This window comes from Pelmatolapia mariae, linkage group LG9, assembly GCF_036321145.2.
Source record: "Pelmatolapia mariae isolate MD_Pm_ZW linkage group LG9, Pm_UMD_F_2, whole genome shotgun sequence".
Taxonomy (NCBI): Eukaryota; Metazoa; Chordata; class Actinopteri; order Cichliformes; family Cichlidae; genus Pelmatolapia; species Pelmatolapia mariae.
Window position 1 is genome coordinate 7907339 of NC_086235.1, and position 267516 is coordinate 8174854.

The window sequence follows — 267516 nt, forward strand, 5'->3', positions numbered from 1 at the left end:
GGGCGTCCATACGTATACTCAATGTTACAGAGTCAGAAGTCAATAATCATTTCCTTCAGATTTAAGTTCAGATAGCTGTCATTACACCACTTCAGGTAAAACAGGACCAGAACCTTGAAGCAAATGCAAGAGGACAGAAGGACAGCGTCATCAGAAAACTGTTCTCATAAGACGTCAGCTGTTGGTGTGCATAATAAATAGAAGGTGTGACAGAACATAGCTGTGAGGCAAACTGGAGCTTGACACAATCCTACTGGACATTTGCTGGGACCTGTTGGACTCTTTCAGTGAGAAAGTTTAAAATCAGCATCAGGTGCTGATCTGAAAGTTTAAAAGCGAATGCTCTCCATCAGATGATGAGGCTGAATCTTATTGAAAGCAGAAGAGAAATCAACAAACAGAAGTCCTGAGTGAGAACTGTGTTTTCTGAGCTGCTCATAGACTCTGTTTAATATAAAGAGGTTGGCGTCATCCACACTTTTACTTGGCTGATAAACAAATTGCAATGAACTGGTCTGTTCTGAGATCAGCCTTTATTTGAGTGGTTTTGTTTTCAGAGTAGGTATGTTAGTGGATGTCTTCCAGATTCTGGGGAATTGTCCACTATCAAGATACCAGTGAAAAACTAAGATGATCAGCAGAGTTCAGAGTGCCCACAAATGCATCAGGACCCGCAGCCTTTCTTAACCCTGTAAGACCCAAACTATTGAAAAATACCCAGAAAATTCAGATTTTTTGGAACTGAGATGTTTATTAACCCTTATAACAAAATCCACCAAATATTTTAGTGGATTTTATATTTTTGTATCGCATTTCTTACATTTGATAACAACAATGTTAATTTTAGACAAAAAAAGTTTTGTCCATAACATTTTGAAATTATGGCGAGCATGGATCAAGATCTCAGAAACTCATGTATCAAATATGACACTAAGGGCATTATAGGATTAACTTAACCCTCCTAAGTAAGTCCGTGACTCTTTCCTGAGATACTGTATCGCAATCTCTTTAAGAAGATTAAGAGGTTCTTCGAATACAGTTGTATTTCCTTACACGTCAGACCTTTCAAGGGAGACAAGAATGAGATAACAGTTTATCTGTAGTGTTTGAACTATGTTGTAGGCCTTATCTGACAATTACAATTTATAAAGATATCTTTGCTTTTATTACACAAAACAGAAAAACAAATGAGTGCATCCACAGATTCCCATCAACTCTCCCTAAAGTCTGCAGGAATGAAGACTTCTGCAGTTGTGTAACTGACATAATACAAATGCCAACTACCTGCACCTATTGTACAACCAAAACAACCTCTGAATTTATTTCCTCCTCTGGAAACACCAACGGTTTGTAAAGCTATGATCAGAACTCCACCTTCCTAATTTCTGAGAAAAGCACTCCAGTCTACTTTCACTTTTAGTACTCCATTGCTGTACCCAAGAGTATGCTCAAAGCATGACTGCTGCTTGTTTACTTGGATGATATGAAGATCATACCACTGCTCCACATCTGCATTCATGTCCAGATAGAGAAAAGAAGGGTTTGAAAACTAGGTGTACCAAACTCAGGAAGTACTGCGGCACACCACAGGCAGAGAGAGATCAAAATCTAAACCTCTTAAAACCATATCTTTTAAAGAGACTGTGGTCATGCAAAGCCAATAACGTGAATAATTCACAAAAATATCAATGTCCAAAAAACACACTAAAGGTCTTCCAAGAATAAAAAAATCTATAAACACAAGGAAACACAAATAAAGAAAAGAAACACCTTACTATAAATGCTAACAACTTGATCTGGCCAGTAAAAGTGTTTCAAATAGTTAGAGGAAAACAGGCTGTGTCCACATGTACATGTGTATTTCATTTTGACAGAAACTGTCTGCTATAAACAATAGTTTCTGAATTCAAGTTGGTATTTTAGTCAACTTTTGTCTGGGGGATCAATGCTAACACAGCTCATTTGTATGAATTTTAATAAGACTTAATGTAAGGGGTGTGGCCACTTTGACTGCCTGCTAGGCTTCATTTCAACTTTCTGGAGTCAGTGAGCTGGACCTGTATAGTTAGCAGCTTGCTAAACAAGTTTGCTAGCATTAGCCAACACCCTTTCACTCAGCCCTGTGGTCTCAATCTGCAGATTGCACTATTTCAAATGTGTAGACCACAAACCAATGGATGCCTCTGTCCATTTTTTATATGCAGTCTGTGGAGTGTAACTAAAAACTTCATTGGAAAACTTGTCTGGAAGAACTGCATCAGTAGGATTCAGTACACACTTTGTAAAAAATACCATGTGGATGACAGGATTAAAGTTGGGGAAGTTGAAAGAGGGTGGGTGCTTGAGCGTAGTACAGATTGCCTAATTATCCTGCTCAGAGACGGCTTTTACTCTCCCTGACAGGTTCAGTCAGGGCGACTGTTGGGACAGGTCTGAGCCAAACCTGGAATCAGATCACTGGATTGTGCCAGGAGATTATTATTATTTGTTTGTTTATTTGGGGGATTTTTCTCAAATTCAAATCCATCTGTTTGCAAAATTGTGCGACAGTTACTGCCACTGCAGCATTCGAATAACTTGAGGGATTAATGGTTGCTTTATCACTTGAGTGTTTCTTTCATCACCCTCTCCACCTCGGGCAGTATTATGATGGAATCTGCTGGCTCATGCTGCCGCTCTTTTGGCTCCTTCTTCCTTTTCTTGTAAATTTCCACTTTGGGAGCAGCAGCAGCAGCGCACTGATTCAGACTGCTGACTCACACCTGTGCAATGTAGCAGGCAGCTTACCTGCGTGAATGCTCAGTGATATCAAAGCCGGCTCCTGTCACACAGTGAAATGACATTTTGTGCCCTTGCTGAAATGTTTGCAGTGAAGCAAATATGTTATCTTCAAAGGGTGAAAATGGACTTCATACATGCATTTACTGAATGAAATAAACACTCAGCCTAATATAATTACGCACGTTAACTGATAGGTGAGCAGATTAAAACATTAAATGGGATTACAAATATTAGCAGTACAGTTAGCCCGACTTCCCCTCCACCTTGAACTTGCTTGTAAAATCTGATGAGTCAAGCCTTAATAGTCTATTTCACCGTTCACACTATTCATATTCTTAGTTTTTAGATAGAAGAGCTCATTAATGTGTTGTCTGTATTTTTCTTTTAAATAACAAAATCATCATACCTCAGTTAAGGCCAATAGCTTTTGGCTTCAGTTACATGTGGCTCTCTAAAGCCTCGCTGCCTGCTTACCCAGTCAGTGTGACAGTTCAGCGAGGGAGGCAGGAAATGCCCTACCTGTTCCACAAAAGGATCACAAGTTTAATTGGAATTAAACAATCCAGAACTGAAAACTAGAAACTAGAAACTAAAACTGACAGATCAATGAAACGCAGTAAAAATGTAGCACAAGAAAAACAGTGTTTTCTCTTTATTGTTGTCGATGAAAGTATCAGTAAAAAAAAAGCTCTGAAAGTCACGTAAACTACAAGTACAGACAAAGTTGTGACATTTGGTGAGGGGTGTGCCACAGGCCCCAACCTCTCCCTCTGAAATGTTTGTGGTGATATGATTCTGCAGAAGTATTTTTTTTTCTTTTGGATGCTTGAAGTAGATAAGGACTGCAAATATTACTTTAAGCACTTTTCAAAGCAGTTATTCAAATTTTTGAAGCCTTATATAGTGGAACTTTCCTCTTATGTCCCCTGTATGAAGTCACAGGAGGGCTGTAGATTCAATGTCTTTTCAGCTGGGTGTAAAAATAGAATAGAAAAGCTTCATATGAGAACCAGTTTCATGGCCATCGCACTTTGAGCTCTGAGGCAATATACAATATTTTAAAATCAAGGGAAAAGCATCCACATCCTCAGCACTTTGATATAGACAGCTCGGACGATGTTTACAAGGTCCTTCAGCTAGTAACAGCCAATCCCAGCAGACCACTGATAGCACCAACCAGCCAACGAACCAAATTTTGCTCACTGTCAGTTAAACTTCCTACCTTCCTCCAAAGAGGAAGACAAATCAACTTGACCTTTTTGTAAAGTTCAGTTTAGCGCACGTTGAGTTTTGGGAAGAGAACACACTTCTCTTAGAAACGCAGCTAGCTGTTAAAATCTCAGCTGCGTCATTTTCTGTTTCCTTTGCAAGTTAGTCTCTTCAGACCAGATTAAAACCTTGCAGATGTCAGCAGTGAAGTCACAGAGTCAAAAGTGATCTCAGAAGTTAGCAATGTTGCTGTGAGCTGTTCGAACTGTTTTCCCTGTAAGTTCAGCTGCTTTTTCACTTGCTGTGGCCGGATTTTTTCCGTTCTCTGATGTCACAATTTAACTGAGAGGAAAAAACTTGAATCTGCTGCCTGACTAAACCAAGAGAGTTTCTTTATCCAGGAAGAAAAATGTTGCAACATGCAGTTTTAAGATGCATTCATTCATTCTTTTTCTTCTTAACAAACTGGATCTGTGTGTCAGGTTCTGCAAAGAAACCCTTCAGTCCTTTAATCCGTCTGAGTGGATCAGATGAAATGAAACAGACAAAGAGGCGTTTGTGTCTTACCTGGGGTTTTGTCCTGTGTGGTGAAGCTGATCCAGAGGAGGAAACAAGCCCAGGTGTATATCGCTGACATGATTTCCTTTCAGCTACGCGCATTTAAAATGCAAGCAGACACACACACATGCAGTCTGATGACACAGAGAAAAGTATTCAGACAGGCCTTCAGTCCAAATCCTTCCACTGAGTGATTTCAGCCAAATTTTGCCACTCTTCTTTTTTTCCTTTCAGCAGGTTTTTCCTTGAATCTCTCTGGGTGGTTTGGTGTAACACAAATACTAGGGAAAAGCAGGAGAAAAGGCATAATTAGAGAAGCATTCATGATAACGTGCAAACAAAAAGATATACAGTGGAAAACGTGACAGAACATGTTTTTAGGGAAGAAATTCAGGTTTGATGTTTTGATGAAGAACCGGCATGTGCCACTGTTGGAGAGTTCCTGCGTTAGCACTGAAGACGATCGCCCCTTTAAGTGTTTAAACGCCACAGAGGAAGGATATTTTCTCACATTTATTGCTTCTTTACTGTTTATTGGCTGAAGATGAAGGACAGCGTTTGGATTTTTTCGAAAAAGTCCAACACCAGGTGTGAAAGCATGCTTTGGGCTTTGACTGGCATTTGTCTTTGCTTGTAGTGGCTTGCAAAGAATCGAACGTATGTTCTAACATTTGTCATTTGGTAAGAATGTATTTTTCTGCACAAGCTGGATGAGAGGTCTGCTTACAGCCGTGTGCATGATTCAACAGGATTTAGCATTATTCTTAATCAATATTTAGCAGCTACCAAACCAAATGTTTAAGAGAAGACAGATCATTACCTGAGGCCAAATATGTGCCAGAAAAAGCACACATAACTTTGGATAGATAAGAAAAGATAAGGACAATTTATTTATTCAGCACATTTTTTCACAAATTAATTCCACACAGTAGCTTATCTACAAGAAATGGGACATAAACAAGCAGTGAAATGTGCTGTTTCAAAAAAGTTCATAGCTTATTCCACATTAATAATCCCCTTTTAAACTAAACGGGCTGTGACTATACCTTAAGTTAAACTTAGCCTTGTGAAAGCTGGTTTAGACGAGTAAGATGGGCAAAGGAATAACCAGTCGTGTTTTGGTGGGGATCTAATGGAGCATTGGCATTTGGCAGCAGGTTTGTACCAGTGCCAGTGTGGTTTCTATTACTCTTTGAACTCTAAATTTGTTTTGTTTGGGCAATCTCATATTACAAAAAAGAATCCTACCAGACAAATAAAGAGAGGAGTCCAAAAGCTACCATAAAATAAGATGGTAAGGCCCAAATTAAAAGGTAAAGGCCAATTTAAAGCCCCCCACCTCCCACTACCCATTTACTTCACTGTGAAGCAGATGAGGTGATTCATTGCATTTGTAGACACGGAGTCACTGCAGAAGCAGTGAAGTGGCTCGGTAACGAGAGAGTTAATTTCTAAACAGTTGGAGCTCATCAAAGAGTGCAGATTGCACTCCCTCCAAAACGACGCCATGCATATTGTGAGCACATGTATCCAGCATCTGGATCCAGGCTTGCTTCTTTAGATCAACAAGCCATCTCTCCTAGTTTTTCTTTTTGCAGTTTGATATGTATTTGATATTTATTTGACATAAGAAGCTAAGTTTAATTTTTCCTTATCTTTTAATAGTAAAGAAAACTGCAAATGGTTTCACAAGCTGAGCAGAGCTGAGACCTTTGGTCGGCATTTGTGTGGAAATCTGGCCACAACTGCTTTTAGTATTCCTACAAACAAACCAATGAACTAAATCAATCAAGAGGTAAAGCACCATCAGTCATCTGACCTTCTAAAATAAAAGTTTTTAACCTTTTACCAATATAAACACAGAAAACATAGACATAGACAAAAGTGCATCATTTCAAATTAAGTGTGCACAGACGAGACATTTAAAAAAAAATCCAAATACCATGTTTATAGAATTTAATAGTTCACCTGTCATCATTACACAGCTACAAAGTGTCTCATATCTTATCTCACATCTAGGATGCTATGGTGAAAGTTTGCGCTGGCTGATTAGTTTTATGAATGAAGATAATGGACATATTTTGATAGCCTTGTTTCAAAGCTGCTCTTAAATTACATAAATCTTTTTTTTTTCCACACAGACACTGAAAGCTCCAAAATTTAGCTTCTTTTAGGCTTCAGAGTTGTCACACAGTCCTTAATGTGTGAAAAAAAACTTGGCAGATGTGGTTCTAGTGTCTGTATATGTGCAATAAATTATAGAAAAATAAAGCAACATGTACTTACAGGAATTTCCAGGCATCAACAGTAAACCTTATCTTAGCATTAGTCCAAAAAGTCAACTTTGTAAAGAGGTGAAGCCTGTCAGAGAAGTGGTGATAAATCAGTGTGAAAGCAGGGAAACCTCCAAACACCAACCCCGGTGACTTACAGTGACTCAGCTCCAGTTCAGATGAAATCCAGCAGAAAGAGGAAGAGGTGGAGGGCAAAGGAAGAACCGAGCTGAGCTGAGCCTCCTGCCTCCAGAGACTGAGCGTTAGCTTGACTGGCTCAACAGGTTATTTGGAGAATAGGCTGTACACAGACACACTCACACACGGAGGCACACTTTTCACCCTTCACACAGCACCGTCAGACACACACCCTCTGACTGGGTGGAGTTTGGTTGTAATTGGCAAACACACACAAACACACACATCACACACACACACAGGCACACACATCACACATGCACACAGGCACACACACACACATCACACATGCACACAGGCACACACACACACATCACACACACACACATGCACACAGGCACACACACACACATCACACACACACACAGGCACACAAGAACCTCGCAGCATTTTCTCTGCTTCTGCTGGCACGAAATGTCAGAGGGGTTTGTTTTCAAAGTCCAGAGCTGTTTTAGTGGGTGTGCTGTACCATGTGCAATGTGATGTATGCCAAAACGTCCAACCGTTTGACACCTGCTGAGGCAAACACACACAGAGAAGCTACAGTGCAGCCCCTGAATGTTTGCTTCTAATTCTGGGCTCCAGTCTCAAAACAGAGCATCGGGGAGACACAGGATTTACATTTATTGCTCATGTTAAAGGAAAGTTTCATATAATGATCTCAGTGTATGAACAGGTGATCCCTGTGATCCAAAATATGAGTCTCCAGGTTGCTGTAAATGCTCCATTTAAAATGATTTTTCTGCTCATGGCTCTGTATGATGTCACAGAGAGGGGATCTCCCTAATATGGCCACTTCAGGCACACACACACACACACACACACACACACACACACACACACACACACACACACACACACACACACATACACACACACACGCCAATCAGAGGACAAGGATGGACTTAAAAAGACGTGAGGTAAGCAGCTTGTTTCTGACAGAGGACAAACTGAGGGGCTTCACTCAGACCTGGATTTCAGACAGTTCTTTTATACTCTTGACTCTGTATGATGTTGTATGACGTTCTGTTTGTGAGAGGCAGCCAATCAGAACAAGGCTGGCTTTAAGGGAGATGTGTCAAACTGACAGGGTTCAACAACAGTTCAACAACAATCTCAACAGAGATTATTTTGAAGCATAGTGCTAAGCTACAGTAGAGTGCAAAGAATGAAAAAATGGAGGTAGAAAGAAATCCCTTTTAAATTTACTTTTAAGTTATATTGTTTGCAGATACACTTGTGCTCTTGTCTTTTTCCAGATACACACTTACTCACAGTCACACCTGGAAACTGGACACCGGCACAGCGAGCTCCTTTGCAGTAGAGTAGGGCTCCTGTTTCATGGGATAAAAGCAGGTAAGTGGTAATAAGTGGTGATAAAGTTCTTTTCCTTTATCTCTTGTGCTGTTTACGACTGAAATAGTTAAGAAACCTTAATCTGCATTGTGAACAGTTACACAGACGAAATGTCTGAACAAGCGCAGTCAGGCAGCAATTACCCTATAGCATAATGCATACATGTGCCCGGGCATGTCATTACCTGCAGCTAATTTTAATATTCCAGCTGTTAACACTTGTTAAAATCCTGTTAACCTGTTTATTGTGAGTTTTGGATGTCATTAAAACACGCGGAGTGTGCATGGAAATGTTGATGAATGTGATTTAATGTGATGGATTAGATTAAAAAAAGATTCAGATGAGATCAGATTCTGCAAAAAAGGCAGAGCTCTCCTTACACTCATGTTTGTTGTTAGTTAATACAATTAAATGTGTCTGGAAATCCACAGAGAGAGTCTCAAAGTGGGCCCTTCTTCAAATTCAGCACCATCTTTATGTTTTATCGTATGCTGTTCATTCAGTGGTTATTCCAGTTAGCTTTCTGATATTGATGTTGGAAGCATAATTTAGGACTAAAAATGTTGTAAACATTGAAATTGCTCATTATTCTATTAATAGTCACTTAAGAACAAGCAGCTTTAAATGTTGGAGGGGGGAATGATTAATAGACTCGTGTGGTTCTTGGAAGAGGACAGTACTACATGAATCATGAGATAATGGTTATTGTATAAATAAAACAAGTAATGACTCCAAAGTCCTTTGCGGCACATCTCCCCACTCTAGGTAACGCCCCCATGCAGGTATTTACTCCATTACCATGCATCAGTGCAACAAAACCATTGGCTGGGTGTTTCCTGTTTTCACTGTCATAGCAGAGATAACTCAGGGCGGGAAAAGTGCCACATGAATGACATCCTTGACATTATGGAATTTTCTTATGCGCCTCTATTTAATATTGGTGAGTCTCTCAGGAACTCATTAGCTATGGCTGATTGAATCTTTTCAGGTATTTGTGGCTCAGCTGGTAGACGGGAGTGTAATTACAGTGCCAGCGGTTTGTTCCTCAGCTCCTCCACCTGTCCACGAGTCCTTTATTAAGACAAGAATTCCAAAGCTGTTCCAAAGTCTCAGTTTCTTCCTGATTGTGTTTGGGACATTTAACAAAAACTTTAGTAATCCACTTTCAAGTTCTACTTTTGCCTTTTTTCAGGGAACCAATCATAAGTTAGATGGGCGACAAGAAAAAGACGAGAAAACAAAAAGGTGAACTTAAGGCAGCAGCTTTATTGCTGAGGAAATCTTCCATAAACTAAAACTCACAAAAAACAAACTAAAACCCTGAGCATGAGAACTAGGAACAAACAAAACACTGGGAAACTAGAAATGTGGAAGTGGAACTAAAACCAGAAACATGGGGAGACTTACTACACATGAGGAGGTATGACATGCCAAAGGGCAAAGGAAAACACAGGGCTTAAATATACAAGGAAGTAATAAGGGAATGGGAAACAGGAGGGAAACACAGCTGGGACTAATTAGACATAAAGAAATAAGGGGAAGCAAAACTAGATACACTGACATATGACATGGGACCGTCAAAGCAAAACAGACCAGACACTGAGACATGGAGGCACGACTGACTGGGGAGACATGGAGACAAAAGTGACCAGACAAGGAACACAGGGAAGGCAAAGTAACAGAAACCTAAATCCTAGGAACTAAAAATAAGCAAACAGAAAACCATGAATGACAATAATCTAAGAATATAAATTAACCAATAAACACAAAACCCTGGGTCACAGACTCAGTACTGTGACATGTTAGTTGATCTTCATTCTTACTCCTTGTCCTCCAGTCTTTCTTGAACATACTTAATAACATCTGTTATCCTTTATCACAAGCATTAATTATAGATCGTAGCTCCATGATGTAGTTTTAACACATTTTCCATTTACAAAACATGGAGACACAAAACCCATCCTCAGAGAGGTCACAAACCACTGCAATCTATTTAAAAATGAAACGCGTGGATCTGCAGTGGTAATGCCTCAGAGAATAAGGGAGCGGCTGAAAGCGCCACACACATGCACTAACCATACAGTATGTAAAAGAACACAGACACTCTGACATCACACACTGGTTTTAGTATTTTGGGCACCACCACAATGGGTTGGGCTTTTTTTTGGAACCAGAAATGATCAAATTTGGTCGAGATAGTGGTGCAAGCATGGTTAGCACCCATACACTGTACAGGTGCAGCACACAGTAATAGATTGTTAACGTACTAGAATTTCATTCACCAAACCTGGAGCACAGATTTCTTGGAGGCACCATAAAGCACTAACAACACAAACACAGTTTAGGGACAAAGCCTAGAATACAATTGCCGGCTCGAGCTGCCTGTGACATGATAATTGTCAAACAAGTGGCCACGCCCCTAACTTGAAGTCTATATAAAGTTTAAAATGGTGCAAATAAAAAGATTTACCTCCTTGCAGTAATTTAGTCACATTTCATGCCAGTCTCACTTAGTGCCAAAAGGAACTGTGGTACGATTACCGCTTATTCCAATCAGACACATTATCAGATGGGGATAAAGAGGTGAAGAAAATCTATAAATAATGATAACAATAAAGATGTAACTGTTAAATGAAACTATGTTGCAAAAAAGACAAGAGATTAATGCTACAGAAAATGTAGATTTAGACACTTAGATCTTTGAAACTTTAAATTGGATTGTGGCAGGGCGTGGCTTGCCTTGCAGGGAAGGCGGACGCACCTGCACGGCATCCACAGTCATGCTCGCCGACTTAAACATGATACTGGGTCCTGCAGTAGGGAGGTTTTTCTCAGTGAGTGTAGCTGGCAGCGAGAGAGAGAGCTGCAGCTAACAGTGTGTGAACAACAAACCATTAATAAAGAGATGCTGCAAAACATGAACGTGCACCCGGGTCTACTGTGGGTTTGTTACATGGATACATTTAAATATTAAATGTTACCATCCCATAGCCTCACTTTAGTTTGACTGTAGATCAAAGTGAAATTATTTTATTGATTGATCATATTTGTGGCAAGTTTGGACTGCTTAACTTTACAGCTAGGCTTCATCTAGGCTTCAACTTGCACATATGAAACATATTGCCTCATACTACAAACATACTGTGAATAAAATAATCTGTGAAAACACAGAGATTTGAGCTCATTTTAAATTAAAACTCTGAACATAGCCTGCTCTGGCCAGGTTATGTGTTCAGGATGCGTAACCATGGTGATTTAGCCAGGCAGGTAAATAGAGCAGCCTTCATGAGACATAAGCTCTAATTTTACTCTAACTTATCTCACTTTGTAGTACAGAAGACTACAGCCTGATACTGACACAGTTTAGTTCCTCAAAATGGCTCGAGTTAATTAAAAGTAATCGGTCTAATTAAATCAAAGGAGAACAAATGTTGTGAGAAGTGAAGCATTAATTTTGTGCTCTTACTGCTTTAAAAATGTGTTGCTGTGGCATTGAACAGGAACATTATTATTAATGATGTTAGGATTCGCACTTTTTGAGTATTTCAGACCTGCAGAAACTGTAAGAGGATATGTGTCATGTTGAGATCACTGAACTTTGACAACTCCCATGCAAAGCAGGAAATTCCAAAAAGTTGCTTAAATTACCCAAAAAAACTGCACAGACACGTCATCGAAAAATGCAGTTTGTGTGCGCTGCTGTGTTGCTGCACCGTTTGTGTGTTGAGGATTATGTCTTCCAGAGGTGTAAGCTGAGGAAGACGGTAGGTAAAGCGGGATTAGACACATTTCCCTCCACTCTACTTCAGATTAAACCGCGGCTGAGCTTGATGAGCTATTGTTGTTTGTGCCGCTTTCAGACCCATGCTTCATTTTCCCTCACAAATACTCTACCTATACAAAGTGGAGGTGTGCGCTAACCTCATGCTTCTTTTTTCATTGTCCCACTGAGAAAATCCTGATTACTGATGAGTGTGTGTGTATGCATGTGTGTGGCTGTTTGTAGGTTAGTGAAAGATTGCTGTGGCTGTAGATAAGAGGATTAGGGTGGAATTAGTGTCATTCCTCTATCGCCGCGAGGAATAGATTCATATCGATTTTAATCAGGGATAGAGAGATCCACAAAACTGCAGAAACAAACAGACTGGGAGAGAGAGAGAGGGAGAGGGAGTGAAAGTGAGAGAGAGGAGAGCAGTGGATGGATGATTTGGAGGGAAGGCAGAAGATTCCTGGAGATCATCGAGCTGGGATGTTCAGCTGGAAACTTGGGAGCTGCAGAGATCTATGCTGCAGAGACACATGCATGTGAGAGAATACTTCAGGAACTTCCTCATGTATTTGTCCTGGTTGGAAATCTCACTGACGTCCTGGAGGTCTCTGGTTGAGGAAACGTCCAGCTGCTGTGGGATGTTTGACCAGCGTTAGTCAGCAGGACTGGCCAAGACCTGGAGGAGGGAGGTCGGGATGTTAGAGCTGTGTCTGCTTTGGCAGGGAAACCTGTGAAGAATGAAGGTGGACGCACTCACCTACCTGGTTCTGGCAGCAGTCAGCTTTGTCGCCATGGTGACTGGTGGCCGCAGTTCAAGCCGCAGGAAACACAAGGAGGTCTTCCTCGGGGAGAACAGCAAGTTCAAGTTTGGAGGGTGAGACAGACTCACTGTTAGATCTTTGTGTTCCTACTCAGGCAGTTTGAGCCAGTAGTGCAGATGAGATAAGAGCTGACTTATTGTTTGCGTCTTATTTTATTTTTGGGGGGACTTTAATGCAGATGTGTTGAATGTGCCGTCCTTCTGTTGGTGTTCAATTCAGTGCTTCAGATCTATTTATGCTTAAAAATGTCTTTGTTTACTTGATTCGTGTTGCAAAGTAATCCATATGATATTACTTCTGATCATGCAGAAAAACCAGAACACTAGAACAAATAAAGAGGCAAATAAAATAGTAAAAGGTAAAAAGTGTCTCTCACAGCTTCCACTAGTTCCAGGTGCATGGAGGAGTAGGGTTAAACACCTAAACACAACCCCTTAAACGTAGCCGTTCAGTTTAAGTTCAAGATTTGGTGCTATCTATGTTTTCTCAGTGATGGAGGGGGGGGGCCCGAAGCCACATGACCATAAGCCCAACCAATCAGTGCAGATGCTTTTTTGGCAGATATATGCAAAGGTCTCCAATTTGTGTTTTTGAGCTTGAAATTTTTGCCTTTTTTTTTACATCACAGATCACAGAAACTGTGACGATGTGAACTGGCTGAAGAGGTTTCTGTATCTACTGTTGTGTTGTATACACAACAGAACTAACTGCTAAAATATGGGCCCTGCACATGGTAGAAAAGGTCAGACTGAGGAGAGCTGTCATACGGTTTTAATGGTACTGAAAGGAAACCAGTTGCTGCTGGAATTAAACCATAAAGATCCATCTTTATGGTTTAACATCCTTTTATTAATCACTTATGAAATATGAGAGGCAGGATGATTGCCAGTCAGTCACATGGGTAACACACAGCGATAGGCAATCATTCAAACCTACGGCCAATGATAGAACTCCATGCATATCTTTGCACTGTGGGAGAACATGCAACCTCCTCACAGAAAGGCTTCAGCAGGCTTTCAGATTTGAACAAGGAGTCGTCTTCCTAAGAGACAACACTAACCACAAACATCTAAAAATGAATTACTTTTAGTCTGCGTGAACATAAATATTATATTACTGCCTGCTGCGCTGGCCTTTTGTGATGAGGGAGCAGCTGAAAATAGCTTATGTGGCTTTGTTTGAGTTTAAAATGCAGATTAAACCTCAGAGACTTTACATTTAGGCTGTGAAGCTTTAAAGTAAATATACTCTCCCCCACTGACATTGCTGAGTGATTCATTGATGCTTTTTGAATTCCTTTCACTGTTACAGCAACACAATTAGTTAAAGTTACTAGAGCTGACTGAGGAGCAGGAACCTGAAGTTTCTACAGCATCAGTTTAGGGAGAGCAGAGACCTTACAGGAAATTCTGTGGCTGTCAGGAAGCTGTGATTCACTTCTGAAGCACACGTCACAAAGAGGTTCCCATATGGGCTGCTGACTCTCACATCCCAGTTTTGCAGAAAAACCACAGAATCGGCTGCAAAGGAAATTTCACTTCTGTAGATTTCCTTTCATTTGCTTAAAATAAATGATAATGTGTAAAAGTGACATCAAGGTTCCCTGCCCTTCACAGCGTGGCAGGATTATTTTTAGTTTAAAAGTAAGTCTGCAGCACTTCACAGTTAAGTGGAAAAGCTGCTCTTTTTTTGCTTAGTCTGCTGTCTGCAGGAGCTCCAGTCCATGGAGGAATGACCACTGCAGGTTTAGCATATTGCAGATTTTGAAAGCCTGCACCTCAAACAGGTTTTGAATGGAAAAAAACAGCAACAGCAAGTTTTCCAGAATCGGTGAATGCAGCTTCTGTTCTGAGCAGCTCACGCCGTTTAATAAGCTTCTTCAGATTCCTGTAGGAGAACCAAATATTTAAACTGACTGAATGGACTTCACTTTGTCCAACCCAACATACATTTAACACTCTGATTTCTTTATCTCAGCCAAATTCAATATAAATATCTACTCAATATGTACAGTAGTTTGCAATCTGAAGTACAATTTGTGCATAAAAATGTTTCCAAAGCATGTGCAAGCACAGACACTTATAATAATATTAATGACTCTACATTTGATTCCATATAACACACTTAAAATAAACACATAAAGTCATGCAATAAAGCAGTGATAAAGAGTTTGACCCTTTGTCGTTTACCCCACCTGAGAGCTGATGTATGTGTTGCAACAGTGAGATAACAATATGACCTTGATCCATATATATAATACCATAACCCAGCCCTCACTGTTTGTACAGCAGGTAATCTCTGTGAAATTAAAGTGCAAAAACAGTCGAGTGAGTACACAGCAGAGCTGAAATTACTGCGATAAAACCAACTCGGCCTGTGATTGATGTTTTAGGGCACACTACAAATATATGTCGACATTTATTGTTATTTACAATAAATGTAAAGAACACATAAATGAAGGTTTGTAAATGTAGCACAGAACTGCACTGAACACTTTGCAGTAATGCAGCAAATAAGCCAGTTTCCCAACAGTGTTTATTTTAAATGGAGAAGATAAAATCCCTAAATTAGATTTGAATTAGTTGTGTTTGTGTGTCTGTGTGTGTGTTCAGTGTAGTATTACAGCGGCAGTTGTGGGTGAATCCTGCTGCTGACAGCAGCAGGCAGCCTGCCCTCATCTGTCGCACTGACCTGAGGTTTTGTGTGTTCATCGTGTCATCTATCTTTGTGAGGACCAAATATTTCCAGCAGTATTGGAAGTCGTGCTCACAACTTCTGCTTAAACTGTTTTGTTCATTTCAAGCTTCATATTTCATTCTTGGACTTTACAAGATTTGATTGGTATGAGCTACAGGAGGACGACCTGCAGGTGTTAAGATTTCACTGGGAGTGACCAGAAGGGACAAAATTAGAAAGGAGTAAATCAGAGGGACAGCTCAAGTTGAGCTGACAAACAAAGTCAGGCTATGTCCACACTAATACATTTTTGTTTGAAATTGCATCTTTTTCTCTCCGTTTTGACCTCCCGTCCACACTGAGACGGCGTTTTTGGTCAAGGAAAATGGAGCGTTTTGAAAACGCTTTCCAAAACGAATACATTTGAAAACGCCATTTTCACGTCGCAGTGTGGACAGCAAAAACGGAGACTTTTTGAAAACGATGACACATTTTAGTCATGTGATGCAGTCATGTGACCAATTAAAGTAAGATAGCGGAGGGCATTATAGCAGTTGTTTGGTTTGCGCTCAATTTTGACAGTCCTATTAAAGATTAATATCAGTTTGTACATGCTTCAGATAGCTTTTCTTGAAATTCTTCAATTCTCACTCGCTTTTGCAACTTTGTACTTTTGTGTTACTCGCAGCAACAACTCCACCTCATTGTTAGTCCATTTAAAAAACTCGGTGCTTTTTCTCAACATTTTGCCGCGACGTTTCAAAGAGCCGGAAAGTAAATAAGCAGCAGACAGAAATGAGGCAGGTCGAATCTTCTTGCGTTTCATGCATGCGCAGGACTGGAACGTAAGTGTTTTCAGACGTTTCAATGTGGACACACAACTCTGTGAAAACGACTGAAAATGATAGTATGGACGCGGAGCGTTTTCAGATATATACGCCGTTTTCAAATCTATCCGGGCTAGTGTGGACGTAGCCTCAGACAGGCAGGTGTTACAGCCCTCTGCAAACCCCAGCAACATTGCAAGAGTCTAGGTGTTGCCAAAGCTTAACTGGCTACATGTACACCTGACAAGGTGTGGAAAACAGCATGCCTGAGTTTGGGTTTTGAGAGGTGCCTTCATGCTCTTTGGGCTCTCATTTTGAGCTGAGGTTGTTAAATACTTTATTTATTAAATACTTATAAAATAAAACCAATTTTATTTTATAAGGTGTTAGTCTCAACATTGTTGGAAATGTTAAAAATGGAGCAGCTAAGAAGAAGAAGACCAGAGAGAAGATTCAAGGTTGTATTGAAGAAGGAGAAGCAGAAGGTTGGTGCGACAGAGGCAGATGATCCGCTGTGGCGACGTCTAAAAGGAGCAGGAGAAGAATAAATAAGAAAAGATTTTAAGACAAGTGGGAGCATTGTGTGTTGTTGAAAGCACCCGAAAGAAACTGAAACATAATTGGTGCATTTTTAAGATTACATACAGTGTCCCTAAAGCCAGTTTAAGTATCTGGGGGTTGGACCACTAAAGCCCCCATCTTCAACTGCTGCCCAATCCACAAAGCTTCTTTAAACTGGAAAGGATTCAGCTGAGATGGTTCCACATCTGATTAAGATGCCTCCTGAAAGCCTTCTAGGTGAGGTGTTTTGGGTGTGTCAAAATGGGAGAGGACCAGTGCAGACCCAGGACACAAAACAGAGATTATGTCTCTCTGCTTGCCTGGGAACGCCCCTCAGAAGAGTTGGAGGCAGTTCTTGCATCAGATGGGGCTTCTGCGCTAACACGGCAGAGATGTGCCTGAGATGACCACAATGAGGATACCCAGTCTCAATGAGCCCAACGCATCTGTGTGAAGTCTAGAAAAAAGTTTTAAAAAGTTGAAGCGTGAGCTTTGGGCTCATCTGCATCATTTATCAATATGCTAACTTCCTTGTTTGATAAGAACAGGCACAACTGTAATTGTATATATTTAACTAAATGTACTAAAACCACTGTGTAAATATATGAAAAGTACAATCCCTGTACTGAAAAGGTTATTTTTATTAAGGTGTAAGCATAACGAGAAGGGTTTTTTTTTTTTCAATTATTAAAAAGGAAATTATTATTTATCACTTTCATTCATGCTCATTATTAATATTCATGAATGCGTTTGTACCAGCATTTTCAACTTTAGCTGATTAAGAGTTCATTTCTAAGCTGTTTTCCTCCAGAAGGAGGTCAGAGGTTGAGCTCAGGTTTGGAGACAAAGTTAGAGAAGTGATGCTGGCATGGTTCGAACATGTGCAGAGGAGGGAGCGTGGATCCTGAACATGGAGAAAACAGGAGAAAACAGGAAGACTGCAGATAAGAGTCATGGATGTGATGAAGAAGGACATGCAAAGGGCTGCTGTGACAGAAGAGGATGATACTGGTAGGGTGAGATACCGTCTGTAAAGGAGAGCGGTAAAAGAACAAAGAAGATGAATGTCTTTCTGTGGTGGCTCTGTGACCTGTCGAGGGGATAATGCTCCAAATCAGCTGACTGTGATTGTTGGTTTTTAAAAACAAAATATCAGCAAGTAATTCATTTTTTTTTTTTATCACAAAAGTAAAATGGACTGCTTTTGTCGTTTTTTCAGTCACACACATCAGTGACCTTTGGATTTAGTATCATCCCTAAGGACATGTGAACCAGGAGAGGGACGAATCAAATCACCGTCCTGCTAAAATCCTCTAACCTGCTGCGTCTGCTAAACCACAGGGACACCCACTGTGGCAACTTCACAATGGAGGTTTTATCCAACCACATTTCAAATAATAAATAATTAAGTGATTTGAACACAAGAACTGTACTTTCAAAGGCCATTAACGAAAACTGAATTGTGTAGTTTTACAGAAAAGCAAAAGGAACTTTTAGGGGAGAAAAATTTGTGTCAGTCAGAATTTTCAGTATCTGAATGCACTTCCTCCTCCAGCCTCTAAAATGTCAGGATTTTAGAGTTTAATGTCTAAAACAAGAACTTTTTATTTTATTTGAGCAACAATTTTTTAAAAAGCCAACATCCAGTCTTGACTGTTAGTTGATTAAATTAGCTTCAGGCTTGAGATTAGCGCTACATTAGGTTTGTTCTGGCTGGATTTTGGAGTGTTAGTCAAGGTTAATTTAAAGGATTATGGAAATGGGATTTGGCTGAAATTATTTTTTTAACCTCACAATAACAGAGGAATGAATGTGTGTTTGTGTGTCTGCGTGTCCATGTGTGGTATCATTTATGTGTGTCAAGGTGTGTGACTTTTAAAGAGGCTTTTCATCCACGAGCGGAGAAGATCTCAAACAGCTTTAATCGCTTTTACCACTGCATGTTCACCTTTGCACCGCACATCTGTGCATGTGATTACCACGTCCACACACACACGCATGCAATTCTGCATGTATTACAACTGAAAGTCAGTTATGCTTGAGCTATAATTACACTTTATGCATCCTAAACGTCGTCTCTCTGGGGCTCCCCTGTTTGAATGTCGGTCCTACGTAGCAGTTCACAGTATCGCCTGCACGATGACTTTGTTCTTTGTCATTTGCGGACAGTTTCAACCAAAAACACTCGACACCATTGACAAGCTGCTACATAACAACCTTGCAGAGTTCCTACAAGGTTGTGTGTGAAGATTCATTGTTCACTGCTTTCTCAAAAATCTGGTTAAAAGCTCTTTAAACATTTTAGCCACATATTACAGACAGCATCTGTCTCAATCCACACGATAAATCCAGAAGCTTTTGAAGTCCCCTGATATCAACAAAGCCTCACAACAACCTCATGATGAAGGTCATAAGTTGCATAAAACAAGAAAATCTTATTATATATTATCTACAGTTTGATTAGATTCAGACTTCAGGCTTCATAAGCTTTCTAAGTGTGTGCTTATGTATGTGCGTGGTGTATATAATACCTCAGAAATTTCTTTTTTGTTTGTTTGTTTTGTAAATATTTAAAGGCGTTTATCTAATTGTGTGGTACTTCGCGTGTCTCTTTTAAGCACATCTGTTTTGGATTGTTTGTATGTTTACATGTAAACATCATTTTCTCCTTGTGGTAGATTTGTGTCCTTTTTCTTGTGTGTCTCTCTGTGGTCATTTGGGTTGTTTGTGGGTTCCTATGTTGTGGTCTGGTTTAGCTGATTTGTTTAGCGTTGTGATTTCTTTGTGGTTGTTTCTTTTTTCGTTCGTTTGATTAGTTTGTGTGTTGACATCATCTTGTTTCTCTTTTGTAGAAATTTTCCATTGCGTTGTAGTATTGTGTGGTGTCACATGTGCCTCTGTGCTCTGTGCCTGGGGTTATTTAGCCTTACCAAATCGAGCATTAGTTCAGGCAGGCCACAAAGTCAAACTCACCTGCAGTCCAGGCCAATGTCACTCTGATCTCAAGGCTATGCATCTAAATGCAAATTCTCACGTAGATTGTGTTGTTTAAGCTGCTTTAGCCTGCCCGTATCTGCCCTGTGTCTTTCAATCTGCAAACCACTTTGCAACCCAGCTGCTCTGAACTAATCCATGTCTGCGGGAGATGAAAGAGTAGGAAACATCATTTTCAAGCACACACAGAGCACATATACAAAATGTATCCATTTAACACTGTAGATTGAATGTTCCCAACATCCTCTTTGTTGCATCCAAGCAGCAGCCTGCAGAGTCAGTTCCTCAAAGTGAGCCAATCCCCTCAGGCGGCCATGTAAATACAAGGTCAGTGCTTACAGTAGAAATAAAACTGTTTACAGCTTGATTGAAACAGTTCCGGTGTCACAGCTGTTGTTACTGAGTCCTGCTCTGTTCTGCTCTCTCCTCATCCTGCTGTCCTCGTACAACTGAACCACACTGATAAATACACATTTCTGCAGGTGGAAGTAACGATCCCTTAGTGGACCGGGCTCAATTATATGAGTATTAGTGTTGATGTAGCAGCTGTAGAGGTTTTGTTTGTCCATGCAGTCTTAGCATGTTTACATGATAAACAATAGGTTTTTATTGTAAACTTTAATTTGATTATCACAGTCCGGTTCCATGCTCGATGGCTTAAATGGTGTTTTGAAAGTAGCCTAGGGTGAGTCCAGACAAAACAAGCTGTGAGTGTCTTCAATTTTTATATATTATTTTATGTATTATTAGATTCTTTTTTACCATAATGCTATTCATATTATAATATGTGTAGTTTAGTATTAGAGTATGTTGTAGTTTAAATTATAAACTACTCTACACTCTTTTTATACTACCGACACTTTATTCACCTTTCAGTCACTTTAATTTTAAAACTGTGTAATTTTAAAACTGTATATTCTGTGTATTTATTATCTCACTCTTATTGCCTGTTCTTATTATCCTTATATTCAGTGTTATGCTGCTCTGTTTTATGTTAATTGCCCCTTGGGGATAAAGAAAGTCTTTCTGATTCTGATTCTAATATTATAATAATAACAAATAAATTCAAATAATACTGAAACTAATAATAAAAAGAGTTTTAAACAATAAAAACAAAATTGAAATGATAAACCTCACTTTGGAAACTAAACTGAACCCTGTTGTTTTTGCCATGTACTGTAAACATTTTAAGCCTTTTATATTATAATGTGTGTTATAATTGTATGGAGGATTAGTCCTGACTTCTCCGCGAAGGCCGAGGAAGCCACCTCTAATGGTCCATGCAGCTGAAAATGCTCATTATCTGTGTTTGACTATTGACTCTCAGCAGCTGTGTTTATCAGGCCTGCAGTCACATCGAGGTTGTTTTGGAACATAATAAAATGCTTTGTGTTTTAGTTAGATGGGGAATATGTGCGAACATGTGTGCGTGTGCACGTGTGTTATTTGTTCATGGAGCCCGGCCACGCCTTTGATTAAGGTTTTGGTTTTAGCAGGGCTAGAGAGAACTGCATGATGGGAAGAACAAAGAGTAGGAAGAAAACTACAAATTGCATTTTTTTTTCTAATCAAAATGTACAGCTAATTCAATGACATAACGAATCACTCAACATGTTGTGTGTCTATGCGGGTGTGTGTGTATTTATGTCTCTGTGTGTGTTCTTTCTGCAGACGTATTGACTACAAGCTGAAGAGACAGGACAGCACCAAAACATTACTAATAAAAAGTGAACAACTGCTGAGGATTGAAGAGCACGACTTCGCCATGAGACCAGGCTTCGGAGGTCAGGGTCTCACACACACACACACACACACACACACACACACAGCCAAAGAGACAAAGGCACTCCTCATTTCATCTCTGATCCCTGATGATTTAATCCGTTCCCTCACACATCGCCTAACAGAGAAAAATCACTCCTCGCTCGCTGTGGTTTGATGTGATGATGGCCATTGGATCACACAAACAACGGATGTGATAAAAAGAAAATATTACCCCAGCGCTGACCCAGATATCACCATTGTGCAGCAACACCAGCATCCGTGTGTGTTTGTGTGTGAGAGCATTTGAAATACAGTAGGACTCAATGTGCTCTCTCAGATGCAACTGTGCATGTGTCTGTGTGTGTTTCCAGAACATAATGAGTGTGTGTAGATGTGTGAGTCGCGGGGGTTCGAATGCATTAATCTGGATTATATTCCAGGTCTGGAGCAGATGGAGGGGTGGGCAACAAAGTGACGTCTGCAATGAAAATCATCGCTATCAAACACACGACAATGCATTTAGCCACACACAGATGGTTCATGTGATTCCATGATATGGATTAAAATATTAATGTATGAACTTGGAACTCTTAATGTAATCTGTATTGTATGTATATTAGTGCCTCTGTGTGTTTGCATTAAGGGATTAATGTACTGATGGTTATTATGCAAAAGCAGATTTGGTGTTCAGCTCGAGAAACGCAGTTCTGTGATTTTCATTGTTGACTTTTTAGGATTTTGTCAAATTTAGATTTGAGAGAATTTACTGAAGGTGCACCTTTTTATTTCATCATCATCTTTTACTACCTTTGAGTGACCTTTTTAAAAAAGACACATAAAAAACTGCACTTCCTTGAATGTCCACTTAAGGCTGCTGCCAAAAGCGAGTCAGTGCCCATCGACTCCCATATTAAAATGTCCAACATTAGAGGAGAAATAAACATGTTTACAGCCTGCTACAAGAAAGGTTTACATTTAGGTTTAAAGTGTGGATTGGGCTTTGAATAATTTTTATATAGTAATTTTCCTTTCTGCTCTTTTTAGTCTTTTTTTTTTAACTTGATAAATATTATAGTTTGTTATAAGGTTATTTTACTAATAGAGACCCTCCAGGATGTCTGTGCCTCAGATTTGGATTTTATTAGTTAGTTACTCAGCACTATCAGAATCAGAATCAGAATACTTTATTGATCCCTAGGGGAAATTATTTTTCGTTACAGTGCTCCATTATAAACAAACATTAACAAAGACAGACAATACACTAACTAAGAATAGCACAATATATACAGGCATATATATATACATAAAGTCACTTATTAATAAATAGCTAAAAAAGAAACATGTGTAGCTGTTGCAGTAAACAGTGTGTTAAGTGGATGAGTTGTACAGGGAGATGGCCACAGGCAGGAATGATTTCCTGTGTTGTTCAGTGGTGCTTTTCGGTAATCTCAGTCTCTCACTGAACGCGCTCCTGTGACTGACCAGCATGTCATGGAGTGGGTGGGAGGTGTTATCCAACATTGTCTTTATCTTGGACAACATCCGCCTCTCCGACACCACCTTGAGGGAGTCCAGCTCCATCCCCACAACATTACTGGCCTTATGGATCAGTTTATCGAGTCTGTTGGCATCTGCGACCCATGTCGGGTGTCGCGTGACCCGTGTCGTAATGAGCCGTGTCTGCACTGTATCCTTGCAATATACAGCAAGGACTGTTTCCAAGTGGCCACTGGTTTGATTTAATCCAAACCATATAAACAAACTCATTGATGATGAAGCCAAGCATGTGAGCTCTTAGAGCTGGTCGCGAGCAAGATAAATGTGGAGGCAGAAACGCATCAGGAAGCAATTTTGCTGGAACATCTTTGTGAAACTGAATATGCTGATCATCAAGAATGAGATTTTCACATTGGATTGATCAAGGCCTTGTTTAACAACAAGTGGGGAAAGACAGTGGGTTTACTGACACAGAGAAGGTTCATGGATGTAGTGAGGGAGGACATGCAGAGGACTGCTGTGACAGAGGAAGATGCCGGCGACAGGGTGAGACCGAGACACAGGGGGCCCTGTAGTGACCCCTAAATGAGCAGCCAAAGGAAGAAGCAAAGAGGACAGTATTGATTTTGTGTATATGAACAAAAAAATCATCTTTGAGGCCACGAAAATAAAATCAAGAATAATATCGTTACTGCCACCTTCTGATGAAACACATCCAACATGGAAACATTTTATTTTTAAACAAGAAAAAGTATTTTCTTAAAAATAAACTATTGAAAAAAGTTTTAAGTCATGAGCATCATAGTGTCAGTGCTGACTTTTCTATCTTTAGTCATCAGCAGTGGGAAATGCGTTTTTTCATGACTGGACTTCTGGCTGGTTGACATTTTTAATACATAAATACTAAGATGGGACAAAGCCCTCTGCTATGGATGTTTGCATGTGTTTTGTCAGGATGGTGATTACTCATCATTTAGATAAACTCTCTGTGTGGAACAAAAGCTTTAGTTGATTTATTAGCGCTGGCTTTCACACCGTGCCCGTCGTTGTCTGAACTTGTCTTCAGACTAAAGGCAGAATTAAAAGAAACCTCTGCTGACAGCTGTTTGAAGCCAAGGTTCAAACTGCGGTCTCCACCCAATCCTGAAAGGTTTGTTAGAGATTTTTAACGTCATTATTTGCACAAAAGGCTGCGCAGAGTGAAAATCTAAACACAGGTCTTTTTGACGTTTTAAGGACAATGCAGGCATTTTTCTGCTGGTGACAGTTTCTTCCTTTAATTCTTCCACTGATCATTTTGTTCTTTTTATTCTTGCTCTAAACTTTACTCATCTTCACTCTGAAGCTTTTACTTTGAATATTTCCTGTGGGTTTATTTCATAGATAATCACAGTTTTTGTGAAGTTATTTTCTCAATTTAGGACTTTAACCGAAAGCTAAATAATTTAAAACAACAAAAAGTAAATGTAACCATAAATCTACAAAATGAACCGTGCTTCTAGCACACTCTTTCACACACACACAGCCTGCTTGCTGCTTTCATATGTTCCTCTATATGCCTGGTCTGCCGGCGTCTTTGTGGTCCTGCCTGCCATTCAGGGTGGGAACAGCAAAAGCACCACTGTCTGCCCCATGACCCTGCAGCATTTCCACAGACTATAATTTTATACAGAGGGAAATATCAGCATTTTTCTCCCTCAGATAAGCCTATAGCTTCTGTGTGTGTGTGTGTGTGTGTGTGTGTGTGTGTGTGTGTGTGTGTGTGTGTAAGGCTTGAGAAGTTGAAGAGCCAAAACCATCCCCTCCTCAGATTCCTCGAAGGGCAGACCAAACTCCAGAAATACTCCTTACGACATTTCTCGATACCTCTTGCTCATGTTTAGAACTTTTACTGTTTCTAAATCAAGGTCAACCTTTAAAGGATGTCTATAAACTTAAACTTGTCCCCATAAACTTCGCACGTGACGCGTGTTCCAAATAACACATCATGTTGCCAGATGCTTGCGATTTACTATCAGGGCTCGGATTATGCTGGTATCCAGCCAAGTGGTGCTATACTTTGGCTGCATCTTCCCGCTCTGTGCGCTCACTTGGACGCAGTGTCAGGTACAAACCTGACATTTTACTGGCAGATTCATTGCTGCCATCATAACCACACCTCGGAGCATAAAACAAAAGAAAAGGTTTGATTGCAGGTGCATCCAAAATATTTGATGACTTCTCAAACAAAGTGTGGCTGCTGCTGATTGTGAAAGCTCATTTAAATAGTTTTCTACTTGTTTTCTACTTCTACAGCGTGGAAGTGTTCCAATACTTAATGATGATATGAGCTGAAATGGGATACAGCAGGTTGGTCATATCAAATTTCCTTATATCACAGCCACATTGTATTGTTGTGCGGCTGTTCATTAATACAGTAATCGGTAATCCCAAAAACTTATATGGTCACACTGTACAGGACCACAGCAGGACTTTTGTAACTTTATAGTTCATATTTCCTTTAGTTTTCATTTAAATTTAATTCTGTCTGCCTCTGTCGCGATCCAGAATCTGATAAATTATTCAGACCAGCTTTGTTTTTCTGCTGTAAATATAATGAAACCTTTGACTCTTAGGTGCCTGTTTCACATTTTCTGCTGCCTCTTTTGCTTCTGCCTCAGGAGAATATCTATCCTTAATCCTCCTTACAAAGCTCTGATTATCTCTGTATTTGCACAACAACAACAAAAAGTCAAAGTGTGGCCATCACCTGACAGCATATTTGAGCGGAGACAAGGAATTCAGAGGGAAAATGCACCCTATCTGTACAGCGAGGTTTCCCTAAAAGTCAGCTGTGATTTAGAGCACATACACTGAGAATGTGCATAAAGACAGAAAACCTGTTTTCAAAGCCTTTTGCTGTAAATTCTGCAAATGTCTTAAAGTGTTTCGGACAAAGATGCAGCATTACACATGGTTAGGCTTCGGCAGTATGGATTCTGTAGTCTGACGCTCATGTTGTCTGAAAGCTGCCTAGAGATTCACCTCTTAATCCCTGTCCACCTCTCACCTTCCCCCTCGTATGATTGGTGCCGATGGAGAGTCAAATGAGAACACACATGCGGCGATGAGGCTCCAGAGAAACATCCTGCCACCTTAAAGCTGCATTATGCCGCTTATGACTGCATGGATTGATCCATCTGCAGCACTGTGTTTGGGGATTAGGGCGACTCGTTCTGAAATGCTGAACACACAAACATTATGGGACAAAAAGCTGGCCGTTAAAGCTGCACCAGGCAAGGTTTTCGTGTGTTAAGCAAAATCTGGAGCAAATCACTAACCGAGAATATCATAACGCTACTCGAATAAAAGTCCAGAGCGAGATTTAGCAGCCAGCAGGACAATGAAAGGAGACAGCAGAAGTGAGGTGGAAGTTTGCTGCCATTAAAGGTCACCTGTGGAAGTATTCTGTTTTTAAAGGTGAGGTAAAGAAGCAGAAGAACACACAAGAGACGTTTGCTGATTGTTCAGGCTGATATCACCTAAAACCACCAAAGCACTGATAGCATCACAGATTCTCAGTGTTGCTAAAACAAGCTCAACGGAGACTTAAGAAGATGTTTTCTCCCTCTTTCCTTGTAGCAGAGCTAATCACACGAGCTGATAAGAAAAAGAAACAAAAAATATGTTATGCAGGTCAGTGTGACAACAAGCAGCGTCCTGCATGAAGCCACCGAGGGAGTGGCAGGGTCATGGTCCTGGGTCTTTTGATCCAGCGCTTTGTGTTTTTTATTATTATAATCTTGTGTTCTAGTTTGCTCGTGTTGTGTACTGTGGTTTAGACTTTTTAGTTCTTTGAGTTTGGTTCTGTGTTCCCTCTGTTTAGTCTCTGTACCATGTCTCTGTGCATTTCCTGTTTTATTGTGAAGGCCCGTGTCTCATGTGAGTGTATTCTGTTTGCTTCTTTGTCTCGTCTTCCCCAATCAGTCCCAGCTGTGTTGCCACCTGTTCCTCGTTCCCTCTTGTGCCTGCCTGTGTATTTATACTGTGTGTCATCTTGTTCTCGTCTGTGTTAGTTCCCTGCGTCATTTCCTTGCATCCTCCTGTGTTGCCTTCCCATTTTTCCCTGCATCTCTGTGTAAAGGTATCAAGTCTGTGTTTTGTTAGCTTACCCAGTATAGGTTGTCTTAGGTTCTGCACATCCCATCATCTCTGCTGTTTGTATCTTAACTGCAACAACAAAGCTCACTCATATCAGAAGCCGCCTGCATCCTGGGTCCTTATTAAAACTCACACGGCTTGTCCTGCTGGCTGTGACAGGCAGAAAACCCGCCTGAGGCTGAAAAACAGTTCAATCCCAATCAGCAGCCTTTCATTTTCAGCCATGTCGCCTAAAACATTTACTGGTACTCTTTGTTGAAACCAAATCTGAACACAAAACAGATCTTAAACACGGTAAATTTTACGTCCTCCTTTGTGCATGTTATCTCGATTACTAAAACAAAAGTGTTATTCCCTCCATTACACCTGTACTGGTGATGACACAGGTGGCTGTACTGCTAGCTGCATGCTAAACCTATCTTCTGCTAAATAAGTCACTGACTTCTTGAAGTTGGAGCCTTTTGGAACATTTTAGAATATATCAGATAAATGAAACAGCTTGTGTGGTTATTTGTACCTGGAAGGTAAGACTGAGCAAAAACTGTGCAAAATGTGAGCAAATCTGATCTCCTGAAAGTGTGGTGGTGAGTACCACTCACCAAAACTGCATGTGGATTTTTTAATTCATCACTTTTCAGGTCTTCACCCATATAGAGTTATGCCCTTTGGTAATGTTTCTGCCACTTTGCAGCGTCTGAAGGTTTCAGACAGGTGGCCGGCTGGTTTCAGGTCTGGCAGGATGTGCAGCATAACTGGTGGTCCAGGAAGAATCTCCAGCATCTTGTTTGATACAGTTGAAGAAGCCAGTATCATGGTTAGCACTAATTAGCAGATATTTGTGTCTGAACTCACACAGTCTGTAAACGTGTATTGCTATCCAAGCTTGGCAACCTTAGCTGATAATTTACATGCAATCACAAGGTAATGACCGGCAGCAGCTTCCAGAAAAGTCAGTGCCAAAGTGCTAAAAACTGCAGTTTAGACTCATGTCACAAACAGGTGAACAAATGAGCAGTATGGCAGTCTTGCAGCAACAAAGTCTCATTAAGGGACAGCAGTCAAGACAAACAGTCAAGCCTATTTGCACACAGCTGACCAGAACCTATCCAAATATGCATACCAGCTGAAAAAGCCTAATGTGCTCAGCATACAACATAGTCAAGTACCTTTCGCATCAAGGGCAGCACTTTACTGCTTAATGATCGCATTAAAAATGCTTGTCGGCAGCTCAAATAAGCCAGAACTTGACCTTGGTGTGCAGTTTTAACATTCTGGCACTCAGAGGTTTAGAGGATACATTTCCTCATAAACAGCATTGAAGAAATTGTTCAAAGGTGTGAGTCTGTTCTACGTCACGGTGAACCATAACCATGTTTTTAATTACAAATTATCAGATGAGAGAAAATTTATGTCATTAATGTGTCATTTGTTGCTTTATTTAAAGAAAAATGTATTTCAGATTTTTTTTTTACTTATTTATATCTTCTTAAGTTACAAACAGGCATCGCAGGGTGCTGTAAACACCCCCACTTCACACACAGGTTTCAAGGCCTGAAACCAAACGGAGAGGTTGAAGCATGCACTTACCTATGAGCTGCAGGTATTAAACTGCAGCTCATAGGTAAGTGCATTGTGATGTTAAATTACATCACAATTCACTTCTGATTTTGAACTTCTCATTTTTTATACAGTATTGTTACAATAGTTCTTCGGAGCTGATATCAAACAATAAGCCAGGGTTTAGGCTATAAATTTGGGTTGAAGCTCCTTTGCATGGCACAAAAATGGAGAATCAGTGGTGGCCTCGTTTTGCACGTCTGCCTCATGTACTCTGACTGGGTGTGATGTGGGAAAAGGAAAGCAGTAATGAGGCAGGAGAGGGAGAGCGAGTGACCTTCTGTTGCAGGTTTTTCCTCCTGACAGCAGTCGTTGTCGGGGCTACGCTACAATCTTTGGTCTCCACTGGTTTTATTGAGTCACACAGGGACAAAGCCAGTCTGTGGCAGGAGCTTTATGGACCTGGCTGTGAGATGAACTTACTAAATAAAGTGTTCATTGAGCTGCCACCATGAAAACATCAGGGCCAAATTAACACGATTCTCCAGACATGGCAGAGTAAAGCTTTTTTTTTTTTTGCTTTTTTTTTACATGCTGTCCTTGATGGTAAAAACAGGCATGTAACCTGGTTAACCACAACCAGACGAGGGTCAGAGAAAAACCCAAACCACTGTGTGTATGTGGGAATGTGCAAGAGAGAGTTTGTGTGTTTCTGTGTTTGTGCATACTCAACTAGTGATGGCATTTGTACCATCGCTATCTCTGCAACGAAAGAGCATCGTCGGATGAACTCTTCCTGAACACTGATGACTCATGTCTCCCACTGTGATGTTACCCGTTGGTTTACTAAGTTAGATTCAATTTAGCAAATTTCCAATCTCAAAGGAAAAACACAGCCTGGGTTACTGTCCAAAAAGAACATCATGTTGTGTTATGTAAAGTTTTAAAATCTAATGACTCAGACCTCGTTCTCCTATGAAGGTGGTGCACAGCTGGCTCCACTCAGCAGTCCTTCAGCCCTGCAGTATAAAAGCTGGGGGAGAGGAGAGAGCTCTGTTTAAAGGTGGCTCCTCCTAGAGAAACATGTGTGCCAACCTTGTGAGCTGTTAGTAACAGTCACCTCCTGCCAGCACTTTAGCTTTTTGCTGTTCCACCCCCTCATGGCCTGGCTCTTTTTGGGGAGGATGTAACAGCTGTTTCTCACAGATACCTGGTGCAGTTTTAGTTTGAAAATTCTTGGTTAAAATAGGAATTTTTGGAAGCAGTGACACAGATTCTGTCTGATTCGCAGTAACAAAAAAAGCGTCAAAACCAAATATTTGAACTGGACCTTTTGTGTTTTTATATTTTTTGTGGTCATTACAATAACTGTTCTGCAAGGTCTGTCAGTCTGCACTCAGAGAAAGTAACTTACTGTGTTTTAGTGGTACAAGGCTTGTCACCAGCACAGTATCCTTTAAGGCAGTGGTGTCCAAACCCAGGCCTCGAGGGCCAGTGTCCTGCAGGTTTTAGACGTGTCCTTGATCCATCACAGCTAATTTAAATGTCATTGGGGGGTCATAGATAGACAGAGAGCTGGATGGCATGTGTATGGAGGTTTGGTCCCACTCCTGAAATTCAGATAAATTATCTCCAAAAAATATGGCCTTAGTTTCAAGGTCTGAATAGTGACATCATTATTGTAACACTGCATTTGTTTTTGCATTTTTGGCAACTAGGGAGCAAAACCTGAAGACTTCTGATCTCACATATCTGTGTGAAAATGGCCCCAACCTCGATAAACACCCCTCTAAGTTTGAGTTTGACGTCCGTCATTCATTTCCGGTCAAACTGAATAAAACACTGAAGTTCATTAACTGTATTCTAAGTGTCAGAAAGAAAGGCTGTCCAGGATATGCTCATTGACTTAATATGTGAACATGAGGATTCGCAGGTAGCCACTGCAGTCTTAAGTTTGCTGCTATTAAATATGTGTCATTGCTATGAAAACATGTCAGGCAAAACTGCAATATGATGGGAATTTCTAAGACCACCTTTTTAACCACTCTCTGCTTCCAGGCTATATAAAAGGTCATTGATATATAGTTATACGAATGTAAGTATGGCAGGACTTTGCTAAAACAATAATGCCGATGATAGTCTTCTTCATTTTAAAACTCTACTACTGTATATGTAGCTTGACTCATACTGAGGCCTTTAAATCATGAATTATAGAGCCTTATTCATGTCAAGAAAACACTACCCACACAAACATTTCACCCACTCCAGACAGTGCAATAGCAGAAATGGAAAGTTCACATATTTTGAGTAGTTTTGCATTGAAAACAGCTGTTTTCTATACCGTAACCTAGATGTCCTAAGACATTCCCATTTAATCCAAATTTAGCCCAGATTAAATAAAGACAACTAAGAATGGCAACACACGCTAACAGGCTGAAAGAGTGGTCGGAGCTGGTTTTCCTTCTGTGCATTCTCCTCGTTGTTAACCTTTTAACATTACCTCCAAATGAATGGAAACATTTTTCTCCAGCAGGACGGCAGTGAAATCATTGTTGTTGCTTGTGGTCGGCGCAGGAATGAGCTGTTTTGTCTGCAGGTCGCAGCTGTTGATATATCCTAAAATTAACAGTATAGAATTCCAAAGGAGAGCACGGCTACTAGGCACTGTTATGGGATAGACAAACTTCTTTCCTAAACTTTGTCAGGTCATGATTGCTTTGTGGAGCAAACAGTGAGTGAGTAACCATAATTTAAGTGGTGTTTTTTATGATTATTGGTAGGTCGCAGAGCCCTCCAGCTATGTGTGTTCTGCTTGTTTATGTGCATTCAGCCTTTTTAGGAGCCGTTAAACAATCTGCTGATGAGGAAGATGGGGTGGGGCGGGAGAGATGAAGACAGATGTCGATGGCTGCACAGGTGAGTTGGTGCCAAAAACAAAGGATGTCACAACACAAAATGAGGTTTCCAGGTCAGGACGGGTGATTGGATTAAAGCAATAAACGAGAAGTGACTGATCCTGATATGCTGTTAAATTATTATCGGTTTTACTCCAAAATCTGATATATTTATTCCGGTTTTTATTCTATCCCATCTCACTGTAGGACATCAAACAGACACTAATATTTTTTTCAGGCAGGCTTCCGGTGCTGTTAAAAAAGCCTCAGTGCCTTAAACATATCAGTACTGGGCCCACTTTAAAAATAGTATTTTTATTGTTATCACAGGATAGTTTTCTATTCTTTTTTTTCCTTTAACTGGGAAGGCATGTGGATTTCTATGAGCTGTGTTTCTGTTTGCACTCCACTGTGTGTATTATGTGTTTCACTAAGTGAGAAACTCATAAAAAATTTTCAGTCGACAAATTAGATCCGAGATTCCTGGAACGTCTGTTGGTGTGTTGGTGTTGTATGACAGTATGGTCCAGCCTTGCAATAACTGCATGGATTCGTCCAACTTTATTGCTTAGAATTCTTTGTTGACAGTTATATTACATTTGTCTTTATTGCAATTTGATAATGTCAATTAAAGCTGCAAGCAGCGATTAAAGGGCCCTTGCACCTTGGTGAATGCAAACATAGGTGTGTTGCAGTCGAGGCATTTCATGCATTCATGTGGATGTTTTACACCCTGGATTCTGACTGACAGCAGCACAAACTAGTTCCTTATCACTTCCTGTGCGCACTATCTGGCATTCAGGAACCACTAATCATATGTATGTCATTGGTGGAACGCACAATAAAAATTTCAAATACATGAGATTGTGTTTATTGCCAAATGTTGTTTTTCTTTTGCCTCCCAGTGGTGATACAACTGTGGCACCTAGATGTCTCCAATCTGAGGCTTCTATCAAAAATGTTCAGTCTGTCCTAAACTTGACAATCTACCTTTGAATTATGAGATTATTTGTGCTGTGGCAAATGATAGAAATACAACTTGCTGGCAAAAACATGCTTCAACAAAATCACAGCTCATATTCATCTGATTAAATCTGTGGGTGGAGTTTGTGTCCTGGGTTTGTGAGTTTGTGCCTGAAAACACAGCAAAACTGTCCTGGGTGTTGATTCAAACCCAGGACTTTCACAGCCTTTCTGTGGGGAGTTTGCATGTTCTTCCTTTGCTTCCTCACACGGATCAAAGACATGCCTCTTAGATTCCTTAGAGTGTGTGTGTGTGTGTGTGTGTGTGTGCTTGCGTGCATGTTTGTGTTTTGATGCAGGAGACTGCAGGAAGTGCCAGTGTTTTGCGAGGCTAGTTAAATGTCGCCAGATGGTGTCTGTTGGTGTCCATACACCATTATATGCCATATACTCGACAACTCATCCATGCACCACATTACATCACTGACACAGGCATGCACATATTATTACTATTGTGGTAAACACTTGGTTGTCCCTATTCAGCTGGTTTTGTGACTCTCTTCTTTGTTGCAGCCAACAGGCTGGTTGTAACTTGACTGTTGATGGTGTAAGTAGCTTGGAAAGAAAAGCGTCTGGACTTCTTTAATTTTCTTGAAGACTCTTCACCTCTCATCCGAGAAGCTTCTTCAGTTCTAAGAGCAAATGGTGGAGAGTCCCAGATTTTAAGCCCTTTGGGAGTGTCCCCCAAGGGAGTCATGGACCGCTATTGATCCTCTTTCTAATCACACGAGCCAAGGTGTGAAAACAGGTGTAGGTAACAACCAGCCAGGGTTTCGGGTCAGCTCATTGTGAAACCTAGCTCCACACTATCATGTGATTTCCTGAGGTCAGATGGCCTAGGATGTTAGTGGGTGTTAAGGCGTCTGGGAAGGGATCTCAAAACTGGATTATAGATGGCAGACAGTTGGTGTCGTAAACCACCGCCTCTGTTCAAAGATGGTTGCTCACAGTGGACATAAATGGCTTATTTCACTCCTCTTTCAAACCATCTGTCCTCTCTGTCCAAAATGTGAACATTGGCATCCTCAAAAGAGTGACCTTTGTCCTTTACATGCAGGTGGCTCTTCTATGTTGTTCCATGCGTTTATGAAGTGGCTGTTTGGTATCTCCAATGTAGAGATCCGAGCATTCCTCACTACACTGTACCACACACACTACGTTGTGATTAGATAGAGGATCAATAGAGGGTCCATGACCCCCTTGGGGACACTCCCATAAGCCTTAAAAATCTGGGACTCTCCACCATTTGCTCTTACTACTGAAGAAGCTTCTCAGATGAGAGGTGAAACATTTTTAAGAAAATTAAAGAAGTCTTTCCAAGCTCCTTAGACTACAACAAAACTGGATGACTGAGAACCTTCACTGACATGTTTGGCTGTTGATGGTTGTTAACCCTGGAATACACTGATGAGGGTCCAGGGTGTGTCTTATCCAGTGACAGCTGGGATAGGCTCCAGCAAACCTGAAAACACCCTGAAATTAAATGGGTGGTGCTTTAGAATCATTCTGTCACACCCACTTGCGAAACCCATGAAATATGACCCATGTGCCAAGTCTATCTAAGTTTATGACTTTTTACAGTTTCCGCCATTCACACCCCCCACCCCCACTCACACACAGAATTGTGACACCCATAAAATATGTGCAGAGCTTGAGCTGCACAGTTCTGACTGTCTGAGTTTCTTTACTAGCGCTGATAAATAATTTATGAGTTAATGGCATTAAAATGAAATACTTTCCATGCCTTTGCTTTAGGTGCGCCCATCCCCGTAGGCATTGATGTGCAGGTGGAGAGCATCGACAGCATCTCAGAGGTCAACATGGTGAGGATTTTTTAATGGCATGTCACAGAGGAAAGGACCCAAATGCAAGATGTCACAATAAAAGTCCAAAAATCAAAAATAGGAAAGACAAGAAATAGCAAGATCCATACATGAAAGGTAGGATTGTGAAGGAAGGCGAATAAAAACATCTAGATAACCTGATTTAGGAAAGTGGCAAATAAATCCAATAGAGAAAAAAGGAAGTGAGAGGAGAACTGAACACAGGAGATACTAATTGGACCAGTAATCAGAAAGGGAGTGTGACTAACAGGAATGAAGGAAGGTCACAAGCAAATAATCATAAAAGAGGCTGCCTAAATATATTCCTGAAAATGTTGGTTAAATGTCTTAATACAATAGTTTTTACACTGTAAAATAAATAAACAGATTAGTAGATTAAATAAACTATTAGGGTGTTTAACAGAGGTTTGCAGAATCAGGGCCAAACAGCTGGCGCTGTTCTCAAAAAGGCCTCCAACCATTTGTGTCAAATACTGACTGTAGCCTGTGGCCCAGATATGGCCTAAAAAGAATCCAGTCAGACCTGCTGGACTGCTTTGTACACAAAGAGGGCTTAAATTATGAACTTTTCACTGTATTTTAGATCAACAGGCTTTATGCTGCCAACAGTGGCTCAATAATTTACACATTTACTAAACAGGCAAACACTTCCTGCTTTTGTCTCCCTCTGGGGTTGCATCAGGAGGGCCATCCAGGATAAAAAAAATATATATATATATCTGCCAAATTAATCACATAGATCTAACCAGTGTGTCAACCTCTTTGTGCATTGTGCTGCAAATCATTAAGAATTTATTGTGTTTTAGAGTTTGGTATTAAAAGCGCTGCCAGACCACACCTAAATAAGATCATAAAAGTCATTCTGATGAGCCAAAAACAATGTTCCTAAGACAAATTACACCAGAAGCTGTCATATTTTGCTCTTCTTTCATAACCTTTCGGTAAAAATAAAATCATGTAGACAAACTGAACTAAAGAGATTCCTTAAACTGTAGTTTTATGACTTTATAGTTTTATGACTTTATAGTTTTACTGACGTCACTGTTTGTCAGTTGACTCTCTGGCTCTTGATCCCTCAAGTGGCCAGCTTTGAAGTGAGCTCCATGTCTAACTTAAAAGTTCTTCCAGCCAAGAGAGATGAATGAGAACAGGACGGTGCTGCAATGGCAGCCTGATCTAAAACAATGGAAGTGTTGACCCCGGGTTCAGGCTCTGTCTGCAACCACATTTTCTGAGCCTCCAGATCTCCCATGAATTCAAACTTGCTTGAAAAACATGAATAAAAATTAAAGAAACATAAGAAGTAGATGTTTCTCTGGTGTGTGTCTGCCTTCTGTAGGACTTCACCATGACTCTGTACCTGCGTCACTACTGGAAGGACGAGAGGCTGGCGTTCCCGTCTGGAAACAACCAGAGCAGGACTTTTGACTCCCGGCTGGTGAAGAAGATCTGGGTTCCTGACGTCTTCTTCGTCCACTCCAAACGCTCCTTCATCCACGACACCACCATGGAGAACATCATGCTGCGGGTTTACCCTGATGGAAAAATCCTCTACAGCGTCAGGTAGAGGGCAGGTGTTCAGGTGGATGCAGAAGTGTTAAGCTGCAGAGAAGACGATGAAATCCTCTGAAGCTTAGTGCAGCCAATGTTTACTTTATTAAATGTATGTGGTGTCAGGAAAACATTGATTTATTAGGGTTTTTTCATATAATAAAATAAGTAAGTAATAATTATTTTTCCAAGCATCCCATCTTGCACTGTGCATGTCTGTAGCATCCCTTATGAACCAAGCGTCCCTTAAACTATTCAGAAGCCTCACTGATGGTTTAATATAATGACCAGGAATTTCATTAGGTGCACCTGTTCTACTGCTCATTGACCTGGACATCTGATCAGCCAATGACGTGACAGTAACTGTAACGTGGCAACCTGCTGAAGTTCAAACTGAGCATCAAAATGAGGAAGAACGGGATTTAAGTGGCTTTAAATGTGACATGAATGTGAATGTGAAGGTGATTGTCTGCAGAAGAGCATCACTGAATGCACAACACATCAAAGCTTGAAGCCGATGAGCTACAGCAGAAGAGAACCAGATCTGCTCAGCTCTGCCCAATGGGAAACTGAGGCTACAATTCACAGACAATAGGAAAAATATGGCTGGTCTGAGAAGTCTCAATTTCTGATGCAACATTCGGAAACAGCATAAATGTACAGATCAATCCATCTCTACAATGACCACATCTCTATGCATGGGATGTGTTAGAGCAGGAGATTTGCATCACAGATCTGCAGCCAGCTAATTTGCAGGAACAGCGGGAAGCTACCGTGTCAATAGCTTCACACAATTGGACCAAAATCTCTGAGGAACAAATTTCTGCCACGAATTACATTATTTTCTAATAAAAGGAGGTCTGGTATTAAGCAAAGTGTAACTATCTGAACTATCTGGTGAGTGTGTATCAGATGTGACAGCTAAAACTGACAAAACAGAAATTGTTGCAGCTAGGGAAAAAAAACTTCTAGATTCCTGCTTTAATCTTTGTTTCCCTGCCCTATTTTCACTTTTCTGACTCTACTTTGGTTTGCTTGAGTTTCTAGGGAGTAAACTGTAAGGAGGAACAGGTTGTCCAGGTCACAATAAACTTTATCTGGAGTGCAGGAACAGCTGCAGGGGAAGCTGTTTTATATCTGTGGGTGTGGGTGTTTCAGGGTCACTGTGACGGCTCTCTGCTCGATGGACTTCAGCAGCTTCCCTTTGGACACACAGAACTGCTCGCTGGAGTTGGAGAGCTGTAAGACACATTCAGTATATACACACAATAATAAAAACTTCACGTTCTTTAATCATAAAATAACACATAAATGAAAGGTGGATAATGTCAGCTGACCTCAGTTCTTGTCTTGCTTCTGTTTTCCATCTCCCTTTGTTTCTCTTTGTTTCTCACTGTAGACGCGTATAACGAGAATGACCTGATGCTTTACTGGAAGAATGGCAACGACTCTCTGAGGACGGATGAGATCGTATTGTCACAGTTCTTCATTGAGCATTTCCAAGCCTCCAGTGGCCTGGCTTTCTACAGCAGCACCGGTGTGTATAGCACAGGTTGTGTACCTGTAGCATCTGCGGGTACTCACGTTTAGAGACAAAACACAAGTCCTAGTACAGATCATTATGCTCTAAAGCAGGGGTCTCAAACTCCAGTCCTCAAGGACCGGTGTCCTGCAACTTTTCCATGTGTCCCTGCTGCAACACACCTGAATACAATTAGTAGGTCATTAGCAAGATTGTGTCATAAAATAATGGAAGTGGGAGCAGATTCATATTTAGTAGTCACAAACATATGGACACGTCTGTCTCTTTTCTTTTAGATATATTCTTTTAGATTAGAGTGCCTTTAGAGGCTTTTGGGATGAACAGGAACTCCAACCTTATCATCAAGTGTCACAGTTTGCTGAAAAGACTGAAGTTTTTCTGTCTCTCTTTGTCAGGCTGGTACAACCGTCTCTTCATAACCTTCATCCTGCGGAGGCATATCTTCTTCTTCATGCTGCAGACGTACTTCCCCACTATGCTGATGGTCGTCCTCTCCTGGGTCTCCTTCTGGATCGATAGACGGGCTGTTCCTGCAAGAGTGTCTCTGGGTATCATTCATTAACCAAATCCTAAGTACAACCACCACAAATCCCATTCTTTCTGCTCTCTCCTAGCTCTTTGACAACAGTTAAAGAGGCACACTAAACCTGTAAATAGTGCCGTTTGTTCTGTTCCTTCATTGGGGTGAAGCCTAATGACTTCAGTGATGCTCTAACATTTTATTTTACACCATCATTGATCTATTTTATCCTACACTCTGCAAAACAAATGATACTGCCAGGATAACATTTATATAAAACCTATTGCATCAATATCAATTTGACACAGTTGATGGATATTTTTGATATTTATTTTTGTTTTTCATCACATCTTATACAGAGTTATATAAACAACAGAAGACAGAAAAACAGGGCCAAGTTGAAGCAAGTGTATTTAGTTTGTTTTGTTTTGAGTCAAAGTGACAATATTAACAGGTGGAGTGCTAAGTTGATGCTAGCAAGCTCCACCTATAAGCTGTGTGAGTGAAATACCTGTTAATTAGTGCTAACAGACCAATTAAAAACTAGGATTTCACATACTCAGACTGAAGAACAAACATTATGGATGCTCTGTACTTCACAGCAAGTATTTTTTAAATAATTGTATTAAAATTCTCCAGCAGGCATGACGAACACAATCACAGTCCACAGGTTCATTTCAGTGACTCCAGCTGGTGGAGCCAAGGCTCAGCAGACGGTTACCACCTTACACCTCTGTGTGTCAGCACACCTGCTCATCAAAGTTATAACAGTAAATGGAGGAGTTCCAAAGAAATGTCACCCTCTGACGAGTTGCTGTAATCACGTGTATCTCTGCTGTAAAGGCTTTAACATGGCAGTCTGTGGAGGAGGATTCATTTTGAAGCCAGCCTCAATGCAAATTTAAAGAACTGCAGTTTTTGGCTTCTTGGTATCTACGCTCATGTCCAAAAACAAAACAAGAATAGCCAGTCTTCACCAAACATCACATGTTATTTGAAAGAATTTGAATGTCATGTGTGAAGTCTGTCTGTGTTTTCTCGTCCCCTGCAGGTATAACCACAGTGCTCACCATGTCCACCATCATCACAGGAGTGTCCGCCTCAATGCCTCAGGTAACAGCTGTATGTGAGAGTTCAGGAGGCCTATGTTGGCTCTGGGTGACCAAAACAGATGATCAGAAAGGAATTTAACAGCATATCAATGCCAATGTAAAATTTCTTTTAAATTTTTTGCATTTGCAGTATTTTTATTTACCTTGTGTGAAGCGAAATAGCCCAAAAGATCCTTCTTTGACTTAAACTGAACAAACTTAATCGTGGAAGAAAAGTGCAAAGATCAAGATCACATTTGGGAAATGAAAGTTTCATAATTTGTATAAACACGATGCCGTTTGCTATTTGCCATAATGCCATTTCCTAAATATGTGATAAAAGCAACAAAAATGTGTTATAAATTAATTTACAATATATACATTTTACAGCTTATCTTTAACATTGATAACACTAGAATTATGCAAAATGATGAGCTGGGAGGGCAATTTTGTCACTTTTTTCTATTTTGTAACTAAAGTAGGAGGATATACCATTGGCTGTTTTTGTTTTTAGGCTTTTTTATGAAGTCTGTTGAAACCCCATTTAAAAATAGTAACAAAGGAAAAAATAAGATTAGAATTAAAAATATAAATAGATAAATGACAAAGGCGTGAATCATATTAAATGTGGCCCTGTATATGTGAAAATGTGCGATGCTTTCCAGGTGTCGTACGTGAAAGCGGTGGACATCTACCTGTGGACCAGCTTCCTGTTTGTCTTCCTGTCTGTGATTGAATATGCAGCCGTGAACTACTGCACTACTCTGGAGGAGATGAGGAAGATGAAGAGGGGGAAGGTCAGCACAGGGGGGGAGGGGGATTATTACTGTGCAAAGAGCAAGGCAAAATTTTGCTTAATGTCTCACTCTAGTGGCCAATCAGGGCCATTACATATGCTGCACAGAACCCTCCAGCTGCATCTTGGATCTTTACTAAGATTTACTCAAACTTTGACATTTTCGTGCAAAGCGTGAGAGCCTTTTTGGAGCCAGAGTATCAATTTAATTCAATTTTATTTATACAGCGCCAAATCACAACAACAGTTGCCTCAAGATGCTTTATAGTGTAAGGTAGACCCTACAATGATACATAGAGAAAGACCCAGCAATCATAAGACCCTCTCTGGGCAAGCAGTTTAGCAACAGTGTGAAGGGAAAAACTCCCTTTTAATTGGAAGTAACCATTGGCTGCAACCTTCCCTTTCATGTGTGTGAAAAGTCACTCATTGAGTCAATAGGTTTCAAGCAAAGTGGCCTCTCAAAGCATTAAAAAAGTACTTCAGAAGGCGGAGCTGAAATCACTAATTTATTATTTGAGTTGTTTTAATCATAAATATCGAAAATTCAACCTAGCTTTTAAAATATGAAAGTTTCCAGCGGTTACTGTCTTCAGGAGGGTTTGGACTGTTGAAGGACTCAAGAGAAAAAGAATCGTCCTGGTGAAACACTGCCTCCTTGTGGCAAAAGCAAGCATTACGTTTTGCTGAGGAGTTTTACAAAAAATCTTTAAAAAGTCAAAAGTAGTTAAAAAGAAACTGCAGTCAGGTAACATTTCCTGTCACCTGCCCTCTACATTTCCTGTCATTTCAAAACATCCACAAGTTTTAAACTGCTTTGTGTTGTTGTTAGCTTTTTCAGTAAGTATCAGAATAATCTCTACATGTCATGTTGGAATTTGGATTTCTGTGTAAATTTTAAACAAAGACCATCAAGAAGCAATCCCCCTTTTTTTGAAGGATCATGTGAATTAAATGTCCGTGTCCACTGATGCATTAAAACTGCACATGTTTGATCACCACTCAAATCTGATTTAAAGAAATGATTAAAACGTTTGTCTTTGCCACAAAATTGAATTTTTAAGAGATTTCCCCCCTTGAAATTATATATTACACTTTGCTTTTAAAGATTAATCCTCAGATTATAATTCAAGATTTTTTGAGTGCCGGGTCTCTGTCGGTGAAATCTCTACCTGCTTGTTTCCTTTCTTTGCCTGTAAAGATCCCGTCCACCTTCAACGCCAGTCAAGCAATGGCCTTTGACGGGTGTTTCCACGACAACGATATTGAGCTGACTACATTCCCCCGTCTGGCACCCACCTTGACCTCTGACCCTCTGACATCGCCAACCCAAAGCTCAGACATGCGTCCCACGGAGGGGACTCGGCTTCGCCGGCAGCGGTCTGTACGTGAAAACGTGGACCTGCTGGTCAACAACAGCTACATGATCGACTCGTACTCTCGACTGGCCTTCCCTCTGTCCTACCTGCTCTTCAACACCATCTACTGGAGCATGTACTCCTGATCCAGCACCAAATACTCTACAAATTGAGTCTGAGTGCTGCAGAGGAGATTCCTCATCTCGACAGAGGTCCGAAGAGACTTCACTGAAATGGCTCTCGGTTAGAGGGGCCTCAGCTACATCCAGCTGATGTTCTTTGCTGAAGAGCTGAGATAAAAACCCTCGAGGACCCTCAGCCTGAGTACGAACTCTGTAATTGTGCATTTATCTCATCAGAGGGGCTTCAAATCCTGAGAGTCAGACTTTTTCTGTTTGGACGATTTGTACATGTCTTTTCTTTTTGTGCGTCATCGTAGCCTAAAGTTCAAAGTTCATATCAATATGTGCTATTGATATATGATATCTTTATCGATTTCTTTAGCTACAAGATATTAAATTAGACATAAACAGCGTGAATATGTGCTTTTTAAAATATCAGAACATCTGCACATGTTTGAACACTGTGATTGGAGCAAAGCAAACACTGTAAGTGTAATTTGGTGTGTTTCTTGATTAATTTCTATCTTGTTTGCAGTGTTGGAGTGTACGGGCAGAAATATTTAGCTCGATTCATTTTTATTTGAGAAAAGAATATGGCTCATTACACATTTGCATTAACAAGAAAATATTGTTAGGTACAACAGGTGGTGGCTGGGTAAAACAAGCAGTATAGTGTAAAGGGTTAAAAGCTGTATTTTGTTCACTTGTCCTAAACAATAAAACAGAAGTTTTATGTAAAGTTGTCAAAAGATCGATTTACGGGTTCTGCAAAAACTTGGTATTATGGTTGTACTTGAAAAAAAAATATGAACTATACTAACATTTAGAGTGTTTGAGCGTGCAGTCTTCTTCCTTAGGGACCACCTCAGCAAATCATCTGACTCATATCATCCTCCACTGTTGCACCAACCATGTCCTTCACCACCTACATGACTCTTCTCTGCAGCCTTCCTCTTGTCCTCCTGCCTGGCCGCTCCATCCTCCACATCCAATTTATACAGGGCCACAAACCAGTATATGCCTAGCGGAGACTCTAAGCTGATGAAAATGGAAAGGCAGTAAATTTCACAATATAGTAAGCATTTGTTGATATGATATTATACTCTATAGCTATATTAATCTAGGGCAGCCATAAACTGGTCACAGCCCATTTTGAAATCTGAAAAATGTCTACAGCCCACCTAACCCCTCGACCTCTACTGTGACATGATCTGATATCATGTTCCACATCATAACATATGCATTGTACAAAACGTTTGTGAAATTAACAGTAAAACTGTGTAAAATCTTGACATCAAAAAAGTGTAAATAGAAAAACAAAGCAAATGTTTAATTTACATCAATAGTTTCTAAATAATACCTTCTGTAAAATAATGAACCATACAAAACTGTTAATTTTACAGTAAGAATATATTTTAAAAATCGCGTCCTTGTTGAATTTACAGATTACTGCCATATAAACACTGAAAAATTGTCATTTAAAAATCAACACAAAACTGAAACTGCAACAAAATAATGTTAAAATTACATTTTTGACAGATTTTTTTAAATACACAAAGTGACTGTATTACATTTTATAAATTCATTCAAACTCATTTACAACATGGGCCACATACAGTCCACTTCAACTTTAAGTGGGCCAAACCAGGGAAACTACAATTTCCGTCAGTGTAAAGAAGATATTTGAGATATTGTAATATGACAAAAAACAGTTTTTCTACATGATAAAGAGATGCTGCTATAGTAGAAATATGTCAGCACGAGTCTTTAGGCTTAAACTGTAGTAAATAAATGTAAAAAATGACAGAAAATCAGTCATTTGATGTGCAACAGTGACTAAAACAATGTCTAAGATATTTAACCTTATTATAGACAACAAGTTTACAATCTGACGGTTTATGGTCTTAGATGCCTGTCCTCCATGGTTCTACAAATCATCAGCGCCCTCTTCCAGCACTGTGTCTGATCTCATGTTCAACACCATAACATATGTGATTATCTCCTTTTTTTCTTTGTCTGAATTATTTTGATCTTCTGACAGTTTGCTTGTTGAGGTTGGCATTAAGAGCCTTACTTGGGAGCTGACAGCCAACTGCTCTGTAAAAATTACAGGTTTGTGTATATAAGATCTTTCAAAACAAAATGAAAAAAAAAAAAACAAATAAAAGAGATTTTTTAAAAAAAAAGAAACAGCATACATTATAGCAACACTGATGCAGACATAAAATGGAAAAATAAAGAGGATTAAAAATGAAAAGCTATTTTTGACTTTTAAGGTTAAATATAAAAGGCAAATTTACATTTAAATTACACTATAGAAAAGTTTTTTAAAGGGTTTTTTGTTTGTGTATTTGTTAGTTTAAATTTCCCCCTAACCTCGCCCTTATCAGAACCAACTAAAACTTCAAATATTAGCCTAACCGAAATTTTATTAAGATAATAACTCTAAATATCACTTAGCTTTGCCTTGCAATTTTTTAAATTTTGTTTCATTTTTTCATTTATTTAGTTTTTGTCAATAGTTTAAATGTATATTTCATCCTTTTTTAAAATATCAAAATATGACAAAATACTATTATGAATAGGCATTATTATAATTTTTATATTTATATTCAGACGGATATTTAACAGTGATTACTTTAACAGTTGCATAAACATTTGGTGGGAGTGAGTTTATTGACGCGAATAAAAGTTTTTTCATTTTGTAAGCACGGTTTCCATGGCAGCCGCAAAGTTCACGGGGGCAAAATAACGTAAACCTGCGGAAGAAAATCCACCGAGAGCAGAGCAGAGAGGTAACAGGTGAGTTTCTGTGTCTCACACGAAGAAAACACCTCAGAGAGGCTGAGCTTATTTGTGTACAAGCTCCAGCAGTGTGACATTAACGAGGTTAAATATATATTTCATTGTTTTTATATCGAAATATGACTACATAGTATTATGAATCTGCATTATTATATTTTATATATTTATATTCAGATGAATATTTAACAGTGGTTACATTTCACAAATGCATAAGCATTTGATGAGAATATTAAAAACATATTTATTTTATGTCATACTGGCCGTTAGCACCTTAAACGTTAAAGTTAGCTTCACGGACGTTAACAATGGTTAACCGTTGTTAACGTCCACGGTTCGCGTTAAACGGATGAGACTCTGATCCCGGTTAACTTGACTTCCACCTGCAGAGGTGTGTGTCTTTAAAGGCCGGTGTAGTCAGTTTCATTCCGCCCATCGAGGCTGATTTGAGGCCGGAGCGCAGAAACGTAACGTCAACACGCCTATCTCTGAGACTTTTAGTTCTTATTTGGATCAAGGTTTAGCGCTAAGGTGTGTTCAAAGTGCTGCTTTTTATTAACTTGTTTCTCTAAAGTGCTAAAAACCCGTCTTAATTCAGCCAGAGCCCTTTTCCCTGAACCTTTTATGAGTTTGGGGATTTTTCTTTTTTGAGGCAGTGAGTATTAAATATGTGTGGGGATGTTGATGAAATGAAACACGTATCTTCTTAGAAAGTGGGGATTTGATCTACTTTTTATGGCCTTCTTCATCTGACACCGTTTAAGCAGAGATGTTGTTTTCTGATCATACTGTGATATGCATGTTTTGTCTAGTGGTATTTTGCTCTATCTGTTTTTGTTAGTATGAGCTCAAGGATGGGGTTTACACGGGACAGGATGGTTTTAATTATTTCAGTGTTTTAACTAGTGATTTATTTCTATTTGCAAAAGAAATGTCTGGAAATTTCAGTCTTTTTTTATTCAAAAGTTCAAAAATTGCCTCAGAATTTAGTGTGTGGAGGAAAAATAAGTCTAAAAGTGAATGAATTGGCCTTAAAAAATCTAGAAAATTCTTTGATATATGAAGCCAAAATTTCACAGCAATGATTTTATACATGACCAGGTTTTAAACTATAAACTTTTCAGGGAAATCAGAGGTGGCTGAGCAGAAAATGTTGTGAAAATGTGATGATTTGAGATGTAATGACCATCATCAGTTCAGATGTATTTATACAGCACCAACTGAGCAGTTGCCATGAGGTGCAACAACAATATTCATTTGGGTCTTTATACCCAATTAAGCAGCCCACTTATAAGCGATCACTTTTCACTTTGGTGGGAAGGAAGAACTCAGGGGGTGGCAGTGGTCTCCCATGACAAAGTGGAGGTTGTGGGGAAGGGAAAAAGAAAAAGGGGAGCGTAGGGAGGCAGGACAACGCACACTATGGGGGAGAGAGGACAAAAATGTAATGAAGAAAAATGAAGAAAACTCAGATCCACTGAGGGATTTCATTTTCAGGGTGTGTAGATTTTTTTTTCTCTACACAATTAGAAATAATTACAGTAGAAGAAGACAGACTCACCCATTTTTAAAGGTTTTCATTATTAAGTCATCCTGAGATCAGTGGTTTCAGTTGGCTGTGGAGAACCACAAACTGCAGCAAAGAGAACTACACCTTGGCTACCTTAGACCCCGATCAGATCGATGTTTATGCTTCAACTTCATCTTACGAGATTCACTTCCTGGGTCATGAACCTGCTGCTGCTCCTGAGGAGGTAGAGAAGGAAGGAGGTATAAGTGATGGTCTCTAAACTGCTGGGAGACGATGCAGACTCCTTCACCTGTCTTCTCTGCCCCCACTCCTGGATCAAACTGGGTCTGGAGGTGAACTGGAAGGCTGAGCTCAGGGGGCGTCTGAGGCCGAGCCTGGTCAGGGTGAGAGCAGGAAGTGTATCGACACAGAGCAAATCCCAGAATCTGTCTCAGAGCTCCAATCCTCTATGGCTCTGCTGGGAGCTTATCCCTACAGCACAGTGATGCCTCAGGGGACCTGCATGTGGGACTGGCACACAGATTGCATTCAGTCTGTAAGTGTTCACTCAGTATGCCGACTGACTGGGCTGAGCGATAACATTCACATGCTAAATGCTTAAAGAAAAACCCTGTAAGAACAGGATTTGGTTGATGTGTTGTGGTTTCATTCATATACAGGCAAAAATTTAACTACCTACAACTGGAAGCAGCCATTGTGCATTAAGAAGTTACATAACATGTTACTGTTCATACAAGTGTCCTTGATGTTCCTGTTAATGCTTTGATATCACAGGATCACAATTAGTAGAAACATTTAAACACAGAGTGGATACAGGGTTAACATTTGAGCTACATTTCTTTTTGGATCCATGGATTTTGTTGATCTTTGTTATACCTCTGAACCAACACAACAATTATTCTCTGCCATCTTCTCTGTGGTTCAAATAACAAAGAAGGTGTTGTATTTGTAGGTTTTAATACGCTCATAAATATGGTGCACATTTACTCATTTTTATTATAGGAACCTGCCACCGCTCCAGGCCTCAACAATAATCCTGAAATATGGACCACAACAATTTTTACCTGAGCTACCCTGACCCCGCCTACCAGCAGGTTCAGCAGCCATGGCTGGTCCATGACAATCTGACCCTTCAGGAAGGTAGGCTAGATCTGCTTTTTTCCATACACAGGCATTTTATTGGCTGCTGGATATTGTTGGGTTATTATTTATTATTTGGTTATTTGTGTTCTTTTTAAGGATATATACCAGTGTTTCAGCAGGAGAACATGGTCCTGGGTGATCCTAATGCACTGGAATATCAGACACTGAGAGCCGACACTCACATATTTAACGGAGAGTCCTGGGACCCACCTGTGACAGGTACAAAGCTGAATTAAGTTTCTGTTTGAAGTCCATCCAGCTGTGTTTTTAAAATCCAGTATTTCTCACACACGTTGGCTTTACTTGGGCTGCGAGCTACGTTGAGGCTGAATGTGTTTAAAAAGAGACAATTTGATTCAACAGCTCCCTTTATTTTGAAATTTCTTAATTTCCTGACCAATTGAGTCATTGGGCGTATTACTGCAGCATGGTGGCACGGTGGTTAGCACTGTTGCCGCACAGCAAGAAGGTCCAGAGTTCAATTCCCCCATCAGGCCGGGGTCTTTCTCTGTGGAGTTTGCATGTTCTCCCCGTGTTTGCGTGGGTTCCCTCCTGGTACTCCGGCTTCCTCCCACCATCCAAAGACATGCAGTTTGTGGAGATAGATTAATTGATTAATCCAAATTGTCATAGGTGTGAATGCGGGAGTGAATGTGAGTGCAAATGGTTGTCTGTCTCTGTGTGTTAGCCCTGCGACAGACTGGCAACCTGTCCAGGGTGTACCTCGCCTTTCACCCTAGCTGGGATAGGCTCCAGCGCCCCCCGCGACCCTGAAAAGGATAAGCGGAAGCAAATGGCGTATTACTGTTGTGGTGGAATCATTTAGCTCCTCCTCCAGAGGGGATCTCCTATGGTCAGGCAGACCCCGAACAACTGGAAACAGTAGTCCTCGTTCTGCTCTTGAGATTATCACCACCTGCTGGTGGAGAACTAGATCGTGTGCTGCTATGCTGAGCTAATGGAGGCACAGTCACAGCATGAGAGACTCACTGGAATAGGAGTTTAGTTGTCACACAGTATGTACATTTAAATACAAAAACAGGAGTTAATCATCTAAACTAAAATCATCTAAAAGTATTGTTCCTTTAAAAAGCATCCTTTTGCGACACACAGATCAAGGATGTCTTTCTTATAACTGAGAGACAGTTTGTTTTACAGTCATCACAGATTTTAAAATCATCAAACAAAAACACACTATGATTTAGAAGTTTAGAATAAAACAACATTAAATGTACAGTGACTTATTTAAAGGTTAAAGAACTGAACCAAACAATTCCTGCTGCCTGTTGCTTTTACCAGCATCAGTTCAGTCAGTCGAATCGAAGCCTGTGGGAAACATTGAAATTCATCTTAACAAAATCTCTCAAATTCAAAGTTACAAATGGGACCAATGACTTCTGTGATTTCAGATGAGATCAGACAAGAGCTGAGGACCGTTTTGGAGTCCTACCTGAACAGGTATTAGCTTTGCACACATACCCCCTATTTTACAGACCCACTACTTGTAGTTGGTACAAACTAAAAGACATATGGTTTAGTATTTTTGCTGTTGTAGTTTAGTTTGACCCATTTATAAGTGCACTTATATGTAAACCTAAATTCAAATGAGTGGGACATTTAAATTTCTTTAATCTGACAATATATGCACTGTGATCTTTGGTGACCCCTCCATCGCCAGCATGTATCAGTGTTCTCAGCAGTTTTTCCGTCCCTCCTCAGAGAGCACCTCAGCAATGACCTGTATCTCAAGTCTCAGATGGACAGCAACCAGTATGTTTCCATCTCTGCTCTGGCCTGCCTCGACCAGATCAGGAATCTCACCACAGACCTGGACCTCATCTCCGATATTCTCAGATGTCAGTGTTTGTTTCTGTGGGTATAGGTGGAGGCACAGTAACTCCAGAGGTTGTGTCAGTTTTGAGTTAATAATAATAATGTACATGGATCAGACTTTATTTCCTTTGCTACAAAACCACGGGATCGTGATAGGGATTAGTGAAGAGGAATGTTTTGTTTGGTTTTGTGTTCAAAAACTAAATCGGGTATTCTTACGATGCACACATTAGAAGGAACTATTCTAGTGTAGAGATGAGCGTGATGAACGTGGTTTATTGTTGTCCTGAAACACCCTCTGCTGTTGTTCTCCCACAGCCATGCCGCTTATCCAGTTTTCCCCGTGCGGACAGAAAGTCCGGCCCAGACCTAGCCGGTGCGTTTTAATCCTGAGGGAGATTCCTAACACCACACCTCAAGAGGTGAGACTGCACAAAATACCCCAACACAACCAAAATCCTCCTGGACAGTTTTAGTTCAGGTGTTGTTCTTACATGTATGTGCACGTGCAGGGATGGATAAGTGTGTTGTTATTTAAAGGAGTTTTAAAGGTAAATTGTGTATGTTGGCAGCGTGTTTGATATTGCTGTTGCTGTGCAGGAGGTGGAAGCTCTCTTTGAAGGGGAGAACCTGCCTAAATTCAAGACCTGTGAGTTTGTGAGCAACGATAACTGGTTCATCACCTTCAAATCAGAAGCCGATGCAGAACAGGTAGAAAAGGGCCGGTCCAGGAGAGAAGTAAATTAGCTGCTGCTTTTTTTGGGCACATTTAGCACCCCAAGGCTAATGCCATTTAGGTTTGTTATACTGAAAAGAAGACAGACATGTATTCAGTCAATATCTACAAATCTGAGTACCTTTTAGCAAGGAAAGCTAGCTGGATAAGTAGTGCTACAAGCTAGCTGAAAAATGTCTGTAATTGATTTTAGGGAGAGCAGTCCTGTTAAAAAGTGTGCCTATTAGCTTCCTTTGTTAGGAGATCTGATAATACAATAACTAAAATAATCTGAGTCCATGTTTTCAGACCTACAAGTACCTCAGAGAACAGGTTCAGGTGTTTAAGGGAAAGCCCATCATGGTGAGGATAAAGGCCGAAACAACAGCAGCCATTGCTTTGGCTCCCAATCAAAGCTACCGACCCCCCCAGCCGGACCAGTGCAACAACTATTATGGCTTCTACTCCCCCGCTACCACCTACCAGCAGTCCTGCCCGACCCACGTGTCCACACAACAGCTAAACGAAGTCCTCGGTGAGGTGTGGACTTTGGCTGCATCTGGATACCAAGAATGGGCCGAAGTGAGTTTGTTAAAGATGAATTTGTACCTGGAAAAGTTAATTATGGCACTTAATTTTATATCAGTGTTAAACAGATTAGTATTTTTGTTTTTGTTCATTTCCTGTGATTTGTGGATGTCGTTAGTGTTAACGTGTCGTTTAATGTGTGTGAGGAGCTCTTTGGCTCCTTCTCTGATTAAGCGTTTGTTGTTTTCATCATCAGCCACCTCTACTGATGAACCACTTCATGGATGACTTCACAGCAGCTTCTGCTTTCAAACCATACCACCCACACAGCCACAGGTAGCTCCTTTTTATCCTCTTATGTCATATGCTTTATGATGTCCATCAGTGTGAAGACTGATTGTTTGTTTCTTCAGGAGAGGCTCGAGTTGGTCAAACTGTGACCGTTGGCAGTCCCAGCAGCCTGCCTCCTCGCACTCATCAGAGCAGCCATCTGATTGTTTCTCTTCTCCCACATGGCCCGGTCAAGGACGGTCGCGGGGAAAGGTGCGCCTTCCGAGTAGAGGTGGAAGAAAGGAGCCCAACAAGCAGGTCACGTCTCCCACTGAGCAGGGAAGGTAACAAAAGATCAGTTCAGGTTTCAGATGTCTCTTTTTTTATTCTCTATTATTCTCAAGTCCCGCTATGCCCAGTTCATTAGTATAGTTTATGTAGTGAAGATAGGCTATGACATAAGGACGTTTTCTTTATACTCTTACTGTTCATTGAGTTCGGAGTGAGGGTTAAAATGGTAACCTCTTCCTTCTGGTTCATTTCACACAAATATGAAGTCAGATGGAGCGGTAACTCATCGGACAGTTTTGCCACTGTTATCATGGAACCCTGCAGCTAAAAATAAACTGACAAGTCATGCTCCACTTTACTCCCCCTAATGTCCTTACTTTCTTTTCACCATAGGGTCGAGACACTGTACACGAAAAGTTGTGTTTAACTGATAGAAAAAACAGCAAACAAATAGATGTGTATTCTCTGCATGATATTAATAAACCATGTCTTAACCTTTGGAAAATGTACTTTGAAGGGCGTAGAAAACACAAGAGAAACCCAAGAAGTCCTCTCTTTGAGTGCCCTGTCTCTTTTATAACGTCTCTGCCATAATCAGCTCGTTTTGAGCAGACACAATCGCACACACATTCAGCAAGTGTGTGTTTATAGGTCTCCTCTTTTCAAAACAGTAACTCACTGACTGCCTGTATCAGACATGTTCAGGGGAATTAAAATCCAAATTAAGCCAAGAATTATGCGTATGGCATGAACCTGACCTGGAAGGGTGGAAGTTTGACTACAGTAGCTTCAAAGATAACAAACTGTAAGCAATAAAAATTAGAGCTATGGAATGTAGAGCAGCAAAGACGAGTTACAGCCACAGTAGGCTAAAAAGACTCGATTTAAACGTCATCATCAGGTTCTCAGACTATAGGCAGACCACTGTCTGTCACATTTTTTACACTTGTAGGACGCTTGTTCTTTAATAAAGTTATAAATCAGATGTCCATCAGAGCTCTGTGTTTCCTGTGTGTCCCTGAAGGAGAGGAAACTTCAACCAGAGGAGGAGAGGGACCGCAAGGTCCTGGGAGCGACCCACTCGAAGCAGTCAGGTAAGTCACCACTGAGCGTTGTGTATGTGTACTTTGTTCAGAAAGCGTACTGAGCATTTCTGTTTGTGTAGAATTCACAGAGTCAGTCCCCTCCTCGTCAGCCGTCTCCCCATTTTGAGCTCACAATGTTGAACTTCCCTCTTCTTCCTCCTCCAGCCTCTACCATGGCAAGTCTTCCTCCAGCTAACAGTAACACCAAGGCAACCAGGTCCCTCTGTATTAGACACACACACTGCTCACCTGGGGCTCATGGCCGTCAGAGTAACTGAGGCTTTGTTCGCTGTAAAACTCCAGCCATACTGACCATATGTGGATAATCTGCTGGACAAAGACAGTGTCTGTAACTGTTAACGTGTAATCTGACCTTCTTGTTCTTTAATGTAGCCTTTGGTTTGCACCTTGCCTGTAGTTTGACAGTTATACACCTACCTCCTCAAAGATGTTCTTGATGTTTAGATGTTGTTGTTTGTCTCAACCATGGATCGCTTTAGTCGTCTTCTGTGGTCTCTCAGGCTCTTTCATGTTGTTGTGTCGGTCAGTGCATTCATTCTTTATAAGAATGAAACAGATTGTCTCAATTGTCACATTATGCACTGAAAGTACATGAATGTACATGAAGTGATGAATGAACAGTGTTTTGTTTTTTATTTTTTTCTTTCTGATTTTTTTAAGTCCTCAAAAAGTGAATTAAAAAGCAGCAGCTCCTGCGCCTCAGAGGCAGCGCCTTCCCAGCAGCCTCAGCTGGTCTCAGAGCAGTGAGTATCTCTGACACAGCAGCTGGACGCTCTGTGTTCTGTTTTCGCATGTAAGGTGTCTACACCGCTCACTTTTACAGTTAATATGATTAACAGTCTATGGCTCAGGCTTCTACAGTTATTTCACTTTGGCTCATGAGATATCTGAAAAGTAAAGAAGCAGCGGTTTTCCAGCCGTCTGTGCTGAGATAGTTGTGTTTGTGTTTGCAGGGCTGCGAATGAAGCCTCAGAGATGACCACTGAAGAGAAACCAGTTCAGCACACACAGGAACCAGTAACTGTGAGACTGCTTTTCAACTTCTTTGTGGTGTTAAAATTCATTTTCTTAATTGAATTACTATTTTACTGTATAACTTGTATCTATACTACAGTATTTGAATCTTTTTATTTCAATTAAGGAATGAAAGAATTGGTGCAGACTTGCTTCTGCATCATTCCGGCATGTCCGCTTTAAATGCTGTTCTGCACCTACATCTGTTAGTGCCACCTACCAAACACTTGGAAGGAAACAGGAAGCCAAATTTTTTTATAGCTGGTGTTTGGTAATTCTAAACTGTGCGTGAAAAGGTATAAATCACAAAAGGGGGTTGATAGCAACAAAAGATAAAAATACAACAAATGAACTTTTGTAAAGGAAGTTTAAGAAAAATCTAAAGTAGCACAGGTGCAGAGTTTTAGAGTCATATTTCATTTTCTTTTTTTAATTTAACCTTTATTTAACTAGGAAGATCCCATTGAGATTAAAAACCTCTTTTTCAAGGGAGACCTGCCCAAGATAGGCAGCAGCAAGTGTCTCACAGTTACAAAAATGACTCAGTCAAACACGTTGTAAAGGTGTAATAGTGAGTTTGACCCCATCTTTACTCTGTTTGGCCAGGAGTCCAGGAAGAGAGGCTTATGCAGTAAGTCGGGTCCTCCCTTCACAGAACTGGGGTGATGCACCAGAGCCAGCACAGTGGAAACGCTGATGAAATGAGATGAAGAAAAGACACTTTTTTTTCATGTTTAGGTGTTGAGTGTCTAAAAGATAAAATGTTATTCTTGTCTTCATTTGTAAAAACAGGCTGCATATTTACTATAAAGAATGATCTCTTATGCTACACTGAGTAACACATTTAAGCCTTTAAGTCACCTTAATCCAGGTCTGGATGTTTGGGGTGGGTAGAGGGCTCCGACTGTTTGGCAAAACTAACTTTTCAGTTTTTTAGACAGGAAGATGGTAGAAATCTGTAAATTTTGATCTGCTACTTTAATTTCTGTTTTATTTCTTGATTTGTAGTTTAGGTCTGTTTGTAGAGAGTGATCTTCCATTTTTTTGATTTCTTCTTGCTTTCCTGATGGCATCGCCAATTATTTTCGTCCTGTTTGTGTGTGTTACATGTTTTCTTGTACAGGACGTTCCGCCATGATTGTGAACTTATTTTAGTGCTGTTGTTTTATTTTTCCACCCATACATCTGTGTTATCTATGACTGCTGTGGACACACATGAAGCTTTTTCCATCAATATCACTGCTGATCAGCCGTATTATTTCCATTTTTAGATACTAGAGAGCTGCCAAGGGCCAGTGTGTTTAATGAGAACTGGGGGATCAGATCTGATTTGATCTTTCTAGTCCTCGGATTAAATTGATCAAAAGCACGTTTCCCTTACTTTAGAAAAGTTTTATTTATTTTAAACAGGAGTGCATTTCAGTGTCACATGGTCTAATATTTTGGACACAGCTGGGCTTCCATAAAGGGAAACACCCCTTTGGCTGGGTGGGTACTTACTGTCTATAAACAAACATTGTTTCAGCATTTGAACTGTATGTGAGAACTTGAATTTGATTGTAATGAAGCCATTTTTCTTTTCTTTGAAATATAAAGTTTTAAAGAGTTGTCATGGAGACAGAGTGGGCACGGTTGTGGAAAGTTACTTTGTACAGACTGTACATATTGAGCAACTATTAAAGAAGTGCCTTTGAAGTTAAAGTTTTGTTTTTGCATTTATTTATTCTGCTCTATCGGATCATCCTCTCCATGATTAACATTTAAATATAGAGTCGGCACCCTTTACGTTAGTTCCTTCTTTGGACCAGCAGATGGCAGAAGAGTAACATCATAACACTCATTACTCCATTATCTGGCACCACCACTTGTTTACAATGAGGATGATTTGATTCTCAGAAGGCTATAGGCCTAATGAATGAGATGAAGAATACTAATGAAATACACTGCATTCTGCAGACAAATTGATGCTCAGTTATGTGTCACAGACACATTATGCTTATTCAATCATACTGTTCTTAATTGAAGGGCGCTTGACCTTTAATATTAATGATATTATTCTGCTGAGGCTCAGTTTTCACTCACACACATGGAATATAGAACAGCCACATTAAAAGGAATGGCTAATGAGAGAAGGAGAAGAAAAGCTATGTGCTAAACTGGAAAAAAATCACTACCCAAAATGCAGACAGGGGTTTGATTTAAAAACTTAATAAACATGACTAATAAATCTGCACTTTTAGAATGTAAGCTATGCAGTTTACATTCAAATACAAATGAGTAACAAACTGAGTCAACAAAAGTAAGACCATTTTTATTTGCAGAACATACTCTGAAATCCTTTCAGAACTTATTAGACACCTTGTTGAACTTAGTTATTCAACTTTTGTTTCCCAACAGAAAACTGTTTTAGAAATCTACGATGTAGTTTCTAATCATTTGAAATTCATTAACTTAAAAAGTGAGTAATAAAAATAAAGTTGGCACTGAAACTTGATATGCCACAAATTTTTCATTGTAGAGTTTCAGCTCTACAATTTTTTCACTCAAAACTTTGAGTGTTGTTGGTAAACAAAATTTGCATTGGAAAAGACAAGCAGAACAGGTGCAAATTATTTCTAGGTGGTAGAATAAACTTTTCTTGAGTGCTTTTTAGTGTGTCCTAATTTTAAACAATTTAAATGAAAGAAAATATAGGTTACGCTTGAATGTTATGTTTTTTACAAGAAATCTACAAATAAAAAATTTTTAGTTTTTATTTTAAAGGGTTCAAAATAAAAATAAGTGAAATAATTACCTAATGTTCCTAATGTGGAAGAAAAAAAAACATTTGAACTTATAAATAATAATAGATTAAATAATCATAAAAAAACGAATATTTTTTTTTATTTATGTGTAATTAAACCAGGAGTTCATTTATTTATGTATTTATTGTGCCACTTTTGGGCTCCCATACAGGTTCATTTGGGCGTTGTAGGTGTGGTTGATTGGTGCGCCCCCTGCCGGTGATGAGCGGAGCTCCCTCCCTTTTCCCTCCTTCCTCCGTAGAGTCACGTGACACCAGCGGCAAGAAGCTGCAAACGGCTCTGAGACCGGGGCTGCGCGAGCCTCATCATCATCATCATCATCACCGCCACAACCGCCGCAACGACAGCATAGAGAGCCGACCGAAACCGGGGTCTTTACCGATTCAAGGAGCCGGGCGTCATGGCGGGCCCCCGTTAAACCAAGAGCCACATTTATCCTCTTTGTTCTCGCAGTCTTCACGCGCCTCCGCCGAGGAGGGGCCGCCAGGAGAAGCTCTCCTTTTCCGAGCGGAGGAGAAGGAGGAGGAGGCAGGAGGAGATACAGCAGCGGCGGCAGCGGAGGTAACAGTCGAACCGGGGAGGTGCTTTCTACGGTACGAGCCGAATGGCGGACCGCGAGGCGTCGCCGATACCGCTGGAGATCCGAGCTCGGCTGGCGGAGCTGGAGCTGGAGCTGTCAGAGGGTAAGAAATGGATCAAAAAACACGAGGGGAGCGAGGGAGAAAAGCCTCCCCTCTCTCCCCCCCCCTCCTCCTTCTCTTCCTCCTCCTCTTCCTCTTTTCTCTCGTTATCACGTTATCTCATCACCATCACCATCCACACCGGGAGCCCGTACCTACTAACGGAATCTAACCGTTCATTCCTGCGGCCCCGTCCTCCACCTCCTCGTCCCCTCCCGCTCCTCCCATCCAGATGTTTGTCAGTCAGGGGACCGGCCTGAGCAGCTCTGTGTGGCCGGGGGAGGATGAGGGCTGAGCGGGAGCAGGCTGCGGGATTCTCCCGCTGCTCTTTGTCTCAGCTGCGGAGGAAACACACACACACACACATACACACACACCCGACACGGCCTGTTCGCCCGTTTTGGGTCCGAAAATCGAGTCGTTGTTTGACCTTGAGATGTTGACACAGTCAGCCGAGCCTACCTGTGTGTGTGTGTGTGGACGTGTGTGTGTGGACGCGTGTGTGTGTTTAATAATAGCATTGCGATGCAACGCTGCGTGACAGCGCAGCACAGAGGGGGGCAGCTTGGCTTTTGATGCCCGTGATCGCAGACTTCTGCTCGCGTCCCTGCCTCGCTCTCTCTCTGTTTTTTTGGGCCTGAAGATGAGGAGCAATATTCTTCCCACCACCACCATCTTCTTTTTGCACACCCCCCCCCCCCCCCCCCCCCCCCACACACACACACACACACAAACACACACACACGCACACTCTCCTCTGTATGGGCCATCGAATCCCAATCACAACATCCTACCCAGTTGTTATCCCAGTGCCAGTGAACATCTCTGCCTTATATAATGTGGAGGGCATATTTTATTTATACAGGCCTGAGAAGGTCTACATTGCACAGGGAGAGATCCTGGATACATGCTGGATGTGAGCCACCCTTTTTTGCCAACAATTTACTGCTTATGTGCAGGTGTGCGTGTGTGTTATGCTGCCAAAATCCGATGTGTTGAAGGTGATGGAGATTGTGGTGTATCTGTGGTTGAGAATGCTTTCATGTGTTCTCCGAGGATGATGAAGACTGAGTGTAAATTGTGGGGCGAGTGTCGAGTAATTAGTCCAGACGAGCAGGAATCTGCGGCTTTAATCTAAAAACATCGGCGCGTGCCTTTGAAATCCCCTGAAAGCAGTCAAACCTCGATGCATCAGACTGTCCCGTTTCTTTCTGATCAGCCTCATCATTCATAAAAGGCTTTATTTTCTCTCTGCAGTGACACACACATGCACGCACACACACACATGCTGAGGTGAAAGTGTGGCAGCTGCAGGCCGACTGGAGCTCCTAATCCAGCCGAGAGTGTTTATCAGAGCAGAACCTGCTGCTGGCAGATGTTATTAATGATGGAAACGGCGGGAGGACGAGGAAACGTCACGCCCAACGTCAGCCAGCCTGAAAACATTCAGGTGTGTGTGTGTGTGTGTGTGATGAAGGGATTGGCGGAGTTAGTGGTGGATCACAGCAGGTTGAAGGATGACAGGCCTCCTGATTGTGCGACGGACATGTCAGTGTGGGCCTGTCACATGTACTGATCCAAACACGGGGTGAGAACAGTGTGTGTATATATGTGTGTGAGTGTGTGTGTGTGTTGGATCACTTAGGGATCGTGTTCCTGTGGTCATTACAAAACAGGAGCACGGCGAGCAGCAGATGAGGCCGCTCAGATGGATGGCGTCTCTTCAAAGAGATTTTAAAAACTCCAATTTGTTAACATCAGCTAATAGGAAACAATGCTTTGTGTTCTTGTTACTTGCATAAAAAGTGTAAAAAATGGACATAGCCACAGCGACGTCACCCACTGGTTTTGGAAGGCTTTGATCACTACCTTGTTGTTTTTTTAGATCCAAAAGTGTCCACATTTGGAAGCTAGGGTGGAGTGTTAAGCTGTCAGCGTAACCACGGTCCATTAATAAACTGCACGGGTGCAACTCCCAGAAACATACCTGTTAATTAGTGCTCACAAAATACTAGAATTTCACTGATCAAGCACAAATTTCCCGGAATGCTCCATTAAAAATGCAGAGTATAGTGAAGTCGAGGCCCAGCAGACACCGATCAGCTCCGGCTTCCTGTGTCGCCCTAAGTCTGGTATCCAGATGGATGAGTTATTAAAAATGTCGCTCTCCTCAGAGGAAATTTCATAATTCCCAGAAAACAAAACATGTTGGTTTCTATTGTAAAGTTTGACATTTTAACATTGCGGTTGGAGCTCTCTTTTCACACAGGGAGAATCCAACCAAAATGCATCATTCCAAACTACATGAGAACGTAGGTCCCCTCATTGGCCAGTTTGTTGCTGATGCAAAAAAAAGTAAATACAACTGCTTTGGAGTTTATTTGGAACCAGACCTGGACCACATCCAAAGGGTCTCAGTGCAGTTGTTTTGGTCCACACCTGAGGGCCATTACCGTGTTCACATCAGGACAAACGAACCAAACCAAGAGGGTTTGATTTAAACAGACTAAACACCGAAGCTGTGGAAGTAGCTACTGTGATTTTTCTAGCAATTTGTTTCTTATTTGACTAAATGAGAAAAGCAAAACACTAACCAATTAGTTTCAAAGTAAGAAACAGTCCAGATAAAGTCCAAGTAAAGAAACTTGAAAGCTTATGTCTAAAATAATAACAAAAGTTTGACCTAAATAATTTTTGCTCCATGTAGAAGCAGGTGGCTGTATAACATTTAAAACACAAACCCTGCGACAGACTGGTGACCTGTCCAGGAGCCTCCTGCCTACATCACCACACTTTATCCATGTATGTTATGAAGTGCAAAAAACAAGCATTATGTTGTATTGTTAGTGGTACATGAGATACTCTACTTTCCTAAGAAGTGAAACAAGCCCTGGTCTTCTACGCTTTTCCGACTTTCCTACTGGAAATCACTAAATCTGACATCCAAAGTAACTGGAACGTGGCAGTAACCTTGGTGTTCTGAAATGAATGTTCACAAACAGGAAATGATTGAAACAAGTTATTAGCCAGCTGGGTAATACTACAGTCCCACTCTTTGGATCACACGGTCCAGGCGGTGTCCCAGACACAAAATGTTTGAAGGCCACTGGTGTCGGGTGTGGACATTAAATTTAGAGTCAAGACTTTTTCATAGTGAGTACCTCAGACCACACAGCAGCATATTCATGACTAAAGTTTGGCTCTTTTGAAGTTTGCTGATTTTGGTTTGTCTCAGGGACCATCAAGGTGAACTTTTACTGAGTGCAGTTAAACCCTCGTCCTACAGTTTCCCGTGCTAATGTGTTTTTATTATCCTAATCATAGTTCTGTAGCTACTCACCAGGTCGCACGTTGTTACATGTGCTTCACTAATCCTCCACACATCCTCAGTGTGTAGATTTTCATGTCTGTTTACGACCTTTTACCTACAGCAATGCAGTACGTTTTTGATTTTTTGAACCTTGTGAAGCAGCCGGGCTGTTTTCCATTTGAGTAAAAGGAATTTGGATTGTTTTACCTCTGGGTGGTGAGCCAGTGACTGTTTGCTTTTGGGAACTGATTGAGCATTTGGACCTGGAAACAGATAATAGTGTCATATGTACCAAGTGGATTTGGGGATGATGTAGTCCTGCTAGGTGGCATCTGTGTGTGAAGTGGTGTGGATGAGAATTAGCACCTCCAAATGTGAGGCCACAGTTCTGCAGCCAGAGAAGGGTGGATGCCCGCACTGTTTTGGGGATTAATTGCTTCTTCAGGATCTATTAATGCACATAATTAATCCACGGAAAGTGACATCACATCCGCTGGCACTACTCTTTGGGGTTGTTTCAGCAGTTTTTGTATCCTCGCGTTATTGCTACAGTTTGAAAAGATGAGACTTTCTTTGCTTCCGGTTCTGACTTCTCCCCCACATACCAGATGTGGAGGTTTTATATGAGGGGCGACTCCTATGTTTCAGGAGAATGCTGCAGGGAGCGTTCGCGCCTTCAGCACTAGTATGTTTCAGAGCTGTGGCAACGCCACTGTTTGCGCACAAAGCAATCAACATAGCGAACAAAAACGATCCATCAAGTGGAGGAGTGAGTGTGGAGAGGGAGGTCTAAACACGTATGTTTTGACTGGCGCACCTGTGACTCAGATAAGGAGGTTCAGAAAAATAGATGAGTGGATTATGAGTTGTTTGTGAATAAGGGATTAATTAGTTTGCAAAAAAACCCTGAAAGTAACGATCACCTTTATTGATCGCCAGCCTCAGTTGTTGTTAACTGATGTTTGAAAGGCTGATTTAAAGAACTCCATTTCATCACTTGTACAGTCACTACATAAAAAACTTAAAGGGGTCATATTATGCTTTTTACTGAATTACCCCAACGAGGGACAGTAAAGAACATTACTAGTCTATTCTTAGTTTCTTAGGTAAGTACTGAGTTTTGGTTTTTTTTTTGTCTTGGCTCTGTATGATGTCATAGAGTGCGTTGTACCTAGAATGGTCATCTCAGGCACATAAGTGCCACCCAGCCTCCATTTACACTTGGCAGCCAATCAGGAGAAAGTTGCTTTGAGAGGAGTACAGTGGATGAGCTGAGGGGCTGCGTCACAGCCTGGTATAAGATACTTAAGGATTATTTAGACTTGTGAATCACGCAAACTACTCTAAGAATAAAATGTGATGCTGGAAATGAGCAGAATTGTTCTCCTTTAAGAAGCTAAAACATGCCACAGATGATATTTGTCTGATTAGTGGCAGAGAGGTAAAGCAGGTATTCTGCCTCCTAATAAATAGTGTTTGAGGACGCCGTGCCTTTACAGTTATTGAAATGTGCAGCAATGAAAGTCAGGCTACAATTTCCTGCTGCATTCAGTGAGTATGGCTGCAGGATGAAACTTCAGTCTTTGTCTTTGAGGAGACGGTGCGGCGCTCCACCTGTTTATTAGATAAACGCAGCAATCAGCTGAGCTCTGGTAGATAAGCCTCTCCCTCGCTCCCTCGCTTACTGTCGCCTAAATCGCATCATCTCTGCTGTATTGCTGTGACCTCTAGGCATTAAGGCACCATTCTCAAGCGTTTAGCATTGGCTCTTATGCAGGGTGACTTGCAGATGGGATGCAGCGAGCTGTCGGTGGATGATAGGAACGTCAAAGGACGGCCGCGTTAACCGCAGAGCTCTCAAAGTCCAGTGCCAAAATATCCTGCAGTCCCTGAACTAACTGTTAAAGTGCTGTAGAATGAAGCTGTGAATGTTTCTGGTGTGTTTAAGGACCTCTTGAGGTCTCGCTGTGAGCTGTGGGTCCAGTCTCAGGTGTTAAAAGTAAAACGCTTTGACCAGGAGAAACAAAGAGATTGAAAATGAGGGGATGTCCACACACTCGTTCATATTTAATCACCAAAGAGCTGCTCAGGTGTGAAACCAGCAGCAGCACATTTTCTTCCTCTTGCTAAATATTTCACATGGTATCAAAGCTTTTGTTCATTTTTTTCTTTTCTTTTTTGTATTGAATATTTATTAGGAGCTGGTGAGGGTGATTGTGGTGTTTCACTTCTAAATTCTTGCAGATTTGGGGGTTTTGTAAAATGCAATGTTGCAGTTTTTTTCTCATTAACAATGAAGGCCTAGATTCTGTGTGTGCATGAACACAACAACAACAACAACAATGTGCATCTGTGGCCTGAAGCAGTACATTTCAGGTCAGTGTAGCCTTGTTTTTTTTTTTTTTGTATCTGCAGTGCCTCACGCGCGGCCTCTTTCCCAGGGATGTTGATGAATAATTAATGAGTATTTACACTATTATGTGTGATTAAGTTGATCAGGCTTGATGAATGAAGCATTGCATCAGCTGTGGAGGAGAGTTTCCAATCAGGATGGGATGCAAAGTTCTTCTTATTGTACTCTATAGATTTAGGTGTTTATAGTTCCATCCAGAGTCCAGGGTCTGTCACAGAACTGACATATATAGACAGACAACCACATTCACACCTACATACAATTAAAATCACCAGTTAACCTAGTGTACATGTGTTTGGATTGTGGGAGGAAGCCAGAGAGAACCCACGCAGGAACAGGGACAAGATGCAAGCTCCACACAGGAAGGCCCCAGCCAGCTGGTGGGTTTGAACCTGAGACACTCTTGCTGTGAAGCAACAGTGCCAGTGACCACACCAACATGTCACTCAGCATATAGTTGTTGTTTGAAATTTCAAAGCACTAGATTATGAAGCTTTTGAGGCCAGGAGTAATGTTGTTCAAAAAAGCTCAAGAAAGGTGTGTAGTAGGTTGCTTTGGGTGTCACAGTTAGAGGAGCACAAGTCCAACTTCTCCCCTTTTTTTTTTGATTGAGATGCTTTGGGTTTGGATATCTGCCAATCCTGATTATGGATCCAATAGCAGTGATACATTACTGATCTGTAATGTAGGACAAGATTGGAAATGATTCTTTATTGTTTAAAAGCAACACACTTGACTTAAATGTTGCTTTCCTAACTTTGACAAAAATCCATTTAAGAATATAAATTTACTGATTTTTGGTATTATTGCAGTTCATAAGGGAAAAATGCTCTGCTGTTATTCGTGTAAGTTATTTGCACTAGGCTCATTTCACTACACCCTATTCATCTTTTTCTGACATTTACAAATGGATATCTCCAAATAATTATTACAGTCTAGTTTTTTTCTTGATCATTTACTAAAATCCTCTTGTATTATTATTATATTTCATGTAAATTAGGGTGGCAGAACCAGGCAGAGTTTTGTTGCAAGAATGCTCCACATTTGCGCCAGATAAGTATTTAAATTTTGACCCCCCAAAAAAACGCAGTTGTGAAACTCCTTTTTGCTTTGGTATGATCTGACTGTAAAGTTGGACTTGAAATTTCATTAAAAATTCTTTTAAAAGTTGTAAATCTTAGTTGACATTAGCTGTTCCTTCCTAAAGATAAATTTTGTTATATTTGTGTATGTGCAAAATCCTGCCGACAAATCTTTGGTAATATTTGAAAGTAGTTGGGTTTGTTTTACACGTTAGAGCCTAAATAGTAACTGATGAGAACATTTCTTCAGGCAGGTAATATATTCAAGTTTAGCTCAGTCCAGGTTTTACCCTTCTACACATCCAGTTGGTAAATCTCTTATTAGTGGTGTTTCAGCCACCCTATATTTGCATCTGCCACTGTAAGCTGCTTTGCAACCCACCCCCACCCCAGACCCTCCTTCTTGCTGTGTCATTGCTCCGTTCTGTAATGATGAGTCTTGTAGTTGCTGCCTTGTTGCAGCCAGATATAAATAAGGGCAGGTGAAAATGACAGTCTTCTTGTGACTGCAGTGTGCTTGGGTAAAACATCATCTTGATATCATCTGATGTAGTATGAAGATTTTTTTCTGTCACAAACAAGCGAGCAGCCTGTCAGAAAAGGGCAGCTTGACTCTCTGACATGGACGGGATTATTATAAGTCTCATGTATGACAGCATGAAACCTGCCTCAGCTGGGTTTGTATTTGTCTCGAAGCTTTGCTTGATGATTTCTAGCTTTTCAAATCTTTTCTGATTGATCTCTTCTCTAATTGGCTATCTGACCCTCTCTGCCCTATGACAGTCTGACTTCACTGTGCGTATTGATTATTGGGGATCTTATAGGTGGAGGAGAACAGGAGGGATGCTACAGTCCTTTATCTTTGTCTGGTCTAAGTAAAGGCAACATGTTATAAAAAACTGTTATGATAGGGTAAACCTTTTTTCTCAGAATTGGGTTGGGATTATGTTTGGTGAAATCCTTACCGGAATGGCTTTAAGAGCATTTGGATAAATCAGGATTCACGTGTATGTCTTGCTTTGATACTTGATGTTTGGGACGATGTGATTTTCAAAGTGACAGCAACAAAGTCCCTCACAAGGCAGGGTGACCAAGGTTTGATTAGCACGTAGTTTCAGGCAAGTTAGCTACTTGTTACTGATATTATTCATATACAGCAGGCTAATTACTCACGGCACTGATCAACTTATCCTTCATTTTTAGCTGCACAAGCAACTACCTGCTCTCTCAGGATATTTTCAGAATGCAGTCGTCTCTGGGAAAACTTTCTCTGTGACATCAATAACACTTTCCTGATCTCTTCATATGAGAATTATCCTCCACAATCATCTTCCTTTGATTCAGAAAAGAGGATGATTGTGGGTATACCCATTGGTTAACTTGACAATCACAGATTCTTAACCAATAAGCATGCAGTTTCACAGTCTGATGGAGATGGCAAAAGTTCTTACATACGCTGTAACTGTCATGACTTGATGTGCACCTCCCCAAACGTTACTGGCCATGATTGGCCTGTTCAATACCGTCTTTTTCTCCAAGGCATTTTCTGTTTCTGGCATCATTTTTCAAATCGACTTGAAAGAGAATAAATCAAGTCAAAGAGATAAACTATTGCCGACTACAGTTTTGGTAATTAAATTGCACAGGAGCGCTGGCCACTTGCATAGACTACTTCACAGGCTTTACGTAGCTTCAGCACAGACATTTAAATTAAGCTTCAACTTGACACTTTGCAATCGGACTTTCTCCATCTTTTATACCATCTACTCTATCAGCCTATTCAAAGTGAAATGGGAATTAAGCCTGAAACACGTCCATGTGAATCCTGTACCTCACCTTTACTCTAGACGTCAAAACAAATTAGCAGCAAGCAGCTTTAATATGTTGTGACTACGTGATGGTTTCACAGTGTTGTTTCAGGAGTCCTGATGGCTGATCATCAGCACAATCCTGACATTGATTTTCAGTCAATCTGAACGCTTCTGATCTGAGTCGTCTTCATTGAGCAGTCAAATTGCACAACACGCCCACAGAACTGAGGCCCACAGTCTAGTTATGCTTGCTGTGAGACTCAGCGGGCATGTGATGGAGACAGACGTCATTTCAAACATGCTGCATGACAAATGACTGACAGCCCCTCTATTCTGATAACACTCCAACGCACCACTCATCGAGCTGTCACTGGTCCGCTTCCCATTTTTAACCGGAAACCACGTGGCTATTGTTCTCCGGACTTGTTCTGTCATCCAGTACTGACTGAAACGTGTCAGCAGCAAAACCTATTGTATAGTATAGCTTTCTTTTAGGACAGTTTTGGACTTAAGCTACCAAGTAATTCATGCTGAGTTTCATTGCTGCTTGTCTGTTTTGTATGTGCGGTTTATCCATTTTAAGAAGAAAGTTACATCATCGCCTAAATCACTCATCTAAACTCCCAACTTGGCACGACTTTAAGCTGCTGGACTCAACTAATTCTCAGTGGTACTACTTTTAGTATCACTTAATTTGCCCAAGAGTTTTTTTTTATTTAGTCTGGAGAGTCAGTGCATAGTGAAGACTGTGAAGTCCATGGCTGGATTTGAATACTTTAAAACTACATCCAGACCCAGTACTGGATTTTAAATGTGAATAATGGTGTCATGGTATCACTGATTGTGAGTTCAGCCTTCCCTGCACCGTCTACTGGACAAACTACTGTGTGTGAATGCACTGAGTGATATTCCACTATTATCCCAAACTTGGAAAAAACTAGAAACAGAAGGTTTTATTGAGTTGTATTAAAAACTTGCTATGCAAAGATCATGATTTGGCATTTATGCCCACAGAAGCTGCAAGCTCTTACATTTAGGTTTGAATAAAAAGGTAAATAATTAGTTAATCAGAGTTTAATTGGTCTAATCATTTCCAGCCCTCTTCAATCAGTATATTAAAAAGTATTATTTATTTTATTTCATATATACGGTTATTTGTATGATGTCTTAAAGCAGGTGTGGAGAACTCCAGGCCTCGAGGACCGGTGTCCTGCAGGTTTTAGATCTCATCCTGGGTCAAGACACCTGAATCAAATGATTAGTTCATTACCAGGCCTCTGGAGAACTTCAAGACATGTTGAGGAGGTAATTAGGCCATTTAAATCAGCTGTGATGGATCAAGGACACATCTAAAATCTGCAGGACACCGGCCTTTGAGGCCTGGAGTTCGAGACCCCTGTCTTAGAGGGAGGATGTCTCTAAAATGGTCATCTCAGGCACAGAAGCCCCACTCAGCTGTTGTTCATGCCCATAGTCTTTGCAAGGCACCAAGGCCCAGTATAACATACATAAGGATTATTTTAAACTGTGAGTCATGCAAAGCTACCCCAATCGAGTTTAAAATGGTAAATACGGAGAAGGATGCTTATCATTATTTACGCAAACCACAGTGACGTCTTCACATTGCTTGTTTATTATACTCCATTGATACTAATCCCAGTTCTTGAAAAGTGGAAACAAGCATTGGTTAGACATTTGTGACCAACAAATGAGCAGAACTGTTGCGCTACAGGAACAATTACTTACATGCACTGATGATGTCAGTGTGAGAATCCAGAGTTTTTCTCTGCAGGTTTTTTGTCCTACATAGATGATTTTTTTGTGTGTTTTACCCAAAGAGGTTTTTATTTTTCTCAAACAGATTTATTAACTCCTCGGGCATATTGCATATTTTGGTTCCTCCAAGACTCATCGGCTTTTACACGGACTGATCCCGTTAAATGTCGTGTCACCCCCAGAGGCCCCTTCATAGGCAGGAAAAACGTTGGTTTGCGTGTCTGTTTCTGCCTTAATTTGACAGTTTAACCTTTTAATTAGGTCAGAGTGAGGAGCAGCAGAAACAGAGAGAGAGGTGTCACTACAGCTCAAACGCTGAATGGATTCAGTGTTGAACTGCAAATTGAGTCTAATTTTGAACAGTTAGTGTCATTTATTGAGTGAGGAGACCGAACATTTACTCGATTAAGCCACTTGAAGCGAAGAGGAGCTTTTTTCAGTGTGACTGCTTGTTTACAGGGTGCCAAGTATAATGAAAAGTTTGCAGAGCACAGTAATGCCATCAAACGGTTTATTATCCAGACTGTAGATACACTGATTGTGAAATCGCAAAAAATTCTTGTTCTTTTTAATGTTTTAATATAATTTATTCCCAGAAATAAATATTATTTGGATATGGATCAATAACACCAGGCACTCAGAAATGTAATTACATGTCAATTTTCCTTCTCATTGTGTTACATAAGTACAATATGAAAACGAATTACATTAAATCAGTCATTTGTGATGTGCTTTAAATTGACATCTTTTTAAAAATAAAATAGGCACAAGTGGAGTCATACACAAAGGGAAATATTAATTTCTTCTACATGGACACAAATAAGTACAAATGAGACCAGACAGATCTGAGCTCAGGCATAAAAATAAGGTTGGAAAATTCATGTCCAGGAAGTGCAAATCAATACATGAGTGACTGTTTCATAAACTGTATTTGAACGAGCGAACGATCAGTCCTGCAAAATTCAGTCAGACAACTCTGGTTTGAAGTAAGTGACTTATTGCAGCAGCAGAATACCGTCTGGCTGATGAGGCTGTGAGCTTATTACCCCTCAGATATGTTACTGACAGAAATTAGGGAGTAACAAGTAAATGCATCTCTTAATAGGAGTAATGCATTATTGATAGACGCATCTCCTCTGATAATAGATTAGCCTTTTGTCAGAAAATCTATTATCAGCAATTATGATATATATTTGTAGTTCTCTGCCTCCTCTTTGTAACCATTTGTAGCCTTTGTCTGTGTTTCATATCCCGAGCTGAGTTTCTCTGGACTCTGGGAAACTGTGATGGACACGTATCACTGTTTCCCTCCGGACATGTTACTGTATTTCCACTGGTGGCATCTTAACCCACTGCTCCGACAGGGCGCCCTGGTTTTCTGCTTTTCTGCCATTGTGGACGTGACACTTGGCTGCTGCTACAACTGTGTGTATATTTAGACATATACTGTATAAATGTGTGTGTTTCTGTGTGTACCCGTGTTGCCCCTGGCTTTGCTGTTGTAAAGCCAGAGGACGCCCCGCCATCCACACGGGTCCCTGCATGTGAGTGTGACAGCCCAAGGTCCCCAAAGCATGACGCATGCTTTAGTCCTCCTTTATGTGTGTGCATTTGTGTGTATATGTGTGTGTGTGTGTTTGAGTGTGCCTGCTGGAGGTAGATTTGGTTACCATGGTGGCTTTGTGGGTGGACTGGCTGTTTATGATTATGTGATAAGAAAGAGAGAGATCAAGTGAAAGCTGGATGTTAAGGAAAAGGACGGCAGAGCAGAGTCCAGCAAATAGAAAGATTCTGTGTTATTCAGAGCCAACGGTCTCTGCTCTGCTGTGCATCTAGATTTTGCAGCAGCCAGTCGACAGGAGAAAAGGTTCTACATCCTCTTAATTATTTTTTAAGACTTTTTCTTAATTTAAGAGATGTAATTACAATTTCCCATCCAGGCACCCCTTTTCCATCAGCTCATAGTTCCTGATATATTGTTAAAGGTGCAGATTATCGAGCTGAATGACCTAAGAGGAACCACCTGAGTCACTCATTTCTGGTCATACTGAATAAAATATTAAGTTCATCTTGTAAAATTTGGTAATTTCAAGTGTAAGAAAGGAGGATTATCCAGGATAGCCTCATTGGCTAATCATTCACAATCATAAGTATTCGACACCGAAATTGGGATGACAAAAAAATTTGGCTGGAGGCTTTCGTGATGTTACCTGTCTAACAGGTGACATCTAGGGCGCCACATCTATTCTTTGTACTGCTTATGCGTAACCACAGCATACAATTAGTGGTGAGCTCAGTGTTAGCTTTTTGGCCATCGCTATTTTTTTGGTTTTGGTTTATTTGACCAAATTTAGACCAAAGAATGATCAGAATCAGCTTTATTGACTTTATTGAATGATAAGTTATCAGATAACACTAACTAATGCAGTCAGAAAACTGCACTGATTGGGTGCATGGTCTGCTAATCGGTGCTAGCCCTGACAGCACCCTCACTGCCATTGCTGTGACATTGGCATGACAGAGAAGCGTAGTCAGTAAATCACTCTCCATCCAGCACAGCGCCACAAGGCATTACTGATGTAGCTTATGTGCTGTGTGGGTGGTGTTAGTGCGTAGCAGACACATGTGTTTGTTTGCTCATTTCTATCCCGGTTAGTGTTGCTTCGTCCATGCGATCCACTAGGACCACTTTAAGGCGATATTGCTTACCTCTGCTTCTCCAACTTCCTTTCTTTCTCTGACCACGCCCAGGATTTACTCGGTAGCTTGGAGATCGTTTGGGGTGTGTGAGTAGTGTAGTTGGTTAGTGTAGTGGCAACACTTCCATGTTTGGAACGATAGATCGGGTTTGAATCCTGACCAGCCCCTGCGTCTGGTAGTTGTCCCCATGCTAGCATTAGATGTGTATTTTAGGGTTTTATTTACTCCTATGATGAGTAATTTTGGATTTTGGACTGTAAACGTCTGGTTTTCTTCTGTGATTAAAAAAACAAAAGATAATTCTTGGTTTTGGAGCACTGATCAAGCCAAACAAGCAACACAAACACACAAGATATTCTTTAGGAAATTGTGACTACTACTCGTTGTTTTATGGTTTTATTAAATCAAGTATTAATTGAGACTGCTGGGAGTTTTTTTTTTTTTTTGTGATTGACATGATTATATTGTCGCAGAAAAAGTTGGTGGTAAAACATACAAGGATGGAAACTGTCCTTCAAGATACATCTGGGCAGAAATGTGGAATGATGTGTTCTCTGCAGACAACATCACAGGTTTATGGTGAACTTGGTAAAATAAGTTTTCATGGTGTCTCTCTCACTTGCTCTCTGGCAGTGTTTTGTTTTGTTTTTTTGCCAAACCTTTTAACTGCGCGTTCGCAGCGGGCGTAAAAACTCCAATCTGCAGTCAGCCGCTATCGATCCTCTCTCAGCTGTGTGCCATTAAAACAGGCGAGCGTCGAGGAGCGGGGAAGAGAGGGAGCGGCGAGACGGAGGAAAGTAATTAGGCTGCCAATACAGGCCGCTGCGACTCACACACACACACCTCACACAAACACACACCTCACAGACTCGAACATATGCACTCACCCTGGCAGGTATCATTAGCCCACTTCTCACATCTGATGCTCCAAATCCAAGATGGCCGTTTCAGGCCTTCTCCAGGAGAACCGTTGCTAGGCAACTCCCTCCCTGCTCTGCTGCGCTGCAAGTGGAAGATGGCGTCTCCCTATGGACCGCTCGTGTGTGTGAATTAGAGAGAGAAGAAACCAGGAACAAACAGAGAAAACACCTCAGTCAGGTGTAACACAAACACACACACACACACACACACACACACACACACACACAAACACACACATGTGTGTATTTATATCCTTGTGGGGACATCTCATTGACACAATGCTTTCCCTAGCCGCTTACCCTAACCCTAACCATCAAAAATGAATGCCTAACCCTGACCCTGACCCTAAACCTAACCATAACCTAATTGTAACCCTGACACTAAAACCACATTTTGAGTCTCAAAAATGCCTTCAAACTCGTGGGGACCGGGATTTTGGTCCCCACGAGGGCTGATTGTCCCCACAAGTATAGTAAACTACCAATTTTTGGTCCCCATGAAGATGTTAATACCCGTCCACACACACACACACACACACACACACACACACACACACACACACACACACACCTATCTATCTATCTATCTATCTATCTATCTATCTATCTATCTATCAGTTTTCCAGCCACATTTCTCAAACACCTCCACCTCACAGTGCCACAGCTCTACAATAGTTCTCTGGTTTTTTCATGATTTTTTAAAATTAGTTTGTGTGTTTATTAGAGAGTTAATTGGGTTTAATTTCAATTATGATTTCTTGCAGTGCACAGGAGAGGTGAAGAAAAGAGTGTAGGCAGGGTGGAGATGAGCGCCAGTGGTGATTTGACTCAACAAGAGTAAAAGGGAAGGTTTGCAAAATGGTAGTGAGACATGCAATGAAGTAATGCCATTAGAACAGGCGAGTGCCAATAAAAAGACAGGAGGCTGAGCTGGAAGTGACAGAGTTGGCGATGCTGAGATTTTGGCTGGGAGTGAGCAGAATGGACAGGGTTAGAAATGAGAATGTCAGAGGAAGAGTGCAGGTTTAAGTTAGAGAGGCTGGATGAGCTGGCATGGACATGTGCAGAGGAGGTTCATGGATGTAGTGAAGGAGGATATGCAGAGGGTCGGTGTGACAGAGGAGGAGTGAAAAATAATTTCATTTATGGCTTTTTCCACTTTTGATTTTTGCACTTCTCATAAAAGCCCAAATTCAAGCCAAGCTAATGGAAAGAGAGCCTTCAGATATTTCCTAGATGAAGGTGATTGCCATGCTATGGAAGGATGGTAATCATCTGCACAGTATCATTTCAGTCAGTTTTATGGGTCTCAGTAGCTTCCAGTGTCCAGTTTTTAGTCCGTTTTGATTAACTGCAATGTTTTAGTTATCTGTAATAACCCTAGCTCATTGTCATTCAAGCCATATGTGATGCAGCTCATTTTGGAAGCATCCATGGACAGTTTAAATCGCAGAATAGGCAACTCATTGGGTTTTTAAAGCCTCAACGTTATCAGCCTGGTTGTCTCATTTGATTCTTTTTAGAGCCAGATTTGACCATATTTGTGTTAGAGGTCTCCTTGTCAACTAATTTACTGTTTTGTTTAAACGACTGAAAAAATAAGACTAGTTGAATACTCTAAAAGTTAGAAAAAATCTTAAAAATATTGAATAGAATTAATGTAGTTAAACACTGACCATACAAATATTGTGTGTGTATTTAAGAGCTATATGAAACTGTTAGTCACATTAATTTATAATAAAGTCCTATTTAAATGTTACTGAAATATAACATGCAATTGAAACGAATGGTCTTGCAGGCTAGAAACTTCTTGGATTGTCTGTATGTTACAGCAATCTGTATTATTTATTTCCATTAAAAATAGCACCGTAAAGCCTTTTGTAGACTAAATGCTCTGTTTCTGAAAATCTCCTGGTGCGATTTGAAGCTACAGGATGATAGAAAAATGCATGTGTTGTCGATCCGGTATATTTGCACGGTCACTCTGAACATCCTAATGAAGTCCATACGATGGAAATATATCACTGACCCTTTATAGGGGAGAATTTTGACCATCGAGAGCCACTTACTTACACTCACACATTTCACTGCAGTTAACAGTATTTTCTGGCTTGTATGAGAGGGTCTGACTGCACCAATACTGGACATGCAAACAGCGTCCCGTTTGGCAGCCTGCCTTAAAACCATCTTGGCTGCTGTCATGATGTTTGCAGGGTTGTTTTTTAAGAAATGGATAAAGCTGTTGGAAATGGATTAGCAGCCAGCGTGAGCTCACTGGACCTGATTTGTGGTCCTTCAGAGACTTTCTTGGAAATATATTGTTTAGGCAGCACACCATAATAAGTTTCTCTCTCTAGGAAGTGATTTTTATGGAAACTGGATTCACTACACTTCCACTGTTTGTTTGTAGCCATAAGTTGTTTGTATTCATAGACGCACAATCACATCTGTGCCCTGAAGTCACGCACTCCAGCAAAAAAAAAAAAATCTGTGTGCAAACAGCTGAGCTCATCTTTTGGTAAATTGAGTAGCAGTCTCCACTCAGGTGTGATAAATTCACTTTTTACAGAAACAGCAGCTTGAAATAAAGCAGAAGACTGCAGATAAAACTAGTGAAGCAAGATTTCTTCTCTCCTGGCAGGTCTACGATTTTCACTTTTTACAACAGAAAGATGTTGGACTCTTTGGTATCACATAGATCTGACAGTGTAGATGTGTTTGTGCTCAGATAAACAGGAAGCCTGGTGATATACTACATTTTTCTAGCTGTCAGAAAGCCCAACAAAAAGACCAAAAATCAGCAGTGATTTATCGTCTGTGTATCCAAAACCCGAGCGCTCCATTGTTGGTCTGAAAACACATCAGCGAGCCACAGCGGTGCGCAGGGGGACATTTCCTTTCACTCCCATAAACACAGTGTAGTTCACTTTCACTGTTTGGACCATCCTGGTGCTCCACATGCACTCTGTCCTCTAAATGTTTATGAAAGCTTTGCTTAAAAAACAAAGCCGGGATGTTTTATGGATGTCTTGGTGTGTTTGAGCTATAAATGTTATTGTATTATTGTATTTCTGGTTCTTTTATTAATTGCTTTATTCTTCTGGTGTTGCTGTATTTACTGGGTTTCGATAGTTTTGTATTTCTCAGGGTGGTTTTATTTTCCTTTGGGTTCCTCCCTCTGTCCTCTCTCTCTGCTGGTGCGTCTGCTTGTTCCCTTCATGTTATTATGAAGTCTTCTTGTTTCAGTGTTTTTGTCTTTGTGTTATTGTGTCCCCTTTTGTCCATGCTGACTGGTGTTTTGTGCTTTCTCTGGTTCTTTTTGTTGTTCATGCACTTCAAGCTCTGGAGTCTTTTTCATTTGGATATTTTCATTCCCAGTTTGGACTTCCTGCTGTCCTGCTTCCACTGAGGGAAGTCTGAGAGTAGAGCCACTGGACTGCTTGCAAAGTGTGAACATTTCAGAGAAGGATGCCACTTTACTATTATTAATACTACTTCTCTATATTTCTGCTAAGAAGAACTCAAGACATTTAAGATAAAGAGCCAAAAAGGACGTTTTTGAGTTACGACTTGGTAACAACAGTCGTTTGATAGAAAGTGGAATAACATGAGACACATTGTTGGAATGTTTTCACAAATAGCTTTTACTTCTATAAACTTTAAGAAAGGAGTTTTTGATTGATTTTCCTGCCCCGGCCCGCTGTAGATCAGATGGGACTAAAAGTTGCCCGTGGACTAAAAAGTGGTTGAAATGTTGAATTTAGGCTCTCGCTTAGTCATCTTCTCTTGAGCTAAACGGAAGTTTAAGTGAGTTTGAACTTCTAGGGAAAGCTAAGAGCCGTGGCTCTAAAGACAAGTATGTTTGATGTGAACTTGATAGCAAAATAATCTTATTAAAATAATCATTATATGCCTTATATATATATATCTTTTTTTATATTTGATTTAACTTTACTCCTAGCTGAGTTCATCTCTTTACTGTTCTCAGTCACTCATTTTTTTATGCTCTTGGCTCTCTTGATGTCATAGAGAGGGGAGATGGAGATGAGCAGAATCGATGCTTAAACAAAAAATAACCTGAATGTTGTATAAAAATCTTTTATATAGAGACAGAAATGTTTCATCATTGGTTGATTTGGATGTTTTTCATGACATTTGATGACTTTAAAGGCGTCTGCTGCGGTGTAATACTTTCACTTGTCTCAGAGCGACTGATATTGTAGCCTCCCGGCGTCCTTTTGTCTTTGGATTTGATTTGTCTCCCGTCTCCGTGGCAATCAAACAACAATCAATAATTAGCGAACTGGTGTGAGCCAGTTTAACAGCATTTAATTGGGACAAACAAGGAAGTATTAGCGCATATTAGCCCTGCAGCGAGGACCGTGGGGTGCTGTGATTGATCAGCGGCCGTGTTGGTTTTGCTGGGGGCGGGGGGTCGCCTAGGCAGCAACGACCTCCCTTAGGGACTGTAATGAGTTTCTCCATCGCTGCCTCTCCACGCTGACCTCTGCCTGTCCGTCCATTACTCTCTGCTGCTGTCACTAATCCACACTAATACTCATACTCGGTCTTAAAATCATCATGTAGTCACATAACAGGAGTACTGATGGTGTCATTTCACTTGTCATGTAGTTTATATGAAGTGATATGTTACCTACAGCTATACTATATGTTTTTCCTCTGGCAGTCAGCTATTCATGTATGTGTGATTGATCTGTGCACAGTTGATCGTGCTCAGTTTTCGACAGAAATCCGTGAATTTTCTACTATTTCTGAGTCTTTTATAAAGAAGAAGCTACATTTATTTGAACTGAATTACTAATACCTCAGATGACTCTCATGGTGGGAATGCAGCGTTAGCTGAAGGGTTCTTCTTGTTGCTGCGGGATTCTTCAAAGGTGACTGTGATATAAAAGGAGCTTGAAGGAAAAGATCAAACCCTGCCTGTTGACGGTCACTGTGTATACAAAGACTGTTGGGTGAGGTGCTTCCTGAGTCAGATGTGATTCAATGAGCAGCTTCTTCTAGTTGCTTTCTTTGGCCTTGGGTGATGTTTTGGACATGTAGTGTACAAATGATAGCACTAAGTGTATTTACTCGTGTTCCCTGCTGGACAGGAGTCCAAAAGCCAAGATGAAATTTCCTTCCCCAGTCATCCATCACGGGTCTCTCCAGCTTTGTTTCTGGTCTTTCAGGTTTTCATTTGGGACCCTTTATCTCCAGAAATATAAAAGTGACACCCAAGAAAGAGGCTCCTCCTGCTTTGGTGCTTAAACCCGACATGAATGTCAAGCACTGATGTTCTGATGTCAGAAAGCGAACAAGACCTTGGTGTGCTGCAGAACAAAACAAAGAATTGTGCCACAAAACATTACAATAATGATCAGATTATCATACGACCTTGAAAGCTTCTGTATGCATTGGGGGAAAAAACATCATGTAGCATTTGACTGTTGAACTGCACAGTCTGTGCAGTGCATAACATTATTCCTGTTCTCATATTCATCATTTCCATTATTCATTATTCATTTCATGTTGTTTTATTTATGTTTATGTTCTTGATTAACAGTCGGACAGAAGCATTAAAAGACTGTGAGAGACAGAGGAGGCTGGGTGACATGAGACCAATGAGGCTGCACCATCTTATTTAAAGTGGACCTGTTATGCGTTTCCTTACTTTCTGTGCTGTAGGTATGCTGTCACAGTGGTAGAGGTTTTAAACATGGCTGAAATACTACTGCCTATTAAATACTGAGGTCAGTGCATGTACAGGTAATCCCAATAAAGCACCATCTCAGGAGTTTTGGTAACACTTTATCATAACTGTCATTAATAAACAGTAAATTGTTAAATAGCTATTTGAAGTTTAGTATATAGCTATTGGAGTGTTAACAAACAATTAGATTATCCTGTAATTACTATTATTTTATAATAACTGGTGTTATTAATGTGTCATAAAAAGTTGCTGGCACCTCAGACACAAGGACAAGGTTTGTGTAAATGTTGGCCTCTTTGCTCATGTGGTCACAACAGTGAGACAGATCATTCCTCACACAGCTTCAAATTCCACCTGTGTCCGACTTCCCGTCTACTCCTGTGAAAAACAGACCTGATGCCATTTAAACAGAGAGCCATTCCTGGGATCCTCTCCTTGCCTTGAGAGGATGTGATCAACTCTCATGCAGCCACGCCCAGTGTATTCTCAGGGCTATGGCTTTGTGAAACAGACTGTAATAGGTTGTAATTGTATCTAGCATGGCCACAATGCCAATGTTTCTTTATTCGCTCCAAGCCCAACATGAACAGCTCCGATCAAAGCAGACACACTTCAACGCATGTGTAACGACACACATATTGCTCTTTACTGTCATAACTTCCAATCCACAGTCTTGTCTAACAGCCTGACAGCTAGCATAAATGAATATAAAGCAGTGAAAACAAAACCATGATCTCCAGGAAACAGTCTTGTTATTTATCCAGCTGCTAAACTACCTACTCACTTGTTCAACTGAAAAGAATTCATTATATATGCATTATCCAGTATGAATTATTTAAAAAGTTTTATAAATATCAGATACAACTTTACAATAATGGAAATTCCATGTGAGGATTAATAAACTATCAGATTTCTAGTTATTCACAACTGTTACAATAAAGTGTTACCACCATTATGATGTCAGCTAGGGGTGGGCGATATAAACGATATATGATAGAAACGATATAGATTTGGCCAACGATAGAGATTTTGACTATATCGCTCTATCGCGATAGCGCATGTTGATGATGTCATCAAGCTGCGCCTGTTTTGGTAGAAAGTATCACAGCGGCTACAACCATTATCATCAGTAAATTATGTTCTCCTGACTGAAGTTTGGCCCGTGTATAGCATCCTGCTATGCGATTGCATGTGTCCCTAACCACCAGAATCCCTCACGTTAACTTTTATTGAGTGGAAAAAAAGTTGGCGTTCATCCTCCAGCTTCACTGTGCTAATGTTATGCTAACATAGCTGTGTCGCTAGCAATCGCGTAGCACAACATTATATACCAGGTAGTCTAACTTCGGTAACCCTGCAAACGCCACTGCTGTTTAGTTTTCTGTCTTCATTTATGTTGGAAGTGGTAGCAGAGCTGTACGTTTTAATTAGTTTCAAAAATCTCTCAGTCAGAACATGGTATGAAATGTTTAGGTATAAACTAGCGAGCTAACTTCCTGTTAACTTCTAACTCCGTTAAATTTAATAAATTCTGTTTTCACGGATGCATGGATGTTAAACTTAATTGTTACACCCGATAAAGCAGCAACGCTGATGATTTAATTAAAGATGAAAGAATTTAGACTGTTTTTAACTCTCAGTGTTCGTTTGACTTTGGGACCTGAGGGGGACGGAGTTTTGGACCCAGATTACTCCTTACTACAGCAGCCGTAATGCTCTGACAATCCATCAAGCAGTCCATCAGCAGGCTTACCAAAGTTGTACTAAAACATTTTTTAACAGATTTCTACACGCCAAAATCGGTTCAAGGTCAGTAAGCACAACCAGAATTCATACATAAGGCACACTCTAGATTTTTGAGAAAATTAAAGGATTTTAAGTGTGCCTTATAGTGTGGAAAATATGTTATACAGAAGAAAAGAATATATCGTGATATATATCGTTATCGCACATGCTTCAAATTATATCGCGATATGAATTTTAGGCCATATCGCCCAGCCCTAATGTCAGCAAAAGCAGATTTCCTTGCATGGTCATGTTAGGCACACAGCTCGAGCACAGAAGCCCCACCCACCTACTTTTCAAAATGTCTCTTTACGAGGGGCAGCCAATCAGAAGACAACTGTATCAACAGGAGGGGAGCAGCTTTTTTCATACACTGAAGAGGGCTGCAATAAGGCCCAGTACTGTGAATCATGCAAAGCTACTTTAGGAGAGTCCAGGATTTAAAACAAAGAGTGGGAAATCAGCATAATAGGTCCTCTTTAAAGAAAAACAAAAACAGTATAAGCCACTGAAGCGTGTTTGATGGACACAATTTCTGGGGGAAAAAAAAGATGAAGGGAAACACCCACGCACCCTCCGCTGGCTCTCTCATTCTTTATCTATCTCTATCTGTTCGCAGGGGACATCACTCAGAAGGGTTATGAGAAGAAGAGGTCCAAGCTGATCAGGGCATATGTTCCACATGCTGGAGGTAATTTAGCAACCTCTGACTCCCCCACACACTCCCCACGCCGCGAAAATATTCCCATACCGCTAGTAGAGAATCGATCCGGTATCATGACAAATACAGTGGCAATGATACTGTACTCGACTCTATCGATTCAGTCTTCAGCCGTCGCCATTAGTGAATGTAGGTTAGGACTCCCTAGAGCTCAGCTTGGGCCTGCTCCTCTTTATCTGAACGTGCTGTAGTCGCTGTCTTCAAACACACACACACACACACACACACACACACACACCCTACAGGCTCTCCTGCAGCTAAAACACACACACACATATGTGTCACCCAATCTGGTTTATCCTTATCGTATATCGGATGATTTAGCAATAACGGCTCACTGGATACTGAGGGATGTTCTATCAGAGAGCAGAGAAGCAACTGCCACAGTTTTCGAATTATTTCTTTTTTTTTGTTTACCTTCTTTTTCTTTATCAATTCTTTCATTTTAAGATGCCAGAAAAATCTAATTTTTCTGCTGAGTCAGATCATCTCCATGTTTATTTTTCTTTGTTGGCCCTCCTATCTTTTGCTTTTGTCAAATGTATTTGTGCACATGTGTGTATGTCTGTGTCTCTATATATATGTATGCATCTGTCGCTGCTTGTCTGCTTGCCTCTGTAGGTATGGAGGGGCCAATGTCTCACCGGGCCCCCCTCGGCCCTCCCTCTGCGGCCCGTTTCCACCGACGGAGAACCTCCGGCACCAGAGATGAGCGCTACAGATCAGGTACGGAAACTACAGCTGCATAAACACCACAAGCAGATCACTGAGACTTCTTATATAGTGTCCATATTCACCTCTTCTTCATTTTCTCTCATATTTCCTCTTCCAGCAGTGGATTCTCATATTAAACATGGTGAAAGCTTCAGATATAATGAAATCAGCGTATGTACAAGTAATCCCTGTGAGCCAAGTTCAGTATTCTTAGTATAAGATGAAGAAGGATTGTGCAGTTTGCAAAGCTACTATAGCAGAGTCCAAGAATAAAAATACAGAGCTGGTAATGAACAGAATACATTCCACTTTAAATGCATTAAGAAAAAATGAATTCATAAAGCAGTGTAACCACGTTACTGCACATACTTGGCATTCAGTACTTATGATTAGAAAAACAGAAGTATATCAGATCACGCTGCTGGCACTATGGTAGTTAAAATGAACTTGTTGCTCTTTACTGTGAATTGAAGGATGATTACAGTCTGGCTTTATTCATGAGTAAACTGTAATTTTCAGTTAATACATTACAGGGACTTGCAGTATAATGAAAATGGATGGGACTTCAGCGGGTTTGTTTGTTGGAAAAGACATAGATGACGGCCGATGGAGGGGACAGTGCAAGATTTCAGCAAAGTGCCATCCTTCTTTTTGTTTTCCACTTGCATTGTTTAGGAAAACTTTCTCCCTCCTCCTTTGCATGAATGAGCCTGTTTACCTGTCTCTCTCTCTCTCTCTCAGACGTCCACACTGAGGCGGTGCAGGCTGTGTTGGCGCGACACGTTGAGAGGAAGGTGGCGGTACCCATGCCCTCCAAGAGACGCTCGCTGGTGGTGCAGACCTCCATGGATGCATACACGCCTCCAGGTGACGACACGCAGACTGAGACACACACTTGTATTTGTCCTCCATGTATTTTTCTGATTGAGATGTGATAAAATGAGACAACATATACTTGTGACGGTGGATTAAAACATTAAAACTGCAAGCTATAACAAAATACGTCAATAAAGTAGAAATAAAATATGACAAACTAGAAAAAACCCCAAAGTAAAATATAATAAGGGAGCTCAGTAATTTAACTTATAAACAGAATGCGTGAAAGTGGCTGTGTAAAGTTACACGACTTAACAATATTGAACTAAGAATAGCTCAGTGGTTCAGTTTATCAGGTCATGTGATCTTCTGATGTGCACTTTTGAGCAGGAGATTAGAAGCAGCCAAGCGTTGGATTGTTTTTTCATGTCTTTAAAATAGTGTTTAGCTTAAAGAAAAAAGTACCCAGAAGGTGCACACACTCATACACACACTCATACACACACATGCTGTGGTTATCTCCACTGAAATGGGTTGCACTAAGCCGAAAATTTGACCCCGGAGAGGCAGGCCCGAGCCCAGACGGGATTATGTTGTAATGCCGTGTCTCTGCTTTCTCAGACGTTTTCCATTCTGACAGAAACACACTCATCTCTCCAAAAAACTGCAAACATGCACATTTCCTGAGGCGCTGATGGTTTTACAGTGAAAACAAACCACAGACAGATGTAACGCTGCACGCAGTCAGCTACTGTAAATGCGATCTGCCATCAGAAAAAGGAAAAACACTGATTAGTAGCTGACTATTCTGCGTATTCGCAACTGCAAAAAACGTGGACGAAGGGGGAAAGTCGGAGCTGACCTTTACCTCAAATATGAGCTCATTAGATTGAACATAATTGGAGTTGACGGTATAATTTTGCTGCTGATTGGATTTTAATGGAGGAAATGTAATAACTTTGTTCACTGCCAATTTGCTTTTTAACCTTTGAGAAAATTCTTAAGCGATCCCGACATTCCCCCAAAGGCTCGTCTTACTCATGAGCCTCAGTGGTCGACATGGGACACTTACTTGCCTCCTGTTATAGGAAAGTCAGAGCGGAAACTGAATCCGCATGTTATGTTTGCTGCTCCTCCGTGTTCACACGATGAACTCGTTTAAAGAAGTAAATTCAGCCTTTTTCCTAAAGTGCAGCCCAAAGCCAGTTTTACCTAAATTGGTTCTTGTGGTTGTTACTACCTTAGCTGACTAATTATTGACATTTTCAGCTCTAGAGCCTGTTGTGTCGCCCAAAGCTCATCAAACTTCAGTGGTGAACAGAATTAATCATGGTCTCCAGGCTTTTTCTGAACCATTGTAATACTGACTGGAGACAATTGTCTTAAAAACACTCAATTCAGATCTGTTTCTTATTACCAGGCTCAGATGTGGATCAGTAGTCGTGGATTAAATGCCACGCTGGGTATAAATGAAGCGATGTGGGGTGGCACAGGAGTGGGACCTCAAACAAGGGAGGCGAGCAAGCCCACAGGAAATCAGAATGTTTGATCAGAAATAAATCCAGCGTAGAAAATTGTCGTAAAACACGATTTTCAGGCGCATGTGCAGCCACACGGGTTAGGTGAAAAATAATATGCATCAAGAGATTTGTATGCTTCTAGTTTTTCTTTTGCATAAATGATAGATATGATATTCAGATATGATATGATAGATATATTTTATTTATCCAAAAAGTCGTAAAATTAATATGCAAAAACAGCCAAAGCATGACAAACAACCCATCTCAAAATGATCTTAATGTGACCCAAAAAGGAGCTTGGTGAAATGGAAAAAATGTGCAGGGCTCATTGTATCAAGACCTAAATATAAATACAGTAAGAAGACAAAGTGCCTGCTGGTTCAGTAAATGTTGTATGAGGTGGTTTGGGGTATCCATTTATTAACCGTAGTCTTTCTTCACAAGCGCAGTTATGTGGATTATCTCTGTGTTAGCTGAATTAACTGAATTCAAACTGAATGATGAAAAAAAAAAATCCCTTGGCGAGTAATATAGACACATTCCACAGCTGCAGTTCAATAATCAGGCCAGAAAAACATGACTTCACAGGAAAACATCCAGGATTACATCACTTCCGAATAACAAAAACAGTGCAATTGCTCTACTTTTTTTTCTTAGCGCTTAGGTTAACACCCCGCGCTCACTGTGTTCCCTCTGGGTCTCGATTAGCTCTGAGCTCACCGTTGTCCAAACACTATACATTCCCCATGATTATCGCTGGAACCTACTTCTTGATTCATTCTCAATCATCCAGGAAAGTAAATCTCCAAAAGTTGATTCTGTTCATCTGGACGTAGCGTTTTGTGGTCTCAGAGACTGAGACTGAAGAAGTCACTTGGATGAGTGACGAAACGTTTCTCCCACAAAACGCTACGTCCAGATGAACAGAATCAACTTTTGGAGGCTGGAACCTACTGTTTGTATTTCCCCCTCTTCGTTCTGAAGCCCCGTTAACTCCTCCGTAACTCTTACACATCTCGTAGTGTCATCAGCTAGTGTCATGAAGAATGTAATATCAAGAAAAACCACAAACAGACATGCAAAACATGACTCGATTAGACATGCAAAACTAAAAAGGTAGCAATTTCACCTTTGCATAAAACACATTGAGCAAAAACAACTTTATTACGTTATTTCTTTACATTTAGCAGCACAAAATTGATGTAACACAACCTGTCCACTTTGGTCAGAGCTATTTCAAATCCAATAAACAAATGACTCAACCAGTTTCTTGCTAAGAAGAAATTTAATACCATTCTCATTCAAGCACTTAGTTGGGGCACGGTTAGCTTAGCGTGAAGACTACAAGTAACAGTAAGACAATAAGAAAGTGAGCCTCTAGTTCACTAAATAAGATGTTTTATCTGATTATTTCTGTAGAAAAACAAAGAACCAAAAAGGATTAGAGCTGGGACATTAACACAAACTTCTATCTTTTTCTCTTGAGCTAATCTAGCAAACAAATGGCTCTGGCGTCGTAGCAGTGTTTATCATTTCATTTAACTGGAATAAGCTAGTCTCCCAAACTGCTGAATTGTTTATTAATGTTGTTTCAAGGTTTATATTGTGTTAGCACTCATTTCAGTACCTGCTTATGTATTAATGTTACTTTTATGCTGTGAAAGTTCTGTTATTAACATATAATAGCGGCTACTGACCCTCACTAGGCCTGTCCCCCCTGTGCTCAGACTCCTCGTCGGGCTCAGAGGAGGAGGCGGGGCCAGGTGACGACATGTCGGGCATGGAGCACTGGATGAGCCGCCCTTCCCAGCTAGGCCCCGCCCACCTAGGCTCCACTTCCTCCTCCTCCTCGTCCACGCAGAGCGGAGGCAGCGGTAATGCCGGACGGCTAGCCGACTCGCTGGCGCACATGCACATCTCACACCTGGCGCACACGCACCTGGCGCACCTGGGCCAGTCGCACCACCAGCAGAGCCACCTGTCACAGTCGCACCACGGTAAGACTTCAGTCCTCTCGTGCATTTTTTCTAATACAGCTGCAGCATTTTGAATTTTCACTGTCTTTTAAAGGTGGTTCCTAAAATGAGGAAATTCATATCATTTTTATTATAGTCTAACCCAGTGATTAGGGTGAAAACAAGGTAAAAGAGGTCACTAGAGTCAGTTTTCATTTTCTGACACAACTAAGGGTGTAACAAGAAAGACTAGAATTTCGTTGGCTTTGCAGTACCGTTATGGCCCACGAGGAGTGCAGTCCAAGAGTGTTTGCAGTAATTCACAGTATTTGACTGTGATACAGCTGTTTATTGCTCCTCCAGGTATCGGCCACCTGTCTCTGAAGAGGAAGGGAGCTCTTAGTATAGCAGAGAACGGCGGCTCTCTGCGACGGTCCTGTGAGTTTGGCTCCGACATGCTGTGGCCTCCGCCGCTGGAGTCAGAGGGTAGGTTTCACCTTTTTCAGAGTCTCTGAAGACTGCAGAATGCCTTAGTGAGTATAAACAATCAAAATAATGCAGCCTTTAATCACCATTCTGAGGTATAAGTCATGATAGGTGGTAACCCCAACCTTGAGTTTGGAGAAAGGCAGAATGTGTGATGTGAACAGTTTAAAATTACGCAGAATGACTTGGGGGAACTGTTTAAGTAAAGGTTAGGGTTACATTTAGAGTTGTGGTCCCCACGGATGGCCGAATAGACCTCAGCAGGTTAAGAGAAGAAATGTCAACTATTCCCAAAACGGTATGTGAACATTAAATTGTTTTCTTATCAATTTCTGTGTTTAAAACCTTTCAAAATGGACTAAATCACTCCACAAAATGTGGAAGAAGACTACGAGATATTGACTCAAGTCGAATTGATGCTGAGCTGCAATTTTGTGAGTGAGTCAATGCAACCTCTCTTTAGAAAATAGGTTTGGCTGAAAAGAAATATATAAAGTTAAACAGCTGCATATCTTGAAAAAGACTGCACACATGTGCTGGTAAAATGCTGCCCCCTGGTGGTAAAAGGTTTAGTTCAATTCTGTACAGGATAGCTACAAAGTGCCTCTTTAATATGACCAAAAACGTCTGTTGTTATTGATGTTTGGAGAAGAAGTTTTCCATTGAAAGCTTTACACTTGTGTACACAGCAAGTGATGTTTTGAAGCGCAGCTATTCCAGACCTTGCTGACTCCTGTGTTTGTCAGGGCTGTGACCCAAATTAGCAGTGAAACAAGATGACCATCAGAACGTGTCTAATTGCCCGTGGACTCTATAACACACGGCACTTGACAAACAGAGCAGTGATAAAGGTGAACAGTGAGTCACTGCTGTCTGTTTCAGCTCTCTCTCTCTCCATCTGCCTCGCAGAGAACCACTCGGCCCCGCCGGACGTGACGGGATACTCGTCGGACTCGTCCCACTCCCACACTGAGCGTCACCACATGGCCAATATGGGAACCATTGCCAGGAACACGCAGAAATACGGCAACGCGGAGCGCATGGAGACAGGCGATGGTAGGAGTCACCGCCAACGTCACACCTTTAGCCAGCTCCCAGCTGGAGCCTCTGAATAAAAATACTGGAGACCGTCTGATAAAAATAGCAACTCTTTAATCAGGAAGTGAGCTCAAATTGGACCAGTGCCTCAGAGAACTGGCCAATTACACGGTTTGTGTTGATGTCAGTCCCCTGGAAGAACAGATTGGACTTTTTTACCATTTATTTTTCTAAGCAGAGCTGACAGAGCACCTTTGTTGTTCTTTCTTCAGCATGTTTCACAATCACACAGTCACAGTTAGAGAGCTGAGAGCTCCTCAGAATAATCACAGTCTGTGGTCCACTTAGCAGAGCCTTGTGCCAAAAATACAGAGTTGCTAATTCAGTGCCTTAAAGGGAAACCAATCTGCAAATTTCCATCTTCATACATTTATTATTGGCTTGTACTTGATTAGTATTTTATTATTTACAGTCCAAATTAATCCATATTTATCATGTACCAGGCTCTTGGTGCAGTACCTAAGTTCATCTTCTGTCAGAAACAACCTGCTTTAGCTCCTCCCTCTTTAAGCCAGTTTTCCTCAGACCCGTGTGCTCGAGATGACCATATAAGGGATATTCTCACATGACATCATACAGAGCCAGGAGTCTAAAAAACTGTTGAAATGCAATGTTTAGACTGTAGATTGTATAAAACGTGGACGTTGCAGTGCTTCAAGCCTGCATTCTGTTTAGTGGACCCAGAGGGGGGATGCCTTCAAGTCCAAAAGTACCATATTTCACTAACCTTGAACTAATGGTTTACATTGGCTACATACATCATTTATATACAGTGTGTGGTTTAAAACATTCTGAAGCTTGAACTGTTTGCTTACAGGACTGACAAATTCTTTATTTCTCTCTAATATATAAAAGAAAGTCAGAAGAGAAGCAGGATCGTTCATTCAGTATTTGTCCAGGGTTTACATCACAGGCAGTATTTTAGTCTCAGTCTTTGCAACACGTCGTGTAACACTGAAGGTTTATTATAGTTATCATGATCGTCTTGAAAGCTATTCAGGTCACCACTTTCCTTTTTGTCCGGGGCTTTTGCAGGTGTTCCGGTCAGCAGTCGCGTGTCGGCTAAGATCCAGCAGCTGGTGAACACGCTGAAGCAGCCTCGCAGACCTCCACTACGAGAGTTCTTTGTTGATGACTTTGATGAGCTTTTAGAAGGTAAAAAAAGGTCTTTCTGTTCATTTTAAAAAATTATCCCCAAGTGATTTATTTAATAAATCTCTTTAATAAACACGTAATGAGGTCATAGCCGAAGCTTTGCTACAGGTCAGTGTGCAAAATCAGCCTTTTTCAAAGAAACACAGCTGAGGTGTTAAGTGGCATTCATGGATGCAAATAAATGAACTGTGAATGTTAATTTTGCAGGTCTCAAGACATTTTGGAAAAAAGGGTTTCTGTTAAGTTGAAGCTGAGAGATGCAGAAAAGAACACGCTGACAGTTGGTCAGCTTGCAAATAAGTTTGTTTGCGTGTGATTACAGAACAGCAGTAGTTACAGCATCTTTCTAACAGCTGAACATCTTGTAAGCTGGTTACGTCCCAGAAATTGCAGTTCCTTCAATGACCACTCGAGGCAGGATCCATGTGGGAGTAAATTCCCATATGCTCCCATGTTAAAAACATTACAGCAGAAATAAACCTGTTGGCAGCTGACAATAAGAAACAACTTTAGTCAGTGTAGCTAATTTTCTCCTTCATAAAAATTGCATGGGGCTGAAAATGTTTTTAAACGAACCTATTTAAATTTTATTAGCACTTAAAGTTATGCAGTATTATAGGCGTGGCCACATTGATTTTTGCAGAACAGTGTGCCCTCAGGCAGGTTTGTGCTGGTCCTGTGTGGTTCATAGCACTAACATAACATGTAATATGTTTCAAACTCATAACATGTGGTAAGCAAAGTTCTTCTCTTAGTATCTTATTCCATCAACCCCAACTGGTCGTGGCAAATAGCGGCCCGTCCCTGAGCATGGTTCTGCCAGAGGTTTCATCCTGTTAAAAGGGAGTTTATCCTTCCCAGTGTCGCCAAGTGCATGCTCAAACAGGGATGTGCTCTTCTCTCTATTATTGTAGGGTCTCTACCTTACCTCTACAATATAAAGACCCTAGGTAAACAAGTTTGCTAGCCTTAGCACTCCAGCCTTTTATGGTCCACTCTGACTCCAGAAATATCAAGTAGTGAACAGACATTAGTCTGAATTTTGACGCTTCCAAACAGTCACAGTGGCTACCATAAACTTTAATGTGCAGATCAATAATCACCTGCTACCCTTTAAAAAGCTCTTTCTTTGAATTAGTTCATGACAGTTAAAGAACTTACAGAATTTTAAAAAAAATGGGAAATGCAGTCAGATTTTTAGTTTTAGTTAATAATAATGAATAATGAATAAAATAATACAGGATGATGCTGGGCAGTGGTAACCAATGTGACCAAAATCTTCATCGATGCTGAGAACAACACTCACATCCATGTAAAGAACTGTCTTCATGTGGTCACTCCAAGTCATGGGAAAGGTTCATATAGAGCACAGATGTGTTGTTAAAGGGTTCAAATTGTAAACGTACTGAAATATTTCCTGCTCTTTGCTCGCCTCTCTGCATCTGGGAGGGTTTTCTCTCTGTTTCTTCGACTCTCTGGGAAACTCATACTTTTGTCCAGTTTTGTGGTCTTTTAAATCATATCCTGGAGTCATTTTACAGTGTGTTGTAAACATGTGTGTTATAATCATACAACAACATTTTGAGCTTGGGATTGATGTAGCGGTTAAGACTTCCAATTGACTCTAATTCTATTTTTTATGGCACTGGCTTAAGATTGAATCCAGTCAAATCCCTCCCCACTGCTGCCTTGCTCTCAGCCTCTCTGCAGTCTGAACTCAATATTAAAAGAGAACCAGCTCTCCACTCACAAATTATTCACGTTCCCCTCAGTACATCTGTGTTCATAAAAGTTTTTTATGTGTTTTTTTTCACGGCCACACTTGAAATCAAATAAACAGTAAAAGTTTGTGAGCTGTGCACTCATGAAACTCTCGGCCTCATCCTGTTACAGTCCAGCAACCCGACCCTAACCAGCCTCGGCCGGAGGGGGCGGAGATGATGCCAGTGCGAGGAGAGCCGCTGGGGGTGGTCACTAACTGGCCTCCTTCTCTGGAGGCGGCTCTCCAACGCTGGGGAACCATCTCCCCAAAAGCCCCCTGCCTCACCAGCCTGGACACAGCAGGGAAGCCCCTCTATGTGCTCACATATGGTAACCACACACTTACTGCTCACTCATTCATGTCCACCAGAGCTACAGTTAGATAAATGTTTTGCTAGTTCAAGAATTTAAAAATGCACAGACATGCATGCATGCTGTTTAGGCTGAATATGATTAACAGCATCTGCTCTACACCAGGGGTGGTGTACAGCCGGCCGTATGTTGCAACACTCCTGGTCTTGACATTTATAATTCTTAACTTGTTTGATCTGCTGCTCACTACAAACAAGAACAAGCATTAAATTTGGACTATTAACTGTATTATCATAACTTTTCCAGCTCTTCCTGCTGATAAAAACCTCTCTTATGGCTATTCATCTTTCTTTGTCACAGCAGCTTTGTCACAGTTAAATATGTGACTTCTTCACAATGACTGAAAGGGGAGTTTAACTGGTCTGGCCTGCTTAAGATCAAAGTGGGCTGTATGTGACCCGCAATGTAAAATGAATTTGACACCCCGGCTCTAGACGCTGACTGGAGTGGCCCTGCTGTCAGACCAGTAAATACATTTGGGGTTATTTGGCGTCTGTTCTTGTTTGGTTACGGTTAATTTACCATTTGTCAACTTGTCAACAACTCCAGTGACACCTTAACCCCATTCACACATACAGAGGGTGATAGACTGAAGTCTGCTGACAGAGAGAAGCTAGTGCAACCAGAAATCGGTGAAAATACTCAAAGGGACCTAAATATGCTTAAATAAACTAAATATAATATTTTAATTTTATTATTTTAATCTCTGAAACAAACTGCATCAAAGTGAAGTTGTTATTAAACCACTGCTTCACTTTTTTACTAAAGAGAAGAGGAGTGTGTCATGCAGGAAAGTGGGTGGAACAACAAAAGATAAAACATCCACAGAAGCATCTGTTGGTTTTGTTGCCCCCCTTTGTGTTCCTAGTCTCCCTGCCCTCTGTGTCCCCCTGTCTCTGGCGTCATTTGTCAGTGATGGTTATTTATCTTTTTGGTTACTTTGAAGGTTTCTTCACTTCCTGCTCAGTATCCCGCCCACCCTCATTAGTTTCACCTGGTCTCCTTTTCAATCAGCACCTGTTGTGTGTATATACAGTGCCCTCTTTCCTCTTTTCTTTATGAGATCATTTGTTTGCCCTCTGTTGGTCTGCCTCTTCATGAGGAATCATGAAGAGGCATCTTTCCTCTTTTAAGATTACTCTTAAAAGAGGAATCTTTTAAGAGTCATGTTGGGTTTTTGATTTAAATTGTTTGATTTCTTTTTGTTTTGATTTTTGTCCAATAAAGTTGTGCTTTTTGTTGTTTTGTTTTTGTGTGTTTTTTTCCCGCCTCCATCTTTTGGTCGACTTTTTAGCAAAAAATGGGACCAAAAGGGACAAAAAAGTTTGAACTCTTCTGTTACAGCTCTCATAGCAAAATAAATCCCCCTAAAATCAATATAGTAATATATATATAATATATATTAAAATACATCAGAACAGACACATCTTAAGTACTAATTAAAAATGAATACTTCTGTCCATGACTCTCTGTTATAAAGCTCTTTTATTGCTTGCTCAAGTGCCTGTCCTTTCTTTTCAGTTTTTCATTCATTTTTTGTATTAATTAAACAACATCATGTGTCCTTTTTTCCTAATTGGCACCTGGTCATCACAACATTGAGAACCTCTGATGTAGAATATAATGAGACACTCCCTGAGACTAACACATATAATGACCAGACCGGGCCATTAAAACCAGCAGCCTAATGATCCTGTGGGTCCTGCTGTGAACTGGGCTTCTCCTCGATGCTTGATCGGATTGGGATCTGGGGATTTTCTTAGGACCCGGGACCTCGACACCTTGAAAGCTTTTTTTTTGCTGTTTCTCAAGTCGTTCCTGACCAATTTTTCATTGTATTTGCAGCTTCTGTAACAGCATATGACAAGGCCGCACAGGGAAATCAAATTATGCAAAAGAAGTAGCAGCATTTTTTTAATATTCTATTTTTAATAAACTCAGAGCTGAAAGTGTGCAGGAATGTGCCCTCCCCCCACCATTTTTACATGATTTCCTCTTTCCTGTGCACCCGTCCACCAACTGTGCATTAGACACTCGCTTTTAAGTATAATCCATCCATTCTCCAGACGTCAGTAGTGACCTCTCCTGACTGCTGAAAGCTCTTAAATGTCATCACTTCAGACAGTTTTTTTTCCTCTCTTATCGACTGAATTGCCTCAAAATAGAAGTGCAAGAACACACAAACACAATCTCAGTCTCTCTCCCTCCCCCTCTCTCAATCGCACCCTCATATCCTGTGTCCCGCTCCCTGCAGGGAAGCTGTGGTCTCGCAGCATCAAGCTTGCCTACAACATCCTCCACAAACTGGGCAGCAAGCAGGAGCCCATGGTGCGACCGGGCGATCGGGTGAGTCACACTCGCCCACCACCGCAGCTCTCACTTTTCACTTTTTTCTTTTTGTTTGTGCTCACTTCACTCCAACCCCTTTGATACTTTATTCAGCCAAGTTAGCTTTTTTTTAAAAAAATCTATTAAAACAGATAATTATATATTTGCTGGTATATTGATGATGATATGCAGTTTTTATTATTTATTTGACCAAAAAATGTCTCCATAATAAAGCTCCTGTTGTATTCTCTTGAGAATGAAGGGGATACTTCACTGAGATATTGATACCACTGTAATATCTGTAAGCAAAGTATTGAGCTGCAGTCTGCAGCTTAGCACAGAGCGCAGAAGCAAATCTAGCCTGGCTCTGTTCAGCACAAAGAAAAAGCTTTTAAACCTGCACTTAAGGTGCTTTTGACCTCCTGTAGGTTTCTGTTCTGTTCAGAAAAATACATTTGCTGGAATAGCAGTAAAAGATTGCAATGCACAAGAAGTACATCACCACATGCTTACAATTCCAGTTTGTCCGCTTTGCATATGCAGCTGTTGCATATGCAAAGCGGACAGACCACCAGTGCCAGTTTCAATAAATGGGAGGTGCTCAAGCAGTGGAAATGACACCAAAGCAACGTGAGGCTGTTATCAACTTTTCATTAAAAAAAAAAAAGCAGTACCAACAGCTCTCTGTCTGTAGAGTGGAACAGAAAATCCTCTAGAAAAAGTTGGGAGATCTGACACTGCTGTCGGGGTTAATGGAGCACATGTCACTGTGTGGCTAGCTTGCTGCTCTTCTTTACTTTCATTGAGTCGTTCCTGGGGAGATTTTTATTAGGAAAAGCACAGTGATAAAAAAATATGTGCAGCATAAATGTGAGAAACAGCAGCAGGATGCATAATACAGAAATGTGTGTGCTGTTCAGCTGTGGCAAAAAGAAGAGCTGTTGTTAAGTTTATGATAGAGAACAGAAGGAATGATTTCTTAAAGTGTTCTTAAATAAAAGGAGTATTGATCCCCCGCACTGAAGTCTATCATAGCCTCAGTTCAGCCTTCCACAGTGCGGGAAGATCAACTGATTTCAGTGCCAGGCCACGTCAGTTGAAATTCTTCTACATCTTTTTAAGCAGCTGTAGACCTCCTACAGTTGCTGTGCATTTGAAAGCTCCTCCTGTTCACACAGTTTCTGACTTAATCAGTGTCATAACTACTCTCACCGATGGCCGATCTGCTCTGTGCTGCGGTCTTGGATCAACCTCCACCCTTAACTGCTCTCAGATAGTTGAGCACACCAGCTCTGCCTGCCTGTCACAGTTTATACTGGGCCTCTTCTCTGTTCATTTAAAAGGAGCTGCACACAGTGTTTTTTGCCAGATGTAGCCACGATCACTTTTTCTTGTAACCTAATGATTATTAAACTCACGCACACGCCCAGTGTTGGTGATGTTATCCTCACCGTCACGTTTCAGTGGTGGACATAATGATCTTCCCGACTACTGCTCTGGATTCATGTTGAGTGCACAAACACAAGACTGTTATCAATCTCCTCACCCTGCTCTCAGTGAAAAGCAAATAAATACTGAGAGCTGTATATTAGTCATTCTAGCGAATTAACTTGTGCTGAGCATACAGATAAATGTGCTGGTGACTTTACATGAACTTGCGTGTTGCTTAGAAACTGACTGAGATTTTCACTCCTTGTGTTGCTTTCTGAGCCTTAGAAAATGATTTCAGTTCTCTGAACCCCAGTGCTGTCTTCTGTCCTTCCCTCCTAGGTGGCGTTGGTGTTTCCGAACAACGACCCAGTGGCCTTCATGGTGGCCTTTTACGGCTGTCTGCTGGCAGAGGTGGTCCCTGTTCCCATAGAGGTGCCCCTAAGTCGCAAGGTACTTCAGAGCACTGCAAATCAGCTGTCTTTAACCGTGGCTGCAGCTCTCTGGTTCCTTTCCTTTACCTTTAAATCTGTTGCTGAAGCTGTTTTGTGCAGGATTAGTCTCTACTGGAGGTTAGGTAATTAGATTTTTCATAAACCTGCTGTGGCCACATCTGTATTTCACCTCGCCCCCCCGGAGCTCCAGACTCCCACTGCGTTTCATTTCAGTCGTGTTTGCACAGAGGCCTTTTCCATACCTCAGACAGTTGATAAAATGTTTTGGATCTTCAGCTGCAGCCTTTTACCAGCAACAAGTATTTCTGAGGAAATAATCATGTCTAAACAGAAAGCAAAAAAATACAGTTGACACACAAGAAATGGGCCCTCCTGCTGTCCCACCGTCACACAGGAAACACACATCAGCTCAGCTACAACTGCTGATCTTTCACCTTCAGTGACCTCAGATTTCAGCAGCTTCTTTTTCGTATGCCACCCTGTATCGTAGTTGTTTCTGCTTTAGTCTCTGCTCACTCTGAGACAAAGCTGCTTGTCTTTGCAGCGCAGTGGCCAGCATAGGGGTTGGCATGGTTACACGGTGATGACTTGCTTAGCAGAAAATGCCTTTTGCTGCATGTCGGTAGCCTCTCTTGAACCCCTTCCCCCCCTCCTGCATTTGTGCTGCAGGATTTTCCATAAAATTTACGTTTGGGCTGCTGAAGCAGTGCAGCAGCAGTGCAGCAAGAGTCACTTCTAAACCAGTGCTGCATGTTCACAAGTGTAACTGCAAGTTCACTGTATACGTGCAAAAACATTAAAGGGCTGTTCTATTCTATTCTGTGTTTCAGTAGAAGTCTTTTACAAACATATAGCTCTGCGTTTACTGTAGTTATGAGATATCTGAACAGCAAAAGCATCAGCTTTATTTTTTTTTAAATTAATTCCATCGTGTTCTGTATCATCCAATAGGATGCCGGCAGCCAACAGATTGGATTCCTGTTGGGCAGCTGTGGCGTTACTGTGGCGCTGACCAGTGATGCCTGCCATAAGGGTCTTCCCAAGAGCGCAACAGGAGAGATCCCACAGTTCAAAGGTGAGGGGGAAAGTCATCAATCATAGCTGAGTTGTAAAGGCGTAATGCGGGGTGGGGGGGGATGGGTGGCTTTGCTAAATGTGAACAATGAGAGAAAAGAAAGGGTGTTCATTCAAAGTGAGCACACTGTCAGAGAAACATCTTGTCACTCTCCAGAGTTTTACTGGCTTAGAAAAAAAAAAGCTCATTTGAATCAGACTGCTGAGTGGCTTTGTATTATTATATAGTTATATAGTTCATCAGTAGATTGTTATTAATAATCTAGATTTACAGAGTAATTAGTAAGCTTGTGTTAGGCTGTCACTGTGTAAAACAAAGCGAGCGTATATGAAAGCAGCTGAAAAGATTGTTTTTCTTTATTTTGAACTTTTTTGCACAGGTGGTTCGATTCTGCCGTCGCAAGTTTTTGTTGTAATTACAATAACAAAATGCTGAGTTCTCCAGCTGTAGCTGTAACTGTCTCTTCACTGCAGCTCGACCATCTTAACTGCAGTTTTTGTTGAAAGAAATGAAAACTCCTTCGTGCTGAATCTCATCATATTTTTATGCTCCAAACCACATTTTACAATCTGCATGCATCTATTTTCAGTCACAAATGTGAGTGAAACTCCCTGCACTACTATCATCGCCTTCCTACACTGTGTTAGTGCCAGTAAGAATCTTCTCTTTCTTTCATTAAACGCTTCCATGGGTGTGAAAATACTAACTGTAAGGGAAAAACTGCTCGTTAGTGAGGACTCTGTTAAGCCATTTTGCTTCTGTGGTTGGTGGAAGCGCTGTCACTGTCAGAGCAGCTGGCCAATCGAATTGCCCGGCATACATGAAAGGTAAAACTAAACAATGGACCAGCCAGTGCAGACGGAGGAGGTGATAACAGGAACTTGGATAAAACATAATCTGACAAAGACTCACAGAAAGCACTTGGACTTGAGTATAAATATTCACAGAGAACAGATAAACACAATCAGGGTCAATCATACAATTACCCACTCCAGTAATGCTACCACCGGGCACACCAATAAAAAAACAAGGGTGTAGCAGCTGAAGTGAAGCCTTGAGTGCACAGGGCAGACAGTTTATCAGCTGAGCTACAGAGAGACCCAGGGCATCCTTGTTGTTTTCTGTGGAAGTTACATTAAGCTCCATGGAGCAGGTGAGGAGGGCAGCAGGTCAGACACAGGAATGCCACACAGCACACAATCTTCTCCAAATACAAGATCCTGTGCAGGCTAAATGCTCCCAGTGTGGTTTTCAACTGTGGGGAGGACTCAAAACCATCAAAGAAACCAAGATGACTTTCAAAATAAAACAGCAATTATCAGCATCGTGACAGTCATATCAGAACTCCTCTGTCTCTCTTCATTACTTATCGTACCTTTTGCTTCTCTCACCCCTGCAGGTTGGCCGAAGCTGCTGTGGTTTGTAACAGAGTCGAAGCACCTGTCCAAACCGCCCAGAGACTGGTTCCCCCACATCAAAGATGCAAATAATGACACTGCTTACATAGAGGTGAGGCTAATACACACACACACACACACACACACACACACACATATATGCAAACACAAAGGCACAATGAAACTGTTGCCTGTGGTCCATCTCACCAACCGCTGGGTTTCTGCTTGTGCTGTTTGTTTGCACTTTGTGCTGATAGGATTAGTGTTACAGACTTACTGCATATGTCTGCATTGACAAATATTTGAATTGTGGTAAACATGTTTGTTTCCTTTCTCTGGTGGAGAGAATAAAATCTGTAGGTGTAAAGGTATGTGTTTACAGCGGGAACCTGTGCCAGACTATTTCTGTCCAGAAGCATCTGCTTCCTGCTGACAATCTCATGTCAGGTTTTGTACTCATAAGGAAATCAAACTTGTGTGAGCTTGAAAGGAGCTGGTAGCCAAGTTTGGATTTTCTCTCACCTTTGGTCAAAGCCAGACTAACTGTTTCTGCAACAGACTGGACATACACTCAGCTGAGACTTTTTCCGTACGACCTTAATTCTTCCATAGATTCAACAAAGTTCTACAAACATTCCTCACAGATTTTAGTCCATATTGACATGATAGCATCACACATTTGCTGCAGATTTGTCAGGTGGTCATAAAACAATAGACAAGATGAGCAATGATGCTGAGGTAGGCTGTGGTGGTTAAATGATGCTTAGCTGGTATTGAGGGCCAAAGATAATGTCCCCCACACCATTACACTACCAGCTGCAGCCTGAAGCATAGATATGAGGCAGGATGGATCCATGTTTTCATGTCCTTTATATTTAATTCTCACCCTACCATCAGAAAGTGACACTCACCAGAAAAGGCAACATGTTTTCTTCTTTTGTGGGCCAAATTTTTGTGAGCGTGTCCAAATTGTAACCTGAGTTTCCTGTTCTTAGCTGACAGGCATGGCCACAGTGTGGCCTTCTGCTGCTGCTGTAGTCCATCTGCTTCCAGGTTCAATGTGTTGTACATTCAGAGATGCTGGAAGCAGTCTGGCCGCACTCCTCTGACCTCTGGCATCAACAAGACATTGCCTCCCAGAGAATTGCTCACTGGATGTTTTCTCTTTCTCTCACTATTCTCTGTGAATCCCAGAGATGTTTCTGTGATCAGCAGTTTCTGAAATACTCAGACCAGCCTGACACCAACAAGCACGCCAGCTTCAGAGTCACTTAAAATTTTCCCCGTTCTGATGCTCAGTTTGAACTGGTTACATATTAATGTTAACAAGCAGCTGAACAGGTGTACTGAGTGAACAGTCAGTTTAGTGGTTAGGTGGGAGTAGCTATGGTAATTTTCTTTTTTCAACGCATACCCTGCTTTATCATCTGTTTACATGTGACCATGAGTCAAAGGCTCGCCTCCTGCTGGTCAAAGGAAGGAATGCAGGTTTCATATTTTAAATGCCCACCTTTCTTTCAAGACTAGCTTTTAGAAAGAATCTGATTTCTAGGCTTGGATTGAAATGGGTGTGCTATTTCTATAGTGTTTTTCTCAACATGTTTTACATTAAATAAATAATAAACGTGAGAAAACAGGTTATATATGAAACATTAATGTGACCTACTCCAGTTGCTGCATGTAGCTGCAGACATAAAAGTGGTGTCTGTCTGCGTATGTAGGCCAGAAAGCGATAAAGCACACTTCCAGCCTGTCAAATATTAGCATGTGGTATTTTATATTGTTTTTAAAATGAGTGTTTTTGCAATTATCTCGATTTTTATGAACTAAAAACAAAGGAATAAATAATCAGCAACATTTATCTTTAGTAATAATCTATTTGCATTTATTTCACAATCAACAAGAGACCCACGAATGTGATTTCTTCAAAGTTGAAATGAGATTGCGTTTTTGTACTGAACGACAGGTACAGCAGGGTTTAGTCTGTCACTTAGAGCGTCCCTCTGCTTTGCTTTCAATGATCCATCTGTTGTTTTCCTCCCAGTATAAAACCTGTAAGGACGGCAGTGTGCTGGGAGTCACTGTGACGAGGATCGCTCTGCTCACACACTGCCAGGCTCTCACTCAGTCCTGCAGCTACACTGAGGGTAAGGGCGCACACACACACACATGCAGACACACATGCAGACACACTGTGCAGTCTCAGGGTTATATATAAGTAATTTAACCCTCTTCTGTCCCATCTCTGCCTGCAGCTGAAACCATAGTGAACGTGCTGGACTTTAAAAAAGACGTGGGTCTGTGGCACGGCATCCTGACGGTAAGATCTGCCTGTAAGAGGTCATAGGTCATGACACTAATTTCCTGTTGGTTTTAGCTGGGAGAAGGGCCGTCACTTTGACCTTTAGTCTTCAGACTATTCCTCTTTAATTTCCACTATTTTTAATTGTCAAGCAAATATTTTTCACAATGAGCGTCCTAATGGAGTCTGAAAAAATCTGAAAAATGATCAGTAAGACTGTATATCAAGAGTTGGCAGTTCGTCTTGTAATCGGAAGGTTGCTGGTTCGAGCCCCGGCTCCGACAGTCTCGGTCGTTGTGTCATTGGGCAAGACACTTCACCCGTTGCCTACTGGTGGTGGTCAGAGGGCCCGGTGGCACCAGTGTCTGGCAGCCTCGCCTCTGTCAGTGCGCCCCAGGGCAGCTGTAGCTACAATGTAGCTTGCCATCACCAGTGTGTGAATGTGTGTGTGAATGGGTGGATGACTGAATGTAGTGTAAAGCGCTTTGGGGTCCATAGAGACTAAGTAAAGCGCTATACAAATACAGGCCATTTACCATATGGAACACGACTATAAACACGGTTGTTATTATGAGATATTTTAAGTATATTAACAAGCCTTTAAGTATAAGTTAACCAGCTTATAGCATCATTGTTAAACTTCCTTTCCTTCTTGTGTAAAATAAACACATATTTGATGAAGCATTGATCAGCGCTTTGGCATCCACCCAGTCCAAACCAAAAACAGTGCACAGTACAAGATGAATAAATCTCTCAGTATGAAATTAATAAGTGTTTTCATTGCTCTGACATCTGGAAGAAGAACTATATTTCAGGGTTGATTAAATACATAAATGATAATTGTGTTTTTAATGTTAATTTTTACACTTTATTAAGTCAAGTCAGTATTTTTAAAACTCACAATTAAGCATGCCGTATATAAAGTGCTGCACAGAAAGCAAGAAAAACAATCAATAAAATTAATAAGAAATAATTACAAGATAAATAAAAGCAAAATTATGAACCACATAAAAACAATTCAGAAGAATAAATTGGGAACAAAGAAGGATGGAAAATTAAAAGTAAGTGATAGGATTCACAGAAAGACAAGTCCATTACATTGATGTAATGGACTTGCGGAGCTCTTTAGCTGTGCTGAAGGAAGGGTTATGGAAGAAAGGAAGAAAAAGGCCAATGACGTGTAGCCGGACATCAGTGACCCTCTGCATTTGTGCAAAAGATCATCAAAGATGACTTTTAACACTTGGTTTTACGTCACCACAGAGAAACGACACCGCCCCCTGGTGTCAGTACACAGGTTAAACGGGTAGAGGCTGTTCTGCTGAGCTCTGTGTAGTATCTTTGGACTATCAGTGCACTGAGTGCTGAAAGTGTTTCCTGCAGCAGCTTGGCCTCTTCTGTTCCCAGTTGCTTCCCAAAAGCAAAAGGATCTCCTCCAGCTGCTGATGAACTCCACTGTCCTTGTTCTGTTCTGCCAAAGTCCAAACTAGTGTTTCCGTCCAAGCAGGTGGACTTGGGTTTAGTCCAACAGTGGGACAGGATCCTTTATCTGCGGGGAAGCGCCTGAATTATATTAATGACCTGCACATTAGTAACCTGGCCAGTGAGCCGGTTAGTAAAGAAAACCAAAGAGTGAAGGGGCCAGAGCAAGATGATTAGCAGTGAATGAAGTTTCAAAATAAGAGCAAGAGAACCAGCCTAAATTGGGTGCAGAGGGTTTTTCTTGCAGACAGATTTGACAAATGTAGAAATGCTAAAATGAATCACTCGGCTGGGACTGATGTAGCTGGCGGGCTGCCCGAGTAAGGTCTTTGTGTGGGAAACACTGAAGCGTCTCATAAGGGATTATACCTGTCTTACCTAATGCACAGATATCTTCCTAGCTTACCTGGTCGACTTCACCTCAGGCTTTCACCCCACGCTCCCCAGCCTCCTGCCCATTTATAATTTATTATCAAATAATACATAAAAAAACAGAAGAATTTTATTCCAAAGATAGTAACATGAAGCCTCACCTGAATATCTTCTTCTGTGTGTGTGTGCAGAGTGTGATGAACATGATGCACGTGATCAGCGTGCCCTACTCGCTGATGAAGGTCAACCCTCTGTCGTGGATCCAGAAAGTCTGCCAGTACAAAGGTCAGGCACACATACTGACACACACACACACCTATCACTCATCTTAGTCAAGTCCCTCCATTCACCTGCCTGTCAAATAGATTAAATGCTAATTTCTCTCTTTTTCTCTGTACGCGCATCTCCTCCTGCAGCCAAGGTGGCCTGTGTGAAGTCCAGAGACATGCACTGGGCTCTGGTGGCCCACAAAGACCAGAAGGACATCAACCTGAGCTCGCTGCGCATGCTGCTGGTGGCCGACGGATCAAACCCCTGTAAGGTCGCGCTCAGCCTTCACAGCCGAACTCTTTCACTAACGGGGGAGTTTAGCGAGGTGTATTCGAGACAGAGAATGTCAGGGAAATGAGAAAAAAAGGAAAACTCTCTCGGGATTTCAGGAAACTGGGTCACTTTACAGGAATAGAGCAGGATGTGTCCGACTGCGCAAACTTGGTACATTAAAAGGTTTTCAGCCTAACATGAGACAAAAATACAACAGCTTGGAACCAGGAAGTGATGTTTGTACCATCCAGACTGATGGTTTGTATCTTTAAGTTCAGTAACTGTTTAACTGGTTTAGCAGTGACCACAGAAAACTTGTTTTTCTGCATTAAGCTGCAGTGACTTGAAACTTGCATCATGTTGCATCATGTTTGGCACGAGGCAGGATTTTCAGGTCATAACATTTATTCTGAGCAGGTGCTGTCTCATGGTGCCTTCAGGTGTGCTCTGACATTAGAGGATCAGCCCCAGGATATCTGGATCTGGTTGGTGATATTTATTTGAAAAAATCAAAAGTTTCTCCCAAAGTTTCTCATTTCAGTGTGATAAGCATTTATGAAACATGAAATTCAAACTTTTCTATCTCTGATGAAACCTTCCTGAAATTCCCCACAAATAATGTAAAAATTTGGAGACAAAACAAAAGCAGGGATGTAGCCTAACTGCTTCTCTAAACAGAGAAGTCGCCTGGACTGACGGGCGATCGAAGGAAAGGTGAAGGAGTGAGAGACACAAGTAAAAAGCTGAAGTCTCATAGTGTGCGTGTGTGTCGGTACACCTTTAATCTTAGCATATCGTAAACATTCAGAAATTGCACAGGTTTGTCTGTCAGTGACAAACATTTTTCATTTGTAGTCAAGCACACAGATGGATGCATGAGAACCACTGTGGACACGTTTCAGTGAGAGTGGACTATTGAAAGCAGTAGTGATAGTTGAAGGGAAATGTTATGTTGATGACACAAAAAGGTGTTGATTTGTTTTTTCAGTTTATCTCTTTTCACAGTTATGGATACACACTTTAATTTTACCATTCATTTATCAAATAGATACAAAACAAACAGCTTTCTGGCAACATTACTGATTTTTAAATGCTCTGACATGGTGGCACATGTTAGCCTAAGTGCGCTGTGATGAAGTCATATTCCTGCCCTAAATAATTACTTCAGTTGATCCCTGCATACAGCTGCCCTCCAATGAGAAAATAAAAAACCCAAAAACAAAATATAAAACCAGCCGTGCGCTGTTACCTGTGCTAATAAAATAGAAGAAAACGTCCAGCACCTGCCCAGAGACGTGGTCATAAAAAGGTTAATCTCATGACTGGCCTGGAACATTTTAAAACTTCAGTACAATCTGGTATGTGTGATTAAAAGCACATACCAGACAGCTCTTTCAATTCCACACGTGTCAGGAGTTTGTGGGAAAGTGGCTCGACACCTGAACTGAAGCTGTTCTGACACTCTGTTATTGTTTCTGTCTGTCAGGGTCCATCTCGTCCTGCGACGCCTTCCTCAACGTCTTTCAGACCAAAGGGCTGAGAACTGAAGTCATCTGTCCCTGCGCCAGCTCCCCTGAGGCCCTGACGGTGGCCATCAGGAGGTACGTAAACGCAACCTCTTTGCCCCACGTTGTGCAGCAGTCTCATATGCATACACCTGGGGAAACACACCTGCAGAGACTCTATGTACAGCTGAAAAACTTTACAAAGCAGTCCAGTTTATTCTCTTTGCAGAATAGATTTCATCACAGGAAGTAACAGAAGGAGCCTACCTGGATCCAGCTTAACATCCGAAGAAGTCTTAAAATATCTGAAATACATATTTACTAATGAAAGTCAGCTTCATTTTGGATGGATATGTCAAGCTTTTGGCTAATAGCTCTGCAGAAATCACTGCGTGTTATGCCTGTCGAGCTGTGTTAACTCTGACAGTTTTCATAGATTCAGCTGAAGAAATGGGAATAAATGATGCGTTTATGCGACAGGCTGCTAGTAGCAAAGTGCCTAAAGATTCAATTTAAAATTGCTAAGTTGTCTTTGATGTGTAGACACAACACTGGTTCATCATTTGAGTTAGGTGTCTGTTTTATGCTAGAACAATCCAAAGGTCAGTGTTTAGTGACTCATGGAAAGAGAACGAAACAGCAGCCACTGTCTAAAGAAACACGTGGAAGCTAAATTGAAATACATGAGGGGTTTGCACAGTAGTGTGCTGTACGGTCTGTCAGTTTGGACAGATGCGAGCTGTGTCAGAGGATCACCGCTGTTTGTGTGTGTCGGGTTGTGTGTTCAGGCCGGTGGAGGACAGCAGCCAGCCTCCAGGTCGGGGCGTCCTGTCCATGCAGGGTCTGAGTTACGGCGTCGTCAGGGTCGACACGGAGGAGCGGCTGTCGGTGCTCACTGTTCAGGATGTGGGGACCGTCACACCCGGAGGTACATCGTTCTGTGTGTGTGTGTGTTGTAAGAGGAAGTGTGGTTGAGCTGGTGTAACTTAGATTTATATCAGGAAAATTACAAATACAGAGTTTTAGTGTCACAAATGTTGACATTTTAATCGTGGAAGCAGGAAGTCGGAGGTAGGATACGTTTAAACAGCAGTATAATGTATCTTGGAGAAGACAAGTGTTTTAAACAGTTTCCTAAAAGTATTGTGAGCTTCACATATGCCTGACTTGGGTTTAGGGAATTTGTGTTTCTACAAAATAAAAGCGGGGATTGTAATCGAAATGTGCAATTCAAGCAAAAATGTGACTGAATGTTGACGTAAGAATCCAGCAAACTTTTCAAACTTCTCTGGTTTTTTGTCCTTTCTAGTTTTCCATCTATTGTAATTTCAGTTCATTAAATCGTAAAATTAGTTTAAGACCCAGCTTCTCTTTTTCATCAGTGTCCGGTCGTTAACCCCTTTCTCTCTCTCTCCTCATGAACGAGCGAGTTAACCATTGTTCTGCTTTACATTATCGAAAGCTCTGAACTCAGGAGAGTTTTCAGTACAGCTGTAAAGCCTGTAATCTGTTCTAATGAGCCGAGTTTTCCTCTCCAGGGTGAAGCCCACACGTAGTTTAACAAGGTAACACAGAACATTAAAAAGCTTTTAGGACCAAACATCATCCATTCAGGTCCACAGACACCAGTGGCATTTTTTGTTTGTCCCATTTTACAGCAGATGGATTAGAGTAAAAATCTTCTCACTGATTAGTTTTAGTGTAGATTAGTCTGCTATTAGAGTCTTGAATAAAAATGCAGTCCACAGTTAAATGTGCTCATTGAGTTGCAAACTAAAAGATTTTAATGTTGATAATAAGCAGTTGCACTCAATAATAAAACGGTTTCATCTCATGGGTTAAAAGTAAATGAGTTAGAGTCGTCATTTTGGAGCTTTTCTTTGGTATTACGGGAATTTGATCACCTCTTACTGTGCTGCTTCACTCAGTTAGGAACCTTCCCAAGATAAAACTGATGCTCCATAATAAAAGTTGGTCTTTTCCAGTCAGTCTGAGTGAGCACACAGGCAGCCACAGCCTCTGTGAAGTCGCTCTACCCAGCGTTCACCACAGAGATTATACGTGCAGTACCACAAAGGAAACTAAACTAAGGAGCAAAATCTGTTTTCCTTCAGCTTCTGTGGAATCTTGGATGCATTTCTCTTTGTAATGACTGAAATAAGAAGATGCTGAAGCACGGGGTAAAAATTGTTTGCTGAGTCACTTGAAACTGATCTAGATGCGGCATTTTATAGTTGTGCTGTGTAAAGTGATAGTTATCGCTGTCCTCACACCCAATCCTAGAATCAGAAAGCTCGTGAGAGTATGCTGTCACAGGTACTGCTGTAGCTCCCTGGATTGAGCAGGCGACCAGTCTGCTGTAGGGCTAATGTAGAGGCTTGGGTTTGAATCCAGCCCTAGGCCATTTACTCTGTGCATTACTGCTGGTGTTTCTCCAGCTTTCCTGCCTTTTCTCCACTAACATATTACAATTAAAGCTAAGAAGCCCAAAATATTTCTTTAAAAAAGGACTACATTGTCACCAGTTCAGTTTTTTCCCTATTTACACGGGTAACCTGGTTTTGCTGTGACACAGACAGGAGGGGACATCATCTCAGGTTGGGACAACCTACTTTAAGCTCAGAGTTTAGCTTTGAGAAATGAGAATCTCATAAACAGGTGCGTTTGGAGTGAATAATGTTCCTCCTCGTGCCATAAATAACTTCTTTTTAAAACAAGCAGAAAAATTTCAGGAGTGTTAACCGTCTGTGTGTCTTGTCGTCCCAGGCCTGGTGTGTGTAGTAAAGCCAGAAGGCGTGCCCCAGCTTTGTCAGACCGATGAGATCGGCGAGCTTTGCGTTTGCTCCATCGCCACCGGGACATCATACTATGGCCTAACGGGCATGACCAAGAACACCTTTGAGGTGAGGCGATGTGAAGACATGAACCCAAACACTAAAAGCCAAAGTAAAAAAATACTGTAATAGCTGTAATGTCCTCTGCAGGTTTACCCGGTGAGCTCCAGCGGAGGGTTGATCAGTGAGTACGCCTTCGTGCGGACTGGCCTGCTGGGCTTCATTGGCCCCGGTGGCCTCGTCTTCATCACAGGCAAGATGGACGGGCTCATCATGGTGAGCGGGCGGAGGCACAATGCCGATGATATCGTTGCCACCGCACTCGCAGTGGAGCCAATGAAATTCGTCTACAGGGGCAGGTGAGTGTGAAGTGGGTGGGGTTTGAGGGTCACAATAGACTGTATATAAAAGATGAACGTAGGTCCATCCCTCGCTTGTTGTTTCAAAGCAACAAGATGGTCACAGTGCACACACTCAGCTTCACAATTCAAACAGAAGGTGTCATAGTGGCCATCTTTTAACTCCAGTCTGTGGTCGTCGCCATGAGATCATCATAACTCTTCATTAACTAGAATGGCTCCTGACAGAAATCAGAGGTTTCCAGAAGTTTGTGACCTTTTAGTTCTACCACCAAAAGATCTTGTTTATGTGTATATAAAATGTTAATGACAGACATTTCTGATTAATAACAGTAAATTTGTTTTCTGAAAAGAAACAAACCTGAAAACAGCTCATGATTTTAGACAAAGTTCAATTTAGCTCCAGGTTTTAAAATGTTAAAACACAAAGACTAAAGTCCTTGGCTGGACTTGAAAATGTAATATTGCAGTCACATATCACACATTTCTCAAATGTCACATGACTCGACCGCCAGCGAATCGGTTTTTATTTTATTATTTTTTTATCATCGTTCCTATCGACAGAAGCTGAAAACCAGCGAGATGTCCGACATCGGTACGTTGGCTGTCACGCTGATAAATGAGCATTGCCGCCACTCATAATAAATCTAATAAAGTAGAGCAATAGTGGATGAATCCAGAAACAGTAATAGAGTGAAGTTTAATTGTGTCCACGGCCACCGAGCAGGAAATTCATCTTTTACCTGACAGCCTCTGATGACGTTTCCCGGAGCTATTTAAAGTTTTTACTCAGGGAGGAAGCAGCTGCAGAAACGGTCTCAGGAAACTTGAAGAAGAAAGGCTGAAAGTCCATCAGGTTTCATTATATTTATACCAGCATCCATGTTTGCCTTTAGTTTCTGCTTCTGGGCTTCATTACAGGAAAAAACGAAGACGACAGAGAAACAAAGAAGAAAATATATAAAGAGAGGAAATGTGCAGTGGAACAAGGAAAGGAAGCAAAGGATTGAATAAGGATGCAGGAAATATGGTGACAAGGGTAGAAAAGGTGATATGCAAAAAAGAAGGAGGAAATCAAGAAAAGGACAGGAACATGCAGTGAAACAAGGAATTAAGAAGGATTCATGGAAAAAATATTTAGACATTTAGAAATAAGGAAACAAAGATGTTTAAAAGTATACAAATAAGGAGGAAATGAAGGAAATGAGGAAAAGGACAAATAAGGAAACAGCAAAGAGATGAAATGAAAAAACAAACCAAGGGAATGGAAACAAGTACAAGGAACAGAATGAGCAAATAAGGGTGATAAGGAAGCAAGCTAGTTATAAGGGCAGAAAGAAAATGAAAAGCCAAGGAGAAATGAAACAGACAAAGGAAGGAAGGGAAATAAAGAAGAACGACGACGAGGACGAGGTTATGAACAAGGAAAGCAAATTAACATGGTTCCATGGAAAAAATGAAATTGACAAACAAAGGGGATAAGGACAGAACGAAGAATCGGGAACCCACCTGCATCAAACAGTCCATCTACAGCGACCTCTGGAGGTCAGTTTCTCAGTGACCACTGCTGCGCTCCTCTTATGTGACATCACACACTCGCAGTGTGAAAAAACTAAAGGAAACACATTTTTCAAGTCTGGACACCAATCTAGATAATCCATCATAAGCTATACTTTATTTATCCTTTGTGAAATAACTGTCACAAACAACATGAACCGAGCAGTCAACCAATAAATAACACAATGGAAAAAATAGATGATAAAACACGTCAGAATGGCTTAATAAAGTAAAACTGCTCTACTAGAAAGAGCTCAATAAATAGAACAAAATAAAAGACAAAGAAAGCAGCGGACAAACAAAGGGTAAAAAAAGCTGAATAGAATTGTGCTTTATAAAATAAAATCACTTGAAATGATCAACACAGTGGAATAAAACATTATTCATGTAATAGAAAACAAACAGGTTGGTGGTTTTGGAGCCGTCCTCATGATGTTGCTGTCCCTGTCTGTGCAGGATAGCTGTGTTCTCTGTGACAGTGCTGAGAGATGAGAGGATCGTGGTGGTGGCCGAGCAGAGACCGGACTCCACGGAGGAGGACAGCTTCCAGTGGATGAGCCGCGTACTGCAGGTGCTTTCCCTGCACGTTCAAATGCGACGCAAATGGCAGCCTTATTGCATTTAGATCAAGTCTTATTTGATATGTCGTTTTCTTGCGGTTGTGTTGGACACCGTGTAGGACACTTGGTACTGTGTTTGGTGCGTCTTACTCCACATAGATATGTGTGTGTTGTGTTAGACTACTCTCAGCAAAGCAAGTTACCCCATGGGGACGTTAAATCCCATCTACAGTCTGACCAAACTCCCTCATGACTCTCAGGCCATAGACAGCATCCATGGGGTGGGCGTCTTCTGTCTGGCTCTGGTGCCGGCCAACACCCTTCCCAAGACTCCTCTGGGCGGCATCCACCTGTCGGAGATCAAGCAGCTGTACCTGGAGGGGGGGCTGCACCCCTGCAATGTCCTGATGTGCCCCCACACCTGTGTCACCAACCTGCCCAAACCGCGGCAGAAACAGCCAGGTGGGTGAGGGTCTGCTCAGGGTTTTTAGGTGGTAACCTTGTGGGTAGTTGTAGTTGTTGATGTGCTGATTCTGTCTGCGTGTGGCAGAGATCGGTCCCGCCTCTGTGATGGTGGGAAATCTGGTGTCAGGGAAGAGGATCGCTCAGGCCAGCGGCAGAGACCTGGGACAGACTGATGATAACGACCAGGTGAGGCAAACAGCTGCGTAACTCACTTTTATAAGAAACAAAGTCTCAGCTCAAGAAATAACATCACGACTCCATTTAAATCAAGCTCTGCCCAAAAAGGTAACTTTATGTTGAAAAGCCGAGAGATCAGAAGATCATTGAGTGAGCGACAAGCTGACTGACAGAAAGAGTAATCTGCTACACTTCTGATAAACTATTAATAATTTAGTCAAGCAAAATCATCAAAATCTCTTTGACTCCAGCTTCTAGAACATTTTTCTGCTCTTCTGTGTTTGACATCACATCAAACAGAATATTTTGTATGAAAAGTCGTGTCAAGACTTCACCTTCACTTTCGACTCAGTAAACTCTGATGGAAGTTGTTCAGTCCTCCATAAATATTTGCCAAACTAATCGTCTGCGATGGGTTATTTGAGTTAGTGTTGCCTTTCTGTCAGCTGCAAGGCAACATGGCATTTTCACAAAGAAACCTGCCACTCACTGGATATTCTCCCTCTTTTGGCTCATTCTCTGTAAACCCAAGAGAGGGATGTGGAAAAATCCCTGCAGATCAGCTGCTTCTGAAATACTCAGATAAGACACTTAAAAACCTTTCTTCCCCCATGATGCTCAGTTTGAACTTCAGCAGGTCGTCATTTTTGTGACTTGTCAGTCCTCTATACTCTGTATCCTCCCTCTCATGGGTGAATACAGTGGTATGAGGTTTTGGAAGCTGATAAAAACAAATTTAAAAAAATGTATTATACAGTATTTTTAGGTAATTAAAATGCTGCTTAAAGTTTTAATCTCGCTGAAAAGATAAGTTGCTCCTCTGTACTTTAATAGAAATATTTTGATGTCTTGTTTTTAGGAAATCTGCTGACATGTTAATGAGTAGGGATGGGTATCGTTTAGGTTTTATCCGATACCGGTGCCAAACTGGTACTTTTGAAACGGTGCCGGTGCTTAAACGGTGCTCAAACCGGTGCTTAAAGAATGGAGAACACAAAATTGGTCCAAAAGCCTCTCATGTTCAGCTGTTTTTTGTAAAAAGATAACACTGTTAGCCTTTTCTGCAGCTATAGGGCATATATGGTATCACTCTTGGCTGGAAGCAGTGTTTAAACAATGGAAAAAACACAAACTTTGTCCAAAAACCTCTCATGTTCAGCTGTTTTTTGTAAAAAGATAACAATGTAAGCCTTTTCTTCAGCTATAGGGCATATATGGTATCACTCTGGGCTGGAAGCAGTGCTTAAACAATGGAAAAAACACAAAATTGGTCCAAAAACCTCTCATGTTTAACTGTTTTCCACTTTTTCTTTGGTCATTTTAGCCTTTTTGGCCAGGGTGAAGGGAGTATCTGCCATCAAACAAGAAGACAGCCGCATGTAACTACGACGGTGTTTGCTAGTTCATCTTGCATGCATTAATGTAATAACGTGGTTAGCCTACTCAACGTAAATTACACATGAACAACATTAAGCTACTCACGCAGAGAAGAACGGCAGCTGCTGCCATCATCATCCGTCATCATTTCTGCTACACTGGCAGGGCTAGGGGCCAGGACTCTCCTCTTCGGGTTTTTGGGGGATGCTGCTAACTCCAGGTCCGATAACAGGCACCACACCCGCAGTAGATGTGCATGGTGTGAGGTCTCGCAGCAAGCTATCAAACACGGTGCATTTCTCGGCTTTAAAAAAAACGCTATGCGTCGCCAGGTGTTTCATCGGATTCGAGGTGTTACCTCCTTTGACAGTACCACAGTACCAGCTGCTGAGTTTGCATCTTTTGCTGTGAAGTACAGCCAGACTTTTGACCGCTTCGTCTTGGGCATTTTTAATCTGTAGCTCTGCTCTAAAAGAACGTACGTACCTGGACCCGCCTACTATCCTCGGAAACGTAAAATGATTGGCTAGAATTGGCTAAGGAAAAAAAAAAAAAGCACCGAAATAAAGCACCGAAATGTGCGCTGCTTTTCGGTCTGGTTACTACCGTTTATGTCAGAACCGGTGCCATCATGGCACCGGACACCGGTACCCATCCCTATTAATGAGTAGTTACAGAACTGGGAGAAGTTGCAAATTTGACATTTTATGAAAACAACTGATCTAGAAAAAACGGATTTTATGAAAATGACAAATTGATTTAAACATAAACTGACAATTAACTTTCTGAATAGGCCGCCTACTTTTTCAACTGCCTGATGGAGTCAGATTTTCAGCATCATTCAAGTCAGTCAGTCTGCATCATTTAACTGCCTGTAAATATAATCTTCAGAGGCAGTTTTTTGTTTTTTTCACCTGCTTTGAAATTTCACCGCCTGTGATATTGATTAAACCGCTTTAATGTGCCGGACAGAAGGCAGAGACTCAGCAGTAAAAAGCAGTAAGTGGTGAGTAAGCACGCGTTGACATGGAGTTCACTCGATGGTAAAAACTTTTTGTACATGCTCTGCACTCCCTCTATGCTATCAGCTCTATTTGAGTTTAATGTCTCTTGTCTGCTTTGCAGTTTTATCTCAAAATGCTGATGTTGCAATAAATGAAATTATGGGAGAAATGTATCATTTTATTCTCCTTGTAAATGTGTTTGATGCACCTCTGCTGGTTTTTGAATTACATCAGCAACTTGAACTATTGACAGAAATCAGATCACACACACACGTGCACACACACACAGATTAAGCTGTCAAAGTGTGTGTAAAAGAAGTGTTTATTTCTGTTTTGCAGTTTCTGTTCCTGTCCGAGGTTTTGCAGTGGCGAGCTCAGACCACACCGGACCACATCCTCTACACCCTGCTCAGCTCTCGGGTACCAGCACACTCGCGCACAAGTGACCACCTTAAAAAATTGTACATTGTACAGAATAAAAGTGGATTATAATCGATACCAAAACGGATCTTTATCCATGGAATCAGTAGCTTAAAATCAGGAATTTCAGGCTTCATTATCATGATTAATTTAAGTAAATAAATAAAAACAGGTGTGACCATATTTGATGATTATGAGCTAATTCAAGCAAGTAGAAAACTGAGTAATAATTATCCATAATTTTAAGCTTTAACACAGGTCCTCAAGTGGCCGTTAGATGAACTGCAGTTTTTGTCCTTTGAGTGTGGCAGGTGGCTTCTTGATGGCTCACACTGTTCCCCCCTCTCACCTCCTGCAGGGGGCAGTGTCCAGCTCTCTCACCTGTCTGCAGCTGCATAAGAGGGCGGAGCGAGTGGCAGCTCTGCTGATGGAGAGAGGCGGTCTGCAGGAAGGAGATCACGTCGCTCTGGTGTACCCGCCAGGTGAGAGACGATGCAGATGTTAAATGTACTTTTCAGGGGACAGCACCTGGACACTGCAAGCATCGTTCACACCTGTGTGTCTCCATCTTCTGCAGGTATAGACCTGATCGCAGCCTTTTATGGCTGCCTGTACGCCGGCTGCGTTCCCATCACAGTGCGACCGCCCCACCCTCAGAACATCTCCACCACCCTGCCCACTGTTAAGATGATTGTCGAGGTCAGACTCTTAATTTGTTAAACCGATGCGGTTTCTCTTTCAGTCAGACCTCCAGGGTTCAAGCTCTCGCTCCCAGCTAATTCCAGACTCGTACGGCTCTGGCTGACTTCTGATTTCCTCTGGGGAAAAAGGGAGCTTGATTTCTTCTTCTGTCTTTCTCTTTCTAATTGTGCAGGTGAGTCACTCGGCGTGTGTGATGACCACCGCCGTCATCTGTAAGCTGCTGCGCTCCAAAGAGGCCATGGCCACGGTGGACATCAGGAACTGGCCCCCAGTCCTGGACACCGGTACAGCGTTTCATTCATATCCGCACAGGAAATCACGCTCGCGTTAAGTACTTTAATTTAACATAAATGCAGGTCGTGCACAGCCGCCTCACAATGCAGTCTGAGTAGTTCTGGTTGCAGATATAAACCTAAAGAACATTAAATTAAATCCTCTGCTGTGAAGAAACCTGCCTTTACAGCTCCATCACTCTGTGATTTATCAAAAAGTAGAAACTCGCTGTAGCTGCAAGTCTGATGTCAGTTTATTGAATTGATGCGTGTGGAAGTGTCTTTTCCACACCCCTCAGTCCATATCTCCGCTAGTGTTTTGTCTGCTGTCAGCATGGGTCTGAATCTAATTAATTGAATTACAATTTTGGTTTCCAATTATTATTAAAACAAAAATAATTCTGTTTCTTTATGTGTGTTATAAATCACAGACACTCTTTCCCTTTGTTTTTGCCCTTCAAGAAAAATCTCCAAATCGCTCTACTGAGTTCAGCTGAGCCAAGATGACTAACAGCAAAGAATAAGATCTAGATCACCCTTTAAACAGAACAACTGGAACACTTGATGTTTTCTTCAGTGAACCCACTAAAGAAATCGGTTATCTGCACTTGCTGTGGTTTTGGGATCACTTAGGGTTCACTTTCATGTGACAGTTGGCTGCCTGTTTCAGCTCCCTGTCCTTCGTCCCGTGGTTGCCATCCAAATCTCCGGCTGCTTAAACTCACCCCAGAGAACCAATCCTTTGACAGCCTGCAGTCTGGAGGTGCAACTGTCTATTAATGAGTGCACAGACCGGACAGGCTACATCTAGGCAGGTCAAAATTTCAAGACAGGTGCGGACCAGATTAAAATGTGAGAACCTTGAGTTTAGTGCACGCTGTAGTGACGTTCTCCCCATGTCACCACCAACAAATCTCCAGCTAGCCAGAAACTGGTCAGGTGAGACCATGTGAACTGTGCATGGATGATCATTTAAACAAGATTATTTAAATATGAAGTTTATAGGTTTGTGAAAAATATCAGAGGGACCAACATATTCCCTGTGACTGCAAAACAAAGATACTTATCAAAAGGTGGAGCTCTTACATATTCAGATGAATATTCAGATACATGCTCTTCTCACACACATACACCCTAATGCTTTTTTTACTCTCATCTCCGTGTGGCTGTTGTGTTTTTTCAGCAGAGTACGAACACAGATTTAGAACACTTGTGAGGATATATGGGATCAGGTGAAAATAAACAACAGTGGGTGAGTGCCACTGATTATAAAGGAATATCTCACCCAGTGTAACGCTGATACTCAGTGATGTATTTTATTGGATGGGGGAGGAGGAAAGAGATCTATCAGGCTGCAGTTGTACACACAGAGCTTGTTAGCACTGTTTGTTGTTGGTTCTGTCTTCCCTTGGGATTTGTTGACAGTGAGAGAAATACAGAGTATCACCATGCTTGTGCTTTAAAGCGGTCTCTTTTTATATGGAAAGTGAGACATCAGTCACGTTGCTGTGATTCTGCTGCAGCAGAATATTTGAGGCCCTTTTCTCTCTGGGTTCAGCTGGAGGTCAGTGTTTGAAATGAGACTGTCCTCTTGAGTGCAATGAAATAAATATATATGTGTGTGTGTGTTTGTGTGTGTGCATGCTGCAGATGACCTGCCAAAGAAGAAGCCTCCAGCTCTCTATAAGCCCACCAACCCGGACGGCCTGGCCTATCTGGACTTCAGCGTGTCGACGACCGGCATGCTGGCCGGAGTTCAGGTCAGCTCAGCCCTAATCCTCACCAAACCACTGCCGCCTGGTCCCACTCCCCTCCTCTTCCTCCTCCTCCTCCTCTAGTCATTACTTTTCTTATTCCAGAGGGAAATTCAGCTATCAGAGCAGCAGCAAAATGAGTAAACAGAAAGCAGAATGAAAGCACATTTGGCTCACAGTTGAAGGGCTTAGTCCCCACACACAAACTTCTTCTTCCAACTAAGATGTCGCTCGCTTTTCAAAGATTAATTTACCGGGGGAAAAATGTGAAATGTTTTACTTTAAATTTAAATTAATTGTGAACCTTCCTATCTTGGTCCTTGTTTGTCTTTTTGTGTGTTTCGTGTGTCTCTCTCCCTCCCCTCTCTTCTCCTCTCTGCTCCAGATGTCCCATAATGCAGTTGCAGCCTTCTGTCGGTCAGTGAAGCTGCAGTGTGAGCTGTACCCGTCCAGAGAAGTTGCCATCTGTCTGGATCCCTACTGTGGCCTCGGCTTCGTCCTCTGGTGTCTCTGCAGGTTGGTGCAGCTCCTAAATGCATCTCCACCCACTTACAAACCATTAAATATGCATTGTGCACTCTTGGAGGATCCTCCAGTCATTTCATTTTGCACTTCTTTATGTTAAAGAATGGGTGGTCCAAATCAAAGCAGCACAGATATGAGCTTGTACTGTATGTAGCTGCAGTAACTTAGTATCCAACTTAAGAAAATGCGTATTATTCAGTCAGATTCAACATAGCTCATCAAGCAGCTCAGAGCAGATAAGGAGGACAGGAACTGGCAGGAACGGCACAGAAAATTTTCAGTCCCTGTACAAGCTAAGCACTCTGAAACGCTCCCGCCGTGATTTGAAGGATGGAACAAAACTGTGTCCGAGGTGCAAAATCAAAGGCACACCCACTTTATTCCCAAAGTAACTCCCAGGGTTTCCAGAAAAGTAAAGAAAAGCAGATGTTTTGCGAATCATTAAAGCCCTACATCTGTTTTAAGGATTAATACTCTTATTTACATTTAAATATATATTTATATATTTACGTTCATTTTAAAATGCTTTACATCTGTGTTTCATGACTTCATCTTTCTTTGTTTTTTTCATTTAATAATGTGTGCAGTGGGTTTCAAACCTGAGCTGCATGCACCATGACTATTGCAGCACACTGTTAAAAACAAGCGTGCATGTTGTTATTTTGAACACCCTCCTATTAAATGGGGGGAAAGGAAAACCTTAAGTTGAAAAATGCTTAAAAACTGCTTCACTATATGGATTTATCCCTGTAACATGACACAGGCTGAGAACTACAGATTGGAGCTTTTACTCTTGCATTATATTGCATGAACCTGTGGATGCAGTGACTCATTGTGTTTGCTGACAACACTTAGTGGCAATTTAAGAAATTCATAAATAAATATAACTTCTTATGTTGAACATTTAAAATATTCTAAAGTATTTGAGCATTTCCTGCTCAGATACCCCGACTAAACTAACCTGAATCCACTTCCTGGAAGAGCTGGGTAGAGTTGTAAATAATAAATTGTGTTACACTTTAAGTGTAACACAATTTAAGTGTTTATTGATGTATTTTCAGTAAAAGGGGGGAAAATTAGCTTTTTAACATGGAAGGTTTGGTTATACTCATCCCTACCTCACCCTCTTAAAATACAAGAACAGTGATTTGTGCTTAATAATAATAATAATAAGTAATATTAACGTTTAAAGGTCTCCGTCTGAAACTCGACAGTCTTTAAAACGTTAAATCTTGGCTCCAGCCTGCAGGTCTGCTTACTTTCAAATCTTCTTCTCATAAATTCTCAACTCGTCTGGAGCCGATATCTGCTGCTAAATGTCTTCGGAATAAAACAAATCATCCTCGGCATGAGGATTTCATGTCGTCCTCGCTGACAGTAGCTCACATTTACATCAGATTGTTACACAACCCTGTGGTGCTGGTTGGCCGGTTTCTCAGGACAATACGTCATAGTCTTAGTAAGTGTGACCGGTTATAGAGTGAGTGAATGTTAGTTTTACTGACCAAACCAGTACACTACATAACCAGATCATCAACCCTCGTCAGTCTTCTGATGTTGGTAGTGCTTGTAAACATGTCGTCCATTTTTAAATTTGTCTTGTTGTTCTGAGTCGGCACATGCAGATACCCGACACACACACTGAAAAGCCTTTGTGTTGTCTGCAGCGTGTATTCTGGCCACCAGTCCATCCTGATCCCGCCGGTGGAGCTGGAGTCCAACCCAGCACTGTGGCTCCTGGCCGTCAGCCAGCTGAGGGTGCGAGACACCTTCTGCTCCTACAGCGTCATGGAGCTCTGCACCAAAGGACTGGGCCTGCAGACCGAGGCGCTCAAGGTCAGCACGACAGTGAGACGAGCAACGTGTCGGTTTCAAGTTCTGTCTGTTTACATATTTAAGACCATTTTCAAACATGGGAGGTTTTCCAGAAGGCTGCAGATACAGAATAGCGAGCTGCAAGCAGTCCTTCAATAGTAGAGACAAGCTGGTGGGCCATGAGAAATAAGAACTCAGAATAACAACTTGATAATAGAAATCCCTGATATAAAATATCAATATAAAAAATGAACTTTTTGTTCTGATCACATTTGCACCTTCTGATAAACATAATGTATCCAGCCTCCAGTTTGCTCCTGTGATTAACTGTAGGACAGAGTCTGATGGCTGTGCAGCCTGGTCGAGGCCATCGATTGAAAAAAATATTCTATCGACATGTTTTACTTCATCTAGTGTGCAAACATTACCTCATTAGATGCGGTATCTTCCAATGTTTTTATTACTTTGTGTGCAAAATAGAAGTTCTGTCATGGCCCTGGTTTTTTGTTTTGTTGGAGTTGCTGGACAGATTCGAGTTCAGGCTTCAAGTGTTTGAAGTGTTCATTTCTGTGTGACGAGCTTCAGTTTCCAGCCTGTGTCTTGGTTCTTGTGGTAGTTCAAGTTCCTTCAGTCTTTCCCTGCTTGTTTTTCCCTCTCTCTCATCTTTATGCTTCTGTCCTCATGTCTGGTGTGTGTCTTCTTGTTTCCATGTTTACTATGTTTTCCTTTGGATTGTTTCCTCTACTCGTCCTTGATAGGTGGGAGTATTCATGTCTGTATCACATTCCTTTGGTTACTTCCTTTACTTTTTACTTTTGTTTTCTTTCACGTCCCGTGTTAGTTTTGCTTCCTGTCTCCCTCTGAATGTCCTGATTGTCCTGTTACCCTCGTGTTGGTCATTCCCTAATCAGCCCTCTCTGTCTATAAATAGTCCTGTCGTCCCCTTGAGCCTCGATTATACTCTGCTGCAGACACAGACAGCTGGAGATGCGACAGTCGTGCAGTCATTCCTGTTGTACTTCTTTAATATTCACCTGCTGGACACATGCAGGTGGTGCATTGTAGTGTAGTCTCTGTAACAGCATCTGCTATGCTCCATACATTTATTTGTTTCTTTACTTTCTGACCTCTATTATTTTGGATTCTCTGTTAAGAGCCATATTAAAGGCACACCTGTTGTTGATGTTAGCAGTATTTGGATCCTCATCTTTACAATCCACACATGCTGACATAAGAACAGTGGACAGCACTCCACTTGTATACATCACACAGTGAAAGAAAAAGCCAAACTCACTTTAAATGTTTCATGCAGCTTGCCTGCCTTGTCCACAGTGCTGCAGGCACTGTGAAGTTCTTGTTGAGTAGAGAGACTCTACTCCGAGCCTGCAGGTGGATCTGCTTGGAGGAGTCAAAAATAAAAAAATGAAGACTAAGAAAACACAGCTTGCTTGATTTTAACAGGAACCATGAAAACAGAAATATGACAGTCAGTATATACTGAGCTCCCCTAAAAAATCATATTTGTTTTTAGTACTCGTGGCTTATAGCAAGACAGGTTCAAACCTCTAAGCTGGCCTGTGTGGAGTTGAATGTGCTGCGTGGGTTCCCTCTGGCTACTCCAGCTTCCTCCCACAGTTCAAAGACATACATGTTAGGTTAGTTGGTGAGTCTATACTGGCCAGAGGTGCGAACGCAGAGTAGTTAAAGCACCTTAGAGAAGATAATAAAGTGCTGTGTGAAAAGGTGAGTGTGGGTTGGAGTGTAAATTGCTTTGAGTGTTCAGAGAACTCAAAATGCACTAAATAAATGAAACTAGTTGATTCAAATATGAAGACACGTTGGTCTCTCCCCTCGATCCCCTACAGTTCAAAGCCTGCTCTGTAAAACATGGCCTTCAAATAGATATATATGTTTTTCTGCTGATCCATAAAGATGTCAGGACCGTGTTTTTCCCAAAGTTAGACTCAGTTGGGGGGAACATGTACAAATATGTTATCTTGCAAAAGAAGGCACACCAACCAAGTTTCTCTAGTTGTTGCTCTGTTTATCAGCCTCTGTGAGCTTGTTGTGCCAGCATGTAAACAAGGTCTCCACCTGCTACGAGTACTGGTTAAAGTGGACCTTGACATTTCAGCAAATCTCCAGAGCAGAACTGTCGCCTTGTGTTCTCAAAGATGGTTGAGTTAGAGCCTGTCTGAATGTGGTCACAGTGGCTAAACCTTCAAAATAAGACCATGGAACACTAAAATGACACAGCAGATAAACCCACAGCCTCCATGTGAGTGAGCAGACAGCAGCTCCACCAAGTCTGACACTGCCTAACTCACTTCCCTCACGCTCTCCTCTGCTCAGCGGTAATAAACTCTGTCTCCATCTGCTCAGCCCGAGGACACATCTGAAAGCTGGAGTTACAGACACAGACGCCTCTGATTGGTCACGGATAGAAGCCACAGAGTTAATTTTAGTGACTATCTGTCTTTAAGTTTCCATGGAGACTGAGTGTTAAACGCTGAGAGAAAAGCAGAAACAAAGCACTTTTTTCTTGTCTCCTTTACAGCTACAGATGAAGCAAACTTTATACTTTTGTACTTTTTTATTTTTAGTCACAGTTTTGTTTTTTATGTAACACCTACTCAATAAGGGATTTGAGTGTGTTATTATTCTGGTGAACTAAGTAAGTTAAAGAGGCAGAAAGTCAAAAGAGAAACTTTATATTTGAAAGGGTTTTTTTCTCATTCCAGTAGTCCACAGCTGTACTCTCTGGGATTAGATATAATTTTCCTTCCGTCTCTTTCGCAGGCTCGGGGTCTGGATCTGTCCCGGGTTCGAGCCTGTGTGGTGGTGGCGGAGGAGAGGCCCAGGATGGCGCTCACACACTCTTTCTCTAAGCTCTTCAAAGACCTCGGCCTTCACCCGCGCTCTGTCAGCACAGCCTTCGGCTGCAGAGTCAACCTGGCCATTTGCCTGCAGGTAAAAAGCAAACCAGCTGCTCCTGCAGACTATTCTGTACATGCAGTTATCACAAAAACTTGGTAGAGTTCAGATGGAGCTTTGCACTTTGCGGTTTTATCTTCCTAAATATTCTGCAGCTTAAATTCTTTGAATTTTTATCAGTGGGTTAGGGATGTTCCTGCTCACTGATTTCTAGTCCCTAAGTAGGAAAACTTGGACAAGGTTAAACTTTGTCTAAAGAAATAATTGACACTGTTAATCAGATGGTTTGACAATAAACATCATATTTTCTAAGCCACTGAAAGCTGTTACATTGCACATACGCAGTGTCAGGTTAGATTACCAAATGCACTGAGGATGCAATGCTAACACGAGTGGCCGTATTTCTGATTTGCATGGAAATCGTGCACATTTATTATCCCCAAAGTCGGTCTGTCTTAAGGTGGAGCCGAGATTTATACAGACAGTGGTTAATGGATATCAATTTTAAGACTTCCTCCTACGTGCACTGGTAATTGCTTATCAGAAGATCTTCAGACAGACTACCTTATAGTAAGAAATCATAAAACAAAAGCCCAATCATAACAAACTTACTTTGTGAAAGTCGCCAGGAAGTCGTCCAAACTAGCGCTCCCATTGTCATTGTTTGGGAGCTTTTGTCGTGATATCCTTGCATGTGAAGGCAAAATTAAATTGAAAACTTGTAATCATAAATCAGTTTATTTAACCCAGTTAATGACCTAATCTTCCTCATCTTTATAGTTTCCTTTTGAAATTTCCTGGATTTGCTTCCTCTGTATATTCACATAAAGGAATCTGTTTGTACCTCCTTTCCTGTGCCTCCCCCTCCCTCCTCTTGTCTCGGCACCGAACCCTTTGTTTTGGCACCACAGTGGCTCTTGTGTAGTGCTGTTGTCTGACCCAGGAGGGTCCTGGTTTTAAGCCCAGGTCAGGGCTGGGCTCTTCTGTGTGGACTTCGACAGGTTTCCTGCCTCCTCCGACTATTAATAAAAACAAAATGAGTTCATTCAGGAGAATGAATGAATTCTCCTGCCACTGTGCCTTTCACAAAAGAACTGGCTTACAGTTTGACTTGGTCCAAAGGGAGCCACCAGCTCCTCCTCATATGAGGATTAGTTAAATGTAGAGAGCAAATATCCCTACAATATCCCACTTAGCTTCCTTTCTTCTTAGCTTCTTTAAACAAAAATAGTATTTTTTTTAGCTACTTCTGTCCCATTTAAGTTGTTCACCCACTGTACAGTTAGCTCATCACTCCGGTGAAATCCTGTCTGAGAGTTTGGAAAACTAAATCTTTCTGATCACTTGTTCTGTGATTGGCTGCAGGGCACTTCAGGGCCGGACCCCACTACTGTGTACGTAGACATGAGAGCGCTGCGTCACGACAGGTACGATAACCTGTCAGTAAGTCCCGTCAGCTGTCTTCCTCTCGCTTTACTGTAAAAAGTTTTGACGATAACACATTTGTTCCAGGGTTCGATTAGTGGAGAGAGGTTCTCCTCACAGTCTCCCCTTGATGGAGTCTGGCAAGGTGAGTGCATTAATATTTATACATTAAAATTTGCATGTGGTTTCAAATCAAAACAAAGCATCCAATCAGCATAGTGCTAAAAAAATACAAAAGGTTTCATTAAACCCCACAAAAGTTCAAGTTCCACATGAGAGGCGAGTCATGAAATTTTAGGTGAAATATGAACCGACACTGAGCAGCTGACAGCCAGGATGAAGATGTAAATTGAATGGCAGCACGTTCCAGGACTATTTTCTGCTTTTCACTGCATGTCCTCCCACATTCAGTGAGTCAAAACAGACAGCAGGTTTGAGTCGATGACGAGCCTTCAAATGTTCATCCTCCCTTTCTGTTGGTGGGCATGTGGGAGGAGAGAGACGACTATTAGATAGCTGTCAAACATGCGTGCTTGTCCATTAGTGCAACTGCAGAACTGCCCGACCCGAAAAGTTTTACAAGGTTTAGATTAGGATTCATGTGGATGTGAGGAGGAAGACTTAAACGTACCCTAGAAAAACCTGTAACGTATCAGACCATTTTTATTTGCGATGTCTGAGCCTTTCCCAAATCTCTGCCTCTAACAGACTATTGAAAGATTTCTTTGTGGAGGCCTCTGGGTGAATTTTACGCCAAAATCTAAAGGATGCGATGCTTAAACTCAGTGCCTCTCAGTTCATGCCCTCTTCGAGCTTAGAATTAGAACTTTGCCACTTCTATAGCCTTCAGAGTGGCCACAAGACTGACTTTGAGCCTCAATAAAGTCTAAAACAGGCAATTATAAAAACGTGTCACCCATCATAGAGTTGAAGTAGCCACAGTAGCCACAAGCCCCTTTTTTGTAGCAGGCTGTGTGCATGAGATTAGAGATTAAGTAACTTTTTGAGCCAGTGGACGTTAGAGGAACTGTAATTTTTTTAACTTCCATGTTCATTTTTCAGTCTCTAGAAACTCTTACTTAGCTCTTCCTGCCATGCAGTCCACTTCTGCATCAACAAAGTTGCTGTTTAGTCACTTTTTAAGTGTAGCAGGAAATAAAAAGGGTGTCTTGTAATGATGGCTTTATTATTTAAATAAAATGGTTTTGACTCTCACATGTGTTACCATGACAATGTATACCATTTATTTTATAGGAAACTATTTAGTTCTTGATGTACAAATAACTGTGACAAAATGCAAAAAAAATAAAGACATTGCACCTACTCATGTGCACCTGGCAGATGGCAAAGGAAGAAAAATTCATAACCTTCGGTAAACAGCTCGCCCACATTTAGTAGCTGCAGACCAGTGAAACCAGGTTATTTTTAGAGTACATTTAAAAAACAGCAAATGCTGTACAGCGTGTTATTTGAAGCTTATTTCTTTGCATTTTTCTCTCCATGTATCAGTGAAAGGACAGCTGCTGTGCAGCCTTTTTGCCTTTTGCTGTGGCAGAAATATGAAACTCACACTAAGATGTTTAGTGAGCTTTAAAGTGAGTGATTTCCAACGCTGTAATTAGAAGAAACATCAGTGGTATAAATGTTTAGCAGACTAATAAAATTAGTCTTGGTTAATGTCAGTTTATGTGGTGAAAAAAGCTCAACATGCCATGTCATGTTTCATGAGTCAGTGAGGGTTGAGTGTTTGGGACAATGCCATAACATTTCTAATAAAAAAGGCAGAGGGCACCTCACTTTAAACAGAAACCTATGGAACTGTGCTCATTTTCACTTATTTACTGTTGCTTATTATTTGTGATTTACGGTGCTGCATTATTTCTCTTTACATCTGTTTATGGCTTGGCACAAATGGAGTAACATCAATTACTGACTCCAGACTTCATACAGTTTGTAACCTCATGCTCCTCTATAACACTCACTCCTGCTTCTTCCCCTGAAAAAAATAAATTGGTGACAGTAACATAGATTGTATGTAACCAGATTTCTTGGTGTTTTAAGACCAGGTGTGACATGCCTGACCCTACAGTGATACACAGAAAACCAAGAAAACCCAACAGTCAGATGAGCAAACACTTTGGCAACAGTGGGAAGGAAGAACTCTCTTTTAACAGGAAGAAACCTCTGGTAGAAGCAGGCTCAGGGAGGGGCAGTCATTTGCTGGGACTGGTTGGGGATGAGGAGAGGAAGACACATTGTGCAAAACACATGTTGTGGAAGAGAGACAACACGAAACTGGAAATCTTTTTATAACCAGAGGAGCCGCACACTGGTGGCCATTGGAAAAGGTTACAAAGTTGTTGCCCATGCCCTCTGGAAAAAGGTTACCCTTTCTCATATGTAGGACAGGGCAGGAAATCTCCAGCCTCAGATGTGTTCTGACTACTGGAAATACTCTGGTTTAGGGGAGAGAGATGCCTGGAATAAACCTGCAGAGGGCAGGACACATGACACCTGATTGCTCACTGTGAATTCAGAGGACTATCATCTGTGTTTTTTTCTCATATGGGCTCAACCAGACTTAACACAAACTTTTAAACTGTTGGAATGAAGCTTTAATTTCAGATCTGTCAGATATTTGTGATTTTAGATAAAGAACCATTCGATATTTTCTAGAAGAGTTCAAGGCTGCAGTATTTATGTGAAAGTGGCTTTAAAGTGATTGAAATGAGCTTGATGCTTTTAAAGGAATGAAATGAAAGTGGCGCTCTGGCACTGAGAACAGGGCTTTTGGTCCATGCCGCCCCCTTCTCACTCTCTGGCTTCTTTACTCCAGCTCTGTCTGCCTGATAAAGATATGAAACCTCCCTAAAAAGCTTTTAAAGCTGGTTTTGGCATTGAAGGTCTAGTGATACGTTACTGAATACAGAGCTGTCATACAGCAACTCGGATCTGCAGAGATACTGATGGCTGAGCAGCACTTACTTCAGTTTCATTACTGAGCTCTGAGCAGCTAAGCGAGACCTGCAGGAGGACTGACAGCAGTGCAAAATGTCTAAATATTAAGAGACAGCATGTCTGAGGGATTTGATTGATTGACATGTTGAAGCTCTGAAACTAATACTTGAAAACATACAGAGTCCAGTGTTAAGATGTTGATGTTAAATTAAACCTGCCAGAAATGCATTTCGGTTGAGACAGAAGATTCTGGATTTCTGTTATTTCCATCTTCAACTCATTTATATTTGGTGGTTTGTCTCCTCTGGGAGAGCAGCAGCGAGGGCTCTGTGGAGAACAGAGAGAGATGTGGGATGGAGGTGGGTTCCACAGCAGCTCGCAGATGCACAGTAACTGTTCGTAGGCTGAAGCAGTTTAAAAAAGGCACCCCGAAGAGTGTCAGCTGACAAAACAACTGCTGTGGGCTACCACTGAGATCAGCTAACACCATGATCAGTCTGTTAAAACCTTTAGTTTCTTTATTCATTCGGGATATCTCAAGACCAGAACCTCAGAAACCAGCAGTCCATAGAGAAAGACTTTTCTTGGTTAAATACCAAGCCAGGGGTTTCTGAGTCTGTCTTCATTTTGATCGAAAGTTGTGAATTTGAACATTTTTCATGAGTTTCTAACCTTGGATGCCTCCTAGACCTAAAATTTTACAAATGAAGAGTAGCGGCTTTGTGGCCACTTACTTAAGACACAATGTGACATTGACAGAACGCTTTGAAGCTAACATAGTCCTCGAATTTCTTTCAGCTCTTGGATTTAACAAACTGTGCTTGGCTTGATGTTTTAAAGCTCGCTGAAGCTTGCGCTTTTATGAAATGAAATTTCCCGAACTCTCCACTGTCCCGATCTGTCCTGAAAGCAAACTGATGGATCTTTTCTTGGAGCTCGACGAGTCGTTCACGTCTTCGTCCCCCACGCTGACACACAAAGAGAGGACGTCATGATTCAGGGCTGGTCATCGATCGGCACGCTGTTGTTTTTGACTCACTGCATGTGGGAGGAGGAGAGAAAACTAATGATTGCTTTCCACTCAGTCCATCGCTTCTTTTATGCCTTCATTGACACGATGTTTGTTGTGTACGTGCAAAAACATCAGAGGACTGCTGCTCGGTAAACATAATAAATGGCTGTTATTTGAAGTGCATTCACATCCGTTTATAAGGTTATTTTATGTCCGAGCAGCTTTAACAGGCGATGGTGTGAACCGACAGTGAAATGTAAAGTGTTTTTAACATAAACAGCTGCTTCTATTTGTGGGGCTGTATTCCTGCATGAGTCAGAGTGAAGCAGGGAGATTGTTTTTATTCTTTATTTTTATATCTTATTTTTCAGATCCTGCCCGGAGTTCGTATCATCATCGCCAATCCGGAGACCAAAGGACCGCTTGGAGACTCGCATCTCGGAGAGGTCGACAGACACGACCCGTTTCTTTCTCTTCTAATTGTCTTCTTTTTCTTCTTCCTATTCTTTCTTTGTTTTTGGCATTTTTTGGGCAAAATTGTTGAGCTCCTAACTCAACCTAAGAATTTATGAGCAAGAGTCCTGTGATTTATTCCATTGCTAAGCGTTCAAAGTGTGATTGGTTTATTAAAAAATATATATTTTTACCCATAATTAGAAGACCAAAGAGTAAACTCAACACAGCTGATCATAAATTTTACTGGTATGCAGATCTGGGTTCACAGCGCTCATAACGGCAGCGGTTACTACAGCGGTTACGGTGAGGAGGTTCTTCAGTCCGACCACTTCAACTCCAGACTCAGCTTCGGAGACACTCAGACCGTCTGGGCCAGGACGGGCTACCTGGGCTTCCTCCGCCGCACCGAGCTCACGGACGCCAACGGAGGTTGTTTGTCTCGCTGTGTGCAACGTGTCATCGCGCTCGTCGCACCGTGACTAACTGTGTGTCTTTGTGTCTGCTTGAACAGAGCGACACGATGCTCTGTTCGTGGTGGGAGCTCTGGAGGAGGCCATGGAGCTGAGAGGGATGAGGTACCATCCCATCGACATCGAGACCTCCGTCATCCGCGCACACAAGAGCATCGTGGAGTGGTACGTGTAACAACAGCAGCAAAGTCTTTGAAGGATATTAAACAATAAATAACAAATAGCATATCACACAGGACGATAGTTCACTGAGACAAGCAGTAAATAAATGTCAATGATTCACACAGTGCTCAGTCGAACTCTGCAGACACATCTGGGACTGAAGGTGCGGGACACAGTCTGCATTTTAATGTAAAAGGTAGAGTAAAGATGGGAAACCATCATCAACAAATCCATATTCAAGAGTTTAGTCCTCAACAATCACCAGAGCATCACTGAACAATAGCTGCTTGGTTGCGAGAAGTTCCTTTCTACCAGTGTGTAAGAGAAGAAGCTGCAAGACGAAAATCTCATTAGCAGTAATCAAGCTACTTTAATCAGATCCAAAGGGTTTGGGGAAGAATATTCTGCAGTTTAGATACTACTAAAAGAGACTTAAGATAAGATGACCTTTATTAGTCCCACACGTGGGAAATTTGTTTTGTCACAGCAGGAAGTGGACAGTGCAAAAGTTATGAAGCAAAAATTAGAATAAAATAAAATAAGAATAAATACAGTACACAACTGTACAGAATAGAATAAAATAAAATACTATATACAGTAGAATAAAATAGAATAAAATATACAATAAGATAAAAATAGAATACAAATGCTATATACAACTCAGTAAAGATACAACGATGCCAGAAAAGATTATTGCACATTACTTGCAGTAAACCTTAAGGTGAGTCAAACCATGACAGTTCTGCCTCTGAACTAAATATCATTTAAAATGCATGCTGTTGATGAAATGTTCATTTTTCATTTGCAAACAAAAATTTTATCTTTTTTTGTTCCTGAACCGACACAATAGGACACGCGAATGCCGGCAAATGTGAGCTGAGAAATACATGACAGATCAGATGTTATCTCTCCGTCCACTGAGCTCCTCGTCCCATAGATGGACTCCCAGTTCCACTGTTTGCAGCTGGCAGCGCTCCTCGTTCTGCTCTGCAGCCTTAGTGAGCTCGTCGTAGAGACACATACACCAGTTTTCCAGTCGTGCTGCAGGTTGTGGTTAGAGCGACCTGAGAGCAGGCTTTCAGAGCAGAGCAGAGACTGTCGTCAGCAGCTGCTGTCCATGATGGTGGAGCTGGAGTTAGTCCAGCTTCAGGATAAAAAGGTTTAACTCCAGTCTGGTCCCTACACCCTTCCCACCCAGTGGCTCCTCCTCCTCAGACTTGCGGCTGCTGAAGGGTTTCCTAATGAAGGCGTGGATTAGAGTCTGTTGTGGACACAAACATCTCCAGACATCACGAACGAGTGATTAATAGTTATTCCAGGTTTACTTTTTAAAGCTTGAGCTTTAGTCGTTGCCCTGCGCCTCGCTCTTGGCTTAATGCTTTTAATACTTCTTGGCCTTTATTATTGACATTTAAAGCAGCAAAATAGAAACTAAAATCAGTTCTGAATCTGTTTTTGAAAACATGAGCATTAATGTGCAAAGTGTCCATGAAAGGCACTGGATTTTGTTTATTACTGTAGTTATGTGTAGTTGTGTGTGTTGGACATAAACCAGTGCTGCACCATGACAGAGTGTTGTGCATCGGTGCAGAATCAGTGCTGGCTTTGTGGCTCACTTCTACTGAAAGTTTTTGGTTTGGATGTTCCAGGCGAGCAAGCAAATGGAGTGAAAGTTACAGGATGAGGGTTTAGAGGCCGGATTGGAACTGAGTTTGAGTCTCGGGTTTGCCACAACAGCAGCCTGAGCTACCTGTGGTAGGATAACATGAGAAAACTGTGCTAGCTGATTAGCACAGGCCAAACTCTCTTTGTCTTTACGCTGATACTTGTTAGCTGCTGAAGCTCCACCAGCTTGTTGTTGTGGAGTTTTTCTTCCCTCAAGTGGCTGAAAAGGGAATCAAAGGAAAATTCTGTTTCGTTTCAGCCTGTTTGTTTTTCAGTCATGTGATTCTCTGTAGTGATCCAGAAAAATGAGGAGCACATGGCCTTATTTAAACACAGGATTTCTACTTTAATGCAGCTTTGAATTGAGAAACCACTCCAGATGTTACAGTTCCTGCACGTCTCTGTCTCCATCAGTGCGGTCTTCCCCTGGACCAACCTGTTGGTGGTGGTGGTGGAGCTGGAGGGCTCTGAGCAGGAAGCCCTGGACCTTGTTCCCATGGTGACAAAGGCGGTGCTGGAAGAGCACTACCTGATCGTGGGCGTGGTCGTGGTGACGGACATCGGCGTCATCCCCATCAACTCCCGCGGCGAGAAACAGCGCATGCACCTCCGTGACGGCTTCTTACAAGACCAGCTAGACCCCATCTACGTGGCCTACAACATGTAGCCTGAGTGTGTGCGCGCGTGTGTGTCTGTGTGTGTTTAAGAGAGAGCGAGCATGCGTTTGTATGCTGTGCATTTCGCCGTTGTTGTTCATTTATTTCCCAGAATCAAGATGTACTGTATTTTTGAACCTGCATATGGTGTGGTCTTAAGTCGTCTGTTTTCTTTCTAGTTGTGTTGTGCTGGTTGATTGGTTGATTGATTGCTCAGTGGTGTTGCGACCATTTTTACACCCCCGCTTGATCTCGTGACCGTTACCTGGAGCTTGTCACTGTAGAAAGCCTTAGGGGAACACTGTGTAGGGGGCGCCGGCTCCCGCCGTCACACTGCGTGTCGTTTTAGGAGGTAAACGTAGAGCGAGAGAATGACTAGAGCCTGTACCTGTCATCATGTTTTACCGGTTGAATTAAAAAAATCCCGGATTTGTGGTATTATTTCAAATTAGAGCAGGGGCAGCCAGATTATTGTAAAAATATAAATATTGTACATAGACATAATAATCTATATGGAGAGGTACTTAAAACACAATGAGGTGTAGTAGCCCCTTTATGCAGCTCTCTCCGCCCACACCCTCTGCGCGTGTGAAGACTGTGTGTGTGTGTGTGTCTCTGTCTGTGTTCATATGTGCAACAGGGACATTTTATGTCGTTTCAATGTGAATCAAACACTGATTTTAAACAGATTTTTATCCTGAGACGATCAAAGAAGAGACATTTATGTGGAGACTGGAAACACACTGAAGACATCCAAAAAACGGAGAGAAATTCAATGGCTGTGCGTGTTTTCGGTGTCCAAAGTCTGAGAAAAAAATACACCGATTTATCTTTTTTGGATCTAGTTAAGAAAGATTTGCGTCTTTTTATCTTGTGACCTTTCTGGCTAAAAAGAAAATACCACAAATGCAATTTAAGCAGCTTTCTATAAAGTGTCTAATTTAATGCAAACGTGCAGCAAATTTTGTAACATGCACATTAAACGTCAATGATCATCTTAGCTGTCAACCAGTCCTTCAGTTACCTTCCTGAATTACTTGCAGTCCCTATAGCACCCAAAGCATGTCAAGCAAAGTGCACTGTGTGAATATCAAAGAAATGTTATTATTATCGTTATTTAAAGGGAGTTTAAGGGAAAACTGTGCATCATATGTCAAAGACAACAGCATCAAGGTGTTGCTGCAGCAATTTTACATTTACTACCTTCTGACCAGCGGCCAGCAAGACTCAAAGGAAACATTCATTATCTGTAATATTATTATTTTTTTCAAACTCACCAAATTTGTATGGGACACAAAAAATCTGCCAAAACAAATAAACGAATAAATAAAATGTGAGATTTAATACAACGAAAAGAAATGTTGTATAAAAGCATTTTATGAAATGTTTTAATTTTCAAAACAAGACAAAACATAGAAATGATAAATAAAGTGGAAAATTCTAACAGAAACATAAATTTATTGAAGAATTCAAATGGAAATTGAATATACAGGTGAATAAACATAGAAACAAGTTTATGATGATGTAATAAAGATAATAAATGTCAACATTTTTTATTAGGTTTAATCTCATATTAATTCATTTTTGAGATACTGCTTTATTGTTGACTTTGGCAGCTTTTGTCCTTCATATGTCCCATATGAACTGACACAAGATGGCTAATGAGAGAAATTGGATGAACATAATAAAATATATATATATGATTTTGGCAGCTTTGGATGGAGACAGGTATTTGTTTTTGAAGGTATCTTTGGTCCTCCATATAAAGAAAATGGATAATTTTAAAAATAACTGTGGCTCTCCATACATATGAATGGTTAAATGGATTGAAAAAAATATGCTGCATAAAATATCCTTTTCCTGACATTTATAATGAAATCCACACGTCCTTGGGCCTTTTTTTAATGGGCGAATGTGCAAACTTGGGAGACAATAATCACTCTTACTTACAAAGTAAACACTTTTCCGTCTTATTTCCAAAAAAGACGGGTGTACCCAATCATTAGTGCAGGTAATAAATCAAGTAGCTGCTTGCTGTCTGGGGAAGTAAATGCAGATGTAGCTGCAGTAACATCTGGAGTCTGTTGGGACAAAGGGAACTCCAGATAAAGTTTACATAGAAAAGCTCCTATTGTAGCAATAATCCCCCAGGGATGTTCTTCACCGCAGGGATTCAGCTGCTGCCTGTGTGCACTCTAGACATATGGGATAATTATCTTTAATGATTGTTCCAGTATTATAATCTCCCAACTTTAAACATCAGACACACAGCTGTGTAACCTCTGTATGTCGTGGAATTCCCAAAGCTTTTTCAGGCCGGCTGCATCACAGAAAACAAGAACGAAGTCTAAACAGACTTTTAGTGATTTTTATTGAGTGTAAACTGAATGAACTGAGAGGAAACATGGATCTAATGTGTTTATGGCCAAACTGAAATGTTACTGTGTTGTTGTCTGTATTAAAGTCGTCGCTCAAAGTACGATTACAAAATAATTCTGCCTCTGTTATTATATGTGAGTGCAGACGATATATGTGAAAGTTTAATATGAGCATCCACCAGTGTTTGGCAGCAAGTGCAGAATTAATAATATATCAGACAACAAACATTTCCAAAAGTTAACACCTCAAAAAAAGGAAAAGTAACGAGTCCCACAGCAAAGTGAAGAATCCCTGGTAGAAAACATCCTCGGAGCTTTGGTACAACAGCTACCACCTGATGTGCACTGACTTAGACACTTCCTCATATGTACTGAGGGTATATAAAATTTAAAGATAGATAGTTTAATAACTCTATGAAAAGCTTTTAAAATAATGTATATCAGTTCACGCCGAGACTCTTGGCTAACTGTGACCTATGGAAGGGTTGAAACCTGCGAGACACTCCGCAGGTTGTATAAAAGGTTTTATTCAGAGCGTTGCCGTTGTTTAGAGGAAACAGTGAAGCGTCGTTTGTTTACATCCCCGTGGCTGAATCACGTGTGACATCATCTCATCGCTCTTCTTCTTCTTTGTTTCACTTTGAGTTTTCTCATCAGTTTTCCTCCACATGTTTATGAGCAGAAAACTTATTTTTATGCATATCAGAAGTTGCTTAGCGCTTGTTTGGATAACTTAGCAGTTTGGATTTGTTAGTAGCACCGTAGCGGTCATGTTTCAGTCCCTGGATGTGTGTGTGTGTGTGTGTGTGTGTGTGTGTGTGTGTGTGTGTGTGTGTGTGTGTGAGAGAGAGGTGGATAATGTAGGTCAAGACGGAAACCCCATCGGAAACTCGGAGGACTCATCTCGGGGATTGATGGGAGGGAGACTGCATGGTGTGTGTGTGTGTGTGTGTCTGGGTGTGTGCGTGTTAGGTGTGTGTGTGTATATTGTGTGTAAATAGTGTTGATTTTGTACGGTACAAGTGTGTGTGTGACTTGTTTTGTACACATGATAAAAAGATTAAATGACACTTTTATAAGAGCCTGCTACTGGCTCACCGTCACACTATACAGTGCAATAAAGTGCTTTGATTGGCTAAAACTCAGACTCGTGTTGTTATTATTTGTCTGTACACACTCTTCACTCGTTAAAGAAAAAGCCAGGTGTCTTACTTTCCTCAGATCATCACACTATAACTCAAAGTCAGTTAAACTTCAGCCTGTCCATTCAGGAAACATAAACCATTAGCAGGTGGTGGGAGCAGACTTCTCTCTTCATCCCTCCCAGCTGATTTTTCTCAGGTTTGACTTTTTCATAATGTCTTTATTACCCCTGGAAACACGAGGCACTACCTGCAGCCTGTCCAAGTAGCTCAGATGATCCAGCTCCTCCGGGATGGCCTCCAGCCTCGAGAGCGTGGAGGAGGCCCCAGCAGACGGGCTGTGACACGAGGAGGGCTGCACAGGGCTGTAGAAGGCCCGGTATCTGCCCCACCGCAGCTGCCTGCTAATCTTTTCAGCTTAAACTCAGCTTCTGAAATGTGTGTTCGTATTATTTGGATAGATGATGGGTTGTGATCTGTGTCGTTACAGTTCCGTATTTTAATTTTATTTCATTTTTAGTTTTTGTTTTCTATTAATTTCAGTTTCAGTTAGTTTCCAGAGTCTGTCACACTTTAGTCTTTAGTGTTTTAGTGTCAGTGTTAGTTTTAGTCTTTATGGTTATTGTTATGGGGGGTCAAACTCATAAAGACTAAACCTAAACTCTAGCCACATTGTATTTCAGCTAGTTTAAGAAGTTCACAAAATTATTTCTTTGTTCAATTTTATTTTAGTTACCTAAAATGTTTTTTTTCCACTTCTAGTTTTAGTTTTTAGTTAACTGAAATAACCTTGTTTGGCTGGTGGGGCTGATTTTTGCTTCCTCCTCTTTAAGGTCATAAGTATCAGAAGCTTCCATCTATTAAAGGAAATGACTTCACCTGCTTGGCAGTTTGTATACATTGGTTTTCTTCCAGCGTGGCTCTGTCTCTCTCCTCCTGGAAGGTTGGTGCCTCTCAGCCACCCAGCTTGGTTTTCATTTGCTTTGCTTTGATTGTTTTGTAGTTATCGAGAAGCTTTTAGGTTAGCTCCTAGCTACCATTCCTTCAGTTTTTCTTTGAATGCCATTAAGAAGTTTTGAGTTAGTGAAAATTATCGCCGTGTGTATATACATTCTTTGTTATGTCTGAAATGAGCCGGGCGTAACAGGGTAGACGTGGACAGATTGAGGACTTTGTGTTATTGTTGCCAGCTGCTATTTCTTGCAAATCTCTGAAGCTTTGGACAGTACGTCTGAAACTCACCTGGTTTCTGGAACAGGGCTCAGATTTCAGTGTGCGCGTACTTATTCTCTCTAAAACAAGTATGAGCATCAAAATAAAGGTTTTATCTAAGAAAAGAGACCAAAGGAAATATGAAATTAATGCAGAAAAAATTACTGAAAAATAAACATTTTTGATACCAAGCCATGTATTCTGCAACTGTTTTATGTTTGTTTGAAGACCCTGTGATCTTCACTGTCTTGAGAAAAAAAATGTTGTCCTTCTTTCTCTCTTCTCCATCTTTCCCAGAGGTTTAGCAGATTTGGGTTTCTTGGCTCAGTCGCCAGCTTCCTCTTACTCACTCAGATTATTAGCTGTAAACAGTATTTAAAGAAAAAAAAAACTTATGGACAAACAGAGTAGAACTTTAATACAAACCTGTTTCTAATTTTCCGTCCTCGCGATCTGATCCAACACTGTAATCAGTAAAATCTTCTCTGAGGATTTAGAGTCATAAATGACAAAATGATGTGTGGGGTCGACGACGGTGCTGATGGATGGGGTTTCCTCCCCTGTTCCTCCAGCACATTAAAGTCCACGCGAGGCTGAGTTGGTTTATTTCGCTCTGTAAATAGTTGCACAAACATTCAGTGGGAAAAAGCTCATTACTCCCAAAGGAAAACACATTTAGTGGATGCAGGTTTAACCTCCAAAGGCCTGAGAATTTAAAGGCACAGCTCACCACCAAAGTCAGATTCACATATTTTTTTCCCTGGACCATCCACCCATTTTCTGCTGCTTACACAGGTTTCAGACTGCCCTTTCTCCAGCCACTTCCTCCAGCTCTTGATGGGACACCCATGAGCCCACCTGAGAGACATAATCTCTCCAGCTTGTCCTTGGTCTGCTTTAGGCTCTGCTCCTTATGGGATGTAAGGGAGGTGTCAGCATCCTAATCAGATGATGCTGTAAATCAAACCCCCCTCATCTTGTTCCACTGGACTTTAGTGCCGTTTATCTTCTGATATTGTTTTGGTGTCAGCTGCCAAGTTTTTGAGAGGGCTGCCTTTTCCTGAACATTACACAAACTAATGACATTTTTTTTTAGTTTTTTAAAGTAAATAATATTAGTAAATAATACAAATATGTAATATCAATAATAGCATAACATAAATAATATCAGAGAATAAGTAAATAATAGTCAATCACATTTCGGAAAGTTTATTTAACTATCAATTTAGAATGTATTAACAATTGTTATCATAAAGTGCTGCGTTGCATTAATACAGAATGCTTTTCACAGGACAGTGTGGATGAAGAAGGATTAATGGGATTAAAAAAAGTAAAAGTAGTTGTGAGACAGATGTTTATCTTCTAAAATTCAAAGGCAAACTGAAAACATGTAAGCCCTGATGAGAAAGACGACAGACCTCATTTATGCATTTGTTCTATGAGCAGCTGATCTTCAGAAACTTTTTCCAGAGCGACAAAATGGAGCACAAGTTAACGGTGGTCTTTGCTCATTTAGAGAGAGTGCCTGTATTTATTTTTTCCTTTTAGACATTGCAAAAGTTTGTAAATGAAGCGACTGACGGAGCCCTCGGGTCTGCGAGCATTCAGCTGGCAAAATAGCATCACATTCTATTATTGTGTAAAATGATAGGTTTTTAGAGCCTTTAAAATGTTTTAAACTTATTCTGAAATTCAGGATGCAAAGACGTGAGATTTAAATTTTAAAATTCCGTTAAAAGCCTTTGTCTTTAGTCTCGTCTTTCCTCGCGAGAAGATTCGTTTAAACTAATTTTTGTTCGATTGATTCATTAAATGAAAACGAAATGTTGTCCTTAGTGGATCCATTTAAAGGAATGCTTTTTTTTTTACACATCCGCTCTTTCACTCTGATGTCGCTTCTTTTACCGGCAGTGGTTTCCACATTCACAGGAGGTCGCTGTTCGCTTTCAATATCAACACTCGTGTACTAGAAAGCGCCTTCAGATTGTGGCTGCTTGTGCTGGCGTTGGTGAGACAAGCGAGGGACGTGTGACGGGGACGCGCTTTGCTTTGAACATGAACTGGGAGTGAACTCGGACCACCGCCTCACTGGAACTCGGATCACAGGACTAAACACACCGGGTTTCGGTCCCAACCTGCAGCGGATTCCTGCCAGTTTGGACCCTTCCAGCTGCGTCTTTATTGGCTTTACTTTTCTCCACATCGGGATAAACATTTACCTCAAACTTGCTCTTCTTTGGAAGACTTAAAAGTAAATTTTTCCTGCACCAAAGTGAGCCCCGCTTGTGTGCGCTGAATGAACCTGTGCGTAAAAGCGCGTGCAGCAAAGCGCCTCGATCTCGATCTGAAGAAAGGTTTGGTCACTTCTCATAACACACGTGCTTCCTGCAGAGGATGACAGTCAGATGAGCGCAGAGCTCCTGTTCAGGTGGGTTTAACCCTCCGCTGCTGGATGAGATGCCACCATGTCCTTTACGCACCGACTCGCTCTGCGCCTTCTCATCTTCACCTTCATCCTCACGGTCAGTGCTTCGCTTATTATCATTATTAATGCTTATTTTTCTTCAAATATCAATTGAATCAAAATGCTTTTTATGTTTTATGGCTGATTTTATGGTCTTAAAATATTACGTTTTATCCCGTCATTGTGTTGGAATATCCATTAACAAGACGCACAGTGAGTTCATAAAGTCTAACAATGTATTTATCACCTACAATAAAATCACTTCACTGTTGTTTGGAACAAGGCTGTGACACATTGGGAGAGACCAGTCGAGCTCTGGGCATTGATCCAGGTCTGGGCATTGGTTTATTGATTTATTTCACAATAATGTGTAATTAACAGCTTCCTCAGCGCTCAGACAAACAGTGATTTAAATGTATTAAGGCTGAACTCATGTGAGACCAGCTTTGAGTCCTCGGGTAAAAGTGTGCCTAATTAACTTTCATTTTACTTCACAAAGCCGTGAGCGGGAAACGAGTGGAAATTAAGCAACAGGAGTTTGTTTGGCATTGATTAAACAGAGCAGGGAATCAATGGGTACAGCAGACCGACTCTAACAAACCACCCGCAGAGCTGCAGCACACTGGCATATAGATTCAGCTCTGGACTAAAGTCCAATTCTGTCCTTACAGGGACAATCTCCATGAATGACCTTTTTGATGTCTATAAAGGGCAAATATATATTTCAGAGCAGTATTAGGTGCAGATTTGCACAGTTTTTTCTTTAGATTTTAAGGCATCAGGTGACTGTTTGTATTCAACAAACTACAACAAGACACAAGTTTTATTATTCGAGTTAATAAGCAGTTCATAGATTAATTATTTTTGTATCGAGTGGTTGCTGGGTCAGCGTTTGGCACGATCTTTCTGTGCCAGATTTGGTTTCCTCTGGGTGCTTTGGTTCTCTCCCACAGACCAAACACATGCTTGTTACAGTAGGTTAACTGGTGACTCTAAAATGTTTTATGTGTGGATATTAGAATTTCCAAAACCTGTTCAGGGTGTATGCCACTCGTGGGCTGAGTAGTTAAGAAAATACTCTGACAATTTTCTTTTTTGTGCAGAGGTTAGCGCTGTCACCTCTCAATCTGGATATTTGAAACAGGTCACTCTTGAAAATGAGTTTTACCTGTTTAAATAAGGGTGAAAACCTGTCATAGTGCAGGAAAATCTGAACTCGGGCGTATAATACAGTATATAATAATTGCAGCCATGACTTTCACTTTTTAGAAATCAGTAAAAAATAATTTTCATCTCTCATGGAAAAGAACAGAATCTTCTCACTTCTTGATCCTCAGTCATGTATTTGGCACTCATCGGACTTTTCAGCGCTTTAAATCATCTCCAACTGCAGCTGATTTAACATCACACGATAAAGCAGCATTGTAACATTTTCATTTGCAGGTTTCTCATTTGGCATTTAGTTTGACATAAATTATAGATTCACTTTATGGCTGCTGCTGCTTCTCCTGGGTTAATTTTTCATACTCATGCCTGAGTCACCCTCAGGCCTGTACATATAGACACTGAAGCCCAGGCCTCATTTATTAAAATGGGTCTTTTTGGGTTTGGATAAACCACCAGACACCTCAAGTGGATGATTTCCTTAAAACTGTGCGTAATTGTATGTCATTGAGGTGACATCAGTGGTCCAAATGCACTCAAGTGAGAAACGGGGTGACTCATTTTTATTTTAGAGTGAGGGAAAAAAAACTTTATGTAAAAAAATACTCAAGTGAAGAGAGCCAGTCTTTTAATTTTATATGTATTTCTCAACTCCAGAACTAGATGAATGACATTTTAACTGATCAGCACCGCAGCTGTTTCTGCAAAGCTCACTGATGCAAACATTTATTTCCAACCTTTAAAATGTGTGTCTAAGTTTTGTTGTCTGCTTGCATTTATTCCCAGACTTTGAACGGGTAATGCATAGTCATGACTCATAACCAAAGTGACATTTCTCTTCAGTCAGAGCCAAGAGAAAAGGCAGTGATGTTTCAACATCCCTTCTATCTAACGCTGTTTCCTTCAGCATTTCCAAAACTTCAAGTTGTGCGTTTTGCTTTTTGGGGATGAGCTGGATCACAGATTGTGTTTTCAGAGCATTTGGCAACAGAGAAACCTGACCGTAACAGTGTTATTGTTTTGTAACGCTGATGTTGGTCAGCATCTGTGTCATCTTGCAACTCATTTATAACTGAATCTAAATACAAGCAGCAAACTTCAAAGTTCAACTTTTGAACTGTTGTGGTTTCTGTCTGTTAGACACGAGGAAGGAGTTTCGGAAACACCGATGACACAGGTCTGCTGTGTGTGTTGAATGACTTCTGCTTCCTGTATTGATCAGTCTGGCTGCTCTGTGTGCAAAAAAAAATGGCAAGACTTTGGATGCAGGAGTTACTGCACACAACGTAATTCGCTGCTAACGTGTGAAAGCTGCAATTAAAAAAATGCATTTGCAAACACAAAATCAGACATGTATCACACGGCATCTCTCACTGTGATGCATAAAGCTAAGCTGTGATAAACCCTTTTAATCCCCTCCTGTATTTGTACGTTTAACTGTCAGCGCTGCCTCGGGCGACTCTGCAGAGACAGTTGAACTGAAATCCTGCAGAGTGACGTCAGGAAATGGCACTCGTGTTTACGAACCACGCTTCTCTGTGAAGAAAGAGAGGTGTGTGTGTGTGTGTGTGTGTGTGTGGTGGGGCCTCTCAGCTCAAACTGTTGCAGAAGGAGTGAAAAGGTCAGTAGCTTCTTCTGACCTTTGTACACTACGGACAGGGTTAGCAAGGTTAGTTGATTAGCTGAAGCCGTGAGTTCTTTAAAAACTGCATCAGATGCATTTTTGTTTAAATGCAGAAATGTTAATATGTGTGTATAAATAAATAAAATGTCTGTGAAGGTTCTCAGTCATCCAGGTCATCGTAGTCTAAGAAACTTGGAAAGAAAAGCGTCTGGACTTCTTTAAGTTGCTTGAAGACGTTTCACCTCTCATCCGAGAAGCTTCTTCAGTTCTAAGGGTCAAATGGTGGAGAGTCCCAGATTTAAACCCAGTGGGAGTATCCCCCAAAGAGGGACAAAGGACAAAGGACCCCTTGAAATAAATAAAATAAAATAAAAATGCTTCTTTTCCACCTGACCCTCAGTCCTGGCTTTGAAGTTGGTTTCTTAGTATTTAAATGTTGGTGAGATCTGCACTTTGTGCACTTTGTGGTTGCACTGCATTATTAAAGCAGTTTATAGGCCAGCAGCTGACATGGTGTTGCACAGCTCACTGTGTAAGACACAGACAGCTGCAGCGTAAAGTTTAAGAGGTTTTTAACCAGAATTTCATCATAATTATAATTTTGGATAAAGTGGTTACTTTTTCCATCCAGTTTTGCTTTAAAGTCCTAATTTTTTGTCTTACTTTATAAATCATCAGTTGTTTAGTTTCACCCCTGCTCAACACTACTTCACTTACTGCAAGCCTGAGCTGTTTCATCGTAAACTGGCTTGCTTTGGCTGGTTTAACTGATGATGGGTAAACCAGATGATCAAAGCAGCATTAGAAAAAGTACATCGGTTTTCTGTCTAGTTTTATATTGTAATAATATTTGGCCGTCACAAATTCCATGGCACAGCATTTGAGAAATCACAGCTCTTGCTCATGCAATGTAAATATGTACTTAAGGGCTCTAAAGTTCCTTTATGCTTATGTTTCTATTGTTCCAACAGCATATACACATGGAAATATAGTCACTGAAATGCAAAGACTGGTAAATGACATAAATATATCAATATAAAATGTCATATTTAAGTTTCTTTAGCCTGCTTATCCTCACTGCTTCCCCTGCAAGCCACTTTGCAACCTACCTCGATCCTTGTCCATGTCTTTTTCCATACGGGACTTTCAGACTCCTCCGTGTAAACACATGAAAGTGTCTGAAAGGGTAAGAATAGAGCTGTAGCTTCAAATATAAAATACTGCAAATGATTTTTTTCTTTGACTGATGGAGTCCAGATCTACGTAGTCAGTGGACTAAGTAGACAGACCTTTTTAAAACAAACCCCTAACCTTGATGTGTTTAAATGTTCAGACACTTGAGCTCAGGCTTCTGTTTCAGAGCCGACTCTGCTGCTTTTACCGTTCTCAGCGAGCTGAATGACTCTGACGTGGTGGAGTCGAGGTCAGAGGAGGAGGAGGTTTGGGATTACAGACTGGTGGAGGAAAAAAAGCGTTCTTTTGTTTAGTTTAATCCGGAACATTTTATCCCTTACCTCGTAATGGATCTGTGTGTCTCTGTGTGTATTTGTGTGTATTAGTGCTTATTAGATGAAAGAGATTATGCTGTTTGTTTAGACGACGGTGGATTAAATAAGATTGTTTATCTTTTCCTTTTGCTTGTGTCTATTTATAGTTTGTTTGTTTTGAAAAGCAGAAAGTGAGAACAGGAAGGACATAATCCAAATGTGTAGCCAAATTTCGAGTTGAACAAAGCAGCACCTCCATCTGGAACATCGGGACTTTAAAACAATAATAATGATGTCACTCTGAAACTGGAGGCCTGCACTGTGATGCAGCGTTTGGGGGCCTAAGTTGTAACTTCAGGTTTAAAGCTGTTTTTTGATTGTGATCAAGGTGGTTCACTTCTTACCTACATGCAAACTTCACCTGCAGGCCTAACCTGCTTGATCACCGTGACTGTGCAGATGCACTCAGATAGTACATGAAGCCACTGAGATACTGAAAAGACTCATATTTTAGCGTTTTTATGAGACAACAAGATTTAGATCCACTGACAAACGATAAGATAAGCAGGGCTTGAATTTGCTCGGAGCCCACCTTCTCCTTCTCTTTAAGGCTCTGTGTGGATGTGCCCTCTTAGCTTGATTTTATTGAACAGCTGCAGCGTCACAGCAGCAGGATCCACATTAAGAAAGGGCCTGTGTGCATTTTAAGCAGGCGGTAACTTCATTAATTATTTACGCCTGCTAATGTGTTCCTGTGAAGTCACGTAGCCTTATTAACCCAAATGCTTTCCCACATAGCGAAGAGCCGAGCTGCTGCACACATTTGCAGCTTCCACAGCGGGTTGAGGATGATCCAGGCACCATCAGACACCGTCAGAAATACAGTTTTCAGCCATTTAAGAACAGATTGTTTCATCTAGTGCAAGGATGTCAAAGTCAATTTCAATCGTGGGACACATGCATGCACAACTACTTTGAAAAGTACACTTTCCACAGTATGTATCAGTTTTTCTACATGATAGCGAAATGCTGCTGTGGTAAATGAAATCTGTTGGCTCTCTGGACCCATGGTAAAAAAACTAAACGTCTTTACTTGATAGTGTAAAAACAGGAAGCTCTATCTGTCATATTATTGTTTATTTATTGCACAGTTACTTTGGTGTATTATAAATAGCCATGGGAGAGTAGGAAAACCCTCCTTCACATTTGTCAGTGCCAGATTACACCCAGATTATAGTCTTATAGTCTTTGCTGAGCTGATTCTGGATCCTGGGCCTTATGTTTGACAGCCCGGCTCTAGAGAACCTCAACATTAAGAATAGCCTTAGTTTAGACAGGATCTAATGGCTGTTGTTTTTTCTTTAGCTTTTGCTTTGTTGCTCAGTTGTTTAATGTGACTCTGGCAGTAACTTCCACAGAGAGTTTAAAAGATGCACGTAGTCTCCCTGATGTCATTCATTAGTTACTAAAGTCTTAAGTATTAAACCTGGACCTGAGCGTTTCCAACTCATGGACATGTAATTGATAGTTGATGATGAGCATTTCCTGGATGAGGTTTGCAATTCTAGGAGTCGGACATTTCCTGTCTGACTCCTGGTATGAGGGAGAATGTAGGTTTAATGCACTTTACATCAGCTTTATGTAAACACATTTTTTGAGCTTGTTTGCTTTTATTTTGATTAGACGGTGGAAAGAAGACAGGGAACTGGGAGATGCCCAGGGGGAAAACATACAGCAAAAGGCCTTGGGGTAGACTTGAATATGGGCCTCTCCATTAGCCTTGTGGCATATATTCAACCCAACGAACTATAGTGGCTCCCATTTTAACCCGATGTCCCAACCTTCTGCGTAACCTGAGAAATGTAACTGCACGTTGGGTCAATGCATATCACAGTGACTTGAATGCCATGGACAGGTGTGGTGTAGGGATAAAAGGAGTTTCTGGTTGCTATGTAAGTTAGGCTAGGTTACGTAGATTTGTGGAAAAAGGCTAAATTTAGGCATTTACATTTAATTTCAGACATATTATTCTGAAAATTCCCCTGTTCAGTATTTCTTTGCACAACGATACTCAGCATAATCCACATTTAATGAAGACAAGTTGCATGCAGTAAGGGTGAAGTCCCTTACTTCACTTAACAAGGACCGCCGCTCCTCTCACGTCCTTGTTTAGCACCTAATCATCCTGTAGCTGGTTTCCTTTCCGTATTGGAATCAGCTCAAGTGATTGTTCATCTTATTTGATGTAGCTGTTGAGGCCTCTGTGCCTACATGTGTGGAAGTGTTGTTTGAAGTCTGAGTCTCTCCTCTGATTGGTCACTTAAAGACAGAAGGAAAGTGATGTTTGATTGGTGAGCATGATAGGTGATATCATGGTCAGGTTTTTGGCTAAAGAAGTTTTAGTGTGTGTGTGTGTGTGTGTATAAACAGACTGACAGATCTGAAACACTGTGGAGAGTGACCATAAATCTAAGTGTAAACAGACCTCCCAACACACACGCACATTCGCGGTATATCAGTGAATCAAGCTGACACATGAACTTGTTCTGTTTGAGTGTTTTTCTTTGTTCACGTTGCCCTTTGTGTACAGTCTGTTTGAGTGTGTGTCCATGGCTACCATCAGCTGTACAAGCACACACTCACACATATGAGGGTATGGTTTGACTGTGGCAGCAGGAAAATTTGGGTTATGGTTCTCATTCAGTAGCACTCGAGTCGGCACAGTCAGTACGAACGAGGTGAGGCTAATTAATGAGGTTCAGATTGAAATCTGTTTTCAAAGGCAGCTTCTGTGGAGCAAATATAAACCTCTGCATTTTCAATCGCTCAGCAGCTTTCTTTTGTTCTTTCTGTAATAGATCGCCAGTTCTCAGTTCAGTTTAAAGAGTCGGTTTTACCCAGTTTACATTTACTGTTATTGTTTTTATTATTTAATCATTTAGAGTATTTGTTATGGGAAAATTTTAGGAAATTCCAATATGGTGCTCATTCCATTCTTCATAAACACAGGTGCCTCTTTGTGCTGATAAAGTTTATTAAATTGATAAAAACTGCAACCAAATACTTTTCAAATATAAATTTATTTCTAATTTGTAGTTAATATCATAACTGCTTAAATTTGTTATTTTTTTTCTCGAAAGTTGTTGTTGGCGCATTTCAGGAGGACACTGCTAATAAAGTTACACAATTACAGAGCGAATTCGCGTTTATTATTATATTTACAAAATACCACAGTTTTTGTATTGGTCATATCATTTTATTTTGTTGTATTTATGTGCGACACCTTAAAAGCCGGTCTGTGAAAATATTGTCTGACATTAAACTGGTACGTGGCGCAAAAAAGGCTGGAGACCGCTGGTCTATAATATATGTAGAATTGGTCCTAGCATGGAACCCTGTGGAACTTCTTAATTAACCTCAGTGTGTTTTGTGTGTTAGACTCAAATTGGAGTCTATTAGATAGATATGTACCAGGACCTTTAATACCTACGGCATGCCCTAATTGCTGTGATAAAATTTTATAAATAACCCTGTCAAATGCTGCACTGGGGTCTATCAGGACAAGCACAGAGATGAGTCCACTGTCAGAGGCCATCAGAAGATCATTTGTAACCTTCACTAAAGCCGTTTCTGTGCTGTGATGAATTTTTAAACCTGACTGGAACTCTTCAAATAAATCTTTCCTCTGCAAATGATCACACTGAGAGTGATTACACTCAGCTCAAGTCACACTGTGACTGTCTGCAGAAAGGTTGCCTCCTATCAGACGACTGCAATTGCCTTCCGATCAAAAGTTGTCATGAATGTGCAAAACGCTTAAGCTCTGGGAAACCATTTAGTCATCACAAAGTCAATATAATCACCAGGCAGCCCCTGCTTTTTTTTGTTTTGTTTTTTGTAAATGCAAGGAGGTTGCTGTTTTATTTTTACTGCATTAGCTTGCTCTGAATTAGGAGGTAATTTTGTCAAGCTAAGTGGGTAGATTGTTGGATGATTTTTGGTTGAGCCGTTTCAATGTAAGTTTGCTTGATGGACATTATCTCATTTTGGTGTATGACATGAGCCTATTGTTTGTAGTATTTTTATGTAATAAAGTATCAATATTTGGTGTCCCTTTTTTATTACAATATCATCACGCAAAATATCCCAATACTGTGCTGTATCGATCCCACCACCACACGCCCCCAACCCGAGGAGTCATAATCGTTTGAAAAAGAAAGTTCTCACAGGCCTCTGTGCTGTTCTATGATAAGCTAATTACACCACATGATTGAATAGGTGTCTAGGTTGTAGAACCTCCTTTAGGAGCAATAACTTTAATTAATCGCTTTCTGTGGGACTTTATCAGTTTCTCACATGGTTGTGGGAGAATTTGTGCCTACACTTTTTCACAGCGTCACTTCATTTAATTGAAGTTTGTGTTAATTTGTTCATGAACAGCTCTCACCACAACATTTCAATCAGCTTGAGGTCTCTGGGTCACTTTGCAACACTTTGGTTTTTAAACAGGCTGTTCATCATACTCTGGGTATCCTTCTTTCATCTGGACTCACTCACACTAATCCTAACACTGACAATCAAGATAAGTGGTCACACAAAGCTTTCCTAAATTGACCGAAGGATTTCCCAATTTAACTACAAGTGTGCTCACTTGAAAAGGGTTGTGGTGACAGCATCTAACCAATCACAAACATGGAAGAATCTACTAAGATTACACACACACACACACACACACACACACACACACACACACACACACACACACACACACACACACACACACACACACACACACGATACAGGCCGGAAGTAACACAGCTGCTGCAGACAATCAGCAGAGTGAGTGGGTGTGAGAGGAAAGGTGCTGTAAAGCAGTTTAGTACCAGTGTGGTGTAAGATTGTGTGTGAACTTTAATAAAGTTTGGTCAGGTCAGAAAAGAAAGCTAGCAAATATGTTGACTGTAAGCTAACAGATGTATCAGTATCACAACTGTGTCATTAAGAGACAGGATAATCTGATGGATTATACTCAAGTACTTCATTAAATACATGTCTAAAAGAGTTTTGTTGTTATTCCTTCAGCTGTAGCCTGGTGGGGTTTAACGCTCTGAGAGTAAAAAATAAATACAAAAACAGAATTCACATAAAGACTTGGAGTATCTGCAGATTTGATTCACAAATTAGAATGATATTAATGCTTTTAAAACAATAAAACTGTTGTGAAACTGTTTGCAGCCAACATAGAATAAAATAAAGGACCAAAGTTGCCTCTGAGACTCTGGATTTATTACTGATGCTCTTCAGGGAAAGACAAAGATTATAGAAACTTCCTGCTGTCTGCAGAGGTCTCTGAGGGATCCTCTGACACTGTTTTATGGAGATTTGATTGTGTCATACACGCTGATCTCTAACGAGGAACCTAACCTGCTTTGGTTTTTGCTTTTAGCAGGAAAAGTTTTTTTTTTTTTTGTATTCCCAAATCATCACCCCTCCATTGCTGTGTTTTACAATTGACATCAGGAGTTTCATGCTGCCACCTGACATACCTCAAGTATTGTGTAATGTAAAAATAGTAATTTAACAGTGAAATAAAAAATCCCAAATAACGGTAAGAGCCTGGATTTACATTCTGAAAGGAAATGCCTAAATCCTCCCCCTGAAAGCTGCAGATAGGAGTGAAAGGAGAGCAGATCGCAGAAACATGAACTTTACTCCAGAAAACTGGAGCACGTATGTCAAACACCAGCGTGCACAGCACAACCTGAGACAAAGAGCCTGACGCAGGAGGTTTGTTCATTTTGGAGATAATATTCATAATATTTATTTCCCTTCATCCCGACAGGTTAATGGAATGTTTTCTCCCTGCCAGTTCTACTGGGAGATGCAGAAAGCAAAGAGTGACTGTCAGACACAGCTGCAGAAGAACCATACCACTCATGCAGGTACGCACGCACTGAAACACACACGAGCAAGTGTTTGGAAATCCCCATCCAAAGTATTTTACGATAAGTCTGCTGCATGTGCAGGAGCAGACGCAAAATAATCTGCTGTAAGAGCATCACTGAATATTAGGCCTCGGAAAAGTATTTAGATCCATATCAAGTAAGGAAAAGTGTGTGTGTGTGTGTGTGTGTGTGCACTGAATGACATCATTTGAAGCAAGGTCAGTTGATGTGAAGTGGTGGGTGTCTCTGGACGCTATTTCAGACGGTGTTGCAACACTGAGCTGTTTACCTTGTGAGATCAAACACTCCACAAGAGGCACAAACTCACACATACACGCACACACACAAATGTACACATGTACACATACACAAATGCTAGCTATAAAAGTTAAAAAAGCTTCTTCAGTTTCCTGCTTGGAGGGTGGATCTAAGAGAAATCAAACATACCTCTTTTCTGCACTTGTGCTACAATCAGATGATTTAAAAATCATTTATTTTGATCAAGAAAGGATAAAAACGTGAAGGCAAAGTGAAAACTGTGTGACCTGCATGTAGCAAATAACAAAAGCATTGAGCAGTCAGACTTGAAGACTTCATTTTTCCACATCTTTGATATGACCTCATTAGAATGGAAGTTTAGAGGTCACCACAGCAACATCCTCCTCTGTCAAACCAACCCTTTGCATGTCCTCCTTCACTACGTCCTCTGTTCCTCCTGCCTGGCAGCTTCACAATCAACAATCTTTGTCCAATATACCCACGTTCCCTCTGCACATGCCCAAACCATCTCAGTCCTGTCTCTCTATGTTTGTCTCCCAACAGCTCCACCTGAGCCATCCCTTTAATGCACTCATTTCCAATCTTGTCCAATTGGTCATTCCCAGATAGATACATCATAGCAGGTTTCCCCATCTTGTAAACTTTCCCTTTCTACTCTTGCTGCCATCCATCCATCCATCCATCCATCCATCCATCCATCCATCCATCCATCCATCTTCTTGCGCTTATCAGGGGCAGCAGCCTAAGCAGAGAAGCCCAGACCTCCTTCTTCCTGGCCACACCCTCTAACTTGTCTGGTGGAACACCAAGGTGTTCCCAGGCCAGCCGAGAGATATAATCTCTCCAGTGTATCCTGGGTCTGCCCCGGGGCCTCCTCCTGGTGGGACATGCCCGGAACACCTCACCCAGGAGGTGCCTGGGAGGCATCCTAGTCAGATGCCTGAACCACCTCAACTGGCTCATTTAGATGTGGAGGAGCAGCAGCTCCTCCTGGATGGCTGAACTCCTCACCCTATCTCTAAGGGAGAGGCCAGCCACCCTTCAGAGGAAACTCATTTCCGCCGCTTGTATCTGCAATCTCATTCTTTCGGTCGCTACCCGCAGCTCGTGACCATAGGTGAAGGTGGGGACGTAGACTGACAGGTAAACTGAGAGCTTCACTTTTCACTCAGCTCTCTGTTCACCACAATGGACCAGTACAGCATCTCCATCACTGCAGCACCAATCTGTCTGTCGACTTCCCGCTCCCTTCTCCCCTCACTCGTGAATAAGACCCTGAGATACTTAAACTCCTTCACTTTGGCAGGAACTCATCCCAGAATGAGCCAGAGTGGGCACTCCACTCGTTTCTGTCTTCAGATTTGGAGGTGCTGATTTTCATTCCTGCTGCTTCACACTTGGCTGTGAACTGCTCCAGTGCGAGTTGGAGGCCTGTTATCCTTCTGTCACAATTTACGTCTGACAATATAGAAATAAAGTAAGGTAATGCATTACTTTTTTGAGAAGTACCCCGGATGGAAACATGCATTAATTCATACGCGTCAAAAGTGATGGTAACGTACAAACTGACACCCTGGATATGCCTGCTGTGATGCTCACACAAACCTCTGTGTGATGCTTGAGCTGACTGACGAAGCAGCTTTGTTTTTTAACCTCTTGTTTTTCAGCAAGAATAAAAGGCTCAGAGAATAAAAGGCTTGAAGGACTGCTGCACACAATCGGCATCCAGATGTTCACGACTTATATTATGAGGATTTCTGTGTGAAACCACAACACGAGTAACCAAAGACTGACGCACAGACATACAGAGGCTGTTCTGTTGTTTGTGAACGGTCATGTGTGTGAATGTTTGAGCACAGAGATAATAAAATGTGTTTAATCTGTGTGGTCTCAGCTTTCAGACAGTGAGCTTTTTCTCACGCTGGTCTTAGATACGCATGTGTGTTTGATGTTAAAGGACAGTACCAGCATTAGTTACTCTCAGGCCTCATCAGGCTACATTTATTTTAAACGTAACTATTAAGAGGCCTTCAGAGTTTTAAGTGAATGTCTTTGTAGTCCCTCCTGGCTGAGCAGTAAAGCTAAATGTCCAAACCTCACAGGCTGCTTTCATGTGGGCTGGATTTATTGTCCATGTTCAATCAGCAGCTCGCACAGAAGCTCCACACAAGTCGCTCAGCCAAACAGGAAGTTCTGTGCAGGCAAGTTCACACTTCTAATGTCTGCGCGTGTGTGTGTATCTCTGTATGTGTCTGTCCAGGATGTCACGGCGAGTGGGACAACGTTTCATGTTGGCCGAGCGCTGCTGTCGGCAATGTGCTGACCTTACAATGTCCCACCCCCTTCCAGCTGCTTTTTCACAAGAACGGTGAGCTTCTTCTCAGAGACACACTTCCTCCTGCTGCCCTTCAATCATCTTTGTTAACACACGCACGCACGCACACACACACACACCCACAACCACACTTGACTTGGTAAAAAAAACAAAAACTGTGATCTGGAAATTTTACACCATTTCAGTTAAAGGAAGCTTCAACTTCCCCCAACATTTAAAACATTTTAAGACAGCTGGCACTCAGTATGACCCCGCCACACAAAGGCTGAGGACTCAGCACTGTTCAGCAGTTTATGGACTTTGAAAAACTGTGACATACTCAACATTTTATTATTTATTATATTTTAGTTTTTGTGTGCTCAAAAACTTTGAAATCTTCATCTTGTTGAACTCAAACCTTCTGTTCCAATAAATCTTCACTGTATTCTTTTTTACATTAATACTGTCATTTCTAGTGGCACTGTATTTTTTTTACAGAGTTTCTACACTGGTGTTGTAATTTTATAGTAATTTATCTTGTGAAATTTTAATATTTGACAGAAAAAAACACTAATATTTATAATGTATCACTACATGTATTAACTAACACCACAAGTGTCCCATGTGTGTTGTGAAAACAACACATTAACTCTGATTTAAAATGTAAGCTTTGAAGTCACGGATATTTTACCAGACTCTATAATAATAAATATATTCCTAAAAAAATAATAGTGTTTCCCACAGAATTCCCAATGTATTAATGGAAGCAGTGGGGGCAGGACCACACATTCCTGTGCCAAACAAGCTTTCTTAAATACACAGTATATTGTATATACATAGTATATCGTCCCACAAATACTTGAAGAGCAAAAGTCAGCTGTCTTCTATCCAGTGGATTCACTCAAATGCCACCAATCTGAACACTAATAAGAAGGAATGATTACGTAAGCTTAAGTGAAAAGATGTTTGTGCGGCTTTTACTGCCATTGAAATTCTTTAATACTTGTCTTATTTTCAATCTAAAAGAACTTCTTTGACCTCTTTCGTTTTTAACTTTCTGCCATTTCTCACTTTGACTTGTGACTCTTTTATCGTCTCCATCCAGAACTTCTTAAACTGTTTCTGTTAAAGTTTGTGATCATTTGCACAGCGGCTGACGCCATTTGTCCGACCCTCTGTGATTTCCCTCAGTAGCATCAGTGAGCGGCTGGTTTATCCTCCTCTCACTGCCCCTGCAGAAACACACAGCATTAATAGATGAGCACCACAATCAGCACCACAGATGAGAACAGTAGCTGCTCAGTATCAAATGTCCTCACTGAGGCCTACTGAATGTGCCTGCCTCTGATGAGAGCTGTTTGAGAGGGTAAAAACAGACATGTGTCATCATTATGCTGATTCATTGAGTGCCCAGGTCCCGTGGCTGCAAAACAAGCCCAAATCATGAGCCCTCCACCACCCTGCTGACAGCTGGAATGAGGTGTTTGTGCTGAAGATGGTGTGTTTGGTTTTCTCCAAATGTGGTGCTCTGATTAGGAACAAACATCTCCACTTTGTTTTTGTCTGTCCAGGCAACTGCTGCTGCTGTCTGAAAACACTGATTTCATTGTTATTCCAGTTATCCAAATCTAAAAATCTGTGGACAAATATCACTGAAGCTTTAAAAAAATTGGGGCTATATATCTTTATATGCAGCACTGATGTTAGATTTCATGAAATTTACTAGTCAGGTTATTGGTTCAGTTCTAAAAGGCTCTAAAACCAGTCTGTTTTCTTTCAGGCACCCTCAGCAGGAACTGTACAGAGAGTGGCTGGTCCACCGTCTATCCCGACTACATCATCACCTGCACGAGCACCTTAGAGACCCCAGAGACAACCAAAAGGGCAAGTTTGACGTCTGTGGTGTGTTTACGTTTGTGCGCCTGTGAGCGCAGTTATGAGTTATATGAAGCACCACTGTGATTGGAGTTATGCTGCTTGTGAACAACTCTTTTAATCCTTTTCCAGCCTGAACCTTTTTAGCTGGTGAATTCATTCAGTTTTCTCATCCTCTCTCAGTCCAATCTCAGTTAATGTCTTTCTCTAGCAATTAGAGCCTTTACATGATAATATAACATAATATAGAAGAAGGACTGATTTTTTTTGTCTTTACAGGGTCTCAGGTCTGTTGTCTAATGAAGCTGAAGGCCTTAGACCCGTCGCTATTAATGCAAAATTGTCAGTATTGGTTTATCAGGGTTCTTGGATTCTCAGATGGGGTAGAAGATTAGTCAGAGCGGTTGCAAGGTGGTTAATTTGAAACGGCCTGGATGGTTAAAAACCATGTTAACTATAAAGAAAACATGAAAATATTAAATTACTCATGGATCAGATATCATTGATACACCACAGCTGTTGATTTATGATTTATTTACCTCAATGTATAGCTTTTATGTATCAACTACACGTGCATACACTTAATAATTTGTGGGAATATAACAACTTTTTTTATTCTTTTTCATCCTTTTTTAAATGTTCCCCTCAAAATGAATATCAAATTATAACCAAAAAGGTTAATGTGTGTGTTCATCAGTGTTTTTATAGGACATAATTGGGAAACATAGGAAGCATAAGTATAAAAAATAAATAAAAATCAGTTGTTGAAGCATCTTTTCACAGAAAAAAAAATTGTTTAGCTGCTTCTGATAAATGTAGCTTCTGGCTCTTTACTGTAGCAGTTCACGTGTTCATCTGACAAGCAAAAGGTCCTTGGTTTGATTCTGGGAGGAGACCCAAATGCTTCTGGAGTTGCATCAGGAAGGTCACTGTAAAAATCTGCCAAATCAAACATGCAAAGTTCTCTGCCGGGCTGACCTCTTTCAAATAAGGGAGCAGCTGAATGTAGCTTTAATCATAAGAGTTTAAAGTTTAGTTGGAATCCTTTGACGTGAATTTGTTTGAGGACACAGTGCAAGTGAAACTGCTGTGTACAGGTTTTAGCACCACCGTGATTTCCGTTTGGGTTCTGATCACAAAAAATGTATGTGCCACGTCCCACGCAGCACATGCTCAGCCTGTGGATGATGTTGGGAGAGTTCGTGGGCTGATTTGACCCACTTTAAAATGCTTGCATTGCAAGAGGAAGCAAACCAACCACAGAACAGTTGCAGATAAATCATTTTTACCGGATTTGATTGGGAAAAAGCTGAACTCAGACTAGTTTCAGTGTGCTGTTAGTTGGTTTGTTGGAGACGGGGAAGCTCTTTGTCCAGAGGCCTGTGCTGCTAAGCAGGATTTGAGGTTTAGTGAGCCACCCACAAAGGTGATGCAGCTGTTACCTGGGTAAATCTCCATGGTAACTAACCCATGGTTTATGTTAAAAATCAACACATACAAATCACTTTTCGTCTAAATGATGTCACCATTTTCAACATTATGATGAATAGACTAAAAAGCAATGATAAAAGAGCCCCCTGTGAGCTAAAATGTGTAGCGTAAATTATTTATAACTCACCTTCAGAATGATAAATGACTATGTTGTAGCCTGACAGCACTGTGGACGAGTTTGGGGAGACATCGTCTTAAGTAGTAGTTGTTATAACACCATTTCTGATGCTGCAGGCTTTCAGCCGGAGTTTTGTATGTAGCATGAATAAGTAAAAACCTACATACCCTCTGTAGCTCAAATCAAAGCTGTTTGTCTGCAAAACTAATCATTCATATTTGTTTTTAGTATTATAAAACACAGTTTAACTGTTGATTCTAAGCAGCCAGCTTCCACTTGCCTGACACTGGCCTCTATCTCTTTCTCTGTAACCAAAAGTTGTCAACAAGTACAGTGGAAAATAAGACAAATTACCACAACACAATCAGCATATTTTGCAGTATCAGGATCATTAAATCTGTGGTTTTATGTGGGCTGTTTCAGAGGAAATACAGCAAAAAGTAACAACATTCTGCACAGGCGTGTGGATGCGCAGCTTTGTGGAAAGATGCCTGCTGCTAATGTTTACTCTGCAAACTAAACTGATGATGGGAAGTGCCTCAGATTTCAAAAAACATTTTAAAACTCTTTAAGCAGGTCATTCAAGGTTTGATATGGCTCCTAAATAAAGAGTTTTTCTCCTGATGTCTACATTAGACAGAAAATGAATGGGCAAGAACAGTCTTAAAGTCTTTTTCATAGCCAGACTTATGTGCAAAGATGTGTGCAAAAAGAGGTTCTGGAGCTTCCAGTGAGACACTGAAAATCATTAAATCAGAACAGACTTTATTTAAGCAAAACAGAAGCAGTGCAGGAATCAGCAGCTTTATTTTATTTGAACTGAAATAATAAAAAAAAAACAGAGATCAAACCTCTCCACTCTGTGGTCTGATCTCAGCTCAGAGTTTTCTCAGATGCTCCAGCACAGCGGTGAAGAGAAGGGCTGATTTCATATCAGCTTCCTGTATGTGTGTTTGTTTATCTGCCCACAGATAAACGCACAGAGAGGACGGAAAGTTCACCAGGTGACACATCTGATCACTGGTCTCTGCTGCTCTTCGTGTCTCGCCTCAGATAACTCAGACCACCGTGAAGTCGCGGCCTGACTGTGCTGGTGTGCTTTTCTGTAATTAGGCGGAGCGGATGAGTGAGAATCTGTTGCAGCGTTTTGCTCAGTTTATCCAACTGACAAACAGAAATGACACAGCTGTACTCGCTTATCTATGCAGATACTTTGAGCTTTATTTGTGCATCTGATTGTTGTCCAGTTCAGTGCTCTGGCTTTCAGAGGAATTTAATTTGTGGTGCTAAGAAAATTAAACAAAAGATGCAAAGGTCACAAAGGTAACAGTTTTTTGGTTGCTTTTCAGATGACTCCATAAATCTTTCAGCTGATGATGAACACCACAAACGCATCATGTTTGGAGGTCAACATAATTACATAATAATAACATAACCAAACACAGAGAGGGTAGAAGTATTTTAAGCCTTGATTCTGTAGCTCTTCTTCTGCAATATGTAATATAATGAGTGTTACATTCTTTCTACTATAACTGCAAAAATGCTCGAATGTCGGGTCATAATTTTGTTACAGACTGAAGCATCAGTTGGACTGAGTGCTGTGAAATTTGGTTGAGATGTTCATTTCCCTACACAGCATCTTTAGTGATCCTCTAACCTTCCCCTTTGGTGGTGAAGCAGATCTAAAAACATGGCGAAAAAAATGTTTTTAAGGCACTCTGTGATCTTTAATTTTGAGTAACTCCCCAAAATCTTCTACAGATACTTCCCATCAGATGCTTTTAGGATAAAACGTTGAGGCATGTAGAAAACAGCAGACTGTGACAATTACCAGCAAACGTTTCTGTGTTGAATCGAAAAATAGAAGAAAGACAAAGAAGAAAGAAAACTCAAGGGTGACTCAGACTCTCAACCTCCTGCTTTGATGCTCGTGTCTTACATGCTTTGCTTACCATGCAGCAAAGCAGTTTACATGCACATAAATGACTTAACATGCCGCTTACATTGTGCTAGTCTATGTATGTGGAGGACTACGTTGCAACCAAATAAGCAGAAAGTTGAACAAAAAGTCAGATGCATTTAATTCCTTTGTTACAATCTGATCTGCACATCTCTTCCATGTTTGTCACTTTGTAAGAGAAACTCTGACTGGACCTTGATTCTCTGTGGAGGCAGTGGAAACCGCCGCCTGTCTGCGTCTGTTTTTGCTGCCATACCACAATCTGATTTAAGTGGAGGGATAATGTTACCTTTTCAACCATATTACCTGGATTAGTATGCAGTGTATTTATAGTTTAGTATGCAGTGGATAACAACTAGATTATTTCAGAAATAATCCTTCTTAATCTTATCCTGGCTCTCAGTTCGTCCGCTGTCTGAAACAAGCACTTTTAGCTGAAACATTTTAACCGAGACACTCAAAGAACTCTGAACAGAGATCTAATATGTAACAGAACAGACTGTGGTTGTCTCTTTTTTTAAAAGTCTCCTTTACCATTAAGCTAATTTTGTTCTGATTGGCTGGCCCGCGTAAAGAGAAGGTTTGTACAGCAGGAAGGTGGAGCGCCAGAGCTCACAGCCAGAGCTGTGTGCCTGAGATGGCCATGCAAAGTATACTCCCTCTCTATGGCTTCATACCGATACAGAGATATATGCATAGTTGGCTGGCCCTTTAAAAAAGTTACAGAGATGCAGGATAAAGCCTTCTGCCTTTAAATGCCTGAGGTCTTAAACTTCCTCATCATTTCCACTTAAGCTCCTCTTTAACATCAAGAAAGACTTTTTTCCTCTTTTCATAGGTATATGAAACTAATACAAGTGACCAGAGAACATAAGAAATCCACTGGATTCAGTCTTTTGCATGGCTCTGTTCTGTATCTGTTGTGGCTAGACACCAGCTTAAATTCCCAGCTCCTCCAACAGAGTTGCGGGGTTCACTTCCCGGTCTTGGCACACTGTGCTCTCTAATCTGGCCTCATCTGTTCCCATATCTGCTTCATCACAAGATGAAGGTAAGACTTCTCAAAATTCTCCCACCCCTTCAGCTGACTCAGAGGAGGATTAGGAACCTGAGTGACACAGGTGAGTATTTGAGCTGAATGCTGCAGGTGCTTGAGAAAAAAAAGGCTTTTCCTTTTCTCAGAGCGGTATGCCTGCTCTGCTATTTTTTTAATGGGCGTTTGAGTGTGTATGGGATGCGTGGGTGTTTTCTTGTTGCTCAGAGGAGTCCAGCGTGACGCCATGGAGCTTATTTTCTGACCTCACAGTTATTGCTTGTAATCACGGCTGCATTCCAGGACCCTTTCTTTATAATGAGCTTTAAACAAGCGAGTAACAACCAGGTTTAAGAGAATATCCGGGAACCATTATTGGGTCCACACTGTCCCTGAAATCATGCCACACACTTCCCTTGTTTTTTCACTACTTGCTATTAAAAGGAAGTAGATTTATTGTATGAATTAGGATGAAGTAAAAATATGTTTCTTTATTACATCTTGATGAATCGCAGAGTAAATTGTGAACAAACTGAAGAGGATGTCTACTTTTTGAGCGATGCATGCTGCCCATACTGGAATCAGTGATCTGCTGTACTCACCAAAGTTTTGGGTCACTCCTCATTCCTTTGATTTTTGGAAGGAACTGGAATATAGGTGCAAAAACAGAGTTTGTACAATTCTAAGATACTTGAATGTCAATATTTGGTACCTTCTTTATTCTTCAACGCAGCCCGAACTCTCTTAGTCAGCTTTCTCAGCTTTCTTGTAATTTCTTTAAGTAGTTTTCTGGAATAGTCTTGGGGAAACTCCAGTCTCTTCTTTAGATGTTGGCTGCCTTTTGTCCGATTCTGTTTTAATGATGTTGAGGTCCGGACTCTGGGGAGGACAATCCTTAAATAATGAGTGGTTTTTTTTAAGTTATGCTTTACTTCATTGACAGTATGTTTGGGATCTTTGTCATGCTGAAAAATTAAGCTGTTATGTGGGATAAAATCTGATGGTACTTTTCTGTCCTCATAATTGCATCAATTTTGAGAAGATCCCCAACATGCTGAATGAAATGTAGTTACAAACCATGACAGATCCTCTACCGTGTTTAAAGATGTCTGCAGACACTGTTTTACCTCTCTCCTCACCTCCATAGATATTTACGATTTAAAACCAAAACTTTAAATTTGGATTCCTCACTCCATAAGATCTGCTACCACTGATGCACAGTACATTTCTTGTATAATTTGCCATATCTCAGCTTTCCCCCTGTTTTCCTTCCTTAAGAATGGTTCTTGACAGCCACCCTTCCACTGAGTCCATTTCTGATTAAGCTCCAACAGTAGGTGGATCAACTTGAGGCATGCATCTCTCAGTTCCTGTACCAGGTCTTTGCTGTATATTTTCCTATTTGTTAAGGACATGACTTTCACATACTCTTCATCTGCTGTAGATAGTTTTTGAGGCGTACCACTTCTTTGTTTGCCCTCCACTTGTCCGGTTTCCAACTGTTTTGGAAGTACACATTGCATACCATGTTGCTAAGTTTTTTAATAATAGCTCTTTGGGAATCATTTTGTTTGTGTGGAAATCTATATTATGCCTGTCAAACTGTGCTAGTGACATTTTTCATAGATTCAACTAAAGAAATGGGAACAAAAGACATGTTTTTGTGAAGGGCTGTGAATGAGACAAACAGAGTGTAAAGAAACTGTTTGGGTCTGTGCTGAGTTGTCTGTTATGGGTAGACACAACAGTGGCTCATTCCCTAAGTGAGGTACCCTTTTATGCTTCGGTTATTCATAGGTCAGTGTTAAGTGGCCCAGCAGACAAAAAAACAAAAAAAAAAACCCAAAACATTCCTGTGAAAATGGTCACGGGCAAGGACTGGACTGAAAATGAGTGAAAAGGCAGCCAGTGTCCAAATAAAAGTTTGAGAGACCCTCAAATGTCACTCACAGGGCCTCAGTGTAATATCACGTTCTCTTGGGGTAATATTGCCCACTTCTGGTCAACATAATTATCACAATGAATAAAACATTAAGTGAGTTTTGTAAATTATTGACATTTTAAAAATCAGAAAGGAAGACATGCTGTCTGGCTAATGTCCGTTTACTGACTAGTGTGTGGTTTCACAGTCCTGTCTGTCAGCTGCCTGTCATAGCTGAAAACACAAAGATGATAGGGCTGTTCGATATAACGATATATATCGGATGACGATATAAAAAAGTCTATCGTTTCATTTTACACTATTGTTTGTTTCGTGGTGTCGCAATATAAACTGTTTACGGCAATATTTTTTCAGCGTTTTGACGGTCACAGTAGTGGCTATATTAATTTCTTAAAGTTCTCTCTTTCTGTTATATTTAATATAACCACACTACAGATGGATAGGTGACTGTTTTTATGCGTTGTCGTTAGCAACAACGACGGTAAAACCATCACGTGTCCGCTTGTTTATTTTCCACATAAGCCTTTCACAATAAAGCTCAAGATCCTGTTGAGACTTTTCAAAATAAACTGAATTACGTGAAAGAGTATGCAGATTTTTTATGGATGAGAAGCAAAAAAGAGCCACCAGGTGCTAAAAAACAAACCTTAGACTCAAACGTTAGAACAGGCTTTTCCCCGCAGCACACTGTGTAATAAATACTCATAAAGAAAACGGCGGCCGTTACAACTTATGTCTAAAAATGTATAGTTTCATGCATCGGTTAAAACACTGGACTCCAAGTACACGACGCCCAGCTGGAAACACTTCACGCAAGTCGAGCTGCCCGAGAATTTACAGAAAATGTTAAATTTTGTGATTTATATCGTTATCGGGACGATAGATGTCTTATATCGGGATATGAGATTTTGGTCACATCGCACAGCCCTACGAGATGGTGACCACAAAAATGCTGAGCTGAAGGCTTTGAAGCAGAACTTCACAATCCACGGGATGATGTCCTGTTGTCCAAAGTCATCTGAAAAAACAACATGTCATAACAATCTTTGCTAATGGATAGAAAATCTATAATAAGAACAGAATATGTTCTGGACATGCAGACTAGCTCAAACCCTTCATTCTCAGGCACGTCTCTATTGAACTGCCAAAGTTTCAACACTGTCTAATAATATAACAAATAATGTTGTGGAAAGTAATATAACAAACACAGAAATATGAAAGTGTGTACCTGGATAAGATCAGAATATATCTCGTTCAGGCAGGTTGGCGCCGTCTCAGGCACATCTCTCATCTCATGAACTGGCAAAGTTTCGACATTGGCTATAAAATATAACGTATAATATTATCATTATGCCCAATAATAAAACACACTAATGTGAAGATGTGCATCTGGAATAATATAACAAATAAAATAATATGTAAATGTGTACCTGGATAAAGTCAGACTACGATATTTGGCTCATTATGGGCAGCTCGCTACAGAAGCTCAGAATAGCTTAGCGAGTGTATTATTCTGTTATATAGATTTGTTAGCACTTTAAAAGCTCAGCTGTCCACTTAAACTCTTGTTACTAACAGTTAAATCATTTACAGTGTCATATAGCGGACACATGCATTACTGTACATTAGTTGTGCCCATAACACACATCTCTCTCATGAACTGACTTTTGTCCACCATCTCTGAGAGAGGGCGCCATTGAGCCAATACACTGTCACACATACACGGATAACAAATTGTGTTTATCATGACAAGTGGAATCACATACAACATAAATACTGTTACATTTATATAACTCTATAAACAGCTAGTAAATACTGTGTATTGCACACAGGGATGGCCTGAAACAATAATTCAAAATGGGAATGTAGCTCCATCCCAGGCCGCTCTGTTAATCCAAACCAACAGCCAGGCTGTATCAGATTTTCGAATTATGACTATTGTGGCCACAGTCCATATAGAGATTTAGAAGAAAAGAACAAGAGTGACATTAGTCATTTATTAGCAAATACATTACAACTGCACTATTACAGCTGGGATAAGTCCCTATAATGGATGGATGGATGGATGGATGGATATCTAAAGGGAGCCAGAGTCACTATACATAACCACATGTATGTGTTATTGACTTAACATTAAAATTTTATGTACATACAGTGAGACTCTTTATACTGGGATGAAAATTGTGCCAGTTCCATATCAGCTTACCTAAACATAAAGCTTCCAAAGTGTGCTATAACCATGGATTTACTTTCAAAAACTCACCATTCAAAGCATATACAAATGTACAAGGCCAAGCACAAAAAAAGCAGCTTAGGCTCCAGTCACACAGGCCGAGAGACTGATCCATCTGGAAACCACTAGTCACAAGGGAAAGACGCATATTCCCCAATCAGTGGTGAGTGGTTGTTAAGGTTTGCTGTCAGTCACTGTGCAGTCAACTACTAAAGCCCCAGTCCCTGAAGCCTAGAGACCAGTTGGTGATCCCTTGGCAACCAGGAACCCTGGTTGTAGGAGAAAATTGTGTATTCCACAACCACTTGGCAAATAGTTGCAGGAGGTTGCTGGCAGTTGCTAACTGTTGCAACATGTTTTCCCCTACCTGTCCAGGCCTGTTTCACTCAGATCTTACTCTTAAATAAAGAAACACAAAGATATCGCAGTTTGAAATGAATATCTTTATGTCAAGTGTCATAGAAAAACATGAAAGTGCACTCTCTACTAAATCATTGCACATTACACTGCGTCCTCTGCCTTGCAGAGAAAAAAGAGGTGTCCTTGTGGGTCTATGGGATGCAAGCATAAAGCATAAAGTTTGTAGGGGCCAGTTGTGATGTTTTCTGTCACGTGCTGTTGACTAATCCCAAAGGTCAACAGAGCAGAAATGCTCCTCGGGCCACCAGAAAATATCTGGTACAGCTGTAAACATTGTTTGGATGACTGCTATGAAGTTGTAACTGATGTTTGTACAACTTGTTTCAAACTTGTTTTAAAGAGAGTTTAAGTGGGGTGATGTAAATCACAAGGCTATGAAGTCACAGTTTAGATTTGTTTTTTCTCTTGCTGTTTGTTCAGGTTTAGGGACTAATCGCTTCGGTTTAAGAGTAAGACTTACCCTGTAATCCAGTTTGATGCTCTGATCAATGTCTGATCAATAATAAAGCCCTTATTAAACATTTCCTTTTCCTTCTATCTATCTATCTATCTATCTGTCTGTCTGTCTGTCTGTCTGTCTGTCTGTCTGTCTGTCTGTCTGTCTGTCTATTTACACGATTTAAGTAGCTATTTACTGAAGCTTGAGTAATATCGAGTTTGTCTCAGGGGACAACCCCTTTTTTGGTCCTCTTGCTGTTTTCACATTTCAGTTTCTAGTAATAAGTTGAAGGTTCTGGATTAACTCTTGTCTGTTATTCTAAGTCATATTTTCCTCAACATTTCCCATATTTCCAATTTCCATGTGGCTCCCTCTGACTTGTTTCAAAGACTCAGAAAATGTGTTTTCTTTTGTTTCGCGTGTTAGTTTTGCTTCCTGCCTGTCTCCCCTAATTATCCTGATTGTCTTCATTTCTCCTGTTGGCCTATCCCTCTGTATATAAATGTTTTTCTTCCACTTAGTCTTTGTCACAGTGCCTGTTATGTTTCTTTGCACACCATATCCCCTCTCTGCAGCTTTCCTTATCTCCTGTGTTATTGAATTTCTGTCAGCATCTTTGGACTATACTTCTGCCTCCAACCTCATGCATTTGGTTTCAAACCACCACAGTCCATTACAAGACACAACTGGTTATGCATTAGCCATTGCTCTTGTGAAGTCTCATGAAAAAATGACAAAATCAACACTGAAAGCCCCAAATCAACTTTTACCGCCCCTCGCTGTGATGCTGTTATATGCCATGTATGAGAAAAAAATTTAAGTTAGTGCAAAAAGGCATTTAGCATCTAGAATACAGATATGAACCATCTGGCTGGGGGCCAGACTCAGCCCAGCAAAGACTCCAATCAGTTAAAAGTTTTAACTGCTGATTGATAAAGACTGTGCCTCACCCCTATTTGCCATTAATACTACACCAGATTAATGAATTTGTTAAATACACAATTAAATGACATTAAAGTTCCTGTTTTTTTTCACTATCTACTATAGAAATATGTGTTTTTGTTTGTTTTTTCAGTGAGTTCACACTCTAAAAAATGATATGATAAAAAAACAGCCCAACTTTATATTTTATAATCACAGGACAGTGTGTATTCTGAACCGAATGAACTTGCAGAACGTTTCCTGTAACTTTACACATTTTTCATGTAGTTTGATTGGTCCAGCTCACATGAGGTCACAGTGGGATGTTTGTGGCCCAAGATGTAAAATGTGTTTGACACCCACGAACATCCATCCATCCTTGCTGAACATTTAAAAAGCCACCTTTCCTTTAAATGTCACATAAATGTCACATTCTTGTATGACTCTTTACACATTATTTTTCGAGTTTCTGGCGTGTTATTTTTGTAAACTTTGGACTGGAGTTTTTATAGTAAGAATCTTTGCTGCTTCTTTGATAACAGGACATGCACCTTATGTAATCTCGTTTTTACGATAATTTAGGCAGCAATTTTTTTATCTGGATGTGTAATACGCGAATGTATCTGAAAATCTGAATTCAAGCGAATGTAGCTTGAATTCAGATGAACCACAACACCGATGACCTTAAATGATTAGTTTCCCTGTGTGAGAGCTGAACATGCTTCTGATTTCATGCAGTATATTGATTTGCCATTCAATGCAAAACTACTGCTCATCACTTATTGTTGCACTTGGTCCAGGTTAAGGTCATTTCTATGTATCACTGAAAACTTCCAGACACTGTCAGGGTTTGATATGAAATATGAATTTATGGCAGTTTTACAAGGCTACAAGTCCAATATTATTACTAATAAAAGCTGGAAATTTCTTCCAGTTTGTTTAATGTCATTTTCTGAGCATTAATACAGCCAGATGTAGGCAGATGTCCACATTTTCTCATTTGATGTGCCATTTATTACCACCACCGTCATCAGAGTTTATATTACCACCAAACAAAACCACGCCATTCTCAAAACATACCATTAACTCAGCAAATATTGTTTATCATGAAGTATTTTGGATATTTTTTATGCATATCAAAATATTTTTGTCACAAATCCTTTTGACTATAATAATCCTGTAGTGAAAGCCCTGGTTGTAAGAGGGACCGTGGGATGGCATTAGTCTCTGATTTGATGAGTCAGAGCCTCCATGTTGCTTCCTGTTGAAAGCGTGTTCTTCCTCACTACTGTCACCAAGGGCTGTTCTGATACTTGGAGTTCTCTCTGTAATATTGTACCACCTTTAATTTACTATACAATAGTCCCTTGCTTGTTGAGACCTTGTGCTACATAAATAAAACTAAAATGAATTTGAACTTGATAGTTATGTTGAAGTTATCTGGGTGCTGTTCCAGATCTTTCTGTCTCACTTTAACCTCCAGAGATAAACCACAAGTGCACATTCACACACAGACGTGAACAGTTGGCTTAATTGTGATCCTGTCCAGAGCCTCAGGTGTAGCTTTTTGCTTTTTAGTAAAGCTTTTCTTCGTTTCCTGTGGGAGAGATGAAGGTTTTCCATCTGGAAAACATTCTGCTGAAGCCAGACGACACCACTGGCACTGAGCTCACACCGACTGCAGAGACATCCTCGCACTCATAGCATACAGGTGATAAAACGACTGCCTTCATCCTTGTCTGGATGTCTCAGCGTTAAACCTGCGGTTTTAAGTTTTTATTAGTCCATCCCTCTTCTGGGTTTTCATTGGCTTCTGTATACATTGCTTAGTCAGTATTTAGTTTTCTGTTAATAATACTAGTTGTTTCCCCTTGTGTGTATGAGCCTTGTTATTTGTGACTTCAGTTCTTAGCTTTAGTTTCTGATGACTTTAGGTTTATATTTAGTGATTTCACCAGTGTTTCCATTCAGTTCCTTCTAACAGTCTCATCTTTGTCTTTATGTCTTTCAAAGTAGCTTTGTGTTTCTTAGTTCTGTGGTTTCTAGTATTCCTGAAAATCTCCTGACTTCAATCTCTTTTTTTTGGACTTTTGGTTTCAACACCATTAACAGTTCAGCTTATGTTCACTTCTGTCTCCTGCGTCCTGCATTTGGGCTCCAAGCAATCCACGATCCTGTGTGTGACAGCAGTCCACGACACACAGACTTTTATACAACTTAACCAGAGGAGTCGCTCTCTTCAGGCGTGTAGAAAAAATATTAGTTTAACTCACATCCACATTGGTTTCACTTATCCATGCTAATGATTTATTTAGAAAATTAGGGTTCTTGTCTTGAGTGCAATCACAGAAAAGGATCAGTTATTTCCTTCAGACTTGGTTGTTTCCAGTTTTCAGTCGCATTTTAGATTTGGGAAACAAAACTTCTTGAACTAGTTTCAGAAAGGATTGCGGTTTGGGTTTTCCCAACGGGCTTTAGAAAGCTTGTGCACTACAGTGGCTTTCCGATAGAAAGAATTGGAGACAGTGAAGCCTCTCCTTTGACCATGTCTTCTTCTTGAGTTAAAACAACATGAATGATCAGTTGCAGGGACGACCTTGGCGCACTGACATTTTCATGATGTTGTAGGAACAACACCAACACGGTGATATCATCTCATATTTAATGTGGTGGCTCTGAGAGCCCAGTGACAGGGAAAGAAGAAAAACAACAGTTCTGTGATATAGATTTGTTTTATGACTTTTTCTTCTGTTTGTAATTTATGTGCCTTAAATATCGCATAATCCTCTGTGCCTCAAACAAAGAGAGAATCTTATATATGAAACATCTCACTGGTGAAGCTGATAAATGACCGAGACTATTGTCTGTAAGAAATCAGAAGCCAAATATGTGTGGAAACAGAGTTTTAATCTCAGCAACGAGGTGTAATTTATAAGCTCATCATGCATTTCTCTCTTTGTAATTAAAAAATAACTTTTGACCAAAGGAGTCTGTGCATTGATTTCCTCTTAAAATGCAGCAATTAGATGGAAAAATAACACAAATATAGTAAAAAATAAAAGCCTTAAAATTGAGTTATGTTGGGCCACTGCAGCCTCTCTAATCAGTAATCAACACAGAGCTGCCAGGGTTCAAAACAGACTTTGAGATGAAAAACATTTCACTGCTCAAAGTCTGCATAACGGTTTCACTTTGTCAAAGAGCATGCATCCTGTTTCTGTCATGAAAGTGAAGAACGCTGTTTTGTTCTCATCTTTGCGACCAAAGAAATTATTCACACAGAACAACTTCTCCAACTTTATTTATCTGCCAGATTAACAAAGAGAGAATGCCGACATAATTATGATTTGTATCATATGCAGCTTACTGAGAATTCATTACTGTCTGGTGATATAACTATACTTAGGCTTGTCCATCATAAAGGCTCAGTCCTAGGTTTAAGATGTGAGTAAGCTGTATGTCATTAGCTGTTAGAAGTTTTCATACCTCATATTTATTAGTTGGTAGTGTTTTGTGTGTCCAGTTGAGAGCCTTGTCTTTGATTGTTCAATGCTTTTTTGTTTAAATACATCATTTAGAAGTTATTTCTGAAATCAAACAACTAATTGAGCTAACTGAGATTAAACAGGAATATTTTTAGCCTAAATTACGTTTAATGAACCGGGAAGAGGTCTCTGTCCTGCAGTTTTGATTGAACCTCCTAGAACCTGTCGTCCACATATGTGGACATCACATTTTGGGTTGTCTAGAAGAAAAATACTAAATTTTGCTCTACAAGGGCCTGATATCCACTTACGAGGACATTATACAGCCACTGTTCTATTGAATTTTAAACGAATATCCTCATATGTGCATCTCATTTTTGTCAGAAACAAAAATCAGGGGAAAAAAATGTAGCAATTCTTTGTTTTTACATTCATCAGGTCCCAATTTGCCCAAATATCAAAGAGAAATTAAAAATGCATGCCATGGAAGAGTTCGGGTCTTAGGAGGTTAAAACTCTACAGGAGCAGAAGTCCTGTAGATTTAATCTTTAACCATGGCCATGAAGATACCCAGCCTAAAGTTCAGCATTGTTTTAATCCTCCAGTGTCAGACAGGAGGCAGAAATGGAGAGCGAATGAGCCAGAGTTTATGGATGGAGATGATGCATTTGGACATAGAAGGCAGTGCGGCTGCAGCAGACCAGAGCCAGCAGGTCATCAGCTCCTAGCCAGAAGGCCTGAGAATCGTACTGAGGAATGAGACACTGATGCCAGGCTGCGACCGTCTGTGTATGCTCAGTTATTTGTCTCTGTGTGCGAATATTTACAGTGGACAGACAGGGACTGAAACTCTAAAAGTAGATACGCCACAATGGAAAAAGTCTCACGCGTTCATATATTTTATCTGCGTCACCTCAAAGCCTGCAGAACAGTTTCACTAAAATGTAAATATTGAACATTACAAAGAAATTTAAGCTCTCTTTTAGGAGTCATTAGACTGAAGTAAATTATCACAATAGTTCAAATATGGATGACCATCGATTATCAAGATTATCCAAATAAGGTAGTGAACAAACTTTGTCAGAATAATGGGAAATCTCTGGACCAAAGATGGAAAAGATTTAAGGGGAGGACGTGATAGATCATTAGGCGGTGAATATTGTGTGAAAAATAACAAGTGAGTACGTAATTAAGCAATGAAAAAGAAAAATGAAAGATAAGAAATAAGTGGAAATGGAAAGAGTGAGTGATTGCCAAAGATAAAATAGACAAACTGATAAAACAAAATTTGGAAAGAAGAACAGAAAGAACATGAAAGTCTCCAAAAATGGAAATCGTGAAAAATACAAATGTTTCAAAATGATAACTTCCACATACTTCCCGTACTTCAGGAAATCCATCTATGTGAGGACTTTAGACCTTAAAGAGGAGACATTTTCTCTATTTTGCCTGAAACCCCGTCCTCCGGGTGCTGTTAGCCACATTTCCTGCTAAACTAGCATGTTTTATCAGTGATTTATGTTTGTCTTACCTCCTCAGACATACTGGGTTTGTAAGCCCAATGTACGTCACAATGCTTCAATAAACACACCAACACACCAAAACAAGACATTGAGTTGTTTACTGGACAGGCGTCAGGTAAAAACTAAAAGTGTTTTTATGTAATATTTGTACAACTCTATGTAAACTGACTGGCCTGTAGACCTGATCAAGACAACCTGCTGAAGTTTAAACCGAGCATGACAATGGGGAAGGAAGGTCAATTAAGTGACTTTGGATGTAACACGGATGTTGGTGCCAGATGGGCTGGTCTTCTATTTCAGAAGCCGCTGATCTAATGGGATTTTCCCACACAACCATCTCTGTGGACCTTTTCTCAAAAAGGAGAAAATATCCAGTGAGTGAAAGTTTTCTGGGCAAAGATGATGTGTTCATGTCAGAGGTCAGAGAAGAAAGGCCTGACTTCTTTGTGCTGATCAGAAGGCAACAGTTACAGTCAAGATATGCAGAAAAGCATCTCTGAAGACAGATTAAACCAACATATTGAACCTTGAAGCAGCAGCAGAGGAGCACATCGGGTACCACTCCTGTCAGCTAAGAACGGGAAGCTGAGGTTAGAATTCACACAGGTTCACAGAAATTGTACAATTGTAAGATAGTTCAGGCACCTGATTTGGATGACTCCTGGGTGCCCACTTCCAGGAAGAGAGAAAGGACCTCCTGGATATATAAATATATCTCAGCTAACTTGGGAATGCCTGAGTGTCCCTATGGGAAGAGGGAGTTCTGGGTTTCTCTACTGTCAGTGGTAGAAGATGGATGGATGGATGGATGGATGAATGGATGGATGGATGGATGGATGGATGGATGGATGGATGGATGGATGGATGGATGGATGGATGGATGGATGGAGAAGGGTGTCCACCCTTAGCATTGTGAAGCGATGTTAACCTAAGAAAGAGGTCAGTGAGTATATTTTATATAGGCTAGATGTAGATGTGTAATGTGTATATCTGGTTAATTGCCAGATGGTGTGTCAGAGGTGGGGAATGTTGTTTATACATGATGAGATAGCAACGAACACCAGGCACTGACTAACCCACACATTGTGAGCAGCATTAATGCTCTGCGGGTGTGTGTTGGCCAGAGTCAGAGGAGAGGTTTGAACTGTTTTGAGAAGGAACAGATCCTCATTCTTATCCCGACCCTCCCCTTATTGTGAAAGAGCATCTCCACTCTGGACAAAGAAGCAGTGGGCATAATGAGTGCCGTGTTTCATCAGTGTATCATCACCGCTTCGTGGTGTGGGAAAAATTTCCTGGACAGTTATTTCTCTCCCACTTTTTCCTCCTCTGTGATCAGATTGTATTTATAAAAGGAAATACCCTTGTGCAAGTTAAGAAATCCTCAGTGGCCATTTATCCTTTTTCGGTCGAACTATTTTGGGATTTTACTGGGGACTAGAGAATTCTTCTTTACTTATTCACTATAAAACCCAAAACATTGATGAACTCAGAAGCACGAGTACAATAAAAGTCAATATCTGTCCCTGCAGTTACAGCCTACATACGTGTACTGGACCTCAAGGTAACTATGTGTACCTTTATGTGGACCAAAGGAGTAAAAGGTGCATATTTGTACCACTTCTTCTAAATTTAGAGGTGCCTAGAAAAAGAAAGTAATAGATTCATGGCAGAAGAATAGGACACACGTAGACGGTATAGTAGATTATATAATCAGGTTTCAAAGGGGAACAAGCTATTTTGTTTAAAGATCATGTTTGAATATGAAACACATTCCCACTGCTGAAGTTTCAGCAGTTCTATAAAGTGCGCGTCACCATCCAGAAGATGCCTTTTTGGTGTTTAGACTGCTTGAATTTAAAAATGCATGCACGAAGATGTCACCCCAATTTTTTGTAGTTCATAAATGTACTTTTATACAAATATTTTAATTGGCAAAATAAATAATCGTGGACTTGAAGGGTGAAATGGCACGGGATTAAATGCAAACACCTAATAAAAAATAGGAAGGAATACATTTAAACCAGCAGAAACATAAAAAATCTATTGAAACGCTCTTTTTCAGTGAAATGTTGAGATCACACCGATAAATCCATAAAGATCGCAGCACAGGAATAAACCTCGATACCTATCAGGATTTCAACTTTAGAGTAAGGCTGTCACATGATTGTAGAGAGGAATAATTAAAGTAAATATGTATGTCATGCATTAAAAAAAGGAATCCTGTGGTCCTCTCCAGGAGAGTGTCTTATATCTTCAGTTTTTACTCCTCTGAACATATAAAAGGTTTGAGGCAAAAATTTGTGGGTTTTTCAAGGTGATGAAATTGTTCCTCAGGTGTCTGAGAATGCTTGTTTCCTATTGGCTATGCGTGTTTATTTTCTCAGGTTGGAATTTGAATAAATAAACAAATCAAATTTAAAGGTTTTTCTTTTTATGGAGAGTAAATAAAGAATCATACAGCAGCGCCACTTGCGGTCAATTTTCCTGACAGAAGAATAAGAAGTCTAGTTTGAGTCTAATTAGATCCTTTACAGATATATTTATTTCAATTCATTTTACTCAGCAGCCATTAAAGCCAAACAATGTCATTAAAATGTATCATTTACATGAACATTTGAGGTGCTCACAGGATCCACTGTTACATTATGATGCATAGTGTACACTCAGGATGGGGACCCAGCTGTGCTTCACAATCGATGTGACAGCGGCTCCATTATTTATGATTCGATAAGCAGGAAAATAATAATAATTCTGTTTTGTGTGTGTCTGCAGCTGGTCTTCTACAAGGCGGTGCAGATTCTGTCCAATCTGGGCCACAGCCTGTCAATCATCACTCTGCTAACCAGCACCATCATCATCTGCTTGTTCAGGTAAAAACACACTCACTGACCACAGCTCACAGAAGCACTAAGATTTCAGTTTAATTCATGGTCACCAAAATTACAAGTCATCTCAAGGCACTTTATACTATAAAGACACACAACACTGACAGAACGTTAATGACCACATAGTTACAGTGGGGGGGAAAAATCCCCATAACAGGGAGAAATCATCCAAAAAGCACATGTTCAGAGACCACAGCACTGTCACCACTTGTTTGATGAATGGGAAAGTGGAGGAAAGAGAAGCATAAAGGAAGCTGTGGAGTCACAGACATTCAGGAAGTGCAAATATTGAGCTGCGTAGAGTTTTGTCTGCAGTGTTGGGAAGGTTACTTTTAAAATGTATTCCATTACAGAATACTGAATACATGCCCCAAAATGTATTCTGTAACGTATTCCGTTACGTTACTCAATGAGGGTAACGTATTCTGAATACTTTGAATTACTTAATATATTATCATGCTGTTTACAACTACAAACTACGTGAATGTACTATTGCTGTGATTTATTACTGTTACTGAAGGTCCGCGGCTCTGAAACGTAGTAAAGGGACCTCTGGTTAATACGGTGAGTTCCGTGTCGGGCTGGTAGCCGAAAACTAGCTTTACTTTGTTGTCTGGGTCAACTTTGCTTGCGGGAGACAGAGAGAGGCGCTGAAAGGCTGCTCCAACGGAACTTATTTTTTTCTGGAGGAAAACACAAACACAGCGTACAGTCGAGTCTTAATAGCTTACTTACAAATGGGCTCGTCAGGCACTCTTCTTGGCTGCAGTGGTTATTATTATATTTACATGCTTCCAGCTCCCGTTTTTGCTCCGTGACAGCTCGGACTTTTCCTTTCTCTCCCTCCCTCGCTCACAGACACATAACGGGTATGGCAGTCCATTCTCGCTGCAGCACGGACTACACTGCCCATGAGGCTACATTCTTTAGAGCTATACCTGTAGCATTCTGCCTTTTATCTTAGCACAACAACAACAAAAAAGCGCTCTCTCACCCAGGAAACACGCAGAGAGAGAGAGCGTCACCCTGTAACCATGGAAGCCTGGAACAACAGAACATAGCTGTCAAACAAACCCAAACAGTCCTGACCCGCGACAATATGAAAGTGGGAAGTACCGCCGTGTAATCCATTTATTTCAACAAAGTAAGTGTATTCTGAATACCACCTTTTTAAATGGTAACTGTAACGGAATACAGTTACTCATATTTTGTATTCTAAATACGTAACGGCGGTACATGTATTCCGTTACTCCCCAACAGTGTTCGTCTGATGCAGTAAAAGTAGAAATAAAAACTATGAAAGCACCTCACCACACACAAAACTGTATTATTGTCCAAAATTCAAAAGTAAAATGCTTCTGCTGCAGATGTTTAAGATGAGCTCAGTTTAAGTATTCTTATATAAATATGTAATAATATTAAATATTTAATAATACAGCTATTAAAAAGCTACTGCTAAAAAACATCTTCTGTAACTACAAAAACTGTAACTCTTTTACTTTACACATGATTATTCTGATAATTACTTGCTAACATGAGCTCTTTTTCCACCTAAAGCACAGATCCTATCTGATCCTAGAACACTGAAAGTAGAACCGCAGACGACTTGTCTAGTGTGCTGCTCTCCCATCAAAGACGAGACGATAATCCCCAATATGCATGTTCAAACAACCAGAAAAAGCAGCTGTCCTCTCAGTTTGCCCAGCTGCAGCCGCTGTTGACAGGACACAAACACGCCCATTAATTTGACCATCAGTATATGATTCAAGCACAGTAAAGCAGATCAATCCTACTTTAAGATACTTTAGTCAAACTTAAGTCCAATTTGATTTTAATCAATGTCTATTTTTAGATTTCACTGGACAAGCATTGATTGCCTTGCTTGTCCTGATGGTGAAACTAACTCCATCAGGGCATTTACTACTTATTAGGATTTGAGTGAACATGTTCCATCACAGAAACCCTGCAAAAAAGTATTTTTACCTCTTAGTACAGTGGCCCTGAGAGGTCAAATGGACACCAGCAAATAAAAAAATGCTGCAAAAGCACACAAAACACAACTAAACTTGAATAAAGCAAAATGGAAATAGAAAAAAAAGCTAAAGCTAAGAAGCAACTGATAGTATTGGATGCATCTCTTGGTGGTCAAAGGATGCATTAGAAGGGCTTTTATTCTCCGCCTCAGGAAGAAAACATGTGTTGGACAGACTTGTTGGAACAAGCGAACAGGTTGGAGAGGCACAGGGAGGACAGAGAACACAAACGCAGTGGTGGCATCTAAGGACATGCTGTGTGGAAGAGTGGAGAGAGGAGAAGTTGTCTCTGCTTCGTGGAAAGTCCCACAGCTGCCTGAGCCTGTGGCAGCATAACTAAGAGATAATTCATGGTCACCCGACCCAGCCTTAACTATAACTAGAACTAAACTTCTACAAATTGTTGCCTTTGGATGTCATGATTTATAATGTTGTATGCACATGGATGGATTTAAATGTTCTTACTTACCTAAAAGACAAAATAAAAATAATAAAGGCAAGGGCGATGCTTTTGAGCTTAACAAGGACACTGCTGGAAACATCCACAGGGGTGGTGGTGGAACAACCTAAAATAAACATCTCTTATATGTAAATGAGGCCTCTTATGAAGGACTAACAAAGGTGCCTCACACTTTTTCTATTAATACAATAACCCTGAAAAGTCTGCATAACTCTCTCGCTCTCTTTTTAAACATAAAAAGATGGCGATGAACGTAAAAATGATTTTGTCTTCCATTTTTACATCATAGCTCCATATTTCTATTCTTAAACTCTACCAGAGTGACTTTGCATGATTCGTAGTCTTATGCTGGGCCCTCGTGCAGCCCCTCGGGTCATCTTTTTAAAGAAAACAAACTTTTTTAAGCTCTTCTGTCTTTGAGGCCACCATATTGGCTGACCACCACAAATACAGGGTTTGGAGAGCACGTTTCTGTTAGAAAACTCACATTTACTACACCAGCAGACTGCAATCAGAGTTTGGGGTCAAGGCTCCGACCTCTTCAGTCTTCTCACATATGTTGAATGAATCATTTTTGTTCTTCTAAAGTGCGGAAATCCTGAAAAAAACTTGAGGTTTAGAGTCAGCCAGGGTCCAGCGCTGAAGGCAAAGTTATCAGTGTTGTTGTGCAAATTTCCTGAAAAGTCAAGATAATTTGAACAAATGATGTATTCAGAATCGGGTTATATAACATATTTTTATTTATATACTCTTAACACTTGCTTCCGAACATACGGAGCATGATAACAGTTTGTAGAGATGTGCGAAGCTCAGTCTGGATCGACTCCAGCTGCTCACTCGGCCGCTATCAACATGTTTAGATACCGCATCCTTCAGTCAATTCACACCCAGACACTCTGTATAAACACACTTCTCTATGTTTGCGTGTGTGTGCGTGTTTACAGGAGACTCCACTGCATGAGGAACTACATCCATCTGAACTTGTTCGTGTCGTTCATCCTGCGCGCCGTCGCAGTGCTCGTCAAAGACACCCTGCTCTTCTCGTATGGTGAAACCACAGACTGCAGCCGACAACCCTCGCTGGTAGCCTTTCACGCATGAAAACACACACACATTTTTTACTTTACCGTTAAACACATTTACTATATGTAGGGACATCACAAAAACCTTTCGATAAACCTTAATTAAAGTACAAAAAGGAGGAGTCTGCATTGGTGATACCAACGTTCACCTTTAGAAAACTTTCTTTCTAAAAAGTTGAATCAAATGGACCATTACGGCAAGGCTGGGATGGTCCATTTGGTAAAGTAAATCCGTTGGGCATCTTTCTTCGCCTTTAGACAATAATTCTGATGGCAAAAGAACCAAACGGGACAGGTTAAAAAAAAAAAAAAAAAAAAAAAAAAAAAAGAAAACTTTCTGGGTTCTTCCAAGCATCTTGGAGATGAGCACTTTATGAGGCCATCTGTTGCAGGACTCTTGTAGCTGAACTGAATGTTTGGTTTTTTATGACTCTGGCTAAATGTTTGGACTCTTTGTCATGCAGCAGCATGAATTTGGAACCAGTTAGACGCCTTCCTGATGTTGTTTTTTTGTGTGTGTGATGGATAAGAATCTAAAGTATCTAAATCTTTTGCACGGTACTGAGGGTCCTTAGGCAGATGGCTATAAATGACCTCAGAGTGAAGCATTGGAAACCATTCACATAAAGAAGCAGCTTTATTTTAGAAAACTGTGGGTGGCTTGCAAAGTTTACCTCTATATCTGCGTTTTTTCCAACATGTCCACACATGCTGAAGAGAGTTTTCAAATTTGCATTTCTAGCACTGTTAATCCAGGAGTCATGGGTTGGATATACAGTCCTGTGCAAAAGACATCACTCATTTCTTCTTCCAAAAAGCCAGACTTGTAATTTATAAAGTGGTCTTGAGCAATAGTTCTCCAGCTTTGAATGTTCTACCATGTGGATCACCATTCATGGAGCGGTTAAAAACAAATGTCTTTCAGTTCTGAGAAAAGTAAATGAGTAAATTCATGGGAAACAAGCGCAGATTTTTTAATACACTGGCTCAACTGCACATTTACACAAAACATTTGAGAAATCTTTTCGCAGTGTAAAAACAGTCACACTAATGCCAGTCATCAAGGTTCACAATGAAGTCTGTGATTCTTCTAATTCTTTGTGAAAATGCATTTCTTTGTGGTCAAATCATAACATTACATACAGAACTTTACTATGAAAACTATAGAGTGGATGTAACAAAGCATGTTGCTGTTTGTGTGTGTGTGTGTGTGTGTGTGTGTGTGTGTGTGTGTGTGTGTGTGTGTGTGTGTGTGTGTGTGTGTGTAGGTGGGCTGTAAGGCCAGCCTGATCTTCTTCCAGTACTTCATCTTAGCTAACTTCTTCTGGCTGCTGGTTGAAGGTCTTTACCTTCACACGCTGCTGCTCGTCCTCCCCACCTACTCCTTCCGCCTCTCCATCTACATGCTCATCGGCTGGGGTAGGTTGAACCACAATGAGAGCACCGTAACTTTATGTTGTCTTTACAGTCTTATTGGCCTGGTCTTATGTGTTACCAATGATAATGTTCCTATCACCAAGTTAAAACCCACTGACACATCTGACGGTCATGCATTAAAAACACTTTATTAAAACCGAATAGAAACCAAAGACAATGTAAGACAGTCTAAAGATGATTTTAAAAAACTAATAATAATGGAAACCTCAGTCTCCTGGTGAAAGTTTAGAGCACTTGTAATGTTGACTTAGTTTGGTTTCTGCGAAGAGAAAGAAAGTTTAGAGTTATCTGACATGAGTGCAGTAAAGTAGAAACAGTCCATTAACATCACTCAACTAACAAAGTGGTCAAACCATCAGGGAGCTGAGCTACTTGGAACTTTTTCTTTCTTACAAAGTTTCACATGGGTATGCAATCCAGTGAAAAACTAATTACGTCCCATGATTCAGTGACTTTTAAAACCTTCTTTATCAGCAATACCTTGAAGTAATACCTTTTTGAATGGCTTTATCAGTCTCTTACATTGTTGTGGAGAAATTCTGGCACTCTTCTTTAAAATATTACTTCGGCTCATTGAGATTTGCAGGCATTTGTTTATTCACAGTTCTCTTAACGTCCTCCCGCAGCGTTTCAGTCAGGTTGTGGTTGCTCATAATCTTTTGTCCCATCATTTTTTTTTCACATTTACCATCTGCTGGCCAAAATCTGAAGTATTTCCAAACAAAGCGCAGTCTCTCTCTCTAGAGATGAATTGAGTTGTGAAATTTGTTCCATCATTACCACTCGATTGAATTAATCCTGGGCTAAAATGAACCCCTGAAACCTTTGAAGATTAACCTTATGTTTTAATATGTTTTTGACACGGATGGCTTTTGTTAAGCAATCTACTTAATGTACAGTAACTAGCCTAATTGTTCCTTTTAACCTTTATGTGCACATAAAATGAGACTAGCTGACCTGCCCAAGCTTAGCCGTTGGCAAGTCAGTGCTAAACAACGTACAAATGACCTCTTCACAATGAGCAAACACACTTCTCTGCTACGTAATGTCTGCCACTACCCACACAGCACATATAGGTCAGCAATACATCACTGTGCTCTCTGGGATTCATGCTAGGTTAAACGGTGATTTTAAATTTCTCACAGGAGGTGTTGATGCAAAGCAGATCGAGCCCTTAAGAAAATCCCTGCAGAGAATTCAGCTCTGTATGAGTGAGGCTCCAAGAGGTCAGGAAGACCAGAAAAGTTTATGAAAACAACAATTCATTCTATGTTCCCTGGTTGCAGTTAGTATGCTATTAACCCTGCAGTTTAAAAAAAAATCAATTATATTAATAAATTTTGAAATTTCATAGACAGCCCCATTGAAGCACCCCTTTAGTGTGAACCTCTGCAAAACACAGTGCCAGCACTCAGACAACCAGCAGACAGTGCGTCTGAAGTGAGCTGGTGTATTCAGGGAAAGTCTGGGCAGTAAACACTCTCCTGGCCTCTGCGTTCGCTCTCTTCCGTTCTGTCTCAGCTGCTGCCTTCTGACACCTTCCTTCCACTATCCATCTCCACTTTACCAACAGTTCCTCCCCAATGCATCACCGTTCAGCCCCAGATGTTTAATGTGTGTGTAGACGTCATATTTCCTTTGTGGCACTTTGCGAGGATGTTCTGTGCCTGCCAGATAGAGAACCTAAACAGATCCTCTTCTCCTCCATATCTACCTTCCTCTCTACTCTCTGGTTCTCAGGAATCCCTCTTGTGTTCATCGTGGCATGGATCATTTGTAGGATATACATGGAGGACACGGGGTGAGTCTGCAAGTGTTTAAACATTGTTTTCACAAACTATGTCAAAGTCAGTGCAAAAATCAAACATTACAAACTTGCAGGGGACACATTATGCTTATCCTTAATTTCCACCACGTGCATGCAGTTGCATTGGTTGAAGCTTATATCAAAATAGTGCATCTTTGATTTCATTTAACCATCTCTAGGTCAGGAAATATTATAAATCTCACTGACTTATTTACTCGCTTCCAGGTGTTGGGAGATGAACAACGACCCCGTACCAAACAGAGTGATCAACTGGCCCATCATGGCATCTATCATTGTGAGTTTTGTCCCAGGATAATCTTGTATACATCAAAAGAGACAGAGTTTTTTCATGAATTAAAAAAGCACTTCTTAAATGTTTTTTCGGCATCCTGGACTGCAGGAGACAGAAGTTTACGACACACAATTCTTATTAGTTATAAATAATATAAAGAATTGACCTGAGTAAAAGTGAGTGGATCTGTGGTCAGGATGATTGTACACACAGTCCATTATGCCCCACCAGTGGGTATAACACAGTCTCAATTAATAGGTCAAGTCTGTGTTTCGTCTGTTTTTTTTGTTGTTGTTGTTGTTTTTAGTCATTAATCTGCAATTTTCTTTTTCACCTGCTTTGTCTTTGTTCTCCTTTTCTCATGTTATTTTGCTTTCTTCTACTAAAATATTGAACATTGGATCATTACTTTAATTTTACAAATAAATATTCACCATATTAAAAATGATACATTATTACAGAGCCTGCACAGCCACTCATTGGTTTTTAGAGTCACACACTTACTGGACACATCGTTTAGGTACTCCTGTTCAACTGATGCTAAATGGAAACATGCCATGCAACATTCAGATGGCAGGATTTGGCATTAACGACATGAAAACATGGATCCTGCTTTTTATCCAAGGTACAGGCTGTTGCTGGTGGTGTAATGATGTCAGGGATGTTAGCTTCACTCACTTGATACAACTGAGCATCATTTAAAAACTACAAAAGTATTGCTGCTGATCTGTTTTCTGTCAGCAGCAATACTCAGTACTTTTCCATTTTTAATCGTGTTCTACAAGGGAAGATGTTATATACAAATAACGAATGACTATAGCATTCACATCTTTATAAACCATACCAGAGTCAATCTGCACAATGAGTCCTTTTCATTTTGAAGCTTTAAGACACATAGATGGTTATACTTCAACTCATGGACTGAACCAGAGCACTTTGTACTGTAGTTTTTATTATGGTAATGGAGTTTGCTAAAGTACTCACAAATAATGTTTCTTTTTAACATACTGTTTGATGTTGGGTTTCCAGGAGAAAAGTTTAAGCATCAAAACTAGTTGATGAGGTTTAGTAAAAGATCACAGATTGGGTTAAAATATTATGATTATGACAAAAGCGGCATTTTTTTCTCTTTGTCACAGCCAGAGTGGTCTAAAACAAACAAACAGTGCAGGCATAAATCATCCTTCCCATTGAAATCCATTAATTTCAGAGTTGCAAAGCTACTCCAGCAACATTCATTTCCATACGCAGCACACTAAAAAATTACAGTATGACATATTTTATCGCTATTTTTGGATTTTCCGTGAGACTTGGCCTCAGATGGGGGATCTCTTTATTTACACTGGAAATCCCAGACACAATTATATCCTCTGATACAGACATTCATAAAAAAATGTATAAAGGCTGCTCAGTCATTGAGGAAACATCTGCAAACAGATAAGTTTTAGATAAAATTCAATCAGTCAGCAGTCGATTTCAAAACATGCGAGCCAGCAGATAATCCATCAGAGCAAGCTGTCATGCTGAACTTTTCTATTTTTACTATTTTTACTTGTTGCAACAGTGAAGTTCTGCTTGATCCGTTGTGAGCGAACTGCTTACTGCTTGTTTTTGCTAAGCTCTATTTAAGTTGTACGATTTGAATGTTGAACATTTTGCAATAACGTGTGCTCTAATGTGTGCTTTGTGCCATCAAGTTTCCATTTATATTTGGTTATAACTACAATTTATAGATGAACTCTAAATATATGAAATGCAGGCAGTTATAAAGTTATTGTTCTGAAAACGCAGTCATCTGTAAGGACATGCTCTCTGAATGTGTGTTTGTGTATGTTGGTTTAAAACATGACTGGGCAGGTTTTGGAGCGTAGCTTTCTCGTGAACTGCTTGTTCAAACAGTACGAATGAGCGATGGAAGTCACTGAACACAGAAAACCAGAGAAAATACACTTAAAATTAGGGGAATGCATATACAAAAAATACACCTTTGTTAGTTTTAGATCATCTGAGTAACATGATCCTGAGCCTACTTCCCACTCCCTGTGGTCCCACTGTGGCTAATGATCCAGCTAAGCACAGCTATTAGCTGCACTTGGTGTCATTTCAGCACCTCTCAGTTTTTATAACCTGGTTGGCTGGTTTCTTATTCTTGAAAAAGTATTTTTAAGTATTTATAAAAGTATTTGGTTTATGATGCTCACAGAAATCATCATATATGTCACATAAACACACCTGTATGTGGGTGTGAGCCCCTCCACTTACACTCATAGTGAAGAAGGCAGCTGATTTTTATCAACATATGAGAACTGCTCTTCAAAATGAATTAAAACCCAGCTAAGGCCTTTGTGTGTAGAGTTTAGATGTTCTTCTTTTGCCTGTGTTCGGTACTGGGGCTTCCTCTCGTAGTTCAAAGACATGCATCAAAGGTTAAAGCGCTGATGCTAAAATGGCCATGGATGTGAGATACATAAAGGCCTTAAAATTTGCACTCTAAAGAGCTTTGAGTGGTTAGTAAATCACTCTATAAATGCAAGTACATCACATTTCACTTACTCAGGTCCCCAGCAATAAACCACCAAGTGTGAAGAGGACTGTATGAAGGGTTGTTGAGCGTTACAGTGGAGTATCTCGTCACTCGGGTCTTGTTCACATGTGAGGGGAGCAGAAGACTGACAGATGGACTGGGGCCATGTCTGCAGTGATGTGAACACTATACTGGTCCGTTGTGGTAAAGAGAGAGCTGAGCTTAAAAGTGAAGATGTCAATTTACTGGTCGTTCTACATCCCTGCCTTCAGCTGTGGTGACCTAAAGTGACAGGGTGAGGAATTCAGTTATTTAGAGGGACAGATTAGAACTGCTACTCCTCCACATTAAATGGAGGTGGCGTGGGGATAATTAAGATTATGACCTCCTGAGTGAGGAGGGCCTGAAGTAGACCCAGGACATGCTGGGGGAGATTATGCCTCCCAGTTGGCCTTGGAATGCTTTGGTGTTCCTCAAGATGAGCTGGAGCAGATAGCTGGGTGGAGGAAGGTCTGCGTTTCTCTGCCTAGGCAAACTTATCCAGACAGCCCTGGATAAATGTGAGAAGATGGATGGATGGATGGATGGATGGAGTTCAGAAACACAACTGTACAGTCAGTTTTTGGACTCTTTGCTCCTGGACAGACAAATTTCATAGAAATTAGTTCCTAACCTTTCTACTCTTAAAGAAGTCACTTTTCGCTAATATGACTCCTCTTTCTTTCTGCCGTGTTTCTCTACAAGATCAATTTCATCCTGTTCATCAGCATCATCCGCATCCTGGTGCAGAAACTGCGCAGCTGTGATGTCGGCGGAAACGATCAATGCCAATACAAGTACGTCAAGGAACTGAGGAGTCATATTTTTACCTCCGAGCTCTCGCTGATTAGATTTATATACATTTAAGAGGGCTTCCTGATAATGTGGTGACGAAAGCAGCAGTCATATCAAATTTCCTCGACACATTAGACAGGAACCGTTATCATATTATCAGCTAACTGTGTTTAAACTTGGACATCTTAGTATCAATCTTCCTGCCTGTTTCTGCTTCTCAATCTGGAAACAAATTATTTTGATTATTCTTTCTTTACAAAACAAATAATAGCCATTCCTCAAGACTAGAATGAATTTTAAGGTTTTTTCCTCATAGTAACTCTCGTTTTTAATATCCTGAATAAAAAAAATTTTCTGCACTGTTGAGAAAAAGTGAAAGAAAGAGATTTCCCACTGATGGTCTCGCAGATAAGTTTTAGTCTAAATGTATTGTGTGCATTGAGTGAGTGTGTATTATGTGTTTTTATCAGGCGCCTGGCTAAGTCCACACTCCTGCTGATCCCTCTGTTTGGGGTGTATTACGTGGTGTTTTTCTACCTGATGGAACCGGAAAATGAAAACGTGAAGCAAGTGAAGATCTTCTTCGATCTCGGCCTCGGATCATTCCAGGTACTATAAGACATTTAAAAACATAAAATTCCTAAATAAAATGATTTGCCTTTTTTGCTCTGGTAGGAAAATGACTGTAGTGGAAGATAAAAATGTCATCAAGTTAAGACCCAGCAGTGGAGAGAACCACATCAAGAATTTTGACCCTTACAAGATAGTCATGTATGATTGGGAGCTGTAGCAAGAAAAATAAACATTGCATGTTCTTTTTTTTAGCTCATATACTGTGTCCTAGTTTAATGTCTGGCTCTGTGTCTGCAGACAGTCTCCATTCTTTCCCCACATCCTTCACTCTTCTCTGCGGTCTTCCTCTTTTCCTTCTGTCCAACATATCCACCATCTGTTCTCAACCTTGCCTCTCTAACTTTGTCCCCAAACACTCAGCCTGAGCTGTCACTCTGATGTGCTCATTTCTTGTGCTGTCCCAACAAACCAATCATTTAAAGTTGCCTCCACACTTCTGCCTTCCTTTCTCTCTCACTGCCTCTAAAGGCACCAGCAGAAAGAAAAGAGGAAGACAATGGAGGAGATTCATGAATGTAGTGAATGAGGACATGCAGTGGGTTGGTGTGACAGATGAGGATGCTCAGGATAGGTGGTGACACTTAAAGGCAGCGTCCTTTAGTATTAATATAGCCTTGTTTCTGACACGTTTGCACTGATCTGTTATGGTGGTATTTGTTTCCTTTTAGGGTCTAATTGTAGCGGTTCTCTACTGTTTCCTCAACAGTGAGGTGAGCCTATGCATGTGTTCTTCGTAACATAATTTACACGATTTTTTAATATATAACATATTTAATATAATTCTACTTTTTGCACATAAAGGTTCAGAGTGAGCTGAGGAGGACATGGAAGTGTTTTTCTGTAAAGCGCTGCGTGGGACAGGACTTCAGGCTCCACAGCGTGAACCAAAATGGTACAGAAAGCTCGACCCAGTGTTCTAGAAACTCCCGAGCCCAGTCCATCCTGCAGACTGAGATCACCGGGCTGTGATCTGCGACACAAATAGCCTGTTTTGTTAAAGACTTTGAGAACGGGCGCTCGTGTTCGGTCAGTGTGGAGGAATTATACATAACCTCGCTTTTATACACATATCGCCTGATGCTGCAGGGACTGAACTTGTGGCTTGCAAACGTTTTTTGAAGTGAAAGACTTCGTATTGGACCGTCAAACCTCCCGGAGATATATATATATTTTTTTTCCACATCGCCGTGAGATTTCACAGTGATATTTGACATTTTTAAACACATAACGGATGAAACAGTGCCTCCTATAATGTTTCCAGAACAACAAATTAATTTTTATAATTATTCTCCACATCCAAGAATGACTAACTGACTTTTAAAAAATAGTTTTCAAATAGTTAATGCACAAATTAAAACTTACATAAAAATGCTAAATCCATATTGGAGAAATTAGCCATACAGTTTATATACCTGAAGGTAGATGTGTACAGAAATATTCATATTTTATGTTTAGTTTTATAGGGCTGATCTAGTTCTTCCTTTCATATAAGCTTTTCTTTTTTTAACTGATATGCAGAGTATGTTTGGTTAATAAGGTTCATCCATACCTGCTGATTAGTGCTAAGTAAAAAAAGAGTGTGTCCACCTCATAATAAAAAAGCTGTACCTATATTTACATGGCTGAGTTATCTACAGTTGTACAGTTGATATGAAGGAAGAAATTAATTATAGAGACCAAACGTGTTGTTCATATCAGGCTGTAAACATGCTTATATGTGCCGTGAAGTTGGGCATTTTCGCATGGCAGGCTATAGGGATTTGGAGCCAGCTTCAAGTGATCATTAGAGGAACTGCAGTTTTTGGCACATGAACATTGGCTTCATTTTTCAGCTCTGTTGGTTGCTACTGTGATGTAGTAGATGTTGCATATTATGTTGCAAATATGCTTATAGGTAAGCATATTTATTTCTGCTTTTCAGTTCGGTCATCTCACAGGCTGTTCAGCTCATTAATATTGTAAGTTAAGACTCATTGTCCAAGAAAAGATTCAGGAAATATGCAAGGGAAAGTTTTTGTTTAAAAATCAATTTATGTTTTTTTTTTTTAAGGAAAACAAAGCTGAAAAAAATGTAAAACCAAATAACGGCAGCTCAAATCCCCGACCTCTCACTTTGGAGCCCCACTGAGCTAATTGATTCAGACACTAAGCTGATTATATTGACATGGGGAAGCAGAGACCACTACTGTATGTGGAAACAATGTCAACATCTGTCTGTTTTTGGTGCAGATGGGCTACTGCAGCAGAAGAAGACCATACCCGATGACACTCCTGTCAGCTAAGAGCAGGAAACTGAGGCTATATTTCACACTGGTTCACCAAACGTGGACAACAGAAGATTGGAAAAATGTTGCCTGATCTGATGAGTCTCGATTTCTGCTGCCACATTTGGATGGTAGGGACAGAATTTGGTATAAACATGAAAGGATGGATCCATCCTTTCTTAGATCGGTTCAGGCTGGTGAGCACATCCCTTCATGACCACGGTGTACCCATTTTCTGATCGCTGCTTCCAGCAGGATCATCTCAAACTGGATTCTTGAACATGACAATGAGGTCACTGTACTCAAATCGGCTCCACAGTCACCAGATATCAATGCAGTAGAGAACCTTTGGGATGTAGTGGAACAGGAAATTGGTAGTGGATGTGCAGCCCACAAAACTGGAGTGACTATGTGATGCTATCATGTTAATATGGTCCTAAACCTTAAAAGAAAGCACAGGAGGTTTAATCAGGTACTAAGAAGGGGCTATTATTAGTGTTAGGAGCAGGGTAAGTTATCACCTTCACGATACTCCACACTTTAAGCTCAACATACTGCAGCCTTCTGATCTATTGCTGTAATTTCACTTTGCAGTACACCCCTCTGTTTTGACTGGCAAGATATCATTGGTGTTTCCTGGGTAACTGTAGCTCTTGTGACTCTTCATTTTTCCATGTTTTGAATGCATTTGATAACACTGTATGTTTAAATTGGTACCAAATTCAGGGCTCAACAAAAAAAGCTGTCTGAACAGCATGTTATCATCAGTAATTTCACTATGATCCTCTTGGAGTTCAGTTTTTTCCTGAAAGTCTATCATGTATCATTGTTATTTTACATTTAATTTAATAAGGCCTACCACACCTATTAAAATTTATCGGTTTTTCAGGAACTCCATTTACTTTTACGTGATAGCATTCAATTTGAGATAAAATTAGAATACAGATACTTCACTTTAAGGGTGATCAGTGTTCAGTTTCCCAGACACAGAATGTTCTCATCCAAACGAGTTTTATCAGCGCCTTGAGGTGACTGTTGGGATTTGGCACTGCACAAATAAAATGGATTTGATTTGAATTAAAGCCAAAAACCATGCTTGCCTTGTACATAGACTGTTTTGTATTATTTCTCTTTATTTTTTATACAGTGGAGAGTATATCGCTGGCTGATTGTAAAATGTAGAGAAAGACCCATCGTTGTTAAATTTATAAGCTTTTGATCACAACTGTAAACCTGTGATTCCATATGTTTAATCCATAAAAGCTTTTTTATCATGGAAATGAAGCTCTGTTTGTTCAATCACACAAACTGAATCCTTTTAAATGTTTTTTCTTCCATATTTGCAGATATTTTCTCAGTTCTCATCTTATGTTTATGTTTCCAGTGGGCACAGATAAAGGCATCAGTTCGCATCAGACCTGTGAGGTCAGAGGTCAGAGGTCAGTGAGGGTATATTGCTTCACTAGTTAACAGAGAAAAACCAAACTGTGTTATTGTTGCCGCTCTTTACTTTTCCTGTATTTACTTTAGATTGTGACGCATTTGAGCAGAATGGAGTTACGCAATTATGAGCCGGACAGAGTCAAAGGAAGTGAAACTGATAACTGGGAAATGTGACTGGTAGGTTCAGATGTCTCATGCAAAGCCTTAAAAAAAATACAGCTCCAAAAAAATTAATAAATAAAGGAACACTCAATAATTATGGCATAAACAAAGTCAGTTAAACCTCAGGGATATCAGTCTGTTCACTTAGGAAACATAAACCACTGCAAAGCCAATTCAGCTGTTTTGGTGAAAGTGAAAGTAACAACAGATGCAACAGGACAACAGCCAAACCCCCCAAAAAGAAAATGATTTAGCAGGCTGTTAGAGTGAATTGTTAAATGTTTGTCATTTTTATGCTTACCATCCATTTCTACATTGTTTAACTGTGGGATGAAAGCAATTCCACAGTCCCCCTCCCCAGATTCTTGAGTTTTTGGGTGAGGGGCTGTAGGTTTGATTACAGACACATCCTATCTGGAAGGTCTGTTTGATGTAAGCTTCCTGCCCAGCAGGAGGTCTCTCTCACACACACACACACACACACACACACACACACACACACACACACACACACACACACACACACACACACACACACACACATATATACATACAGTGCCTCGTCTTTGTAACCAAGGGGGGTTAAGAGGGGAGGTACGTGTTGTAAACTATTGTGTGAACTGTAACAGTTTGTCAATAAATAGCTGCGAGGGAAGCTGCTCTTTGAAGGACTTTGGGCTGGAGACAGGTTAGGAGCGTGAGCTCCAAGAGCTGGTTCTTGACCAAAGGCCTCCCTTGCGCAAGTAAAAACGATCGATCGCTGTTGCCTTGTTTTTCTTTCATGGGAATAAGTCCTGGATACAGCGGGGTCTGAGTTTAGACCCAACACAGGCAGTGACCACAGACTATTGCTCTCTCCTTATCCCTCCAGACTGATACGTCTCTAGTTTTCCTTTTTTGCTACTGTTGTTAGTATTAGTAACAGGAGACGGTAGCTGCAGCTCATTGACATTGCACAGACAGTCCAACTCGTCCAGGATGGCACAGTCTCAAGAGTGTGGAGGACATACCAGGATGTGGGCTTGGCTGTTGAAGGGCATCGCCCAGCACCATCATCGGTCTCTGCATCTTTGTGTAGAAGGAATGGAAGATAAAAGATCTTAGCAACAAATGAAATAGAGTAAAAGCACAATATTCTTTTTTTATTCCTGATTTTGTGCCAAGTCATCAAATAAATCTTAATTACGAAAGATTATTACAGCTCAGCCCTGCCTAACTTTGAACACGTGTCATGTCATGTGAGATATCACACATCCTCACATGTGAGGACCCTCACTGATATGCTCTGCAGTAACTACGCAGCCGTGCCCTCCCTAACTTTATCCTCACCAAAGTCTCAACCTGAACCTTTAAACAGCTGTTTGGGGACTGCTGGTTGAAAGCAGGGGGAATGTGCTCGCTCTACAGGGCTAAAACTTAATTTAAGATACAAGGATAAAAGGAGCCCCTTCTCTTCGCATGAACTTTTCTTTTTGTTCCCTTGAGAAACTCCCATCTGCTTTTCCATCTGTGCTGCCTGCTTTTCATCCCCCAGTCACTGTTCCTCTCATCTTACCTGCAGTCAAGCTGAAGACGTGAACCTCGAATCAGTTGTGTGGTGATACAAATACAGACACATACACAAACTAGGACATGAGGAGGAAATAAGAAATGTTTAAAGGGTTTAAATCAAAAAGCATCCACCTTGGAGCTCAAGTTGCCAACATGACCACAGAGAGACCGTGATGCTGGTAACTATTGGAATTTCAATTGACAATATAAAACCCAAAGATATACAGGTAATAGAAGAATCTAAACAGAATTAGGGAAGAAAAATAATTTAAGAATTAATACTAAACAATCTTTCCGAAAACAATTATGCAAACAATAAATCTACAAGCCGAATAGTTGCTGAGGAATAATTTGAGCAATTGTTTAAACTAGTGATTATGTGAGCTGCCGTCCCCTGGTGGTCACTGAAGGTACTTCAGGTGCAAGATGTTATTTGTAAATTTAAAAAAAAAGAAAAATACATTGAATTAAATTACTGTATTATTAAATGTTAAAAAGCACAAAAACGGAAAAAAATCATACTCAGGGAAAAGATCTTTTATGTCCCGAGACACAGAAAAACATTGTTTTCATATTCAGATTTTTTTTTCCCAAAGAAACTTGCTGGGTCATCTTCTGTCTCATAAAAATGATTAGATGGCTGAGTGAGACAGAGAGGATTTTACTCAGAATTTGGAAGTGAAGTCAAAACTCGAGCTGTCGAGAGATGATGAGGAGGGGCCAGACATGAGAGCAAGAAGGTGAAAGTTCAGTGGAGGACATGCCGGCTTTGAGGAGCCTGAGTACGGGCAAAGTGACGATGCCCAAAGTCCATCTTGGATAAGAAGCATTACATAAGCTCGGGCTCTGAAGCTCTAGGATTTGGTTTTGACCGCAATACAGGACACCAGCCTGGAATCATCTTTCATTGGCAGCTTTGTGTGTGTGTCTGTGTGTGTGTTTGTGTGGTTCCTCAAAAGCTGATATGTCTTCCTCTGAGCTTTCAACTTCCTGCTCTGATGTCTGGCCTTCCTCCACCTCATCCCCTGACAGCAATAAGACTGACTCCCCTTCCACGGTTTGAAGTAAAATCCCTCCTGCCTCATCCTGCCTCCTGCTTCCCGAAATACGGCTCAAAATCTGAAAATGTGTCCTGCTGCCCACTACAAAGAAATAAAAGTAACTGTGCATTTCTGAAATCCTACTAAATCAATGTTAGCTCTATTAGCTCAGCCCCCACAAATCTGTCATCAATAGAAAAGGCAGGATGTCCCCTCGACAGTGCAGAACGAGTCATGTAGACTGCATTAATGGTGGTTAACGCAGAGGTCACAGACTCATGTCCTGACAGTGGTCAAAAATTAATTGCTGGGTTTTATAAAGATGGTGAGTCACTCCCCTTTTCTTTATATTTTACTTCTAAAAAGTCAAACTTTCTTGTAATTTTGCTAAAGTGGTCTTGAGCAACATTTTTCCAGGCTTTCATGAGGTCTTTACGGCGCCTTTTAAAAGACAGAGTTACAAAGTGCATCTCAATTTGAATAAAAGCCACACATTAAAGATAAGTTACAGACACATAATCATTCTAACAAACACACTTCGATACATGCAAATAGATGCAATCTATGGTCCAAATTAAAGGGAAGAAGATTAAGGGAAAGCTAACCTATCAAACATCAGCCTGGCTGAGTTTTTATAGGTTGTTTTTATGGGTTGTACAGGTTTTAGAGGTTGTTTGAGTGAATTCACTCAACAACCTCAAAAATAGGATTGCCTCTGGTTTTAAAGTCAGAGTGAGAAACAGCTGGGAGACCATACTTAGAGGATGAGAGAGGCCTGCTCAGAAGGTCTGATGTAAGCAGGGTCCTGTCCATGTAAGCAGCCCCTGCTTACATCCCCACCCTGGGGAACTCCAGGCCTTAAGGGCCGGTGTCCTGCAGGTTTTACATTTCACCCTGGGTCAACACACCTGAATCAAATGAGTAGTTCATTACCAGGCTTCTGGAAAACTTCAAGACAGGTTAATGAAGTAATTTAATCAGCTGTGTTGGATCAGGGACAGCTCTAAAAGCTGCAGGACGCCGGCCCTTGAGGCCTGGAGTTCCCCACCCCAATGCAGAGCTGACAATAACAGGATTTTAAAGTGGTCTCTCAGTTTCACTGAAAGCAGTGAAGGGCAGCAGGAATACGTGTGATATGTTGCGCTCTGCACCAGCTGGAAATGGACACTGGCTGCTTTTTCCCTCATTTTCAGTCCACTCCCTGTACCTGATCTATGACTGACTGAAGTATAAAAAGGCATCTAACTCAAAGGATGAGTACACAAAGAACCATTTCTGAATTGTATCTTTAGGCTCATGGTTACTAGGTTACTAATTATACTTTGTTCCCATTTCTTTAGCTGAATCCATAAAAATGCAGCGATAATTCAGTTTGAGAGACAGAGAATAGCATTTATGTGCCAAGAGGATGATTCCTAATAAGCTATAAGCTGAAAATTCGACATATCCCCGTGTGGCGTGCAGAGTTTCCCAGTTCCCCAGTCCTCTTTTGCTGGCATATTTTTCTTTCTTTGACTCTCTAAACTTTCCATGTGTTTATGTTTAATTTACTTCTTTCAGAAGGTGACTCCTTTCCTGCCCGCCCTCCTAATGAGGCACACCTGGCAACTCTTGGTTTGGTTACAGGTGGCTTCAAAACCACCTGAAACCCATCTCCACAGTGACATCTGCTGGCTAATTTGGCTATCACTACATCTTGATCATGCTTTCTGTGAAACACTGATGCAGACAATAATTGTGATCACATGTTACAACTAAGGAAAGTAAAATAATGAGACTGTTAACTGTAATGATAACTCTGTTATCATCTAGTGTTGCTCACAATAAATCAATGCATGAAGTAAACTGTACAGAGAAAGAACTGCTGTGTTTACTGTGCTAACCACACAGCTGTGTTTGGCCTAAGTCAGCTTCGTTTTTCGATCACAGCACTGAAACTTTTGCTGGACATTTACATTTTCTGGGAGTTTGTGTCATCAGGTTTGTTCTACACACTGTCAAGCAAAGCTAGAAGCTGGCATAGCTTTAGGTTTGATTTGTAATCAGTCTAAAAACCATGAAGAAACTTTCCTGAACTTGACACTGGTGTAACACTTGCATGATGTTTTACTGTGAGTCTGGAGTTTTGGTCATATTGAACCTGCATAATTCCTGTTGTTTTCGAGATATTAACAATAGAAGCATAGGTGGGAATTAAAAAAAACAACAACCCAAAAACCCAAACTCATCTGTTATGAATTTGTACAGCGCACATGGAGTGCCGCTGCCTTCAACTGAGACCATTGTCAGGTGGTGGAAGGAATATATTATATTATATTGGAATATTATCAGTCATGGATTGGCCTCCCCAGAACCCAGACCTCTGAAATGTTGAAGCAGTGTGAGATCATCTTGACAGAGGATGCAAGAAAAGGCAACAACATCCAAAGAAGAGTTTTCTGGAGAAATATTCCTGAAGACTGCTTAAAGAAATGGTGAGTAAGACGCCTATGAGACTTCAGGCTTTGTTGAAGAAATAAGATGGTCATAAAAAATGTTGACTTTCAAGGTCATTAGAATTGTAAAGACTCTGTTTTTGCCTGATATGATATGCACATTTCAGTGTATGTTTACATATGTTTTTCCAAACAAAATATAAAGCGGTAAAGTTTTTTTTTTTTTGCCTGTCCCGTTTGGTTCTTTTGCCATCAGAATTGTTGTCTAAAGGCGAAGAAAGATGCCCAACGGATTTACTTTACCAAATGATTTACTTTACCAAATTTACCGTCCCAGCCTTGCCGTATTGGTCTATTTGATTCACCTTTGCTTTTATTGTTTATTTTATTTTCATTTGCTGAATACGGGACAGACTTGACTGGGGAAAAGAAAAGGGAGAAAGAAAGAGGGAAAGAAAAAAAGCGGAGAAGAGGAACGGTGATAAGGGCAAAAACCAAAGCGGTAAAGTTTTAAAAGAGAATAAAGCACATCAGTGACAAGCAAGCTACCAGAAGACTTCACACAAGCAGAATTCATACTCAGTTGTGATTAAAGACATTCCTAAGACATTCCTAAGTTTGGGAAAGCCTGGATTAGCACACAGAGTTAGAGGATTATGTAGAAGGACTGCCTTAAAAAATCTTTAGATATTTTCAGAGTTTTTACCACCACAAAACTGGACTGTCACAGGGATAATGTATGGCTCCAATTAGCAGCTTATGTAAAGGCGAAGCTGCTTCGACATCCTCCTTTCATTTACTCACACTGTAAAAACTATTTAAAAACCATGCCACAGAGAACAGACTTGATCTGAGAACACTTTTTATTTTCATTACTTCACTTTTGTTTCATAGCAGCCACAGGATGGCACCAGAGTCCAGGTAAAAAAAAAGAAGAAGTTTAAAATCTGTTTTTCTTCACATCCCTTCACGCTGTTCTTTTTGTTTACATCCAAAATGTAATTTAAGGTTCCCACAGTTCCCACGGACAAACAAATCTAACTAAAATCTGCAGTGATGAATGAGCAGAGAACCCAACCCCAAATCCTCCAGTCATGTACACCTGACATCAGAGCGGTGACAATGAACAGATCAACAAAGTTTTTTTTTGTCTTTTTTTCACGGATTAGAGCTGAAAGAAGAAATTCTTCTTGCTGGGAGCTATTTTCAGAAGCAGATTACATACTGCACTAAAGATTTCTTGCAGGTAGAAGGCTGGATTAACTCAATCTACACTGCATGTGTTCATTGTAATAAGACAACGTGACCACTGACTGAGCCCACTGACACAGACTGCCTAAACAAATAGTCCGTGTTTATTTCCAAGAAAACTTTTGACATAACCTCAAAAAAGCGCGAGCTGGAAGGGGACTCCATAATTGGTCATAATGGCTCATTACCTGTGTGGACTCAGACTGTGGAGGCAATAGTAGATACAAAGAGTCAGCCACGCTGTTCAGCACAGAACTTACGGAGCACCAAAACTGCACACATTCCCTTTATCAGGATGGCTCGTTTGAAATTTATTTAAAAGAAATTTTGAGTTACAGTTTAATTTTCTGAGTTAAACTCTGCTACACCTGATCCTGTAAAATCTGACATTAAAAATTTGAAATTAATTAGATGTTAAAGATTATTTTTCAAAAATGATTATCTAATAATTATCTAATAGAGGCAGTATCTTGGTTACATCTCTTGGATGAATGGATGACAGGGTGCTACAGCAGAGGCTTTCATCTGATTAATGCCAGATATTCATGGACTCATGCAGGGTTTAATTTTTACTGAAAGAATGTTAAATATCCAAATCCAGCTGTGTGGGTCTTTGTGCTGTCACTGTGAAATGTGGACTGTGCACCACGCAGCTATGCAGGAGTTTCTTAAAGTGTTGCTTCAGAGACGTCTATAGCTTGGACACATAGTATTTGCACACTGTTATAATGATTATTTCTTTGCATCTCTGCAGTGTTTTATGGTTAAATAAAAATCAAGTGCAAAACCCTTGAAATTGATCCAGTGGTTTGTGGTTAAAAAATAGCAGTTTTATATGCAAGATGGCGCCGGTGTACTTGGCTTGCCGTCCGTCTCGCCGCTTTTTACCCTCCCTTTTTCCCTTACCTTCCCTTATGGACCTCGGCACTGTGTTTTTTATCTTTATTTTTCTAGTCTTATGTTTATCTAGTGGTTGTGGACTGATTACATATGACAGGCAAACACTTTTAAATCTTCGTACTCTCCATTCGTTTCGGGCCGACCCCTGCTGGAGTGTGGGCAGCGCTAACTTACCACAACTGGATTCGTCCTGCGGCTTCTCCTACCTACCGCTTCCTAGTCTCCACAAGAAACGCTACAGGAAGCGGGGAAGACGGAGTGGCCGTCGCGTCCATCTCAGGGCCTTTCTCAGAGCCAGAATTACGGACCATGTACATGGTAATCTGGACACGCCATCATTTTTTCCCTCCTCCCTGGATTGCCCGGTCACTAAACTGCCTACTTGTCGCTGGATTTACCCGGCTGATCACCAAGCATCTGCCCGCTCTGCGACACGCTTTCCTACTCGGATTTGGATAACATCGCGCCGACGGGGAGTTTGTCGAAGCAATCTATGCACTCTGCCTCGTGCTTCTAGAGGTGACTTAGTACCCTGGCCACGGATGGCACTGCTTAATGTCAGGTCGCTGGTAAATAAGACCTTTGTTTTAAATGACTTATTCTCTACTAGTGGCCTTGATGCTTTATTCCTTACAGAAACCTGGATTCGCCCTGGTGAGCTCATTCCTTTCTCTGAACTTCTTCCTTTGGACTGTGCCTTTTTTAGTTCACGAGGCTTTCTGGTAGGGGAGGTGGTTTAGCCTCGGTTTTTAAAAACGTATATAATGTTCGGCAACTGTCCTCGCCAAACTTTGCTAGTTTTGAAGTTCAGTTATTGGAGATGACTGCTTCCATGACCACTTTATGTGTGTTGGTCTATCGACCGCCCAAATATAACAAGTGTTTTATCTCGGACTTTGCCGACTTCTTGGGTTCCGTTCTTTTTAAATATGATTCTGTTCTTATTCTTGGTGATTTTAACATACACATCTGTTGTAAGGATGACCTGCTTGCTAAAGAATTTCTTGCTTTAATGGACTCTTTTAACCACCGTCAATGGGTAAATGAACCAACCCACGTTAAAGGCCATATTTTGGACTTGGTTTTTACGTATGGCCTGGATATTTGTATTAAGGATATAAATGATGCTGGGATTTCAGATCATTTTCTAATTTCCTTTGATATTGGCTTATCTGCCGCTGGACTGCACCCTGGAGCTCTTTCTACGCGTACTCAGCTCTGAAGCTGTGTCAAAGTTTGCTGTGTCTTTTTTAGATTTGGCGCCTATAATTCCTGACTGTTGCTCAGTTCGCTCATCTGATGATTATGCTGATACTTTGTTATCATTATTTTCATCTACCTCTGATTTGGCTGTACCTGACGACTGTTCTCTCTGTTCGGTTGATGGTTGTGCTAATATCCTGTTATCTGTTTGTTCTTTTATTCTTGATTCTGTTGCTCCCATCAAAATGAAGCGCCCTAGAACCTACTCTCATTGCTGGCTAAATGATACTACACGTGCCTTACGGCGTGTCTGTCGCCGGGATGAGAGGAGGTGGAAAAAAGATAAACTTCAGGTTTCTTATGATATGTTACGGACCAGCAGCTCACAGTTTCAAACTGCTGCTAGAATGGCTAAGGCATCTTTTCTTTCCAAAGTCATTCTGGCTAATGGTCATAACCTCCATATGCTATTTAAAATTTTTAATTCTGTTGTTAATCCCTGTCCTGATATGCCTTTACTGTATTCACAAGCTCTTTGTGAGCGTTTTCAAATTCTTTTTTTAGATAAGGTTTCATCCCTTAAGCTTTCCTCTTCGTCTGCCTCTTATCTTGTCTTTTCCTCTGAGTGTAATTCAACTTTTCATCAATTTGAGCCCGTGTCGCTTTCGACTCTGAAGCAGCTGGTTGATCAACTGAAAAACACCAATGCTGTGTCTGATATTCTCCCATCACGCATTGTTAAGGGCTGCTTTGATGTAATTGGACCGAGCATTCTATTCTTAATGAATTTTTCTCTACTCTCTGGATCTGTCCCACTGGCCTTTAAGCATGCTGTAGTCCAGCCTATTCTGAAAAAAAAGAATCTTGATTGTTATGATCTTTTGAACTATCGACCAATCTCTAAGCTTCCGTTTCTGTCCAAGATCCTGGAGCGACTAGTTCTCTCTCAGCTTCAGGCGTACCTAGACGCGAACAACATTGCAGAGAAATTTCAGTCTGCCTTTAAGCCACGGCACAGCACTGAAACGGCCTTGCTTAGAGTTCTCAATGACCTATTTGTAAGCACTGACTCTGGACGCTCTGTGGTCCTGGTTTTATTGGCCCTTTCCTCTGCTTTTGATATGGTTGATCATAACATTCTTCTACTAAGACTTGAGCATACTGTGGGTATAAGAGGCACTGCCCTCAACTGGTTTAAATCTTATTTTGCTGACAGGTCTTTTTCGGTTAATTTGGGCAACTTCTCATCTTCCTCGGTACCTGTACGCTGTGGTGTGCCTCAAGGATCTGTATTAGGCCCTATTCTCTTTTCGCTATATCTGCTCCCTCTTGGAGCAATTTTTGAGAAATATAATATTGCCTTTCATTGCTATGCTGATGACATACAGATTTATTTTGAGATTAGTGACGAACTTGCTATGTCTTTTCACTATTTTTGTGAATGCATGTGTGAGGTTAAAGATGGGTTCAAGAGTAATTCTCTTGTCCTGAACGAAAAGAAAACGGAGATCGTGGTGTTTGATAGTAAAATCCCCCGCGACCAACTGTGTGCTGCTCTGATGCCTTTTGCTAGCTCTCCTTCTGATTATGCCAGTAATTTGGGCATACTACTGGATAGCTCGCTTAAATTTGACAAGCAAGTGTCTGCTGTTGTGAGGTCTAGTTTTAATCAGCTGCACCTCATTTCTAAGGCTAAGCGCTACATTCCGCACAATGACCTGGAAAAACTCATTCACGCATTCGTGACCTCCAGGTTGGACTACTGCAACTCTCTTTACATTGGCCTTTCCTCCACCCTTCTCGTTAGATTGCAGACTGTCCAGAATGCAGCGGCACGCCTTTTGACAGGTAGCAGGAAGTTTTCTTCCATCACTCCTGTTCTTGCTGGCTTGCACTGGCTTCCAATTAAATACCGTATTCAATTTAAAATATTACTTTTCACCTACAAAACCATTAATAATTTGGTGCCGAGCTACCTCAATGAGCTTCTCAGGTTACACACTCCTGTCAGAGCACTTAGATCTGCTACCCAAATTCTTCTGGAGCAACCTCGTTCTCGGCTGAAGTCTCGCGGTGACCGCGCGTTTGCTGTAGCTGCCCCGGCCTTATGGAACAACCTTCCTGTTGCTATCCGGGCGTCTGACTCTCTGCCACTGTTTAAATCACGGCTGAAGACTTATTTGTTTAATCTTGCCTTTCCACCTAGTTAACACTTGGTGTGCGTTGGTACATTTTTATCCGTTATGCTTGTGAACTACTTTTATATCTTATGATTGTCAAGGTTTTATAATTGATACGTGCCAGGTCCTTTCTCTTTTCCCTCCCATCTCCCTTTTCCTATTTTATTTTTGTCAAGCACCTTGGTATACCCTTGGTTTTTTAGTGTGCTTTATAAATAAAGTTTATTATTATTATTATTATTATTATTATAAGCTGAGGTTTTCCATTTTCTGACTTTCTTTATATTCGGATAGTTTGTAACAATCTGAAGTGCAAGAAGAATTGTGAAGTAATTTTAAAATATTGTTCCTAATTTAGGAACAACACCAGCTGCTTCCATGTCTTGCATTAATATTTTAAGAACTTCTCTGCTTGACAATTGTTCCTCGGATAATTATATTATCTCTACTTGTACGATACGAGGAAGGGAAAAACAGGGTACCCTTTTGAAAGTCTTGTAACATTTATTGTATTATTTATTTTTGCAAAATAGATGCATTATACTCTGTGCTTTTTCAAAAACAATGACACTTGGGGTTCAAATGAAAGCACTGGGCTGTAACATTATTGGAGACTATGAAGATATTAACAAACTGTAAAGATATGAGTGCTTTGATATCTATATATAAATTTGGATGCACAGAAATGCCTGAACGCAGTGGAATAAAGGAATAAAAAGATTTCAGATGATAAATTCAGGGGGTCCGTCTAGCCATCCATCCATTTTAATATGAATTAAAATAGAGTGATGCAAGACTCAAATGCAACGTCGGGAATAAAACAGTGAGACATGTTCAAAGAAAGACTCTCTATAAGAAGTCACACGATATGAGCAAATGTATGTAAGGAGATACTGTAGCAGAAAGGCAGCTTCACATCTTCGCCATGTTGGCGATGACTGGAACGAAAAAACAGACAAACAAGAGCTTTAAGCTTTTCTGCAAATACTTTTCATGTGTTTGTGTTTGCACGTATCTTTTATCTTCTTTACTGTCAGACAGTTAAACACCAGCGAGGCTGCAGCTGAAAGAACAAACGAGAAATGTCTTTTAAACATTACTTTAATGATGTTTCATTAATGATGTTTCACTCCTGCGTCTTAAGAAAGTAAAAATAAACTAAAAGTAAACTTACTGAAAGTAAAAAAAGGGTGAAAACTAGCGTATGTGGATAAATCTGGTATATTTACACGATGAATTCAATACACATTCATATCTGACTCTGCTGCTTTGTCAACAGCAGCTGTGTTGCTTCCAGTCAGTATCACGTGCTGAGCTCTTGTGCCCTCCTCCTCCTTTGCATCTTTTCAACATTTTCATGTACAAAAACTTTGATGCACAAAATCTGCCATAAAAATCCTCATACAACAATATTGTTTTTTGCTTCTTTTTTCATAAATGACTCATCATCATCATAATCATCTTTGTTTAGATGCAAGAAGAATCATATAGAAATGAAAAAGGTATAAATCTTCTGACCGAACCTGCTGGGACTGTGTGAGGTCCTGAGGCTAAGAGTAAGGATTTATCCACAGGAGAGCTGCGTTCTTACAAACCATCCCACTGTGTAAACCTGACATCTGTGGAACAGCTGAGCTGTATGATGTGTACAAGGACACAAAACATTATTTACCATCAGATCCCGAGCCCTCCATGTGTTAATCAAGAAACTGCTGCTGTGCTACATCCATAAATAATGAATAAATTAGGAGCTAAAGCTAAAAGGACAGTTTATTTGTACCATCTTCATGTGAACACATTCAAGAACATCACAGATGAAAGAAACATTAAAAACTTCCACACTACATAAAGCAAGAAAAATAGTTTTTCTTTCAGGTGGTTTCAGAAAAACAAAAACATCAAACACCTCCAAGACTCTCTTTGAAAGAACTAAAAACCTTTATTCTCATGGTCCAATCATGAGTGAACTCCCCGATGAAGCCTTGTGTGCTAAAACATGTCAGAGTTTTAAAGGTTAAACATGAGTTTCCAAAACGTTTTGCTGGAGAACAATGAACTATTTGACTGAGTTTCAATTAATTACAGACGAGCAAAACCAGGACAGAGAAAAAAGGACAAAACTGACTCAGTAAAACGACAGAAAATAAGATCCCATGTAAATCTGTATTATGTAGAAGTTCAGCCCAGCAACCAGTTCAGTTCAACACAAGTTTAAATGATTCTGTCTGAACTCTGTGGAGCCTGATCTCAAGCTTTTTGAGTCTGACACTGAAACCAGAGGATCTTTCTGTCTCTTCAGATTCACTGTGATCCAGTGATGGGAGTGATTTCAGCCCTGAGTGATCACGCTGATGTTTGCACAGGGCAGACAATGAGGTGAATGTTTTGGCACATTGGTAACAGTGAAACAGTTTATTAGTAACGTGGGATCGTTTGTGTTTGGAGTATGAACTGAGATTCCTGAAGCTCTTGTCACACTGGTCACAGCTGTAGTTTCCTTCCATGTGTGTACGTTCATGATTGTTACGATGACCTGAACGTGAGAAGCTTTTGTCACAGTGTCTGCACTTGTATGGTTTCTCTCCTGTGTGGACTCGTTTGTGTGTTTTAAGCTCACCTGCAGTGGTGAAGGATGACCCACACTGATCACAGAGGTGCTTTTTAACCCCACTGTGAATCAGTTCATGGCATTTTAAGCCAAGTGATGTGGTGAAGCTTCTCCCACATTCTTTGCAGTATTTCAGTTTGTCTCCAGTGTGTCTACGTTGATGTGTTTTTAGGGTGTCTTGCCAACTGAAAGTTTTTCCACAGAGGTCACAACGAAAGTTTTTCCCACCACCACAGTGATGACAGGGTTGAGAACTGGATCCATCTGTGTCGCTCTGCTTCTAAACAAAGACACAAAGACAGTGTAAGTCAGTCCTTCAACACTTTTATCCTGAACGTCGCCTGAAATAAAGAGCATCTCTGCAGACGTCCAATTACATTTTACTGTTTCAGTTAACACACTCAGTTTACTGGGCTGCACTAACTACAATACTACCACCATAATACTACAGTAATACTAAAATCATAACTGACATGAAAATCTGAATAATCACTCAGAGCTGCTTTTCCATGCAGTAGAATTGCTAACATGCTAACACAGTTTAATGAGTAGAGTTGTTCCAAACAGTCAGGCTAAAATGACAAGATAACAATATAAATACATACCTCACAGTAACTGCACTTGTAGAGTCTCTTTCTGGTGTGGATCTGTTGGTGTCGTCTCAGGTGATGTGGAGATTTAAAAGCCTTCTCACACAGGTCACATTTATAAGGTCGTCCCTCAGTGTGGGTAAACATGTGTTGTTTTAACCGTGTGTCTGTTATAAACTCTTTGCCACACTGTTCACAGCAGTACACATCATGTCTGGTGTGAATGCGTAGGTGTGCATTTCGGTGCCCTCTCCGGCTGAAAGTTTTTCCACAGATGTCACAGCTGTATGCCTTAATTCCAGAGTGGGTAACTAGATGACTCTGTAAGTGGCTACTGCGAGTAAAAGCTCTGCCACACTGATCACAGCTGTACGCTTTAACTCCACTGTGGATGAGTTGGTGTGCTTTTAGAGCAACCTTCCAGGAAAAAGTCTTTCCACACAAGTCACAGCTGAACGGTCTCTCTCCAGTGTGGATGACCTGATGATGTTTTAATTCAGCCTTCACAGTAAAACCCTTCCCACACTCGTCACAGGTGTATGTTTTCTCTCTCTTTCTTCTGTGAGGTTTGTCGGCCTCCTGAGAGCGCTGACTTCTCGCTCCATGTTGGTCCTGCAGTGACAGAGATACAAACAGAGGCAGTGAGTGAAATGCAGTCGTGGAACAAACTGAGCCTTCAAACTCCCTCCATTAACACTAGTTTTAAACCTGAAGGTGGAGCGTGGCACCAAACACCTTAAAGGTCTCTTATCCCCACCTGCTGGTAGTTCTAACACATTACATCCAACCTGGTGCTAAAAATAATTCATGACTGTTTAAACACTAAAATCATGCCCATCCCTCCTGATTGTACACACACACACACACACACACACACACACACACACACACACACACACACACACACACACACACAGTTTTATATTATTTTATAATTTATATTATTTTGTTGCTTCTATTACATATTTCTATAATTTGTATAGATTTATACATAATTATTCAGTGATATTAAATCCTATGTTTGTTTATTTGTTTATTCAAAAGGAACCCCATTAGCTTCCACAACAGATGTTGCTCGTCTTCCGTCAAATACAATCACATAAAATATTATACAATAAAGTGGATTCAAGATATCCACATAATTTTGCTCTTACATCCACAGTGAGGTTTCACAATTAAAATATAAGCAATCAATAATAACAATAATAATAATATCAATAACATTGAGGCACATTACACAAATATCAAAAACAAATCATCTGCTTTTCCATGCAGTAGAATTGCTAACATGCTAACACAGTTTAATGAGCAGAGTTGTTCCAAACAGTCAGGCTAAAATGACAAGATAACAATATAAATACATACCTCACAGTAACTGCGCTTGTAGAGTCTCTTTCTGGTGTGGATCTGTTGGTGTCGTCTCAGGTAACGTGGAGATTTAAAAGTCTTCTCACACAGGTCACATTTATAAGGTCGTTCCTCAGTGTGGGTAAACATGTGTTGTTGTAACTGTGTGTCTGTAGCAAAGTATTTGCCACACTGTTCACAGCAGTACACATCATGTCTGGTGTGAATGCGTAGGTGTGTATTTCGGTGCCCTCTCCGGCTGAAAGTTTTTCCACAGATGTCACAGCTGTATGCCTTAATTCCAGAGTGGGTAACTAGATGCTTCTGTAAACTGCTACTTTGAGTAAAAGCTCTGCCACACTGATCACAGCTGTATGCTTTAACTCCACTGTGGATGAGTTGGTGTTTTTTTAGGGAACGCTTCCAGGAAAAAGACTTTCCACACAAGTCACAGCTGAACGGTCTCTCTCCAGTGTGGATGACCTGATGACGTTTTAGTGAAGCCTTTAATGTAAAATCCTTCCCACACTCGTCACAGGTGTATGTTTTCTCTCCCTTTCTTCTGTGAGGTTTGTCGGCCTCCTGAGAGCGCTGACTTCTCGCTCCATGTTGGTCCTGCAGTGAGTGAGATACAAACAGAGGCAGTGAGTGAAATGCAGTCGTGGAACAAACTGAACCTTCAAACTCCCTCCATTAACACTAGTTTTAAACCTGAAGGTGGAGTGTGGCACCAAACACCTTAAAGGTCTCTTATCCCCACCTGCTGGTAGTTCTAACACATTACATCCAACCTGGTGTTAAAAATAATTCATGACTGTTTAAACACTAAAATCATGCCCATCCCTCCTGCTGTACACACACACACACACACACACACACACACACACACACACACACAGTTTCATATTATTTTATAATTTATATTATTTTGTTGTTTTTATTACATATTTCTATAATTTGTATAGATTTATACATAATTATTCAGTGATATTAAATCCTATGTTTGTTTATTTGTTTATTCAAAAGGAACCCCATTAGCTTCCACAACAGATGTTGCTCGTCTTCCGTCAAATACAATCACATAAAATATTATACAATAAAGTGGATTCAAGATATCCACATAATTTGGCTCTTATATCTACAGTGAGGTTTCACAATTGCACGATTTTGCATAAAATGAGAATCACGATTTTTTTGCTTAGAATTGAGATCATGATTCTCTCACAATTTTCTTTTCCAATATAAATATTTATTGCACTTATTAACTGCACATCAACTTCGTAACAGTTGAAACTGAACATAAAAACATAAATAAACATAAAAACAATAAATGCCTCACATTTTGTCGTTGCCGCAAAATGTTGTACTGCTTGAAATTCCGTTTCCACCGTTGCTCAACACTGCGTGTATAGAGCAGGTAGTGCAACAATAGAAAAATAGTTGCGGGACGGCACTGTGTAGCGTTTGTCTAGGGTGTTGATCATTTTCCTAAATCCCTCGTTTTGCACAGTGTTGATGGGAGCCATATCTTTGGTCAGGTGATAAGTAATAGCCTCCATAATTTCTTTGTGCCTGCGGGAGTTCGACGTGTATAGGGAAGCGCTGTATAAGGTTCCCGTTATTGATGTTTGGGTGGTTTACCGGGACGGATTTTCACCTGTCACTTTCTCGTCATCCCTGACGTGTTCTCCGTTGTTTTTTCCCTGCCAATTTTAGCATCACACGGCACAGCTTCTGTATCACGTGGTATAAAGCTCCGCCCTTGTCATTTGTTGAGCAGGAAGAGTGAGCGCTTGTTTTCATGCAGATTACGTCCCGGATCAAAATGCGGTACAATCGTCGTTGTCTTTTTTTTTTTTTTTTTTTAATCGTTGTCATTTGGAAATGAGATCGCACATAAGTATGAATCGAGATCGCGATTTTCTAACGATTAATCGTGCAGCCCTAATTACAATAATATCAATAACTTTGAGACACATTACACAAATATCAAAAACAAATCATCTCTTACAATATTACAACTAAAAGTTCTGTAAATCGGCTTTTAAATGTTCACTGAAGTTTTGAATAGTTGCTAATTCTCTAATTTTATAATGCAATTTATTCCACTTGAAAGTTGCTCTAAATATAACAGTTTTACAAAAGGTTACTTTTAACTCGAGCATTTACTAAATTGCAGTTTGTTGAAAATCGTGTAATATCATTATGTATTTCATCTGGATACTGCAGCTGAGCAGAAATAAATGTGGTGTGTTTAACAGAATTGCGTTCTTTATAACTACAAGTAAGCCATAGAATATTTTAGCCTGTACAGGAAGCCAAGAAAGTTGATAATGCATTTTATCGATATTAGTATTAGAGATGGCATGATGCCACTTTTTAATGTCCAGTACCGATTCCGATATCATATGGATATCTGCTGATACCGATATGAATCCGATATAGCGTTTTTTGTAATCAATAAAACTGTTTTTTAAATAAATATCTTGCTGCATTTTGTATAAGTTCATACTCAAGTTTTAAAAACAAGACACTAAAGCTATTCCGTTATACCAAATGAGCCCTTTCCTCTACTCCCTCTTCACCCACGACTGCAGACCTGCTGATGGTTCTGACACCATCATTTTTTTTTTTTTTTTTTTTTTTTCCCCTGTCCCGTTTGGATCTTTAGCCATCAGAATTGTTGTCTTAACGCCAAGAGAGATGCCAAGCGGATTTACTTTACCAAGTGGATCATCATGGCCTTGCCATATTGGTCCATTTGATTGACCTTTATTATAATTATGTATTTCTTTTATTTTCGGTTGTTACAGTCGGGACAGACATGACTGGGGGATAGGACAGGGAGAAAGAATGAAAGAAAGAGGGAGAGAAAGAAAAATAGAGGGGAGAAGAGATGGTGAGAAAGGGGAGAAGAAAGAAAGAGAAAACAAACAAAACACCTGGATCACCTGTATGGAGAAAAAAAAACAGAAGAGAAAACAAACAAACAAAAAACAGCAACATAATAAATACAGCACCATCACAATAAACTAGCTAGCAGTAGATAACAGTAGATACTAAATATTATATGTTATTGTGCAGCACGCAAGATAGACAGCGCACAATGTGCTTTGAGGTAGCAGCCAAGAAAGGTGTAGTTTGTGTCTGTGAACACCCGTGTGTACACCTGTGTGGATAAGCATGCTTGTATTCCAAAGGTTTCTCCATGTAACGATCTGCTAGGGAGTGTGGGGAGCCATAGCCCCGTCCCCCAGGGCATGAAGCAGGTATGGAGGAGATCCAGGCCCCAGACATCCAGAGGCCCCAGAGTACGAGGACCCAAGGAGGACCACCAAAGGGGGGGAACAGTGCCACCCTCCTGGGAAGAGCTGAGTAGAGCCCCAAACGAGAGGTCACCCAGCAGCCACAGAGCAGAGGCCAGAGGGGGTTGCAGTGGCGTGCCCGCGGGCTCTGCCGGCAGCCAGCTGCGCCAGAGAGGACCGAGCTTCAGGCCCAGAGGCCAGAGGCCTGAGGACACCCCACCCCCCGGAAGGGGCCCAGCTGGGCCACAGGCGCCAGGCCCCGCCAATCGGCCACCAGGAGTGAGCCGGTACATACATGAGTGCCCAGCCCCAGTCGACAAGAACCACCAGCACACCAACGTCTGAGGGCATCAGCCACCGGCAGGGAGTGTGGTGAGGGGAGATAGGCCTCCGTACTTTGGAGGGCCTGAGATGTTCCCAGAGAGGTGGAGTCTAAGACCCAACCTGACATATAGACACAGACTCAAACGTGCATTCCCACCCCCATATACACAACCAAATACTCGGCACTTACCCAACGTGTAGACAGACACAAATAGACACTGCACAGACAATCACACTCCCCAAACATACTCTATATCCCAGGTCCAGGTACCCCCGCCCCCAGAGGGGCAAGCCGCACCTAGACCCAGGAGGTGTAACCCTTCTCTCTGGGGTGGAGGCAAGCGGACCGCCTCCTTATCTGCAGTAGTAAGGAGGCCCCGCATCACAGACCCCAATCTGACGGCCAGCACCTCCTCCCAGCCCCCCAGCCCTGACGGCTAACAGAACCGGGGTGAGTGAAGACCCCAAACCTCCCTCCGCCCGCTCATATGTAGTGTTGCTGTGTGCTGTTCTAAAGTGCATTTAAAACACAGGAGGGCATGGTGCTTCCTGCCAGAGAGCAGCACGGCTCCTCCCGAAAACCCTCAGTGTCTATATGCATTAAAATTGAGGGTAGGGCACCAGCGCCAGAGGTGGGTTGGAATACACCGACCATCCTCTGGATGCTGTAAAACGTGCCCACCCCCAAGGCCCTATATGTATGTGTTATGTGAGAGTGTGAGTAATGTGGATGTCTAGGTTGCAGAATAAAATTGAGGCACAGGTGGCCAGAAGGGGACAGAGGGGGAGTGCCTCCCCTGTGTTAGGATTCAAAACTTGGATAAAAGGAGTACGGAGGGCTCTTAAGGCAATAACGACTCTGGTCCAGCAGGTAAGATCAAAGCGAAGATTTATTGTTAACACGCGTGGAGTCCAACACTGTGCAGATTCAGTGATTGAACTGTCTTACAACAGTCAAAACCAAGGCTTTATAGGGTTGGGGTGATACTGCCCCCCCTCTTGTATTAAGCAGACACAATACAGCATACTTCAATCCAAAACCACAACCGTTCAGTTAACTTTTGACACAGTTTAAAAGAACATCGCCTCTCGTCTCCATCCAGGTGTCGTCCCACAAGCTCGCTCTTATCTCTGGGACATCTGGTGTACTTCCTGGAACAGACTAACACGTACGCACCCAAACTTTGCAGTCACAGCAAAACACATCTTAACCTCTTACCCACTAACTGAGTCTGCTACTGTGTGTATGTGTGTGTGTGCGTGCTGACCTCTCCTGCACCCTGGATCACCTCACACCTTCAGTCATCTTGAGACATAAGGCCCGCACGTACACAGCTGAAACTATATGTGTCGGTATGTGTGTAATAATCTTGACTGATATATAAAATATATAAAACAACTGTTTCACTCTAATACAACTACTTAAAACTTAATCAAAGCTTAATCAGAGATATTAATGTATAATAAAACAGCCTGCTCTTAGCTTGCACTTAGACTCTGCTTTCAGTTTCACTTTTGCAAAGCATGGCGTTTCCTGTCAGCCTGGAACTCAATCTCTCACCCACTGAAGTCTGTGCAGATTCAGTGTAAGAATATAAACACATTCAAAAAGCCTTTAAAGTTATAGATTCAACTCAACAGTTTAAAGTGGTTCTTACCGGACCTGTAATAAAAACTTAATTGGGTGCCAATATGTTTAAACATCTAAATGCACTATCCCTACTTGGAGATTATGTGATTAATGCCATGGTACTATGAACAATAGCAGTGAAATAATTTCTCTAATCCCAATACCTGCACCCTGGTGACATATCTGCACCCCAAGCCCTGCGTGTGTGGGTGGGTGTGGTAGAGCGGGAAGAGGGAGGTAGCTGAGGATGGGGAGGGAAGAAAGGGAGGGGCAAGCGGCCCCTCCCTGGGGCCAGCTCCCCCGCTGACCCCAGTAGGCACCCCCACACTCTGGAACCCACCAGGGCAAGGGGGCCCAGGCCCATCCGGACCGGGGCCCGCAGCAGCAGCACCGCCCAGCCCTACAGAGTCCGGGGCAGCCCACCCGACTCCACTGTAGAGAAAACTGCACCCACCCCATCATCCAATCATCTCCCAAACTACACAAGACAATAGACACCCAGATTGAGTTCATTCTCTACCTCTCCTATATCTCTCCCCCACCTGCAAAGTGAGCTCCTGTAGAGAGGAGACCACCTGCAAAGATATAACAGCCTCCCCACCAGTTAGAGAGCCCCCTAGTTGGGCTGATGCACCAGAGGTCCCCTGCACTGGGGCTGAGCCCCCCTGCACCCACCCGCCCACAGCCCCGGCGACACAACAGCCAGGACCCAAGCCCCCAAGGCCCTGCCAGCACCCCAGACCGGGGGCGGAGCACCCCCAGACCCCCAAGCCTCCACGCCCGTCCCGGACCCACCCAGGGGCAACCAGGCCACCAGGCCAGTAACCAACGTCCGCCAGTACAGACCCTCCCCCATCTCCGCTGTACGCAGCCACAAGGAAAACACCATCTAGGAGCCATCAGAGCCCCTAACCAGGTCATGGCCACATCCCCCGGGTTAGGCCCTCCAGGGAAAACATCCCTAGGGACTCCCCAGACGCCCTAAGGCCGTCCCTACCCCCATATCAACCACAATAGCGAAGGCAGGACCAAACCATGACCCCCCCACCCCCACTAGGTGATGAAGCCGATCAAAGGAGCCCAAAGGGATTGATCAAATGTGGTGGCAGAGGCTGTATCAAGACTAATGTGATCTATTAGATGGTTTTTATATTGATTAGAATTAAGATTATTTTTATTTTTCCAGTTAAGGAGGACCGTTTTCTTGGCAATGCATAGGGCCGTAAAAACAATGTGGGCTGTGTTTATTTCTGCAGTGACCTCATCCAAGTTGCTCAGCAAGCATACTAAAGGGGAGGCTGGAATGTTACATTTCAGACACTTTGATAAGTCTTCACATATCTCACGCCAAAACTTCTGAACTGGTGGACAGAACCAAAGAGCGTGGATGTAATTGTCCGGTGTATTTGCTAGACAGTGTGAGCAGTTGTTGGAAGACGTATAGCCCATCTTGAACATCCTATGACCTTTATAGTGCACTCTATGTAATATTTTGTATTGTATTAATTGCAAACTGGGATTTCTGATCCATTGAAAGGTTTTTAAGCATATCTGAGACCAAAGGTTTTGGTCTAAGCTGATTGATAAATCTGCTTCCCATTTTGCAATAGGAAGGGATATTGATTCATCTATTTTAGAAAGTGTTCTGTATATTTTAGACAATAATTTGGGGGGTTTTAGATTAAAAAAATGTACCACACTTGGTGGTGTTTGTAATTCAGCTTCACTGGGATTAAATTTCTTTTTTACTATGGATTTAATTTGTTGATATTCCAAAAATCGTTTCTTGTTGATCCCATATTGTGTAACTAGTCTGTCAAACGAAATAAAGTCTGTTCCTTCCAATATATGTTCCAAGTATTTAATTCCTTTGCAACTCCAATCTGGAAAGTTTATCATATTATTGTTTTGTAATATGTCCGGATTGTTCCAGATAGGTGTACGTTTGCATGGGATTAATGAGGACTCTGTCATTTTTAGAAACTCCCACCATGCTGTCAGAGAAGAGCTGATGTTGATGCTTTTAAAGCATTCATGTCGTTTGATGTTTGAACTGATAAATGGTAGGTCTGAAATTTCTGGATTATTACATAGTGCCTGTTCTACATCTATCCAAGGTTCATCTAAGAAGGTGTGTTTAAACCATCTAGAGATGAACTGAAGCCTGTTGGCTAAAAAATAGTGATTAAAGTTAGGCAGATCTAATCCTCCTTTATCCTTGGTCCTCTGACACCATCATTAAGTTTGCAGATGACACCACGGTGATTGGCCTCATCAGTGACAACGATGAGGCCGTCTACAGGGAGGAGGTGGATCGTCTGGCTGAGTGGTGCGACACAAACAACCTGCTGCTTAACACCGAGAAGACCAAGGAGCTCATCGTGGACTACAGGAGGAATGCTGACCCACATCCACCCGTCTACATTAAGGGGACGGCTGTGGAGCGTGTGAGCAGCTTCAAGTTCCTGAGAGTCCACATCTCCGAGGATCTCATCTGGACGACCAACTGCTCCAAGCTGGTCAAGAAGGCTCACCAGCGCCTCTTCTTCCTGAGGACTCTGAGGAAGAACCACCTGTCCTCAGACATCCTGGTGAACTTCTATCGCTGCACCATCGAGATCATCCCGACCAACTGTATAACAGTCTGGTACGGGAACTGCTCCGCCTTGGACTGGAAAGCGTTGCAGAGGGTTGTGAAAACTGCCCCGCGCATCGCCGGAGCACCACTTCCTGCCATAAAGGACATCTACAGGAAGCGGTGTCTGAAAAGGGCTGGGAAAATCATCAAAGACCCCAGTCACCCATCACATGGACTCTTCACCCTCCTGCCCTCTGGGAGGCGCTACAGGAGCCTCTGAACTAAGACCACCAGCATATTCATAACATATTTTATACCGTGTACTAGTGCTGGGCGATATGACGATATATATCGTGTGGACGATAGAAAAGTGTCTATCGTGCCATTTGTCTTCTATCGTTTATATCGTACTAACCCAAATTTTATAAATTATTACATGAAATATATAATTAACCCTTTACAACTGGTCGGAGCAGGTACACTCCGTTTTACCTAACTATTTTTAAATCCCTGTAGAACTGGAACCACATAAGGTAGCGCAATAATTTTTTTTTTGCATGTGAAACCGGAGTTGTACTTACATCTTATGCCATTAGCTTGTCCAAAGTCACGGTTTCCTTCCACATATAACTTTGCAAAAATTGCATAAGAAGCACTTGCAGCAACAAAAACACAATATTCCAAACTTGCAGCAACAAAAACACAATATTCCAGAAACAGGCTTTGCCGACGTTCATAAGACTTCCTACGTTGGCATATACGTCAGCGCGAACTATCGCACGTCCGCCATTACCTGCCCGAAACCGGAAGTGACGTCATTTTCGCGAAAGGGCCTTATAAGCCTATGTTGGTGTTTTTAAAAGACATGTTTGACTTTATGTTTTTCTGTATCGTTTCTGGGATGCTTAGAACTCAAATTACACTGTTGGAAATAGTTTATTTTGATGCATTATAATATTTAATTTCATTTTTCCTGGAGTATATAAAAATTAGTGTATCTCAAAAATAAAACTATGAAGACACTCAAAATAAATTTCTCGTGGTTGGAAACTTTTGTATTTACAGTTTTGAGGGATACACCGCTTAAATTTTTTTTAACTAGAAATATATGTAAAAAACAAAAAAACGATTTTCAATTTTTTTGTAGTTTATTGCACTACAAGTTTTTGCAATTTATGTAGTTACTATGGACTTAATGCATACATATTATTAAAATTTGGGCTATAACAGTTGTATTGATATATGGAAACTTGAAATACTCCCACAAATGGCACTACAGCATGTAAAAACATAAAGATAAGCTCTGGCGGACTTGGTTCTATGGTAGGTCTTAAAGGGTTAAATAGCCTGTGGCAAATATATTAGTGTTGTCTTCTCACTATACATGCTCTTAACTTTATGCAAGTAAATAATATGGTATAAAAAAAATGATATTTTTCGCAAAGAAACTCCGTCTCGTGGTTTGCTGCTGTACGTGCACCCGGATTTGCGACATACTTTACGGTAACTCAAAACAAAGACTGCACCCTCGGCACTCGCTGTTTACAGACCGCGTACTTTCCAGATGACCACAGGTCAGGTCGTATATCGTGATATATATCGTTATCGTGATATAAAATAATTCATATCGTGATAAATATTTTTTCCATATCGCCCAGCACTACCGTGTACATTATAACATACCATAATAGACCCATTTCCGTAATATAACTTACATATCTATATTATTGCTAATATATAGCGTAATATATCTATATCATGGCTAAAGCACTTCTGGATGGATGCAAACTGCATTTCGTTGCCCTGTACCTGTGACATGTGCAATGACAATAAAGTTGAATTCTATTCTATTCTATTCTATTCAAATATTTTATAGTTCAGCAACAAACATCAATCTAATAAACTTAAACCTGCACCATCCTTCCTATTCTGGTATTTTAAAGAGTACTTAGCAGAAATATTAAACAACCTAACTAATAGAGTTGCCAACTCCCAGCAAAAATCTCCCAGAACCACCCCCGCCCTCCACCTCATGATGCTTAATCGACGTAATCAACTTTAATTTAATGCATGTGTAAATCAAATGCACAGAAATAATCAATTATGTTTCTACAATAATTAAATAGATTCACCATCTTTCTTCAACAGAATTGCAGACTGCACAGATGGTACCTTCCCAAAGGAAAAGGACTATAGCTTACCAGTAGTGATGGGATTTCTGGCTCTTTTTAGAGAATCGGCACTTTCGGCTCCGAACCGGCTCTTCAGGTTGTTTTGTTGCTAATTAATTATCAACAATAATATAAAATTATGCAGAAAAGGAACTTCTAATGTAAAAAAAGTAGTTTTATTTATATATGTTTATATATAAATATATACGGTTGCCCCTAGAGACATAGCACGTACAAACTCTGACAGGGGATTTCTTTAAATCACCCTGCCGTTCTTTCTTTAGCCAAGACTCCTGAGTTAGAAAACAAAAACACTGCAGTTCTTTTACTCGCGAGGACGGTCACAGAGCGCTCGCACAGGAGACACTCATGGACTCGCGCTTTGTCACCGTCTGCGTTCTTTATTTATACAAGATTGTTCTGTGTGTGTGTGTGTACAAAGATAACAACGTCACTCAGATCAGCGGGTTTTTCCCTTTTCTACATCTGTATGTTCTCGTAAAAGAGCTGAGCTTTCTCTTCTCTACATCTAAATGTTCAGAAAAACAGGAAGCGGTTAGTATCTGCATAAGTTCATCACACAAGTTACTAGGTGTAAAGTCATGTAGAAATGTGCTTAATGATAACTGAAAGGATACATTTCATGTAACAATTTTTCTCCTGACAAACTCCAAAACATTTCTAGCGTTAACTAGGGCTGCACGATTAATCGTTAGAAAATCGCGATTTCGATTCATACTTATGTGCGATCTCATTTCCAAATGACAACGATTTTAAAAAAAAGAAAAAAAGAAAGAAAGACGACGACGATTGTACCGCATTTTGATCCGGGACATAATCTGCATGAAAACAAGCGCTCACTCTTCCTGCTCAACAAATGACAAGGGCGGAGCCTTACACCACGTGATACAGAAGCTGTGCCGTGTGATGCTCAAATTGGCAGGAAAAAAAACAACGGAGAACACGTCACGGATGACGAGAAAGTGACAGGAGAAAATCCGTCCCGGTAAACCACCCAAACATCAATAACGGGAACCTTATACAGCGCTTCCTATACACGTCGAACTTCCGCAGGCACAAAGAAATTACGGAGGCTATTACTTATCACCTGACCAAAGATATGGCTCCCATCAACACAGTGCAAAACGAGGGATTTAGGAAAATGATCAACACCCTAGACCAGGGGTCGGCAACCTGCGGCTCCGGAGCCGCATGCGGATCTTTAGTCCTTCTACGGCTCCGCGTGGTTTGGGGAAATAAATAATTTTTTGTAAGTAATTAGCTAAAGTCTATTTTATTTATGTTAGTTCTTTTTTTAACTCGTAGTTCTAAATTGGAAGATTATTGTGATATTGAAATATAAATATAAAATTATATTGTATTAGTTTTTGATCGATCAAAATAAGCGTCACACTTGCGGAAGCCGATATACCCGCCGAAACGCCGTGCGAGACTTTCAACCCCAGGTAGGCCAATTATGGATCTTCGGATCCACATTATGTCAGCAGCTGTTCTCCAAAAACAAACACGTTCACGCCTCACAGACGACAGCTTACAGTCGAGCGAAAAAATGAAAGTGACTTCGTACAGCCCCGATCGTACAGCAGACGCTGTGCGCAGAGGTTCAGGAGCGGAAGTCCCATTGTAAACATATCACGGCAGACCCGACTATGTTTCCATGAACAAGCTTTTCAGCATCTTTTTATTGACCACTTTTCACACACGGTTGCTTTACGCATACAGCCGGTGTTAAAGCTCGCAGCCCGACACACACCAACACAACAGCATAGGTGGCACAGACGTTAAGGCGGCGAGGCGTGATTGCGGGTACCGCTAAGGTGCGTCCGCCTCCCCTGCAGCGGCGCTGCAGTCCACACCCCGCCACACACATTAACCAGGTAAAATACATACTTAGGCGGAATTTTGCAAAGTTCAAAATGTGTTAATTACATAAATAAAATGTAATTTTCTCTGTAGCACTTCATGCATTTAAGCAACACACCTTAGTTGTTCACACAAAGTATAAAGGTAAAAAAACAATATATACAGTGTTATCTTTATTTTAGATGTCAAAAAGTATTTGCGGCTCCCAGAGTTTTCTTTTGCGTGGAAATCGCGTCCAAATGGCTCTTTGTGTCATGACCCTGTGCCTCCTCGGCGGTCCCTGTATGGCTACAAGTATGTTGCGTCTCTCTCTCCCCTCCTGTGCACTGCGCTCTACGGGGCGGAGTCATGACGACTCCAGCCCCTGGCTCAAACACCTGCGACTAATCAGCTCATCACCACGCTCACTTAAGGCGGCGGCTGAGAAGGCTTCTTCGCTGGATTATTGCGTAACACTCGTCAGTGTCACTGCTAGTCAAGCCTTCTTCTCGAGTTTCTTTGTGCTGCGACTTACCTGTTCTCCTCTCTGTGCCAGATTCTCGCCAGCCTGGGGACCACCATTGGGTGAGCTAGCCGGAGTCCGAGCCAACCTGAGCCGCTGCAAGGATTGTGTACATAGCCCCTTTCCCTTCTGTGCCTGTGTTCTCCGGAGACCCTCTTCCTGTGCCCCCCCCCTCCTCACCTGTATATATTCGCACCTGGTGTCTGTGTTTGTGGAAATAAATTGTGAACTCAAGTGACGGTCTGCCTCTGAGTCTCTCCAGAGCCTGACACTTTGGGTGTTAAAGGTTGCTGACCCCTGCCCTAGACAAACGCTACACAGTGCCGTCCCGCAACTATTTTTCTATTGTTGCACTACCTGCTCTATACACGCAGTGTCGAGCAACGGTGGAGACGGAATTTCAAGCAGTACAACATTTTGCAGCAACAGCAAAATGTGAGGCATTTATTGTTTTTATGTTTATTTATTGTTTTTATGTTCAGTTTCAACTGTTACGAAGTTGATGTGCAGTTAATAAGTGCAATAAATATTTATATTGGAAAAGAAAATCGTGAGAGAATCGTGATCTCAATTCTAAGCAAAATAATCGTGATTCTCATTTTATGCAAAATCGTGCAGCCCTAGCGTTAACTGAACTTCCAAAACAGAGCTACCTAGTTCACTTAAATTACACAATTCAAAGCATATGTGTATGGTTTGTGTATTTATACACAAGCACTCATATATATTCAAATAATTTAAAAAAAAGTTCATTTACCTGTTACTGGCTTGTGTAGCCACTAGGTAACAAAAGCTCAACACTGCGCCTAGCATCCTGGAGCACTTCTGTCGTGTTTTGCACGCGTTTTGGAGTTTTGTACGTGCTTTGTCTCTAGGGGCCATGGTAAATATACTTTTATTTATTCACTCCACATAAAATGTAATAAATAAATCATAATACAAAAACCAACTATTCACAGTTCGACTTTTAACTATTTAAATTTTCAGGTTTTTCCTTTTAAAATTTTTTAAAGTGAAACAACACAAAACACTGAAAACCACAACACAATTAAATATAAATTAAAATATGAAAAAGAAGATGCACATTCTCTGTCATATGGGCCTGCATGAATAAACTTTCTAATTCCTTTATCATCTGCAACTGAAAATAGTTGTGGATGATTACTATACCTTTCTGATGTGACGTTGTTGTCCCTGGCTCTCTTTCTCTCTCTCTCCCTCCCCCTCTGTTCCTGTGCTACTGCCAGTGTGACTACCGCCCCTCCCTCCTCTGCCCAGCGCAAAGCACAAGGCTCGCGTGCGGAGTGAAGCGGAAAAAAGTGTGAGAGAGGGTGAGAGAAAGAAAAAAAAAAAAAAAACCCCACGGCTCGCGATAAGGAGCCGGCTCTCATCGTTCACGTCAAAGATCCGACTCTAAGAGCCATTTCTTCGCGACCGACCCATCACTACTTACCAGGGTGTAAATTAGACTTAATAGTTACCATATACAGTAATGGATTTCTATACATTTAATCAGAGGACCACTTTGGTTGTAAGATTCAGATAATTATTTATTAAAAGTTAGTCCTTTAAATGAAATAACAAAGAAAAGTATTTTTTGTGCCTCCCTTTTCTTGTTAATGCCCTACCTGCCCCCTGGCAAAGCTTTGCTAGAGCCGCCCCTGCACAGTTACCAGCTGTCAGCTACTTAGAAAACATGAGAGAAGAAGAGGCAGCTGCAGCTTGAGGACACAGACTAACTCCAGAGTCTTTTTTTCCCCCATTCTAGCTGAAGTACGGGACAAATCGCTTCCTTTTCGCCTCAGTATGGAAGAGATTAAGATTAAAAATGCTGCGGTTTGGAAGCATGTAGTGAGGCTCCAAATGCTCCACCAGTTCGCCGACAGGTCTCGCAGACAACAGCCGCTCTATCGAGTGACACATACTTCTCTGATAAGCAAAGCTGGGTTACGCCAAGTAGCGCGTTTTGTGAGGCGAGGATCGGTCCATTTTTAATTAGTATAGTATGAACATCTAATCTGGACGCCTTATTCTGGACTAACTGAAGTCTGTTAAGATCTGTCTTATTAGCTGCTGACCAAATGATTGAACAATACTCCAGATGAGACATTACTAGTGCATTAATGACATCTTTCATAATTGAAGAAGTGATACAGAAAGAGCATTTCATAGCCATAGCTATGCCTTGTCCCGTTTTCTTAAAAACAGTCGATGTGCTGAGACCATGAAAGGTGGTGATTTATGGTAACGCCGAGTAGTTTAATCTGGGTGACGTGTTCTAACACTGGCTATGGAAAGACTCAGTTGTGGGCTGTTGACTAATCTGCTTCTAATTAACATAGATTTGGATTTGGACTGATTGTAACCTGAGGGGTTTTTTTACATTAAGAAAAAGGAACCAAACATCAAACCAATTTAAGCCTAAACAGTAACACATGAAAGTAGAGCAGGGCGATATGACCAAAAATATTAACAGTGCAACAGTAATACGATAAACTTTTCAGATTGGAGTTGTAAAGGAATTAAATACTTAGAACATATATTAGAACATATATTTATTTCATTTGACAGACTTGTTACACAATATGGGATCAAAAAGAAAAGATTTTTAGAATATCAACAAATTAAATCCATAATAAAAAAGAAATTTAAACTGGGTCAAGTTGAACTACAAACACCACCAAGTGTGGTTCAATTTCTTACCCTTAAAACCCCCAAATTACTATCCAAAATATACAGAATGCTTTCTAAAACAGATGAATCAATATCACTTCCTATTGCAAAATGGGAAGCGGATTTATCAGTTAACTAAGACCAAAACTTCTGGTCTCAGATTTGCTTAAAAACCTTTAATCTAATTAGAAATCCCAGTCTTCAATTAATTCAATACAAAATACTATATAGAGTGCACTATAAAGGTCATCGGATGTTCAAGATGGGCTTTACGTCTACCAACAACTGCTCACACTGCCAAACCAACTCACCGGACAATTATATCCACGCTCTTTGGTTCTGTCCACCAGTTCAGAAGTTTTGGCGCGAGATATGTGAAGACTTATCAAAGTGTCTGAAATGTAACATTCCAACTTCTCCTTTAGTGTTTGTTGGGCAGCTTAGACAATGTCACTACAGTAAGAATATAGCCCATATGGTTTTCACTGCCCTATGCATAGCCAAGAAAACAGTCCTCATGAACTGGAAAAATAAAAATAATCTTAATTCTAACCAATATAGAAATTATCTATTTGATTACATTAGTCTTGATACAGCCTCTGCCACCACATCAGATCAATTGCTCTGGGCTACTTTGATAAGCTCCATCACCTAGTGGGGGTGGGGGGGTCATAGTTTGGTGTGGGGGTAGGGACAGGCTTAGGGCGCCGGGGTGTTCCCCAGGAGCATCTTCCTTGGGGGGCTCAACCCGCGGTAGCGGTCATGGCCAATTAGGGGCTCTGTTGGCTCTTAGGTGACGGTTTCCTCGTGGCTGCGTGCAGCGGGGCTAGGGGAGGGTCTGTGCTGACGGACGTGGGTTACTGACCTGGTAGCCTGGCTGCCCCTGGGTGGGTCCGGGATGGGCGTGAGGTTCTGGGGGGGCACCGTCTCTGGGATGGGGCCCTGGCCAGGCCTCGGGGGCTTGGGTCCTGGTTGGTGTGTTGCCGGGGTTGTGGGCGGGTGGGTGTATGGGGGCCCAGCCCTGGTGCAGGGTGCCGCCGGTGCATCGAGCCACCTGGGGGCTCTTCAACTAGTGGGGGAGGTTGTCACATCTTGCAGGAGCTTTCCTCTCTTCAGGAACTCTCTCTGCAGGAGGGGGAGATACAGGAGAGGTGGAGGAAGATCTTGGCCTGGGCGTCTATTGTCTTGTGTTGTCTGGAAGATTAGTGGATGATGGGGTGGGTGCAGTTTTCTCTGTGGTGGGGTCAGGTGGGCTGTCCCGGGCTCTTTGGGCCGGGCGGCACTGCTGCACTGGGCCCCGGTCTGGATGGGCCTGGGCCCCCTTTCCCTGGCGGGTCATGGAGTATGGGGGTGCCTACTGTGGTCAGCGGGGGAGCTGGCTCTAGGGAGGGGTCACTTGCCCCTCCCTTCCTTCCCTCCCCATCTCCAGCTGCCTCCCTCTTCCCGCTCCACCACAATCACCCACACATGCAGGGCCTTGGGGTAAAGATGTGTCACCAGGGTGCAGGGGAGGCATCCCCCCCCTCTGTCCCCTTCTGGCTGCCTCTGCCTCAATTTTATCTCACAACTTAGACATTCACATTACTCACACTCTCATTACACATACATATAGGATCTTGGGGGTGGGAACGCTACACGGCATACAAAAGACCATCAGGGTGTACAACCTCACCCCTGGCGTCGTTGCCCACCTCTCAATTTTAAATACACGTAGACATTGAGGGCTAGCAGGAGGGGCTATGCGCTTACCTGCTGCTCTCTGGCAGGTAGCTCCATGCCCCCCAGGGTTTTAAATGCACCTTAGAACACACATACATCAACACTACATATGAGCGGGTGGAGGGAGGTTTTGAGTCTTTTCTCACCCCCGTTCTCTGTGGCCTGTTGGAGCGGGGGGGCTAGGAGGAGGAGTTGGCCATCTGACTGGGGTCTGGAATGTGGGGCCTCCCTGCCGCTGCGGAGTCGGGGCGGTCTGCTTCTCCCCACCGCAGGGAAAAGGGTAACACCACCTGGGTCTGGGTGCAGTTTCCCCCTCCAGGGGCAAGGGTAGGCTTGGGGAGTGTGATTGTGTGTACAGCGTCTCTTTATGTCTGTCTCCACGTTGGTTGAGTGTGGAGTAATTGCAATTGAGAGCATGAGGGTGGGAATGGATGTTTGTATCTGTGTGTGCCTGTATGTCTGTGTCCATATGTCAGGTTGGGTATCAGACGCCACCTCTCTGGGGATATCTCACGCCCTGCAAGGTTTGGAGGCCTATCTCCCCCCACCACTTCCCCTGCCGGTGGCAGACGCCCTCAGACATCGGTGCGTTGGTGGTTCTTTATGTCCGGGGATGGGCACCCAGGTACACACCGGCTCACTCCTTGGCGGCTGCTTATCGGGGCGTGGAGCCTGGGGAAAAGAAACGTGTAGTTGTAGCAGTAACCAGTGTGTTAAGTGGATGAGCTGTACAGAGAGATGGCCACAGGCAGGAATGATTTCCTGTGTCGTTCAGTGGTGCTTTTCGGTACTCTCAGTCTCTCACTGAACGTGCTCCTGTGACTGACCAGCATGTCATGGAGTGGGTGGGAGGTGTTATCCAACATTGTCTTTATTTTGGACAACATCCGCCTCTCCGACACCACCTTGAGGGAGTCCAGCTTCATCCCCACAACATTACTGGCCTTACGGATCAGTTTATCGAGTCTGTTGGCATCTGCGACCCTCAGCCTGCTCCCCCAGCATGCAACAGCATAGAGGATCGCACTGGCCACAACAGACTCGTAGAAAATCCTCAGCATTTTCTGGCAGATGTTGAAGGACCTCAGTCGCCTCAAAAAATAGAGACGACTCTGGCACTTTCTGTAAAGTGCTTTGGTGTTTTTAGACCAGTCCAGTTTATTGTCAATGTGTACTCCAAGGTATTTATAGTCCTCCACAATGTCAACACTGACCCCCTGGATTGAAACAGGGGTCAAGTGTTTCCTGGTCTTCCTGAAGTCCACGATCAGTTCCTTGGTCTTTGCCACGTTGAGCTGCAGATGATTCTGCTCACACCCTGTGACAAAGGAGTCGACCACAGCCCGGTACTCCGTCTCATCATCCCTGCTGATGCATCCAACCACCGCAGAGTCATCAGAAAACTTCTGAAGATGGCAGGTCTCTGTGCAGTGGCTGAAGTCTGTGGTGTAGAGGGTGAAGAGGAAGGGGGAGAGGACAGTCCCCTGTGGTGCCCCTGTGTTGCTGATTACCTTGTCAGACACACACTGTGGGAGACGTACATATTGTGGTCTTCCTGTCAGGTAATCAACAATCCAGGACACCAGAGAAGGATCCACCTGCATCGCTGCTAACTTATCACCCAGGAGGGTCGGCCTGATGGTGTTGAAATCACTGGAAAAGTCAAAAAACATGACCCTCACAGTGCTCGCCGGCTGGTCCAGATGGGTGTAGACACGATCGAGCAGGTAGATGATGGCATCCTCAGTTCCGAGACGAGGCTGATAAGCGAATTGAAGGGGATCCAGATGTGGTCTTACTATGGGTCGCAGCTGGTCCAGAATGAGCCTTTCCAGGGTCTTCATGATGTGGGAGGTCAGTGCCACGGGCCTGTAATCCTGGGGGCCACTGGGACGTGGCGTCTTTGGTACAGGGACGAGGCATGATGTCTTCCACATCACTGGGACCCTCTGCAGACTCAGACTCAGCATAAACAGTTTATGAAAGACTCCACACAGCTGGGGGGCACAGGTCTAGAGGACGAGGGGACTCACTCCGTCTGGTCCAGCAGACTTGCCTGAGTGAAGTCTCCTCATTTGCATCTCAACCTGGTATTGAGTGAAGGTGATGGGTGGGGGAGGGGTGTCAGGAATCTCACAGGAGGCAACAGCGCCATGTGAAGAGAGAGGCTGGCACAGTGGTGTGGCTCTGGGTTCCAGGCTGACTACAGGTGAGGTTGTGGGGGTGTGAGCAGACACTGTGGTGTCGAATCTATTGAAAAACAGATTCAACTCGTTAGCTCTATTCTCACCTCCCTCAGCTCCCCTGCTGTTGGTTGGCCTGAATCCAGTGATGGTCTTCATGCCCCTCCACACCTCTCTCATGCTGTTCTGCTGGAGTTTCCACTCCAGCTTCCTCCTGTAATTGTCCTTAGCCTCTCTGATCTTGTCCTTTAGTAACACCTGGACCTTCCTCACCTCCTCTTTATTGCCCCCTCTGAAAGCCCTCTTCTTGTTGTTGAGGAGGGCTTTGATGTCCTTAGTCACTCACGGCTTGTTATTTGGGTAACAATGAACAGTCTGAGCTGGAACAATGGAGTCAGTGCAGAAAGTTATGTAGTCTGTGATACACTCAGTTAGCCCATTGATGTCCTCAGCGTGAGGCTCACAGAGTGTCTCCCAGTTGGTCACCTCAAAACAGCCCTGTAGTTCCACTAAGGCCTCCTGTGACCACCTCCTAACACTCCTCGTGGTCACAGGTTCCCTCCTCACAATTGGCACATAGCGGGGGGTGAGGTGAATCAGGTTATGATCTGACCTACCAAGTGGAGGGAGGGAGGAGGAGGTGTATGCATCCTTGACATTAGCATACAGTAGGTCTAGAATTTTCTCTCCCCTGGTGGGACAGTCCACATATTGTCTGAATGTTGGTAGTGTATTGTCCAGTGATACATGGTTGAAGTCACCCGAGATCACAATAAAGGCACTCGGGTGCTGAGTCTGTAACCGGGCTATGGCAGAGTGAATAGTGTCACATGCAGCTGTGGGGTTAGCAGAGGGAGGAACATAAACAGCCACCAAGATGACGTGAGAGAATTCCCTGGGTAAATAATACGGCCCGAGTCCAACAGCACACAGCTCAATGTCTGGGCAACAAATCCTTTCTTTGATTGTTATGTTGGCAGGGTTACACCACCGGTTGTTAACTAAAACAGCAAGCCCACCTCCTTTCCGCTTACCGCTAGCGATGCTGTCCCTGTCCGCCAGAACAGTGTGGAAGCCTTCCACGGAAGCATTCTCATCGGGAATGTCCTGGTGCATCCATGATTCGGTGAAACACATCAGGCTACACTCTCGGTATTCCCTCTGACTCCGTACCAGTGCTGAGAGCTCGTCGATTTTATTTGATAACGATCGCACATTTCCCATCACGATAGATGGCAGACACGGTTTATACCTCCTCCTCGCTTCGAGCCTCCGCTGTCTCACCGTCTCCTTCTTTCTTCTCTTCTGTCCTTGACCTCTGCATCCCCGATGTGTTTTCCTCCAAATTTCAGCTGGTACTTCTGCCTGGCCAGCGAGCCGGCCGGCATCAGGGCAATCAGCTGATCTCTGGAGTAAACAGTCCGTGAGTGTAGGAGATGTGCCGCAGTCCCGTTCCTTGATAAAAGTAACAGTTCCACAGCCACCAGAAGAACAAAAACTCTCTCAATCCACATGATTGAGTAAAATATAATAAACGGATGAAAATACAAGTCAGAAAAAAAAGAATACGTAAGAAAAAAGAGCTAAACTAAGAGAAAAAGCAGGAGCGACTGTAACAGGCTGCACGCTGGTTGGCGCATGCGCACTTCACTTCACTTCACTTCACTTATCTGCTGTATCCCACAACACACACACATACACCTGAACCACTCTTATCTTCACTCCCTGCGCACTAACATTCCTCTGCCTATGAATAGACGTATTCACTGTTGTATTGCTTTGTATATAAATAAAGACCAGAGTGGTAACAGAGCGCCTGTGTCTTTAGAATAAATTTCTTGACAGGTGATCACACCCACAAAATACACCCTTTTTGGCTCCTACCTCAAAGCACACTGTGCGCTGTCGATCTTACGTGCTGCACAATAATGTTTAACATTTAGTATTTACTGTCATATTCCAGTATATAACATTGTAATGTTGTTTATTCTATTACTCCCGTTTTCTTCTGCTTGTTTTCTTTTTTCTTTCTCAACAGGTGATTCAGGTGATCGATATATGTATTTGTGTGTCTGCTTATTCTGTTGGTTTTTGTTTTTTGCCCTTTCTCCCCGTCCATCTTCTCAGCTGTTTTTCTTTCCCTCTTTCTTTCTCCCCTTTCTTTCCCCAAGTCAAGTCTGTCCCGTATTCAGCAAGTGAAAATAAAATAAACAATAAAAGCTGAATCAAATAGACCATTACGGCAAGGCTGGGATGGTCCATTTGGTAAAGTAAATCTGTTGGGAATCTTTCTTCGCCTTTAGACAATAATTCTGGTGGCAAAAGAGCCAAACGGGACAGGCCAAAAAAACAAAACAAAACAAAACAAAAAAAAAAAACAGTGCAAATGCAAATTCCTCGGAGCAAATGTCGGCCAATTTCCACTGGAAATGCCTTTTGGTTAAACTGTCAGCGAGGAATTTGCATTTGCACTGTTAAATTTTTATATAACTGCTTGTATATAGCTGCTTGTTTAAGTGAAAATACATTGATGGGTTTTTTAATAAAGTTGTGGAGTTGTAAAGTATTTTGTCTCGCGTCAATTATATCGTCAGTTATATTGTTATCGCAAACTTTCAAATGTATATCGTGATAAATATTTTTGGTCATATCGCCCTGCTCTGTCTGTCACCTTCTGTGTTGAGCTCATTGTTTTCTCTGTAGTGGCTGAGCTGAGTCCAAGTAGCTGAAAATGTTCCTCTGCTGCTCCGTCAGACTCTTCTCCTCCTGCTGATCAGCTGGGACACAAAACAGATCTTTGTTAGGCTCCACACTGCACTGAAGAGTCAAAGGCTACGTTCACACTGCAGGTCTTAATGCTCAATTCCGATTTTTTGATCAAATCCGATTTTTTTGTCTGCTTGTTCACACTACAAATAAAATGTGACAGCAAACGCGCTCTAGTGTGAACGCTCAAATCGCTAGCCCGACGTCCCGGGGCTAGCGATTTTTCCAGTCGGGCTACTAAAATCTATCTCTGCCCTGCCCGTCGGGCTATCATAGGAAGGAAAAATATATGTCAATGCTTTTGCATTCTTTCGGAAATGTAGCTGGGTAATTATGTCATTGGCATCGTTGAGCCAGAATTTGCGCTTGTTTTTTGCTTTCACTTTGCAATCGCGCGAACTGTGTATAGAGAGCGACAGCACTGATTGGTGAGTGACGATAATTTGCGCACCAATTCCTCTGACATTGTCTTATCAATCGTTAGTTTACTATCAAACATGACAAGTGAAATCTCCCGCAGGAAGCTTAAACATGTGAGAGGTTGATCGCGCAGAGAATCGCTGAGCGTTATATGAGTGCGTGTGTAAAGGCAGCAGGATATATATTTTAGTTCTGCTGAGCCAAATAAGACCGGTCAGGGTGAAGAAGTGACAGCCAAAGAAAAGCTTACCACAAAACGGAAAAGTTATGACAAATCAGACTATAAGGCAAAAAGAAAGTGCAGCTTTATGGTTTCATGGACAAAAGAATTTATGTGGCTGCAATATGACAAGCTAAATAACCAGGGGTCCACATAAGTGGTCTGCAGGTGAGCATTCGCTGTCAAAATAAAAAACGCGCACAAGATAAGAAGTTGCAATGCGTGTTTGCGTACATAAGATTTTCTGGAGGAGGACAGACATTTGTTTAGAACTCTTAAACATGTCGAAGAAGCTCCTTTAAGCAATTACTTTGGTGTTCCTCCACCTCCAAAGAAATGTCAGAAGGAGTCCGAACCACAAAAGAAGCGCGTATTCTCGGAAAAGTGGTTGCAGGAGGTGAGCTGGCTTTAAACAAATGATGAACGCACAGAGATGTGGTGCAGAATATGCCGTGAAAATGTTTAAGAGTTCTAAACAAATGTCTGTCCTCCTCCAGAAAATCTTATGTACGCAAACACGCATTGCAACTTCTTATCTGGTGCGCGTCTTTTATTTTGACAGCGAATGCGCACATGCGGACCACTTATGTGCACCCGTGTAAATAACATAATGTTCTGCCGGGTGTGTTGTTGGTTTTCCCTCGATTTCTGAGTCGACAAGCGCCTTTGTTACTGGGACCAGTAATTTTAAGAAAGGCCCCCATTAGAACCCATGAGAAATGCAAGAAATGCATTATTGCTCAGTCTGCAATATCTTTCCCGAAACAAACACCAATTGCAATTAACACACTAAAAATAAACCTGAAAAATCAGTTAATAACAGCGTAGTGAACTACCGCTGGCAAAATTTAGCAGTCTTTGCAAAATTCAAAAAGCAAATGGCCTAGATCTTGGTTCCACTTGCCTCTTACCCGTGACTTCAGTGGAAATTTCAAATTCAGGATCTGACACAGACTGATTCATGTTCTATAGTTCTTACAAGTTCATAGAAATTTCTGTTCAATTAGAACCAAGTATTTGAGTTGATGATTGTAATTTTTATACAATGTTGTAATTTGTGTTTCAACAATTTTTTGATTAATGTTTTGTTTCCGTTACAATATTAAACTTTAATGTATAATATTGTAAAGGAAACAAAACAGGAAACAAAACATCAATCAAAAAATTGCTCTCTTTTTTATTCGGGCTACTTAAATTTATTTTTGGGCTACCAAAAACTGAAGAGTCCCTGCCCGAAGGGCTACCAGGGATTTTGAAATTTTGCGAGCCCTGTTTATTTTTCCAAAACAAAACAAGTTTACTCTAAATTGATGTTGTACAGAAAAAAATGTTCTTGTGTTTTCCATAAAGTGTATGTAAATATCTGCTTTAAACTGTGAATATACTGCTGTGTTGAAATTCCTCTTGTTTTGCATAGAAATATACTGAACAACATACAAAGCATAATATATAAAATACCATTTTATATATTATGTTTTTTCTTTGAAAGAAGCTCCTTATGTCCATTCTTGTATATCAGTGCATTACTGAAACCGATTTATTTAGCCGTGGAGGGTAACAACTGAAAATATGAAAGAAACACACATGTAAGCTAAGACTCTCTAAAGAAACGTTGTTGTTCGGCTTTTCATTTCGCCATTTGTTGATTCACTTAAAGAGGAAGTAACGTAATATGGGTCAAGTGATCAGTTTGACATCAATCTTTCGTGATGCACCGTCATATTTACATTATTTGTACCGTACGAATGATTTGCTTTGGTACCTGGTCGAACTTCAGCTCTCCTCTGTCTGCGTTTCTCTCAGCGCACCCGCAGGCAGCAGCTGCCCCGCCCCCTCGCTCAGTCGCTTAGTGCCTGAGCTCGGATCAAACCAATATTAGGGGGGATTTACGCACAGTCGTGAAGTCCCACAATGTGCACTATGTACTTTGAATATTGTGTGTAGATTTTTGTTTTATACAGTTGTCAGCCTGGGAAGCCCAGTCAGCCCAGTAAGCCACCACCCCCCCGCTCCGCCACTGCTTCTAATCTATTCGTTTGCACACTTACACACACACAGCTGTGGTTTCCTGTTTTGCTACACTCTGGAGAGCCTCGCCTTTAACGGTCTTCTCTCACAGAGAGCAACAGAAAACTTCATTCAGAAAACTTCGAAAAACTCAAGATTGACTGAACTCAGTTCAAAGTTACCTTGGCACTTACCTTTAGATGTGAGAGGTAGTGACGGTCCGCTTGAAGCTGACGCTCCGGTGCGTGTGTCAGAAAGATTAACTGCTTCAGAAGCACTGGCTGTTTCTCAATATGCGTACTTGCGTTCTCGTGTACTCGTGATACGTCATCAGTCGGAGACGAAGTTGTTTTTTTTTTTGTTTTTTTTTTATTAAAAGAACTTTATTTAACAAAACAATGAGTATACAACATACGAACAGATGAAGTATACAAAAAAACAGAACATGAACACACAAAACCAGGGGTAAAAAGAAAAAGGTATAAATTATATGAATACACGCAAAAATTCACATACATATATTGTTTTGAGAGCCTTTTTGTTGGTGGAGTCTGATACTGATTGTATATACATTTCCACATCCTTAAAAAAATGACAGAAATATGGTGTTTTGTTAGTAAACTTACATTTATGAATAAAGAATTTAGCTGAAAGTATTAACAAATTTATCATAAAAAACATTTATCATTCTTCTTGGGGAACTTAAAGAAACATTTTCCCATCGTAAAGAAAACTCCCTTAAAATATGGACAATAACAAAACTGCTAAATTCCTTCCAGAATCTCTGTGTAGAGGAACAGTACCAAAAAAGATGTGTCACAGTTTCTGGATGATCCCCACAGAAAGTTCAATTAGTATTTATGTCTCTTTTAAATTTTACCATGTAGTGGCTGACTGGATAACATTTATGTAGAATTTTAAATGAGACTTCCTTCACCTTATTTACAATCAAATATTTATGGGGGATCATCCAGACTGTCTTCCACTTGATATCTGGAACATATCGGTTCCAGTAAGATATTATATACGGGACAGAGACGATATCTTCTTGGAATAAACTACGTATTCTCTTATTGCTGTTACCAAGTTCCTGTGAAAAGCAGATTTTTCCTATTGGTGACTCAGCTGGATCAGGGAGAGTGACTGAGGTAGATATTGAGCTGTCAATGTTTTTATATAACATTAAAGTCCCTGAGGGTATGGCACCAAGCACCACTGAGAATTCCTGAACACTGATTGGAAAATTATATAGTGCAATAAAGTCGTTGTAAGTAAGTAGTTGTCCCTCTTTATTAACCAGCTGAGCCACCAATAGGATCCCATTTTGGACCCAAGTTTCCAGGAAAAGTGATTTATTTTTAAATAAAATATCTCTGTTGTTCCAGATAAGATTTTTGTGAGGTGAGAAGTTGTGTTTATAAATGAGGGTCCACGCTAAGAGGACTTGCTTATGGAAGGATGAAAGTTTTACAGGGAGTTTCTCAACATTGTAATTACAATTTAAAATAAAATTAAAGCCACCAAAACGAGAGAAAATATGATATGGTATAAAGTTCCAGATAGAGGTAGGATTTTTAAGAAAATGTTTAGCCCAATTAATTTTGAAAGTGTTATTTAAAGTAGAAAAGTCTAAGACGTTAAGCCCACCTGATTCGTACTTATTCATCACAACAGTTTTCATAATATAATGCGTACGGTTTTTCCATATAAAATAAAAGAGCATACGGTCAATATCTTTACTAATTTTCTTATCCAGATGTAAAGAGACAGCAGCATATGTTAATCGGGATATCCCTTCAGCTTTAGTAATTAACACTCTACCTTTCAAAGACAAGTCCCTTTGCAGCCACTGGTTGAACTTTTTCAGGGTTTTCTGTATAATTGGAGTGAAGTTTGAAGAGCATTTTGATTTTTGGTCTTTGGATATTAACAGTCCCAAGTATGTGACTTCTTGTTTAACAGAAATATTACAGATAGTATTTGCAGGGCAGTCTTTAATTGGTAGTAACTCACACTTTTTTAGATTTAGGCATAAACCAGAGGCCTCAGAGAAATCTCTAATCACACTAAGGGTTGGAGGGATTTGGTTTGCATTCTTCAAGAAGAGTGTGGTATCATCGGCTAACTAGCTGATGACGAGCTCCTTATCAGCTATGGTGATTCCTTGTACAACACTGTTTGAAATATTAGTTGAAAGAATTTGTGTACAGAGTAAATATAAATATGGTGAAATAGGACATCCTTGGCGAATACCACGTTTCAGGTCAAATCTCGGGGTGGAGCCGTTAATCATTTTAATTGAGCTATTGCCATTTGTGTATAAGGTTTTGACAGCTTTACAGAAAAATTCTCCAAAGCCAAATTTTTCCAAAGAGTGGAAAATAAATTGATGTTCAATTGTATCAAAAGCCTTATAAAAATCCAGGAAGAGAATGAAGCTATTGTCAGATACCAAATCAGAGTAATCAAGTAAATCCAAAACCAGTCTAATGTTATTAGAAATGTGTCTATTTCTCATTAAGCCTGATTGTGTCTTGTCAAAGAATCATTTCAGCAAGCAAAGAAAGACACAACTCAAACATGTATATACATGGGTGATCTCAGTGGACACTCACACCCAACTGTAGTCCGCCTTCTTTATTTATACACTCGTTCACACAATACACCCTTTCATAACTCTAATAAGGGCAAAGGCGTGCTTCCCCTTTAGACTAACTCTACTGCACGTCTTCGTCCTCGTGACTACGGCGTGATCTTCTAGTTTCAAATTCCTTAGGCATTTCCTGTTTTTCTCTGAAAGTGGTTGAAACTGGTTTCACAAGCAGTTATACAAGAGCAGTTATTTCCACATAGTTTCCGTGTTAAATGAAGTAAAACATAAGCTTTATAAAAAGGTATAATAAAACAGTAAAATCTCTTAACATGTCTCATCGATAATTGTGTCCAAGACCTCTTTAATTCTGTTAGCAAGTATTAAAGCCATAATCTTATAGTCATTATTGAGCACGGAGATGGGTCTCCAATATCCAATAAAAAGTAAGTCTTTGTTTGGTTTTGGAATAAGTGTTATGAGACCTTGAGTAAGAGTAGGAGGGAGGGTGTTATTCTCTATACTTTCTGTAAAAACCTGCAGTAAAAATGGAGCCAGGAGATTAGAAAATGATTTATAAAACTCTGCAGTCAAACCATCTGTGCCAGGAGATTTATTGGCCTTAAGTGCAGAAATGGAATTACAAACTTCCTCCACAGTCAGAGGGCTGTCACAATAACTTCTATCTTCCACAACAATAGATTTAAGGTTATTAACATTATTGAAAAATTGCGTTGAGACAACCTCATTATATTTTGAGTTGTATAGTTTAGTATAGAATTTGGCACAGAAATGTGAAATTTCTCTAGGAGTGTCAGAGACAATGCCATTAATATTTAGTTGATGAATAGAGTTCATTTTTGATCTGTATTTTTCAAGCCTGAAAAAGTAAGCAGAATTTTGTTCGCCCTCCTCCAGCCACCTCTTCCTGGATCTTATAAAAGCACCCTCAGCCTTGCGTCGATATAAACCGTCCAATTTATTTTGAAGTTCTAGTAAACTTAATTTATCTTCCTCTGAGATATCTTCTGGGGACTTCTGGTAATAAGAGGCAATTTTGCTTATCACTTCTTGTTCTTCAGCTTTCCTTAATTTAGTAATTTGACTCCCATATCTTCTCAAGAATTTGCATACTTCAAATTTAAAAAGTTCCCAATTGGTACAAAAGGACTTCTCTGTGTTAGCTTTATTCCAATAATAAACAATTAATTTATTAACCTGCATGTTAACCATTTTATCTTTTAGTAAAGAATTATTTAACTTCCAATAACAGAATTTATGAGGTATATTGTCCAGTGTAAACATTTGGACGTTAATGTGAATTGCTCTATGATCAGTGAGGGGGGTGGCAAGTATATTAACGGTAATATTATCTTTATTAATACAGTCAGAAACAAGCCAAAAGTCAATACGTGATTGCCTGGATCCTGTCTTAGTGCTCCAAGTAAAGAGTCTATCATCTGGAAATTTTTCTCTCCAAATATCCACAACATTAAATTTTCCCATAAAATTTATTAAGTTTGCACTGTATGAAGACCGCTGCCCTGGAGGCCACCTATCAACCGTATTGTCTAAAGCGATGTTAAAGTCTCCACCAATTAAGAGGACTGAATTTGGGTATTTGGAGAGCCAGAAAGTAATTCTTTCTTCTAAGGAGTCAAGTAATTTATCATTTTCAGTTTTGTTATTGTAACCATATATATTTACTGCAATGAAAGTACTGTTATTGTGTCTGATTATTGAGCAGAGGTAATGTCCTAAGCTGTCACAGTCAGAATGCAACACATCCCCAGAAAAAGAATTTTTAAGCGTGGCAACTCCAGCAGAACGCTCAGAGCCATGGGACAACCAGACTTCATTACCCCATTGTGATTTCCAAAAATTTGTATCAGCAGATGTGGAATGACTCTCTTGGAAAAAGCAAAAATCTGTTTTAAATTGTTTGGCAAACAAAAACAAAGCTTTGCGTTTACATGTTTGTCTTAACCCCCTGGTATTAAGAGAAACAAATGAAAAAGACAAAGTTATTAGAAAAAAGATAAAGAGAAAAAAGTAAGCTCTAAACTTCTACAGCTAAGAATAGATCTATAGAATAAGGGGACCGGGTGCTGCACAATTTAGGTAATAGAACAGTAAAAACCCTGAGTAACTAAGCTTATAAAAATATAGTATTTAACTATCTGCTATGGTTTGAATATAGCTTTTTATAGGTAAACACACTCTTCAACACAAAATAAAACTTTAACCTGAGGGTGAAAATATAAAGTTCACCATGTAAACAAGCAAAACAAGCTTACAGAAGTGTCATGTCAGAGACTGAATCTCTATGAAGGAGGGAAAACTTCTGATCCACTGATGAATCCTCGGCCTCCCACGAAATAAGCCGGCTTACCCTCCTTACGGGCTTTGTCTATCATCGGCCACAGTTTGTCACGACGTTCTCTGTCCTCCCTGGACAGATCTTCAGCGAACCTCAAATGACTGTCCTGCAGGTAGGAGGATGTTTTGGCGGCTTTCCATACAGCATCTCTGTAGATTCGGGAGGTGAACTGCACAATGATGCCTCTAGGTCTGGTGCTACCTTGTCGCTTGGCTCCGAGTCGGTGTACGGTGTCGATGACGTCAGGCAGCCTATGATTTTGCTCTGGCAAAACAGAGTGGCATATCTCAATCACCTTTCCCCTTACGTCTTCTTTCTCAGCCTCCTTGACTCCATGTAGTCTGAGATTCCACCTCCTGGAATATCTTTCCAACTCAGATATTCTCTGCTGGCAGTTGTCCACTCTACCTTCCTCTTTAGTTACTTTTTTTTCCAGGTCGCAAACTTTGCCCTTCAAATCTTTCATTTCTGCGCACACAAAATCAATTGTCTTTTTGAGACCCTCAATCTGGAGCGTATTCTCTTTCACCATGTTCGAGTTCTCTCTCACCATGCTCTCAATGTTATCAGACCTGGTGTTTATTAATGCCGACAGATGAGAAATTATCTGATTTACATCATCTGGGTCAGAGCTGCTGCGTTCGTACATCACCTTCTTCGGAGCTGGCGATTTAAGAGGTGTAACAGGGAGAGGTGGAAACTCATCCATTTCTTCTTCGGCTAACGTGAGTGCCACCGCAGTAGCTGCGTAGTTATGGAAGCTATCCATTAGCACGTTGCTAGGCGTAGCCCTCTCCTCGTTAGCATTCTCAGGCGCTATCTTAGACTTGGAACTTTTACAGTCCCCTTTTCGCTCCATTCTGATTCGGCATTCTGCTGCTTCTTGCCCTATGATTGCTGTATCTTCTCTTGTTTAGTGAACTGTTAGTGTTAGCAGCATAAAGTTGAGGTTTTACCATTGTTCACAAACTTTCTGTGCAGAACTCGGTAGAGAGCGTCTACTCACTCCGCCATCTTGGCACGCCCCATCGGTGGTGACTGTCGCTACCCGATCCATACCGGAAACCCGATCGGTACCCCGCATGCGCAAATCTTACGCCACTTCCTCTGTTTGCAACATTGCGACATTCAATATATTTGAATGATACGGTTAGCGCCCAGTTAGCGCCTAGCATTTCTCAACAGCTCTGCCTCCTTTTCGACTACCGGGACATTTAAACAATGGATAATCCATATACAAACAAATTCACGCTTTTCTCCTCAACACAGAGCATTCCCCGATTGAACAACAGCGCCATAAAATAAGAAGAATGGCGCCTAATTACAGAGTTAATAATACAGACTTTGTAATATGTCACGTGACGATTCATCAGCCAGATGAAGTGTTTACTGACAATTGACAGTGATAGTGGACATCACTATTCCAATCAATCCTCCCCACACAGACGAGCATAAACACACTTGACTATCACTAAATTAAATTAAACACACGTTTGTAATGACGCTAATTCAGTTTACAATAGGGTTCATTCACTCGGTCAGCAGGTGGCAGTATCCTCGTACACTGGGGAGTAAACTGTCATTAAACGAACAGAAGAAGAAAACCCCTGCACATGCGCTGTACGGATCGGGTAGACCCGATTTGTACGGTCTGATTTTGCACATGTGCAGTAAGGATCGGGGAGTCCTGATCCGTAACTATCTTTTTATTTTTCGTTTTTGTCTACATTGTACTGAAATGCTTCATCATTGGAAACATTTTAAGAGATACTTATTATTCTTAACATCTTAACAGATACTCTGACCCGTAACTATCGTAAAACGCTACGACCGGAAGTAGACACTTTTCGCGCATGCGGGGTACCGATCGGGTTTCCGGTACGGATCGGGTAGTGACAATGGCTGTGTCCCAATTCAGGGTATGCACGCTTGAAGTACACATTTCAAGTGCGAATACGTCACCGCCACGCGACGACGGCTGTCCCAATTCAAAGTGTACTTCAAATGCATACTCCAAATTCGCCGTCGATTTCCCCAAATATCAAGCGTAGTACGGTGCACGCTTCGTGGTCCCATATATCCCACAATTCATAGCGCAGCGGTGGGTGTGGATAGTTTTGCCGCAAAATACGGCAGAAGGGAGCGGCTGAAGAGTGAACTGGCAAAAGTAAGTACTGAATATTATGTCACTTAATTATGTGCGAATGTGTAATAATGAAGAACATTAAAACATTACTGTTGGCCACATGTCGGCAAAGTTATGTGACATTAGTGATGTTTGTACTTTCAGCGTAAACTTGGTTTTAAAACCTTTACTTCTAAATATATATATATATAATTAACCTTAATCTCTCAGAGAATGTGATGATTTTATGGATAATTAAAGTCAGTCATATATCCACAAACACAACAAGCTGAAAGTCAGTGATGCTGCTCGCTTTGCAGTCCTGAATATCACGGCACAAGCAGGAGTCACTGCACTGTTAATGTTAGCTATGTTATATTGCTGCCTCTGTTCGGTGGTGTCGAGCCAAACGGACTTTAACGTGTGTTTGAACGAGCTGACGGTTCACTCGTTAAGCTGAAAGAAAGATGCTTTAATCACAGGAGTCACACATGTGTCCACTGTACCATCTGGGAACTCTTCTTGTTTAGCACTCGTAATAACACAAACACTTAAGCCCTGCTTCTCTTGTGCTGTTTTGTAGCAGTGTATACACCTGAGTCTGTCACCTGTCTGTCTGTCCTGCACTCTCTCTCTTTTTCTTTCTCTCTGATTGTGTAATAAAAGTGTGAACATGTATTTATAAGTTACACTTGTGTTTGAATCCTGCAGCTTATCACACATTTGATTTCCATGTGTGACAACTGCAAGTGTCCAGGGTGAGGACAGACTGAGGGACCCACTGCTGCACATCATCTGTGAGGCTTTGCACCCCTGATGATCCACCAGGACAAACTCAGCAGTGTGTGAGGAAGAGGAGGAGGAAGAGCCAGCAGCAGCTGACAGATGGAGAGAATAGACAGACTGTTCCCTGTTTGTGAAGGACTGCTAGGAAATTTATAAATAACTAATTGTCTGTCCTGAATCAGTCTTATTAGGTAATGTTCAAATAATGTTATCATTCCAGTGTTTTCAGTGTGGGAGAAAGTACTCAGGGCCTTCAAGTTACACACTATGAAAGGCAGCAACAAGTTTAATATTCAGAAACCTAAAGTATGTATCAGCAGCAAAATGGAGCTAAAAATAAATGTTTGTTTCAGTTCTATGAAGCTTTGAGTATTTTGGATTAGTAGTACTGCTGTGTTTGTTGCATCATGTTGCTGTAATTGTTTATATGCTTTATATATTCTGAGCTAAGTTGATCTATAGTGTTACATCATATTCTATAAGGATGTTATGTGTTTGTATACTTTCTGCCCAGTTTGACCCATTTAGCAGAAGTCAGCCTGTTTAAGGCTCTGATATCTATTCTGTATGACTTAAAGCAGTTATGACATGGTCTGATTTTCTCACCCAATAAAGGAATATTTAATATATCAGTCTACTCTTCATTCTATCAGAAACAGTTTTCACAGCTCGTACATTTTCCTTTTTACACATATATGTAAGCATTGAGCCAAATGTAATAATGCCAACATATCAGACGAACAGTGTTGGGGAGTAACGGAATACATGTACCGCCGTTACGTATTTAGAATACAAAATATGAGTAACTGTATTCCGTTACAGTTACCGTTTAAAAAGGTGGTATTCAGAATACAGTTACTTTGTTGAAATAAATGGATTACATGGCGGTACTTTCCTGTTTCATATTGTCGCGGGTCAGGACTGTTTGGGTTTTGTTTGACAGCTATGTTCTGTTGTTCCAGGCGGCAGCGTTACGGTTGCCATGGTTACAGGGTGACGCTCTCTCTCTGCGTGTTTCCTGGGTGAGAGAGCGCTTTTTTGTTGTTGTTGTTGTGCTAAGCTAAAAGGCAGAATGCTACAGGCATGGCCCTAAAGAATGTAGCCTCATGGGCAGTGTAGTCCGTGCTGCAGCGAGAATGGACTACCATACACGTTATGTGTCTGTGAGCGAGGGAGGGAGAAAAAGGAAAAGTATGAGCTGTCACGGAGCAAAAACGGGAGCTGGAAGCATGTAAATATAATAATAACCACTGCAGCCAAGAAGAGTGCCTGACGAGCCCATTTGTAAGTAAACTATTAAGACTCAACTGTACACTGTGTTCGTGTTTTCCTCCGGAAAAAATAAGTTCCGTTGGAGCAGCCTTTCAACGCCTCTCTCTGTCTCTCGCTAGCAAAGTTGACCCAGACAACAAAGTAAAGCTAGTTTTCAGCTACGAGCCCGACACGGAACCCACCATATTAGCCAGAGGTCCCTTTACTATGGTTCGGAGCCGCGGACCTTCAGTATCAGTAATAAATCACAGCAATATGTCTGTGAAGGTTCTCAGTCATCCAGGTCATCGTAGTCTAAGGAGCTTGGAAAGAAAAGCGTCTGGACTTCTTAAAGTTGCTTGAAGACGTTTCACCTCTCATCCGAGAAGCTTCTTCAGTTCTAAGGTCAAATGGCCGAGAGTCCCAGATTTAAACCCAGTGGGAGTATCCCCCCAAAGAGGGACAAAGGACCCGCTTTTCTTTCCAAGCTCCTTAAATCACAGCAATAGTACATTCACGTAGTTGTAAACAACATGATAATATATTAAGTAATCCAAAGTATTCAGAATACGTTACCCTCATTGAGTAACGTAACGGAATATGTTACAGAATACATTTTGGGGCATGTATTCGGTATTCTGTAATGGAATACATTTTAAAAGTAACCTTCCCAACACTGCAGACGAACAATATCTGTCTCTTATGTATAATACATCTATATATACACTGTCAAAGATACTTGTCTTTGAGTGAAGATTTAAGGTGATAGGAAATATAAATAACTGCAACTTTAATCTTTGACCCAGAGTTCAAGCTCACTGCTGTAATATATCCTGTAATATATATATATATATATATATATATATATATATATGTGTGTACCATAATAATCTGACAATACATATAATATTTGCCACATTATATTTACATTACCACAGTGAGATGAATTTAGTCTCATGAACAACATTAGCTGATTGTTATTTACTAACTAATCTTGAAATGACTGTTCAGTACAGAAATGAAGCCCAACTATCATGTTTTACAGTCACGTGGTCTCAGCCTCAGGTACTCAACTAATCAAAGTGATGTCATGACAAAAATGAAGGACCAACAGAACATTTTTTCTCCTTCATTTCTGTGACACACTGCTGTATAACACGTTTCTCGCGGTTAGTATCATGGTTACTAGGCAACCTGAACAGCGCGACGAAGGCTAGACCGTCCCATTTCACAAGCCTCTCACTTCCGCACTTTCCGTACTTATAGTACGCACCGTCCGTAGTACGCGTAGTGTGCGTACTTCAAGCATGCATACCCTGAATGGGACACAGCCAACAACTTGTGTGGACTTGGTACAGCTAAATATCCCAGAATGCATTTCGTCCAAAACTCAACAGCGGACTCCCGGCACATCGTTTTCAACCCCCCCCCCTCCCGCTCGCGGTCTTCTCACTACTCAGGTTAAACAAACCCCAGCAGCTGTCTATAGTATTGAGTGTCCACTAAAATAAAAATAAAAGCGTTCTAACATCTCACCTGCTTGTATATATTAAGGTATGTACACGTATGTACATGTACACTATTTTTATTAATAGAGGTTTCACTACTGAGGTTAAAAATGATATATAAGTCACTTAGATCACTTCTAAATGTTAATGTTTGGTTTATTTCAGTGTTTTATTTGTTCCTGAGTAAACTGGTTTGGCTGTGATTAAAGTTAAGCTTCATAACATGTTACTTACAGTTAAATTAAGAGGGGACGGCAGTAAAAACTCCGGACCTGTGACATCATCACGTACGCTGGTGTTCCAATTGTACAAATCGCGAGTCTGTGCTCGCGTTCTCGGCGAGTCCGTACTCCCGTGCGTTCTCGGCCAGTACGTACTCGCCGAGAACGCGAGTACGTACTCTCGGCGAGTACGTACTCGCGTACTTGAGAATTGAGAAACGGCCACTGTGTCGAGGCTTGATTCGTTTGGCCAGAGTCACGTGATTAGTGACGTCCGAAGCTTCATTTAGAACGTACCTTTTTTTTTTTTTTTTTTTAAAGTTTGACGAGCATCTTGACTTTTGGTCTTTGGATATTTACAGTCCTGGGTATGTGACTTCTTGTTTAACAGAAATGTTACAGATAGCATTTGCAGTGCAGCCTTTAATTGCTAGTAATTCATATTTTTTAGATTTAGACATAAACCAGATGCCTCAGAGAAATCACTAATTACACTAAGGGCTAGACGGATTTGATTTGCATTCTTCAAGAAGAGTGGTGTCATCAGCTAGCTGGCTGATGATGAGCTCCTTATCAGCTATGGTGATTCCTTGTAAAACAGGTCAAATCTTGGGGTGGAGTCTTAATCATTTTAATTGAGCTATTGCCATTCGTGTACAAGGTTTTGAATCTTCACAGAAAAATTATCCAAAGCCAAATTTTTTCAAAGAGTGGAAAATAAATTGATGTTCAATTGTATCAAAAGCCTTTCAGATACCAAATCAGAGTAATCAAGTAGATCCAAAACCAGTCTAATGTTATTAGAAATGTGTCTATTTCTCATTAAGCCTGATTGTGTCTCATCGATAATTGTACCCAAGAACTCTTTAATTCTGTTATCAAGTACTAAAGCCATAATCTCATAGTCATTATTGAGCAGACAGATGGGTCTCCAATTATCAATAAGAAGTAAGTCTTTGTTTGGCTTTGGAATAAGTGTTATGAGACCCTGAGTAAGAGTAGGAGGGAGGGTGTTATTCTCTATACTTTCTATGAAAACCTGCAGTAAGAACGGAGCACTTCCTCTCCATGGCCTTATCAACATCCAATCTCCAGACTTTAGACTCTGCTCCTGAGGAGAAACAGAATCATCTGGCAGATCATTTGTTCTCATGACTTCTTTACTTTTAAACATTTTGAGTATCCAATCTGCTAATGTGCTCTCGCTTCTGCTTTTCTATCATCACTACAGAAAACCAAAACTCTAGTCAGACTGTTCTCTGTTGGAGTAATCCTCATGTACATCTTAACTAGTTCTATACAGTCTAACCATGTCCTGCCTGTCTCTTCCATTGACTTCCTAAGTCTTAGCTTTACTGTGCCGTTAAGCTAAGACAAATTTCCCACGTGTGGGACTAATAAATAAAGGTTATCTTATCTTATCTTAGTTCTCTCTACCAACCCTGCACTTTGTGGGTGATATGAACAATATTGTTTTAGTGTTATCCCTAGATGCTGTGCATTTAATCCAATCACTTCATTTACAAAGTGTGGACCATCATCACTATAAATAGTCTCCGGAATCCCGTGTTCTGGGATGATATTTTTACATATTGCTTTGGCAACCGAAATGGCATCTGCTTCCCTAGTTGATTAATTGATTGATTGATTGATTGATATACCTTTATTAGTCCCACAAGGGGAAATTTCATGTTAAGGCTGCCGACCTATTATACGCAACGGTGGCGCCATCTTACCCTCCAACCATACATACATTATACAAAAACATCACATGGTGAAGACAGGTCAGAGAGGTATAACAATGGAAAAAGCACCACATGAGGAAGGATAAGGAGAAAAAAATAACTCCCCCCAGACTGAGCTCCAACAGGGAGATCAGTTTGACAACAGAAAATAACACCTCTGCACACAGCACATGAAAAAACTCTTAATACACCAAAGAAACACATGACAAGCAACAGGGGTGGGTAAAGGGTGAGAGACAGTCAGTGTAGACAGTACATCCTGGCCTGCAGCCTATGCGCTGGTCTCCTTGATTCACCGTCAGCATCGGAAGGGAATAAGCGTCGAAGGCGTTTGGAGGGGGGATGAGTGTACATCTGCATGTGTTTATATGTCTGTGTGCGTGTGTGTGTATGTGTCCAGAGTTCAGCTGAGACAGTGTCCTTCGCCCTGCCAGGCTAAGTAAACAGTCTTCCAGCCAACCCAGGTGGCCTTGCATAGAATGGGAAGAACCCACTACCCACTTTGAAAAAGGGCACACTATCACTAGACAATACTTATAATTATTACAGTTGGACAGCTCTATAAAATCCATGTGAATAACTTGAAATGGGTGACTGGGTCTGGGGAATTTCCCTCTCTTAGGTCTCAAATTACCCCGAGAATTGTGCTTGCAACATATCATACATGACCTGCAAAACCTTTCAAAGGTATTAAATCCTAGAGTATGAAAATGTTGCACCACTGCTGCCCACGGCCCATGGCTCAAAATAGCAGCAGTCTTATACAATTTCTATGGCAGTATTGGTTTATTGCACAGACAATAACACCATCCTGCAAGCTCGCTCCTTCTGTAAGCCACAACTGTTTTTCCTGCAGTAGGTGAGTGGGCCTGCATGTCTGCCAGTGCATCTTGTATAATAGGCGATGTCTGTTGATGTTGCACTGCTAAAATGTGAACACCATGTGGTCATAAAGCTGCCTCTTTTGCTATCTTATCTGCAAAAGCATTCCCTAATGCAACTGGATCTTTCCCTCATATTGTGTATATTGTCTCTCTGCAGCTTTACACCCTTCCCTCTGCTGTTGTAAAGCTCGAACCATCAACAAATGGTCATCCCTCGGCTTACACTCCTTCTCCACGTGCTCTCTACACTCATGAGAAGTGCCCTCTTCTTTCGTTGACAAAAGGGTTGATGGATTCAGAATTGTGCACCATTTTATGGTTATGTGTGGTTGTAAGAGTAACAGTAACATTAAAGACAAGTGTCTTGCAGCTGACAGAAATGTAATTTTAGTCTGCAGTAGTAGACATCTACCTCGTGTGGAACTAACAGTGTCAAAAGGTGAAATAAACTATTTCCTGAAACATTGTACAGCTTAAGCTGCTGCACATACTGATCTCACGCATGGAGGTAAAGCGGAAAGAAACTAGAGCTAATCTTTTAGGATAGTAAGTTACTGGCTTCACTTGTGGAAAAAGTGCTGTTAGTTAGTTCACAGTCACCTGGCATTTGTGCTGTTCACAGAACCACAAGTCCATCGCTGGACCTCCTCTGCGCTGTCACTTTTGGAGCTTGGCACGCTCCCTTCATCCCTCAGGTTCTCATGTTCCAACGCTGCGGACGATTTATGGCAAAGCACGTCGTACACCTTAGTTGTCTTCTTCAACGTCAACGTTGAAACGCTTCCACTCCTTATGGTTGTTTGCTGTGCAAAGACTCCTCTCGATGATCTCCTGGAAGCCCAGTAGCACAGCTCTCTGCGTGATGTGTGCTGTGCTGAAGGTGATCTCTGATCCTCCTGAAGCCTCAGCTTCCATCTTGTGGACGATCCCCTCAGTCACTCCTTCTCGTCATGGCACCTCACGACATCTGCAAATTAAAGAATGACACTCATCTCGCCACATGGCTTTCGCCATGTGTCAACTCCCCAATGACACATGTACAAGAATGTTGCACATTTTCTCTAAAACAATCTCCAGGTTTCCCACTTGGAGCAGCCAAACTCCAACCTTTAACCCTGTGTCAAACATTAGTCAGTGGTTAAATGTTTAGATTGTTTAACTCCCAGCTCCAGCCTGTATCCTAGAAGACAAAGTCTTCAAGTTAAAACAACTTCACATTTGCAACCAACTGCATCTCATAAGTGTAATAAAGTATTCAGCATCACAGAGACAAGGATCATTGCAGGTTTATTCTAAACTCATTAAACTCCTACTTTTTCCATAATTTGCTCCAAATCACTGAACATCTCAACGTCATTCCACATTGTAATCAGTGACTTTCCTTAAGTTTGTCACTCACCATGAGCCCAATAGTGGTCAGATAATGAGCCCCATGTAACTATTCTGTAACCACTGCACATCTGTTCAATTGTCACTTGTCTGTCTGTGCTGAGTCCTTTACAAACACTCTTAAAGAAAAACAAACATCAGTTAAACACACGGTTCATCCTGGTGGTCAGGCGTCGGCCATCCAGATACCAGAGGTGCTGTGAAAGGTCATAAAGTTAAGTAAAAGAAGCAACAATGGTTTTAAACACAGTATCACACTGTATTCACTTCTCCCCTGTAACATTCACATTTTGTCCAACATTTTCTCAACAACACAGTGTAATTTCATCACCAACATATAGCCTGTAACCACAGTTTTCTTCACACAAAATCTCAGTAATCCTGTGGTAGAAAAACATTAAGTTGTGTCCTGCTGTAAATCACATGATCAAATCACATGATTAACCATCTGTTGTAGAAAAGAAATGTAAATGTTAGCGCTGCACAGGTGTATACACTCTTTCTCACAGTGATCTCTGTGAGCAACACAAGGTAGTGAATAACACAACCATGGTAAATTCACAGACACAGAAAAATTAAAACTTAAAAGGTTAAATTTGCAGAGTTCACATAGTCATGTGACCCAAGTTTCCTCCTGTGGTCTCCTTCTGTTCCTGCAACAAGAGACACACACAGAGATACATCCACACCTTTGTCAGGTGGGGGTTAACTTCACACAATGGTGTTAAGTCAGTCAGTCTTGACAGCTTTTGTCAGCTTTAACCAGTCAGTCAGTTCCCCATTTTTTTTATTATTGATATCGACCAGACCTCATACTACAGGCTGTACCCAGGGGAGTCTACACCAAGTCTGTATGGTTTACCGAAAATACATAAACAGGGGGCACCTTTAAGACCGATTGTCTGCATAATCAACTCTGTCACCTATAACATCTCCAAGTTTCTGGCTTCGATTCTCAACCCGCTGGTGGGCAGCTCTGAACACCACATCCAGAACACCCTGGATTTTGTTGAGAAGGTGAGAGATGTCATTAGGGAGGCAGATGAAACCATGGTCTCCTACGACGTTACATCTCTGTTCACTTGCATCCCAGTCAAGGAAGCGTTGGAGGTAGTCCGTAAGAGATTACAGGATGACACCAACCTCAGCAGCAGGACCACTCTCAGCATCGACCAAGTGTGTTTGCTTTTGGAACTGTGTCTTCATTCCACCTACTTCACATACAAGGGTCAGTTCTACAGGCAGAAACATGGGTGTGCAATGGGCTCCCCAGTTTCACCCATCGTGGCCAATTTGTACGTGGAAGAAGTGGAAAAGAGGGCTTTGCTATCCTAACCTGGAACACCGCCAGATATGTGGATGACACCTGGGTGAAAATCAAATCTGAGGATGTACTACACTTCACGGATCACATTAACTCGGTGGACCGACACATCAAATTCACCAGGGAGGATATGAAAAGTGGCAGGTTAGCCTTCTTAGACTGTGAGATTTCCATCAGTAATGGGGGACATCTAAAAGCTGACCTGTACCGTAAACCTACACATAAGGATCAGTATCTAAGGTTTGACTCTCATCATCCACTGGAGCACAAACTGGGTGTCATCAGGACGCTACAACACAGAGCGAACACCATCCCCACAGACACAGCGGCCAGGGAGGCAGAAGAACAGCACATCAAGAAGGCCCTGAGTAAATGTGGTTATCCCAGCTGGACTTTTGTCAAAGCTGGAAAGGCACCTAAAGACAGCTCCAGCCGATCCAGGAGAGAAGGACAACCGCTGCCCAAGCGAAAACCTGTAGTGATCCCATATGTGTCAGGAGTATAGACCAGTTGAGACGCATTTTTTCTAAACACCGGGTCTCTGTGGCTTTTAAACCCCAAAACACGCTGCGCCAAAAATTGGTCCACCCTAAGGATCGGGTCCCCCGACACAAACAGAGTAACATAGTGTACGCTGTTAAGTGCCAGGAGGATTGCCAGGATTTATACATCAGGGAAACCAAACAACCTCTGAAGTGGATGGCACAACACAGAAGAGCTACCTCGTCAGGCCAGGACTCTGCAGTCTATTCACACCTACAGGCCAGTGGACAATCTTTCAATGATGAGGATGTACACATCCTGGACAGGGAGGAATGCTGGTTTGAGGGCGGAGTCAAGGAGGCCATTTACGTGAAAAGGGAAAGACCATCTCTGAATCGAGGAGGGGGCCTAAGATTATTAGACACCACCAGAAGGCAGCAGGTTCTGTAGCAGGAGTAACTGTGTTTAGAGTGTTTTAAAATGTGAAAGTATAGGCAAACTTTTAACATCTCTAAAACCTGCTCCTTCTCTTATCACAGCCCTCATAGATGTCTGAATAGTCTAAACTCACAAGTAACCATAATAGACCAGAAAAAGAAATCTTATTGATGCAAATCTTCTCTAACACCTTCACGTAGCAGGTATCAAACTGATGAGACACTTTTTCTCTTCCCGTTGACAAGAACTTGACATGGACTTGCTTGGGATCAAGGGTTCTTCCAGGTCCAGGATAAAAGAAGTTCCATAAAAATTCTTATCCAGTCTAATTCATGCTCCTCAAAGTCTATTGATTTATTGGATTGTGAACATTAGAGTTCAGAGGGTTTCAGGGCTGCTGGGCATTCGTAGAGAACAAAATATTTCATCTATACTAATGAAATTTAGTTTTTAATATTTGTCACATAGAGCATTGCACAGTGCTTTACATGATACTCAAGTCCCCCCAAAATAGGTCCACTTGCAGGATTGGTTGTTGTTGTTGGTCTATTTAACACCACATACAGTTTACTTGAAACAATTTTATTTCATATATGAATGTTATTCATTTTAACATTCAGAATGTGACAGGAGTTTAATAATAACAACTGTACTGCATGAAAACTCCACAGCAGGTTGGATATTGTTAAGGGTTCCGAAATTGAGGAGGTAGACCAAAATAACGACCACTGATCCGGCCGGGTGCAATTAGACGACATTTTAATGAATACACGCAGCGTGGAGCCAACACTGTACAGATTCAGTGTTGAACTCTCTTACAATAATCAGAACACAATATTTATAGGGGTGAAACAGTACAGCCCCCCCCCTTCTGTTGCCAAGCAGATTCAGTAAAACATACGTCAGTCCAAGACCACAATGACTTTTAACATAGTTTAAAAAGAACATCGTCGCGTCTCCATCCAGGTGCCTTCCTGTTGTCCCCGGACGCTCGCTTATCAGTCTAGAACATCCTGCAGCTGCTTCTCAAACAGTCACATATGCACGCACAATTTTGCAGTTGCAAGCAAAACACAAGATTTACTTTTACCTATATAACTGAGTCTATCTACGATGTGTGTGTGTGTATGTGTCAGCCTCTGCTTGCACTTTGTTTCACCTCTCAGCTCCCCAGCTAGACCTTGTAACCTTTCCACTAGACAGAAGGCCAGCACAACTGAAACTATGTGTGTGCATGTGTGTATGTCTGTACATACACGCTGCACCTTAATTGACCTCCGCTTAAGCAATCAGGCTAAGGCCATCCTGTGTGTACTGATCTTGACTTATATGTGAAATGTATAAAACAAATGTTCCAATCTAATACAACTACTTAAAGCTTAATCAGCGATAAATGCATAAAAGACACCCTACTCTTAACTTGCACTTAGACTCTGGTTTCAGTTTCGCTTCTGCAGAAGCATGCCTTGCAGAAGTGTTTCCTGTCTCATTTTGGCACAGAGTATTTCCTGTCCCTGCAGCTCAGTTTCTCACCCACTGAAGACTTCAGTGTAAGAATATAAAAACATTCAAAAGCCTTTAAAATTATAGATTCAACTCAACAGTTTAAAGTGGTTCTTCTTGGACCTGTAATAAAGACTAATATAATACCAATATGTTTGAACATCTGAATGCATCCGCATGCAACATCACTATTAATAATGAAATGGTAATGATGATTATAAAAATAGCAGCAAATAATAGCAGTAAAATATTTCTCCTCTTGACACTCCCTCTCTCGACCTCTGGACCACCAGAGGTCGCCATACATTATGTTGGGTCACTCCTTGGCCCATTCATCTGCTTCCCTATCCACCCATGACGTCATGTACATTAGGATCACTTTTCCCACTCTGACCCTCTCTTGGCATTCTGTGACTTAGCGGACCAGACAACCCCATGTCATCTAGGTGGTCTTAATAATAAAAGGCCTGCTCCCACTTGAGAACACTCCATGGGTAAAGTTAGGTTCTTCCTTGGTCCCTCTCTCGTGGAAATCTGGCGCCCTGCAAAGGAAACAAAACAGCTTTTCCTCCTCCGGCTCTAACTTACTCTGTTCCTCAATTGCTCTCTTTATTCAAACCTGATTCAACCTAATATCACTCAAAACATGAACCTCTATATATTATTCCACAGTCCTCATCATTTTGTAAAACTCTTAAAGCGCTGCTTTCACGTCTCTGCATGTGCTTCCTGTTGCTCCTGTGCACAAAACTGTCGCTGCTGCACGGAGCTCTCCCTTAACGTCACCTTTCACAAGAAAAATCATCATAAACACTTATTCTACTAAAGGATCAAAGAAAAACAACCACTTTAATCACTAAGTGTAAGCACATAGTTAATTGCTCCTAGATAAATTTCATCATAGCTAAAAGCTGAACTCTAACTGTATTTTAGAACTCCCATTTCCTGTGTTATAACCTGTTTTAATATATCATTTTATTTCATTTTTGCTGCTCTTAATGTAATGGTACACTCTAATCTATACTTTATCAGACTTAACCAAAATATATAAGCTTTCTCCCCTTTTGCTTCTGTTTTAAACAAAAACTTGGTCACTTCAACAAGCATTTGTTATTCTGTAACTGCATTTTATATAATAAGACTAATTTAGAGCTGCATGTGTTATCGCAATATTTTACATGTCACACAGTTTAGTTGCAAGCAAACTCCTATTCAGTTCCTCCTTTCTGTCACTTGCTAGTGGGCCCACTCAAATTCAGATAAAAGCTAAAGCAATTCCAGGCCCTTGGCCTCACCTATGTTTAAATCATGTGTGTTTGTAAGCGTGAATGCTGTTTATCCTTCTGTTGCTCCAAGTCCCCCGCAATCTATCGACTGAGACATCGCGCTCGTCGAAGCTTATGACCTTAACTGGACCGAACATCAACTCTGTTAATGAGCACGATCGCAATGTGTAAGAAAAAATCATTTCTACATATATAATCTCCAATATTATTCATTTGAGTCAGCAACACTTTTAACACTCTCTTAATACGCTCTGTCCTCTATCCTAGCAATAAATCTATTTAATATCTGTTTCTAAAGCCTACATTATAACAGCTTATTCTACAAATCAAAAGAAATCACACATTTCTGCTCATCAAAATTTCACTAATCTTCCCCGTTATTATTATTATTCCCACAGTTTCCCTTTAAGTTTGGTGTACAACTTCTTATGAGCACCGACATTTTATCTTCTGAACAGAATTCAGTTCATTTTAATCCTTTCTTAGAACTAACAATTTCTGCCTCAGTGCTACCATATCTAAATTATCAACAAACCCCAATAATTATAAAATCATACTGAAACCCATTTCAATCCCCCTTTTTATTTGGACTTCACATGTGTGTCCAAATAAAACTCAAAATGCATCACCCAGGCTTAAGAAATTAAAGGGAAAAAAGGTTAGGCTTATCATCTCTCTAAATACTCAAACACTACAGCCATCCTCCTCCCAGGTATTTTGCCCTAAAAACCTGTGTTTAAGGAATAAAATCAGTTTAATCATCATGACCCATCTCCTTGCTCCTTTCGAAATCTGGATCCTTGAAAATTCCTGGAAACAGAACTGTACTTTACATTTCATAACCAACTCCCCCTTTATGATCCAATCCGTGTTATAAGAAAGAAACCCCAACAAAGCACAATTATCAAGCAAATACATTATAAAAAATAGCAGCAGAAATAGCAGCAAAATATGAAACATGTGTTTCTTCTGTTAATGGTAACATGGGTTATAAAAAATAGCAGCAGAAATATCAGCAAAATACGAATCTAACCCCAGTCAGTAAAACAGAAATTCCCTCAAAGCAACTCAAAAGTCAGCATCCCCCGAATTAAGTCTCCCCCTTGTCCTGCTTATGACAAAAGCAAAACAAAGCATCCCATTTCTCTTCCTGGCATGGTAAACTGTTTGTCCACATTCATTCATCCCCTCTTTGGTCCAGTCACTCACATTCACTCACACGCATTCACACATGATGTTTGCTGATCTCGAGCCTCCAAATAATCAGATACTCCACATCAGCAAAATGAGCTCACTCATTTGTTTTATTTCGTTGTCCTTTTTAGGAAAATAGTCCTTTAGGCTTTTGACTGGATTGAATCGCTACAATCCTTTTAGACAGAGACTCACAGCCAATCAGGTCCCCACGATGGACTCCTCTTCAGCCAATTACAATCTGAAAAGCCCACCTTACATTTTGTTCTCCCGAGAATTTTGTCAGCGCTGCTCACCCTCTTCCAGGCCTGCTTCAGAACAAAAATGAGAAAAAGAGAGCTGCTTATTAGCTCATCAAAGTACAAAACAAAATCACCTGACAGGTTTTTTCTAAGTGCACTACTACAAAAACTATGGGCCCTTTTCGACATGTCCATGTTTATTAAAACTCCTTCCATTAAAATAAAAACAGCAACCTCACAAATCTTAACCAATCCCAAATGTCACCAGTTCAACACACCGAAAACCCCGTCAAAAGCTGCACCGTTTTCCACACAACGTCTCCCTAGACACTTCACCATACTTAGATTCAGCATAAGATATACACCCATTACAACAACGTATCATCACTACATTATAAATTTCCTGTCCAAATCTGCATCTCTGAACAGACCTGACCACCGTAATCAATTATCCTGTTACTTTACCATTATATATTTCACCCAATAATCCTTCTCAGTCCCTGCTCCGTTTGCTCACTGAAAGCCTGAGTCTCACACGCACACAGGAAGTGTCTTCTTCACCACTCACTCCAGCTAATTTGCATACTGAGTCATCTCTCAAGAAGTTACTGTGACAAGAAAAATGCATGTTTAAACCTTATCACATCATTCAATTATTTTCATTTTCTTTCTATACTAATCACTTGCTTTGATCATTCAGCGCAAAAGCACTCACTCTTATAAAAACTAATTTAATCACTGTTCTGTTTGTTTTTTCCATAACTCACTCCCTTGTCATACAGCTTCTTTTGAGTCAACTTCAAGCTTTAATCTATCTTATTAAACATTCACACCATTCTATCACTCATACAATTAGCAAGCTGATTTAATTGCATGTGTTTGTGTCCTTTAGCCAAGTTTAATCACTATCTTTGCATTAATCAGTTAATCTTCACGAGCTTGTCTTTGTCTCCTTAAGATTAATGCATTTTCTGTTTGTATATATGGTTTTGCATATGTTGCTTTGCAGTATTTCAGACTCCTTCACAATTCTCCAGTTAAACAGTCAGTTTTCTCCTTCCCCGAATTACTAGCCCAAACTTTTCGATTTCCCACCTTAAATAACAGCCCTCCTGGTCTTCAGCCAGGAGTTAGGGCTTGCTTTCAGGTTCCTGGACACATCATGCTGTGAACAATTCAACCAGAAACTTGCCTTAACATATCCATTGATGTTAACCTATAATTTCTTCTGACCGCTGCTGTGGAGAATTGGTCCAGGTCTGCTTTGCTCCTGAAAATAACAAAACTGAAACGTTTTCATTATTATCACGGGTACCTAAACGACCCATTTCTCTTTCTCTGGTCAGAAATACCAACTTATGTCATGTATGTAAGCGTGTTCTTCCTTGCGTTATGGGGTCATGTAAATGCAGTGTAAGCTGTTTCTTCATTGCATCTTAAATTGTAATCAGCTTTACTTAATGCGTCTTTCCTCTGAGTTCTAGATTCAAACTATCTCACTTCTGCTTCTCTCCAAAAATAATTTCACATGTAACAATTTGTGCATGTGTGTTTTCTATTCATTAATGTAGTTGTCAGTTTTTTACTTTCATTATTTTTACCTTTTCTATTATTTACCTGTTTGTTATGACGTGGTGGACCTCCCTAAACCATCACAAGTCCAGCCTTCAATTTCAACCCAAACATATCCTGTATTCTCGCAGTCAAACTTGTCCTGCTTCACCTGACCTTGGTCCCTCTCTTCACAGTGTCCTGTCCGGGCTTCAAAGTTCCAACAAACACCGTCTGTTTCTTCTCTGTTTTGATGTTTCAGTATTCTTCTTTTAAGTTAAGTTCCAGTCTGGCAAAATATCACGTTTAGTGCCTTCGACTCAGTGCCCCCAGTCCAGTCACACTGCTCTTTACCAGCCTCCAGTTTCCCCCTGCATACTTTATCACGGGGTTTCCTCCATTCTGCTTCTGGAGTCGTCAGTCAATCTTCTTTTCATTTGCTCTGTTGTTCTTCTCCAGTCATCTTTTCAGTCTTCTCTTCCAAAATTACTTCAAGCATGGCAAACATGACACTCAATGCCCAATGCTTTTCCACAGTTCTTTATCCCACTGTTCAACTGCCCAGCCTGTAATTCACAGTACATGTTGTCATCAGGTGAATTTCTTACATGCTGATGCTGGTGTCGTCAGTGTTAATGGTTCGGTTCCTTTTGTCTGCTGTTGATCCACGATGTTCTATCGGTCTTCATCAGGAGATTAACTGGCCTTTGAGCTTCAAAGGACAAAGTGTCAGGTCAAGCTATAAATTTTAGCCAAAGAGTGGCCTGTTTTTCCCAATTGTGTTGATCTATGCTTTTGCTGCTGTACTCAGGGTTCCAGGTTGAGAGAAGTCCACCTGTATTAACACACTAAAGCATACAATTAATATCCTTTTCATTTCTTTTCTTTTCTGTGCTTTCTCCACCCAGAGTTTAACTCGTCTCTCTCTCTGGGTTCTCTCTTCACACACTCCGTTCCTTTTATGGGCATGCAGCCCCGGTTACACACACACAGGCACACAGAGCCATATTTCCTGTTTCTTCAGACTAATCTAACTCTTTTGTTTTTCATCGTATTTATAGTCTACAGACCCTCTTTAATTCTACTAATCTTAATCTAAAATACACCTTTATTTCCTGCACACTTTTAAATATTCTAACCTCTTTCAGACATCATGAATCGTCTCACACACACTGCCTTTTCTCTCACACTTCCACTTTTTCACTCACTCTACTATCAACCTCCCTAGTGTTATTATTACCTATTTACTTATTTTATACAAATCACGCACAGTCACTCAAATACTTACATCATTCACACAGTTAAAATCACTCAAAATACACTCTCCTAGGAGTATTTTAGACATGCTTTTCATAATCATAAAAGCAAGTCAAAGAAAAACAATTTAAACCTCTAATCATTCTCACAGCACACACATAACTGAAAAAATAAAACACACCAGCATTTGTGGCTCAAGATAGGTTACTACTTTAAAATAATATATTGGTCTTAGGTACTGTACAATGCACTCAATCTATATATATCTATCAAAAGTCAGTCAACTCCTATACATCTACAGTAATCAATTCACACTCTATTTATACAATTGTAGTGAGCAATCCAGCATCTCAGTCACAGGCTTTTAGCCATTTGTCAAACAATAGTTATAAAGCTCAATCACACTCTAAACTGAAAGCAACACTCTCCATGCGCGTCACCGCTCCTCATTTGCATTCTCACAGGCTCTCTAAAAATAACTCACAGGACTGTAGCATCCTGTCACTCAGTCAGACTCATCACACACCACTGTTTATACATTATTTTACACAGACGTCTTATAAATACAACTGCACAGATTTTAGGCCTTATATAGCTCCTACATAATTTAGATGAATTTATCCTAACGGTCCAACCGGTAAAGCCTCTGCTTTTTTGCGACCAATTCACCAGGCCAGACTCGAACTGCTCTGTCCAGATTTCTAACCCTAACTTAATTTACCAGTAGCCAAACAAGCGCAGATAGGAGACTCGAACTCCTAGCAATTTTGAAGGTTCCCAACATTCCTTCCCCGCTGTCGACGGTACTATCCCTACTCGCCGGTAGGTCAAGGGTCAGCGTCCTGCCCAGGCGCAAGCGTTACCAAGGAGAAAATGCGCTTCTTAACAGACGCCGCTGTCGTCCTAGAACAATTTAGAGTAATTTGAACAACAATCTATAAATCCGAACCAGAATTAAGATTAAGGACAATCCCCAACAATTTCGGAGATTCCCCAGTACTCCTCGGATGTTGCCCGAAACTATCCCTACTCTTCAGGGTAGGTGAAGGATAAATTTCTCTATCCAGCAGGGAGCGTCACCTCCGAGAAACTTCTTCAGGATTGTATGACCAATGGGACTCGAACCCACAAAAATGACCAAATTCCCTACTTTCTACGTGAGACTCAAACTCACTTTAACTCTTTTCCTTTTCCTTTATTCTCTTTAACTCAGTACTGTCACTCTATCACTTTCATTTCTTTATCATTACTTCAACTTCAGTTTCCATGAGATTTTCACCAAAATCAAAACAGACATTCACCAGTAATTTCAGTGATTAGGCTTTAATTTGACATGCCCAATGTGACACCTTTTGGAAATATATTTCAACAGGCAGTGTCTTACCTTTAAATGCCCTGGGGAATGCCTCCTCACTTTCACCACTGACTAGCGTCTGCCCGTCTAATCACCACGGACCCCGGATCTCTTCGTCTACACCTCCAAAATTCCCCTCTCACCGGACGATGCCCCCAAATGTTAAGGGTTCCGAAATTGAGGAGGTAGACCAAAATAACGACCACTGATCCGGCCGGGTGCAATTAGACGACATTTTAATGAATACACGCAGCGTGGAGCCAACACTGTACAGATTCAGTGTTGAACTCTCTTACAATAATCAGAACACAATATTTATAGGGGTGAAACAGTACAGCCCCCCCCCTTCTGTTGCCAAGCAGATTCAGTAAAACATACGTCAGTCCAAAACCACAATGACTTTTAACATAGTTTAAAAAGAACATCGTCGCGTCTCCATCCAGGTGCCTTCCTGTTGTCCCCGGACGCTCGCTTATCAGTCTAGAACATCCTGCAGCTGCTTCTCAAACAGTCACATATGCACGCACAATTTTGCAGCTGCAAGCAAAACATAAGATTTACTTTTACCTATATAACTGAGTCTATCTACGATGTGTGTGTGTGTATGTGTCAGCCTCTGCTTGCACTTTGTTTCACCTCTCAGCTCCCCAGCTAGACCTTGTAACCTTTCCACTAGACAGAAGGCCAGCACAACTGAAACTATGTGTGTGCATGTGTGTATGTCTGTACATACACGCTGCACCTTAATTGACCTCCGCTTAAGCAATCAGGCTAAGGCCATCCTGTGTGTACTGATCTTGACTTATATGTGAAATGTATAAAACAAATGTTTCAATCTAATACAACTACTTAAAGCTTAATCAGCGATAAATGCATAAAAGACACCCTACTCTTAACTTGCACTTAGACTCTGGTTTCAGTTTCGCTTCTGCAGAAGCATGCCTTGCAGAAGTGTTTCCTTTCTCATTTTGGCACAGAGTATTTCCTGTCCCTGCAGCTCAGTTTCTCACCCACTGAAGACTTCAGTGTAAGAATATAAAAACATTCAAAAGCCTTTAAAATTATAGATTCAACTCAACAGTTTAAAGTGGTTCTTCTTGGACCTGTAATAAAGACTAATATAATACCAATATGTTTGAACATCTGAATGCATCCGCATGCAACATCACTATTAATAATGAAATGGTAATGATGATTATAAAAATAGCAGCAAATAATAGCAGTAAAATATTTCTCCTCTTGACAATATCCAGTCTTTAAGTGATGACCTGATGAAACTTGCTTCCGGGTCCAAACTACATTTATAAAGGCTGTTGTGTTTTTAACATTTTTTAATGCTTTGTATTTTTTTCTATTTTACAGTGATTTGCAAAAGTATTCGGCCCCCTTGAACTTTCCCACATTTTGTCACATTACAGCCACAAACATGAATCAATTTTATTGGAATTCCACGTGAAAGACCAATACAAAGTGGTGTACACGCGAGAAGTGGAACGAAAATCATACATGATTCCAAACATTTTTTACAAATAAATAACTGGTCCAAACTGTGGTCCAAACTGCATTTATAAAGGCTGTTGTGTTTTTAACATGGTTTAATGCTTTGTATTGTTTTTTTCCCTATTTCATATGAACAAACCCTTCCTGGCATTCTCCTGCCTACTGGCAGTTTTGCCATCCAGGCAATAGTTTCCGACTCACCAACGTTGTCTCCCGGGCCATCAGCGTGACAGCGCCGTGCCGTCTTTGCAGTTTTAAGGCTCAGGGAAACGCTCTTTAGCGGCCACGACCCCTGGCAAAAAGGAAAGGCTACTCTTTATAAAAAGGCAACCGTCATCACATTTTCTGACCAATCATAACAGCCCATTTCACACACATCTTTAAATCATCCTCTGCCGAGCAGCCTCTGAACCATGAAGAAACTTTCCTGAACTTTACACTGGTGTATCGTGTTACACAGCATGATGTTTCACTGTGAGTCTGAAGTTTTGATCACAGTAAACCTGCATAACGCCTGTTGTTTTTTTAATATAGAAAATAGAAGCATAGGTGGGAATTAACCCCCCCCCCCCCCCAAAAAAAAAAGAAATAAAAAAAAAAAAAAACAAAACAAAACAAAAAAACAAAACTCATCTGTAATGAAAAAATTGTATAGTGTGTATAGTGCAGGTGGAGCGCTGCTGCCTTCAACATCCTCCTTTTATTATCTCACACTGTGAGAAGTTTGGTAAACAAGGAAAACTGAGAACACTTTTTATTTTCATTACTTCACTTTTGTTTCATAGCAGCCACAGGATGGCACCAGAGTCCAGTTAAAAAAAACAAAGTTTAAAATCAGTTTTTCTTCACACCCCTTCACGCTCTTCTTTATGTTTACATCCAAAATGTAATTTAAGGTTCCCACAGTTCCCACGGACAAACAAATCTAACTAGAAAAAATTGCATTTCCTGCGAAAATGCTGTGTGGATGCCTTAACGCTGAAGCTGTCGGCTGAAAAACTGAAAAAGATGAAAAGTAGCAAAAGTTGTATGGTGGTGAAAAAAAAATGTTGTCCTAAGCAGGATTTGAACCTGGCCCTCCTGGGCTCAAGGCAGCAACTCATCTCACTGTGCCAAAGTCACTCTGACAAAGGAAGAGATGAAGAGACTGACAATTATGGTGGAATGAGCAGAAGCTGCTGAGAATTGTCCTGATAACACGTAAAAGGGCTGAAAATTTTGCAGAAAAGAGGTAAATCAGCAGAATTTCTGCAGAAAAGAGGAAAAGAAGCAGAACATTGCGCTGAAAAGAGGTGAATCAGCACAATTTCTGCTGAAAAGAGGCAGAACAACCTGGTTCTGCTCAAATTCACCAATCAGAGGTACTGCTTCTGTCTGCTTCATCAGGCTGTGTACTTGTATATATTTCTGCAAATTTATTGTGCTGATAAGAGGTGAAAAGGCTGAAAATTTTGCAGAAAAGAGGTGAATCAGCTGAATTTCTGCAGAAAAGAGGCAAAGAAGCAGATACTTGCACTGAAAAGAGATGAATCAGCAGAGTTTCTGCTGAAAAGAGTTTTTTTTTCTGAAAACAGCCAAAAAAGCTGGAATTTGTGCTGAAAAGGGGTGAAAAAAAATGAAAATTTCGCTGAAAAGGGGTGAAGAAGCTAACGTATACCAAATCAAAGTATTTGTGCCAAAACTTCCATATTGTGGTACTACTACATTACAACATGAATACGGATTAAAGATGAAAGAAACTGGCAACAAATTCCTCCACTACAAACCAGTCTGATACCACTACTTCACGTTTACTAAGGCACTACCCAAAAGGCGCCACAAGAGGGCACTCCAACACAAGAGATGACCTATGTACACTGATGCACTTAGTAACAGTCAGCCTCCTACTTTGCCACTACGTAATACAGCGGAAATACTATGAAATAGCAGTAATACTATGATTTGGCAGAAATACTATGTTTCAGTACAAATACTATGACAAAGCAGAAATAATATGACTTAGAAGTAATACTATAACAAAAGGGATTCCTCAAAATACTATGAAATTGCAGTAATTCTATGATTTGGCAGAAATACTGTACTTCGTACAAGTACAATGCTTTGGTAAAAATACTATATTTTGATTTGAACTCTATGATTTGAAAAAGATGAAAGCATTGAAAAAGGTGAAAAGGCTGAAAATTTTGCAGAAAAGAGATGAATCAGCAGAATTTCTGCAGAAAAGAGGCAAAGAAGCAGAACGTTGCGCTGAAAAGAGGTGAATGAGCAGAATTTCTACTGAAAAGAGGCAAAGAAGCAGAACGTTGCGCTGAAAAGAGGTGAATGAGCAGAATTTCTGCTGAAAAGTGGCAAAGAAGCAGAACGTTGCGCTGAAAAGAGGTGAATGAGCAGAATTTCTGCTGAAAAGAGGCAGAAGGTTCTGTATGTAGAAAAAGAAACACTGTTCAACCATGTATGAAATAAATAAAGAAATGAAATGAAAGAACAACCTGATTCTGCTCAAATTCACCAATGAGAGCTACTGCCTCTGTCTGCTTCATTAGGCTGGGTACTTGTATGTATTTCGGTCCATATTAGAAAAGCTGCTAAAATGATAAAACTTTGCAGAATTGTAATAAATGATCAATATAAATGACAGGTCTGTGATAGTGTATAAATTTGTAGTGAAAAAACAAATGTTGACCAAGGTGGGATTGAACCCACGACCTTTGAGGTGCAGAGCCGTGTCATTACTGATTGCGCCACCTGGCAAGGGGGCGGGCGGCTGAAAGACAGACATTTGTGCAGTCAGAAAATAGATCGCGGTGAGCGGCGAAAAGCGCCGTTTTTTGGAGTTACAAAACGTCGTCTAACTCAAAAACTAGGAGGGCTAGCAGCATAATTCTTGTACTGGGTGAATCAGCGGACTTTGGTGTATTTTGACTGCGATTTTCATAGCTCTTTGTACCTCTGTCGCGGAGATATGACGAGAGAAGAAACGGCTTCATTTTCAGAGTGTGAGAACTGAGAGGAGGACAGATTTCCACCCCTCAAACAAACGTAATTCATTGCTCAACGGTAAGATGAATGTAAAAACTGCTTCCACTGTGAGTGTCAGGAGTGTCTGAAGATATATTGGCACAAGCCTCATGTCCTAACTTTGCTTTGTTCAAGAGATATGGCGATTTTAAAATGCCTCCTGTTACAGAATTTCAGCTCTGAATTTCAAAACCTCCCTATACACTTTGAATGGGGAGTAACCTGACTATGTGTCACTTCGAGGTGAATTGCGAAAAAATGGTAAATCTCACAATAAAGACAGTAACATTGTCTGAAAGCCAGCAAAAATACCTACGTTTTGATGTATAATTTGTGGGGGTTGAGTGGAAATCGAGCGAGTAGCAAGAAGTTGTTCGGACATGAAGAGAAAATTCAGAACAGACCAGCACTCACTCTGAGTTAATTGCATAGCAACCATAGCAACGCATGTATTTTCTGAAAAATCACAATTTTGGAACTGAAAACTTAAAGAGAGATAAGATTAAAACGGTAGAAGATCTGAAAAAGCTGAATCACACAGGAATAGCCCAATAATCTGAGAACATTTTAAAGTTTGAATGGAGTTTCTAGGTGAAAGTATGAGGAAGCAGTTAAGTTTCAAAACCAAGAAAGTTTTAGCAGAATTGTGGAAGTTTTCCATTCATTTCAATGGGACAAATTAAAGGAAAAAAGTGTAATATTTTAAAAAGTATAATAGTAATAAACACCAAAAGTCATAGCTGGAATTAGCAGAAAGAGCAGAACAGTTTAGAGTTTGAACTGAGAAAATCGGCTGAAAACTGAGGGAGTAGTTAAGTGCCGAAAAACGTACGGAAGCAACCAGAATAATAAAGAACTAGAAAAAGTTTGCATTTCCTGCGAAAATGCTGTGTGGATGCCGGAACGCTGAAGCTGTCTGCTGAAAATGACTGAAAAAGATGAAAAGCTGCAAAAATTGTATGGCAGTAAAGAAACTGAAAACTTCTGCTGAAAATAGGTAAAAAAGCAGAATCTTTTGCTGAAAAGAGATGAAAAGGCAAAGATTCTGCTTAAAAGGGGTACAGAAGTTCAAAGTTGTACTGAAAAGAGGTGAAAAGGTTCCTTCTGAAATGAGCAGAAGATACTGAGATTTGTATTGATAAGAGGTGAAAGGCTGAAAATTCTGCTTAAAATAGGTGAATTACCAGAATTTCTACTGAAAAGAGGTAAAGAAGTAGAACAATGCACTGAAAACAGGAGAATCAGCAGAATTTCTGCTAAAAAGAGATTTCTGTTGAAAACACCTGAAAAAGCTGGGATTTGTGCTGAAAAGGGGTGAAAAAACTCACAATTCTGCTGAAACGGGGTGCAGAAGAGGTGTTGGGCTGTTGAGAAGAGTTAAATAAGTTGAACTGATATGTTTGGGTACAAATACTATGATTTGGTAGAAATACTATGCCGTAGTAGTAATACTATAACATAACAGATATACTACGATTTGGCAGACATTCTATGTTTTTGCACAAATACTACGATTTTGCTCAAATACTATGAAATTGCAGTAATACAATGATTTTGAAGGATGATATGATTACGTAGAAATACTATGCCTTAGTAGTAATATTATAACATAACAGATATACTGTGATTTGCAGACATAGTATGTTTTTGAACAAATACTACGATTTTGCTCAAATACTGTAAAATTGCAGTAATACTATGATTTTGAAGGCACAAATATTATGATTTGCTATAAATACTATGATATGGCACATATACTATATTCAACAGATATATTATAACATAACAGAAATTCTACGACTTAGTAGTAATACCATAACATAACAGAAATTTTAATTGGGCACAAATACCATGATTTGGCAAAAAAATACTATGATTTGGCAGAAATACTATGATAGGGTATGAATACTATGAATAGGCACAAGTACTATGATTTAGTACAAATACTATGATTTGACAGAAATACTATGCCTTAGTAGTAATACTATAACATAACAGATATACTGTGATTTTGCAGACATAGTATGTTTTTGCACGAATACTATGATTTTGCTCAAATACTATGAAACTGCAGTAATACTATGATTTTGAAGGAATACTATGATTAGGTAGAAATACTATGCCTTAGTAGTAATACTATAACATAACAGATATACTGTGATTTGCAGACATTCTATGTTTTTGCACAAATACTACGATTTTGCTCAAATACTATGAAATTTCAGTAATACTATGATTTTGAAGGAATACAATGATTTGGTAGAAATACTATGCCTTAGTAGTAATATTATAACATAACAGATATACAGTGATTTTGCATAAGTATGTTTTTGCACAAATACTACAATTGGGCAGAAATACTACGTTTTAGCACAAATACTATGATTTACTATAAATACCATGATTTGGCCCATATACTATATTCAGCAGATATACTATAACATAACAGAAATTCTACGACTTAGTAGTAATAGTATAACATAACAGAAATTTTACTTGGGCACAAATACTATAACTTGGCACAAATACCATGATTTGGCAAAAAAATACCATGATTTGGCAGAAATACTATGATAGGGTATGAATACTATGAATAGGCACAAGTACTATGATTTAGTACAAATACTATGATTTGAGAGAAATACTATGCCTTAGTAGTAATACTATAACATAACAGATATACTGTGATTTTGCAGACATAGTATGTTTTTGCACGAATACTATGATTTTGCTCAAATACTATGAAACTGCAGTAATACTATGATTTTGAAGGAATACTATGATTAGGTAGAAATACTATGCCTTAGTACTAATACTATAACATAGCAGTTATAATGTGATTTTGCAGACATGGTATGTTTTTGCACGAATACTACGATTTCGCTCAAATACTATGAAATTGCAGTAATACTATGATTTTGAAGGAATACTATGATTTGGTAGAAATACTATGCCTTAGTAGTAATACTATAACATAACATATGCTATGATTTGGCAGACATAGTATGTTTTAGGACAAATACTACGATTTTGCTCAAATACTACGATTTTGAAGGAATACTATGATTTGGTAGAAAAACTATGCCTTAGTAGTAATACTATAACATAACAGATATAGTGTGATTTTGCATAAGTATGTTTTTGCACAAATACTACAATTGGGCAGAAATACTACGTTTTAGCACAAATACTATGATTTGCTATAAATACTATGATTTGGCCCATATACTATAATCAGCAGATATACTATAACACAACAGAAATTCTACGACTTAGTAGTAATACTATAACATAACAGAAATTTTAATTGGGCACAAGTAACATGATTTGGCACAAATACCATGATTTGGCACAAATACCATGATTTGGCACAAATACGATGATATGGCAGAAATACTATGATTGGGTACAAATACTATGATTTGGCACAAGTACTATGACTTAGTACAAATACTATGATTTGGCACAAATACTATGATTTAGCAGAAATACTATGTTTTAACATAATATCTTTTGACAGAAATATCTCCTAAAAGGTACTATTTCTGCTTTTTAGCAGAAATACTGTAATTTTGCATAAATACTATGATTTGGGATAAATACAATGATTTGGCAGATATACTATATTCAGCACATATACTATAACATAACAGAAATACGTCTAGCTACTAGTAATACTATAACATATCAGAAATGTCATGATTTGACACAAAAACCATGATTTGGCACAAATACCATGATTTGGCAAGAAATACTATGTTTTTGGCGCAAATACTATGATTTGGCACATATACTATAATCAGCAGATATATTATAACATAACAGAAATTTTAATTGGGCACAAATAACATGATTTGGCAAAAAAATACCATGATTTGGCACAAATACAATCATATGGCAGAAATACTATGATTGGGTACAAATACTGTGACTTGGCACAAATACTATGATTTAGCAGAAATACTATGTTTTAACATAAATAATATCTTTTGACAGAAATTTCTGCTAAAAGGTACTATTTCTGCTTTTTAGCAGAAATACTGAAATTTTGCATAAATACTATGATTTGGGATAAATACTATGAATTGGCAGATATACTATATTCAGCACATATACTATAACATAACAGAAATACCTCTAGCTACTAGTAATACTATAACATATCAGAAATGTCATGATTTGACACAAAAACCATGATTTGGCACAAATACCATGATTTGGCAAGAAATACTATGTTTTTGGCGCAAATACTACGATTTGGCACATATACTATAATCAGCAGATATATTATAACATAACAGAAATTTTAATTGGGCACAAATAACATGATTTGGCAAAAAAATGCCATGATTTGGCAAAAATACTATGATTTCCCAGAATTACTATGATTGAGCAGAAGTACTAAGATGTAGTAGAAGTACTTTGATTTAGCAGAAATACTATTATGGAGGACTAATACTTTAACATGGGAGAAATATTGATACACACACATATACACAGAGAGTAAAGGGAACAGTGGCTGTTAAGACTCTGGACTTGGTATATCTAGGTCAGCTAAATTGGCTGCACCTGCTGTAATCAGCCCTTACACACACAGACACAGAGAGAAGTATGAGTCTTCTTCAGTGTATTTCTCACATTCAGGATTCCCCTCGAACAAATGGCCATAATTTCCTAACCGTAGGGGCTAGAACGCTCATTCTGACACCGTTTTGTTCAGAAGAGATGGGGGAATCTGCAGGTCTTTATAATTCAGAGATAAAATATAAATTATTGAAGATATATGACTTGTAATACACCATAACTGAGTAGAGGCGAAGAAAAACTGCCTTGACTTGCCCTCAAACAACGTTTTGTAACTCTAAATCTATATGGACCATCAAAATCATTCTTTCACCGTAAGAAACAGCAGGCTTTGGTGAACAGTCATGGAAATTTTCAGGTCTCTGTGGAAATCCATCAAAAAGATATGACGAGAGAAAAAAGTGCTGCATTTCCAGAGTTTGAAATCTGAAGAAATCTGAGCGAATGACAAATTTCCTACCCTCAAACAAGTGTAACTCATCTCAGAACGGTAATAGGTGAGAAAAAACTTCTTGAATTGTGAGCATCAGGAGTGTCTAAAGATATATTGGCACAAGCCTCATGTCTCCACTTTGTTTCATTAAGGAGATATGACGATTTGAAAATGCCTGTCATTAGAGAAATCCAGCGCTGATTTTGAACAAACTCTCCATTGACTTTCTATGGAGAGTTTTCAAACTTTGTGTTGCTCTGAAGAGATTTGCAAAAAATCTGTAAATTCCACAAGAATGATACTGACATTTTCTGAAAGCCAACAAAAATACCTACGTTTTGATGTATAATTTGTGGGGGTTGAGTGAAAATTGAGCGAGTAGCAAGAAGTTGTTCAGACATGAAGAGAAAATTCAGAAAGGACAAGTGCACACTCTGAGTTAATTGCATAGCAACCATAACAATGCATGTATTTTCTGAAAAATCACAATTTTGCAACTGAAAACATAAAGAGGTATAAGATTAAAATGGTAGAAGATCTGAAAAAGCTGAATCATACAGGAATAGCCCAATAATCTGAGAACATTTTAAAGTTTGAATGGAGTTTCTAGGTGAAAGTATGAGGAAGTAGTTAAGTTTCAAAAACAAGCAAGTTTTAGCAGAATTTCTGAAGATTTCCATTCATTTCAATGGGACAAATTAAAGGAAAAAAGTGTAATATTTTAAAAAGTATAATAGTAATAAACACCAAAAGTCATAGCCGGCATTAGCAGAAAGAGCAGAACAGTTTAGAGTTTGAACGGAGAAAATCGGCTGAAAACTGAGGGAGTAGTTAAGTGCCAAAAAGTGTACGGAAGCAACTAGTAAATAGTGGAATAAAGAATAAAGAGAAACAGGAACTCAATAGTGTGGAAGCCCTTGAGGGCATCCACACAATAAAGAGAAACAGGAAAACAATTGTGTGGAAGCCCTTTAGGGCATCCACACAACTAAAATCTGCAGTGATGAATGAGCAGAGAACCCAACCCCAAATCCTCCAATCATGTACACCTGACATCAGAGCGGTGACAATGAACAGACCAACCAAGTTTTTTTTTTTTGTCTTTTTTTCACGGATTAGAGCTGAAAGAAGAAATTCTTCTTGCTGGGAGCTATTTTCAGAAGCAGATTACATACTGCACTAAAGATTTCTTGCAGGTAGAAGGCTGGATTAACTCAAAATAAACTACACTGCATGTGTTCATTGTAATAAGACAACGTGACCACTGACTGAGCCCATTGACACAGACTGCCTAAACAAATAGTCCGTGTTTATTTCCAAGAAAACTTTTGACATAACCTCAAAAAAGCGTGAGCTGGCAGTGGACTCCATAATTGGTCATAATGGCTCATTACCTGTGTGGACTCAGACTGTGGAGGCAATAGTAGATACAAAGAGTCAGCCACGCTGTTCAGCACAGAACTTACGGAGCACCAAAACTGCACACATTCCCTTCATCATCAAACTCTGCTACACCTGACTGTGTAAAATCTGACATTAAAAATTTGAAATTAATTAGATGTTAAAGATTATTTTTCTTTTTTTTTCTTTTTTTCTTTATGTTTTATTGGTTTTTCTTATTTATACTACATGAACAACAATACAACTTAATCACCGTGGGAGGAGGGAAAGAAAAACAACAGACAAAAACAAAACAAAACAACACAAAAAACACCAGCAAACAGAAACAACAAAAAAACACCTAACAAAAAACCAGATTATACAATGAGATTATACAAAATCGGACCTCACATTTTGTATATATTTCATCCATTTCAACCAGTAATCCTCAAATGTGTCCGCCTGCAACTTTAGCCTAAAAGTTGTTCTTTCCTCTTTCTTCTTTAAGCCAATGGCGGGTAATGGTCTTTTTGGCAGCTACCAACAGCACACTGCACAAGTATTTATCCGGTTTGCATAGATTAAGACTCTCTAAGTTACCTAGGTACAATACTGCAAAATAGAATTGTATTTTCTTTTGGAAGATTGTTTCCAGGACCTTATGTATTTCCTTCAAAAATGGAACCACACGAGGACATTCCCAAAAAATGTGGAAATGATTTGCTGCTACATGTCCACATTGCCTCCAGCATGTTGTGTTGTGAGAATAATTGAATTTTTGCGCCGGGGTATTAAAATAACGAATTACATTCTTCCAACTGAATTCCCTCCACAAGGGGGAGCTTGTTACCGACCACTGTTGCCTACAAATCCCGTCCCATTCCTCTCTTGTTAAGGATAGATTGCCCACTATTTCCCATCTTGCTTTAACATATCTTGTATCATGACCCCTTTGATTGGTCCTTTTTTTCAAAAATAGTTATCTAATAGAGGCAGTATCTTGGTTACATCTCTTAGATGAATGGATGACAGGGTGCTACAGCAGAGGCTTTCATCTGATTAATGCCAGATATTCATGGACTCATGCAGGGTTTAATTTTTACTGAAAGAATGTTAAATATCCAAATCCAGCTGTGTGGGTCTTTGTGCTGTCACTGTGAAATGTGGACTGTGCACCCCGCAGCTATGCAGGAGTTTCTTAAAGTGTTGCTTCAGAGATGTCTATAGCTTGGACACATAGTATTTGCACACTGTTATAATGATTATTTCTTTGCATCTCTGCAGTGTTTTATGGTTAAATAAAAATCAAGTGCAAAACCCTTGAAATTGATCCAGTGGTTTGTGGTTAAAAAAATAGCAGTTTTATAAGCTGAGGTTGTCCATTTTCTGACTTTCTTTATAGTCTGATAGTTTGTAACAATCTGAAGTGCAAGAGGAATTGTGAAGTAATTTTAAAATATTGTTCCTAATTTGGGAACAACATCAGCTGTTTCCATGTCTTGCAATAATATTTTAATAACTTCTCTGCTTATTGACAATTGTTCCTCAGATAATTATATTATCTCTGTTTGTACGATACGACGAAGGGAAAAACAGGGTACCCTTTTGAAAGTCTTTTAACATTTATTGTATTATTTATTTTTGCAAAATAGATGCATTATACTCTGTGCTTTTTCAAAGACAATGACACTTGGGGTTCAAATGAAAGCACTGAGGTGTAACATTATTGGAGACAATGAAGATATTAACAAATTGTACAGATATGAGTGTATGTGTGTTTTGATATCTATATATAAATTTAGATGCACAGAGATGTCTGAATGCAGTGGAATAAAGGAATAAAAAGATTTCAGATGATTAATTCAGGGGGTCCGTCTAGCCATCCAATGTGGAGATTAGAGAGATATTTTGCTGCTATTTTTATAATCATCTTTACCATTACATTAATAATTAATATTGATATTGCATTCAGATGTTTAAACATACTGGTATCATATCAGCCTTTATTACAGGTGCAGTTATAACCACTTTAAACTGTTGAGTTGAATTTAGAATCTTAAATGTTTATATGCAGATTGCATTGTATTATAAAAGAAAGGCCTAACTCTGTGCCCAAGCAGACAGGAAGTGCAGGCTTTTGAGCGTGCTTGCGAAAGTGAAACTAAAGCAGAATCTAAGTGTAAGTTACTTTGAGGAGCTGTTTGGATGATGCTATTTTAATAACCAGGTTATTCATTATTTTCTTTTATTCATTTATATCTTTTGATTAAACTTTTAGTAGAGGTTCTTGATTAAAACATTTATTCAACATATTACATATATAGTTCCAGTTAGTTTATTACATGTAAGGATGAGCCTCTGTTCTGGTGAAAGGTCAGAAGTGCAACGGGTGAGATGAGAGAGCATTTAAGGTCGAGACACACACACACACACACACAGTAGATAGACTCATTTATAGGTGAAAGTTTAATCATGTTTTGCTTGCAACTGCAAAATTGTGTCTGCACAAGTGACAGTGTACCTTAAGACATGCTGCTGATGTTCTGAGATAAGCGGGCGTCCGGCAGCAACAGGAAGCACCTGCCGTGAATACAGTTTCCAATCCAATCCAGTTTTATTTATAAAGCACTTTAAAATACCCAGCACAGGAACAAAGTGCTGTACAGAAAATACATTAAAACAATAAAATAACAGAAAACAGCAAAAATAAATAAATAAAACACATAATAAATAAACTTAAAACAGCCCTATATTAAATTAAAAACAAGATAAAACAGCATCGAATGACCTAAAAACAACTGAAATAAAAATAAAAACCAACATCTCACGTGGTGTCAAAGGCCAGGGTAAAGAGGTGGGTTTTCAAGAGTGACTTAAAAACAGGTAAAGAAGTGGCCTGTCTAATCTCTAAAGGAAGCTCGTTCCACAGTTTTGGAGCTGCTACAGCAAAAGCACGATCTCCTCTAAGTTTACGCCCAGTCCTGGTTACATTCAGGAGCAGCTGATCAGCTGACCTGAGAGAGCGGTGAGTGTATAAGGCTGTAGCAGCTCAGAGAGATAAGATGGGGCGAGGCCATCAAGAGCTTTAAAAGAAAATAAAATAATTTTAAAATGAATCCTAAAAGAAATAGGCAGCCAGTGAAGTGAAGCTAAAACAGGGGAAATGTGCTCAAACTTTCGAGTGCCAGTTAAAAGACGAGCTGCGGCATTTTGCACCCTCTGTAGATGACTAATATATGATGCACTGACCCCAATATAAAGTGCATTACAGTAATCCAGCCGAGTGCTAACAAAGGCGTGGATCACTGTCTCAAAGTGCTGCCGTGAAAGAATTGGCTTTATTTTTGCCAGCTGCCTGAGGTGAAAGAAGCTAGATTTTACCACTGCCTTAATCTGATTTTCAAACTTCAGATCACAGTCCACTTTGACCCCCAGGTTTGTGACAGTTGGCTTAACATACTGGGCCAGGGAATCTACATACACATTGGGGGTCTCAGTGGGGCTACCAAAAACCATTACCTCTGTCTTTTTATGGCCTGTAAATGGTGAATGGCCTGTATTTATATAGCGCTTTACTAGTCCCTAAGGACCCCAAAGCGCTTTACATATCCAGTCATCAGCCCATTCATACACACATTCACACACTGGAGATGGCAAGCTACATTGTAACCACAGCCACCCTGGGGCGCACTGACAGAGGCGAGGCTGCCGGACACTGGTGCCACCGGGCCCTCTGACCACCACCAGTAGGCAACGGGTGAAGTGTCTTGCCCAAGGACACAACGACCGAGACTGTCCAAGCCGGGGCTCGAACCAGCAACCTTCCGATTACAAGACGAACTCCCAACTCTTGAGCCACGATCGCCCCATTGAATTTTAAAAAGTTAACAGACATCCAAGCCTTAATTTTGTCGAGACACTGAAGTAATGGCTGTGTAAGGTATCTGCCTTTTTTCTTTAGAGGGACATAGATCTGACAGTCATCAGCATAAAAGTGGAAAGCAATGCCGTGCTTTCTCAGTACAGAACCAAGAGGAAGCAGATATAAAAAGAAGAGGAGGGGGCCTAGAACTGAGCCCTGTGGGACACCACACAAGAGAGGAGCGGAGGACGACACATAGTCACCGAGACTGACACAAAAAGTTCGTCCTGCCAACTACCTTTTCAAGAATTTTAGAAAGAAAAGGTAGTTTGGAGATAGGCCTGTAATTTGCAAGAACTGTAGGATCAAGAGCAGTTTTTTTAATCAGGGGTTTGACTACTGCATGCTTAAAATCTTTAGGGACAACGCCTGACATCAGACTATGGTTTACCAGCTCAAGAACCAAAGGACCAACTGTAGGTAACACCTCTTTTAAAAGTCGAGGAGGGACAGCATCATTTGGAGAACCTGCAGGCTTAAGACAACCAACAGTCTCCTTTAGAAAGGACAGAGTCACAGGCTCAAACCTGTCAAAGACAGCAGAGCAGGAAACAGAGACTGAGGGGTCATGAGCACAAGGACAGATTTGAGCCCTTGTGGAGGAGACCTTCTCAATAAAAAAGTGTAAAAAAATTTTCACAGGCTTCTGATGAGGGCTCGATACAGTCAGTATATGGTGCACTAAGAACAGAGTTAATAGTTTTAAATAAAACACGCGGGTTGTGGCAGTTAGACAAAATAATGTCAGATAAGTGTTTTCTTTTGGCATCTTTTACAGTTCTTTGATATTGACGCCAACAGTCCTTCAGCATCTGGAATGACACTTGTAGTTTGTCCTTTTTCCACTTCCACTCAGCTCGACGGCAGTCGCGTCTGACAGCTCGGGTCATGTCGTTCAGCCAGGGCTCAGATTTAGTTTTAGGCAGCCTGGTTTTTAATGGAGCCACAGTGTCCAAAGCAGTCCGACAGGTGGAATAAAACCATTAGCTCAGTTCCTCAGTCTGGCTGCTTAAAAAATCTGGGATCTTACAGATCTGGTCAAAGACTGTTGAAAAGGCAAGAGGAACTTCAAACATCACAGGACTGTGGCCAGAAAACACAGCATCACAAATCTCTATGTTAAAAACAGAAAAGCCATGAGATAAAAACAAGATACGATAAGATAAAACTTTATTAATCCCTCGGGTGGGTTCCTCTGGGAAATTCGGTTTCCAAAAGCACAGCACCGACAGAAATTACAGAGCATGAGCAGAATATTATATATACACACATATAAAAACAGAGACATATATAAATAAAATATACAAAGGGGATAAATAGAATAAATAGGAATAAAAAATAAAAATAAAATACAAGTGAAAATACAAGTGAATTGCACATTTCAAGTATTGAAGTCTATTGCACTGTTGACTATTAACAAAAGTATTGCACAAAAGGTATTGCACAGTGAAGTGAAGAGGCACTACAGTTTAGTTGTTCCCCCCTCCTTTGTCCTCCTGTTTCCCCTCCCTCTCCCCTCCAGAGAGGAGTTAAACAGTCTGATGGCGTGTGGGACAAAGGAGTTTTTAAGTCTGTTGGTTCTTGTCTTTGGGAGAAGCAACCTGTCACTGAACAGACTCTTCTGTTTGTTTATGGCCGTGTGCAGAGGATGACCAGCATTGTCCATAATGTCCAGCAGTTTCTTTAGTGTCCTTTTCTCTGCCACTGACACCAGAGTGTCCAGCTTCATGCCGACCACAGAGCTAGCCTTCCTGATCAGTTTCTCCAGCCTGGATGAGTCCTTCTTTGCTGTGCTGCTCCCCCAGCACACTACAGCATAGAAAAGTACTCCAGCAACCACTGACTGGTAAAACATCCTCAGGAGCTTCCTGCAGATGTTAAAAGACCTCAGCCTCCTGAGGAAGTACAGTCGGCTTTGAGCTTTTTTATACAGGTGCTCTGTGTTGCATGACCAGTCCAGTTTGTTGTCCACCCACAGCCCGAGGTACTTGTACTTGTTGACCACCTCTACCTCCTCCCCCTCTATCTGAACTGGCAGTGGACCTTCTCTGGACCTCCCGAAGTCCACAACCAGTTCCTTAGTCTTTGAGGTGTTGAGTTGCAGGTGGTTTGTGTGACTCCATGCGACAAAGTTCCTCACCAGACTTCTGTACTCCTCTTCCTGATCATCCCAGATACACCCCATGATGACTGTGTCATCTGCAAACTTCTGAATGTGGCATAATTCAGAGTTGTAGCAGAAGTCAGAGGTGTACAGGGTGAAGAGAAGAGGGGACAGCACAGTTCCCTGTGGTGCTCCTGTGCTGCTGACCACAGTGTCAGACGTGATGTCCTTCAGCCTGACGTACTGTGGTCTGTCAGTGAGGTAGTCGGAGATCCAAGCCACCAGGCAGGGGACCACCTCCATCCTGTTCAGTTTTTCCTGAAGCATACAGGGCCAGATGGTATTAAAGGCACTGGAAAAGTCAAGAAACAGGATCCTGACCGTGCCTTTTCCCCCATCCAGGTGTGAGTGGGCTCTATGCAGGAGGTACAGGATGGCATCCTCCACTCCGACACCCGCCTTGTATGCGAACTGTAGTGGGTCCTGGGCATGTTGTACCTGTGGTTGGAGGAGGTTGAGGAAGAGCCGCTCTAGAGTCTTCATAAGATGTGACGTCAGTGCCACCAGTCGGAAGTCATTCAGCTCATTGGGCCGGTTCCTTTTGGGGACCGGGACGATGCAGGATGTCTTCCATAGGGCGGGCACTCTCCCCAGTCGCAGACTGAGATTGAAGACTCGTTGTAGCGGCTCCCAAGTTCAGCAGCACACGCCTTTAGCATCCTGGGACACACCTTGTCTGGGTCTGCTGCCTTTCTGGGGCGAAGCTTCCTCAGTTGTCTCCTGACCTGATCCACTGTGACACTGGGAGATGATTGGGAGGAGGGGGGGGAAGAAGACGTCTTGCTGCTGAGAGAGGGATTGGAGGAGGGGGGTGTCATAGTGTCAGGAAGGGGGGGAAGCGAGGGAGGTAAGAGAGTGGGGAGAGGGCTCTGTAGTAAAGGTGAGGGTGAGGGTGGGGGGGTTGTGGGCTGGTCAAACCTGTTGAAGAAGTTGTTGAGTTTGTTTGCTTTCTCCACCGTCCCCCCACTGTGCTTTTCTTGGTGTTGTGGCCTGCGATGGTTTTCACACCATTCCAGACCTCCCTCATATTGTTCCTCTCCAACTTCTGCTCCACCTTCCTCCTGTAGGTGTCCTTTGCTTCCCTCAGGCAGCGTATCGCCTCCTGCTGTGCTGCTTTCATCACATTAGCATACGGTAGGTATGCTAATGTGATCAAAGATCAAGTGTGTGTCCACGTTCATGTGTGGGACCGGTCACACATTGCACCAGATTAAACGAATGAATAAGGTTTAAAACGCCCTTCGCCATGGGCATGTCAGGACAACACACGTGAATATTAAAATCCCCAACAATAAGAACACGATCATATTTTGGCATGAATTCAGCCAAGAAGTCAGCAAAATCACCCACAAAGTCCTTATTGTATTTTGGAGGTCGATAAACCACCGCACACAACACTGTGTGAGAGCAGCCCAACTCAAACACAGACAGTTCAAAGCTAGTGAACAACGGGGTTGATAGCTGCTTACATTTAAAATGACTTTTAAAGATCGTAGCTATTTCTCCTCCTCGGCCCAACATACACGGGGAATTAAAATAGCAGCAATCGCCAGGTAGAAGATCTGAGAAGATGCTGCATTCACCGGCGCTCAGCCACGTCTTGTACACACAGAGAAAATCCAATCCTCGGGATGTGAAAAAATCCTCCAGAATAAAAGTTTTATTCGCTAGGGACCTAGCATTTACCAGGCCAATCCTGGCGGTAAGCGGCGGATCCCAGTCGCTAGCCGTCCTAGAAGCCCGACACAGAGGCTGCAGGTTCCGCAGATTTACACCACGCCGGCGGGGACGAGGAGAGCAGGGTTTTCGGGACTGGGACGTCCCATCCAGGCCAAGGACAGGTACCAGCCAGGCACAGACAGGATCCAACGATCGCCGAGAGAAACGGAGGTTTGGCACCGCTCCTTGTTTTCTGGATAAGGGCTTAAGAGAATACCTTAAAGAAGCTTTCAGCTTCACCAGGAAGCCAGCCCAGCGACCCCGGCGACGGCACTTATGCCGGAGTGGTGGATCTGGAACACGGCACAGGTGAGCTGGGATCTCCGATATTAGCGGGGGCAAAGTTTTATGTCCAGCTTGGTTCAACTTTGCCCAGCCTTTGGCAGAAGGTCGGAGATCCAATAGGGTTAGGCGATCATACACCGAGAGAGTTGGCATTTATTACAATAGCAAATAAAATCAAAACAAACAAACATAACACTGGCAGTGACAGACAGCAAGCCACACACAACGGCGCCATCTTGCACACACACAAGACGATGTTCTTTTCAAACTGTGTTGTCAACAGAACGTTTGTGGTTTTAACTCATGCATGTATTGTATCGGATGACGTATGAGGGGGCGTTGGTAAACATACCCTGATGATATAAAACCATTCCTGTGTAGTTGTTGGGCAGAGATCAATACTGTCTGCGTACAGTATTCATCTCCCACACGTGTGTTCATTAAAATCATCATTTGACTCATCGTCCTGGACCAGTGTTGTTATTTGGATTTCCTCCTATATCCCTCCTTAATATTTGAACCCTTAACACCATCCATTTTAACATTAATTAAAATAGAGTCATGCAAGGCTCAAATGCAACGTCGAGAATAAAACACAGTGAGACATGGTCAAAGAAAGACACTCTATAAGAAGTCCCACAATATGAGCAAATGTATATAAGGAGATACTGGAGCAGAAAAGCAGCTTCACATCTTCGCCATGTTGGCAATGACTGGAACGAAAAAACAGACAAACAAGAGCTTTAAGCTTTTCTGCAAATACTTTTCATGTGTTTGTGTTTGCACGTATCTTTTATCTTCTTTACTGTCAGACAGTTAAACACCAGCGAGGCTGCAGCTGAAAGAACAAACGAGAAATGTCTTTTAAACATTATTTTAATGAAATGCTCAATCATGATGAATCAGATTCTCCTGCGTCTTAAGAAAGTAAAAATAAACTAAAAGTAAACTTACTGAAAGTAAAAAAAAAAGGGTGAAAACTAGCGTATGTGGATAAATCTGGTATATTTACACGATGAATTCAATACACATTCATATCTGACTCTGCTGCTTTGTCAACAGCAGCTGTGTTGCTTCCAGTCAGTATCACGTGCTGAGTTCTTGTGCCCTCCTCCTCCTTTGCATCCTTTTAACATTTTCATTACAAAAATGTTGATGCACAAAATCTGCCATAAAAATCCTCATACAACAATATTGTTTTTTGCTTC

The 267516-nt window shown here is 40.9% G+C and overlaps 3 protein-coding genes across 6 annotated transcripts; all 3 read left to right on the plus strand.

The window, feature by feature from the left end:
* Nucleotides 1-12455: 12455 nt before the first annotated feature.
* On the plus strand, nucleotides 12456-42462 carry LOC134634038 (gamma-aminobutyric acid receptor subunit rho-3-like). The gene is made up of 10 exons (XM_063483069.1): nucleotides 12456-13018; nucleotides 21695-21807; nucleotides 34654-34721; nucleotides 36082-36305; nucleotides 37452-37534; nucleotides 37693-37830; nucleotides 38232-38384; nucleotides 39408-39469; nucleotides 40113-40244; nucleotides 41445-42462. Exons 1-10 carry the CDS (start codon nucleotides 12882-12884, stop codon nucleotides 41745-41747), a joined length of 1413 nt encoding a protein of 470 aa, XP_063339139.1. The 5' UTR covers nucleotides 12456-12881; the 3' UTR covers nucleotides 41748-42462.
* Nucleotides 42463-55973: 13511 nt separating this feature from the next.
* Nucleotides 55974-130506, plus strand: LOC134634031 (disco-interacting protein 2 homolog C-like). 3 transcript variants are annotated; one of them, XM_063483054.2, is made up of 38 exons: nucleotides 55974-56443; nucleotides 78573-78644; nucleotides 79296-79400; nucleotides 80130-80255; nucleotides 83431-83721; nucleotides 84043-84165; nucleotides 85075-85221; nucleotides 86299-86418; nucleotides 88312-88509; nucleotides 90806-90897; nucleotides 92650-92760; nucleotides 93714-93837; nucleotides 95237-95346; nucleotides 97279-97381; nucleotides 97490-97554; nucleotides 99582-99675; nucleotides 99807-99926; nucleotides 101420-101534; nucleotides 102227-102366; nucleotides 104205-104341; nucleotides 104423-104631; nucleotides 106645-106759; nucleotides 107009-107210; nucleotides 107299-107399; nucleotides 110111-110191; nucleotides 110550-110673; nucleotides 110769-110890; nucleotides 111066-111177; nucleotides 112816-112925; nucleotides 113305-113435; nucleotides 115112-115280; nucleotides 118059-118229; nucleotides 119559-119620; nucleotides 119706-119763; nucleotides 123960-124034; nucleotides 124299-124473; nucleotides 124556-124679; nucleotides 126756-130506. In XM_063483054.2, the coding sequence occupies exons 1-38, from the start codon at nucleotides 56365-56367 to the stop codon at nucleotides 127006-127008; spliced, it is 4866 nt and encodes a 1621-aa protein (XP_063339124.1). In that variant the 5' UTR covers nucleotides 55974-56364; the 3' UTR covers nucleotides 127009-130506. The 3 variants fall into 3 exon arrangements, with proteins under 3 accessions (XP_063339124.1, XP_063339125.1, XP_063339126.1); XM_063483055.2 differs by having other exon boundaries at nucleotides 83452-83721; XM_063483056.2 differs by lacking the exon at nucleotides 78573-78644 and having other exon boundaries at nucleotides 55975-56443.
* A 3289-nt stretch (nucleotides 130507-133795) lies between these two features.
* LOC134634039 (vasoactive intestinal polypeptide receptor 2-like) lies at nucleotides 133796-181795 on the plus strand. Of its 2 annotated transcripts, XM_063483071.1 has the most exons (14): nucleotides 133796-134251; nucleotides 144311-144410; nucleotides 146953-147060; nucleotides 148787-148890; nucleotides 167222-167319; nucleotides 170772-170910; nucleotides 172178-172328; nucleotides 174087-174147; nucleotides 174379-174448; nucleotides 177714-177805; nucleotides 178274-178412; nucleotides 179105-179146; nucleotides 179238-179328; nucleotides 180666-181795. In XM_063483071.1, the coding sequence occupies exons 1-14, from the start codon at nucleotides 134195-134197 to the stop codon at nucleotides 180716-180718; spliced, it is 1305 nt and encodes a 434-aa protein (XP_063339141.1). In that variant the 5' UTR covers nucleotides 133796-134194; the 3' UTR covers nucleotides 180719-181795. The 2 variants fall into 2 exon arrangements, with proteins under 2 accessions (XP_063339141.1, XP_063339140.1); XM_063483070.1 differs by lacking the exon at nucleotides 180666-181795 and having other exon boundaries at nucleotides 179238-179765.
* The last annotated feature ends 85721 nt before the right edge of the window (nucleotides 181796-267516 follow it).

Bases quoted from the DNA above. Each gene is read 5' to 3' on its own strand.
- LOC134634038 (XM_063483069.1), top strand. From the start codon at position 12,882: ATGAAGGTGGACGCACTCACCTACCTGGTTCTGGCAGCAGTCAGCTTT. The intron at 13,019-21,694 runs GTGAGACAGACT...TTCTTTCTGCAG, and splicing joins AGCAAGTTCAAGTTTGGAGG to ACGTATTGACTACAAGCTGA. The intron at 34,722-36,081 runs GTGAGGATTTTT...TGCCTTCTGTAG, and splicing joins GCATCTCAGAGGTCAACATG to GACTTCACCATGACTCTGTA.
- LOC134634031 (XM_063483054.2), top strand. From the start codon at position 56,365: ATGGCGGACCGCGAGGCGTCGCCGATACCGCTGGAGATCCGAGCTCGG. The intron at 99,676-99,806 runs GTCAGGCACACA...CTCCTCCTGCAG, and splicing joins GAAAGTCTGCCAGTACAAAG to CCAAGGTGGCCTGTGTGAAG. The intron at 124,680-126,755 runs GTACGTGTAACA...TGTCTCCATCAG, and splicing joins CACAAGAGCATCGTGGAGTG to TGCGGTCTTCCCCTGGACCA.
- LOC134634039 (XM_063483070.1), top strand. From the start codon at position 134,195: ATGTCCTTTACGCACCGACTCGCTCTGCGCCTTCTCATCTTCACCTTC. The intron at 147,061-148,786 runs GTGAGCTTCTTC...GTTTTCTTTCAG, and splicing joins GCTGCTTTTTCACAAGAACG to GCACCCTCAGCAGGAACTGT. The intron at 172,329-174,086 runs GTAGGTTGAACC...TCTGGTTCTCAG, and splicing joins CTACATGCTCATCGGCTGGG to GAATCCCTCTTGTGTTCATC.